Below are 288358 nucleotides of genomic sequence, written 5' to 3' on the forward strand. Positions count from 1 at the left end.
CCTCCAGCTCTCTCTAGATAAATTGACGATTTGGCCATATTAACCAAGGATGTCGAACACAAAGTGCAAATTTTCAACCTAATGGAATAAAAATTGTCGTTTCTAAGGGCTTAAGATGTCAAATCGAGAGATCGGTTTATAAGGGAGTTTTATCAGGTTAAAGACCGATTTGGACCTTATCTGACACGATTGTAGGAAGTCGTTACAGAACAGTACGTGCAAACTTCTTACTTTACTTAACTTGAATTGGCTTTGACAAGCATTTGTTCCAATATCCGAACGTAGAATAGCGTTCCAAGCGCCTCGATCTTCTGCGTCCATTTTATAATCTCTGACACACATTTTCAAGATGTCTCCCACCACTTCATCTTTCCATTGGGCTTTTGGTCGTCCCGGTTTGCGTGTACCACCGTGTTTGCTTTCAAAATACTTTCCTGCTAGAGCTTCTTCATCCATTCTGACAATATGACCTAGCCAACGCAGCCGTTGTATTTTGATACGTGTAACTATGCTACCGTCGTCATACAGCTCGTGGTTCATACGTCGCCTATATTCTCTATTAACGCAAACTGTTGCTGACTATCTCAGAGTTGTGGTTCTCAACTTTCTCCATTTTCTTTATCTGATCGATCGTGCAAAATTTCTGATCGGATAATAATTCTAAATCATAGAAATTTAAGAGCGTTAACTCCAATTTTGTCTTTGGCTTAATGGGTTCCTCAATAAGCAAAATATGCTTTACTGGTTAGTTGAAGATCCACATGTGCTTCAACTCTTCATCAACAATAATAAGTGTTTGGTTTGGTTTGCATGCCGGCTGCGTCATTGGGCCATACTTCTTCGTTGAGGATATCAATCGTTAGGTTACCGTGAATGGACAACGCTACTGCACAATGCTCACTGATTAATTTTGGCTGAGTTGAGAGATATGGACCTGGGCGACATATGATATATGGTTTCAACAGGACAGTGCCACAAGCCACACGTTACAATCTATCCGACGGGGATCGAATTAAATACTGTCCTTCGAAGAAATACCTTTAAAATGTGACTCCATTTCATCAAATTTTTCATTTATTCTTATGAATACTAGCGAACAGTGGTAAAATTTTATACAATGGGTTAAAATGAGGGGTAAGTCAATCTAGGCATCCCTCATAGTTATCTTGGTAAAAAAATTAAATAAAAGAAAGCATTTAACGTAGAGATTACACCAATTTAATAAACTGCTACATACATTTTCGAACAAAAAGACCAGTTGGTCTTTCTAGTGTTAAGAAATACCAACAACTTGCGAATGTTCACATCAGCTAAATCTGTCAACATGTTTCCCGATCAGACAGTGACCTGTCATGGCGGAAACATTGACTGAGACGTCCGTTCTAGCCAGTAAAGCGGTAGACCACCTCAGGACTAGACCAGGCCACATAATTTTGGAATGCCCACAACCCCCCTTTTGTGAACATTGATAATTCATTGCGCTTCGGGCCTAATGCTGAAGACTTAGCTTACATGTCGCTAGAGGCATACCCACAGATTCCAGTTAACCAGGACTGTGTAAGATAGTTCCTAGTCTCGCAAGCTCGTCCGCTCTTCAATTCCCTTGGACATCTCTGTGGCCCGGCACCAAGTAGAGGTGTATTATGAACTGTTCAGCCTTCTCATTTAGGGATCAGCGACAGTCGAGGGAGGTTATTGAATTCAGAAATACTTTCTCCAACGATTTAATGGCAGCCTGGTTGTGTGAGAATCTGCCAATCTTCGTTATGACATCATAACATAGACATTCCACCACTTCTTTAATTGCAAACATCTCCGCTTGATACACACTACAATGGTTTGTAGTGTGTATCAAGTCCTTGCACTTCAGAGTACATACCAAGCCCAACTGGAAGTCTTGTTTAGAACCATTCGTATAGAAGTCTATGAAACTTCTATTACCAGGCATGTAGTTCCAATCGCTTTTTTGAGGAACAGTGATACAGTACTTTGTATAAAAAAGCGACTCTGGCAGGGTGTAATCCATACTGCCTGGAACATCAGGCATTATATCATGCGTTATACAGTGCCCATAGCCTCCACATGACCACAGAGAAAGACACCTTACTCTCACAGTAGTTGTCGCAATTTGTCCAGAGACATTAGGTGTAGCATTATATTCAGGTCACCTGTTGGTGTCGTGCTCAATGTGGACCACAACCCTATCCATATAGCATTATAGGTCTGAATGTCTGTCAACTGCAGTTCATATGCTAAGTGCATGGCACGCAGTTTAAACCAGGGCTGAGGAGTCGTGCAATTTTTGCTCGTCGAGTTCTTTTCCCGGTGTCTCTTTTTAGGCCAAGAAAAGAAAAGAGAAAATAATTGCTATGCTATTGCAGCTATAACAAGTTATGTTCCGAATCGGGTGAGAATTGCGTCCTTTGCGTCCTTTAGGGACTCAAGAAGTAAAATAGGGAGATCGGTTTATATGGGAGCTGTATCAGGCTATAGACTCATTCAGACCATATTTGACACATATATTTAAGGTATGGGAGAAGCCGTTGTACAAAATTTCAGAAAAATTGGATAATAATGCGCTTGCAGTGGCTGTAGAAGGGTTAAATCGGCCGATATACATATATGACAGCTATATCTAAATCTGCGCCGAATTCTATGAAATACACCAGAAATGTCGAGAGCCATAAGAAAATCCTTTCCCCCAATTTTCAAGGGAATCGATAAACAAATGACAAAGCATACATATTTCGGATCGTCGTAAAATTCTAAGACGATTTAACGATGTCCTTGTGTCTGTCCGTCTATCCGTCGGTCCGTCCGTTTGTTGTAATCTACAGCCATTCAAAAATTAAGATATTGAGCTGAAATTTGGCACAGATACGTCTTTTTGATGCACACTGAATAAGTTCTTGATCGGGCCAAGTCGGACCATATTTGGATATAGCTCCTATATAGACCGATCTGATGATAAAGGGTCTATTGCCCATAAATGCTTTAATTTTTATCTGATTTCACTAAAATTTCAAACAGTGAGTAGTTTAAGGTCTCCCGACATCTGACTCAAATATAATTCAGATAGGACTATATTTAGATATAGCTGCCCTATAGACCGATCTGCCTATAAAGGGTCTGAAGCCCATAAAAGATTTATTTATTAACGGAACAGTGGGTTCATGCCTCCCAATATTTGACCCAAATATGGTTCAAATCGGACTTTATCTAGATATAGCTGCCATATAGAACGATCTCCAAATAATGGGTCTGAAGCCCATAAAATCATTATTTTTTAACCGATTTCGTTGAAATTTGGAACAATGAGTTATTTTAATCCTCCCGACATCTGATCTAAATATGGATCAAATCGGTTTATATTTAGATATAGCTGCCCTATAGACCGATCTGCCTATAAAGGGTCTGAAGCCCATAAAAGATTTATTTATTAACCGATTTAGCTAAAATTTGGAACAGTGGGTTCATGCCTCCCAATATCTGACCCAAATATGGTTCAAATCGGACTTTATCTAGATATAGCTGCCATATAGACCGATCTCCAAATAATGGGTCTCAAGCCCATAAAATCATTATTTTTTAACCGATTTCGTTGAAATTTGAAACAGTGAGTGGTTTTAAGTCTCCCGAACATCGCCCCAAATATGGTTCAGATCGGACTATATTAATATATAGCTGCCATATAGACCGATCTCCCGATAAAGGGTCTGAAGCCTATAAAAGCTTTATTTCTTACCCGCTTTCGCTGAAATTTGAAACAGTGAATTGTTTAAAGCCTGCCGACATCCGACCTAAATATGGTTAAGGTCGGACTGTATTTAGATATTTGGAGGCCACCGTAGTGCCCGCCTATGACGCTTAACGCCTGGGTTCGAATCCTGGCGAGACCATTAGAAAAAAAATTTCAGCGGTGTTTTTCCCCTCCTAATGCTGGCAACATTTGTGAGGTAATATGCCATGTAAAACTTCTCTCCAAAGAGGTGTCGCCATGCGGCATGCCGTTCCGACTTGGCTATAAAAAGAAAGAAAACGGAAATGAAAGACATGAGTGTGAGCGAATTGAGATGTACAGGAGTCAGAATGAAGTCCGGAAATTCTACCAAAGTGTTAAATATCAAAACGATAGCTTTGGTGCAGGCACATCCTCCTACTGTGTGAAGTCAATGAGATAATTGAGCCCAATCAATGCGGCTTTAGACCTGGTAAATCCACCCTAGACCAGATATTCACACTGCGCCAAATCCTGGAAAAGAACCGAGAAGGACAGATCAACACCACCTTTGTTGACCATAAAGCTGCCTTCGATACTCCTTTACGTTCAAAGTATTTCAAGCCATGTCTGAGTTTGGTATACCTGCAAAATTAATAAGACTCTGCAGGAAGACACTTCCTGATACGCGTTCCTCAGTAAGAATAGGAAAGAATCTCTCCCAACCATTTAATACCAAACGAGGTTTCAGACAAGGAGACAGCCTATCGTTTGATCTCTTTAATATCCTGCTGGAGAAGATTTTACAAAATGCAGATGTGAATAAATATAGCACAGAAGCTCCAGCAAAGAAGTCTTTTGACTTTTTTTAGAATGAGCGCAGAAGATCGAGGCGCTTGGAACGCTATTATACGTTCGGCTAGTGGAACAAATATTCTGTCATAGCCAACTAAAGTAGGTAAAGTAAGTAAGTAAGTTGAAGGTCATGGGAGAAACCTTTGTACAAAATTTCAGCCAAATCGGATAATAATTGCGCCCTCTGGAGGCTCAAGAAGACAAGATCCCAGATCGGTTTATATGACAGCTATATCAGCTTATGAAACGATTTCAACCATACTTAGTACAGTTGTTGGAAGCCATAATAAAACACGTCCTGCCAAATTTCAGCCAAATCGGATAGGAATTGCGCCCTCTAGATGCTCAAGAAGTAAAATAGGGAGATCGGTATATATGGGGGCTGTATGAGGCTATAGACCGATTTTGAGCGCATTTAAAACGTACATTGGAGGTTAGGGGAGAAGCCGTTGTTCAAAATTTCGATTTAAACCGTACTTTGCACAGTTGTTGAAAGTCATAACGAAATACTTCGTGCAATATTTCAGCCAATTCAGAAAAGAATTGCGCCCTCTAGAGGCTCAAGAAGTCAAGAGCCCAGATCGGTTTATATGACAGCTATACCAGTTTATGAACCGATTTGAAACATCCTTAACACAGTTGTTGGAAGGGATACAACAACTCCACGTGCAAAATGTCAAATCGGACGAGAATTACGTCTTCTAAAGGCTCAAGAAGTCAAGACCCAAGATCGGTTTATATAGCAGCAATATCAGAACATGGACCAATTTGATACCAAATCACCACGTGCAAAATTTCAGTCAAATCGGATGATAATCGATGAGAATCGATTAGTATACCCCCCTCCACCATAGGAGAAGGGTATACTAATTTCATCATTATGTTAGTAACTCATCGAAATACTCGTCTCAGACCCCATAAATTATATATATTATTGATCGTCATGACATTTAATGTCGATCTAGCCATATCCGTCAGTCTGTCCGTCCGTTTGTCCGTCCGTCTGTCTGTCCAAGCATGCTAACTCGCGAAGGAGTAAAGGTAGCCGCTTGAAATTTTGCACAAATACTTCTTATAGGTGCAGGTTGGTTGGGATTGTAAATGGGTCATATCGGTCCATATTTTGATATAGCTGCCATATAAACCGATCTTGGGTCTTGACTTCTTGAGACTCTAGAGGGCGCAATTCTTATCCGATTGGAATGAAATTTTGCACGACGTGTTCTGTTATGATATCCAACAACTGTACCAAGTACGGTTCAAATCGGTCCATAACCTGATATAGCTGCCATATAAATCGATCTTGGGTCTTGACTTCTTGAGCCTCTAGAGGGCGCAATTCCTATCCGATGTGAATGAAATGCGTGACGTATTTTATTCTTACTCTCAACAACTGTGTCAAATAAGGTTAAATTCGGTTCATAACCTGATATAGCTGCTATATAAACCAATCTGGGATATTGACTTCTTGAGCCTCTAGAGGGCGCTATTATTATCCGATTTGGCTGAAATTTTGTACGACAGATCCTCTCATGACCATCAACATACGTGTTTATTATGGTCTGAATCTGTCTATAGCCCGATACAGCTCCCATATAAATCGGTCTCTCTATTTTACTTCTTGTGCCCCCAAAGGGCGCAATTCTTATTCGAATTGGCTGACATTTTACACAGGTCTCCAACATGTAATATAATTGTGGTCCAAACCGGACTATATCTTGCTATCGCTCTAATAGCAGAGCAAATTTTTTCGTATATCCTTTTTTGCCTAGGAAGAGATGCCGGGAAAAGAACTCGACAAATCCGATCCATGGTGGAGGGTATAAAAGATTCTGCCCGGCCGAACTTAGCACGCTTTTACTTGTTTTTTTTATAAAGTATTGTTTGTCCGTGCAAAATTTCAAGCGGCTAGCTTAAGGCGTTCGACCTCTATCGTGATTTCGACAGACGGACGGACGGACATGGTTAGATCGACTCAGAATATCGAGACGATCAAAAATATATATACTACAATATATGGGGTCTTAGACGAATTTTTCGAGGTGCTACAAACGGAATGACTAGATTAGTATACCCCCTTCCTATGGTGGTGGCTATTAAAGTTTGGTTAACGGACATCGTGATAACCTTAGGACATATCCTCAAGGCTCATTACTTTTTAAGGTTTATATTGCTTTGGGTACTGAATGTCTCATATCGAGCAACGTAATCTCAAATTATTTAGCAAATGTTAGCTACATTCCCATGAGTGTAAACGGCAGAAACAATTTTTGTGTTTGCAAAATATTTTAAGTATCAAACAAACTACTTAGGCAATCATTAAATCTGGGTATCCAGGCTACCATCCAGTGGAATTCAAGCCACATTACATAAATTCAATTCGCACAGAAACAATTAACAAAACTTTTAATTTATTTAACATAGGCAACAACAATAACAATGGCAACAACCAATTGTTTAAAAAGCCAGCCGGTAACAATTAACCCTGCCAAAGAACTGACATAACTTCCGTCAACTTCAACGCATTCATAGATCGACCCACAAAATCGCACGGGCCCTGTCCCATTGTGGTAACAATTGGATAGGGGACAGATGGAAATAATGGCAGGCTGGCCATTTGATAGCGAATAAACCACCAAATGAAACGAATTGAATGACTGACTGACTGACTGACTGTGTAAATGAATGAATGATATAAAAGAGTGAATAAATTCCTATGATTCCATGCGCATAATGTGACGATGATGTTGTTTTGATGTTGATGAAGAGGTTGTTGCTTGACTTTTCAACCCATTTAAACAATTCATTTAAAGTTGTACAATTTTTTGATAAAAATAAAAACGAAACAAAAAATTGGCGCACACATCACCCAGCACACAACAATTACCTACAACATTGTATGCAAAGTTAAACAATTAACTTTTCTCGACTGGGCGAAATGTAAAAATATTTAATATAATAAACGAGGATGGTATATAAAAGGCCAAAGTATTGGGTTGCCCAAAAAGTAATTGCGGATTTTTCATATAGTCGGCGTTGACAAATTTTTTCACAGCTTGTGACTCTGTAATTGCATTGTTTCTTCTGTCAGTTATCAGCTGTTACTTTTAGCTTGCTTTAGAAAAAAAGTGTATAAAATGTATATTTGATTAAAGTTCATTCTAAGTTTTATTAAAAATGCATTTACTTTCTTTTCAAAAATCCGCAATTACTTTTTGGGCAACCCTAGTTGTGAAGAAATGAAGGACTTACGTTTTTCCTCTGCGTTGATCTGTTTAGATATGGAGGCAGATTCTTTTAAAGTACATATTTATACTAGCTGGACCGGTACGTTTTAAAGGTCTCTAAAATGGGGTTTGGAAACTGTATTGTTCTCTAAATGTTCAGAAGTTACTCTGACAAAAATGTTTGTCCTAATTTTAAAGATTCGATTAAAGATTCAAAGATGAGCAATTTCCAATACTTTTAAGGAAACATTTCCTTTGGTGAAACATATTTTCCTTCATATTAAGTATGTTTTATTTTCAATGGTAGGTTATTAGGTCCATAACTTTGCGTATTCTTATTAACGACAAAAATACTAAAATTAAGGTCAAAATATTGTTGAAAGTTAAGAAAGTGACCCTGAGACAAGACAAAAGCGAAAGACACAAAATACGAGAGTTGTCTTTTATATTTCTGGATTGGATAATCTGCCAACTGACAGCTCTATCGTAAAGCTTGAAATGTTTGTGGTTATACGTGGTCAGAACGATTTGACATACGAGCGCTGTTTGTGTTGTTTACAGTAGGTTAGGTTAGCTTAGGTTGAAAAGAGGGTGCAGATATTAATCCGCCCCATGCCACCATGGACATACACCTAAGCCAGTAATCGGCTTGCTGTGCGCTCTAAAAACTATAAAGTAACCTCTAAAAAGAATATTTTAAGTTAGGAATTCCGTGCTACTTACAAAATCCTTAATTGTTTTCAATACTCCACTCCCCCAAGTTGGTTCATGTCTGATACTGTGTTTTTTAAAAGAAAGTAAATGCATTTTTAATAAAACTTAGAATGAACTTTAATCAAATATACTTTTTTTACACTTTTTTTCTAAAGCAAGCTAAAAGTAACAGCTGATAACTGACAGAAGAAAGAATGCAATTACAGAGTCACAAAATTTGTCAACGGCGACTATATGAAAAATCCGCAATTACTTTTTGGGCAACCCAATATAAAGTAGGAAAATTTTGAGGTAGGAATTCCTTTCTACTTACAAAATCCTTAACTGTTTTCAATAACACTCCCCTAAGATGGTTCATGTCTGATATTGTGTCTCCACCTAAGTACCGGTATCTGTTGGACGCGCAAGCCGGGCAATGACAAAGGAAATGCTCAAACGTCTCATCATCTTCTCCGCATGCCCTACACATGCTATCACTTGCCGCACCGATTTTACATAAGTGAGCTCATAGTCCTATATGTCCTGTTATGATACCAATAGCTGTACTGACCTCCTTCTTGCTTCCTTTCAGTAATAGCCTTGTCTTCTCACGATCTGGATGCCCCCATAGGATTTTCGCCATCCTACCGACCGTTTCGCTGTTCCACCATGTTGCATGCGCATTCGTCACCCACTCCCTTAACTCGGACTGCGTCGACCCGAGAGGTTTCGGGTTAACCAAGTTTATTGACGGCAGTCCTCTGGCCTTCACCGCCAAATCGTTTGACCTTTCATTACCCCTTACTCACTTATGGCCCGGCACCCAAACGATGCGGATTTTGCCATCCTCAGAGAAGGCGTAAATCTCCTTCTTGCACTGCCAGACTGTTTGTGTCCTTATCGTCCTGGTTGTCGGTAAAGATGTTCACACTCCACGTCCTCGCTTTAGCACCGCACCACTTCACGCATTCCGGGATCGCCCGAATCTACGCCTGCAGGACCGTATTATAGACAGGCAGTCGAAAACCGTTCTCAGTACCTGGGTTCTCCATGTAAACCCCCAGGCCCACTCTGTCCTCTAGCTTTGATCCATGCGTGTAACATGATCTTCCAGATGGCAATACTAGGGTTCCGTCAATCCAAGACTGTGCCGCTGGCAGCAGTGCCCAGCACTCGATTTCAAGGTGCATCCCAGATATCCGATCGGAAACCTCTCCACTTCCTTCCAGGTTTCCTATCGTCGCCTCGATTATACCGCGATGGTGGTGAGCTGCTCTTATCCTCAATCCATTCTCCCATCGCCTTAAGTCTCATAGCCGTAGTGGCTGTCTCACACTTAATCTGTATGTCAATGGGTCGGATATCTGGAATAGCCTCCAGTGCCCTAGTGAGCGTGGTCATCATCGCTCCGCCTATGCCAAGACAATATGTTCTCTGAACCTGTTGTATGGTCCCGTATATTGCACTTTTTCTCCATAGCAGTCCACCAAACTACCGAGGCGTTAGTAAGTATTGGTCTAATCACGCTCCTGTAGAGCCAGTGGACTATCCTAGGATGCAGGCCCCATTTCGGGCCTATGGCCCGTCTACATAGTGCCCAACATCTGTGAGCCTTCTCAGTAGGCTCATGAAGGTGACACTTCCAATTCAGTTTCCTGTCCAAGATCACAGCAAAGTTTACAGTAACTTAAAAAATTTATCTCGCCCAAAAAATGGTATTAAATCGAGAACATTTTCGTGGGAAGTGGAGTTAACTCAACAACAGTGCATGGATGAACTTAATTCAATTTTTGGCGATGCAGCTCCATCAAGGACCAGTATTTATCGATGGTATGGCGAATTCAACCCAGGTCATAGTTCACTCCAAGCCAAATTTCGCAAAGATCGTCCAAAATTGATTGTTTTTTTTTCAAAAACAGGTTCAGTGATGCTGTGCGCCCACTGATATTGCAAGATCGTCATGTGACCTATAGTGAGATTGAGACAACCTTAGTCATTAGTGGGACCAGCATTCATTCAATATTGCATGAACATTTGACCGTCAAAAAAACTTTGTTCGCGTTGGATCCCATACAGTTTGTCAATCGCTCAAATAAAGGCTCGTGGCGATTGGTCGAAAGAAATGCTCAAAAATACAATCGCGGTGATTTGAAACACGTCTATGACATCGTGACAGGTGATGAATCGTGGATTAACACGTATGAGCCCGAAAGTAAACAGCAGTCGACTGTATAGGTGTTTCAAGATGACCCATATCCAACAAACGTTGCAAGTGCAATTTCCAAAGTTCTTATCTAAGTACACTGATATTCTATATATCTAACTTCAATCTGGATCAAAACCCTCCCCTAATATGCTAAGCATCTCTCTAGGGATATATACCCTCTTAGTCATACACTTAAAACCAGTAAGGAAGGGAAAAAGTCGGCCGGTGTCGTCTGTATAATACCCCACACCTACCCTATAAGTACAATCTGAGACCTATATCCAATTCTGAACCAATTTTGATGGACCTCGGCGAGCAAATATGTTCAAACTGTAAAAACTACGGTTAAAAAATGTTTGCAGTATTTCTCAAAATTGGACGAACATATATATGAAAGCTATATCTAAATCTGAACCGATTCCGAGCAAACTTCTCAGATAATGTGGTAGTCGTCGAGGAAAGCGTTGTGCAATATTTTGGCAACATTGGTCATACAATGCGATTGCAGTGGCTCTTGGGGTGAAAATCTGGCGCTATACATATATGACAGCTATATCGAAATCTGGGCCGATTTCTATGAAATTAGCCAGTAATATTGAGAGTCATAAGAAAATACTTCCTGCAAAATTTCGACAGATTCGAATAACAAATGATCAATTTTTTGCAGTATTTCTCAAAATTGGACAAACATATATATGAGAGCTATATCTAAATCTGAACCGATTTCGAGCAAACTCCTCAATACTGTGGCAGTCGTCTAGGAAAGACGTTTGCAAAATTGTGGCAAGATGGATCAATAAATGCGCTTGCTTTGACTCTAGAAGTTAAAATCGGGCGATTTATATATACATATGACAGCTATATCTAAATCTGAACTGATTTCCATGAAATTAACCGGTAATATTGAGAGTTAAGAGAAAATCGCTCCTGCCTAGAAAATCGGTCAACAAAGACCATTTAATTACAATATTACTGCAAATCGAACGAACACTAATATATGGGAGCTATATCTAAATCTGAACCGATTTTGAACAAACTCTACGTATATTGTGGTAGTCGTCGAGAAAAGCGTTGTGCAATATTTTGGCAAGATTGGTCAATAAATGTGCTTGCAATGGCTTTAGGAGTGAAAATCGGGCGATATATGAGAGCTATATCGAAATCTGAACCGATTTCCATGAAATTCAACAATAATGTCAAGAGTTGTAAAAAATCCTTCCCGCCAAATTTCGAGAAAATCGGTTAACAAATGACCATTTAATTGCATTATTACTGAGCTATATCTAAATCGGAACCGATTTAGAGCAAACTTCTCACATATTATGGTAGTTGTCGAGGAAAGCATTGTGCAAAATTGTGGCGAGATTGGTAAATAAAACCGGTTGCTGTGACTCTAGAAGTTGAAATCGGGCGATAAATGTTGGGTTGCCCAAAAAGTAATTGCGGATTTGTTAAAAGAACGTAAATGCATTTTTAATAAAACTTAGAATGAACTTTAATCAAATATACTTTTTTTACACTTTTTTTCTAAAGCAAGCTAAAAGTAACAGCTGATAACTGACAGAAGAAAGAATGCAATTACAGAGTCACAAGCTGTGAAAAATTTGTCAACGCCGACTATATGAAAAATCTGCAATTACTTTTTGGGCAACACAATATATGAGAGCTATATCTTAATCTTAGCCGATTTCCATGAAATGTCGATAGCCAAGCATTATTATTGCTAAACGGACGAACATATATATGGGAGCTACATTGAAATCTGAACCGATTTCTATGAAATTCACCAGTAATGTCGAGAGTCATAAGAAAATGATTTCTGCCTAATTTCGAGAGAATCGGTTAAAAAAATAGCACTTTATTGCAATATATCTCAAAATCGGTCGAATATATATATATATATGGGAGCTATACCTAAATCTGAACCGATTCAAAGCAAACTTCTCACATAATGTAGTAGTTGTCGGGAAAATCGTTGAACAAAGTTTTGGTGAGATAGGTCAAAAAATGTGCTTGCAGTGGCTCTAGAAGTGAAAATCGGGAATTTAGTGCGAGTTGTTTTATTTAAAGTCCCAATGCGAGTGCGAAATTAGGATAAAAAAACTTTTTTTTACAAAAAATTTTTAAAATTCAAAATATTTAAAAAAATTGCTACATCAAAATAAATTCCCTATATTATAAATATATATAAAATCTCATCAAAATCGAGCAACGGAATCGAGGGTCAGCAGTAACGGGTTAAAATGTTGTCTTTAAAAACATTTATTGAAATTTGTCTATAGAAAAAAGGGCTTCCCCCATGTCCCTGATGGGAGCCAAATCCAAATCTGAACCGATATCAATGAAATCTTGAAAATTGTAGTTACTACGGCCATTTAAGTGCAAATCGGGTGATATTTATATATGGGAGCTGTATCCAAGCCTGAACCGATTTTTATTAAAATCAATAGCGCCCGTCCTTGAGCCAAAAAAGTGTCATTTGCAAAATTTCGTGACGATTGGACAACTAATATGACTTGTACCTTGACGACAAGAATATATGGATTCACAGACGGACATGGCTAAATTGAATCAGAATGAGTAGATCGGTATACTTATCGATGGGTCTAGCTCTTCTCCTTCTTAGAGTTGCAAACAAATGCACAAACTTATAATACCCTGTACCACAGTGGTGTTGTAGGGTATAAATATTCAAAGGACTGATGCTATGTTGACACTTGGCCCATTCGTCACCAATAATACAAACCCTACACATTTCATGTCAACCGTCAATACACTCTTAGATTTGTTCATTGTCAATAATTCCTTGAAGATATCATTGTTTGATCAGATTTCTGTTCCATGTTTCTCTTAGCATAATCTGATTTATCTCGCCTACGATTTTACTTTGCTTATCGTGACTACAGATTTTGAATTATGAACACTTAGTTGGTATGGTCTATCAGGTGAATCCCAGTTCACTACTGACTGTCGATTAACAGACGGCTTGCATGGTGGATAACATTTTACTCTTATACTTACTCTCTATGATGCAACAGTTCCAATATGGATTAAAAAGGCCTCGGCCAAGACAAAATCATGATTCAATTCAAGAAGTGCTTCAAAGTGCTTATCGGGGACAGGGACTTGCCTTACAGTATATGCAAGCGTGTCCAGAGCTGAAAGAAGAATTTCGTGAAGCCAGAAGGAAAGTTAACAGTTTTAGTAATGCGTCTAAATTAAGTTTTATTCTTCTAGATCTAATTGCGCAGTTGGCTCGCAGGGTAAGTGGAAGCTGATACATGGTATCGGAAGGGTCAAACTCAAGTCAAACACTCGATACCATGGGGATATAGATGAACTCAACAGGACCTTCGTAAGCATACCCAATATACAAACGCACGCGACACGCAATTTTACAGTGATGATATTGGGCCGGTCTTCGTTTTTAATGACCGCAGTCCTTCTGAGTTTAGATATGTTAGCCATGAGGATGTTAATGAGAGTTTTGTCCGTGTTAAGTAAAAAGCAGTTGGTTTGGACGGAGTTGATCCGAGATTTGTACGCATGTTATTGGGTTGCCCAAAAAGTAATTGCGGATTTTTCATATAGTCGGCGTTGACAAATTTTTTCACAGCTTGTGACTCTGTAATTGCATTCTTTCTTCTGTCAGTTATCAGCTGTTACTTTTAGCTTGCTTTAGAAAAAAAGTGTAAAAAAGTATATTTGATTAAAGTTCATTCTAATTTTTATTAAAAATACATTTACTTTCTTTTAAAAAATCCGCAATTACTTTTTGGGCAACCCAATACTTCCATATCTCCTACCTTACTTTACGTACCTGTAAATACAATTTCGAGCTCCAGTGTGTATCCTTTTATTTGGAAGCATGTAAAGTTTATCCACATTCCCAAATCCAACGGTGATTATCGACCGATATCAATTCTATGCTATCTCTCTAAAGGTTTTTGAGAAAATCCTTCCTGAGCACATGGCGATATATCTTCACCAAGAGTCCCTTTTGTTAGAAAAGTAGTCCGCCTTCCGTTCTGATCATAGTTGCGTTACTGCATTGGTTGAAGTGGCTGAACCAATTCGAAATGACATTGATGAGAACAAAGTTGGCTTTCTGGTTTTTTTGCATCATGCCAAAGCTAACGACACGGTTGATCACCTGAATTTGTGCATGAAACTAAGGAATTTTTTTAACATCACATCAACGGCAACGGGTCTGATTATGTTGTATCTCAGCGATAGACGGCAGTCTGTATGCGCAGGGAATATATTATTTAACAGCTTGTTCGTACCTAAGGGAGTTCCACAGGGCTCGATTATAGGTCCACTTCTTTTTTCATTATATAAGAACGACATGCCTCGTCAACTAATACACGTTCAGATTATGATGTGCAGATTTTTTGAAGCGGCTTTGTGGACTATGTAGACGACTGCATAAGTAAACTAAATGCGAATCTACTTCGCGTTTTGGACAACTGGGTTTTTGTTAAATCTAAGTAAGTCAAAATGTTTGGTTGCTCACAAAAACAAGAATTTCTACATGCGACAACCTAATACTTACCTTCACGGTGAGAGGATAGCTATTGTATCTAGTGCGAAGAACTTGGAGGCGGCATTCTTTTAGCTGGTCTGATCATGCCAACGTTGCAGCCGGGCAGACTTATGCAAAGCTTTGTACTTTATGGATCGCTCTTTTACACCCATAATTACTCTTTTACACCCATAAATATCCGAATTCTTCTGGCGAAAACATTCCTAATTCAAGGTTTGATATATTTGTTAAATTTTTTTTCGAATTTTGATTCCTCGATCCTCCGCAAATTGAATGTAGCTTTCAACAGCATAGTTCGTTACGTATATGGTTTAAATAGGACTCAGTCTGTTTCGCAATATGTAGATTCTCTATTGAGACTTAGTTTCAACAATCTTCTAAATACCAGATCATAAATATTTTTACATAAGATTATTGTGGAAAAGAAACCCAGCTAGTAAGTGTATATTAATTAAAACAAGTAAAACCCACCACCATGGATATGTTAATCATCCTATTTTATTATAACTCCACTACCATATTCATAGTTATATCTAAACAGGGGCGGGTCTCGATCACATTTTTTCAGGTCCCGCTTCAGAACGCTTACACAAGTAGGGTAGGTTTGAGTGGCACTCTGCCATCAGACTCACTTAGGCGTTTTCGTGCATTGTGATACCGCAGGAACAGAAGAAGTAAGATGCCTTCTAGTTACTACCGTTGAACCATCCAGATCGCCTTAAAAAGCCCAATAACTTGCGAATGTTCACATCCGCTAAATCAGATAGGTTCTCGAAAGAAATGAGAACCCAAAGTGGAACTCTTTCTAACTGCTACTGTGGGACACACACACACAGAAGGTGTTCTATAGGTTCTTCTTCTTCAATGTCCTCACAGTCGTTGCTGGCTCAGTCTGTCAGCATGTTTTCCGATTAGACAGTGACCTGTCGTGACGGTCACAATGACTGAGACGTCTGTTCTAGCCAATGACAGCAAAGCAGTAGACCTCTTCAAGTCTAGACTAGGCCACATAGTTTTGAAATGCTCACAGCCCTCTCTCTGTGAGCATCTACCATTTGTTGTCATTCGTGCCTGGTCCTGAAAACTTAGCTTACATGTCGCTAGAGGCATACCCACACATTCCAGTATCGCTGGAATGTGTGCGGTAGTTCCTAGTCTCGCAAGCTCGTCCGCTTTGCAATTCCCTGGGATATTTGTGTGGCCCGGCACCCAGAACAGGTGAATTTTGAACTGTTCAGCCATCTCGTTGAGAGATCTACGACAGTCGAGGACGGTTTTTGTGTTCAGAAATAGGTTCTCCAGGGATTTAATGGCTGGCTGGCTGTCTGAGAAGATATTTATGCAATTCGTCGTAATGACATTATATCTTAGCAATTCCACCACTTCGTTAATTGAAAGGACCTCTGCTTGATAGACACTGTAGTGGTGGAGTAACCTTTTCGATATGACCAGCTCTAGATCTTTAGAGTACACCCCAAAGCCCACCTGGTCGTTTGGTTTGGAAACATCCGTATAGAAGTCTATGTAACTTCTGTTACCAGGGATGTCGTAGTTCCAATCGGTTCTATCAGGAATAGTGGTACAATATTTAATCAAAAAGCGGTTCAGGTAGGGTGTAATCCACCCACACTGCCTGGAACATCGGATATTGTATCAACGATAACACAGTGTCCGTTGCCGCCACAAGACCAATGAGAAAGCTCCCTTAACCTAACGGCAGTAGTCGCTGCAATTTGTCTAACACAATGTCCACAGGCATAACATGTAGCATTAAATTTAGAGCATCAGATGGTGTCGTCTTCAGTGCGGCTGTTATCCACAAAAAAGCCATCCTTTGGATCCGGTTAAGCATTGAATAGTAGGTGGACTTTTGAAGCGCCGTCCATCTGACAACAATACCATATAGCACTATAGGTCATGACACGAGGTCGAAACCACCAACTTTTGCCAAATGGCATTTCTTGCTTTTCCAAAATGTTGGATTTTAAGTTCAATTTTCTGTCCAACAGAACACTCAGGTATTTTGCGCTTTCTGTAAATATAACATTTTCTCCTCCAAGGAGACAGGTGCCACTGTAGGTAAGTTGTATCTCCTGCTGAAAAGAACTACTTCTGTCTTGCACGGATTTATACCTATACCAATTTGCTGTTGCACGCAGAGCTTCCTGAAGTATATCTCTTAGAGTGCTGGGAAACTTTCCCCTAACAGCAATTGCCATGTCATCAGCATACGCGACCACTTTTACGCCTTTTTCTTTCAGAGACAATAATATATTGTTAATAGCTATATTCCAAAGTAAAGGAGACTGTACATCTCCTTGAGGTGTTCCTCTGCTGACACATCTTTTTAGATGCACAGATTCCGAAATCAGGCAATAAATCCGCTTTTTTGGTATTGAGACCCTAAATTGAAAGATCGGTCCATAGGCCAGCTATATCTATATAGTCTAGTCTGAAGCCTATTTGGGTCGGATGTCGCGAGGTTAAAAAAACGGCTATTTAAACTTTCAACGAAATCGCGTAATAAATAATACTTTGATGGACTTCAGACCCATCTAGATCATATTTGGGTCGGATGTTGGGTGGTTTCCAACATGGGCTTCAGACGGTTAACCTCCAGATCGTTCTATACGGCAGCTATATTTAAATACAGTCCTATCTGGACCATATTTGGGTCTGATGTCGGGAGGCTTAAAACAACCCACTAGTTTTAATTTCAGCGAAATCGGGTAATAAATAAAGCTTTTATGGGCTTCAGGCGGTTAACCGCCAGATCGGTCTATATGGCAGCTATATTTAAATAATGTCGGGAAGCTAAACAACTGACTGTTTCCAATTTCAGCGAAATCGTATAATAAATGCAGATTTTATGTGTTTCAGACCCATCATCGGCGGATCGGTCTATATTTGGAGCTATATTCAAATTTGGTCCGATTTTGCCCGTTCCAGAACTTTACCTGCGTGTAGCAAAAAGACGCTCTAGACATGTCCGTCCATCTGTCCGTCTGTCTGTTGAAATCACCCTACAGTCTTTAAAAATAGAGATATTGAGCTGAAATTTTGCACAGATTCTTTTTTTGTCCATAAGCAGGTTAAGTTCGAAGATGGGCTATATCGGACTATATCTTGATATAGCCCCCATATAGACCGATCCGCCGATTTAGGGTTTTAGGCCCATAAAAGCCACATTTATTATCCGATTTTGCTGAAATTTGGGACAGTGACTTGTGTTAGGCCCTTCGACATCCTTCATCAATTTGGCTCAGATCGGTACTGATTTGGATATAGCTGCCATATAGACCGATCCTCCGATTTCGGGTCTTAGGGCCCACAAAAGCCATATTTATTATCCGATTTTGATGAAATTCGAGACAGTGAATTGTGTTAGGCCCATCGACATCCTTCGTCAATTTGACCCAGATCGGTCCAGATTTGGATATAGCTGCCATATAGACCGATCCTCCGATTTAGTATCTTAAGCCCATAAAAACCACATTTATTATCCGATTTTGCTGAAGTTTGGAACAGTGAGTTGTCTTAGGCCCTTCGACATCTGTCTTCAATTTGCCCATATAGACCGATTTCCTGATTTAAGGTTTTGGGCCCATAAAATGCTCCTTTATTGTCCGATTTTGCTGAAATTCGGGACAGTGAGTTAAATTAAGCCCCTGGACATACTTTTGCAATATCGCACAGATCGGTCCAGATTTGGATATAGCTGCCATATAGACCGATATCTAGGTTTTAGGTATTTGGGGTTTAGGTTTTGGTCTGATGTCGCTGAAATTTGAGACAGTGAGTTTAGTTAGGCTCTTCGACGTCCTTCTTCAATTTTGCCCAGATCGGTCTAGATTTGAATATAGCTGCAATATAGACCGATCTCTCGATTTAAGGTTTGGGCCCATAAACGAGGCATGTATTGTCCGATTTCGCTTAAATTTGGGACAGTGCTTTAAGTTAGGCTCTTCGACATTTTTATGCAACTTGGCCCAGATCGGTCCAGATTTGGATATAGCTGCCATGTAGACCGATATCTTGACTTAAAGTCTTGGCCCCATAAAATTCGCATTTATAATCCGATATCACTGAAATTTGACAAAGTCTTATGTTAGGCTTTTCGACATCCGTGTCGTATATGGTTCAGATCGGTTTATTTTTAGATATATATACTGTACTTATTAGTATTTGGCCCAAATCGGAACATATTTTAATATAACTGATATGGGACATAAGTTATGAATTTTTCACCGAATTTTGATGAAAGGCGGTTTACATATATACCCGAGGTGGCGGGTATCCAAAGTTCGGCCCGGCCGAACTTAATGCCTTTTTACTTGTTTTTTGCTACTATAATCTTTTTGACAACACTGGCCTAAACAGCTCACGCACGTTTCTTGTTTTGTTTCACTGTCAAACATCTTCAGTTTGGTCTATAATTTATCCATTAGTCCCATCACAAACGAACAACGCTTGCAAATTATTGACTTTCATTATCAAAATGATTGCTCTGTTAAGAAAGTTAATCGCGCGCTTCTTCCATTTTATGGTCAGTTTAATCGACCCACTGAAACGGCTTTTCCGGCTATTGTGATTAAATTTTGCACCAAATTTACATTGTTGGATATTATACCACCACTGGCTGTATCGGCCAGTGTTAATGATGACCATCAATTATCGATTCATTGCAGTTCGCAGCAATTGGGCCTCTGTTACTCAACAACGGGGAAAATTTTGGGGAAGGATTTAGGTGTGCAAATGAGTGCAGTCCGATTCAAGTTTAAGCTCAATGATAAGGGACCTCCTTTTTATAGCCGAGTCCGGACGGCGTGCCGCAGTGTGACACCTCTTTTGAGGAGAAATTTTTATATGGCATAGTACCTCACGAATGTCACCTGCATAAGGAGGGGATAACCACCGCTGCAAATTGTATGATGGTCTCGCCAGGATTTGAACCCAGGCGTTCAGCGTCATTGGCGGACATGCCAACCTCTACGCTACGGTGGCCTCCAGATTTAGGTGTGAAGCGTTTTAAAATACAGATGGTGCCAGAATTGAAGCAGAACGATCTACCGCAACATAGAATTTTTGGTGACTGTGCTCTTGTGTGTTCAGCGACGAAGCTCATTTTTAGCTCAATGGGTACGTAAATAAGCAGAATTGTCGATTTTGGAGTGAAGCTCAGCCAGAAGCATTACAAGAGCTACCAATGCATCCAGAAAAACCCACAGTTTGGCGCGGTTTATGGGCTGGTGGCATCATTGGACCGTATTTCTGCAAAGATGATGCGAATCGTATCGTTATCGTGAATGTTGACCGCTATCGTGAGATGATATCCAACATTTTTTTTGTACAAAATGCAAGAGCTTGTCTTGCATGACATGTGGTTTCAACAAGACGTTGCCACACGCCACACAGCATAGTTCGGTAAACATTTTATTTCACGTTTGGGGCCGGTCAATTGGCCGCCTAGAACGTGGGACTTAACGCCTTACGATTTTTTTCTGTGGGGCCTCTACAGACAACATTGAATCATTAATTCGTGAGATGCCGGCTGACATGTTGGAAAGAGTATGCCAAAATTGGTCTAAGCGGATGGACCATTTGAGCTGCAATCACTGTCAGCATTTGCATGAAATAATCTTCAAACATTAAATTATATGGACCGTACTATCGTTTCCAAAAAAAGATTTCATGCATTTTTCTGAATTTTATGGGTTTTCTTTTATTAAAAACTTTCCTATAGCTCTTAAAAAATTACCCTTTTTATACGTTGTAGGGCCGGAGATGGATATTTCGATGTGTTGCGAATGGAATGACTAAATGAGTGTATGTGTATTGAGGAAAATTCTGGGTGGGGACTGTAGACAGCCTCCCTTCAGGACCCCCCCATAGCTACGCCAATGCTATGATGATAACAAAAGTTCCCAACTTTTCAGAAGGACTTCGTAGAAAAAACTTGTAATAGCCAAACAGAAATAAAAATCAACTGCAACAACAATAACAATAAGTACAACATAATTAATTAGGTACATACATATTTAATTGACTCTCATTTGTGTGTTAATTTTACTACTCCAAGTAAATATACAAAATTTTGTATATGTTTGTTTGTACACTTTTCGCACTGTATGCGTACTTATCACACCTATTTGGTGTAAGAGTTTGCGTTTGCAAAAAAAAAGAGTTTATAGCTGAGGCGGCGTATTGCAATGACAATGCCGCAACAATGCCATAGTGAATGGAAAATGGAATGCAAGTGTTTTTGTGGTGCGCCTATCAAGGCATGTAATTCCATTGTAATGACGTATTTAATTGTTAAACAATTTATAAAAACAAAAACCCACAATGCACAATGAATACCTCGTACGCACAACAAAATAATTCGTTTAATATAAATGAAATTTTCGCCAAGTAAACTTCTTTTCTAACAAACAAAAAAAAAAAAAAAACAAAAACCCAAAATACACAATGAATACCTCGTACGCACAACAAAATAATTCGTTTGATATAAATGAAATTTTCGCCAAGTAAACTTCTTTTCTGACAAATGTTTAACTTTGCTTGCGATAAAAGTTCATGTTTTTGCAATAATTTGTGACAAATATAACGTTTTTATTTTACCCTAACAATACCTTTCATCATCCTTCGGTGGTGGGTATAAAAATATCCATTTCCGACCTACCCTGTAAAGTATATATATTCTTGATCAGCGTAAAAATCTAAGACCATCTACCCATGTCCGTCCATCTGTCAGTTGAAATCACGCTAAAGTCTTTAAAAATGGAGATATTGAGTTAAAATTTTGCACAGATTCTTCTTTTGTCCATAAGCAGGTTAAGTTCGAAGATGGGCTATATCGGACTATATCTTCATATAGCCCCCATAAAGACAGTTCCGCTGATTTAGGGTCTTAGGCCCGTAAAAGCCACATTTATTTACCGATTTTGATGAAATTTGGGACAGTGACTTGTGTAAGGCCCTTCGATATACTTCTTGAATTTGGTCCAGATCAGTTCAGATTTGGATATATCAGCCATACAGACAGAACCGCCGTTTTGGGGTCTTAGGCCCATTTGAGCGTATAGACAGACCAGTGGTTGGCAAAAATACTGACTCTATTGCATATTACTTTATACGTACACAAGAAAATAGTCCCTATCAGACCAATATGCTCGCAAATAATTGCAATGGTGTGCTCGCCACTGTTATAGACACATTCTCACATACTATATGTTTTCGTTTTTTGTTCTGGCCGAGCAAAGAGCAGTCAGTATTTTGAGCAACTCGGGCGAGGGCGGGTGTTAAACTCGGAAAGTGAAAAATGTTTTCGATACAAAAACGCCAATGACAAATATCATTAGAGCATCACACAAATAGCTGCCAGGTAAAAGAAAACACAGTAAGAATTTCAGTGTCCAGTTATGACCCCTGTAAAGGTAATATCGACCTCTTATCGAACGCCAGCAATTACCTCGTCCTCCTCCGGTCGATGACCGGCCATAGCGCTTTTGCAGTCAAACAACCGTCCACCATGGCCATCCCCTCTACTGTGTTCAGTAACTCGACAAATAGCACGTAGGGTAGACCGATGACTGGTCCGCCAGACGTAAACGAACCCCTCCGCCACGCATCTCGACCTCACCATCCTAGACCCTAAGGCCTTAAGCGCCGCCATACTGTCCGCATAAATTCTAAGTTTCGAGGGTGGTAAGTCCCTTACCAGAATTTCCCTTGAGGCCACTGCAATGGCACAGACTTCTGTCTGAAAGACCGTACACTCGTCCGGCAGTCTCAGAGACATACTGATATTAAGTAGACCCCCAATGACTCCATCGTGGAGCCATCGGTGTAAATCGAGGTCTCATCCTCCTCAAGTACAGCAGTCGCCCTCCATTCATCCCTTTCAGGAAATCGAATCGCGTATGCCTTCACTCCAGTCGGCACTGGTGCCAGGTAGTTGGAGACCATCCTGAGTCTACCCTCCGCATCCATAACACCCAGAATCGAACTGTGGCCGCATGCCGAGCTCCCTCAGCCTTAGCGTGACCCTGGCGGCGCAGTTCCGAATATAGGCCTCAATGGGTTGCATATCCAGCATCGCCTCCAGGCCTGCCCGACGCAGGCCAGTCTCTAGACCTTCTTTAACTCCCTCGCACGCGGCATTCCACCATACCAGCCAGTACTGGTCTCACGATGGCCGTATACACCCAATAAATCTACCTCCTGCAGGAGCAAAAAGCTTAAAATTGCCTTGCAGCTTCTTTCTTCGGTGTTTTTCTTCCAGGAGAGTTTCGAATCGAGGACTATGCCTAGGTACTTCGCGCCCATTGACGGGAGTCTGAACTCCGGCATCTTATATCTACGCATGAAGAGCACCAGCTCCGTCTTCTCTGGGCTGGTCCGCAACCCATTTCTGGTAGGCCATCGCAACAATCTCCTCAGTGACCCTTCCATGATCTCGCTGATCGTCGACAGAAACCTGCCTTGGACCAGCAGTACGACGTCATCCGCATAAGCAATAATCTTCGGCGCATCCCCACCGAGATTCAAAAGGATTTCATTAATCACGAGGTTCCATATAATTGGCGCGAACACCCCTCCTTGGGGCGTTTCTCTGGTCACCCGCCTTCTGACCACACTATCTCCCAGGTTCGCATTAATAATCCTGCCATAAAGCATATTATTGGTCCACTGGGAGAATAAGGAGTGAATCCCCGTGCGGTACAGTGCGGCGACTATCGCCACTATCTCCATATTATTAAAGTCCCCCTCAAAATTCAAGAAGGACGCCAAAGTTCACTCCTTCTGTCGGAGAGACGTCTCGACCTCCTGAACCACCTCGTGAAGGGCCGTCTCCACCGACCTGCATTTGAGGTGTGCGTGTTGTGCCCCACTGAAGTTTTCCGGCGCAGGTCCTGCTCTCACCTTCAGGTCAAACCATCTTTCTAGTGTTTTCAGCAAAAATGATGACAGACTAAAAGGCCTACAATTCTTCATCCTCGGCCGAACTTAACTCCTTTTTACTTTTTAATAATATATAAAACACTAGCCGAACCGGTCCCGGCCCGCTGCGCCTACTTTAACTCTCTAATATCTTTTCAGGGTGGGGACTCTACGCCCTGAATGTGAATAAAGAATTCGTGCCATTATAGCATATGTCCGCCTATGACGCTGGATTGGTCTATATATATATCCATTTGGCGGGGTTTCGGCGGCCGCCGAGGCACCAGACTACAACAATAGAAGCCATGTTTTGTTTTTGGTGACGGATAGACATATATCTAAGCCAGTAATCGGCTTGTTGTGTGCTCTACAAACTACAAAGTAACCTCGAAGAAAAAAATTTTAATTTTTAGAAAATGCTCCAACGTCTCAGCGTCTTCCCCACATGCCCTACACATGCTATCACTTGCCGCACCCATTTTGTATAAGTGAGCTCGTAGTCTTATATGTCCCGTTATGACACCGAAAACTATACTGACCTCCTTCTTACTTCCTTTTAGTAATAGCCTCATCCTCTCACGATCCAGATCACCCTATGAGATTTTCGCCATCCTACCGACTGTTTCGCTGTTCCACAGTGTTACATGCGCGTTTGTCGTCGCGCACTTAAATCGAACTGCGTCGACCCGAAAGGCTTTGAGTTAACCACGTTTATCGACAGCAGTCCTCTGGCATTCACTTTCAAATCGTCTGCCCTTTCATTCCCCCTTACTCCGTTATAGCCCGGCACCCAAACGACGCGGTTTGTGACACCTTCAGAGAGGGCTTTAATCTCCTTCTTACACTTACCTTGGTGACTGTAAGAATGCAAACAATTTTCGAACGAATCGCATCACCAATCTCCGAGATCTGCTTTTTTAAAAATTAGGGACATGAGAAGTGGTTTTTAGGGGAGCGATGGCAGCTCAGACCTTTCGACTGAAATATGGCAATCCAAGGCAGGTTTCTGTCGACGATCAGCAAGATCATGGAAGGGTCACTGAGGAGATTGTTGCGATGGCCTACCAGAAATGGGTTGCGGACCAGCCCAGAGAAGACGTAGCTGGTGCTCTTCATGCGTAGATATAAGATACCGGAGTTCAGACTCCCGTCATTGGACGCGAAGTACCTAGGCATAGTCCTCGATTCGAAACTGTCCTGGAAGAAAAACACTGAGGAAAGAAGCCGCAAGGCAATTTTAAGCCTTTTGCTCCTGCAAGAGAATGATTTATTGGGTGTATACGGCCATCGTGACAGCAGTACTGGCTGGTATGGTGGAATGTCGCGTGCGAGGGCGTTCTACCATTTCTAATGATATTTGTCATTGGCGTTTTTGTATCGAAAAAATTTTTTTTTAAGTGATTTTAATTTTCCTACTGATTTTTTTTAATCACCATAGTCATTTAATTCCAAGCGTTGGAATCTCTTCAACAACTTCATTCGAGTAGTTTCGTCTGAGGATTCTTTCTGTGTCAATGCAACTACAATCTTGCCAAGTACACTTTTTGTGGCTATCCTTTTGCATCAGCGATCCATTTAAATAATTCTCTAACATTACAATTTTAGTTGTTGGCATTTGTTAAAGAGTTTGGTGGGGGGAGGCGGTAGTAAAGTTTCTAAAACAGCGCTCGAAACTGGCAACAAAGTAGTTGTTGCTAATGTTGGTTTCGTTGTTGGCCCAGCACTCTAGAAATGTTTGCAAATGCATCCGTCAAAAGCGCATGGGTTGGAAAAAACATAAAAATCTGTGTGTTTGTGGGTGGGTGGGTGTTTCGAAATGCATTAGCTTCGAATTCTTTGAATGCATTTGCGATGAGAATGCGTGCAATGTAAACATACATTGTGCAACCAACTATTCAAGCTTAGATGGATGTTGCATGGATGATGGTGTGCATAGCGCTTGAATGACAACAACAATGTATACTGTAACAATTGATGGGAAAGGGTCGGAAAATATGAGCGCAACAAAGAAGCTAGAGGGGACTGGTGAAGCATGAAGATTGCGCAAAGTGCTCTCCAAGGATCCTAGTACGCCAAGCTCTTAGGAGAGAACAACCTGAAAACGGCTGCCGCTGTCCCATGGCACCCTTTGGTACACATCGGATTGATGCGGTGGAGTACTTCATCGGCAAAGGCTGCCGCCTCAGTGTACGTGTTCATCCCTTTTTCGCCATGTGATATCCCAGAGTGCCTTTTTCGCATGCATCTGGCCCGTGCCGGGTTTGCCAGAACAGTCTTCATCATCAGTCGGTGTCGGTGAGGTGTAACCGGTGCATAGGTTAGATTTAAGTGGCAGTCTGCCATCAGACTCACTTAGATGTTTTCGTCCATTGTGATACCACAGGAACAGAAGAAGGAAGATGCCGCCTTCTAGTTCCTACCGTTGGACCACAAAGATCGCTTTAAAAAGCCCAATAACTTGCGAAGGTTCACATACGCTAAATCAGACTGGTTCTTAAAGAAATGAGAACCTAAAGTGGAACTCCTTCTAACTGCTAGTGCGGGACACACACACACACAGTAGATGTTCTATAGTCACTTCTTCTTCGATGTCCTAACAGCTTCTCCAAAAGTCGTTGCTGGCAACGTTTAGTCTCTCAGCATGTTTTCCGATTAGCCAGTGACCTGTCATGACGGACACAATGACTGAGACGTCTGTTCTAGCCAATGACAGCAAAGCAGTAGACCTCTTCAAGTCTAGTCTTAGGCCATAGTTTTGAAATGCTCACAGCCCCCATCTATCATTCGTTGCCCTTCGGGCCTGTTCCTGAAAACTTAGCTTGCATGTCGCTAGAGGCATACCCACAGATTCCAGTATCTCTGAATAGCTTTACAATTTCCTGGGATATCTCTGTGGCCCGGCACTCAGAACAGATGAATTTTGAACTGTTCAGCCATCTCGTTGAGAGATCTGCGACAGTCGAGAGCGGGTTTTGTGTTCAGAAATACGTTCTCCAGAGGTGCCTTTGGCTGCCTGGCTGTCGGTGAAGATCGTATCCATATCGTAGCCATTCCAGCTCTTTCTTAATTGCAAGGATCTCTGCTTGATACACACTGCAGTGGTGGGGTAACCTTTTCAATATGACCAGTTCTAGATCTTTAGAGTACACCCCAGAGCCCAACTGGTCGTTAAGTTTAGAACCATCCCTATAGAAGTCTATGTAAGTTCTGTTACCAGGGATATCGAAGTTCCAATCGTTTCTATCAGGAAAAGGGGTACAATACTTTTTATTAAAAAGCGGCTCAGGTAGGATGTAATCCACACTGCCTGGAACGTCGGATATTGTATTAAGCATAACACTGTCCGTAGACGCCACAAGACCAATGAGAAAGCTCCCCTAACCTGCACAAACAAGCCATCCTTTGGATCTGGTTAAGTATTGAGCAGTAGGTGTATTTTTGAAACGCCGTCTATCAGAACACATGGAGTTGGTGCATTTCCGATCCGGCTCTGGCCTTATGTCACTACGGGAGCATAGTCGCACTGAATATGTTGCAAGGTGCTGTGCGAACATAGACACCAGTGAGTCACAAGCGTCGTTGTTGTCGCCTTCTGCTCCCTCGTCTTCGGACTATGTGACCCCTTCCGTGTGGCAATATACGCAACAGCAGCACCCCAGCCCCAATATTGCCTAGCCAATGCCGGGAAGAGTATCTTACTTTAAATTGAATTGCAATGGTCTGCGAGGCATGTTTGACGAGATTGTGGATTTTATTAGTCGAAAGAACATATTGGTTACAGCGATCCCGCAGACAAAGTTGGACAACACACTCGGATACAATGTGCTATTGGCCTTCCTGATACACCATTCCCTACAGTTTGTTACTACTCGAAATATTCGTCTAAGACGCCATAAACTATATTCTATTTTTGATCGTCATGACATTTTAAGTCGATTTGGCAATGTCCGTCCGTCCATCCGTACGTCTGTTTGTCGAAAGCACGCTAAATTTAGGAGGAGTAAAGCTAGCCGCTTGAATTGGATCTTGACTTCTTGAGCCACTAGAGGGCGCAATTATCTTCCGATTTGCCTGAATTTTGCATGAAGTGTTTTGTTATGACTTCCAACAACTGTGCTAAGTATGGTTGAAATCGGTCCATAACCTGATAGAGCTGCCATATAAAATGATTTTGTATTTTGACTTCTTGACTCTCTCAAGGGTGCAGTTATTATCCGATTTTGCTGAAATCTTGTAAAACGCCTTCTCCCATAACCTTCAACGTACATGTCAAACATAGTCTGAATAGGTCTATAGCCTGATGCAGCTGCCATATAAGCCGATCTCCTTATTTTACGTTTTGAGCCCCTAAAGGGCGCAATTCTTAATCGAATTGGCTGAAATTTTTACACAATGACTTCTACTATGGTCTTCAACAATCAGTTCAATTATGGTCAGAATCGTACCATACCTTTATATAGCCTTAATAGCATAACAATTTTTTTTAAAACCTTTGTTTGCCTAAAAAAAGACACCGGGAAAAGAACTCGACAAATGCGATCCATGGTGGAGGGTATATAAAATTCGGCCCAGCAGAACTTAGAGCGCTTTTACTTGTTTCAAATGGTATAGTTCCTCACTAATGTTGCCAGCATTAGAAGGGAAAACCACCGCTGAGAATATTTTCTGATGTTCTCGTCAGGATTCGAACCCAGGCGTTCTAACGCGCTGCCAGCATTAGGAGGGGAAAACCACCGCTTAAAATTTTTTCTGATGGTCTCGCCAGGATTCGAAACCAGGCTTTCAGCGTCATATGCGGACATGCTAACCTCTGCGATACGGTGGCCTCCGGACATTTGTCAAACAAATTTTTCGATTTTATAACCCTTTTCAGTATATATGGAACATGGCAGACAGAAGCTTCTGTTATAGTAGTGTTTCCTTTTTTTCTTCACACCAAAGTGTTTTGTATGAGTTAGATCTTTGTATGTTCCAGAGATTTGGCCCTGAATCGCCTTTTGTCACACATTCGCTTCCATTTGTCATACATTTCATTAGATTTGTGGCATTAACGTCAATGCTGTAAGAAAATACCCATGATGATGACGCCATTGAGAGGATGTCTGATTGATGCTGCTAATGTGAATGATGCATCCTGCTAATGCATGCCTGAATAAAAAGCTACAAAAACTGCTTTGCAATTTTCGACAAAACACATGAATGAATGAAAACCGTTTTCAGTGCCTTGCAAAACTAAAGTAAAAACTAAATCTAGAGTAAAATGAGAAATTGCAAAAAAAGTAGATATATGGCACATATTTGTAAAAAAAGAAGGAGTTCGGCCGGGTCAAACTTGGGACAACCACCACCATAGATATTCATATGTATATCCTATTAAATGATAACCATCTACCATTTGATAACCAGTAACCAGTTGGCACCATCATCTGGTTCAGCTGCTAACTTTTAAAGCCAATTTTGTTACTGCAGTTCTATTTTGCACAAAATTCTAAAAAATGTATTGTAGTTATTTTTGCATTTGGCTCTCAAATACTATTTACCAAGAATCCCATATGATGTCTATTGGCCTTCCATTCTTGAAAGATTTTATTCGAGCCCGATATTCTCATGGGGATTTTGGGAGTGAGAAGGTCCCCAGGGGGGTGGTTGGAGGGCTTAGGGTGTGTGGTGTGGATCCCCAGAAACGTGGTCCAGACAGTGTGTGTGAATTTCGTGCTCGACTCCCAAATGCCTTTCATTTGAGTCCCATATTGCCATGATCGGTAAATACGTATGTCCGCTTTAGCGGTTTTTTCGGAGGTGGGGTGGTCCCCCAGACACTTAGCCGTGAAAAAAATATCAGCATCGTGCTCTACTCTAATATACCATATCATTTATTTAAACCCCTTATTGTCATTGGTTTAAGGGGAGTTTATGGGATGAGGCGTCACCCCAACACTTGACCCCAAAATTGGTTATCAAATTTGTTTTCTAATCTTAAATACCTTTCAGTTGAGCCACATATTGCCATGGTCGTAAAATTTGTACTCTCTTTGAGTTGTTTTGGGAAAGGGGCGGTGCCCCAAATACATGGTCCCACATTTAGATATCAGATTCATATTCTACTCCCAAATACCTTTACTTAAGCCCCATTTTGTGATGGTCAGTAAATAATTCCTGTTTGTTTAAGGGAAGGGGTAGACCCCCAAAAAATTAGTCACAGAAGTGGGTGTCCATTTCATGCTCTACTCCTCAATACCTTTCATTTGAGCCCCACACCGATTAAGGTGTGTTTTGGGGTTCGGGGTGATCCCCCAAACAATTGGCCCTGAAAATAAATTAGCATCGTGCTCTACTCTCAAATATAATTTTTTATTTGAGCGCCACAGTGCCATTGGCCTCGAAATTGGATATCAAATTCGTTCTCTAATAGCAAATACCTTTTATTTAAACCCCTTATAGCAAAGGTCATCAAATATGTAGTATAGGCCCTAAAAACTATCAATATCGAGCTCCACTCTCTTTAAGACCTAAATTGCCATGGCGAGCAAATACGTCCTATTTGGGGATTGTTTTGGGGGTGGGACGTCCCTTAGACAGTTAGTCCCGAATGGTGCCTTCAGATTCGTGGTCTAGTCTCAATTACCTTTCTTTTAAGCCCCATATTTCCATAGACGGCAAACATGTTCGATTTGGGGGTGTTTTGGGGGATGGGGCGGCCACTCAGTGACTATAAGATTCGTGTTCTACTCTAAAATACCTCTTAATTGAGCCCCATGGTGCAACTGTCAGCAAATAAGTCCAATTTAGGTGTTGTTATGGGGGTGGAGTGGCCCCATAGACACTTTTTCCCCAGCATTGATATCAGATTCGTGCTTTACTCCAAAAAAAAAAACGTTCATTTGAACCCCATATTGCTGTGGCCCTGTTTAGGGGCATTTTTGGGAAGGGGCGGCACCCCAAATACTTGGTCGCACATTTGAATACCAGATTCGTATTCTACACTCAAATACCTTTCATTTGAGTCCCATATTGGCATGGTCGGTAAATATGTCCGATTTAGGGGGGTTTTGGGATATCAGATACGTTGTCTTGTCCTAAAAACCTTTCATTTGAGTCCCATATTGACGTGATTGGTGTAAAAATATGTTTGGTAGGTTTTAGGGTGGGGCAGCCCCCCTAGGTACCCCATATATGTTCGTCCAATTTGCAGTAATAATGCAATTAAATGGTCACTTGTTAACCAATTTCCTCGAAATTTGGCGGGACGGATTTTCTTATGACTTTCGACATTACAGGTGAATTTCATAGAAATCGGTTAAGATTTAGATATAGCTCTCATTTCCGCCCGATTTTCACCTCTAGAACCATTGCAATTGCATTAATTAACCAATTTCCCCAAACCTTTGTACAGCGCCTTGCTGGACGACTTCCACATTAGCTGAGAAGTTTACTCGAAATCGGTTCAGAATTAGATATATCTCCTATATATATGTTTGTCAGATTTTGGGCAATTTCCGGGGTCGATCAAAATTGGTTCAGAATTGGATATAGCTCCCACATTGTACTTATTGGGTAGGTGTAGGGTATTATACAGTCGGCACCGCCCGACTTTTGACCTTCCTTACTGGTATTATTTTAGAAGGCTTTGAAGCGTTGGTTTCAGGCCTGATTTAAGTAGGTCTAACCAATTTTACCACTACCGGGCAAAGATCTTGACAAATGCCATCTATTGTGGAGGGTATATAAGACTCGGCCCGACTAAACTTAGCACGCTTTTACTTGTTACTTGTTCGTTTTCTTGATCCTTTTCGCCCACCATCCACCATAGGCTGTCATTAATATCAAGTCAACGCCCCTCAAGTTGAGTTTGTCTCTACAGCATAAGAGGCGCAAGCGTTGTGTGTTCGATTTCCACCAAAGTCGGATATGTCGTTGCTTTGGTTTCCCAATGGACAACAACTGTATGAGTCTAATTTTAGACTGTCACTTTCTTCTTTGGGTTCAGACACAATTTCCTCCACCTTGTGCTTAAAAGAATTTCTGTGTGCAATTGTAGTTTTAGTGCTATCACACCAGCTATTTTCCATACATTTGACAACAACTTTTTAAAGTTCTTAATTTCTTGACTACGCATTAGCCTCCCATTAACACAAAAAACTCTAGAGCTTATTCACTGTTATTTAAATGAAATGTAAATATGTGGCAGGTAATCCAATTGAAATCAATGTTTGTTTAAAGCCCGCATTGGCCATTCCGCTTTTGCGGCTTTTAAAATTAACCAATTTTATCCAACAACATCTTGAGTGGCAGCAGCTTTTCACTACCCAATGATACATAGTTGATATGGGCTCAAAGACTCAGATACTGGTTGACTGATAGGTTCAAAAGGGTGTGGCTGCATTGGCACCAGCATCAGGGATACAGGGACAAACAAAACACAGGTAAACAGCACATCATAAAACGAACATGTTAAGCCAAAAGGTTCGTCACTTGTGTTGCATGCAAATAAATCCGATTGATGCTGATATGAAAACAAGGATTAAAATGTTCACAAACACAAACAAAATTAACATGAACCTATAAAATGCTGGCCAAGGTTGAAATGCGCTGAATTTGCAATTGCGTTTCATCAAATGAATACCAAATTCATTGCTGCAATAAATTTTTTTAGCATTTTATGAGATTGAAGTAATAAAAAAAAAAAACAAGTGAAAGCGTGCAAAGTTCGGCCGGGCCGAATCTTATATACTCTCCACCATGGAGCGCATTTGTCGAGTTCTTTTCCCGGCATCTCTTCTTAGGCAAAACAAGTAAAAAGGCGTTAAGTTCGGCCGGGCCGAACTTTGGATACCCACCATCTCGGGTATATATGTAAACCACCTTTCGTCAAAATCCGGTGCAAAACTCATACCTTATGTCCCATAGCAGAAATATGTGGGGGGGCTTAACTTAACTGTCCCAAATTTCGGCGACATCGGACTATAAATGCGTGTTTTATGGGCTAAGACCCTAAATCGAAGGATCGGTCTATATGGCAGCTATATCCAAATCTGGACCGATCTGAGCCAAATTCACGGAGGACGTCGGAGGGCCTAAGACAACGCAATGTCCCAAATTTCAGCACAATCGGATAATAAATATATCTTTTATGGGCCTATAACCCTAAATCAGAGGATCGGTCTATATGGCAGCTATATCCAAATGTGAACCGATCTGAGCCAAATTGACGAAGGACGTTGTAGGGCCTAACACAACTCACTGTCTCAAATTATAGCAAAATCGGATAATAAATGTGGCTTTTATGGGCCTAAGACCTTAAATCGAGAGATCGGTCTATATGGCAGCTATATCCAAATCTAGACCGATCTGAGCCAAATTGACAGAGGATGTCGAAGGGCCTAACACAACTCACTGTCCAAAATTTCAGCAAAATCGGATAATAAATGTAGCTTTTATGGGCCTAAGACCCTAAATCGGCCGATCGGTCTATATGGGGGCTATATCAAGATATAGTCCGATATAGCCCATCTTCGAACTTAACCTGCTTATGGACAAAAAAAGAATCTGTGCAAAGTTTCAGCTCAATATCTCTATTTTTAAAGGCTGTAGCGTGATTTCAACAGACAGACGGACGGACATGTCTAGATCGTCTTAGATTTTTACGCTGATCAAGAATATATATACTTTATAGGTTCGGAAATGGATATTTCGATGTGTTGCAAACGGAATGACAAAATGAATATACCCCCATCCTTCGGTGGTGGGTATAAAAAGGATAAAAGAAAAGATTTGCTCTGCTATTAGAGCGATATCAAGATATGGTCCGGGTCGGACCACAATTATTTTATATGTTGGAGACCAGTGTAAAATGTCAGCCAATTCGAATAAGAATTGCGTCCTTTGGGGGCTCAAGAAGTGAAATAGAGAGATCGATTTATATGGGAGCTGTATCGGGCTATAGACCGATTCAGACCATAATAAACACGTATGTTGATGGTCATGAGAGAATCTGTCGTACAAAATTGCAGGCAAATCGGATAATAATTGCGACCTCTAGAGGCTCAAGAAGTCAAAATCCCTGATCGGTTTATATGGCAGCTAATTCAGGTTATGAACCGATTTGAATCATACTTGGCACAGTTGTTGGATATCATAACAAAAGACGTCGTGCAAAATTCCATTCAAATCGGATAAGAATTGCGTTCTGTAGAGGCTCAAGAAGTCAAGTCACCAGATCGGTTTATATGGCAGCTATATCAGGTTATGAACCGATTTGAATCATACTTGGCACAGTTGTTGGATATGACAACAAAACACGTGGTGCAAAATATATTTCAAATCGGATAAGAATTGAGCACTCTAGAGGCTCAAGAAGTCAAGACCCAAGATCGGTTTATATGACAGCTATAAAAACATGGACCGATATGGCCCATTTACAATACCAACCGACCTACACTAATAAAAAGTATTTTTGCAAAATTTCAAGCGGCTAGCTTTACTTAGCGAGCTTTCGACAGACAGACGGACATACGGACGGACGGACGGACTGACTGACCCCCCATCCTATGGTGGAGGGTATAAAAACAAATCGTATTCTCCAGGGAGATGTTGAAAAAATTTTAAAAGCTGTAAACTTGGGATATGTTACCATATAAAGGAAGAAATAATTATAATGGAGGTAGTCAGCAAAATTTGTGGGGAGGCACTTATAAAGGCAGCATACCTAAGGGCAGACTACTTCAAGAAAATACCCCCTTGTTCATACAACCAAAGCAGTTTGTGAGTTTTATCAGTGTATTTCAATACTTTCGAGATGATAATGAATCATTTGCCACAAAGCTTTGCAAAAACGAGTATGAGAAATCTGCCGCTATCTGTTCGATTACATTTGTCTTTACAAATTTTATTTGCAACATATTTCAGTGTCACGCACTGTTTACTTCCACAAAACTTATAAACACTGCCAAACAGACACGCAATACATTGGCCATGCTGAAAGACATCCCAAAAAAAAAAAAAAAAAACATAAACTGTATGTCATCAGTACACCGAATCTTTAAACGAAAAAGTTCAACCAACGTTATGTTGCATCTTACGGTGACCTTGTGTGGTCTGACATTACAGTTTGCGCTATTTCAGCACACTCACCTATTTTTTTTGGCTTTTTCGCACCACATTCATCCATCCATATGCTTCGCCCTAGACACCGATTTGCGTTTCGCACCTTGCACCATACGCAGAGGGGGTTTTACACTACAATACGATGCCCAAATAAGCTTCAACGAACCATAGCTTGATAGCTGTGCGCTGGGGAGTTGTGCAGTGGAGGGCTCAAGGTTAAATGAGAAAAATTACCGCACTCCGTAATGTCAAGCAATGAGGGAAATATTTTTAATATAAAATTTAATGAAATTCTTGCGGTGTGAAAGAAGCAACATTGATATGCTTGAACAATTAATCATAGTATAGAGATGGCACAGTATTCGGAAAATGAAAATAAACAAGTAACAAGTGAAAGCGGGCTAAGTTCGGCCGGGAACCGAATCCTGGATACCTACCACCACGGATTCTGATTCCGATTCGCTTAAAAGTTGGCACTGATATTCCAAGTCATTATTTAAGCCAAATCCGATGAAAACTAAGGCTTCCAAAGGCTCAAGAATTCAAATCCGCCCATCGTTTTATAGGGAGGGCTATATCTGTTTATATTCCAATTCGGATTATACTTGTCACGAATGTTGAAAGTTATAACTCAAGTCTTCATTTCACATTTCAGCCAAATCGGATCAAAACTAAGGCTTCTAAGGGCGCAAGAATTCAAAACCGGGGATCGGTTTATATGCGGGCTACATCTGTTTATACTCCGATTCAGATTATACTTCACATGGATGTTGAAAGTCATAACTCAAGTTTTTGTTGTGAATTTTAGCCAATTCAGATGAAAATTGAGGCTTCTAAAGGCTAAAGAAGTCAAATCCGAGGATTGGTTAATATGGGGGTAATATATGTTTGTATTCCTATTCGGATCATACTTGTCATGAATATTGAAAGTCATAACTCAAGTCTTCAATTCAAATTTCAGCCAAATCCGATGGCAATTGAGGCTTCTGAAGGCTCAAAAAGTCAAATCCAGTTAACAGTTCCTATGGGGCCTTTATCTGTCTGTATTCCTATACGGATCATACTTGGCATGGATGTTGAAAATCATAACTCAAATCTTTGTTTCAAATTTCAGCCAAATCCGATTAATTGATGTTTCTAAGGGCTCCAGAATTCAAAACCAGGGATCGGTTTATATGGGGGCTATATCTGTTTATACTCCGATTCAGATCATACTTCGTGTGGATGTTGAAAGTCACTACTTAAGTCTTTGTTTTAAATTTCAGCCAAATCGGATGAAAATTGAGACTTCTAAGGGCTCAAGAATTCAAACCCGGGGATCGGTTTATATGGGCGCTATATCTGTTTATATTCCTATTCGAATCATACATGTCATGAATGATGAAAGTCGTAAACCAAGTCTTCGTTCCAAACTTCTGCCTAATCGGATGAAAATTGAGGCTTCTGAAGGCTCAAGAAGTCAATTCCAGTGATCGGTTTATATGGGGGGCTATATCTGTTTATATTCCTATTCGGATCATACTTGGCATGGATGTTGAAATTCATTACTCAAGTCTTCTTTTCAAATTTCAGCCATAACGGATGAAAATTGTGGGTTCTGAGGGTTCAAGAACTCAAAATCCGGGATCGGTTTATATGGGGGCTAAATTAAAATCTTATCCGATACGGCCCATTTGCAATCTCCAACGACCTTCATCAATAAGAAACATCTGTGCAAAATGTCAAGCAGCTAGCTTTACGGCTGGCGGTACGGCCTTTCTGATATTTCGCCCCAATATGGATATCATATTATTGCTCTATTCCCAAATTTCTTTTATTTCGCCCTGAATGTGGATATCTATTGGGTTGCCCAAAAAGTAATTGCGGATTTTTCATATAGTCGGCGTTGATGAGGTTCAGAATTGGAGGGTCTCCATGGAACACTCTTTCTCTGATCATCGCTACATTAGGTTTAGAATAGCACGGCCAGCGGCGAATCCGATAAGCTTCCGGAATAAGTTGAAAACCAACTGCACAAAATTCGGAAGGCTACTCAGAAGAAGACTTGGGCAAGATAATTTAGACTGTCCATGCATAGAAGAGAGAAAATGTCAACAGGATTACGGTCCTTCGAAAATAGTTGTCCTCTATGGGAAAGAAAATCAGCCCGAGAAAAACCCTTGTTCAGGTCCTCAGACTTTTTTAACAGAGCATATCGTAAAAAAACGGAATTTTATTGGGATGTGTATTACACACGGCTCAAGGAATACAATACCAGAGTGGCAAAACGTGCCTCCTGGAAGCTTTTCTGCGAACAGATCGATAGCGTTAATGATGCCGCCAAAATAAAAAGTTTCTCTCAAAAACCCTTGTCCAAACTGAAATTTTAGTAGACGACATGGGGGTGAGAGCAGAGACAACTGAAGACATGTTGAGTCTTTTGATGAAAACCCATGTTAAACAGGAGGGACTCACGGAGACACCGGAATCTGGGAATAATGACGTTAGTCGAAGGTTTATAATTACGGAATCCTTGAGGAGCTTCAAACTCATTAAGTCATCCGGACCTGATGGAATATTTCCCGCGTTACCCTAGAAAAAGGCAGACTATTTGCGGCCTCATCTGGCCAATATTTTCACAGTGTGCCTACGACTTGCATATACTCCTCCGAAAGCCTGGCAGGAGGCAAGGATGGTGTTTATAGCTAAGCCCGGCAAGGAAAGTTATGCGACACCAAAGGCCATAAGCCGTATGTCCTTTCTACTCTAAACCATGGAACGTATGACATCCAGCGAACTGCTCAAATACAAACAGCATGCCTACATCAAGAGAATGTCGGTGGAGACTGCCCGGCACGAGGTTGTGCATAAAAAGATGAATCCCTCGATGCCAAAACGTACACCCTGGGGGTATGCATTGACATCGGACCGACACATTGATCCAATTCTTAGTCTAGTACTGGGTGGACCGGGTCCTTAGAGACTGGATAAACCATATGCTAAGGAACAGATGGATAAATTGTGTGTCCAATGCCATAAATATAAGGGAGAAAGTGGCACAGGGCACGCCACAGGGAGGCATGGGTGATCACCATAAATGACCTTTTAAGGATGCTGACTGACAAGGGATTTGTTTCAATACTTCTTAGGGGTAAGGATCCGAACGAGCTATGCGGAAGGGCTATGGAAAGGGTCTTGCATATGGCATAAGACTGGGCTAGACCCAGAGGTCTCAATATTAACCCAGAGAGGACTGAAATGTGCATGTCCATGTGGAAGACGAAGGTGGGCCAACGCACCACGTTTCCTCAATAAGATGATTTCGATATCTGACAAGGTCAAATACTTAGGTGCGATTTTGGACTGGAAACTGAATTGGAAGTGACACAATCAGGAGCGCACTGAGAAGGCTCACAGATGTTGGGCACTATATAGATGGGCCGTAGGCTCGAAATGAGGCCCGAATCCGAGGATGGTACACTGTCTCTACAGGAGCGTGACTTGACCAAAATTTACTTACGCCTCAGTAGTTTGGTGGACTGCTATGGAGAAAAAGTGCAGCATAAGGACCATACAACAGGTTCAGAGAACATGTTGTCTTGGCATAGTCGGAACGATGAGGACCACGCCCTCTCAGTCACTGAAGACTATTCTAGATATCCGATCCATAGACATACAGATTAAGTGTGAGACAGCCACTGCGGCTATGAGACTTTAGGCAAAGGGTGAATGGATTGAGGATGGGAACAGCTTATATCATCGCTGTATAATCGAGGCGACGATAGGAAATCTAGAAGTGGTTTTCGATCGGATACCTGAGATGAACCTTGAAGTCGAGTGCGAGGCATTGCTGCCATCGGCACAGTCTTGGATTGACGGAACCCTAGTATTGCCATATGGAAGATCATGTTAAACGGATGGATCAAAGCTAAGGGACAGAGTGCGCCTGGGGGTCTACATTCAGGACCCAGGTGCTGAGATCTGTTTTAGACTGCCAGACCATAATACGGTCCTGCAGGCGGAGATCCGAGCGATCAGGGAATGCTTGAAGTGGTGTGGTGCTATCGCGAGGACGTCGAGTGTGTACATTAACGCCTTTTCTGAGGATGGCAAAATCCGCATCGTTTGGGTGCCGGGCTATAACTGAGTAAGGGGAAATGAAATGGCAGACGATTTGGCGGTGAAGGCCAGAGGACTGCCGTCAATAAACTTGGTTAACCCGAAGCCCTTCGGGTCGACGCAGTACGGGTTAAGAGAGTGGGCGACGAATCCGCATGCAACATGGTGCAACAGCGAAACGGTCGGTAGGATGACGAAAATCCTAAGGGGGGAACCAGATCGTGAGTAGACAAGGCTATTACTGAAAGGAAGCAAGAAGTAGGTCAGTATAGCTCTTGGTATCATAACGGAACACATAGAACTACGAGCGCACTTATGTAAAATCGATGCGGTAAGTGATAGATTGTGTAGGGCATGTGGGGAAGATGATGAGGCGTTGGAGCATTTCCTATGTCATTGCCCTGCTTAGAGCGCACAACAAGCCGATTACCGGCTTAGGTATATGTCCATAGTTGCATGGGGCGGATTAATATCTGCACCCTCTTTTCAACCTAATCTAACCTAAGGCGTTTGCAAACATTGGTGGCGAACCGGAGGACGAAAACTCCAACGAAGTCCATAGCCAAGAGCTATGTTATTTGAAGCTCAAACAAGTAACTTGAAACTATTTAAAGGCAACACCAGATTAAAGGTATAATTCTTGTTAAATGGCCAGGAAAAGTCTTACCACTTGGGTTACAAACAAGTTTATGGCTGGTGTTTTTATTCCATGAAAAAAATAGAAATAGGAGTATTTCCCAATTTTTATCTTATTGAGATGGTCTCTCCCAACCTTCAATGTTCCTACCCACCGTTATAGTCACTTGCAAATTGAAGATTTTTTTTGACGATACAAGCTAAAATCCCTCGTATTTTTTTTTTTTGTTATAGTTTACTAGACACTGTGCATGTATGCAACACTTCACTACTGCAGTGATTTTGTTCATGCTGTCAGAAAACCAACAACGCCAGCACTGGCAACTGCAATCCCTTGAAAAAGGCAAAGTGTTCATAATTAACTGAATTTAATTTATCATGTACAGAATTGTTCGTGAGCCAGCTCGCTAGCGAGCGAGCAAACCAACGACCAGTCCCACCATTTCAACTGGGAACCTCGTTGAAAATTTCACATGTTTTTGGCAAACTGTTCTTACGAGAAGTGCTTACCGCCCGCCATTCGTAACATTTTCTTCCGGCAGAACCACATGCTGCCGGGAGTAATGTTGGCCATATTATTGAGTGTTGGGTGTTTGTGGCTGATGACTGCTGCTTGTTTGTCTGCTCACTTGCTTGGTGAATGATGTTGAAGCATTTAAAACTTGGCATTAATCATTGCTTCGAATTCTGCTTGCCATTCATTGCGAATGTCATGTTCGTTTGTAAGCAAAGAAGCAAATGGAGGGGCCTTGAAATGAAATAAAAGGAGCCTATCTTAAGGACAAAAGCTGTTTTATTGAGTTCGGATCCATTCGATCCTTCCTTCTGTGCCTGTGGTATCACAATGGATGAAAACGTCTAAGTGAGTCTGGTGGCAGACTGCCACTTAAACCCAACCTAACCTCAGTATGGACCAGTCAGTCAATTCAGGCCTCTGCAGAACACCACAAGACCAAAGGACTAGGTGCCTGAAGGAAATCCACGCCCATAAAATGTTTTGCACCTTGCATTACCATCATCGTACACCCTGCTGAATTTTGCCAGCGTCCAGCATGACATCAAAGACCTGACAGTGCAGTGACCAGTCAGGACTCCTATCAGCAGGCCCAAGTCATGTTTACTCAGTCTGATATTAGGGGACAACCTGTTCTGCGAAATACGCCCCATTCGTTAGTCAGAGAAAATGCTATCATCCTGCCAAGAAACTTGCACAAGGTAGGGCTCATTGATATCGCAGCACAATCTATAGCACATTCCGAGGAAGAAAACACTTTAGAACATGCGCCTTGCGCAAATAGAAGTTTTTCAATGAGGCAAATACGTTCAACTTTAGGTTCCACTTCAGGTTATCACTTTTTTGCAGGCTTGTCTGAATTAGCGTTTTTATACCCACCACCAAAAGGATAATAATTTTGTCATTCCGTTGGCAACACATCGAAATATCCATTTCCGACCCTATAACTTATAGATATTCTTGATCAGCGTAAAAATCTAAGACGATCTAGCCATGTCCGCCCGTCTGTGTGTTGAAATCACGCTACAGTCTTCAAAAAAATGGATATATTGTGCTGAAACTTTGCACAGGTTCTTCATTTGACCATAATCAGGTTAAGTTCAAAGATAGGCTATATCGGACTATATCTTGATATAGCCCCCCATAAAAGCTACCTTTATTACCCGATTTAGTTGAAATTTGGGACAGTGAGTTGTGTTAGGCCCATTGATATCTTTCTGCAATATGGTTCCGATCGCTCTAGATTTGGCTATAGCTGTCATATAGACCGATCCGCCGATTTCAGGTCTTAGGCCCATAAAAGCCACATTTATTATCCGATTTTGCTGGAATTTGGGACAGTGAGTTGTGTAACTCACAGTCGACGTATTTCTGTAGTTTGGCCGTGATCGGTCCAGATTTGAATATAGCTGCCATAGAGACCGATCTCTCGATTTAAAGTTTTGGGGGCCACAAAAGGCGTTTTTATTATGCAATTTTGCCAAAATTCATTACCGTGAGTTGTGTTAGGCCCATCGATATCTTTCTGCAATTTGGCCCCGATCGCTCTAGATTTGGCTATAGCTGTCATATAAACCGATCCGCCGATTTCAGGTCTTAGGCCCATAAAAGCCACATTCATTGAGCGATTTTGCTGAAATTCGGGACAATTAGTTGTGTAGCTCACAGTCGGCGAATTTCTGCAATTTGGCCGCGATCGGTCTAGATTTCGATATATAGCTGCCATATAGACCGATCCGCTGATTTCAGGTCTTAGGCCCATAAAAGTCACATTTATTAGGTTTTGGGCCGAGAAAAGGCGCATTTATTGTCCGATGTCGCCTTCGACATCCTTCTTCAATTTGGCCCAGATTGGTTTCGATTAGAATATAGCTGCCATATAGACCGATCTTTCGGTTTAAAGTCTTGGCCCCATAAAAGGCGCATTTATAATCCGATTTTGCTAAAATTTGACACAGTGAATTATGTTAGGCTTTTCGACATCCGTGTCGTATATTGTTCAGGTCGGTCCATTTTTTTAATGTAGCTACCAAGAAAACCAATATTTTGTTCTACAAAATTGAACAATGACTTGTACTTATCAGACCACTTAAAGTCCGTGCCGAATTTGGTCCAAATCAGACCATATTTCAATATAGCTGCTATGGGTGCATAAGTTATTTCACCGGATTTTGACGAAATGTGGTTTACATATATACCCGAGGTGGTGAGTATCCAAAGTTCGGCCCGGCCGAATTTAACTCCTTTCTACTTGTTGAGTATTGCGAATTTATAAAGCTTTTTAAAGCCATCTGGGTAGGATGGCACCAATGAACCTAAATGGCTTAGTGAATGGATTGCAAAAATTAACTATGACTTGACCTTACACTCATAGAAAAAAGCCTGCTGATAGTAGAATGCACCGTCAGCGGGCTGTTAGTAGTTAATTTTATTGCTTTTGCAGCAGTAGTTGTGCTGTTATAGCCAAATGTTTGCACTTTCAGAACAGCGGTATGACTGCTGAAAACTCTGTTGTTTCCTGAAAATGATTGCTGCTTGATTCATGACGGGATTGTTGGAAACTAAAATAAAATACACTGTAAAAGATGATTTTAATTTTTTGAAAGTAAATAAATTGCCTGATCGCAACCACAAAAATTTCCTAAAATAATCGAAACATACGATCGGTAGTAACAGGCAAACATAATATTGGGTTGCCCAAAAAGTAATTGCGGATTATTCACAGCTTCCGACTCTGTAATGGCATTCTTTCTTCTGTCAGTTATCAGCTGTTACTTTTAGCTTGCTTTAGAAAAAAAGTGCAAAAAAAGAATATTTGATTAAAGTTCATTCTAAGTTTTATTAAAAATGCATATACTTTCTTTTAAAAAATCCGCAATTACTTTTTGGGCAAACATAATAAATAGCCCAACATTCCACAGATCACGGGTGGTGTGCGAAAAAATAAAACTCAAGTGATGAAAAATAGCAATAACAAGTAAAAGCATGCTAAGTTCGGCCGGGCCGAATCTTATATACCCTCCAACATGGATTATATATGTCAAGTTCTTTGAATGACTTTTTCAAATATGTCAAGTTATTGACCTTTATGAACCGTGCTTGTCATGGCTGTTAGAAGCCAAAAAAAAAAAAATCACCACCTTCAAAATTTCCAGCAAATCGAGTAAAAATTGCACTCTCCAGTGGCTCAGAGAGTCAAATCAAAGGGAGATCAGTTTATACGGAAGCTATATCAGATTATCAATCGATTTAGACCATACTTGGAGCAGTTGTTGGAAGTCATACCAAAATGACATATGCAAAATATCAACCGAATAGCGCCCTCTAGAAACCCAAGAAGTCTAATCGGTTTATATGGCTGCCATATCAGGTTATGGACTGTTTTAGACCATACTTGGAACAGTTGTTGGAAGTTATACCATAATGATATGTGCAAATTTTCAGCCAAATCGGGTAAAAATTGCGTTCTCCATTACCCCAAGATGCCCAATCGGGAGATCGTCAGGTTATGAACCGATTTGAACCATACATAGTACAATTGTTGGAAGTGATAGCACCAAAAACCATGTGCCACATCTCAGCCAAATTGGATAAAAAATTTCGCCCTCTAGAAGCTCAATAAGTCAAGACCCGAGATCAACTTATACAGCAGCCAAATCCAAACATGGACCCAATTTGGCACATTTACAATCCCAACCGGCGGTTAATGTTGGTCGGTTGGTATTGTAAATTTGTGCAAAATTTCAAGCGCCATGCTTTACTCTTCGAAAGTTTGCGTGCTTTCGACGGACAGACGAATGGAAGGACAGACGAACGGACATGCTAAATCGACTCAGAAGGTCGAGAAGATCAAGAATATATATATATACTTAATGGGGTCTTAGAATGACTAGACTAGTATACCCTCATCCTATGGTGGTTGGTATAAAAAGGGGTTTCAAATAACAAACAAGGACTCTCAACAGTGAAAAATACCAATAACAAGTAAAGGCGTGCTAAATTCGGCAGGGTCTAATCTCAGATACCCTCCATTATAGGTAAAACAAGGTTTTTACCCGGCATCTCTTTGTTGGCAAACAGAGAATCATGCTAAGAATGGCGTTCTATATGGGTTCATGAAGTAAAATCAGGAGATGTGAGGTATATAAGCTTATGAACCATATTTTGCACAGCTGTTGGGGGTTTAGACCGCGCGTCATGCATTGGGTATATACTGCAGTTGTCAGACCTTTAATGCTATATGGTGATGTGATCTGGTGGACGGCGCTTCAAAAGTCCGTCCACCAGATCACAAATTTCTACGACCTCTGCCATGGGGCTAAGGGAGCTTTCTCTTTGGTCATGTGGCAGCTGTAGACACTTTGTTATCCTTGATACAATGTCCGATGTCGCAGACATTGTAGATTACACCGTGCCTCAGTCGCTTTTTGGTAAAAAGTACTGTACCACTGTACCCTGGTAATAGAAGTTACATAGACCTCTATACGGATGGTTCCAAACTAGACTTTGGGGTGTACTCTAAAGGTCTAGAACTGGTCATATCGAAACGGTTATACGACTACTGCAGTGTGTATACTTGCAATTAAGGAAGAGAGATAGACCCATTGATAAGTATATCGACCAACTCAGAATCACATTCTGATTCGATTCAGCTATGCGCGTCTGTCTGTCTGTCCGTGTGTCCATATTAATTTGTGTACAAATTTCATCCGATCGTCTTCAAATTTGGTATGGGCATGTTTGTTAGCCTTAATACGAAGCTCCCATATATATGTTTGTCCGATTTGCAGTAATAATGCAATAAAATGGTAATTTGTTAACCGATTCTCTTGAAATTCGTTAGGAAGGTGATTTTCATGGAAATCGGTAGAGATTTAGATAAATCTCTCATATATATATCGCCTGATTTTCACTCCTAGAGCCACTGCAAGCGCTTTTATTGACTAATCTTCCCAATGCTTTGCTCGACGACTTCCACAATGTCTTTAAAGTTTGCTCGAAATCGGTTCAGATTTAGACATAGCTCTCATATATATGTTCGTCCGATTGGCAGTAATACTGCTACCAAAGGGTCATTTGTTAATCCATTCTCTCGAAATATATCAGGAAGGATTTTCTCACCCGACCCAAATTTACATAGAACTATCTTATATGAATATCACACGATTTTCACTTCTACAGCCATTGCAAGCGCATTTTCGGACCAATCTTGCCAAAATTTCGTACAACACTTTTCTCAACGAGAAATGTGAGAAGTTTGCTTGAAATCGGTTCAGAATGAGATATAGCTCCCACATATATGTACGTAAAATTTTGGGTAATTTGCAATAATGTTGTCATTTGTGAACCGTTTTTATTATAGTTCGAACATATTTGCTCGAAATATGATACGGATTGTTTAATAACCCATAAAATAAACTGGCATAAAATAAACAGCAGATTTTTGTTAGCTAAAATTGCAGTCCGAAATGTTGGCTAAAACAGTAGCACTATGTTTGCTGAAAACCAAACTGCTGTTTTAGCAAACATTTTTGCTATTTTGAATAACAAATATCGTTGAGTATTCATAACGTTCCTCTTAACACAAAACTTCAACTGAATTTAATTTTTATTTTCAATTTTTCTTTTTTCAGATACATAATTCTCGTAAGCTAACACCCTTGAACTACAGTATCACTGAATTCAAAACTGCAATGACTTTAAGCTCAACGCCTTCCACTTACAAACTAAAGGCCCTGATGACCAGACAGTGAAAACGGCATTCCATAGTTGGTCTCAGCTTAACTGATTTACTGTAAATGTTTCCTTAAACGTTGGTTGTGCGTTGTGCGTGACACTCTGGCAGTTTAAGTTGCCATGGGTTGTCATATTTGGATGAATAATTTTTTTATTTGTTCACTTTTATGCATTAAAGCGATATCAGTGTCAGTGCCAGCAGGCAAGACAGCAATCACCTTGACATCACGGTTCTTGGAAGGACTTACTCATCTTCAACGGTAATGGATATAATACGAAATTATATTAAAAAAGAAATTCAATTAATAGTGCAATGGCGAGTAGGGTTGCAGAAAATTGAATTTTCGAAAACCAAATTGTAATGGGAAATAAATGAGAAGGACACACAGAGAGCAAAACGTGAGTGTGTAATCCTTTGAGAAACAAGGTATCATATCACCAAGACTTTATGGCATGCGTACAATATTTAAAACAGCCTTAAAGTTTAACTAGGCCGAATCATAATAAGTAAAAACGTGCCGGGCCCATCCCAATCTGATATACCCCCCACCATGGGTCGCACTTGTAAAGCTCTTTGCCCGTTATCTCTTTGTAGGCAAACAAAGGATAATTGATAAAAATTTGGTGTTGGAGACCATAGTGGAAGTCATTGTGCAAAATTTCAGCCGAATCGCGCCCTAAAGGTGCTCAAGAAGTAAAATAGGGAGCGCACAACAAGCCGATAAGTGGCTTAGGTGTATGTCCATAGTGGCATGAGGCGGATTCATATCTGCACCCTCTTTTCAACCTAGCCTAACCTAAAATAGGGAGATCGGTTCATATAGGAGCTATATCAGGTTATAGGCCATATCCGGAACATATGTTAAAGGTCATAGGAGAAGATGTTGTGCAAAATTTCAGTCAATTCAAATTTTAATAAAAATTGCGCTCTCTAGAGGCTCAAGAGGTATAATCGGAAGACTCTATGAGGAAGCTATATTAGGTTCTAGACCTACTTGCACCTACTCTTGAATGTCATAAAAAATGTCAAAGTAGAAAATTTCAGCCAAATCGGAAGAGAATTGCGCCATCAAGGGGCTCAAGAAGTCTAATCGAGAGATGGGTTTACATTGGCCCATTTACAATCCCAACCAAATAGAAAGTAGTTTTTCAAAATTTCAAGCACCTAGGTTGCTCCATTGGTTCTTAAAATCCTTTCGACAGATAAACAGATGGGCGGACGGCTAGACGGATGGACAGACGGACGGACATAGCAAGATCGACTTACAATGTGTGTGGGGTCTTAGACCAATATTTCGATGTGTTACAAACGGAATGAAGTTAGTATACTTCCATCCCATGGTCGAGGGTATAAAATGTCACACAACCGTATGGTAAAAATTCTTCGCTTTTCGAAACTTATAATCAAAATACTAGCCGGACAGGGCCCGCTCCGCAGCGCCTTTTTTCACTTTCGTATATTATCCGGGCCCAATACTGTCACGTTAGGAAATAAGTCCTGTTTGGGTTGTGCTGGTATGGCCTTTCAAATATTTCGCGCCAATGTGGATATTATATCGGCGGAAAATGCAAATTTTGCCCATGAACATTTCATTGAGGAACAGGGGCAAACTTCTCACATATCAATGAGTGCAGTCCGATTCAAGTTTTAAGCTCAATGATAAGGGGCCTCCTTCTTATAGCCGAGTCCGAACGGCGTGCCGCAGTGTGACACCTCTTTGGAGAGAAGTTTTACATGGCATAGTACCTCACAAATGTCGCCAGCATTAGGAGGGGAAAACCACCACTGAAAATTGTTTCTGATGGTTTCGCCAGGATTCGAACCCAGGCGTTCAGCGTCATAGGCGGACATGCTAACCTCTGCGCTACGGTGGCCTCCATTATATTGGTGCTCTACTCCCAAATACCTTTCATTTGAGCTATGAGGCGGATCTCTATATATCGGATACGTGCTCTGATCTCAAATACCTTTCATTTGAATACCATATTGTCATTATTGGTCTATATTCCATTTGGAGGTGGGGCGGCCCCCCTAGATATCCCACCCTAAATAAGGATGCCAAATTCCTGTTTTTTAGTTATTATAAACAAACCAAATTTCGCTTAAATCGCCCCACTCCGAGATCTGGCATTTTTGAAGATAGAGTAAGGGGAGGGTCCGCCCATTAAAGTTTGGGTCAGATCTACTTTATTTCTTGGTTTTGATGGTGGATTGGAGTAGCCAAATTCTTTACCCCGAAAGTGGATATCAGATTCATACTCTACTCCCAACAACCACATTGGAGTTACATATAGCTATAGTCGGAATATATGTATAGTTTGGGGGGAGTTTACATGGTGAGGCGTCCCTGAAATACTTGGTCATGAAACAGACACAGATTTGAGTCCCATTTTGCCATAGTCCACAAATATATCCAGATATTATGTGTATTCAACTACCAAAGACCTTCCATTTGATACCCATATTGTCCCAATCGGTAAACATGTCCTGATGAGGAGTTTTATAGGGTTGGGGCAGGGTTGGGACCCTCAGACACCAACAAATAAATTTTTATATCAGATTGTACGTCTTCTTTTAAATACCTTTCATTTGATATGAATATTGTCCTGATCGGTAAATATGTCCTGCCTGGGGAGATTTGGGAGAAGGGAGGGCCCTCAGACACCAAAAAATAGAATTTTATGTCAGATTTGTATCCTACTTTTAAATAACTTTCATTTGGTACCCATATTGCCCAAAGCGGTTAAAGTGTCATGTTGGGTGGTGTTTTTGGGGATGGCGGATCCCCCCGACACTCAGGGTGACATTTTAAAGGGCAAGTTCGTACTCTACCCCTAAATATCTTTCATTTGATATCCATATTGTCCCAACCAGAAACATGTCCGTTCTGGTGGGTTTCGTGATTTTGAGGTTCCCTAAGGTGGCATGCAAAATTTCGCTTAAATCGGTGCATTCATCTCCGAGATCTGGCGTTTTTCAAAATTTGGGCATGGGGCAGGGTTCGGAATTTTAATGGGCCATATCGGTCTGATCTTGGATCTTGAAATTTTGAGCCACTGCAGGGCGCAATATTTATCCGATTTGGCTGACATTTTGTACGAGGTGTTTTTTGTGATTTTCAAAAACTATGCTAAGTAATCGTATGTTAAAGGTCACGGAAGAACCCGCTGTACAAAATTTCAGCCAAATCGGATAATAATTGCGCCCTCTAGAGGCTCAAGATGTCAAGATCCCGGAACGGTATGTATGGCAGCTATATCAGGTTATGGACCGATTTGAACCATACTTAGTACAGTTGTTAACGAAACACGTCATGCTAAATTTCATCCAAATCGCATAATAATTGCGCTCTATAGTCGCTCAAGAAGTCAAAATCGCTGCAAAATATCTGGTTACGAACCTGGTTTGAACTATACTAGCAAAGCTGTGGAAAGTCATAATAAAACACCTCATGCAAAGTTTCAGCCAAATCGGATAAGAATTTCGCATACTAGTGGCTCAAGAAGTCAAAATTCAACATCGGTTTATATGGCAACTATATCAGGCACGAAATATGGTTCAAATCGGTCCATAACCTGATATAGCTGTCATATAAACAGATCTGGGGACTTGACTTCTTGAGCTTCTAGAGGGCGCAATTCCCATCCGATTTGGCTGAAATTTAGCATTACGTATTTTATTTTTACTTTCAACAATTGTGACAAATAAGGTTTAAATGGGTTCATAACCTGATTTAGCTGCCATATAAACCGATCTGGGATCTTGACTTCTTGAGCCTCTAGTAGTAATAATTGAGACTTATTATCCGATTTATCTGAAATTTTGTTCGACGGATCCTCTCTTGGCCATCAACATACGTGTTTATTATGGTCTGAATCGGTCTATAGCCCAATACAGCTCCCATATAAATCGATCTCTCTATTTTACTTTTTGAGCCTCCAAAGGGCGCAATTTTTATTCGAATTGGCTGACATTTTGAATAGGTCTCCAGCATATAATTTAATTGTGGTCCAAACCGTACCCTATCTTGATATCGCTCTAATAGCAGAGCAAATTTTTTTCTTTTATCCTTTTTTACCTAAGAAGAGATGCCGGGAAAAGAACTCGACAAATGCGACCCATGGTGGATGGTATATAAGATTCGGCCCGGCCGAACTTTGCACGCTTTTACTTGTTCTTCTCTCTCTCTCTCTCTCTGTCTCTTTCTCAGCCTCTTTCATCATTACTGCCAAAAATTCTTCTGGGGTGTGATAACAATATCAGTGCGAACAATCAGTTGCTGTTGTTACTTAATTGCTGTATTTGGTCTGCATTTTAACGACAGCTCTCAAATTGCCAGCTACTTAAGTAATTGCAGCAATAAAGTAAACTTGCTTAAAATGGTCAAATGCTTACAACTTACGAATGTTAACTGACTGGACTTTGTCTGTCCGTCCGTCAGACTGCTAACAATTCAGACAATTCAGACATTATGTTTGCCATGACGTCTTACTCACTGAAATTGGTCACTCTTTACATACTACTACACGCAAAAAAAAAAAAAAATATAACGTTTGGAATATCTTTGGCACAAGCATATCTATTTTATTGGGAAGTTACTGTGCAATATTTCCCTCCACCGTTTAACATTAATCGGGAATTTGCCAAATTTTGATAATAAAATCACTTCGACAAACGTTTATGAACTTCGTTTGAGTTAAAGAATTACTCTTGTACGCAAAATCTCAAAACTTCTTTAAAGCCAGAAATTCCATCTTTTTTACAACAAAAAACGATTTGTTACACGAAAAGGTAATTCATTTGGTTTGTTTATATCTCCTGTCTCTTCCAGTTGGCAGAAAGTGTAGCTGAGAAAGACCCATTTTGTGTTTTTTTTTTCTCATTGGGTTAAACTCATTTGGGAGGTTCGCGATCGTGTGCGGATGTAAATTATTTTTTTTTTTCAAATTTTACCTTAGGTATTTACAACTTACGATACCTCAAAGGAAAACCTCGCTCCAAACGGCACCTGGCTGGAGGCAACGAAATTTCAACAGCACATAAATTGTTTGACAACATTCTGCACCACAAAGAAATATCCTTCCCGAATTCTTGCACTTTTATAGCAAACAAAGTTCCAACGTTTTCCATAAACGAAGTTTACTTGGCGAAAAGTTCGTTCATGGCCAATTAATTATTTTTTTGCATGTACCAGCCACCATATCGCATTTATGGTTGAATGTTACACCAGTGTACATAAATGCATGTACAAAACATTAGGAGTATTAAAGTAAACTGGTGAAACTATTAACTAAAGCAGAGTGTTGACTATGAAAAACAAATAAAAAGTGTTCACATAACTCAGCCTAAGAGTGAGGGGGATCAGCTTGGGGCTGACGATTTGGTGTGGTGGTAAAGAATGAAATTTGTTAGTTTAAAAGAACCTCCAAAACCAATCGAAGACAAAATCGAGGGGACCAACGATATACTGTGGAAGGCTAAGGCAGCAGGTGCCGATGAATTGCCAACACAGCCATTAAAGTGTTAATTTCTCTTTCGAGAAATACCCATGTTGGGCTTTTTTCTCATTGGGTTAAACTCATTTGCCGTATTGGGAGGTTCGCGATCGTGTGCGGATGTAAACTTCAATTGATTGAAAGTTTTACGCAATGAAAAATTAAAGCCACAGGAGATACACCACACCAACCATGATTTGTCGCGTTTCGTCCCCTAGGTAAGTAGGGAGGTAATGATCAAAAATCTTTAGGTGTGAGGGCTTCAAAGGACGTGCGTTGGTAGATTGCATTTATGTCGAAGGAATTGCGAAACAACTCCAATGAATGTTTGTCTAAAAAGAGATACCGGGAAAAGAACTCGACAAATGCGATCCATGGTGGAGGGTATATAAGATTCGGCCCGGCCGAACTTAGCACGGTTTTCGTTGTTCTGGTTGCATTGGTAGCTCTTTATATTCATTTTGTCATTCCGTTTGCAACATATCGAAATATCCATTTCTGACCCTATAAAGTATATATATTCTTGATATATATTCTAAGACGATCTAGACATGTCCGTCCGTCTGTCTGTTGAAATCACGCTACAGTCTTCAAAAATAGAGATATTGAGCTGAAACTTTGCACAGACTCCTTTTTTTGTCCATAAGCAGGTTAAGTTCGAAGATGGGCTAAATCGGACTATATCTTGATATAGCCCCCATATAGACCGATCCGCCGATTTAGGGTCTTAGGCCCATAAAAGCCACATTTATTATCCGATTTTGCTGAAATTTGGGACAGTGGGTTGTGTTAGGCCCACCGACAGTCTTCGTCAATTTGGCCCAGATCGGTCTAGATTTGGATATAGCTGCCATATAGACCGATCCTCCGATTTAGGGTCTTAGGCCCATAAAAGCCACATTTATTATCCGATTTTGCTGAAAGTTGGGACAATGAGTTGTGTTAGGCCCTTCGACATTCTTCGATTATTTGGCCCAGATCGGTTCAGATTTGGATATAGCTGGTCTCGGTCTCCTCCGGTTTAGTGTCTTAGGCCCATAAAAGCCACATTTAGTATCCGATTTTGATGAAATTTGGGACAGTGAGTTGTGTTAGGCCCTTCGACATTCTTCGTCAATTTGGCCCAGATCGGTCCAGATTTGGATATAGCTGCCATATAGACCGATCCTCCGGTTTAGTGTCTTAGGCCCATTAAAGCCACATTTATTATCCGATTTTGCTGAAATTTGGGACAGTGAGTTGTGTAAGGCCCTTATGATATCCTTCGTCAATTTGGCTCAGATCGGTTTAGTTTGGATATAGCTGCCATATAGACCGATCCTCCGATTTAGGGTCTTAGGCCCAAAAGAGCCACATTTAGTATCCGATTTTGATGAAATTTGGGACAGTGAGTTGTGTCAAGCCTTTCGACTTACTTCGTAAATTTAGTCCAGATCGGTCGAGATTCGGAATGAAAGGTGGTTTACATATATACCCGAGGTGGTGGGTATCCAAAGTTCGGCAGGGCCGAACTTAACGCCTTTTTACTTGTTTTTTTTATACATTTTTAGCAGAATCCATGGTGGCGGGTTCCCACGATTCGACCCAGCCGAACTTAGCATGCTCTTACTATATGCTCGTTTATAAGACGATTCATGGTTAACTTATAGACCAAACTGAAGATATTTGACAATGATGCAAAACACGAGACGCTCGTGAGCTTTCCAAACCATTGTTGCCAAAAAAGATAATTGCTAAAAAATCACCCTTTTGTAAGCATTCTGAAAGCCGCATAGCAGTGAAGGGATCAGACGGACTCTAATAGAAATCTTAATTTGTCTTTCAAGGTCCTTTAGAATGAAGAATGAGAGACCGTAGTCTCTGCTTAGTGAGTGGTGAGATCCACCGCCAACGCATAATTCCTCTCTGGGTTTAAAGACATTAAGAGACGCCTTTGGCCCCCAACTTGGTTCTACTGGGTTCCTAAAACTCGGGGTATGGTTCCATTTCCTTTATTTCAATTGAATGGGGTCGAACTCAGGACCTCCGCAATGGTAATCCGAGCACGCTACCAACTCAGCCACCAGGTTGCTTAACACAAGTATAAAATGTGATCCATTCAGCCCTTTTTAGCGTTTAAATTTTGATGATCTTGCTTAAGTCATTTGATTAAAGCTCAAATTAGGACATTTATGTGTCCCCATAGCCACATATCTTTGGAGTAGTAAACACACACACACACTCACACACAGAAAAGAAGATCAACTGCATTCCTTTGAAATTTGTTTGCCCACACCGATGTTGTTGTTGGGGCAGCTCCGCATTCACACAGTTTGCGACAGTGCAGCACGTATATCACTTTACCACCAAAGCTACCGCAATAAATTTAAGCAAATGGCCATGCGTTGTTGCCGCCACATTTTCTCTAGCCATGAGGTGCACATTCCACAGCAAGAAACCACATTTCGGTGATCCAGTGAAAACTCTAACGATGACAACGCTGAGCAAGAGGGACGGTTCACAAAAGTGAAGAAAACAGTGAAATTATGCAATCGCCGCCACCACCGCCTGCCTCTGTTTTTCTATTAACACACACACACAGAAGAGATCCCCTCCACCTCAATGAAACTTTTTTCTGCACACTTCTCTAAACCCCATGACTGAGGCTCAGATGACGTTGTCGCTGTTAAAGTTGTTGTATGCTATTGGCAACAGAGGTTTCGTGACTCAGCTGCTGAAACAAAGTTGGTGGCAAGAAATGCATTCATCACAAGATTCAATGGAATTTGCAAAAGTGACAGCCTATGCTGCGGGTGCATTGTTTTCCCCCAAAGGCCAGTTTCGACGAAATCTTTACTAACAATCAAATCGCAAAAATTTCTTTGCTTGAAAAATTTTGCTGCTAATGATGATTTTGATTTGGGGATATGAATGTTCCGGACATTGAATGTTCTTTCAAGAAGGCTGGGATAGCGAGGACGTCGAATATGAACATATTTACCGACAGTAAAATTGCCATAAGGGCAATAACAACCAGAACGGTAAGGTCACGAACAGTGTAGAAGGAGACTACGCCTTCTCTGAGGATGGCAAAATCCGCATCGTTTGGGCGCCGGGCCTTAGGTGTATGTCCATAGTGGCATGGGGCGGATTAATATCTGCAGCCTCTTTCCAATCTAACCTAGGAGCGAAATGAAAACACGTCCACTCCACTCAACTGCTACTTCAATTGTACCAGCTTAAGTATAGTATATTCGTCACCGTTTGGTATTGTTGTTACGCTATTCTCAGTCCATCGCACTTCCTCTAAGGCGGGGTGATATCTGCCTTGTACTTCTCCAATACATCCGCCAGCGCGTATACTGCACCTTCTCTTTAGAGAGTGCGGACATTCGTGGTGCAGATCCGCAAATCATTGTCCTTTTTTCGTTTGCGTGGGTCGTCAACTTTAGGTCATCTCGAGTACCATTGGCACTCAGTATTTAATTAAGAGCCAGTCGAAAATTGCTGATTGCCCGCATTTGCAGCTACTCCGCAAAAAAAAAACGGTTCTTTTCCACTTTCCGCAACCTGTGGACGCGCTTGGTAGCTTTCACAAGTCGGAGCTCAAAGTTCCAGCCTGTGTGGTGCTCATAGATATCTCGCGTCGGCCGGGGAGGTAAGAGCTCATATACTTTAATTTTGCATCGAAGACGTCGATACTGTCACTAGGGGTGAGATAGCAGCTAAAAGCATGAACTGATCTAGCTGCAACCAAGCGTATCCGTTTCCATCTCCTCTGCTTATTGGTGAGATACCATTGCGGCATGGAATCCGGAGAGAGGCTGTCTTTGTGGTATCCTTAAGCCAGGACCATTGATCTCTTTCTCCATATTGCTCGCTTATAACCACGATGTCTGCACGCTGTTCTGCGACTATTTGCAATGGGAAATCATGTGCTACTTTACTTCTGTGCACTTTAGCCTGCAGTATTCTTAGCATGCTTGCTGTGTGCCTCCTTTGCATCTTCCTGAGCCAGAATGGTGATCCGTCGGGCCTTTTCCATTGTGCGAGCATATACGGTATTTCAAAGGATTACTGCACTCCTTCATCTTGTGACCACTCTTGTCGCATTTAATGCCTAGTCCCATCCCCTTGCATTGCCACTGTAGATGGCCTGCTCCAAAACACCTGAAGCAGCGTTTTCTCTCTTCCCCAAAAATTTGTCATTCCAATCAGGAACCTGCTGGTCTTCAACAACTCGTTGACGCAGATCCTCCTTTGCTCTCTCTAGTCCTTCTTAGATGCATAGTCACTTCCTCAGCTGTTGTTCCCGTTGCTTTGATCACTTCATCATTGATCTCTTCGGCGGTGGAGAGAGAATACAGTTGGCGGATCTTTACCGTCGCCTTTCGCTTAGATCCTGCACGACTGCAGCCTTAAGGCTACCTTTTGGGAACTCGCAGAACACCTTCTTATATCCACCACTGCCCATCACGAGGAGAATCGCAACCGTTTTTGTTTTCTGGACGGAGCGGATGGCCACTTGGGCTTCCTCCGGTTTCGCATTTCGCTTGAAGTCCCTAAGGACGTTTGTGTAACTGTTCCCTTCCTTCGGTTTTATTATCACGACCTCCGATCGCTGTCTAGGTTTCCGTGTTTTCCGAGCTTTCGCTTTTCGCCGCGGGGACCTCTTCGGCGTCTTTACCTCTTTGTCGGGCTTTTTCTTTACGGCCGTTTTCGCTGGTGGTCTCATTTTTACAGCCTTGTCTTTCGTCTTCTTGCCAGGGTTTTCATCGACTGGACCAGGTTCGCTCCTCTTGTTGCTGTACAGAGCGTCGACATGTTATTTGCTGTCGTGGAAGTCTCGGCTGTTCTCGGCCTGCTTCTGCTTTTCCGCGGTTTTCCAGTTTTTGCGGTAGCTTTCTTTAATGTCCAAGAGTTCTTCTACCCCTGACACACCATTTTGGACATCCCTGCTGATATTTTTTCTACCTTCCTAAGGCCAGTCGCATTTGGCCAAGGACTTTCTTGTACTTTCCAAGCGCTTTTTCCTCTGAGAGCTGCATGTTCATGATGAACTCTGGGCTTGTTATCGTATGCTTCTGCATTATTCTCAGCTGGGGTACAGTCTAACGCCATTCTTTTTACTTTCTTTTCCTCCTTCTTCCTTGTTTCTCCTTCCAAGGATCGATTCCATCTCCTCTGCTACTGTGCTGGTTGTTGTCTGCAGTTTGATTGGGTACCAACTTAGAGCCACTATCTGTGTAGTCGCCCTTCATGTTGACACCGAGGGTCCTTTTACAAAGAGTGAGGTCCTCGTGGGGTTGACGCTAGTTCTTATGGGAAATTGTGTTCAGAGCCACTTCGGGCATTATTTTGGATGTCATATCAATAAAACCTATAATTACCAACTTAATGATTACGAGGCCCAGAGCGTTCTCTAAACACTGCCGGGGGGTTAGTGGGACGGAGGCAGCGATGGCATTAGCCTGAAAGCGATATCGTGAGGGATGTCACTCCCTCCTACTCAGGTAACAGAATACCACAGCTGTCAGCCCGTAGCATCAATCCAAATCCGTTATCAAAATCATATTCCAGTGTACGCGCCATCGTCAAGATCTCCTTGATTGGGGAATCCATGGGGGCATCGCTCCCCAGACTGCATCTATCTGTAGAACACCCCTGTGGATGGATACTTAGGCAACTGCCAGTATCCGTTCGCCATGTTGCGAAGACGTCGTCGGCTATTAATGTCGTTATGTAGCATGTCCTCGGTCTTCGCTGCTCGTGGTCGCGGCCTGCTTATTTTTCTCATATACCTACCAGGGTCTTTAGTCTGTTTCTACTGTGGTATCACACCGTACCATTGTATTCATAAGTGAATCAGTAAGGAGCTTTCACTGCTACTAAACCTTAGCCGTGAATAGAGACAAAATCTTCAACTTCAGTCTCATCTGTATAACTCGTCTTATTTGTGTCGTGTGCGTGGCCTATCAAAACGGAGCCCCCTAACGTTGACGACCCACGGAAATGAAAAAAGGACCATGTTTCGCGAATCTGCACCTGGAATGGACGCACTCTGTATAGAGAAGGTGCAGTATACGCGCTGGCGGATGTATTGGAGAAGTACAAGACAATTATTACCGCCTTACAGGAAGTGGCGACGAAAGTACGACCTGACACTGTACGAAGCTGAACATTGAAAAGTTGCAAACCCAACTAATTGCAACGGCATACTTTACTCGACTGACCCGATTGCTTTATGAAAGCACTCCCTGTTCCGATGATATAATGGCTCAGTAGCAAACCATTGCCCACTTCATGGAAAATGTCGCGAAATCAGTACCTGGGTACCGGAAGCTTCCCCCAAGAAACCCATGGTACAACCAAGAGGGTAGAGAGCTACTGAAGCCAAGAATGCGGCATATAGAGCAACCCTGCAATCAGTAGCAACGCGCCAGATGAAGGAGAGGTATCGGGAGAAAAGGAGAGAGGAGAAACGTCTATTACGCAGAAACAAAAAGGAAATGAAAAGACGTGAGTGTAGGCGAATCGAAATGTACAGAAGTCAAAATTAAGTCCGGAAATTTTACCAAAGAATTGAACATCAAACCGATGGCTGCCTGCAGAGACAAAGAAGGAAATAAGGTAATTGACACAGATAGCATGCTGAGGATATGGAAAGAAAATTTTACCAAGCTGCTGGTGTCCGTCGATGGCGGCGAACAGGATACTGCAGCATCAATCCCTGATGATGGTATACAATGTTTACCTCCTACTCGGAATGAGGTCCAAGTAGCAGTCATCCAACTGAAGAACAATAAGGCAACAGGAGCCGACGGGTTACCTTCTGAACTATTTAAGACCGGAGGCGACACTCTGATAAAGCGTATGCATGAGCTTATCTGAGCCACCTGGCTAAAAGAACGCATACTTGATGATTGGAACCTCAAGATGGAATGTGCCAACTACTGAGGAATAAGTCTCCTCCCCATCGCATGCAAGATACTCTCGAGCGTACTGTGTGAAAGATTGGAACCTAAAGTCAATGAGATAAGTGGGCCCTATCAATGCGACCCTAGACCTGATATCCACACTGCGCCAAATTCTGGAAAAGACCAGAGAAGGACAAATAAACATCTACCATGTCTTTGTTGACTACAAAGCCGCTTTCGATACCCCTTTACGTTCAAAGGTACTTCAAGCCATGTCTGGTAAGCCCAGTAAGAATATGAAAGAATCTCTCGGAACCATTCAATACCTAAGAAGGTTTCATGCAAGAAGACAGCTTATCGTGTGATCTCTTTAATATCCTGCTGGAGAAGATTAAACGAGATAAGGATGTGAATATATATGGCACACTAATCACAAGAGAACACATGCTACTCGCCTAAACTGACGACATCGACACCATATGTCGGTCACCGGTTGTAGTAACTGCGGTCTTTGAAAGAATCGAAACAGAGTCAGTGAAATAGGGTCTGGCAGTAAATAGAGCTAAGACGAAATGAATGGTTTCATCTCCCAAAAAGCCTTGCACAACCGGGCAGATAAAGAAAATGGAGAAAGTTGGGAACCACAACTTTGAGATAGTCAGCTCTTTATCTTCCTCGGCACCGCCGTAACTGAAACGAATGAGTTTTGAGATTAAGCGCAGAATAATACTGCCAAACAGATGCTACTTTGGACTAAGTAAGCAGTTTAGAAACAAGGCCACTTCTCCACAGACAAAGATTACACTATACAAGACACTGATATATCCCGCTTTGTTATATGGTTTTGAGGCATGGGTACTTGTGAAAACAGATGAGGCAGTGCTTGGAGTGTTTGAGAGAAAGATTCTTCGTAAACTATACGGACCAGTTTGCGTTCATGGAGAATATAGGCGTCATGTGAGCTGCATGACTACGTTAGCATAGTTACACGCATCAAAATACAAGGGCTGCGTTGGCTAGGTCATGTTGTCCGAATGGATGAAGAAGCTCCAGCAAAGAAGTCTTTTGAAGGCAACACACAGTGGTAGACGCAAACCGGGACGACGAAAAGCCCGATTAAAAGATCAAGTGGTGGGAGACACCTCGAAACTTGGTGTCAGAGATTATAAAATGAGCGCAGAAGATCGATGCGCTTGGAAGCATTTTTACGTTCGGCTAGTGGAACAAATGTTCTGTCATAGCCAATTAAAGTAAAATAAGCTTGGCCTTTCAAATTAATATTGCAAATGCAGATTTTGCCATGAACATTTCACTTAGGAACAGGGGCAAACTTCTCACATATCAATGAGGGCCGAGCTCGAAAGGCGTGCCGAAGTGCAACACCTCTTTGAAGAGAAATTTTTTCATGACATAGTACCTCACAAATGCTGCCGGCAGCATTAGGAGGAGAAAATCACCGCTGAAAATTTCTTCTGATGGTCTCGCCAGGATTTGAGCACAGGCGTTCAGCGGATATGTTGACCTCTGCGCTACGGTGGCCTCCAAATGGATAATGGTGTTCACTACTTTGGATTGGACATCAGCTGTTTCAATTACTGGTCATTCCATTCCAAAGAGGGAAACCCCCATTTGCCACTTGAAATTGTGTTTCGGTTGTTGTTTTTAATTCTCCAAATTTGGCAAAAGTTGGTAAATGTGTCACGATGGTACGGCATGTTGTACTAGCCACTCGAAAAATGTAAAGAGGCAAAGTCTCATTTCAAACGAAAATGAAAAAATAGAAAATAAAAATTGTTCCTGTTTTATACAGCCAAAGCCAAGCAATGCAGCCATTACAGCTTGGCTGGGATATTTTGCTGTTTTGCAAACAGGCCAAAGACAAAACACAACAAAACTGAGACAGGTTTGGTTTTCTTAATTTTGTTTGTCCATAAAATCGAAATGGCAAAGAAATGTGTAACCATATAGCCGGTTACATCTGTACTACGAGTACGTACCGAGACATCAGACCAAATGTACAACAATAACATTATCGTAATTTTTTAATGCACATATAAATTTAATGTAATTACAACATGAATGAGCCTAGTTTTGTTAAAATTTCTTAGCAAAAAAAGAAAAAAGAAAAACAACTTTGTTTTTGGCAAATGTTAGTTAGATGGTGATGACACTATTTCTTGTTGTATAACACGGCAAAGTTGTAGTCGTAGTTTGGTAGAAGCGCGTATTGCAAAAGCTACAAAGGATGTTTTTATACCCTACACCACTACTAAGTGAATAAGTTTGTAACAACTAAAAGTAATAGAAATAGACCCATTGATAAGTATACCGATCGACTCAGAATCACTTTCTGATGCGATTTAGCTATGTCCGTCTGTCTGTCTGTCTGTCCATGTTAATTTGTGTACAAACTACAGGTCGCAATTTTCATCCGATCGCCTTCAAATTTGGTGTGGGCATGTTTTTCGGCCTAGCGACGAAGCTTATTGAAATTGGAAAAAGTCGGTTCAGATTTGGATATGGCTCCCATATATATGTTCGTCCGATTTGCAGTAATACTCCAAAAGAAATGTAATTTGTTAACCGATTTGTCAGGAAGGATTTTCTAATGACTCTCGATATTACTGGTGAATTTCATGGAAAGCGGTTCAGATTTAGATAAAGCTCTCATGTATATATATCGCCCGATTTTCACTCCTAGAGCTACTACAAGCGCATTTATTGCCCAATCTTCCCAAAATTTTGTACAACGCTTTCCTCGACGACTTCCACAATGTCTATAAAGTTTGCTCGAAATCGGTTCAGATTTAGACAAAGCTCTCATAAATAAATTCTCGTCCGATTTGCAGTAATATAGCAATCAATTGGTCATTTGTTAATCGATTTTCTCGAAATATGGCAGGAAGGATTTTCTCTTGCTTCTCGACATTAGATATAGCTGTCATATATGTATTGGGTTGCCCAAAAAGTAATTGCGGATTTTTCATATAGTCGGCGTTGACAAATTTTTTCACAGCTTTTGACTCTGTAATTGCATTCTTTCTTCTGTCAGTTATCAGCTGTTACTTTTAGCTTGCTTTAAAAAAAAAGTGTAAAAAAGTATATTTGATTAAAGTTCATTCTAAGTTTTATTAAAAATGCATTTACAGCGGTCATAAAAAGTATTCATCATTCAATGTTTTTTTTTTTAATAAGTCTACAAAAGACAATTGGAATACAAACATATTAAACTAATGATGCAGTAGTGCTTGTGTGATATATATGTACACAATTTCATTGTTTTTAAAGAAAAAAATAGTATTTATTGGAACAAAAAGGGCCATTTTACAGCTGAACACAAAAAATTAAACAAAAAAAGTATTCATCATTGCAAAAAAACAAAAAAATAAATAACATAATTTAAAAAAATTAATACTTTGTTATTCGACCACCGCGTCTTATAACTTCTTTTAAACGGTTTGACATCGATTGGACTAATTTAGCGGTTATATTTTGGTCTATATTAGTCCATTCCTCCATTATCACCTGTTGCATTTGACTCTTGCTCGAAAAATTGCGCGTTCTCAATTTGCGTTCGAGATGTTCCCAAAGATGTTCAATTGGGTTCAAGTCGGGACTTTGAGGAGGAGTTTTAATGACTTTGGGGCAGTTATACAGCATCCACATCTTGGTATTTAAAGCAGAATGTTTGGGGTCATTATCTTGATAATATTGAAAGTTATTACCAAGCCCAAGTTTTACAACACTATCTTTTAAATTCCTCTTTAAAATGTCAATGTAATACTTATGATCCATTACTCCATTAATAATTTCAAGATTTCCCGCTCCTGAAGCCGCCATACACCCCCAAACCATTAAACCACCTCCACCATGTTTTACAGTAGCAACTGTGTTTCGTTCTTCAAGCTCTGTATTTGGTTTTCTGTACACTATGACCTTTCCATCGCACCCAAAAAGATTAAACTTGCTCTCGTCTGCAAAAATGACTGTTTTCCAAAATGATTCGGGCTGTTTTACATACATTTTTGCGAAGTTTAGCCTTTTCACTCGGTTTATTTTATTTATAAAGGGCTTCTTACGTGCAGTTCTTCCTCTGTAACTATGCCTTTTGAGTGTATTTCGAATTGTTTGTGTAGTAACTTCCTTCCCTAAATATTCCATAGTGTTTTTACGAAGAATGGTCGCATTTGTCTTCGGAGTTTTCTGAACTTGCCGCACTAGCCAACGCACATCTCCAACTGAAAGTGCTTTTGGTCGACCAGATCTTGGTTTATTGTCAACAGTTTTCGTTTCTGTCCACTTTCTGATGATGGATTGTATAGTATATCGTGGTCTTTTTAATATTTCACTGATAGTTTGTTGAGTTAAACCATTCCTGTGGTGTTTTATTATCAAAACTTTTACCTCATCAGAAACCTCGTTTTGCTTACGACCCATTTTGACAAAAACTATATTTTCAATGAAATTAAATATTTGCTGTCAAGGGCAAAGCCTCCTTTACTAAATAAAACAGAAAAGGGGGATTCCCAAATAATATTTGAATTTGACTTTGATGATAGCACATCAATGATGAATACTTTTTTTGTTCTGTTTTTGGTGTTATTATATAAAATTGCATTTTTTGCGCTAATTAAATTTATTTTTTGAATTTATTTTAAAACATATTACGAAAAATAAACTATTGCATAAAACTGCATTATTTGTTTACTTTAAATTTTCTTCAATTACCCAAAATAAGTGAATTTATTATCAATTTTGCTAATGATGAATACTTTTTTTGACCGCTGTACTTTCTTTTAAAAAAAATCCGCAATTACTTTTTGGGCAACCCAATATATCGCCCGATTTAAACTTATAGAATCACAGCAAGCGCAATTATTAACCCATCTTGCCAAAAATTTTGCAAAACGCTTTCCTCGACGACAGCCACAGTATCTGAGAAGTTTTCTCGAAATCTGTTCAGACTTAGGAATAGCTCCCATATATATGTTATGCAAGAAAGTGCTCATTTTTTAACCGATTCTCTTGAAATTTCGCAGGAAAGATTTTCTTATGACTCTCGATATGTGGTGGTGAATTTCATGGAAATCGGTTCAGATTTAGATATAGCTCTCATGTATATATATCGCCCGATTTTCACTCCTGGAACCACTGCCAGCGCATTGTTTGATCAATCTTGCCAAAATTTTGCACAACGCTTTCCTAAACGACTAACTCGTTATCTTAGAAGTTTGCTCGAAATCGGTTCAGAATTAGATATAGCTCCCATATCTATATTCGTCAGATTTTAGGTATTTTGCAATAATGTTGTCATATGTCAACCGTAGTTATTCCAGTTTGAACATTTTGCCTGCCGAGGTCCATCAAAATTGATTCAGAATTGGATATAGCTCCCACGTTGTACTTATAGGGTAGGGGTAGGGTATCATACAGTCCCTTTCTTACTGGTTTTAATACGTAACTATGTTCTGTAGGGGATTTTTAACTAGTTAGAGGATCTGAAGTAAAATATTTCTAACCCAGATACAGACGGCGTGCACATTTAACAAAAAATGGCCATCCGCGGGGACCTGGTCATAGAGATGTGAGAGAAGAATGTTTGTTTGCGAAAGAGGGAGCGAAACTTTCCCTAGCATCGGTAATTAAAGCCGCATAACTAGACCTGCCGTGCTTAGGTTTGAATATTACCCGTCCCATTGTATGATATATGTCTGTGGCAGTTGGGTTTTCGTCAAATCTTCACCATGTTCTCTGAAGTCTCTTTTATATGGACCATCCTATCTTATATATAACAAGTAAGAGCGTGGTAATTTCGGCCGGGCCGAATCTTATATACCCTCCACCATGCATCGCATTTGTCGAGTTCTATGCGCGGTATCTCTTTTTAGGCAAACAAATTGTATTGAATAAGAGCTGTTATGCTATTGGAGCTATATCAAGTTATAGTCCGATTCGGATCATAAATTAATGCTGAACATTGTAGAAGCCATTGTGTGATATTTCAGTTTATTCGGATAAGAATTGCGCCTTTTAGGGGCTCAAGAAGCAAAATCGGGAGATATGTTTATATGGGAGCTATATCAAGCTATTGATCGATTCAGACCATATTGGACACGTATATTGAAGGTTATGATAGAAGCCGTTGTACAAAATTTCTGCCAAATCGAATGAGAATTGCGCCCTCTAGAGGCTCAAGAAGTCAAGATCCCAGATCGGTTTATATGGCAGCTATATCAGGTTAGGTTCCGATTTGCGCCATACTTAGCACGGTTATTGGAAGACATAACAAAACACTTCATGCAAAATTTCAGCCAAATCGGATGAGAATTGCGTCCTCTAGAGGCTCAAGAAGTCAAAACCCCAGATCGGTTTATATGTCAGCTATATCAGGTTAGGTTCCGATTTGCGCCATACTTAGCACGGTTATTTGAAGACATAACAAAACATATCGTGCAAAACTTCAGCCAAATCGGATGAGAATTGCGCCCTCTACAGGCTCAAGAAAACAAGACCCAAGATCAGTTTATGGCAGCTATATCAAAACATGGACCGATTTGTCCCATTTACAATCCCAACCGATCTACGCCAATAAAAAGTATTCGTGTAGAATTTTAAGCGACTAGCATTACTCCTTCGAAAGTTAGCGTGCTTTCGACAGACAGACGGACGGACGGACAGACGGATGGACATGGTTAGATCGACTTAAAACGACATGACGATCAAGAATATATATTTTATGGAGTTTAAGACGTATATTTCGAGGTTTTACAAACAGAATGACGAAATTAGTATACCCCCATCCTATGGTGGAGGGTATAAAAATCAATTTGTGTTTGATTTGAGGTTTGTTTATTCGTGTGTTCCTTATAGCCTCAGAAACGGCTGAACCGGTTTTCTTGAAATTTTCACTGATGGTGCATAATGATCCCGTGGTGAAAATAGGTTACTACATTTTTTGATATCTGAAGGGGGAGCGGACCCTCCCCCTTACCCTTATTTTCAGAAACGCCAGATCTCGGAGAGTGGTCTCTTATAGGGGGGGAGGGGGGGCGCCCCACCCCAAAACCTACCAAATATATATATCCGAATCTGATATCCAAATTTGGGACAAAGTTTCTGGGGGTCCAGAGTGCTCTCTTATAGTAACCTACAAACAAAAATTTGGTAATCTATTTCGGAAGGGGTACCTAGGGGGAGGGGGGGCGCCTCACCCCAAAACCTACCAAATATATATCCGAATCTGATATCCAAATTTGGGACAAAGTTTCTGGGGGTCCACCAAAACACCCCCCAAGCAGGACTTATTTACTGACCATGGTATTTGAGTGTAGAATACGAATCTGATATCCAGATGTGGGACCAAGTGTTTGGGGGGCCGTCGCCTATCCCCAAGAAGATACCCCAAAGAAGACAAATTTAGACCATAGCAATATGGGACTCAAATGAAAGGTATTTGGAAGTAAAGCACGAATCCGATATCAATTTTCGGGAAAAATGTCTGTGGGGCCACCCCACCCCCATAACACCACCCAAATAGGAAGTATTTGCTGACCATTGCAATATGAGGCTCAAATAACAGCTATTTGAGAGTAAAACACGAATCTGATATATATTTTTAAAGCCAAGTCATTAAGAGGCTGCCCCATACCCCAAAACAACCCACAAACCGGTCATGTTTGCCGACTATGGAAAAATGGAGTTCAAATGAAGAGTATTTGGGAGTAGACCATGAATCTGACATCAACATTCGGGACAAACTGTCTGGGGAAGGTCCCACCACCAAAACAACCCCCAAGTAGGACGTATTTGCTCACCTAGACTATTTGGGTCTTAAAGACGGCGGAGCTCGATATTCAAAGTTTTTAGGGCCCATACCCCAAACCGGACATATTTGTTGGCTTTTTTGATTAGGGGTTTAAGTTAATGGTATTTGAGATCAGAAAACGAATTTAATATCCAATTTTAAGGCCAATGGCAATATGAGATTCAAATATATGAGAAGTGAGCACGTTACTGATATATTTTCAGGGCTTAGTGTTTGGGGGACCACCCCAATCCCCAAAACACCCCCAAGTCGGGCATATTTACCGACCATGTCAATGTGGGGCTTAAATGAAAGGAATTGGGGGGTAGAGCAAGAATTGATATCCACTTTCGGGACCAAGTTTCTGGGAGTCTACCCCTTTTCCAAAATACCCTTCAATTTTTTTTCTGACCATCGCAATATGGTGCTCAAATAAAAGTGTTTAGGAGTAGAATAAGAATTTGATATCCAAATGTAGGACCATATATTTAAGGCATCACCCCTTTCCCAAAACACCCCCCAAAGGGTGAACATTTTTCGACCATGCCAATATGTGGCTCAAATGAAAGGTATTTGAGATTAGAAAACGAATTTGATAACCAATTTTGGGGCCATGTGTTTGGGGGACGCCTCATCGTGTAAACTTCCCTAAACCAATGGCAATATGGGGCTTAAATAAATGGTCATTGAAAGAAGAGCACGATGCTGATATTTTTTCGGGGCCAAGTGTCTGGGGGACCTCCTCACCCCCGAAAACACTCCTAAATCAGATATCATGCGAATATCGGGCTGAAATAAAGTATTTTAAGAATGGAGTTCACCTTACATCCAAACTTAAATTCGTAGACCAATAAAGATCATATGGGATCCAGATAAAGGCACTCACATTGTTAAACTGTTTATCAAGCGATATACGATTTTCGTAGCATAGTATTTCACTAAAAGCTCTTTAATTGTCGAAAATAAATATTCCAAGGAAAATTGTGTTCTACATAAAGTAAAAGTAGGCGCAGTAGAGCGGCGGGCCCGGTCCAGTCTAGTATATACACAAAAACTAGATCGCACACCAGTATATAGAGATGTTGCAATTATGAATTCAATAACTCCCAAGTCTATGCCTCATCATATTCCCTATAGTTTTTATTCAATTATGCCAGCAAATACCCACAACATCGTACTTTGCCTATTGTATATGTATAGCGGCCCTAATCATAACTTCTGCTGGAAAATAGGCAAACATTTGAACGTAACACCAGTTGCAGTTTACGTCTAAACGTTGCTGCTTATGGCCGACAGCGAATATATTGTTGGCTTAGTGCAAGTATTACCGCATTTCTCGTAAAGTTACCAGCAACAAACCGCGATTCGACGGCCAGTAGGACAGACATACATCATTGGCACAAAAAACACTCTCTAAGCATAAACAAACGGCACAAGCGCAGGCGCAAAGCTCATTTACAAAACAACAAAATCGTCGCGAGTATTTTACTTTTTTTGCAATAAAACCTATGAACAACAAATTAAACATAAATGCCAGAAGCAATAAATTAAAAGAAAAGGAGAAAAAAGCTACAGAAAGAAAACGTCTATAAAATGGGGCAAGAAACGAATAGAAATGTTCAGACTGGTAGCCAACAAATGTTGGTAATTTTGTGCAGAGTGTCATAAGGAATTCCAAAGAAAAAAATTAATTTAAAAAAAAACACATGTAGCACGCGCCTTGGATAAATGCGGGTTGTAAGACACTTTTACAAGAAAGTAAATGCATTTTTAATAAAACTTAAAAGGAACTTTAATCAAATATACTTTTTTACACTTTTTTTCTAAAGCAAGCTAAAGGTAACAGCTGATAACTGACAGAAGAAAGAATGCAATTACAGAGTCACAAGCTGTGAAAAAATTTGTCAACGCCGACTATATGAAAAATCCGCAATTACTTCTTGGGCCACCCAATAGATTGGGCTCAAGGTGCGCGCAAGCGTCAAGATCATCTTGACTGTTTCCCAAAAGAAGTTTGCTGAATTTTTTTTCCAGTTTTTTTTCCTCTTGGGGCGAGATCATTAAATTTTACAAATTTTTGTTTGTTCCTCTTTCGAGACGAGCTCAATGATCGGGGATGCAAATGGAAAAGGAAAGCCAAATATAGCAACACACAAATCGGTTCAAGTTGGTCTATAACTTGACATGCAAAATTGCAAATTTTGCGCGTGAACATTCCACTAAGGAACAGGGGCAAACTTCTCACATATTAATGAGTGCAGTCCGATTCAAGTTTAAGTTTGATGATAAGGGGCCTCCTTTTTATAGCCGAGTCCGAACGGTGGCCGCAGTGCGACACCTCTCTGGAGAGAAGTTCTACATGGCATAGTACCTCACAAATGTTGCCAGCATTAGGAGGGGAAAACCACCGCTGAAAATTTGTTCTGATGGTCTCGCCAGGATTGGAACCCAGGTGTTCAGCGTCATAGGCGGACATGCTAACCTCTGTGCTACGGCGGCCTCCCTATAAATCTATCTCCCGATTGGATTTCTCGAGCCCTTGCAAGGCGCAATTTTTGTCGCATTTGGCTGAAAGTTTGCTTGAAGTGTGCTGCTGTGACTTCCAACAATTGTGCCTAGTACGGTCCAAATCGGTCTATAACCTGATATAAAGGGTGATTTTTTTGAGGTTAGGATTTTCATGCATTAGTATTTGACAGATCACGTGGGATTTCAGACATGGTGTCAAAGAGAAAGATGCTCAGTATGCTTTGACATTTCATCATGAATAGACTTACTAACGAACAACGCTTGCAAATCATTGAATTTTATTACCAAAATCAGTGTTCGGTTCGAAATGTGTTCATTCACCGTAACGTTGCGTCCAACAGCATCTTTGAAAAAATACGGTCCAATGATTCCACCAGCGTACAAACCACACCAAACAGTGCATTTTTCGGGATGCATGGGCAGTTCTTGAACGGCTTCTGGTTGCTCTTCACTCCAAATGCGGCAATTTTGCTTATTTACGTAGCCATTCAACCAGAAATGAGCTTCATCGCTGAACAAAATTTGTCGATAAAAAAGCGGATTTTCTGCCAACTTTTCTAGGGCCCATTCACTGAAAATGATTTGCAAGCGTTGCTCGTTAGTAAGTCTATTCATGATGAAATGTCAAAGCATACTGAGCATCTTTCTCTTTGACACCATGTCTGAAATCCCACGTGATCTGTCAAATACTAATGCATGAAAATCCTAACCTCAAAAAAATCACCCTTTACAATAGCTTCCACATGAACGGATATCCCGATTTGACTTCTTGAGCCCTTACATGCCGAAATTTGAATCGCATTTGGCTGAAAGTTTGCACGAAGTGTTCTGCTATGACTTCCAACAACTGTGCCTAGTATGGTCGAAATCGGTCTATATCCTGATATAGCTCCCATATAAATCCATCTCCCGATATGACTTCTTGAGCCCTTGTAGCCGCAATTTGTGACCGATTTTGCTGAAATTTCACATGTAGTGTTATATTATGACTTCCAACAACTGTGCTTAGTACGGTCCAAATCGGTCTATAACCTGATATAGCTCCCATATAAACCGATCTCCCGATTTGCCTTCTTGAGCCCTTATAAGCCGCAATTTTTGACCGATTTTGCTGAAATTTTGTATGGAAGGTTCTGTTATGATTTTTGGTAACTGTGTCTGGTACGGTCCAAATCTGTCTATAACCAGATATAGCTCCCATATACACCGATCGCCCGCTTTGACTACTTGAATCCTTACGAGCTGCAATTTTGGTTCGATTTGGCTAAAATTTTGCATTCAGTGTTCTGCTATGACTTCCAACAATTGTGCCTAGTCCAAATCGGTCTATAACTTGATAAAGCTCCCATATAAACCGATCTCCCGATTCGATTTCTTGAGCCCATGCAAGCCGCAATTTTCGATTGATTTGACTGAAATTTTGCGTGTAGTATTCTATTATGACTGCCAACAACGTGCTTAGTACGATCCAAATCGCTGTATACCCTAGTATAGCTCCCACATAAACCGATCTCCCGATTTGACTTCTTGAGTCCGTACTAGCCGCAATTTTTGTCCGATTTAGCTGAAATTTTGCATGTGGTGTTCCGTTGTGAGTTTTAACAACTGTGTTAAGTGCGGTCCGAATCGGCCCATAATTTGATAAAGCTCCCATATAAACCGATCGCCCGTTTTGACTACTTGAGTCCTTACAAGCTTACATGTTGGTTCGATTTGGCTGAAATTTTGCATTCAGTGTTCTGTTATAACTTTCAACAACGGTGCCAAATACGATCCAAATTAGTGCATTATCTCTCGATCATCGTTGTTTGGCTTCTAGAAGCTTTAATTTTTGCTGGTTTGACAGATTTTTGGTATGTAGAATAAAATTATGAACCTAGGTCAAATTAAATCTTTTATTCGATAAGCTTCTCTAGAACAAAGTTTCTGTATGACGTAGTATTTCTTCGGTCCCCAACTGTTACGTTATTACGTCAAAGAAACCCCACAAATCAGAATTTAATTCTATATACACGTATGCATAAGATCTATTTCTTGTTTATCCCAATGTTTGTGGGTTACTACATTGTCTTGCTTTTTGGCCGACCATATACATTTTCAGTACAAGCCTTTAAAAAAGCACTGGGATGAGTGTTATTGATTAATATTATTGTTTTATTATCGTAATCAACAACAAACGATTACGTACGAACACATGAGAGGATCGTAAATAAACCCATGACAGCATTTGTTCGAACAGCTGATTTTTGCTCATTGCAAAATTGCATACACAAACCGGTTGCAACCCAGCAAGCAGGTTCGATGTTGCGGTCGTCAGACAAGTCAGTGGTCGACCACATTCAATTTGCTGCAATATTTGCATTGCACTTTTTGTTTTGTTGGAGTATATTGGCATTGTTTTGTTTTTGTTTAATTTTCTTTTCTTTTTGTGTTTTGTTTTTATCTTGTCTGTCATCCATTATTGTCTGTCCATCTCGACGTCCTCGTGAAATATTCAAGCCATTGGGTCAAACATGTTTTTGTGTTGTAGTCAGCTGGCCAGACTTGTATTCGGTAGCTGCTGTCATTTCCCGATGACCAAGCCAACCAACAGACAATAGCAAATCTGTTTCCAATGGACCAAATACAACCATGTAATTTGGCTCATTTTAGGCGCATTGTTAATTTACCAAATAATAATTCCGGCATTTATAACATTTGTAACAAAACAGTTCGCTTTGATTTACATATTCATTTTTGGTTCATGGTTGGGATTTGTTTCACTTGGGATCTAGTCAACGCTGCTATTCATACGGTGAACACAATAACGTGAAATGTTAAACACACCAACCGACTGCCACCTATTGCACTCAATCGAATTTGTATTTGGGGAGCAGGGCTAGAGCGGCCTATTTCGGTAATATAGACAATTTATGCTCAGATATTACTAACCGTATTTCGCATTCGATTATGCATAACAGCATTTATTACAGTTGTAATTTTACTTTTATATATGCATTTTTAAAAATCGCACATATTTAATTGAGGCACAGTGGTATAAGCCGACCATAAAGCTTAAACAATAACAAGAAAAAAGTCGTAAGGTTCGGCCGAGCCGAGATTTGCATACCCACCACCTCGGGTATGTATGTGAACCAATTTTCGTCATAATTCATTCAAAAATTCATAATTTGTGCCGCCATGGCAGCTATATCGAAATATGGTCCGAATTGGACCAAATTCGGAGCTGACATATCGAACTATAGACCGATCTAAACCATATACGCCACAGATGTTGAAAAGCCTAACATAAGTCACTGAGTCAAATTTTTAGCGAACTCGGATTATAAATGAGTCTTTTATGGGGCCAGGACTTTAAATCGAGAGATCGGTCTATATGGCAGCTGCATCCACATCTGAACCGATCTGGGACAAATTGAAGAGGGATATCGAGGGGCTTAACACATTTCACTGTCCCAAATTTCGGCGAAATTGAACTATAAATGCGTTTTTTATGGTTTTCAGACCTTAAATCGAGAGATCAGTCTATATGGCAGCTATAATCAAATCTGGACCGTCGTCAAAGGCCCTTACACAAATTACTGTCTCAAATTTCGGCGAAATCGGGCAAAAAATATGGCAGCTATATCCAAATATGGACCGATCTAAGCCAAATTGAAGAAAGATATAGAAGAGCCTAACACAAACTCACTGTCCCAAATTTGGGAGACATCGGACAATAAATGAGTCTTTTATGGGTCAAAACCCTTAAATCGAGAGATCGGTCTATATGGTAGCTGTATCCAAATATGAACCGATCTGTGCCACATTGCGGAAGTATGTTGAGGGTCTTGACTTAACTCACTGTCCCAAATTTCGGCGAATTCGGATAATAAATGCACATTTTCTGGGCCCAAAACCTTAAATCGAGAGATCGTTCTATATGGTAGCTATATCCAAATCTGGCCCGATCTGAGCCAAATTGAAGAAGGATATTGACTGGCCTAACACAACTCACTTTCCCAAATTTTAGGGCCTAAGACCCTAAATCGGCGGATCGGTCTATATTTCAACAGACAGACGGACGGACATGGCTAGATCGTCTTGGATTTTTAAGCTGATCAAGTATATACATACTTTATGGGGTCGGAAATGAATATTTCAATGTATTGCAAACGGAATGGCAAAATGATGTACCCCATCCTTCGGTGGTGGGTATAAAATTGTAAAATACACATGGTTCAAGAAGTGTTTGGAGGACATATCCCAAAAAAATCCTTGAAATAATCCTATAACATTTGGACGGATATTAAAATTAATACGGAACTTGACTTAGTGAACGTGGAACGTGGTTTCCAAAAATTATGCAAAATTTAGAGACCAAGTAGTAGGTCCATGGTCTGATATGGAGGATGAGTGTAGTTCACCTCCAGCATTTACAATTTTAAAGTGCTTGCAAATAGCCATTTATAAGCTCGTTGGCATGATTCTTTTTGCAGAAGATAGAGCTCTTAAAATCCTACAAAAAATCCCATTATCTTCTATTATATAAAAATTAAATTTTTGCGCTTTGTTTGTTTGTTTGTCTGTTCCGTATAGACTCAAATAGTAGAGTTTGGGCCCCCGGTGAAAATAGGGTATTAAATATTATTTTTTATATCCGAAGGGGGGAGGGGAGCGGACCTGCCCCATTACCCAACTTTCTAAAACGCCAGATCTCGGAAATAAGTGCATCAATTTAAGCGAAATTTGGTATGCCGCCTTATGGAACCACGAAGCTGGTATAAAATTTTGGGGTCCACTAATCTGGTGGGACGCCCCTCCCAAAATCCACATGGACGGACATGTTTAGCTATTAGGACAACATGGGTATCAAATGAAAGGTATTTAAGAGTAGAGTACGAACTTGGTATACAAATGTTGCCCAATGTGTTCGGCGGGGTCCCCCACCCCCAAAAACTCCCCCCAAAAGGATACTTTAACCGTTTTGAGCAATATGGGTATCAAATGAAAGTTATTTAAAAGTAGAGTACAAATCTAACATAAAAATTTATTCCTTGATATCTGAGTCGCCTCTTCACCCCAAAACCTCCCAGCAGGGCTTATTTACAAATTGAGACAATATGTATATAAAATGAATGGTGTTTGGAAGTAGAGTACACATCTGTTATAAGAATTCCCTTCAAGCCGTCTACGGGGCCTCCCCAACCCCAAAACCCCTCAAAACGGGCATGAATGCCCAACGTCATAAAATGGGTATCAAATGAAAGGTCGTTGGGAGTTCACTACGAATCTGGTATACATATTTGGTATAGAAGCGGCCCACCCACCTAATACCCTTCAATAAGACGTGTAGTTCGGTAGGTAAATATGCCCGATTTAGGGGGTGTTTTGGAGATTGGGGTGGTCCCCCAAATACTAAGCCCGCAAAATATATCAGCAACGTGCTCTATTCTCATAATCAAATATTTCAACCCCATATTGCCATTGCCCTCAAAATAGTATATCAAATTCGTTTTCTAATCTCATTTAAACTCCTTATTGCAAAAGTCAGCAAATATTGTTTGTCCGGTTTGGGGTATTGGCCCTAAAAACTATGAATATTTAGTTCCACTCTCTTTAAGACCCAAAATGTCATGGTGAGCAATACGTCCTATTTGGGGGTTGTTATGGTGGTGGGACGTCCGCTAGACAGTTGGCCCCTAATGTTGATATCAGATACGTGGTCTACTCCCACATACCTTTAATTTGAGCCCCATATTTCCATAGTCGGCAAACATGGCCGGCTTGAGGGGTGTTTTGGAGGATGGGTGGTCACTCAGTGATTTGGCCTTGAAATTATATATGGAATTCGTGTTCTACTGTAAAAACCCTCGTATTTGAGCCTCATATTGCAATAGTCAGAAAGTACTTACAATTTGGGTGGTGTTGTGGGGGCGAAGTGGCCCCGTAGACACTTTTCCCAAATATTGGTGGCAAATTCGTGCTTTCCTCCCAAAGACCTTTCATTTGAGCCCCGCAGAGAGGTGGTGAGAGGCGGCTCCCCAAACACTTGGTCAGATTTGTATTCTATATTCAAATACCTTTTATTTAAGCCCCATATTGCCATGGTCAGTAAATAAGTCCTGTTTGGGGGGTGTTTTGGGAAAGGGGTGGACCCCCAGAAACGTGGTCCCACATTTGGATATCAGATTCGGATTCTACTCGCAAATACCTTTCATTCATTAAGGGATCTATCACTCTACTATGTTAGTGTTACATACAAATGCATTGAGTTATAATACTTTGTACCACACAAGTGGTGTAGGGTATCACTATAAATGAATCGTACTAAGTTCAACTATTTACAATTCCATAGATGCTTAGGCGATCTAGCCTTAGACCACCTTAGGTATAGGCGCTTAATTACCCAACTTATACGCCCCATGCTATGAAAGGCTGCTGTATAAGGGCTGCTTAGTGGATCCCACGTTTTAATACAGTCATGACATGGATTTTTTTAATTAATTGGTGTAACTAAACACAATATAAACCCCAACCTGTCTTGTTGAAGAATATTCTGGGCAATGGTAAAAATAAATACCCAGTTTAAAAACGAACAAAAAAAATCATTTATTGGGTTTCATCGTTTTCTTTACACCTTACAAAGCCTATATCTGGTTGTTGTAAATTGGCCTAAATTAGGGCCAAGGTTACTTCAGTACATACTAAAGTTTTCATTATTGTGCCCTTCTTAGAAGCAATAAAACCGGAAACCCTTCTTAAGTCACAACAAAGCACTGACACGATCAGAACATGCTACCAAGCAAATTGGTTTTCACACTTATGGTCGTGTCAGACCTGATCGCATCAAACATTATGCAGCACTAAACATGTTGACATTCAGCGAACCTCAACAAGTTGGTGGGCAAGCAGACAACCCCGACCACTAAGCTGAGGACTAGGCCACACAAAGAAGAAGAAAAAAAAAAACAAAAGCAGGTGTAAATAAAACCAAAGCTTGGCTTAAACACGATCGACTTCAAACCTCAGTCAAGACTGTGAGCTCAACAAGAGCAGACAACTGCGCGGCAAAACGGCACATAACAAAAAGAAACAAACGTTCAGCGTTGTAGACTATAAAGTAAAAGAAAATCATAAGAAACGAAACAAATTGAAATTCGTTGTAAAAACAAAGTAAACAACAACACAAAGAAGAGGCAAAACAAAAGAAAATTCGCGGCAAAAAACAAACAAAAGAAATATTTTACACTCAACGACCGTTACGGAATTTAAATTTGAAAAACAAGTGATTGTTGTTAGATTAAGGAGGTTTTTTTTTCAATCAAAGAAAAATTATCTTTACAATAAAAGAAAATTATCTTGGCCAAGAGGCGGCACATTTTTCCCCCAAGTGTTTTGTGTTTTACATTTGCCGTGTGGTTATCAATCCATTTGAGTCTAATATTGGTGTAACAATAACAAAAGTGTGTTAAAAGTTTTTTTTTTATTTTCAACAAGGAGTATAAAAAAGTAAAAGAGCAGAGGAAAAATATTAGAAAAAAATCGGAAAAGCTATGAAAATCCTAAGCACCAGCACCAATGGCATCCATGGCCATCGTCGCTGTGGAAAATCATTAAAGAAAAGTGAAATTATCTATCGTGTGTTTGGCCGCTTTGGTGGTGGCCTTTGGCCATTTGCCGTTATTTTGTATGCGTTACTCGTGCTGCAGCTACTCGCAAGTTCAATGGCTTTTACCATACTTTCGCCCTTTACTAGCTATACCTCGCTGAGTCTAAAGAATCTTCTGAACAGTGTCTTATTATCGAGTAATGGAAATTTGGCGGGTGGTGGACGTAATCTTAAGTCGGATGTCCTCGAAGATGCATCATTGATAACGGTAAGAGAACCATTAAAAAAAAAAAACAAAAACAAAATCAAATATTGTCGAATAAACAACTTTTTCAACATAGTGCATAATAATAACATAATAATAAGAGCACAAGAAAGCTTGAAATATGGGAGTTGAAAAGATTTCGTTTCTGGGATAGTATTAAAGAAAAGTTTAATGGTTTTTTTTTTTTGAAATGCAGCCAAACTTGTGGTTCTATTTTTGCTATGAGGAAAGGTTAAAACTGAACAAAGTGACTTTTCATATTTTTGCCTTTAGCCAAGGTATTCCAATTTGAAGTTGATTTGATTAGGTTTTAATAAAAATGATCAATGCAATATCATTTTGTATTGTGACAACAAATTTCGCAAAAATCGTTATAAACTAGTTTGTATTAGCCCAGATGTGTAGAAAAATGTGTGAATTATGTCTAAACGAAACCTACTGACATAATCGTATGTATAAAAGAAACTATAACGTGTTTAATGATTATTGAATATTTTATGAGTAGATATATGCAGAATACGAAAAATTCGTTTTTATTTCTAAATTATTGGGTTGCCCAAAAAGTAATTGTCGGTAATATAGCAGTAATATAGTCGGCGTTGACAAATTTTTTCAACGGCTTGTGACTCTGTAATTGCATTCTTTCTTCTGTCAGTTATCAGCTGTTACTTTTAGCTTGCTTTAGAAAAAAAGTGCGCGAAATTTTGTTTACATTTGTTTGTTTGGCGTCAATTTTAATATGGGTACGACATGTATTGAAAGAAATTCATTTAACAAACCGAATCAACGCTTGTGATATGCACCTTAAACGCAATGAATTCGATCCGTTTTTAACACGAATCATAACTGGAGATGAAAAATAGATTGTTTACAACAACGTTAGTCGAAAACGATCATGGTCCAAGCATGGTGAACCAGCTCAAGCCACTTCAAAGGCTGATATCCACCAAAAGAAGGTTATGCTGTTTTTTTGGTGGGATTGGAAGGGTGTGGTATATTTTGAGCTGTTCCAAGGAACCAAACGATAAATTCGGATGTTTACTGTCAACAATTGCACACATTAAATACAACCATCAAGGAGAAGCGACCAGAATTGGTCAATCGTAAAGGTGTCATATTCCACCAGGACAACGCTAGACCGCACACATCTTTGGTCACTCGCCATAAAGTGAGTGAGCTTGGCTGGGAACTTTTTGATGCATCCACCATATAGCCCTGACTTTGCACCATCAGACTACCATTTATTTTGATCTTTTCAGAACTCCTAAATGGTAAAACTTTCGGCAATGATGAGGCTATAAAATCGGTTTTTTTCCAGATAAAGGTCAGAAGTTCTATGAGCGTGGAATACTAAATTTGCCAGGAAGATGGCAGAAGGTTATCGAACAAAATGGCAATTATATATTTGATTAAAGTTCATTCTAAGTTTAATTAAAAATGCATTTACTTTCTTTTAAAGAATCCGCAATTACTTTTTAGGCAACCCAATACAAGCAAATTGTGGAAGGCAGTGTTCAGGATGTCGAGATATGTTATAAAATGAAATAAAACAAGAACCAGTAACGAAGCGCAAAATTCGGGCGGTGCTGACCGTATAATACCCTACACCTACCCTATAAGTACATTATGGGGGCTAAATCCAATTCTGAACCAATTTTGATGGACCTCGGCGTTCAAACTGTAATAACCACGGTTGCCAAATTTTATGAAAATCTGACGAACATATATATGGGAGCTATACCTCAAACTAAACCGATTTCGATCAAACTTCTCAGATACTGTGACAGTTGTCGAGGGAAGCGCTTTGCAAAATTTTGGAAAGATGGGTCAACTAATGCGTTTGCTGTGACTCTAGAAGTTAAAATCGGGCGATATATATGTATATATATGACAGCATTCTGAACCGATTTCCATGAAATTCATCAGTAATGTTGAGAGCCATTAGATAATTCTTCCCGCCAAATTTAAAGAGAATCGGTTGACAAAAGAGCATTTTCGTTGTACGAAGTTTAGGGAAGATTGGTCAATAAATGCGCATTCAGTGGTTCTAGGGGTGAAAATCGGGATATATATATATATACATATAAATAAATATATATATATATATATATATATATATATATATATATATATATATATATATATATATATATATATATATATATATATATATATATATATATATATACATATATATATATATATATATATATATATATATATATATATATATATATATATGGGATCTATGTCTAAATCTGAACCGATTTCCATGAAATATAAGAAAATCCTTCCTTCGAGAGAATTGGTTAACAAATGACCATTTTATTGCATTATTACTGAAAATCTGACGAAAATATGTATGGGGGCTATATCCAAATCTGAACCGATTTTTTCCAATTTCAATAGGCTTAGTCTCTAGGCCGAAAAACATGCCTGTACCAAATTTTAGGACGATCGGATGAAAACTGCGGCCTGTAGTTTGTACACAAATTAACATTAATAGACGGACAGATAGACGGACATAGCTAAATCGAATCAGAAATTGATTCTGAGCCGATCGGTATACTTATCAATGGGTCTATCTCTCTTCCTTCTGTGTGTTACAAACAAATGCACTAAGTTATATTTGGTAGTGATGTAGGGTATAAAAAGTGTACTAAGTACGGCCGGGCCGAAACTTGGCTACCCACCACCAAGGATTCTGATAAAAATTTATACAAAATAAATTTAGTTAAGGGCATTAATCAATTCTACATACCAAACTTCTGTCAAACAAGCAAAAATTAAAGCTTCTGGGAATCGAACAAGGATAATCGAGAGACCGATTCGGACCGTGCTTGGTACAGTTGCTGGAAGTCTTAACAGACCACTACATGCTAAATTTTAGCCAAATCGCACAAAAATTGGGGCTCGTAAGGTCTCACGAAGTCAAATCGGGAGATTGGTTTATATGGAAGCTATATCAGGTTATAGGCCGATTTGAACCGTACTCGGCACAGTTACTGGAAGTCAATAAAGAACACTACGTGTGAAATTTCAGCCAAATCGGATCAAAATTGTGGCTTCCAGGGGCCCAAGAAGTCAAATCGGGAGATCGGTTTATATGGGAGCTTTATCCAAATCTGAACCGATCTGTACCATATTGCAGAACTATATCGAGCGTCCTAAAGACCGATCTCTAGTTATAAAGTTTTGAAACCATAAAAGCCGCATTTATTGTCCGATGTCGCTGAAATTTGGGACAGTGAGTTATGTTAAAGCCTTCGATATAATTCTTCAATATGGTAGAAATCGGTTCAGATTCGGATATAGCTGCCATATAGACCGATCTCTCGATTTAAGGTCTTGGGCCCATAAAAGGCGCATGCATTGTCGAATTTAGCCGATATTTGGGACAGTGAGTTGTGTTAGGCTCTTCGACAACTTTCTTCAATTTGGCTCACATCGATCCAGATTTGGATATAGCTGCCAGGTAGACCGATCTCTCGATTCAAAGTCTAGGCCCCATAAAAGGCACATTTGTAATCGGATTTCGCCGAAATTTGACACAGGCTTTTCGACATCCATACTTGGATATGGCTGCCAAAAAGACAAATATTTTGCTGTACAAAATTGAACAATGTGACTTATACTTATTATACCAGTCAATATCCGTGTCGAATTTTTCCCAAATCGGGCCATAATAATTTAGATAAAGCTGCTATTGTGTATTTTTCTCCGGATTATGGCGAAAGGTGGTTTGGCGTGCTAACGCGAGGACGTCGAGTGTGAACATCTTTACCGACAGTAAAATTGCCATAAGGGCAATAACAACCAGGACGGTAAGGTCACGAACAGTCTTGCAGTGCAAGAGGGAGATTAAAGCCTTCTTGGAGGATAGGAAAATCCGTATCGTTTGCGTGCCGGGCCATAACGGAGTTAGGGGAAATGAAAGGGCAGACGATTTGGCGGTGAAGGCCAGAGGACTGCCTTCAATAAACTTGGTTAACCCGAAGCCTTTCGGGTCGACGCAGTCCGAGTTAAGGGAGTGGATGACAAATGCGCATGCAGCGTTGTGGAACAGCGAAACGTCCGTAGGATGGCGAAAATCCTATGGGGGGATCCAGATTGGGAGAAGACGAGGCTATTACTGAAAGGAAGCAAGACATAGGTCAGCCCCCCTACACTTGCTATCAACCGCAACATCTACCTTTTCAATACTGGCAAATCTTTTTCAGCCGAGCCAAAACAACAAAACAAAAAATCCGGGACAGCTAACGCTGGCGAGTAAGGTGGGTACTGAAGCCATGGATCTCCATTGAGAGCAAACGTGGAACTCATCTTTCGCACAGCCTTTTCATTACCAAATTTTCAGCCAATATTCGATGTAGAGCACTTTTTTTGAAGTGCCTATAACCTCAGCTAGCTCACGAACTTCTAATCGACAATCATCCAATACCACTATGTGGATTCTTTGAAGCCATTTCTGTTGTAAACACCTCAACAGTTCACACCACTACGGTGTCCGTCATTGCAGTCAATACAGCCCGTTTCATCTCAGCTAGCCAATATTTTATCGTTGTAAACGCAGGTCCAGACTCCACCAAAATATAATTTATCGCGGTTTTTATATTCTTTGGCCTTGGACCTTCCTAATGAAACTATTGTCGTTGACGTTAATTTTTTTCCATAACAACAAATTTACAAATTTACTTTTGAGTTCTCCCTAAAATTTTATTGTACAAAGTTTACACCTGTGCAAAAACTTCCCTTGGGCTGGTTTTTTTATACCCTCCACCATAGGATGGGGGGTATACTAATTTCGTCATTCTGTTTGTAACTACTCGAAATATTCGTCTGAGACCCCATATAGTATATATATTCTTGATCTTCGCAACATTTTATGTCGATCTAGCCATGTCCGTCCGTCCTTCCGTCCGTCTGTCCGTCCGTCCGTCCGTCCTTCCGTCTGTCTGTCGAAAGCACGCTAACTTCCGAAGGAGTAAAGCTAGCCACCTGGAATTTTGCACAAATACTTCCTGTTAGTGTAGGTGGGTTGGTATTGTAAATGAGCCATATCGGTCCATGTTTTGATATAGCTGTCATATAAACCGATCTTGGGTCTTGACTTCTTGAGCCTCTAGAGTGCGCAATTCTTATCCGATTGGAATGAAATTTTGCACAACGTGTTTTGTTATGATACCCAACAAGTGTGCCAAGTATGGTTCAAATCGGATGATAACCTGATATAGCTGTCATATAAACCGATATTGGGTCTTGACTTCTTGAGCCTCTAGAGTGCGCAATTCTTATCCGATTGGAATGAAGTTTTGCACGACGTGTTTTGTTATGATATCCAATAACTGTGCCAAGTATGGTTCAAATCGGATGATAACCTGATATAGCTGCCATATAAACCGATCTGGGGTCTTGACTTCGTGAGCCTCAAGAGTGCGCAATTCTTATCCGATTGGAATGAAATTTTGCACGACGTGTTTTGTTATGATATCCAACAACTGTGCCAAGTATGGTTCAAATCGGATGATAACCTGATATAGCTGCCATATAAACCGATCTTGGGTCTTGACTTCTTGAGCCTCTAGTTTTTAATTAATTTTGACAATTCTCTTTATTATTTCAACTCAATGAATTACAAGAAAAAACACTTCCATTAAACAATAAAATGTCCATTAAAAATGTCTTGAATTGTATTAAATTTAGCTTGGACCTCAAACACTTGCCCATACATAATTGCCAGTGGCTTGGGCGTAAAAACAAAAAAAAAAAATATTGTAAATAAATTTAATATTTGTCTAAACAGCTATTTACTTACAGCCATTGTGTCATAATAGCGATTGTGCATAACAAACAACAGAGCAATGTTATTTTATTTAATTTGTTGTTGTCTTTTTGCTGTTTAAACGCTTACAAACGATAGCTGAACTATTTAAATAAGTTTTAGTTAACAATCACTTTCGAAATTGCTGAACACTATTCCATGCACTTGCTCGTACTTATTTGGGTGAACAAACTTCAATGCCAGTTATGGGCTATGTGAAAGCATTGCATTATTCTGTAATACAGTAGCTTGATGCTATAAATCTTACGATAGCTGCAAGAGAGTGATATTTCACAAACAACAGCCTTGTAGAGGAAAATGAATAAAAAGCGATCATCCTATGGAGCGATCATCCGATTTGACCTTTGAGCAACTACAGAAAGAATTTTTTACCTCAATATCAAGAAAATTTCATTTGGACTTAGTAATTTTTATACACTCCACCATAGGATGGGGGTATACTAATTTCGTCATTCTATTTTTAACTCCTTGAAAGATTCGTCTAAGACCCCATAAAGTATATAAATTCTTGATCGTCATGACATTTTAAGTTGAACTAGCCATGTCCGTCCGTCCGTCCGTCCGTCTGCCGAAAGCACGCTTTCGATGGAGTTAAGCTAACCGCTTGAAATTTTGCACAAATACTTCTTATTAGTTTAGGTCAGTTTGGATTGTAAATGGGCCATATCGGTCCATGTTTTGATATAGCTGCCATATAAACCGATCTGGGATCTTGACTTCTTGAGCCGCTAGAAGGCACAATTCTCATCCGATTTGGCTGAAATTTTGCATGAGGTGTTTTATTATGACTTCCAACAACTCTATTAAGAATGGTTGAAATCGGTCCATAACCTGATATAGGTGCCATATAAACTGATCTGGGGTCTTGACTTCTTGAGCCACTAGATGGCGCCATATGTATGATCTTGACTTCTTGAGCCGCTAGAAGGCACAATTCTCATCCGATTTGGCTGAAATTTTGCATGAGGTGTTTTATTATGACTTCCAACAACTGTATTTAGAATGGTTGAAATCGATCCATAACCAGATATAGCTCCCATATAAACCGATCGTCTTGACTTCTTGAGCCCTTACAAGAAGCAATTCCTATCCGATTTGGCTAAAATATTTTGCACAACGTGTTTTGTTACGACTTCCAACAACTGTATTAAGAATGGTTGAAATCGGTCCATAACCTGATATAGGTGCCATATAAACTGATCTGGGGTCTTGAATTCTTGAGCCACTAGAGGGCGCAATTATTAGCCGATTTAGCATGAGGTGTTTTGTTATGGCATCAACAACAACTGTGCTAAGAATAGTACAAATCGGTCCATAAACTGATATAGCTGCCATATAAACCGATATGGGATCTTGAATTCTTGTTTAATATGATCCCCATCAGTCTATATTTCGACATAGTTGCCATATACAAGATCTCCTGATCCAGGGTCTTGAGCCCAATTTCGCTGAAATTTAGGATGGTGACCTATGTAAGGCTTTTCTACATCCGTGCTTTAATGGTTGGAGGCCACTGTAGCGCAGAGGTTAGCATGTCCGCCTATGACGCTGAACGCCTGGGTTCGAATCCTGGCGAGACCATTAGAAAAAATTTTCAGCTGTGGTTTTCCCCTCCTAATACTGGCAACATTTGTGAGGTGTCGCACTGCGGCGGCACGCCGTTCGGACTCGGTTATAAAAAGGTGGCCCCTTATCATTGATCTTAAACTTGCATCGGAATGCGCTCATTGATATGTGAGAAGTTTGCCCTGTTCCTTAGTGGAATGTTCATGGGCAAAATTTGCAACTGCTTTAATGGTTTAAAACGGTCTGTATTTGGATATAACTGCCATATTTAGGATTTTGGGCCCGTAAAAAGCGCATTTATTACCCGATTTCGCAGAAATTTGGCACCACGATCTATGTTAGGCTTTCCCTGTATGTTAGGCTTTCCCTATGTTAGGCAGTCCCCTGTATGGTTCAAATCGGTCTATAGCTGGATATAGCTGCCATATATACCGATCTCCCGATTTTAGTCCTTGGACCGTAAAAGCAGCATTTATTACCCGATTTCGCTGAAATGTGACACAGTGAGCTGTGTTAGGCCCTACGACATCCTCATTCAATGTATCCCCCATCGGTCTATATTTGGCTATAGGCTGCCACATAGAACAACCTCCCGTTTTAATAACTGGGGCCTATGAAACGAATACTTATTATCCGATTTCGGTGAAATTTGGCATAGTGACCTATGTTAGGCTTTTCGACATGCGTACCCTATATGGTTCAAATCGGTCTATATTTTGGTGTAGCTGCCATATTGACGAATATTTAGTTTTAACAACCTGAACGGTGGATTGTATTTATTAGACCACTCGATGCCCGTGCCGAGTTTGGTCCAAATCGAACCATATTTAAATATAGCTGCAATGGGTTTCTAAATTATGCAGTTTTCTACGGATTATGATGAAAGGGGTTTAAAAAATACTCGTTTAAAAGATACTCGTGGTGGGCATCCAAAATTCGGCCTGGCGAACTAAATATTGAGTTGCCCAAAAAGTAATTGCGGATTTTTTAAAAGAAAGTAAATGCATTTTTAATAAAACTTAGAATGGACTTTAATCAAATATACTTTTTTTGTACTTTTTTTCTAAAGCAAGCTAAAAGTAACAGCTGATAACTGACAGAAGAAAGAATGCAATTACAGAGTTACAAGCTGTCAAAATATTTTTCAACGCCGACTATATGAAAAATCCGCAATTACTTTTTGGGCAACCCAATACCTTTTTACTTGTTTCTTAAAATTTTTACTTTAGTCCGAGGAAAAGTAACTTCTGCCAGAGCATATTTTAATAGACTTGAATATGCATAAGTGAGAGTTGTATTTTTCGAAGTCTTCTTTAGCACATTTCCCCTCGATTGGTATTTGAAAACAAAATAGATGAAAAAAAAAACAAACTTCTTAGAAAACGAAAATAATGCAGAGAAACGTAGAAAAGAAAAAGTCATAAAATAATTGGAACGTATCTAATTTGTGACAATAAAATAAGAAGAACTCCGTCAACAGAGTCAGTTTGGCACTCTTTTTCAGATAGCTTTAACGGTTGACGGTTGGGCGATTATACAAAAAATCGTTTTTATTGTTATCTCGGTTTGATTTATTAAGGAAACTGTAAATCTAAATTTTTTGTTGTCGTTTTTAATTCTGAGCTTCTGTTATTTTGCCTAGTCACTCAGGCAAGACAATGACAAAGTAGTGCCACCAGACGCCACCAACGATGACATTAACCTTTATTTAAAACTATGTCATGTTACAAGCCATGGGATAATTACGACCTACAAATTACACCAAGCAACACAAAAAATTGTAGTTAGCTAAGATTTTCAACGCCTTTTCATATATAATAAAGTTGACAAAAATATGGGCAATGAAGTCCAAAATGGTCTAGACGGCAGCTATATCTAAATATTCCATTCGTTTTGGCCAATGATGTATTGGCCTATTTTGAGACGCACACGAAGCTTATCAACTTCTTCTGATCATTTCCATTATAAAGGAAAAATGTTGGATGTTGGAAGTCAGAAGAAAAATGCATCTAATATTCCAGTAAACCTTACAAGTGACAAAAGGGGAGAGGAAAATAGGAATTGGAGGGGGGAAAGGATGTAGGGCTTATTGACATTTGTCTTAAATCTTTGGATGTCAAAGTGGGTGGGAAAAACATGAGCCGGAAATCGATTCCACATACTAACGGTTCGGGCGAAATAAGAATTCTCTCTATAATACATTGTGCGGTCCGCTGGCCAATCAATTACAAACGGGTGTGAGTTCCTGGAATGTCTAGTGTCCCTGACATACATCCTTACATCAGGAATAAGAAAACGAATATCAGACGAACTCACACCATGAATAGATAAACAATAGAGTTGGATACCCCACTTTCCTCAATCAACGCCATCGCTCTCCTCTGTACACGGTCCAGTAGCTCCAGGGATGATTTGAAAACTCCAGCCCATACATGTGAGTTGTACTCCATTTTCGGTCTTATGAAAGTGGTGTAGGTGTTAAAGAAGATCAAACGGAGTGAAGTAATTTTTACACCATTTAAGGAAGCCTAAACAATTGAATGCTTCTTTCGACACTTCATATACATGTTTAGCCCAACGGACATCACTTTGTATTTTCATGCCCCAAAACATAAAGAACTTCTGATTGCTCAACATCTACACCGTTGATGGACAAAGATGATCGTAATGGGTCAGCGAATCGTTTGTGTGACAACAAGCAGCACTGAGTCTTCCGTGCAGTAAAATCTACTCGATTCATTCGACCCCACTCAGAAATGGCCAGCAAATCCTGGCAGAGTGTATCGTCCATAACCCGCCTCTTGTTCTCAATCTCTCGAAGCATCGGCCTATGATCGAATGAGTACGAATGACAGAGATTACTGTCATCCGCAAATGAGTAGATCGGATTCGATGTCTGACCCTACAGATCGTTGATGAAAATTAAAAAAAGAGAAAGAACAGAGCCCTGGGATACACCTGCCGTCAATTTGTGTTCATTGAATGAGAACCCATGTATAACGTGAACTCGTGTAGTACGATCTCTGAGAAAGCTCGAAATAAATCGAACGAAGCATTTACAGACACCCTATCAAATGCGTTGGAGATATCCAGAGCCACAACCTTACTCCCACCAAACTGGTGAATTGAGCGACCCCAACGTTCCGACCGAAGTGCCATGAGGTCGCCCGTAGATCGATTTCTGCGGAACCCATACTGTTGGTCGCGAAGAAGGCCATTAGACTCTAAATACCTCACAAGATGGTGATTAACCATGCTCTCCATGGCCTTGGAGAGAGCGGAGCATATCGCAATTGGCCGATAATTCGCAGGGTTGTTTGCTTCACCCTTCTTGGGTATTGGCTGTATGTTCGCAACCTTCCGGAAAACGCGCCGGAAAGACTCCCGCACGGTAGGCAAGGTTGAAAAGGTTGCATAATGGACGAGCTAGCATCGAAGAACACTTGCGTAAGGCAAGTGTTGATATGCCATCCGGGGATTTATTAACGTCTAGATTCTCAAGAACCCTTTTAACTCCACGAGTTCGAAAAAATATTTGCCAAAAGTGACTGAGGTCCTGTTATCCTACCGGGATTCGAGAGTGATATAACATTAGACCATAGCTTAACTAAACCTATATCTAAGTGACATTGATCCAAGTGTCTCGGATGTCTCGGAATTTCATGTCGGCAACTAGCACATTTGAGGCGGTGTCAGTTCACTGAAGCGGCGATTGGTGTACTCCATGAAACTGATCCAATCGGCCTTCTTCTGATCGATAAACTTTTGGGGCTCAGAGGTTATGAAGTCGGGTGGTCGGTCAATCCCAAAGAAATGACGGCTGGCCAGGATACGTCACTCATGGGATCAAGGGAAGCAATGGTAATGTGAGTGAGGACATACTCATTCACCGTGCAAAGCGTGGAGCTTTCAAATGGCTCTGACAAAACCATGCCTCGCTAGTCTTTACCTAAAGGAGAATGGCATGAAACGTGATGCGCATTAAAGTCTCTTAGAACCAGGCGATTGTGATCAGACAGTAGCCTTGGTCTTGTACGCTTGGCCATTTACTGTGTCACAACTACAAACCGCCATCTCGGCAGTACCTGACTTTATTGCTATGCCTATGCACTCCATGTTGGGGTCACTAGCGCCAAGCGCAGGCGAGATGGGTTTATAGTGCTCGGAATGATGTACCACCAAGGCCAATGCCCCCACCTTCATTCCTTTAGCGGTCATTACGTAGCACATTGTATCCGTTACAGCTGCAGGCGTTGGTCAACTATGTCTCCTGGATCGACGCAACCAATATGTCCATCCGACTCGTAAAATCTACTATCTCATCGATCTTGACGGCTGGACTGGACCGGCAATATTGGGGCTGTGTTGCTGCTGTTGCGTATATTGCCGCACTGGGAGGGGTCACATAGTGCAAAAACGAGGACGCAGAAGGCGACGACGACGACGCTTGTGACCCACTGGTGTCTGTGTTCGCACAGCACCTTGCAACACATTCAGTGCGACTATGCTCCCGCTGTTACATAATGCCAGAACAAGATCGAAAATACACTTCATGCACCGGTTACATCTTACTGACACCGACCGATGATGGAGGCGGTTCTGACAAATTGAACAGAACCAGGGTCCGGGGTTAGTTTCACTCCCGATACGAACCAGAAGCATGCGGAGAAGGCACTCCGCGATGTTCCTCTTCCATGACGAAACCAGTAAAGGAGGACAAAAGTCAGGCGGTGCTGACTGTATAATACCCTACACCTGCCCTATAAGTACAATATGGGAGCTATATCCAAATCTGAACCAATTTTGATGGACCTCGGCGAATATTTTCAGATAGGTTATCAAATTTAGAGCAAATACGTTCAAACTGTAATAACTACGGTTAACAAATGAGCACTTAATTGCAATATTTCCCAAAACCGGACGAACATATATATGGGATCTAGATCTGCAACGATTTGGAGCAAACTTCTCAGATATTGTGGCAGTTGATGAGGAAAGCGTTATACAAAGATTGATCAATAAATGCGCTTGCAGTGGCTCTAGAAGTGAAAATCGGGCGATATGCATATATGGCAGCTATATCTAAATCTGAACCGATTTCTATGAAATTCACCAAAAATGTTGAAAGTTAAGAGAAAATCCTTCGTACCAAATTGCAAGAGAATCGGTTAACAAATGAAAATTTTATTGTATTATTACTGCAAATCGGACGAACATATATATGGGAGCTATATTTAAATCTGAACCGATATCGAGAAAACTTTATGCATATTGTAAAAGTCGTCGAGAAAAACGTTAGACAAAGTTTTGGGAAGATTGGTCAATAAATGCGCTTGCAGTGACCCTAGGAGTGAAAATCGGCCGAAATATATATATGGGAGTTATATCTAAATCTGAACCGATTACTCTTAGATTCACCAATAATGTCGAGAGTTAAGAGAAAATCCTTCGTACCAAATTTTGAGAGAATCGGTCAACGAATGACTATTTTATTGCAGTATTACTGCAAATCGGACGAACATATATGTGGGAGCTATATCCAAATCTGAACCGATTTTTTCCAATTTCAAAAGGCTTTGTCTCTAGGACGAAAAACATGTCTGTACCGTACTTTGAAGACGATCGGATGAAAATTGCGACCTGTAGTTTGTACACAAATGAACATGGACAGATAGACGGGCAGACAGATAGTCGGACAGACAGACGGACATGGCTAAATCGAATCAGAAAGTGATTTTGAGAACTATTATGCTATTGGAGCTATATCAAGTTGTAGTCCGATTTGAACCAAAATTGAATGCTGAACATTGTAGAAGTCATTGCGTAATATTTCAGTTCATTCGGATAAGAACTGCGCCTTATAGGACCTCCAGAAGCAAAATCGGGAGATAGGTTTATATGGGAGCTGTACCAAGCTATTGATCGTTTCACACCACATTAGACATGAGAGAAGTCGCTGTACAAAATTACTGCCAAATCGGATGAGAATTGCGCCCTCTAGAGGCTCAAGAAGTCAAGATCCCAGATCGGTTTATATGGCAGCTATATCTAAACATGGACCGATTTAAACCATACTTAGTGTAGTTGTTGGAAGTGCTACCAAAACACTACGTGCAAAATTTCAGTTAAATCAGACTAGAATTGCGCCCTCTAGAGGCTCAAGAAGTCAAGATCCAAGATCGGTTTATATGACAGCAATACCAGATTATGAACCGATTTGAATCATACTTCGCACAGTTGTTCGAAGTGATACCTAAACACTACGTGCAAAATTATAGTCGGACAAAAATTATATATCAGACGAGAAATTCGCTCTCTAGAGGCTCAAGAAGTCAAGACCCAAGATCGGTTTATATGGCGGCTATATCAAAACATGGACCGATTTGAACCATGCTTAGCGCAGTTGTTGGAAGTGATACCAAAACACCACGTGCACAATTTCATCGGACGAGAATTGCGCCCTCTAGAGGCTCAAGAAGTCAAGACCCAAGATCGGTATATATGGCAGCTATATCAAAACATGAACCGATTTGGCCCATTTACAATCCCAACCGACCTACACTTATGAAAAGCATTTGTGCAAAATTTCAAGCGGCTAGCTTCACTCCGTCGAAAGTTAGCGTGCTTTCGACAGACGGACGGACGGACGGACATTGCTAGATCGACTTAGGGTCTCAGACGCATATTTCGAGGTGTTACAAACAGAATGACGAAATTAGTACACCCCCATCCTATGGTGGAGGGTAGAAAAGCGACGAACGTCCACTCTAAGGCGGCAGCGCTTGCCGGTGAGGATTCCATCGGGTACAACCAGCTGCCATGGGATTTCATATGGGAGAATATAGTACATCTGTTCTCAAAGAATAATTTCCGTCTATATTCTTTGGGAGCTTGTCTGATTTCACGGGCAAAAGTTTGTTTGGTTTTTGAATATTAACAATTTGTTAGACTTTTTAAACCATCAGAGTTGGTTAAACGATGGGAACTAGAAGGCAACGTCTAAGCGGGTCTTATGTGCAGACTGACTCTTAACCTAAGCTTACTTAAACCATGCTTTGCCCTATTGCTTATCATTGAGCTTAAATTTGGAATCGTACAGCACCTATTGAGGAGGCTACTGTAGCGCATAGGTTAGCATGTCCGCCTATGACTCTGAACGCCTGGGTTCGAATCCTGGCGAGAACATCAGAAAAAAAATTCAGTGGTGGTTTTCCCTCTCCTAATGCTGGCAATATTTGTGGGGTACTATGCCATGTTAAACTGCGGCACGCCGTTTGGACTCGGCTATAAAAAGGAAGCCCCTTATCATTGAGCTCAAACTTGAATAGGACTGCACTCATTGATATGTGAGTAGTTTGCCCCTGTTCCTTAGTGGAATGTTCAAGGGCAAAAATTTGCAAATTTTCAAATTTACAGCACCTATTGATTTGTTGCTTACGGCAATGTTCGTGGTAAAATTATTATTGGGTTGCCCAAAAAGTAATTGCGGATTTTTCATACAGCTTGTGACTCTGTAATTGCATTCTTTCTTCTGTCAGTTATCAGCTGTTACATTTAGCTTGCTTTAGAAAAAAAGTGTAAAAAAAGTTTATTTGATTAAAGTTCATTCTAAGTTTTATTAAAAATTTGGGCAACCCAATATTTTCTCGGCATTGGTGCTAGAACACATGACAATAAATTTTCACAAAAATCATAAACTTTGGCAAGCCACTCACTTCTCAACTTAAATTCCATTGCTTTTCACTCAGCTGCATAGTGTAAAGTTTGCAATGCACCAAATACCGTTGCAAATGGCAGGGACGATGGACGGACAGACTAATTGCATGCACTAAATGACACATAAATCGACTATTGCCCCAATTAAGTCATAAACTAAGAAAACAATTATCATTTGAGTTTGATGGCGCATACATCACATTATCGCATAAAAATGATTGTTAGTATACCACACTGAGGGACTGTTGCCTATAAAAATGGCTTAACTCAGTGAGTGCAATTTCTTTTTCCATCTACCCTTTCCCCATCACACAAGGCTCAATCATTTTAAAATCAGCTAAAGTTACCTTTTTCTGTAGTAAATCGCAATCGCGTGTTAAATTCAATTTGGCCCTCCTCATTGCAGTCTCTCGGCCACTTCCAAATAGAATTTCTACCTGGGCAAGAGCTGCACTCTATGGGGTCGTTTTTCCCATAGAAACATTACATGGCCATAAACTCATTTATTCCATCGAAGCTCATAACGAAGTGGACAATGAACTCTGGCAACAATAGCGCCCAGCAGCAAGCAACCATCAGCACTCAACTTCACCATTGGCTTTCTCAAAGGGCCACAATCAATACTGCAGCATTGAAGACATAGCACGGTGATGTCAAAAAGCTGTAAAATAAAGAAGAAAATACAAATAAAATGTTGGCTATAATGTGAATGAATAAAAGATAAAACTGATAGAGAAATGTGTGAAACAAGTTGACACGAAAACACCAAAAATCTTTGTAAAAAAAGAGGACCGTAACCAGCTGCGGGTTAAGTGTTTATAAAACATCGGTTTAAAGAGCAAAGAGAAATTCTAATGTTCTTGAAATCTATGAAATCCTATAAGGGGAAAGAACAGGTCAATGATATTTAGTACAGGCTATATCGGACTATGTCTTGATATAGCCCCCACATAGATAAATACGCCGATTTAGGGTGTTAGGCCCATAAAAGCCACATTTATTATCCGATTTGGCTGAAATTTGTGACAGCGAGTTTTCACTCGGAATCCTTCTTCAATTTGGCCCCGATCTGAATCTGGCTGCCATAAAGACCGATCACTCGTTTTAAGATCTTGGATCCATAAAAGGCCACTCTACTAGATCGGTTCAGATTTGGATATAACTTCCATAGAGACCAATCTCTCGATTTATGGTTTTGGGCCCATAAAAGGCGCATTTATTGTCCGATGTCATTCAACAGTTGTACAGTGAGTTGTGTTAGGCGTCTTGACATCTATCTGCAATTTGGCCCAGATCGGTTCAGATTTGTATTGGGTTGTCCAAAAAGTAATTGCGGATTTTTCATATAGTCGGCGTTGACAAATTTTTTCACAGCTTGTGACTCTCTAATTGCATTCTTTCTTCTGTCAGTTATCAGCTGTTACTTTTAGCTTGCTCTAGAAAAAAAGTGTAAAAAAAGTATATTTGATGAAAGTTCGTTTTAAGTTTTATTAAAAATGCATTTACTTTCTTTTAAAAAATCCGCAATTACTTTTTGGGCAACCCAATATATACCTGCCATATAGGCCGATCTCTCGATTTAAGGTTTTGGGTTCATAAAAGGCTTATTTATTGTCTGATTTCGTCGATCTTTATGACAGTGATTTGTGTAACAGCCTCTCGACATCTTTCTGCAATTTGGCGCAGATCGGTTCAGATTTGTATATACCTGCCATACAGACCTATCTCTTTGATTTAAGGTCTTGAACCCATAAAAGGCGCATTTGTTATCCGAGTTCACCGAAATTCGTGACAGTGGGTTATGCAAAGCCCTTCGACATCCTTCTTCAATTTAGCCTAGATCGGTCCAGATTTGGATATAGCTGCCATATGGACCGATCTCTCGATTTATGGTTTTCGCCCATAAAAGGCGCATTTATTGTCCTATTTCGTCCAAATTTTGTAAAGTGAGTTGTGTAAGTCCCCCCGATGTCTTTCTGCGGTTTGGCCTAGATCGGTCCAGATTTGGATATAGCTGCCCTATAGACCAATCACTCGGTCAATAGGGATAATAAATAAATTCGCCCAAAAAAAGGCGAATGTATTATCCGATTTTGCTAAAATTTGGGACAGTGTGTTGTGTTAGGCCACTCGACATCCTCCTTCAATTTAGCTTAGGTCGATCCAGATTTGGATATAGCTGCCATATAGACCGATCTCTCGATTAAGGTCTTGGGACCATAAAACCGCATTAATTGTCCGATGTCGTCGAAATTTGGGACAGTGTTAGGCCTCTTGACATCTTTCTGCAATCTGGTCTTGGGATTATATCCAAGCTGCCATATAGACAGATCTCTCGATTTATGGTTTTGGGCCCATAGAAGATGCATTTATTGTCCGAAATTTGGAACAGTGAGTTATGTTAGGCCCCTCGACATCTTTCTGCAATTTGGCCCAAATCGGTCTATATTTGGATATATTGTAGCTGCCATATATACCAATATCTCCATTTAAGGTTTTTGGCCCATAAAAAGCGCATTTATTGTCCGATGTCGCCGAAAGTTGGGATAGCGGGTTGTGTAAGAGCCTTCGACATCCTTCTTCAAGTTGGCCCAGATCGGTCTAGTTTTGAATATAGCTGCCACATACACCGATCTCTCGTTTTGGGCCCATAAAAGTCGCATTTATAGTTCGATTTTGCTGAAATTTTACACAGTGAGTTATGTTGGGTTTTTCGACATCCGTGTCGTATATGGTTCAGATCGGTCTTTATTTGGATATAGCTACCAAGAAGACCAATATTTTGTATTTTGGGTATCCAAAGTTCGTACGTCCGAATTTCATATGATAAAAACGGTGTTTTATGCCTATGAGTTTGGAAAACCCCCAAAAAAGTATATTGGACCTGGGTAGCAATTCTGTATTTAGAAATGATCTGAAAAAATTGTCGGTTAAATGGTTTTTATACCCTACCGCCATCCCTTTATGGCATGGAAGCCAGCATAATCTGACAGCAGCCACTCATTGTATCTCACGACAAGCCCAATCTCTCGCAAAATTTTATGGAAATTTTCTCTAAGACAAAATATCCATAAAGTTGTCCTAAACAAAAAAATATTTTAATGAAATTTTCTCTAAAAACAAAATTTCTATGAAATTTTCTCTAAAAACAAAATTTCTATGAAAAATTCTCTGTATTTTGAGATTTTATTTAAAATGAAAATTTTAAAGACAGAAACTTTCTGTTAGTACAAACAATTCATGAAATTTTCTCGAAAGACAAATTTTATAAGAAATTGTCTCTAAAGAAAACAAGTAAAGCGTGCTAAGTTCGGCCGGGCCGAATCTTATATACCCTCCACCATGGATCGCTTTTGTCGAGTTCTTTTCCCGACATCTCTTCTCAGGCAAAAAAAGGATATAAGAAAAGATTTGCTCTGTTATTTGAGCGATATCAAGATATGGTCCCGTTTGGACCATTAAATTAAATCATATGTTGGAGACCTGTGTAAAATGTCAGCCAATTCGAATAAGAATTTCACCCTTTGGGGGCTCAAGAAGTAAAATAGGGGGATCGAAAACTTGTCTAAAACTTGTGTTGAAGAACTCGTCATGTACGAAATTTGTGGCTAGCCTCGTAACCACCGGAGTAAATATTGAGACAAAATACACAAATACAAATTTTGTCCATGAACATTCCACTAAGAAACGGCGGCAAACTTCTCACATATCAATGAGTGCGGTCCGGTTTACGTTGAAGCTCAATGATAAGGGGCCTCCTTTTTATAGCCGAGTCCGAACAGCGTTACGCAGTGCGATACCTCTTCGAAGAGAAGTTTTACATGGCATAGTACCTCACAAATGTTGCCAGCATTAGGAGGGGAAAACCACCGCTGAAATCTGTTTCGGATGGTCTCGCCAAGATTCGAACGCAAGCGTTCAGCGTCATAGGCGGACATGCTAACCTCTGCGCTACGGTGTTTTAGTCGGCTACAAATCTATCACCAAATTTATGTTTTGGCTTAAGTAATTCTCGGTCTTGCTCTTACGCTCTTACGATAAGGCATAACAGTTTACTCCTATCATTAAAATTTTATTAAAGGAGACAAAAAGTTTGGGAAATAATAACTCACTCTTGTTGACAGCTTGGATAATTAAAAAAATGCATTATAATTGTCATTGGGTTACTAATGCAACCCACAAAGTTTCATATACACAATTAAAACTTTGGCTGAAACAAAATAGGATCAAACACCAAGCAAAACCAAAGAAATTTCACAATGTAAAAATGCGGAATTGATTTCATAATATTTGCATTCAAAATTCGAAACAAAAACGCCAAATTCAAATCTGTGCTACAATTTTCTTTCGTTTTTCTTGCTGTTTTCTTTTTTTTGGTTTGTTTTCATTTGAGTTGGTTTCAGTTTTTGCTTTGGAGGCTCACCAATCTTTGTCAGTTGTATGTCGATATGTTTCTGTGTCGACAACTCATTTAGTTTTTGCTCTGTACCACACACTCCATTCTCCTGATGGGTTGTTGAAATGGTGGCTTCTACTTCAGAAATACTGTTGGCTGATGGCATGGAATAATGAAAAATTGCTTAAAATAATACAAAAGTTAAAACAGCTGGAATCGAAATGAAACGAAAGAAAACCTCTCTCTCTGTTTTCAAGCTTTAAACAATTTCCTTATTTCTACCTTTACTAATGTGTTGATTGCTATTTCAAAGTACCCAAATGGGTTATTCATATTAGTGCTATAGGTTTGAAAAGAAAAATAATATTTGCCTGAGCAATATGATGGGGATGTCTTGGCGAAAATACCGGGGGAGTGGTATTTTGGCTTAACGGAACAAAGAGGCATTGGAATAAGTTTGGGTAAACATTCGGCAGTGTTTTTCTTTGTAGAACTGAGAAGGATGTGGAAACTGTATCTATCGTAAACGACTAGGTAAGGTTAGGTTAGGTTGAAAAGAGCGTGCGGCCCATGCCACTGTGGACATAGACCTATGAAATCGGATTATAAATGAGTCTTTTATGGCGCCAAGACTATAAATCAAGAGATCGGTCTATATGGCAGCTATATCCAAATCTGGGCCGAAGTTTCAGAAAAACGTCGAAGAGCCTAACACAACTCACAGTCCCAAATTTCGGCGAAATCGGACAATAAATGCACCTTTTATGGCCCCAAAACCTTAAATCGAGCGATCGGTCTATATGGCAGCTATACTCAAATCTGGACCGATCTGATCCAAATTGAAAAGTATTTACGAAGGGCTAAAAATAACTCAATGTTTCAAATTTCGGCGACATCGGACAATAAATTCGCCCTTTATGGACCAAAAACCTTGAATCGAGAGATCGATCTAGGCCAAATTGCAGATATATATCGAGTGGCTTAACTCTACTCACTGTCGCAAATTTCGGCGACATCGGACAATAAATGCATCTTTTATGGGCCCGAAACCTTAAATCGAGAGATCGGCCTATATGGCAGCTATATCCAACTCTGGACCGATCTGGGCCAATTTGAAGAGGGTCATCGAAGGGCCTAACACAACTCACTGTCCCCATTTTTAGTGACATCGGACAATAAATGCGCCTTTTATGGGCTCAAAAACTTAAATCGAGACATCGGTCTATATGGCAGCTATATCCAACTCTGGACCGATCTGGACCAATTTGAAGAGGGTCATCAAAGGGCCCAACACAACTCACTGTCCCCATTTTTGGCGACATCGGACAATAATTGCGCCTTTAATGGGCCAAAAACCTTAAATCGAGACATCGGTCTATATGGCAGCTAGGTTGCCCAAAAAGTAATTGCGGATTTTTTAAAAGAAAGTAAATGCATTTTTAATAAAACTTAGATGAACTTTAATCAAACATACTTTTTTACACTTTTTTTCTAAAGCAAGCTAAAAGTAACAGCTGATAACTGACATAAGAAAGAATGCAATTACAGAGTCACAAGCTGTGAAAAAATTTGTCAACACCGACTATAAGAAAAATCCGCAATTACTTTTTGGGCAACCCAATATATTCAAATCTGCACCGATCTAAGACAGATTGAATAAGGATGTCGAAGGGCCTAACACAATCACTGTCTCAAATTTCGGCGACATCGAACAATAAATGCGCCTTTTATGGACCCAAAACCTTAAATCGAGAGATCGGTCTATATGGCAGCTTTAAGCAAATCTTGATCGATCTAGGCCAAATTGCAGACATATATCGAGTGGCTTAACTTTACTCACTGTCCTAAACTTCGGCGAAATCGGACAATAAATGCACCTTTTATGGGCCCGAAACCTTGAATCGAGAGATCGGCCTATATGACAGCTATATCCAAATCAGGACCGATCTGTGCCAAATTTAAAAGGGCTGTCGAAGGGCCTAACACAGCTCACTGTCCCAAAATACAGCAAAATCGGATAATAAATGTGGCTTTTATGGGCCCAAGACAGTTATTGCCATGATGGCTACTTTACTGTTCGTAAATATTTTCAAACTCGACGTACTCGCGAGAACACCACACCACCTCATGCATTCCATGATTGCCCGAATCTCTGCCTGCAGGATCGTATTGTGGTCAGGCAGTCGAAAACAGATCTCAGACCCTGGGCATTTAATGTAGACCCCCAGGCTCACTTTGTCTTTTAGCTTTGATCCATTTGTATAGCATGCTCTCCAATAACAGAGTTCCGTCAATCAAAGGCTGTGCCTCTGGCAGCAGTGTCTTACACTCGACATCAAGTGTCATCTCAGGTATCCGATGGGAAATGTCTTCCATTCCTTCCAGGTTTGCTATCGTCTCCTCGATTATACCGCTATGGTATGAACTACTCCTATCCTCTAGCCATTCTCCCATCGCCTTAAGTCTCATAGCCACAGTGGTTGCCTCACTCATAATCCGTATGTCAATGGGGTGTATATCTAGAATAGTTTACAGTGCCCTAGTGGGCGTGGTCCTTATTGCTCCACCTATGGCAAGTCAACATGTTGTCTGAACTTGTTGTATTATCCTTACGTTTTCTTCATCGCAGTCCACCAAAGTACTAAGTTGTAAATAAGTATTAGTCTAATCACGCTCGTGTAGAGCCAGCGGACTAGCCTCTGATTTAGGCCCCATTTTGAGCCTACATCCCGTCTACATAGTGCCCTACAACTGCGAGCCTTCTTAGTACTCTTCTGAATGGGACACTTCCAATTAAGTTTTCTATCCGAGAGCACTCCTAAGTATTTGACCTTGTCAGATATCGAAATCGTTTCATTGGGCAAACGTGTTGCCTTAAATTGGCACACCTTCGCCTTTCTCCTGAACATTGAGACCCCTGGGTCAACCCCAGTCGCATGCCATCTGCAAAACCCTTTCGGCCCATCTGCATAGCTGATCCTTACCTCTCAGAAGTATTATAGCATTGTCTGCATAGCAGACGTGTTCAAATTCCTACTAAGTCAGCATCCGTAATAAGTCATTTATGGTGGTCACCCATATGAGTGGGCATAAAATGCCCCCTGTGGCGTGCCCTTTACCACTTTCTCCCTTACATTTAGGTTATGAGACCCACAATTTAAACACCTGTTTCTTAGCATATGGTTTTACCCTGCGCCTATTGTTGCTTGCCCAACCGTCCGTCGTCACCCCAACCGGGGTGTAAAATTATCCTCTCTTGTCTTGACTGTGCTAGCATGCTTGCCTGCATTTATGACTGTATCCATAGCTGCACTACCTACTTGCTTGAGGTACCCCGTTTGATTAGTTGGTGAGTTCCTATATAGAGTGAGAAATGGCTCATTACTCATTTTCGGAAACATTGACAATGGTGGAGTGTCATACGAATTCGCTCGATACGTGACATTCATACCGGACTGCCCTAACTTTGGTGTTTTGATCTAAGTCAGGGTTTCATAATAACAGGGCATGGCTCCTTTAATGGCTATCTGCACCGAAGGAACTTGTGCGATTGTGGGAGATCTGAGGACTGGGTACATGTACTGATAAAATGCCCGTTCTATGCTGACAATAGAGATTTAGACGCGATGGGGATAAGCAAGGCGTTGTGGGATTTATCAGCCTTAAAGACAATTCGACTTTGGACACATTTTCACGTAAAGTATTTACCAGCAGAAAGACGAGACTTAGTGAAATCTTGAATACCGAGTTATCTTGAGCTGCACATGACATTTCCTGGCACCTGCCTTGGTCATGTTGATGCTGCATTGTTTTGTATTTCATTGTTTTTATACCCACCACCATACGATGGTGGTATACTAATATAGTCATTCCGTTTGTAATACCTCGAAATATTCCTTCAAGACCCCATAAAGTATATATTGCGTTGCCCAAAAAGTTATTGCGGATTTTTTTAAAGAAAGTAAATGCATTTTTAATAAAACTTAGAATGAACTTTAATCAAATATACTTTTTTTCTAAAGCAAGCTAAAAGTAACAGTAAAAATCCGCAATTACTTTTTGGGCAACCCAATATATTTTTGATCGTTTCGACGTTCTGAGTCTAAATCGATCATGTCCGTCCGTCCGTCTGTCGGTCGAACGCTTAAAGCTAGCCGCTTAAAATTTTGCACAGATACTTAATATTGATGTAGGTCGTTGGGGATTGCAAATGGGCAATATCGGTTCAGATTCAGATATAGCTCCTATATAAACCGATCTTCCGCTTTGACTTCTTGAGCCCCTGGAAGCCACAATGTTGGTCCGATTTGGCTGAAATTTTACACATATTAACTGTAACTGGTTTCAGTCGTTCACTTTACGCCAATCCAAATTTCATTACAATACCCTTTTCCTAACTCGAGCTAGAATTTTTCTAAGATAGCTCTATTCTTGAGTATTTTTATACCCTCCACCATAGGATGGGGGTATACTAATTTCGGCGTTCTGTTTGTAACACCTCGAAATATGCGTCTGAGACTCCCTAATGTATATATATTCGTGATCGTCATGTCATTTTAAGTCGATCTGGCTATGGCCGTCCATCAGTCCGTCAGTCAATCCGTCCGTCCGTCCATCTGTCTGTCGAAAGCACGCTAACTTTCGAAGAATTAAAACTAGGCGCTTGAAATTTTGCACAAATACTTGTTATTAGTGTAGGTCTGTTGGGATTGTAAATGGGTCAAATCGGTCCGTGTTTTGATATAGCTGCCATATAAACCGATCTTGTGTCTTGACTTCTTGAGGCAATAGGGCACGCAATTCTTGTCCGATGTGACTGAAATTTTGCAAGGCGTGCTTCGTAATGACTTCCAACAACTATGCTAAGTGTGGTTTAAATTAGTCCATGTTTTGATTTAGCTGCCGTATAAACCGATCTTGGGTCCTGACTTCTTGAGCCTATAGAGGGCGCAATTCTTATCCGATTTGACAGAAATTTTGCAAGTGGTGGTTTGCTATTATTTCGCGCAAATCGGTACATAACCTGATATAGCTGCCATATAAACCGATCTGGGATCTTGACATCTTCAGCTTTTAGAGCTTTTGTGCTAATCTGGTATAGCTACCATATAAACCGATCTTGAATCTTGACTTCTTGAGCCGCTAGAGGTCGTAATTCTCATCCGATTTGGCTGAAATTTTGTACAACGTCTTCTCTCATGATCTTCAGCATTCGTGTCTAATGTGATCTGAATCGATCAATAGCTTGATACAGCTTCCATATAAACCGATCTCCCGATTTTGCTTTTTGAGCCCCTACAAGGCGCAATTCTTATCCGAATGGACTGAAATATTACACAATGACTTCTAAAATGTCCAGCATTCATTCATTTATGTTCCGAATCGGACTATAACCTGATATAGCTCTAATAGCATAACAATTCTCTTTATATCCTACGGCAGACGGTTGTACGTACGTGATTGACCCAGTGAAGTCCTAAGTGTATAACACACTGCAACAACAACAACAGTTCTTTTTCATTATTCTTTATATTTGCCTACAAAGAGATACCGCGCACAGAACTCGACAAATGCTATCCATGGTAAATAATAAGATTCGGACCGACCGAACTTTGCACGCTCTTACTTGTTTGTCGTCAATGTGAACCTGAGCAAACGGAGCAATAGCAAGAGCCGTTACCGTTGTCTAGCGTTCGAAGATTTTAATACAACTTCCAAAAGATATTTGCACTGTTTTGGCAATCAGTGTGAAATTCAGTTCTGACTTTATGCCCAAATGTCACCACCGATGTGTCTGGTCCAGCACCCAAAAGCGACCACAATTTTCAAAACAGAAAAATTGAGGTATCGTTTGCAATTTCACAGTAACATGAATTTTGGAAATTTTTGCTTCAAAAAAATAGTGTTTTTTTGTTATGATTTTCAAAAACTGTGCCAAGTATGGTCTAAATCGGTCTATAACCTACATATACATCCCATATAAACCGATCTCCCGATTTGACTTCTTGAGCGCTTACAAGCCTCAATTTTTGTTCGATTTGGGTGAAAATTTGCGACTTCCTATAACTGTGCCAAATACGATCCAAATCAGTTTATAACCTGATGTTGCTCCCATATAAACCTCTTTCTCCCGATCATTCTTCCCAGAATCTCTAATTTTTGCTGCTTTGACAGAAGTTTGGTATATAGAATAATATTATGACCTTCAACTAAATTTTTAGCAGAATCCATGGTGGTCGGTTCCCAAGATTCTGCCCGCCCGAACTTAGCATGCTTTTACTTGATTGAATTATATTAAGGGGTATTATTTTAAGGGCCATTGATTACATTAAAGTTAAGTGTGAAAGCTGATGAATGGAAGCTACAGTTGCACCATTTTTTTTTTATCATGCTTAGGAAAGTTTTAAAAATCGGAGAAATTCATGAAATCTTTATTAGAATCGATATTACGGTCCATATAATTTAATGTTTGACGATTATTCATGCAAATTTGAACAAATTTGAATATGTCCATTGTTACGTATTCTGTGTGCCTTGTGGCACCGTCTTGTTGAAACTACATGCCATGCTTTTGCATTTTGGACAAGAAAAAAGTTGGATATCAACTCATGCTGTCGCTCACCATTCACAGTTACGTAACGATTCTCATTATCTTTGAAGAAGTACGGTCCAATGATGTCATCAACCCATGAACCGCACCAGACTATGCGTTTTTTAGATGCATTGCTTAGCTCTTGCAATGCTTCTGGCTTATCTTCACTCCAAAATCGACAATGCCGCTTATATACGTACCCATTGAACCAAAAATGAGATTCGTCGCTGAAGAAGAAGAAGCGCGCGAAGAACTTTCTTAACAGAGCACGCATTTTGATAATACAATTTTTCGCAAGCATGTTCGTTTGCACGACGATTCATGGTTAAATCATAGACCAAACTGATGATGCTTGACTTTATTTACTTTACTTTAATTGGCTATGACAGAATATTTCTTCCACTAGCCGAACGTAGAATAGCGTTCCAAGCTCCTCGATCTTCTGCGCTCATTCTAAAATCTCTGACACCAAGTTTCGAGGTGTCTCCCACAACTTGATCTTTCCATCGGGCTTTTGGTCTTTCCGGTTTGCGTGTACCACCGTGTTTGCCTTTAAAAGACTTCTTTGCTGGAGCTTCTTCATTCATTCTGACAACATGACCTAGCCAACGCAGCAGCTGTATTTTGATGCGTGTAACTATGCTATCGTCGTCATACAGCTCATACAGCTCGTGGTTCATACGTCGCCTATATTCTCCGCTAACGCAAACTGAACCATATATTTTACGTAGAATCTTTCTCTCAAATACTCCAAGCACTGCCTCATCTGCTTTCACAAGTACCTATGCTTCAAAACCATATAACAGCACGGGTAGTATCAGTCTCTTGTAAAGTGTAGTCTTCGTCTGTCGAGAGGTGGCCTTGTTTCTAAACTGCTTACTTAGTCCAAAGTAGCATCTGTTTGCCAGTATTATTCTTCGCTTTATCTCAAAACTGGTTTCATTCGTTTCGATTACGGCGGTGCCGAGTTAGATAAAGTTACTGACTATCTCAAAGTTGTGGTTCCCAACTTTCTTCATGTTCTTTATCTGCTCGGTTGTGCAAGGCTTTTTGGGAGTGGAGACCATCCATTTCGTCTTATCTCCATTTACTGCCAGACCCATTTTCACTGACTCTCTTTCGATTCTTTCAAAGGCTGCAGTTACTACTTCCGTTGACCGACCTATGATATCGATATCGTCATTATAGGCGAGTAGCATGTGTTCTCTTGTGATTAGTGTGCCATATCTATTCACATCTGCACCTCGTATAATCTTCTCCAGCAGGATACTAAAGAGATCACACGATAGGCTGACTACTTGTCTGAAACCTCGATGGGTATTAAATGGTTCGGAGAGATTCTTTCCTATTCTTTCTGAGGAACGCGTATGAGCAAGTGTCATCCTGCAGAGTCTTATTAATTTTGCAGGGATACCAAACTCAGACATAGCTTGAAATACCTTTGAACATAAAGGAGTATCGAATGCGGCTTTGTAGTCAACAAAGATGTGGTAGGTGTTGATTTGTCCTTCTCGGGTCTTTTCCAGGCGCATTTGGCGTAGTGTGAATTTCTGGTCTCGGGTGGATTTACCTGGTCTAAAGCCGCATTGATAGGGCCCAATTATCTCATTGACTTTAGATTTTAATCTTTCACACAGTACGCTCGAGAGTATCTTGTATGCGATGGGGAGGAGACTTATTCCTCTGTAGTTGGCACATTCCGTCTTGTCTCCTTTCTTGTGTACGGGGCATAGTATGCTGAGATTCCAATCATCGGGTATGCGTTCTTCTAGCCAGATTGCGCAGATAAGCTGATGTATACGGCTTATCAGCGTGTCGCCTTCGGTCTTAAATAGTTCAGCAGGTAACCCGTCGGCTCCTGCTGCCTTGTTGTTCTTTAGTCGGCTTACTGCTACTTGGACCTCATTCTGACTAGGAGGTAAACATTCTATACCATCATCAGGGATTGATGCTTGGCAGTGGAACAAAATACGCAACGTGTGGGAACGTTTTAAGCCAGAGTCGCCAAAGAGATAATAGTTAAAAAATCACCCTTTAATTGTACTTTGCTTTCCGCCCATGTTAAGTTTTTAAAATTCATATTCACTTCAATAACCCATTGCAATTTTCAAAATTGCAGGATTTGTGCAACAAATGAAACAAAATAAGGCAATAAAGGCGGTCGGATGCACGAATAATCGCAATAAATGGTTTCCCCACATTAACCCCCACTCCTTTTCCCCACCAATTGAAAACATCGTTGTGGAGACAACTCAACGTGTGTGCTCGCAAACTATACTAAATCTAAATCACAATAATCAAAAAAAAGGCCGCTGCAACTCAACATGGCATTTAATGGCATGTACCCGAATTACCCATGGCCCAATGATGACTCTTGTACATACATTTGCTCAATGATTGGTATGCTAACCCATATTTCAAAGTCATTCATATCATGGGACCAAAACTTAGGCAAATTTAATGATATGGGGACATCATCACATCAAGGAGACGAAGACTACGACGACGAAGAAGAAAAACAAAAATGCTATTGCCAATTGTTTTCGTTTCTAGGGAAGAGATTGCCAAAATCCATATCATAACAATTGCCATAGATTTTGCAAATGGTAACGTAAACTTTGGTAATATGCTTCTTTTGTATATCTAGTGACATATTGGAGGTTACAGTGCAGAGCGTAAGCAGAAAGAAGACTTTGATTTTGATTGATATTAAACTTGATGACAGTATTGTAAATGAACCGAACTTATGCAAAATAGCCCATGAACAGGTGACACTCTGAGGATAAGGACTAACTAAACTACTAACCAAAACTGTTATTGTTAAGAAATAACAAGTACGAAGGTATTAAGTTCGGCCGGGCCGAACTTTGGATACCCCCAACCTTGGGTATATATGTCAACCCACTTTCGTCACAATCCGGTGAAAATTGGATAACTTAAGCACCCGAATTCGGCACAAACATTGAGTGGTCTAATGAGTATAAGTCACTGTTTAATTTTGTAGAGCAAAATATTGATCCTTAGGCAGCTATATCCAAATATTGGGTTGCCCAAATAGTAATTGCGGATTTTTCATAAAGTCGGCGTTGACAAATTTTTTCACAGCGAGACTCTGTAATTGCATTCTCTCGTCTGTCAGTTATCAGCTGTAACTTTTAGTTTGCTTTAGAAAAAAAGTGTAAAAAAAATATATCAATTTTTTAACGAAATCGCATAATAAATGCGATGCGTCCAAATCTGGACCGATCTGGACCAAATTAAACACGGATATAATAATCATCCTATTTTGTTATAATTCCACTACTATATCCGTAGTTCTATCTTTATAGAGGCTGATCTCGATCATATTTTATTCAGGTCCCGAGAACTCATGTACAAGTAAAATTTGCAGACAACAAATCTGCTTTTTATGGGATTAAGACTATAAATTGGAAAATCGGTCTATAGGACAGCTATATCTATATTCGGATGTCGGGAGGCTTAAACCAACTCACTATTTCAAATTTCGACGAAATCGAGTAATAAATGCAGCTTTTATGGGTTCCAGATCCTTTATCGGTATATCAGTCTATATGGCAGCTATATCTAAATACAGTCTGATCTAATCCATATTTAGGTCGGATGTTGGGAGGTCTAAAACTACCAACTGGTTCAAATTTCAGCGAAATCGGTTAAAAAATGAAGCTTTTATGGGCTTCAGACCCTTTATCGGGAGATCGGTCTATATGGCAGCTATATCTATAAATAGTCCGATCTAATCTATATTTAGATCGGATATCGGGAGGCTTACAATATCTCACTGTTTCACATTTCAGCGAAATCGGGTAACAAATAAAGCTTCTATATGCTTCAGACCCTTTATCGGCAAATCGGTCTATATGACAACTATATCTAAATATAGTCCGATCTGGAACATATTTGGATCTTATGTTGGGAAGACTAAAACTACACACCGTTTCAAATTTCAGCGAAATCGGATAAAATATAAAATAAATTATATGTTGGAGACCTGTGTAAAATGTCAGCCAATTCGAATAAGATTTGCGGCCTTTGGGGGCTCAAGAAGTAAAATAGACAGATCGATTTATATGGGAGCTGTATCGGGTTATAGACCGATTCGGACCATAATAAACACGTATGTTGATGGTCACGAGAGAATCCGTCGCACAAAATTTCAGGCAAATCGGATCATAATTGCGACCTCTAGAGGCTCAAGAAGTCAAGATCCCAGATCGGTTTATATGGAAGCTATATTAGGTTATGGACCGATTTCAACCTTACTTGGCACAGTGGTTGAAAGCCATAATAAAGTATGTCATGCAAAATTTCAGCCAAATCGGATAGGAGTTGGTCATTCTAGAAGCTCAAGAAGTCAAGACCCAAGATCCGTTTATATGACAGCTATATCAGGTTATGGACCGATTTGAACCATACTTGGCTCAGCTGTTGGATATTATGACAAAACACATCGTGCAAAATTTCATTCCAATCGGATAAGAATGGCGCACTCTAGAGGCTCAAGAAGTCAAGACCCAAGATCGGTTTATATGGCAGCTATATCAGGTTATGTACCGATTTGAACCATTCTTGGCACAGTTGTTGGATATCATAACAAAACACTTCGTGTCAAGATTTATTCAAATCGGATAAGAATTGCGCACTCTAGAGGCTCAAGAAGTCAAGACCCAAGATCGGTTTATATGGTAGCTATATCAAAACATGGACCGATATGGCCCATTTACAATATCAACCGACCTACACTAATAAGAAGTATTTGTGCAAAATTTCAGGCGGCTAGCTTTACTCCTTCGGAAGTTAGCGTGCTTTCGACAGACAGACGGACGGACGGACGGACAGACGGACGGACATGACTAGATCGACATAAAATGTCGCGACGATCAAGAATATATATACTTTATGGGGTCTCAGACGAATATTTCGAGTAGTTACAAACAGAATGACGAAATTTGTATACCCCCCATCCTATGGTGGAGGGTATAAAAATGTATGGGTATTAGACCCTTTATCGGCAGATCGGTCTATATGACAGCTATATCTAATTATAGTCCGGACTGAACCATATTTGGGTCAGATGTCGGGTGGCCTAAAACTACTCTCCGTTTCAAATTTGAGCAATTACGCCGGCTTGGCAGGGAAGCACAACAGAGATGAGATGACTCATACAGTCATCGACATCGGCTGTGCATTCGGTAGAATTCTGCCAAATCGTCGGTCCCAGGTGAGGGATTTGGTAAACGATCGGATTATCAAACATGTATTAAACTCTGAAGGAGGTCCTGTGCGTGTAGAGGGGCATCTTAACGCTATGCTTTGCGTCAGTGGAATATATTATTACCGCCAAAAAGCTCGTTGGAAGCATCCACACTCCCCGGGGGCGCAAAGCTCGATCTAGTGAGTAAGATGGACATCCCACAGCTCACAAAGGCGACGGTCTTCATCAAGGATGTGGACAGCGAAATCGGAGGAGAAGGCGGAAGGAACTCTCCTTGTGGTGGGCATTGATTAAGTCTCCTTGACGAGTTAGGCTAAGACTAAATACTTGGCGTACTAGGGGGCCGTGGTCGTCTTTTACAAGATTGGGAAGACAATGATAGGAAAATATCCTCATATTGAGCTATCAGGCGGTACAGTGGCGGAGCACTCAATAACGGATAAGCAATGACCCTAATTCTAAAACATCAGGCAGTGCAAATGCGAGAGACCGAACACAGTCTACCGAACAGAGACCCAAAGACGGAACCATCAACGATGTCCTCACAGCTTCGGCAAAAGTCGTTACAAGCAACCTTCAGTCTGTCAGCATGTTTTCCGATACACACTGCAGTGGTCGGGTAACCTCTTCGATATCACCAGTTCTCGATCTTTAGAGTACACCCCAAAGCCCACCTGGTAATTTAGTTTGGAACCATCCGTATAGAAGAATATGTAACTTCTGTTACCAGGGATATCTTAGATCCAATCGGTTCTATCAGGAATAGTGGTGAAGTACTTTTTATCGAAAAGCGGCATAGGTAGGGTGTAAGCCATAATGCCTGGAACATCGAATATTGTATCAAGGATAACACAGCCAAACACAAGATTAGTGAAGCACAATGAAATGAAATCAGACTGGAAATGAGGTACTATTGTAATTGGGTGCGATGTGAACTCTTACCACATTTCGAGGGGATTAAACCACCATTTTGTTAGGTTAGGTTAGGTTGAAAAGAGGGTGCAAATATTAATCCGCCCCATGCCACCATGGACAAACACCTAAGCCAGTAATCGGCTTATTGTGCGCTCTAAAAACTATAAAGTAACCTCTTAAAAGAAAACTTTAAGTTAGGAATTCCGAACTAATACTTACAAAATCCTTAATTGTTTTCAATATCACTCCCCTAGGTTGGTTCATGTCTGGTATTGTGTCTCCACCCAAGTGCCGGTATCTGTTAGACGCAAAAGCCGGGCAATGACAAAGGAAATGCTCCAATGTCTCATCATCTTCCCCGCATGCCCTACACATGCTATCACTTGTCGCACCAATTTTACATAAGTAAGCTCGTAGTCCTATGTGTCCCGTTATGAAAGCAATAGCTATACTGACCTCCTTCTTACTTCCTTTCAGTAATAGTCTCGTCTTTTCACGATCTGGATCAACCCATAGGATTTTCGCTGTCTTACCGACCGTTTCGCTTTTCCACAATGTTGCATGCGCATTCGTCGCCCACTCTCTTAACTCGGACTGCGTCGTCCCGAAAGGCTTCGGGTTAACCAAATTTATTGACGGCACACCTCTGGCCTTCACCGCCAAATCATCTGCCCTTTCATTTCCCCTTTCTCGGTTATGGCCCGGCACCCAAACGATGCCGATTTTGCCATCCTCAGAGAAGGCGTTAATCTTCTTCTTACACTGCAAGACAGTTTGTGACCTTACCGTCCTGGTTGTTATTGCCCTTATGGCAATTTTGCTGTCGGTAAAGATGTTCACGCTAGCACCACACCGTGATAGCCCTAAACTCTGCCTGCAGGACCGTATTATGGTCAGGTAGTCTAAAACAGATATAAGTCCCTGGGTTCTCAATGTAAACCCCCAGGCCAACTCTGTCCTCTAGCTTTGGTCCAGCCGTGTAACATGATCTTCCAGATGGCAATACTAGGGTTACGTCAAGACTATGCAGTGCCTCGCACTCGACTTAAAGGTTCATCTCAAGTATGCGATCTGAAACCTCTTCCCTTCGTTCCAGGTTTCCTATCGTCGTCTCGATTATACCACTATGGTATGATCTGTTCCCAACCTCAATCCATTCTCCCATCGCCTTAGGTCTCATAGCCGCAGTGGCTGACTCACACTTAATCTGTATGTTAATGGGTCGTATATCTAGAATAGTCTCCAGTACCCTAGTAGGCGTGGTCCTCATCGCTCCACCTATACCAAGACAACATGTTCTCTGAACCTGTTGTATGGTCCTTATGTTGCACTTTTTCTCCGTCTTGCTCTACCCCCCAACACCTTTCATTTAAGCTCCACATTGACATGGCCTGTAAATATGCCCGATTTAGGGGTGTTTTGGGATTGGAGTGGTCTCACAAACACTAAGCCCTGAAAATATATCAGCAACTTGCTTTATTCTCATATCATTTATTTGAACCCCATATTGCCATTGGCCTCAAAATTGGATATCAAATTCATTTTCTAATCTCATTTGAACTCCTTATTGCAAAAGTCAGCAAATATGTCCGGTTTGGGGTATTGGCCCTAAAAACAAAAATATTTAGTTCCACTCTCTTTAAGACCCAAATTGTCTTGGTGAGCAAATACGTCCTATTTGGGGTTTGTTATGGTGGTGGGACGTCCGGTAGACAGTTGGCCCCTAATGTTGATATCAGATGCGTGGTCTACTCCCACATACCTTTAACTTGGGCCCCATATTTCCATAGTCGACAAACATGACCGGCTTGGGGGGTGTTTTGTGAGATGGGCGGCCACTCACTGAGTTGGCCTTGAAAATAAATTTCGGATTCGTGTTCCACTTTAAAAACCCTATTATTTGAGCCTCATATTGCAATAGCCAGAAAATATTTACTATTTAGGTGGTGTTTTGGGGGTGCGGTGGCCCCATAGACACTTTTCCCGAATATTGATATCAAATTCGTGCTTTGCTCCCAATGACCTTTCATTTGAGCCCCATATTGCTATGGTCGTAAATTTGTCCCCTTTGGGGGAGAGGTGGTGAGAGGCGGCCCCCCAAACTCTTGGTCCCATATTTGGATATCAGATTCTAATTCCACATTTAAATACTTTTATTTAAGCCCCATATTTACATGGTCAGTAAATAAGTCCTGTTTGGGGGGTGTTGTGGGAAAGGGGTGGACCCCCAGAAACGTGGTCCCACATTTGGATATCAGAGTCGTATTCTACTTGCAAATACCTTTCATTTAAGTCCCATATTGCCATGGTCGATAAATATGCCCGATTTAGGGGTGTTTTGGGGCTTGGGGTGGTCCCCCTAGCACTTGGTCCGACAATTGGATATCAGATACGTTTTTTTATCCTAAATACCTTTCATTTGAGTCCCATATTGTCGTGATTTGTCTTAATATATATTTGGTAGGTTTTAGGGTGGGGCAACCCCTCTAGGTATCCCATCCGAAATTTGGATACCAAATTTTTATTTTTAGGGTACTATATGAGAGTGCACAAAATTTCGCTTAAATCACACCTTCCATGTCCGAGATCTGGCGTTTCTGAAAATTAGGGTAAGGGGGAGGGTCCGCCCCCCCTTCAGATATCAAAAAATGTACCCTATTTTCACCACGGGGTCATTTTGCAACATCTGTGAAAATTTCAAGAAAATCGGTTCAGCCGTTTCTGAGTCTATAAGGAACACACAAACAAACAAACACAAATTGATTTTTATATATAAGAAGATATGGGGTCTTAGACGAATATTTCGAGGAGTTACAAACAGATAGACGAAATTATTGTAGTAGACCCCATCCTATGGTGGGGGGTACAAAAATGTGTAGTTTAACAATTTTTATTTTGCCAAAGCGGATTGGATTATAAAATTAGAAACCGCTCTGCTCCGGGTTCAAAAATTGTCGCTTCCCCTCCACTGCTGCTCCGTCAAAAATAGGCCTGCTCCGCTCCGATTACCTGGGCTGAACATTTAAAAATTCACCTGTTCTGGTTGTCAGACCACATAGATATCCCAGGGAATTATACAGCAGATGACTTATGATGTTACATATTCTAAGGAAGTTGGAATCTGTGGTTTTACTGCTAACGGCATATAAGCTGAAACTTAGAGATAGATGGTCACAAATTGGGGCTATGATTACGCCGCCCTATCTAAATTTGAAGAGTTCTACTGTACGTTGTCTAGAACTTAAGTCTCACTTGGCTAAAACTAAAGTCGCACTCGTGTCCGTCATGATGGCACACTGTCGGATTTGATATCATGCTAATAGACAAAACTCTACGACTTTAAATCTCTGCTGATGCATTCGACTAGGCCTATCTGTAGCCGTTATTTGTAATTTTGCCCTCAAGTCATTTGCTTTTGGTTAATACATTTTCTGCGTGTGGCACATTGTCTTTTTGGCCGGTTGGTCATAAGCTATAGCAGCTTGCTTGTACTTCCATTGTTTGCTTGAGTTTGTTTGTTTTTTCGTTTTTTTTTTTGCCAGTGTCTTCTTTTTCTAAGTGTCATTGTTATGGTTTTAGATTGTTTGCCGTTTGTCAATGCTGCTGCCGCTGCTGCAGGCCGCTTGTATTGTAGCTGGCAATTGTAGCCGTGCGTTGTGTTGTGTTGTTTGTTAATGTTTTGATTAATTGACAAAAAGACATCGAAATACTGCCATCATCATCATCTTAGCCAGTTTTAGCGGGCATGGCATAGTCGGCATAGTCAACCGCCATCGTAGCCACCATCATCGTCAGCATGACTGACGAGAAAAACAAAACCGCCTGCACACAATGGCCGCAGATGAATGCCAAATTTGATTATTGCCAAAAATTACAAATAATGTTGATATTACACTTGTACGGAATATTTATTTAAAGTGCAAAATTTTAAAACCCATGACTCGCCGGTGTTCGAGGGTAAATGTGAGTGTGCTTATGCGTGCGGCTATGGATGGTGGCATGAATAACTCCTACTAATGATTGTAGTTGGTTAGAAGAATGAATATTTTTACATTGGCTTACTTAAAACTCCCACTCGTATTTGGCAGCCAAGATGACATGCTAGGGCTAGAGATTTTAGCAAGGGATTTCCAACGATGTACGATAGGCCTGAAAGAAGGCATTAAAGATGGCCTTCTATTATATCGTTTGGAAATGAAACGACATAAGTCTTCGCCATACGATTTTTATCCATACGCTGAAACAAAACTGCAAAAGACTAGGGAACAACAACTTAAAGCCAAAGCGATTAAGGCACAAACCTTACATCATTTTACCCAATCTGCAAATTTGTCCTCGATTATACATTTGATGTATTAACCAATGCCCTTTGTTGATCTGAATGTGACCTTTATAGCGAAAATCAAATTTCAGCAAAATGTTTCAACAAAATCGTATATATATAGCAAGTGAAAAGGCATTTAGTTTACCACCTCCGGTATTTACTCGTATGTTAACCACCTTTCGTCATAATCTGGTGAGAAGTGCATCATTTATGAACCCATGGCAGCTATATCGAAATATGATCCGATTTGGACCAAACTCTAGGGGAAGTCAAGTGGTCTAATAGATACCATTCACTGCTCAAATTTTTCAAACAGAATATAGGTCTTTATAGCAGCTATATCCAAATATACACCGATATAAGCCATATGGCACGGATGTCGAAAAGCCTAACACGGGCCACTATGTCAAATTTTAGCGACATCGGATAATGAATGAGCCTTTTATGGGCTCAAGGCCTTAAATCGGGAGATCGGTCTCTACAGCAGCTATATCCAAATAAACACCGATGCTGGCGATATGAATGTTCAAAGGTCTAACACAGCTCCCTGTTCATTCGTGAAATAAATCCTGTTTTCATGAAGCAACGATCAAGATCGGTAGATCGGTACTTCTATCGTATATATAACAAGTAAAAGGGCATTAAGTTCGGCCGAGCCGAACTTTGGACACCCACCACCTCGAGTATATATATAAACCCCCTTTCGCCATAATCAGGTGAAAATTGGATAACTTAAGCACACAAATTCGGCTCGGACATTGAGTGGTCTAAAATATATGCCACTATTCAATTTTGTAGAACAAAATATTGCTCATTTTGGCGAATATATCCAAATATAAAACCGATCTGAACCATATTGAGGTCAAATATGGGGAGGCTCAGAAAAACTCACTGTTTCAAATTTCAGCGAATTTGGATAATAAATTAAGTTTTTATTGGCTTCAGACCCCTTATCGGCAAACCGGTCTATATGAAAAATATATCTCAATATAGACCGATCTGAACAATATTTAGATCCTCTATTGGGGGGCCCAAAAATACTCACTGTTTTAAGTTTCAGCGATATGGGATATAAAATAAAACTTTTATGGGCTTCAGACCCTTTATCGGGAGATGAGTGTATACGGCAGCTATATCTAAATGTAGACCGATCTGTACCATATTTTGGTCAGATGTCGGGAAGCTAAAAATAACTCACTGTTCCAAATTTCAGCAAAATCGGTTAAAAAGTAAAGCTTTTTTGGCCTTCAGACCCTTTATCGGGAGATCGGTCTATATGGCGGCTACATCTAGATATAGTCCGATCTGAACCATATTTGGATCCACTGTTGGGGGGCCTACAAATACTCACTGTTTTAAGTTTCAGCGAAATCGGATAACAAATAAAGCTTTTATGGGCTTCAGGCCCTTTATCGGGAGATCGGTCTATATGGCAGCTATATCTAAATATAAACCGATTTGATCCATATTTAGATCAGATGTCGGGAGGCTTAAAACAGCTCACTATTCCAAATTTCAGCGAAATCGGATAAAAAATAAAGCGTTTATGGTCTTCAGAACCTTTATCGGGAGATCGGTCTATATGACAGCTATATCTAAATATAGTCCGATCTGAACCATATTTAGGTCAGTTGTCGGGAAGCCTCAAACTACTCACTGTTTCAAATTTCAGTGAAATTGGATAAAAATAAAGCATTTATGGGCATTAGACCCTTTATCGGCAGATCGGACTATATTGCAGCTATATCCAAATATGGTCCGATTTGGCCCATTCAAGAACATAACCAGCGTGCATCAAAAAGATATATCTGTGCCAAATTTCAGCTCAATATCTCAATTTTTAGGACAGTAGAGTGATTAAGACAGACGGATGGATATACACACGTCCATCGTTAAATAGGTTACTATATTTTTTGATATCTAAATGGGGGGGGCCCTCCCCCTTACCCTAATTTTCAGAGACGCCATATCTCGGTGATGGGTGGTAGGGAAATTTTGTGTGCTCTCAGACAGTAACCTAAAAATAAAAATTTTGTATCCAAATTTCGGATAGGGTACCTAGGGGGGCCGCCCCACCCCCAAAAACCTACCAAATATATATTTAGACCAATAACGACAATATGGGACTCAAATGAAAGGTTATAAGGATAAGAAAACGTATCTGATATCCAATTGTCGGACCAAGTATTTGGGGACCAACCCAACCCCCAAAACACCACTAAATCGGACATATTTACCAACAATGCCTATAAGGAACTTAAATGAAGGGTATTTGCGAGAAGAATACAAATATATAATCGAAATGTGGGACCAAGTTTTTAGGGGTCCACCCTTTCCCCAAAACACCTCCCAAATAGGACTTATATGCCGACCATGGCAATATGGGACTCAATTGAAAGGTATTTGCGAGTTGAAAACGAATGTAATATCTAAATATCCCTTCTCTTAAACAGGACTTATTTACTGACCATGGAAATATGGGGCTTTAATAAAAGGTATTTGAGTGTAAAATACGTATCTGATAACCAAATGTGGGGCCAAGTGTTTGGAGTGCTGTCCCTCCCAAAAAACACCCCCCAAAGAAGAAAAATTTATGACCATAGCACTATGGGGCTCAAATTAAAGGACTTTGGGAGTAAAGTACGAATTTGATATCTATATTTGGGAAAAATTGTCTAAGGGGCCACCCCACCCCCACAACACCACCCATTTAGGGCATACTTGCTGACCATTCCAATATGGGGCTGTAATAAGAGGCATTCTAGGGTAGAACACGAATCTGCTATATATTTTCTGGGCCAAGTCACTGAGTGGCCGCCACATCCACGGAGACCACCTATGGCGCTGAACGCCTAGGCTAAAATCCAGGAGTGAACATCAACATTTTCAGCTGTGGTTATCCCCTTACTAATGCTCGCTATCGCTATGTGGCACGCCGTTCGAACTCGGCATAAAAAAGTAGGCCCCAGATCATTGAGCTTAAGCTTTAGTCGGACTGCACTCATTGATATGAGAGAAGTATCCTCTGTTCCTTAATGAAATGTTCATGGGAAATTTAGTATTAGTATATCCAAATATGGAATGATCTAGGACATATTGAACGTATATATCGAACAAATTTCTGCGTAATCGGGTAGTAAATGCGCCTTTAATGGGTAAAATACCATAAATCGGAATATCGGTATATATGGCAGCTACATCTAAACATATACCGATCTGAACCATATGTGACACGGTTGTCGAAAATCCTAACAAAGACCACTCTGCCAAATTTCAGCGAAACTAGATAACGAATGTGCCTTTGTTAGCCGTAAGCGTAGAAGGTCTTTGGAGGGTAGGCTAAGCATCCCCCCGAAAAGTTTTAGCCCCGAAAATATAAAACGAGAGATTGGTCTATATGGAAGCTATATCCATATCTGAACCGATCTGGGTCTAATTGCAGAGAGATGTCCAGGTGCCTAACACAACTCACTGCCCAAATTTCGGCGACATCGGACAGTAAATGCGCCTTTTATGGACCCTAAACCTTAAATCGAGAGTTCGGTCTATATGGAAGCTATATCCAAATCTGAACCGATCTGGGCCAAATTGCAAAGAGATGTCGAGAGGAATAAAACAACTCACTGGCCAAATTTCGGCGACATCGGACAGTAAATGCGCCTTTTATGGACCCTAAACCTTAAATCGAGAGATCGGTCTACTATCGGTTTTTACGACGATCAGCACAGTTGTTAGAAGTGTTAACTGACCATTACATGCAAAATTTGATCCAAATCGGACTAAAACTGGGGCTTCCGGGGGCTCAAGAAGTCAAATCGGGAGATCCGTTTATATGCTAGTTATATCCAAATCTGAACCAATATGGCTCATTTGTAATCCCCAACGCAAAAATTCAAGTTGCTAGCTTTACGCTTTCGACCGCTATCGTGATTTCGACAGACGGTCGGACGGACATAGCAAGATCGACTTAGGACGTCGAGACGATCAAGAATATATATACTATATGAGGTCTTCGACGAATATTACGAGGTATTGCAAGCGGAATGTCTAGATTAGTATACCCCCATCCTATGGTGGTGGGTATAACAAGGATGTCGAAGGCCCTAACACAACTCACTGTCCCAAATTTCGGCGACATCGGATTATAAATGCGCCTTTTATTAGCCTTAGACCTTAAATCGAGAGATCGGTCTGTATGGCAGCGATATCCAAATCTCAACCGATCTGGACCAAATTGCAGATTTCTTAGGGGCCTAACACAACTCATAGTCCCAAATTTCGGCAACATCGGACAATAAATGCGCTTTTTATGGACCTAAAACCTTAAATCGATAGATCGGTTTATATGGCATCTATATCCAAATCCCAACAGATCTGGGCCAAATTGCAGAAGAATGTCGATGGGCCTTACACTTTTCATCGTGTTACAATTCAAAAACCGGCCTTGATTGTCGCAGATCTCTCAACGCGATGGCTAAACAGTTGAGAATCCACCAGTTCTTGGTGCTGGATCACAGAGATATCTCAGGGAACTGTAGAGCAAATGTGATTGCGAGTCTTGGATCGTCCTTACATATTTCAGAAGAACTGGAATCTGTGGATATGCCTCAACGGACATGTAAGCCAAGTTTTCAGCAAAAGACCCGAAGGACAACCTATAATAGATGACTGCCAGTGCGGCAGATGGTGCATAGTCTCTTCTACCTCGACATCCTTACAGCTTCTGCGATATTCGTTTTCCAGCATGTTTTCCGATTAAGACGCACACAATGTCTGAGACGTCTGTCCTGAAGACTTAACTAACATGTCGTTGAGGCAAACCCACAGGTTCCAGTTCCCCTTGAAGGTTGGAGGTAGTTTCTAGTATCGCAAGCACGTCTGCTCTACAATTCTCTGAGATATTTCTTTGGGCCGGCACTCAAAATCTGGTTGACAGATCTGCGATAGTCGAGGGCGGCCTTACGTAATCCATGCTAGGTACGGTACGAATCGTGTTATGTTCTTATACTCTGCTGCACATATACCCAATTTTTATACGCTCCACCATAGGATGGGGGGTATACTAATTTCGTCATTCTGTTTGTAACTACTCGAAATATTCGTCTGAGACCCCATAAAGTATATATATTCTTGATCGTCGCGACATTTTATGACGATCTAGCCATGTCCATCCGTCTGTCTATCCGTCCGTCCGTCTGTCTGTCGAAAGAACGCTAACTTCCAAAGTAGTAAAGCTAGCCGTTTGAAATTTTGCACATATACTTCTTATTAGTCTAGGTCGGTTCGGTTGTAAATGGGCCATATCGGTCCATGTTTTGATATAGCTGCCATATAAACCGATCGTGGGTCTTGACTTCTTGAGCCTCTAGAGTGCGCAATTCTTATCCGATTTGAATAAATCTTGGCACGAAGTGTTTGGTTATGATATCCAACAACTGTGCCAAGTATGGTGCAAATCCGTGCATAACCTGATATAGCTGTCATATAAACCGATCTTGGGTCTTGACTTCTTGAGCTTCTAGAATGACCAATTCCTATCCGATTTGGCTGAAATTTTGCATGACATACTTTATTATGGCTTTCAACCACTGTGCCAAATAAGGTTGAAATCGGTCCATAACCTGATATAGCTGTCATATAAACCGATCTGGGATCTTGCCTTCTTGAGCCTCTAGAGGTCGCAATTATTATCCGATTTGCCTGAAATTTTGTACGACGGATCCTCTCTTGACCATCAACATACGTGTTTATTATGGTCTGAATGAGTCTATAGTCCCATACAGCTCCCATATAAATCGATCTCTCTATTTTACTTCTTGAGCCCCCAAAGAGCGCAATTCTTATTCGAATTGGCTGACATTTTACACAGGTCTCCAACAAATAATTTAATTGTGGTCCAAAAGGGACCATATCTTGATATCGCTCTAATAGCAGAGCAAATCTTTTCTTATATCCTTTTTTGCCTGAGAAGAGATGCCTGGAAAAGAACTCGACAAATGCGATCCATGGTGGAGGGTATATAAGATTCGGCCCGGCCGAACTTAGCACGCTTTTACTTGTTCCATTTGAACCATCTAAAGATATACTAACTTACTGAGGCCCTTGATTTCACCGGAAGAAGACCTTTGCTGTCCTACTCCCCAAACTCTTGCAAATGTTGCTGCCTGATGTTTGTGATTTATGATGCTTGTACATAATTAATAATCAATAATCTATGTACCACACATAATGAGTTGTGAAATTTAAGTTAACCCTCACGTAAAACACATAAATTATCTGTTCAATGTGTTCATGTATTTTGCATTATTATTCAAAATAATTTTACAGTTCGATTCAAAAAAGTGTCACGTCTGGCCTAGTTATACAGATGATGGAATAGGTAGGTCTAATGCTAAATGTGAGTGTTGTTGAACGCTTCGGTTTTGCCGTGCAAAAGAAAGTTGATCAAGTTATGGTGTTCCAAAGCAATTAGTCTCAAGTGTCGAATAAAAACAAAATGTTTGATCACTTGTCTTGGGGTTTGGTGTACGCGATTTTCAGTTGTTTTTTGAGTGGTTATGTAAATATCGATGCGATAGCGTTAGCCAATTTATAAGTTTCTTTCGAAGCCGTGAGATCACAATTACGATTGTGGGCGTTAAAGGATTACGTAAACAATTTAAACTAGCCCTCTAATTGTTTTTACAGTTTTTTTTAAGATTAAATGTGCATAACATGTGCCAAGGCAATTAATGGAAGAATTATGTTTGTTTATAATGGTGGAAAGATGGATGACGATTATTTCGTAATGCCGATTGGGACAAAGTGGGGAGCTTTTAGTTGGTGGCCCACCTATCGACAGCCAATGCTGTTTTACTCTTCAGGCGAGTTATGAAACTTCTAATGGATTCCAACAGTTTTTTTCCTATACTCAACACATTCTGACTATAATTTGCCTTCAGCTCCAAATGAGAATGTGCTTTCACCAAAGTCCTCCTTGAGGAGGTCCAACAAAAACACTCAGGAAGCCATGTTTAGAACACAATTTTATTTAGATTAATGTGCACTCTGCCTCACTCTCTAAAAGACGGAATACGTTCGGAGCAAAAGGGCTATCTGGTGAAGGACATCGCGCTCATCATAGACAAAAACAAGTAAAAAGGCATTAAGTTCGGCCGGGCCGAACTTTGGATACCCACCACCTCGTGTGTATATGTAAACCCCTTGATGAAAATTTGATAACTAATGCACCCAAATTCCGCACGGACATTGAGTGGTCTAGCTTTTATGGGCCTCAGACCCTTTATAGGCAGATCGCTCTGTATGGAAGCTATATCAAAATATTGTCCGATACAAACCATATTTGGGACGGACGTCGGGGGACCTAAAACTATCCACTGTTTCAAATTTCAACGAAATCGGGTAATAAATAGAGCTTTTATGGGCTTCAGATACTTTATCGTCAGCACGGTCAATATGGCTGCTATATCTGAATATAGTCCGATCTGAACCATATTTTGGTCCTAAGTTGGGAGGCGTAAAACTACTCACTGTTTCCAATTTCAGTGAAATCGGTTAAAAAATAAATCTTTTATGGCCTCCAGATCCCTTATCGGTAGATCGGTCTATATGGCAGCTATATCTAAATATGGACCGATATAATCCATATTTAGGTCAGATTTCCGGCGGCTTAAAATAACTCACTGTTGGAAATTACAGCAAAATCGGGTAATAAATAAAGCTTTTATGGTCTTCAGACCCTTCATCGGCATATAGGTCTATATGGTAGCTATATCAAAATATAATCCAATCTGAAGCATATTTTGGTCAGTTGTCGGGAAGCCTCAATCTACTCACTGTTTCAAATTTCAGCAAAATCAGATGAAAAATAAAGCTTTTATGGGCATTAGACACTTTATCGGAAAATCGGTCTATATAGCAGCTATGACCAAATATTGTCTGATTTGGCCCGTTTAAGAACCTAACCAGCGTGCATCAAAAAGACGTATCTGTGCCAAATTTCCACTCAATATCTCAATTTTTGAAGGCTCTAGAGTGACGCCGAACGGACAGACATACGGACATCATTAAATCGTCTTAGAATTTTACGACGATCCGAAATATATACACTTTGTAGGGTCGGAAATTAAATATTTCGATGTGTTGCAAACGGAATGACTAAGTAAATATCCTACGGTGTTGGGTATAAAAAATTAGTGTTTAACTAGATCCGAAAATTCCCTTTTTAAAAATTAATATGTATGAGGGAATTTCCATTTGTATACCCACCACCATAGGATGGGGGTATACTAATCTTGTCATTCCGTTTGTAATACCTGGAAATATTGATCTGAGACCCCTTAAGGTATATATCGTCTGGATTTTCTCGACATTTCGATTCGATCTAGCCATGTCCGTCCGTCCGTCTGTCTGTCGAAATCACGATGACGGTCGTAGGCGTATAACTAGCCGCTTGAAATTTTGCACATATACTTCTAATTGATGTAGTTCGTTGGGGATGGCAAATGGGCCATATCGGTTCAGATTTGGATATAGCTTCCATATAAACCGATCTCCCGATTTGACTTCTTTAGCCCCTAGGAGCAACAATTTTTGTCCGATTTGGCTGAAATATTCCCCCTAGTGTTCTGTTTTGACTACTAACAACTGTGCCATGTACGGTCGAAATTGGTCTATAACCTGATATAGCTCCCACACAAACGGATCTCCAGATTTGACTTCTTGAAGCCTTACAAGCCGCAATTTTTTCTGATTTGGCTGAAATTGTGCATGTGATATTTTGTTCTGACTTCCAACAACTGTGCTAAGTTAGGTTCAAATCGGTTTATAATCTGATATAGCTGTCATATAAACCGATCTGGGGACTTGACTTCCTTAGCATCTAGAGGACGCAATTCCCATCCGATTTGGCTGAAATTTTGCATGACATATTTTATTATGACTTTCAACAATTGTGCCAAGTACGGTCCAAATCGGTCTATAACCTGCTATAGCTGCCATATAAATCGATCTTGGATCTTGACTTCTTGAGCCTCTAGAGGTCGCAATTATTATCCGATTTGCCCGAAATTTTGTACGACGGATCCTCACATGACCATCATTATACATGTTTATTATAGTCTGAATCGGTCTTTGGCCTGATACCATATAAATCGATCTCTTTAGCCTCCCACATAAATCGATCTCTCTATTTTACTTCTTGAGCACCCAAAGGGAGCAATTCGTATTCGAATTGGCTGACATTTTACACTGGTCTCCAACATATAATATAATTGTGGTCCATAACCGGACCATATCTTCATATCGCTGTAATAGCAGAGCAAATCTTTTCTTTTATCCTTTTTTTGCCTAAGAAGAGATGCCGGGAAAAGAACTCGACAAATGCCATCCATGGTGGAGGGTATATAAGATTCGGCCCGGCCGAACTTAGCACGCTTTTACCTGTTTATACTTATTTAAGGTGGGATGTCTAGGGCGGCCGCCCCACCTCCAAAGCCCGCCAAATGGAAATTTAAACGAATAATGACAGTATTAGGCACAAAGAAAAGTATTTGAAACCAGAGCACGAATCTGATACATGGTGGTCCACCTCATCCCCAAAAACACCCTCATACCGGACATATATACCGACCATAGCAAAATAAGGCCCAAATGAAAGAAATTTGGGAGTAGAGCACCAATCTGATATCCACATTGGGGCGTCATATCTGAAAAGCCGTACCTGCACCCCCAAACAAGACTTTTTTTCTGACTGTGCCAGTATAGGGTTCAGATAACATAAGAGAGCGAAAGAAGGAGCAGCGGAGCGGGCCCTACCCAGCTAGTTTATCTATACAATCCATAGTGAAGAGTACATAAGACTGGTTTCGAATGGAAAAATTTTAATATAATTTTTTTTTTGTGTCTCATATAAGAAAATTTTTATAATTCTTTGAAGGTAAAAACAACTTACTTGGATTTAGTTTGAGCAACAACCATATTTAAAATAGCCTTTCAATAGTCATGCCATAAATTGTGTGAGCAATATACAGCAACCTTGATACCTGCTAAGAATTTTGGATTATTGTTAACCACAGAGTTGTGTGTTTACAAAAATTAGTAGTACCTAGACCCTTGGTCAATTACACAGCTCACTCTAATATGACCCTCAAACATGCCTAAGGTTTGAATTTTCATTTGTTATTTCTTCGAAATGCAAAACGCATATGATCTGCTCGGAAAGTACGTACTTCATGCTTGTATAACTTTTTTTTTAACGTTGTCTATGGTCAGTGGTTTTTTATATGTTTATTGAATGTATAAACATTTGAATAAACACGACGGGAGAATCCAAGCCCACCAACAAACTCAAACAACAATGTCTTGCAATGCCACAGTGGGTGATAGATTAGTAAGATGAGTTTTGATAACAGGGGCCAAACTTTTCACATATCAATGTAATGTACAGTCCGATTCAAATTAAAGCTCAAAGGGGCCTCCTTTTTATAGCCGAGTCCGAACGGGGTGCCTAAGTGCGGCACCTTTTTGGGGAGAAATTTCAACAGGGCATAGCAGCTCAAAAATGTCGCTTGCATTAGGGGAGGGGAAATCCACCTCTGTCAACTTTTTCTGATGCTCTCGCCTGGATTCGAACCCAGCCGTTCAGCGTCATATGCGGAAATGCCAATCTATGCGCCGCAGTGGTCTTCATTTTTTTGACCTAGAGACCAATTGAAACTGAAAGAAATCGGTTCAGATCTGAGTATAGAGCCCATTTAGTAATATCTCCCAAGGAACTCAAAAAGGAAGAAACCTTTATTAGGCCAAGCGTACTAAGCATAAATAATGGTAGTCACAACATGCGCAATTTCAAACAAATCAGTCAAAAATTACTTACTCTGTTAAAAGTTGCTCAAAATCTGCAGAATTAAGAAATCTTACAAATGCTACAATGAAGCAGATGGTTATGATCCACTACTCCCACATGGCATCTAACATTTACTTACCTTTCAAACAATTTGGTTAAGTGAAAAAAATCTGCCGATCTTCACCCTGGTGATTCCAGACATACGGAAGGTAGCTAGAGTGGTTCCCATTCTAAAAGCGGCTAAACCTTTAGACCAAGCATGGTCATACAGACCAATCTATCTCCTGTCCCCGATCGAAAGGACATTTGAGACGCTGATCCTATCTGGCCGGCGATCGTCTCGAATCCTAAACAGCACTCACAGCTATTGCCACACATATCAGCCGTGGTCTGAATGCTAAACGGCCTCATGAATGTACTGTCGTCGTGGCTCATGACCTGTCAAAGGCATTCGATACGGTCAACCACACATTCTGTTCAATGACATTATTGAGACTGATCTCCCGAACTCGACGAAAAGGTGAATTGTGAATCAAGTCGAAACACCGCACAGTGAGATAGAATAAAAAAAAACAAGTAAAAGCGTGCCAAGTTCGGCCGGGCCGAATCTTATATACCCTCCACCATGGACCGCATTTGTCGAGTTCTTTTCCCGGCATCTCTTCTTAGGCAAAAAAGGATATAAGAAAAGATTTGCTCTGCTATTAGAGCGATATCCATATATGGTCCCGTTAGGACAACAATTAAATTATATGTTGGAGACCTGTGTAAAATGTCAGCGAATTCGAATAAGAATTGCGCCCTTTGGGGGCTCAAGAAGTAAAATAGAGAGATCGATTTATATGGGAGCCGATTCAGACCATAATAAACGCGTATGTTGATGGTCATGAGAGAATACGTCGTACAAAATTTCAGGCAAATTGGATAATAATTGCGACCTCTAGAGCCTCAAGAAGTCAAGACCCAAGATCGGTTTATATGGCAGCTATATCAGGTTATAGACCGATTTGAACCATACTTGGCACAGTTGTTGGATATCATAACAAAACACGTGGTGCAAAATTTCATTCTAATCGGATAAGAATTGCGAACTCTAGAGGCTCAAGAAGTCAAGACCCAAGATCGGCTTATACGACAGCTATATCAGGTTATGGACCGATTTGAATCATACATAGAACAGTTGTTGGATATCATAACAAAACACATCGTGCAAAATTTCATTCCAATCGGATAAGAATTGCGCACTCTAGAGGCTTAAGAAGTCAAGACCCAAGATCGGTTTATATGGCAGCTATATCAAAACATGGACCGATATGGCCCATTTACAATACCAACCGTCCTACACTTCTATAAGGTATTCGTGCAAAATTTCAAGCGCCTAGCTTTCGGCAGTTAGCGTGCTTTCGACAGACAGACGGGCGGACTGACAGATGGACGGACTGACGGACATGGCTAGATCGACTTAAAATGACATGACGATCAGGAATATATATACTTTATGGGGTCTCAGACCAATATTTCGAGTAGTTAAAAACAGAATGACGAAATTAGTATACCCCCCATCCTATGGTGGAGGGTATAAAAATATGCCGTTGAGAACACATAGAGATAATTGTATGACATTTAAAATGGCTGGGTTTAGGATGGGGTATACTAATCTAGTCATTCCGTTTGTAACACCTCGCAATATTGCTATGAGACCTCATAAACTATATATATTGATCGTCTGGACTTTCTGAGTTGATTTAGCTATGTCCGTCCGTCTGTCGAAATCACGATGGAGGTCTCACACGTAAAGCTAGCCGCATGAAATTTTGCACATATACTTATGCACATATACCGATATGACTTTTTGAGCCCCTAAAAGCCGCAATTTCCGAATCGGTCTCTAACCTCATATAACTTCTATGTAAACCGATCTTGCGATTTGACTTCTTGAGTCCTTGGAAGCCGCAATTTTTATCCGATTTGGCTGAAATTTTGCACATAGTGTTCTGTTTCAACAACTGTGCTAAGTACGGTTCAAATAGATCTATAACCTGATATAGCTCCCACATAAATCGATCTAACGATTTGACTTCTTGAGAACCTGAAAAGCTATCGTTTTGTCCGATTTGGCTGACATGATTAGCTGATAGTGTTCTGTTAGGACTACCAACAACTGTGCCGAGAACGGCCAAAATCGGTCTATAACCTGATATAGCTCCCACATAAATCGATCTGCCGATTTGACTTCTTGAGAACCTGAAAAGCTATCGTTTTGTCCGATTTGACTGATATGATTAGCTGATAGTGTTCTGTTAGGACTACCAACAATTGTGCCGAGAACGGCCAAAATCGGTCTATAACCTGATATAGCTCCCACATAAATCGATTTGCCGATTTGACTTCTTGAGAACCTGAAAAGCTATCGTTTTGTCCGATTTGGCTGATATGATTAGCTGATAGTGTTCTGTTAGGACTACCAACAACTATGCCAAGTACGGTATAAATCGACCTTAAACCTGATATAGCTGCCACATAAACCGATCTCCCGATTTGACTTATTGAGCCCCTGAGAGCCCCAATTTTTGTCCGATTTGGCCAAAATTTTGCACATAGTCTTCCGGTATGACTCTTAACAACTGTGCCAAGTACATGGTTCAAATCGGTCTATAGCCTGATATGGCTCCCATATAAACCGATCTACCGATTTGACTCTTGAATTGGTTGTGGCTGAAATTTTGCACTTTGTATTTTGTTATGACTTCCGACAACTGTGCCGAGAACGGCCAAAATCGGTCTATAACCTGATATAGCTGCCATATAAACCGATCTCCCGATTTGACTTATTGAGCCCTTAAAGCCCCAATTTTTGTCCGATTTGGCTGAAATTTTGCACATAGTGTTCCGCTATGACTCTTAACAACTGTGTCAAGTACAGTTCAAATAGGCCTATAACCTGATATAGCTCCCATATAAACCATTCTCCCGATTTGACTTCTTGAACCCTTACAAGCCGCAATTTTGTGCATTTTGTGTTTTGTTATGACTTCCGACAACTGTGCCGAGAACGGCCAAAATTGGTCTATAACCTGATATAGCTCCCATATAAACCATTCTCCCGATTTTACTTCTTGAACCCTTACAAGCCACAATTTTAGTCCGATTTGGCTAAAATTTTGCACTTTGTATTTTGTTATGACTTCTGACAACTGTGCCGAGAACGCCCAAATCGGTCTATAACCTGATATAGCTCCCATATAAACCGATCTCCCGATTTGACTTCTTGAACCCTTATAAGCCGCAATTTTTATCTGATTTGGCTGAAATTTTTCACGGAGCGTTTTTTAATGACTTCCAATAACTGTATCAAGTACTATAACCTGATATAGCTCCCATATAAACCTATCTATAGATTGGACTTTTTGAACCCTTATAAGCCGCAATTTTTGTCTGATTTGGCTGAAATTTTGCACATAGTGTTCCGTTATGGCTCTTAACAACTGTGTCAAGTGCCGTTTAAATCGGTTAAGAACCTGATATAGCTCCTATATAAACCGATCTTCCAATGTGAAGCCTTGAGAACTTGGAAGCCTCAATTTCCATCCGATTTGGCTGAAAATTTGCATATGGCGTTCTGTTATGACTCTCAACAACTATACCTAGTACAGTCGAAATCGATCTATAACCAGATGTAGCTCACATATTTTAGCAAAATCCATGGTTGTGGTTTCCCAAGATTCGGTCCGTCCGAACTTAGCACGATTTTACTTGTTTGAGCTCAATAGGTTTAATACGCGTGTGCGTTGGGAATAACCTTTAAGGAAACCCAAGGAAAAGTATGCCCTTTCTGAGTTAAACAGATTAAATCGAAAGATTGATCTATTGGCACTTGGATGACGTTGTAAATGCATCCTTATATATGAAGTCCCCAAAACGAAGGCCATGCAATTTGTAATGAACGCCTCGATCACTCACTCCTCGAAGACTCACCTAACATGAAACATGAGTCTCTAAGGAACTTCAAGTTTAATTGAAATGTTTTCTAATTCAACCAAAGGGTAACTAATTCTCATTGCCCACGTATGATTTGAATTGAATTTCCCCTAACTTTTATCCTTTCTTAAAGTTTGATTTAAAATAATTATAATTCTTGAACAATGCGTAAATTGAGAAGAATAATTTGGCAATACCTTTTTGTGGTCTCCACCTGTCTACTGCAGCCACGGCTGATTTCGTTGCTTTATGGCCTAGCGCGTGTTTTGGTTCAGTGATGTGGTTGGTGAGTTTATGGTCAGTGTGTTTTGGCCCAATTGTTTTTGGGGCGTTTGCACTGGGCGGACTCGTACTCCCCTACGTATGGACGTGCATTAAAAATATTTGATATGCATATTTGATTAGACGCTCAGTGAGTGATGTGCTGGAAGTTTTGATTCATTCACTGGCCTGTTGTTTGGGGTTAATGTGAAACATTTTCATTTTTATTCCATGTGGGTCTTCAACTCGTAGTGCCCGAATGGCTTTTTTTATTTTTATAGACTTTTATTTATTTTGGCTTTTGGGTAATTTGTTGTATTACATAATTTCGAGGAAACGAATGAATTTATTTTAATATATTTTTTTTTTCTCTTTTTGTGTTATTTACAATGCGAGTCTTGGACGAAGGTGATTAAGGAGCTCTAATGCCAACTTTGTACATATAGTGTAACAACAACGCCTGCCTACCAGTCTCACGAACATTCGGTAGTAAAAAGAGCTACAAGAAAAGTTGGTCAGTGGGTTTGGGTATGGAGATATCGTGTGTAATTGCCACGCATTCGGAATATAATACGAGTGCGAATTGTGCCATTAAGATATTATTATCGAATTTAGCATTTAGTTCCTTATTGCTCAAAGAAATGCCAACGCCCCAACACTCTCATCAGCTGCTACGCATTGGGAACGTGAGCGTGTGGCCTAATGACAAACGCAGCGATTTCCTGTTGGCAAAAGTGTTAGAGATTCAATTAGGATTAGCCATTATTACGCTTTATGTTTCGAAATGGCCTAAAGGCTCAATGGATAATTAGAAAATAGTCTAGGGATAATTAGAAATTCTAATAAGGCAAACAGGAAATGGAAGCTGATGGCTGGTTTCGAAGAACTTTGATGCAAATTTGCAAAGCAAGCGTGATGTAACTAAATTTGGTATTGGTATTTTATTAGGTTGCCCAAAAAGTAATTGCGGATTTTTCATATAGTCGGCGTTGACAAATTTTTTCAACGGCTTGTGACTCTGTAATTGCATTCCCTCTTCTGTCAGTTATCAGCTGTTGTTTTTAGCTTGCTTTAGAAAAAAAGTGTAAAAAAGTATATTTGATTAAAGTACATTCTAAGTTTTATTAAAAATGCATTTACTGTCTTTAAAAAAAAACCGCAATTACTTTTTGGGCAACCATAGTATGCATATGAAGTTTTTAAAGGTTTTTGGCGCAGCATGCAGTGCTAATCCAAACTGCATCAGATTTTAATGGAACAAAGTTACTTTCCCTTTCGTCACAATCCGGTGAAAATTTGATAACTTAAGCACCCTAATTCGGCACGGACATTGAGTGGTCTTCAGTTTTATACAACAAAATATGGATCTTTTTGGCAGCTATATCCAAATATAAACCGATCTGAACCTTATTAAGGTTGGATATTTGGAGGCTCCAAACAACTCACTGTTGCAAATTTCAGCAAAATCGGATAAAAAATAAAGTTTTTATCGGCTTCAGATCCCTTATCTGTCAGATCTGTCTATATGGCAGCTATATCTAAATCTAGTCCGATCTGAACCATATTTAGGTCAGATGTTGGAAGGCCCAAAACTACTCACGGTTTCAAATTTTAGCAAAATCGGATAAAAAATAAATCTTTTATGACCTTCAGACCCTTTATCACGAGGTCGGTCTATATGCCAGCTATATCTAAATCTAGTCCAATCTCAACCATATTTAGGTCGGATGCTATGAGGCCTTAAGCTACTCGCTGTTTAAAATTTCAGCGAAATCTGATAAAAAATAAAGTGTTTATGGGCATTAGACATTTTACCGGCAGATGGGTTTATACAGCAACTTTATCCAAATAAGGTCGGATTTGGCCCGTTCAAGAACTTAACCAGCATGCATCGAAAAGACGTATCAGTTCTGAATGACTAAATGAATTATCCCCTATCCTATGGTGGTGGATATAAAAATAAAAACGACCCGCCCTAATAAGTCATAACAGAACAATGCATGCAAATTTTCAACCAAATCGAAGAAAAAATTGCGGCTTGTAATCAAGAATTCAATTGGAGAGATCGGTCTAAATGGGAGTTATATCAGGACAGACCGATTTGTACCGTTCTCTGCACAGTTGTTGGAAGTCATAACAGAACACAATATTTCAGCCTAATCGAACAAAAATTGCGATTTGTAAGGACTCAAGAAGTCAAATCGGGAGATCGGTTTATTTGGGAGCTATACCAGGTTATAGACCGATTTCTACCATAATTGGCATCGTTATTGAAAGTCATAACAGAGCACTATTTGCAAAATTTTACCCAAAACGGACAAAAATTGCTGCTTCCAGGCGCTCAAGAAGTCATGTCGGGATATCGATAGATATGGGCACGTATGTTGCGGATCATAGGAAAATTTGTTGTACAATATTTCAGACAAATCGGATAAGAATTGCGCCCTCTTAGGGCTTAAGAAATATAATCGAGAGATCGGTTTTTCTGGATTTTTTTATAACCTCCACCATAGGATGGGGGGTATACTAATTTCGCCATTCTGTTTGTAACTACTCGAAATGTTCGTCTAAGACCCCATAAAGTATATATATTCTTGATCGTCGCGACATTTTATGTCGATCTAGCCATGTCCGTCCGTCTGTCTGTTGAAAGCACGCTAACTTCCGAAGGAGCTAGCCGCTTAAAATTTTGCACAAATACTTCTTATTAGTGTAGGTCAGTTGGTATTGTAAATGGGCCATATCGGTCCATGTTTTGATATAGCTGCCATATAAACCGATCTTGGGTCTTGACTTCTTGAGCCTCTAGAGTGCGCAATTCTTATCCGATTGGAATGAAATTTTGCACGACGTGTTTTGTTATGATATCCAACAACTGTGCCTAGTATGGTTCAAATCGGTCCATAACCTGATATAGCTGCCATATAAACCGATCTTGGGTCTTGACTTCTTGAGCCTCTAAAGTGCGCAATTCTTATCCGATTGGAATGAAATTTTGCAAGACGTGTTTTGTTATGATATTCACCAACTGTGCCAAGTATGGTTCAAATCGGTTCATAACCTGATATAGCTGTCATATAAACCGATCAAGGATCTTGACTTCTTGAGCCTCTAGAGGGTGCAATTCTTATCCGATTTGAATGAGTTTTTGCACGAAATATTTTGTTTTGATATCCAACAACTGTGCAAAGTATGGTTCAAATCGGTCCATAACCTGATATAGCTGTCATATAAACCGATCTGGGATCTTGAGTTCTTGAGCCTCTAGAGGGTGCAATTCTTATCCGATTTGAATGAAATTTTGCATAACGTATTTTATTCTTACTTTCAACAACTATGTCAAATAAGGTTCAAATCGGTTCATAACCTGATATAGCTGCCATATAAACCGATCTGGGATCTTGACTTCTTGAGCCTCTAGAGGAACGACGAATCCTCTCATGACCATCAACATACGTGTTTATTATGGTCTGAATCGGCCCATAGCCCGATACAGCTCCCATATAAATCGATCTCTCTATTTTACTTCTTGAGCCCCCAAAGGGCGCAATTCTTATTCGAATTGGCTGACATTTTACACAGGTCTCCAACATATAATTTAATTGTGGTCCAAACCGGACCATATCTTGATATCGCTCTCATAGCAGAGCAAATCTTTTCTTATACCCTTTTGTTGCCTAAGAAGAGATGCCGGGAAAAGAACTCGACGAATGCGATCCATGGTGGTGGGTATATAAGATTCGACCCGGCCGAACTTAGCACGCTTTTACTTGTTTCAGGTTATGTTCGGTTATGCACTAAGTACAAAATTTCAGCCAAAACTGACAATTGCGGCTTTCAGGGGATCAAGAAGTCAAATCGGGAGATCGGTTTATAGGGGAGCTATGTCAGATTTAAGACCTATTTGAACTTCACTTGGCACAGTTGCTGGAAGTGGTAGCAGAACATTACATGCAAACTTTCAGCCAAATTGGAAAAAAATTGCGGCTTTTAGAGGCTCAAAAAGTCAAATCGGGAGATCGGTTTATATGGAAGCTATATTCAAATCTGAACCGATATGGCCCATTTGCATTGACCTATATCAATAAGAAGTATATGTGCAAAATTGCAAGCGGCTAGCGTTACGCGTTCGACCGCTATCGTGATTTCGCAAGACGGACGGAAATGGCTAGATCGACTCAGAATGCCGAGACGATCAAAAATATATATTCTTTAATTTTCGAGGTGTTACAAAAGGAATGGGTTGATTAGTTGACCCCCCCCCCATCCCATCCTATGGTGGTGGGTATAACAATGAATGAATCCGCTGGTAAATCCTATACCAAAGCTGCACCGAAGAACACCCAAATTCTGGAGGAGTGAGGTACCTGACACCCTCAGTCTTAATACGACACCCAACATACAGGTGCAAAGGCCTAAAGGTGTTATTACACGACATGTGCTGCCATTTTCGTACATATCACACGATGTGTAAAACATTCTGAGTTGACACTTGTGCTATTACACGACATTTTCGTACATATCACACAATGTGTACAACTTTCAGAGTTGACACATGTGATGAAACATACGAGAATACATAGGAGAACACGGTTCGTGTAATACCAGCATAACATCGCACTCAAAACATCTCTCTGAGACGCCTTCATAAGCCACGCTAAATAGGTACTATTGGGACTCCCTTTGGATATTTTCTTACCTTATAAATGGCGTAATTGCACCACAGCCCGGGGGGACTGTGCGATACTTACGTTCCAACTATGAGGAGGAAATTGAGCAGAAACCATAAAATCAATCTTCTACATCTTAACACTTAAATCAATCTTAAAGAGAACAGGAGCACAATACAAATGTGGCGCATTGCATATGGAACATTTTGGGAATATAATTTAAAGCTTACATCTTTATTTTGGGAACAGAGTAGGACCTGAGAAATTCGATTCATGATCGAGGATATATAAGATTCGGTCCAGCCAAATTTAACGCCTATACACTTTTAACATTAAAGAAACATGATTTTATTTTTCCCCCACCACCATATGATTTTATTATACCCACTAATCTGGTCATTCCATTTGTAACACCTTGAAATATTCGTCTAAGACCCCATCAAGTATATATATATTCTTGATCGTCTCGATGTTCCAAGTCCATCTAGTCAGGCCCGTCCATCGGACCGTCCGTCTGTCGCAATCACAATAGAGGTCGAACGCGTAAAGCTAGCCGCTTGAACATTTGCACAAATACTTAATATCGATGTAGGTCTCTGCGGATTGCGAATGGCCCATATCGGTTCAGATTTAGATATAGCTTCCATATAAACCGAACTCCCGATTTGGCTTCCTGATCCTCTGGAAGATGCAATTTTTGTCTGATATGGCTGAAATTTTGCACATAGTGTTCCGTTATGACGTTCAACAACTGTGCAAACTGTACGGTCAAAATCGGTCTATAACCTGATATAGCTTCCATATAAACCGATCGCCCGATTTGACTTCCTGATCCTCTGAAAGATGCAATTTTTGTCCGATTTGGCTGCCATTGTGCACGTGGTGTTTTGTTATGACGTTTAACAACTATGCCAATTACGGTCTATAACCTGAGGGACTTCTTGAGCCCCTGATTTGACTTCTTGAGCTCCTGGAAGCCGTAATTTTTGTCCGATTTGGCTGAAATTGAGCATGTAGTGTTTCGTTATGACTTTCAACAACCGTGCCAAGTACGGTAGAGAGGCCACGGTAGCTCAGAGGTTAGCATGTCCGCCTATGCTGACGCTGAACGCCTGGGTTCGAATCCTGGCGAGACCATCAGAAAACATTTTCAGCAGTGGTTTTCCCCTCCTAATGCTGGGAACATTTATGAGGTTCTATGCCATGTAAAACTTCTCTCCAAATAGGTGTCGCTCTGCGTCATGCCGTTCGGACTCGGCTATAAAAAGGAGGCCCCTAATCTTTGAGCTTAAGCTTGAATCGGACTGCACTCATTGATATGTGAGAAGTTAGCCCCTGTTCCTTAGTGGAATGTTGATGGGCAAAATTTGCCCATGAATTTGGGCACTCCAAATCGGTCTATAACGCGATATAGCTCCCATATAAACCGAACTCCCGAGATGACTTCTTGAGCCTCTAAAAGCTGCAATTTTTGTCCGACTTGGTTGAAATTGAGCATGTAATGTTTTGTTATCACTTTCAACGACTGTGGTAAGTACTGTCTTAATCGGTCTATAACCTGATATAGTTCCCATATAAACCGATCTACCGATTTGACTTTTTGAGCCCCTGGAAGCTGCAATTTTTGTCCGATTTTTTTGAAATTGAGCATGTAGTGTTTTGTTATGACACTTAACAACTGTGCCAAGTTTGGTCCGAATTGTTCTATAACCTGATATAGCTCCCATATTAACCGATCTTCCGATTTGACTTCTACAGCCCCTACAAGCCGCAATTTTTGTCAGATTTGGCTGAAATTGAGCATGTGTTGTTTCGTTATGACTTTCAACAACTGTGCCAAGTACGGTCCAAATCGGTCTTTAATCTGATATAGCTCCCATATAAACGATTTCCCGATTTGACTTCTTGAGCCCCTGGAAGCCGCAATTTTCGGCGCGGCCGAATCTTTTATACCCTCCACCTTGCGCGGTATCTCTTTTGAGGTAAACAAAGAATATTGAATAAGAACTTTTATGCTATTGGAGCTATATCAAGTTATAGTCCGATTCGAACGATAAATGAATGCTGATCATTGTAGAAGTCATTGTGTAATATTTCAGTTCATTCGGATAAGAATTGCGCCTTGTAGGAGCTCAAGAAGCAAAATCGGCAGTTGGTTTATATGGGAGCTGTATCAAGCTTTTGATCGATTCAGACCATATTTGGCACGTATGTTGAAGGTTATAAGAGAAGCCGTTGTTCAAAATTTCTGACAAATCGGATGAGAATTGCGCCCTCTAGAGGCTCAAGAAGTCAATATCCCCCATCCTATGGTGGTATACGTATAACAAAAACTACCAAATTTTTGCAAATACATCAATTAGAAGCATTTAGCGAACTGTGAGGGCAATCTCATAACCTCTTTACCTCCTTTTCGATTTCGAAATATCTAGAAAGTCAAAATGTATCCCATTCCAAAGTCAATTGTTGGCGACAGACTCTCAATACGGTTAGGTATGCTAATTTTGACATTATCGCTTGACGTAAAAATGTTATGGAAGTAAGCAATCTTAAAATTAACATATAACCTTTGAAGCGAACACAACACAGAGCGGCAAATGTGGATGCATAGTTATGAAAAAACAAAAAATGATGTTTATGTTCCATTTGCAATGGGAAAAATGCAAGCTGCTGAATAAACAGCTCACAAGGTAAGGTACCTCCGCTGATTTATCAAGTCAGCCGTAAGCAACAGCAGTTTCATGGTGTAAATCAATTTGAAAGGTACTTCCGAGCGAAATTTATCATTAGCCAGCCATATGTTGGCTAAAGATATAGAATATCAATAAAATGGCATAAATTATAAAAATTATGGTTGCCTTATGGCTTATGGGTGGCATCGTTAATGTGTTAACTATTTACTGAAATCACACTCAAATGCAAATGTGAATACAGCAAAAAAAAAAACACCGGCTTTAAGTATTCAAGAATTTTTTTTTACCATTTACGGTGATGTTAAAATTTTTGTGTGAACGTTGTTGGCTGGCGGTTTTTTCGTTGGACTTAAGCTTAAATTCATCGATGTTTTATTTTTTATTTTTTTTTTTTTTTTAATAAGCTGCATTGCCATACAATCAGCTGCAAGGTCAATATCATGGTCAGTTACAGCATTACTTGGCATATGAAAACGAACGCATGCGCAACGATGCTTACTATGAGAACAGTTTGAGCAGAAACAAGTAAAAGCGTGCTAAGTTCAGCCGGGCCGAATCTTATATACCCTCCACCATGGATCGCATATGTCGAGTTCTTTTCCCGGCATCTCTTCTTAGGCAAAGATTTGCTCTGCTATTTGAGCGATATCAAGATAGGGTCCAGTTTGGGCCACAATTAAATTATATGTTGGAGACCTGTGTAAAATGTCAGCCAATTCGAATAAGAATTGCGCCCTTTGGGCGCTCAAGAAGTAAAATAGAGAAATCGATTTATATGGGAGCTGTATTGGGCTATAAACCGATTCAGACCATAATAAACACGTATGTTGATGGTCATGAGAGAATCCGTCGTACAAAATTTCAGGAAAATCAGATAATAATTGCGACCTCTAGAGACCCAAGAAGTCAAGATCCCGGATCGGTTTATATGGCAGCTATATCAGGTTATGAACCGATTTGAATCTTATTTGGCACAATTGTTGAAAGTAAGAATAAAACATGTCGTGCAAAATTCCATTCCAATCGGATAAGAATAGCCACCTCTAGAGGCTCAAGAAGTCAAGATCCCAGATCGGTTGATATGGCAGCTATAACAGGTTATGAACCGATTTGAACCTTATTTGGCACAATTGTTGAAAGTAAGAATAAAATACGTCTTGCAAAATTTCAGCCAAATCGGATAGGAATTGCGCCCTCTAGAAGCTCAAGAAGTCAAGTCCCCAGATCTGTTTATATGACAGCTATATCAGGTTATTTACCGATTTGTACCATACTTGGCACAGTTGTTGGATATCATAACAAAACACGTCGTGCGAAATTCCATTCCGATCGGATAAGAATTGCGCCCTCTAGAGGCTCAAGAAGTCAAGACCCAAGATCGGTTTATATGACAGCCATATCAGGTTATGGACCGATTTCAACCATACTTGGCACAGTTGTTGGATATTATAACAAAACACGTCGTGCAAAAATTCATTTAAATCGGATAAGAATTGCGCCCTCTAGATGCTCAAGAAATCAAGACCCAAGATCGATTTATATGGCAGCTATATCAAAACATGGACCGATATGGCCCATTTACAATCCCAACCGACCTACACTAATAAAAAGTGTTTGTGCAAAATTTCAAGCGGCTAGCTTTACTCGTTCGAAAGTTAGCGTGCTTTGACAGACAGACGGACGGACATGGCTATATCGACATAAAATGGCACGACGATCAAGAATTTATATACTTTAGGGGGTCTCAGACGCATATTTCGAGATATTACAAACAGAATGGCGAAATTAGTATACCCCCATCCTATGGTGGAGGGTATAAAAATGTGTGGAATACTGGTTTTGCACTACAATGTCTTTTGAGTTTATCATGAATGGCTATCATCAATAATTAGCCATTGATCGGAGCTTGTAATTTGTTAATGACAAGAACGATGCTGATTATAGACCTTCTGGAAGGTTAGTATATACTTTTTTTTTTTTGATTTTTACAAAAACATTAATTCCAAGCATTTACAAATTTATATTTGACATTGTACTTTGTACGACTATTTTTTATATGAACCCCAACATATGGTTGGATATCTATATCAGCATATCAGATATAGCTGATATAGATCCCAAATAAATCGATCGCCCACTAATATTTGTTGAATTCCAAGAGAGTATTACCGTAAAGTAGGGCTTCTATATTGTAAGCAATTGACCTTGTAATGAACTTCTTATTAATAAATTAATAATAAAAGTACTAATTTTTTTCCTTTCTTTCCAGGTAATATACTGACATTAAAACAGAGTTCTCAACCATACTTTAATAGTGAGTACATGATAAAATTGTTATTTTACTAAATAGAATTTTGAAGATATAAAAGATTGGCCAGTTTAGTTGCTAAGCTTTTTTTTGTGGGCCACCACATAAAATTCATGACAAGATATGCGCTATTTAAGGCCCTGAATGACTCGCTTGTGTCAGCATGTCCTAGTGCCAAGCCAAGGGGCAAACAGCGACCGCCATGGTGGACCCCAGAGCTGGTTGGTCTAAAGGAAGGACTGCAGAAAACTCTTCAACAGAGCAAAACCCACAGGAGCACCACACGATTGGGACATCTATAAGGCTGAGCTAAAAAAATATAAGGGCGAGCTTCGAAAGGTTCAGAACAAATCCTGGGTAGAATTCTGCAGATCCGTAGAGAATAAATCTGAGGCCTCTAGGCTAAGGAAGATTCTGTCCTCGACTCCTATTCAGAAGTCAGAGAATGTATGGACCATGTCTAGTGAGGAAACACTAGAACTACTCGTTGATACACATTTCCCCGGAAATTTTCCAATGGACAACGTGGCGCCAGAAGAGGCCTCATCGGAGGCCATTAGGGATATTGTGTCTGAGCCGAAAATCCTTTGGGCGATAAGAAATTTCGACTCCTTTAAGACGCCAGGCCCTAATGATGTAGTACCGGTTGAATTACAAGCTGTGTCTGAAAGACTGGTTCCCTGGCTTAGGGAGATATACTCTGCTTGTATCAGAATGTCATATGTACCTGTGGGATGGAGGGACATGAAGGTCATTTTCATTCCGAAAGCCAGAAAACCCTACCACACGAAGGCGAAAGATTTTCATCCCATAGGTCTGTCATCCTTTATGCTGAAGACTCTTGAGAAGTTGATAGAAACATATCTTAGGTCAAAGAACCCTGGAGATCGCCTGTCGCGGCAGCAGCGTGCATATAGTAAAGGCAAATCCACTGAAGCAGCCCTTCACGACCTAGTCGGCTACATCGAAGGCACTTTCGCTAAAAAGGAATATGCAATGGTTGCATTTCTTGGCATTAAAAGTGCTTTCAATAATGTAAAACCGACCTCAATCATGACGCAGTTGGAGTTTCTACGCATCAACTCCATAGTAAGAAAGTTTATTAATAACTTACTTAGTAAAAGATGCATTACGGCAGGCTTGGGATCTGTGGATCTTAAAAGATGGGTCAGCAGAGGAACTCCTCATGTCTCCTATACTTTGGAATATAGCCATTAACAATAACTATAATATTGTCTCTGGAAGAAAAAGGTGGCGTATGCTGATGACATGGCAAGCCCAGCACTCTAAGAGATATGCTTCAGGAAGGTCTACGTGCAACAGCAAAGTGGGCCACCGAAAGTGGTTTGGTTATTAATCAGTGCAAAACAGAAGTAGTTCTTTTCAGCAGGAGATACAAGTTGCCTACAGTGGAACCTGTCTTCTTTGGAGGCGAGAATGTTCCATTTACAGAAAGCGCAAAATACCTGGGTGTTTAGCTGGACAGGTAATTGAACTTCAAATCCAACATTTTGGAAAGGGCAAGAAAGGCCACACTTGCCCTAAACACCTGCAAGAGAGCCATTGGCAAAAGTTGGGGGTTTAGAACTCGAGTCATGCATTGGGTATATACTGCAGTTGTCAGACCTATTATGCTATATGGTGTTGTGGTCTGGTGGACTGCACTTGAAAAGTCCACCTACTGCTCAATATTTAACCGGATGCAATGGATGGCTTGTTTGTACATCTACATCTTATGCCTCTGGACATTGTAGCTACCCAAATTGCGGGGAACACTGCCGTGAGGTTAAGGGGAGCTTTCTGATTGGTCATGTTGCGGCCACGGCCGATGTGTTATACTTGATACAATATCCAATGTTCCAGGCAGTGATAAAAATTACTGTACCACTATTCCTGATAGAACCGATTGGAACTACGAAATCCCTGGTAACCGAAGTTACATTAACTTCTATACGGATGGTTCCAAACTAAACGACCTGGTGGGATTTGGGGTGTACTCTAAAGATCTAGAACTGGTCATATCGAAAATGTTACCCGACCACTGCAGTTTGTATCAATCAGAGATCCTTGCGATTAAGGAAGTGGTGGAATGGTTAAGATATAATGTCATAACGATGATTGGCATAAATATCTTCCCAGGCAGCCATTAAATCCCTGGAGAACGTATTTCCGAACACAAAAACCGCCTTCGACTGTCGCCTATCTCTCAACGAGATGGCTGAACAGTTCAACTGTTCTGGGTGCCAGGCCACACAGATATCCCAGGGAATTCTAAAGCAGACGAGCTTGCGAGACTAGGAACTACCTTGCACACTCCAGGGACACTGGAATCTGTGGGTATGCTTCTAGCGACATGAAAGTTAAGTTTTAAGGACCAGGCCCGAAGGGCAACGAATGATAGGTGGTCACAAAGAGGGGGCTGTGAGCATTCCAAAACGGTGTGACCTCATTTAGACTTGAAGAGGTTTACCGCTTTGCTGTCATTGGCTACAACAGATGTCTCAATCATTGTGTCCGTCATGACAGGTCACTGCCTAATCGGAAAAATTGCTGACAGACTGAAGATTGCCAGCAACGACTTTTGCAGACGCTGTAGGGACATCGAGGAAGAAGAAACAATGAACCACCTTCTGTGTGTGTGTCCCGCACTAGCAGTTAGAAGGAGTTCCACTTTAGGTTCTCATTTCTTTGAGAACCTGTCTGATTTAGCGGATGTGAACATTCGCAAGGCATCTTCCTTCTCTGTTCCTGTGGTATCACAATGGGCGAAAACATCTAAGTAAGTCTGATGGCAGCCTGCAACTTAAACTTAACCTAACCCTAACCTAAGCCTTTGCATTGGATGTAGGCTTAGCCGTCGAATTTGAAATTTGCTTATATTTGATATTAGACAAGCCGGGCCCGCTATTTCGCCCCTGCTAGGTACCTGGTGTTTTTGCCATGGCCGGTAAATATGAACCGTTTGGATGGTGTTTTGGGACTGGGGCGGCCACCGGCACTTTTCACTTGCAATAGATATCAAATTCGTTCTTTATTCCCAACGGAAATGAAGTTCAGTTTAGGGGGTGCTTTAGGAGTACCCCAAGAACACTTGGCTCAGAAATTGGATATCAAATTCGTTTTCTACTCTCAAAGTCCCATATTGTCATAATGGGTCAAATAACCCATTTGACGTATATTTAGGATGAAAAGCGCCACCTAGACCTGAACGCAAATTTTAATGTCATATTCGTAATTTACCCCAAATTCCTTTGATTGGAGTCCCATATAACCATGGTCGGCTAATATGCCCATTTGGGGGTATTTGGAAGTGGGCGACCTCTCATTACTTGGACTTAACGTTGAATGCCATATTTGTAATCTACTGCGTAATACTTTTAATTTGAGTCCCATATTGAGACTAACTTCGAATATATCTGTTTAGAGGAGTTTTGGGTTTGGGAGGACCCTCTGGGTACTTGGACCCAAATTTTAATACCATATTCGTTATCTAGTCTGCAATACCTTTCATTTGATAACCGTATTGTGCCCATCGGACCACTTTCGGATTTGGGTGGCGGTTTTGGGATAAGGGGGAGGGTCCGCCTCCATCCGATATCTAAAAATTATATAGCCTATGTTTCGTTCCAGCCCTATGAAAATTTCAAGAAAATCCGTTCAGCCAAGTATCTTATAGTCATAATGGGTCTAATGGCGTTGGGTGGCGTGACCCCCTGTACTTCGATCTGATTCTGTATGCAAGATTCGAAACCAATTCCCAAATACCTTTCGTTTGAGCCCCATATTGAATCCGTATTGTATCCGTAAAGGTGAAAGGGTCGTAAGGGGGAGGGTCCGGGGGAGGGTTGGACCGAACTTATCACATTTGTAGGAACTCATAACAGAACACCATGTGCATTTTAGCCAAATCGGACAAAAATTGCGGTATCCAGAGGCACAAGAAATCAAATCGGGGAATCGGTTTATATGGGAGCTTTATCCAATTCTAAACCGATATGACACATTTGCAATTCCCATCGACCTTGATCAGTATTAAGTACCTGTGCAAAATTTCAAGCTGTTAGTTTTACGCGTTCGACCGCTATCGTGATTTCAACAGACGGACGGACGGACATGGATAGTTCGACTCATAATGTCGAGGCGATCAAGAATATATATATAGAATTTATATACTTTATGGGGTCCTGTTCCAAACGAAATGACTAGATTAGTAAACCCCCATCCTATTGTGGTGGGTATAAAAACTGTTTAGAAATACACCAGGTTTATATATTTTTATACCTACCACCGTAGGATAGGGGGTATATTCATTTAGTCATTCCGTTTGTAACACATCGAAATATCAATTTCCGATTATTACGGATCGTCGTAAAATTCTAAGACGATTTAACGATGTCCGTCCGTCTGCTGTAATCACTCTACAGCCTTCGAAAATTGAGATATTGAGCTGAAATTTGACACAGATAGGTCTTTTTGATGCTCGCTGGTTAAGTTTTTGAACGGGCCAATTGGACCATATTCTACTGATTTTCCGATAAAGGGTCTAATGCCCACAAATGCTTTATTTGTTATCCGATATTGCTGAAATTTGTTTCAGAGTGTTATTTGAAGTCTCCCTACATATGACTTGAATATGGTTTAGATCGGACTATATTTAGATATGGCTGCCATATAGACCGATCTCCCGATAAAGGGTCTGAAGCCCAAAAAACTTTATTTTTTAACCGATTTCGCTGAAGTTTGAAACGGTGCGTAGTTTTAGGTCTCCCAATATAGGACTCAAACATAGTTCAGAACGGACTATATTTAGATATAGCTGTCATATAGACCGATCTGCCGATAAAGGGTCTAATGCCCATAAATGTTTTATTTTTTTATCTGATTTCGCAGAATTTTGAAACAGTTGGTAGGTAAATGCTTCCTAACATCTGACCCAAGTTTGGTTCAGATCGGACTATATTTAGATATAGCTGCTATATAGACCGATCTCCCGATAAAGGGTCTGAAGCCCATAAAAGATTTTTTTAACCAATTTCGCTGAAATTTGGAACGATGAGTAGTTTTATACATCCCAATATCCGACCGAAATATGGTTCAGATCGGACTATATTTAGATATAGCTGCCATATAGACCGATCATCCGATGAAGGGTCTGAAGCCCATAAAAGATTTAGTTTTTAACCGATTTCGCTGAAATTTGGAACAATGGGTTATTTTAAGCCTCCCCTAAATATGAATTAGATCGAACTTTATTTAGATATAGCTGCCATATATATTTCGATCTGCCGATAAAGGTTCTCAAGCCCATAAGAGCTGAAGGGTCTGAAGCCCATAAAAGCTTTATTTTTTAACCAATTTCGCTGAAATTTGGAACAGTGATAGTTTTACGCTTCCCAACATCCGACGCAAATATGGTTCAGATCGGACTGTTTTTAGATATAGTTGTCATATAGACCGATAAGCCGATTAAGGGTCTGAAGCTCATAAAATCTATATTTATTTCCCGATTTTTTTGAAATTTGAAATACAAATTTCAATATTGACTTATATTTATTCGACCACTCAATGTCCATGCCGAATATGGGTGCATGAGTTATTCAATTTTTACCGGACAGTAACGAAAGGGGGTTTTGCATATATATCCGAGGCGGTGGGTATCCAAAGTTCGGCCCGGCCGAACTTAATGCCTTTTTACTTGTTTGAATTCATTGAATAAATCACACAAATATTTGCAATAACTAAATAAACAAGTGAATAAATTTACAAGAAAGAAGTAATAACCCATTAAACTTAAAAATCTAAAACCGAAATGAATGATAAAGAAACATAAAAGAGAAGCCACTCATGCGCTCATTCATTTCCCCATTGGTGGTATACGAGACTTACAATCAAACAGCCAGTCTGCCATTAAGCCAATCAGTCATTAAGCCGGTCGCCTATATAAATTTCAACGACCTACCTCAACTTCTTTTGTTAAGCGTTTGCTTTTCTGTTTCTGTTTCTTTTGTTTTTGATTTTATATTTAACTTTTATTTGAGGCGTGCTGTTAACACATACCCTGTCAGATGATGAGCCGGCAAGCAAAATGCCAATAAAAACAAGTAAGCGTACACTAAAGCCAGGTAAAGCCGAATTTTTGGCGCCTGCGATAAGAAAGGCATATATGTTAACATCAAAGATGTTTGCTGGGATGTCAGCCAAACAAAAAATTCTTTATATTGGATTTCGATACCAAAAAATTGCTGATTCTATTGATTAATTCATTGACCGCTGTCAGTCAACATTGTCCGCCTGCAACAACAAACAGTGAACCATCATGATTTGTAAGCAACAATATGAAATGGTAATGGTAATGAAATGTAAGCATTTCTACAGCTAACGCAAGGGTCAACAATCCGTATCCACCAGTACCGCAGGTCAACAGCAAACACAGCAAAGCGGGTAACCTGACACCTCATGACGACAACAATAACAAAATCGTCAATCAGCAAGAAACCAATAGCAGCACCAGCAACAGCACCAACCAACAGCAGCAGCGCCAACAGCAGCACCAACCAACTTCAACCTAAGTTTAAGATTTTTGATTCAGTTCTGTAAAAGCACTCAAATTAATAAAAACAGAAATTTAGTAACTGTTAACTGGCGCCCAACAATCCATCAACGCACCCGGAGGCTGTGACCAAGGACCAAAAAAACACCCTAGAAGACCACAGAGGCTGTAGCTACAACTACCGGCTCAACACACGTCAACAAGTAAGCGGACGATTCTCCAAGTAGATTTAACGAAAGGACAACGAAATCGCCTCCATGGACGTATGGAAAATCTTTATAGGGATACATTTGTAAGTAGGCAGTGAACAAAAAAAAAAAAAGTTGTGAATCGTAGATTTAATAATTAAGAAGAATTTAAATACAAAAGTGAAAAAAATGTGAAAACTCTGGTAGAGAAAAAAATTTTGGTGAATAATTAAAGAATTTAAAAATTGTAACTTCAGGAAATAGAAAAATCAATAGAATTAAGAAAAGTTGGAAAAAGTTAGATTTAATAATTAAGAAGAATTTAAGTACAAAAGTGAAAAAAATGTGAAAACTCTGGTAGAGAAAAAATTTTGGTGAATAATTAAAGAATTTAAAAATTGTAACTTCAGGAAATAGAAAAATCAATAGAATTAAGAAAAGTTGGAAAAAGTTAGATTTAATAATTAAGAAGAATTTAAGTACGAAAGTGAAAAAAACGTGAAAACTCTGGTAGATAAAAAAAAAAAAAAAAAAAAAAAAAAAAAAAAAAAAAAAAAAAAAAAAAAAAAAAAAAAAAAAAAAAAAAAAAAATTTTGTGAATAATTAAAGAATTTAGAAATTTTAACTGCAGGAAATAGAAAAATCAATAGATTTAGGAAAAGTTGGAAAATAATTAGAAATATGGCTAACCCAAATGGTGACTTATTGAGACCCCCAATCCTTAACATTCCCAATCCACCGCCTCCTCTACCTAATGGTAATATTGACATGGACAGAATACTGCGGGCATGTGTAGAACAGTCTAGGCGCACGGTTAGGGAAATACTAAACCCTAACGCAGACATATCCGGTGTTGATCAGCAGATAGAAGAACGTTTTAGGGGAGAACTAGACGATCTAGATAGGATCCCTGACATAGTCAGATGCCTCAGGGAATTCTCCGGTAATCCGGGAGAATTTAGTTCGTGGAAGAAGAGCGTCGATAGGGTCTTGCAACTCTATGAGGCATCAAAAGGGACCCCTAGATATTTCGGAATATTGAATGTGGTTAGGAACAAAATCATTGGTAGCGCGGATGCCGCCCTTGAGTCATATAATACCCCATTAGATTGGAGTTGTATTTCCCGGTGTTTGACTCTGCATTATGCAGACAAAAGGGATTTGTCAACTCTCGAGTACCAAATGTCTTCACTGATTCAGGGACAGAGCACAGTTCAGGACTTCTACCAGAGCGTCTATGCGCATTTGTCATTGATAATGAACAAATTGGCTTGCATGGATATGGGTAGGGAATCGTTGGATATTATGACCCAGACTTATCGGGACAAAGCCCTGGACACCTTCATAAGAGGGCTTAAAGGCGATTTACCAAGATTACTGGGAATTAGGGAACCAACCGACCTTCCTCAGGCACTACATTTGTGTCTGAAGCTAGAAAATCAGCAATATAGGACGCAGTATGCTAACGCTCATATGAAAACGGATAAGGCTATGGCCCATCCGCAGTATCGCAACCACGGGCAACCGCAAGTTTCACATCATCCTCTTCCCACGCATAACTTCCAGAGTTACTCGCCTGCACGTTGGCAAGTGCAGCAATATGCTAACCAAATGACTCCACGGCAACTTTATGCAGGTAATTCCCCACAACTAATGCCTCCACGGCAATTCTACACTGGTAATTCCCCACCACAAATGCCTCCACGGCAATTTTACACCAGCAATAACATACCGCAAAGACCGACGATACCGAAGCCACAACCCAGGCCAGAACCGATGGATATAGATCGGTCTATGCGTACGAACACAGTTGATTACGTGAACAGACCTGGACAGGGTAATAGGTTTATGGAGAAAAGACCGCTCAGTCAGTCCTACCAAGTGCATCGACCTCAAAAGATGCAGAGGAATTTCAATATTGAATCCGAACAGGAGGATAGTCATCAGGGTAGTCAGGCAGTATCTTACGAAGAGACAATGGAGAATTATGAAGATGAGGAGAAGCTTCAACCCTTCGAGGACTATCTCGAGAAATATTATGATAGGGGTGACACCGAAGCGGACGACTTTGTTGATGTGAATTTTTTAGACTAGCGAACTCGTCCTTGCCCTATATTGAATGCAGGATGAGTTCAGGCCGTATATTGAAATTTTTGATAGATACCGGTTCAAATAAAAATTATATCCAGTCCGATTTAGTAAAGAATCCTACCCCTAATTTAAAAAATTTTTTCGCTAGATCTGTTGGTGGTAGGACCGAGATCACTCACCATACATTGGTAAGCGTCTTTAACGAAGACGAGAATCCCTTGACGTTCTTTATTCTTCCAACATTGAAGACTTTCCATGGCATCATAGGTAATGACAGTTTGAGGGAGATGAGAGCTGTCATTTATACGTTTGAAAATTATGTGGTTTTCAACAATAGGAGAAAAATACGCCTCAAGCAACAACTTTCACAATCCATTAACACCATTGACATTAGAAATACGCACATGTCTGAACGACAAATAAACGAACTTAATGTCATTATCAGGCAATTTAAGGGTTTATTTAGTGACCCTAATGAAAAATTGACGTTCACTACGACTGTTGTAGGTGAGATAGAAACAAAGAATGACTCTCCAGTCTATTCACGTTACTATCCGTATCCAATGCATTTGAAGGACGAAGTTGAGAGCCAAATTCAGGAACTACTAGACAATGACATAATCCGACCATCCCGGTCGCCCTACAATTCACCGGTTTGGATTGTTCCCAAAAAGGCAGATTTTTCGGGAAAAAAGAAGTACCGTTTGGTTATCGATTACCGTAAACTGAACGATATCACTATTCCAGACAAATATCCGATACCCAATATTAATGAAATTTTACCGCAACTTTCGAAAAGTAAATGGTTTTCAGTAATCGACTTAAAAAGTGGTTTCCACCAGATACCATTAAAGGAAAGCGATATGAGAAAAACCGCCTTTTCGGTTAACAACGGTAAATATGAATTTACAAGGCTTCCGTTTGGGTTGAAAAACGCCCCTTCTATTTTCCAAAGAGCCTTGGATGACATATTGCGGGAACATATAGGGAAGATATGTTTTGTCTACATAGATGACATTATCATTTTTGCAGAAGACGAGGAAACGCATTTGAAGAACCTGCACACTGTTTTCCAGACCTTAGAGGGTGCTAACCTGAAAGTTCAACTGGATAAGTGTGAGTTTCTAAAAAATGAAGTGGAGTTCCTAGGATTTCTGATATCCGATTCGGGAATTAGAACTAATCCAACAAGAGTAGAGGCCATAAAGAATTTTCCACTTCCGAGAACCCTCAAAGACCTAAGATCTTTCCTTGGACTTTCGAATTTCTACAGGCGCTTCATAAAAGACTACGCTAAAATAGCAAAGCCTCTAACTTTGCTTTTGAGGGGGGAGAAAGGTCGCGTCTCGAAACACATGTCTAAAAAAATTAATGTTGATCTGGATGAAAATGCGATAACAGCATTCAATAAACTGAAAGATTCATTAATTTCGGAAGACGTTTTATTGGCATACCCGGATTTCGGCAAGGAATTCCAATTGACAACAGACGCTTCAAACTATGCCCTTGGAGCAGTGTTATCGCAGGATGACAGACCCATCATATTCCTTTCTAGAACTCTCCAAAAGTCCGAGGAACACTACGCGACTAATGAGAAAGAATTGCTCGCAATAGTATGGGCCTTGAAGTCATTAAGGAATTATCTCTATGGATCGGCCAAGATGAAGATCTTTACGGACCACCTTCCCTTGACATACTCTTTGAATAATAAGAATTCCAATTATAAACTTAAAAGATGGAAAGCCTTCCTTGAGGACTATAAATATGAACTGCTGTATAAACCAGGGAGCACTAATGTTGTGGCTGACGCCCTATCAAGAATCCCACAAGGAGTGTCTCATATAAACTCCTTGACGGCGACACAGCATAGTGACGAAAGTTCACCCCAGGACTTAATACAATATACGGACGCCCCATTAAATGCTTTTAAGAATCAAATTATAATATCTCAAGAAGAAATGACGTCCTACAAATTCGATACAATTTTTCCACAATACCATAGACACACACTTGAGTTATCGGACACATCCGAGAGCAACTTATTGGACAATCTAAAAAAATGCTTGAACCCGTCAGTAACGAATTGTATTAAAACTTCAGATGAGATTTTAGGAAAACTTCAAGAGATATTTAGCACAAACTTTGGCAGATATAAAGCCAAATACACTAGGACAATGGTGCAAGACCTTACGAACGAGGATGAACAGGAGGAAGAAATTATTAGGGAACATGAGAGAGCTCATAGAAACAGTTCCGAGAACAAAGTACAATTGCTGAAGAGATTCTACTTTCCCAAAATGAGTGCTAAAATAAAGAAAGTTACCAAACTATGTAAAATTTGTAAAGAGAACAAATACGAACGCCACCCTAATAAGATTATGCTTCAGGAAACACCAATCCCTGAATTCCCGGGACAAATTGTCCACATAGATATTTTTATAACAGAGAGGAAACCAGTCCTAACCGCTATTGACAAGTTCTCTAAATACGCCCAGGCGAAGGTTTTGCAATCGAGGGCTACTACGGATATAAAGGAACCATTAAGGGAAATACTTCTAGCATTCGGCATGCCCGAGATAGTGGTTATGGACAATGAAAGGTCATTTAATTCTTCGGCAATAGTATTCATGTTGGAAAACCAATATAATGTAAAAATCTTCAAAGTTCCCCCATACGCTAGCTACGTCAATGGACAAATAGAGAGGTTCCATTCGACACTGACCGAGATTATGAGGTACATCAAGGCAGAGAATTCCCCTGATTCCTTCTCAGAGCTCCTTCATAAGTCTCTGTTTGAATATAATAATTCGATTCATTCTACCACTGCACGAAAACCAGTTGAGGCATTCTTTGGAAGACGTGTCTTCACTGCACCCCAAGAACTGGAGAGGGAAAAAATGGAGATAGTCGAAAAACTCAAACAGAAACAGGCGAGTGATATGAGGGTCCATAACAAGAATAGAACAAACCATAAGGATTATGAACCAGGAGATAAAGTTTTCGTGAAGGTTAACAAGAGGCTAGGAACAAAGCTGAGTAAAAGCTATGCCGAGGAAATTGTTAAAGAAAATAAAAATAGCACAATCACTACGGAGTCAGGTCGCATTGTTCATAAGAATAACATTAGAAACTAAAGTAAATTCCATCTTTCCAGATTTTTATCCCTTTTTGCAAAGGCTGAGGTGCAGATTCTAGATTACTCCAACTCACAGATTATTTCTATAAATACTGGTTATGCGAAACTTCAGACGGGATATTTGAAATTAATACATGTTATTGAGACAGAGGACTACCAGAATGTAATTAATACCCTGCAGCAACACCTACGTCAGAATATAAACCAATCCCATCCTCTTTATCCATACCTTCAACATGAACTTACCCAACTTCAGCGTCACCTAGATAGGATTAAGCCCAGAGTAAAGAGATCTCTTAATTTTATTGGATCTACTTGGAAATGGATCGCCGGAAATCCAGATCACGACGATTTCGAGATAATAGAGCAAAAAATTAACAATGTTTCGTCAAGCAATAATAGGCAGGTTGTAATAAATAATCTGTCTCTAAAAAAAATAGATGAACTCACAGAAAATACCAACAAAATTATAAAAATTGTAAAAACCAATGAAAATTTTATAACCATGCTCAAAATGAAAATTGACCTTTTAAAGGAAGAAATTGTTAATGTAAATTATGCCATTCACTGGGCAAAGTCCGGCATAATAAATTCATTTGTATTGTCGAACACTGAAGTGAATATTGCAAAAGAGCTTTTCGAGAAAGATTCAATTCCCTTTGTAAACATAGAAGAAATATTCGAATTCTCTGAAGTAAAAATTGCATCAAATGAAAAATCACTTATTTATATTGTCAATGTACCGACTACGAATTTAGATTCCTGCAGTAAACTCTTGATTAAACCCACTAAGAGTGGGGATCTTATTAATAAAATTGATTATAATGAAATACTAGTTTGTAAAAATGAATCCTATGGGATCCTTAAACCATGTAAATCTTTCAATAATCTGACTGTTTGTAATTTAAATAATGTCAAAAGAATAGAAAAAGAAAATTGTTTGTTAAATCTTTTAAAAAGCGTAGAAGCAAACTGTACTTTATTGAGACATAGCACCACCCCTACAGTAGAGGAAGTCTTGCCTGGGATGATTCTACTAAATCAATTCGATGGTACCATTCTCATCAACGACGAGCAGTACAATCTTACGGGAACCTTCATAATCAAGTTTCAAAACGCTTCCATAACAATTGACAACGAGACATACAACTATTTCCAAACAACGTATGCCGAACCATTACCTGCAATCCTACAACCTAGATCTCCTGGATCAAAAATAGAAGAAGTAACCACTTTGGAATTTGTAAAAAGGATCCATCTAAACAATACAAAAGCGATAGAACTGTTGAACATTAAAAACAAATGGAGTGCGGCCGTGCATTTACTCACAATAGCTGCAGCTCTCATTCTGGTATTGTTCTTGATAAGAAGAAAGCAGCGCCCATTGATTGAAACCGTTAATCTAGCACCTCCCAATCAACTATCAGTTCCGACATCGAATTCAACAAACTTTCCAAGAGACGTACCAAGATTATCTCAGATACCTTACTTCTAACGGTATTACGATCGAGGACGCTCGTAACTAAGAGGGGAGGTGTTAACATCAAAGATGTTTGCTGGGATGTCAGCCAAACAAAAAATTCTTTATATTGGATTTCGATACCAAAAAATTGCTGATTCTATTGATTAATTCATTGACCGCTGTCAGTCAACATTGTCCGCCTGCAACAACAAACAGTGAACCATCATGATTTGTAAGCAACAATATGAAATGGTAATGGTAATGAAATGTAAGCATTTCTACAGCTAACGCAAGGGTCAACAATCCGTATCCACCAGTACCGCAGGTCAACAGCAAACACAGCAAAGCGGGTAACCTGACACCTCATGACGACAACAATAACAAAATCGTCAATCAGCAAGAAACCAATAGCAGCACCAGCAACAGCACCAACCAACAGCAGCAGCGCCAACAGCAGCACCAACCAACTTCAACCTAAGTTTAAGATTTTTGATTCAGTTCTGTAAAAGCACTCAAATTAATACCACAGAAATGTAGTAACTGTTAACTTATACGAGTATGTATTAACTACTATGTTATAGGCAAATTTTTGGGAAAATTTTTCACCAGTCCGAAACCCTCACTGGGAGGAACAGCCTGAGGGTGACGCTATGGCGCTCGAATTAAATGCGTTTGGTACATTGTGTTATATTACTCCAAGAAGTTTCTGTAAAGGGCACCGGGTTTGAATACCTCGATAGTTTTTGCTCCGCTGAAAATTTTGGACAAACTAATCTTCATAGTGTGGCTCGTTGGGAATTGCAAATGGGCCATATCAAGTGAGGCACAGTTGACCAAAATCCATGGATTTTTGACCGATGGCCAAAGTAAAATAGCTTTTGAACTCTACAAATTGGCTTGAAACCAAAAGAGGATAAGATAACAGCAAAAAGCGGCGCCTAAAATCACTAAACGGTGTATCTAAATCTTGAGGTAGGCCCATTTTTATTTTAAACTAAAACCATTCATCATTTGCAGCCAAACAAAATAAAGTGACAATGGCGTTAAATTTGTCATTTCCCTGTATTGAAATGTGCATACTGTTGTTTGACTCATCTAGTCCATCATTAAGGCCATGTAATGATTTTTGCCATTTTTCTTATCTTGACCTACTTTGTGTACAAACGCTAGATCCCACGATGAAGGCAATGGAATTTTATGCTCATTTTTCATATTTTTTTTTTGATTTTTTTCCTTTTTAAGTTAATTTTTTTTTTTTTTTTTTTCTTTAATGTAAATGACAATGAGACAATTAGAGGTTTATTGAAGACAACATGACGCCCAATAATGTAGTCAGCTCTCATCAACATATCCATTCAATTAATCAGCTGTCACGAGGGAAAAAATGCTAATAATAAACATGCCCAGCTTCCCATGTTTTTTTAATGAAGCATTGACCTTTGTGTACCCATATTATGTTGCGATGATGGATTTCGCGTATCAAGAGACATGATTTTTAGTGTACAATAGGAGGCTTAATGATTATGTGAGATCTATAAGCATAAACCTCTCGCACTAATTTTCATAGCCCTCCATAACTTGGCTTTTCATGAAATATTAGCTTTGTAAAAATTTAAATTGTGGGTAAGGACTACAAGTAGTAAAACTTTTTTGAAGGAGGAACAAGTAAAAAGGCGTCAAGTTCGGCCGGGCCGAACTTTGGATACCCAACACTTCGGGTATATATGTAAACCTCCTTTCGTAAAAATCCGGTGAAAAATGCATACCATATGCCCCATAGCAGCTATATCGAAATATATGACACGGATGTCAAGAAGCCTAACATAAGTGACTGTACCAAAATTTCAGTGAAATCGGATTCTAAATGCGCCTTATATGGGGCCAAGACTTTAAATCGAGATATCGGTCTGTATGGCAGCTATATCCTAATGTGGACCGAAAAATATCGAACAGCCTAATACAACTCACTGTCCCAAATTTCGGCGAAATCGGACAATAAATGCGCCTTATATGGCCCCAAAACCTTAAATCCAGAGTTCGGTCTATATGGCAGCTATCTTCAAATCTGTACCCATCTGGGTCAAGTTTCAGAAAAATGTCGAAGAGCCCAACTCACGGTCCCAAATTTCAGCGAAATCGGACAATAAATGCGCCTTTTATGACCCCAAAACCTTAAATCGGGAGATCGGTCTATATGGCAGCTATATGCAAATCTAGATAAGCCAAATTGCAGATATATGTTGAGGGGCTTAGCCTACTTCACTGTGCCAAATTTCTGCGACATCGGACCATAAATGCGCTTTTTATGAACCCAAAACCTTAAATCGAGAGATCGAGAGATCGCTCTATACGGCAGCTATATGCAAATCTAGATCGATCTCGGCCAAATTGCAGATATATGTTGAGGGGCTTAGCCTACTTCACTGTGCCAAATTTCGGCGACATCGGACCATAAATGCGCTTTTTATGAACCCAAAACCTTAAATAGAGAGATCGGTCTATATGGCAGCTATATGAAAATCTTGATCGATCTCGGCCAAATTGCAGATATATGTTGAGGAGCTTAACCTTACTCACTGTACCATATTTCTTCGATATTGGACTATAAATGCGCCTTTTATGGGCCCAAAACTTAAAATTAAGAAATTGCTTATATTGCAGCTATATTCAAATCTGAACCGATCTGGGCCAAATGAAGTAAGGATGTTGAAGGGCCTAACGCAACTCACTGTCCCACATTTTGGCAAAATCGGACAATAAATGCGCCTTTTATGGGCGCAAGACCTTAAATCGAGAGATCGGTCTATATGGCAGCTATATCCAAATCTGGACCGATCTGTGCCATAGTGCTGAAATATGTCGAGGGGCCTAACTTAATTCACTGACAGATCTGAATATTATTCCACTGCCTGTCATAGAGCTGACGAGTGGTAGATATCATCAGATTTCTTGCAGCAAAATATGAGGCAAGTTCGTTGAGGTAGGCGTTCAACCTATCGCAGATGTCAACAATGGGTGGGAGGCCTGATGCCATGATCGTACAATCGTCCGCATATGTTACGATCTCGATGATGAACGTCCGGCGCTCAGAGGTTACGATGTCAGGTGGTAGGTCGATGGTGAGAATTATGGGATGGTGGTCTGACCCCAAAGAGATGACGGCTTGCCAGGATACGCCACTCAGGAGATCAGGGCATGCAATGGTAACACCCCGTAATACCGATCTGCGGTTATGCATGGATATAATCTTCATCATCTTTAACGCTCTTGAATCAATCAAATGTGCAAACATTTAGATAGATTTTCCCTTATAAACCGATCCTCCCATTTAATTTATTGAGCCCTCAGAAATCTCTAAATTCTAATAACAAGTGCCCCCTCGTCCTCTGCGTCTCGTAATGGTACAGAAAGCTGTAAGATCAGCTCCTTTCAATATGGGCTTCGTCTTCTCACTATCCGGATCTCCCCATAGGATTTTCGCCGTCCTATTGATCGCTTCAATGAACCACAGTGCTCCATGCGCTTTCGTCACTCATGCCGTTAACTGGGATTGTGTCGCACCCAAAGGCTTCGGATTGACCAAGTTATATGGCGGCTGTCGTCTGGCCTTTAGTTCAAATCGTCCGCCATTTCCCCCTTTTTCCGCTATGGCGCGGCATTATGAAATGAGGATAATGTTTTTTGGCTTACGATAAAAAAATGCATTACGCATCTAACAAAAGCCTACACCTCTCACCGAGTGCCGGGCTCGGTCTCTACCAGCTAAAAACCAAACTTATCTGTTTGGTTAAGTAAACCACCGCTCTCGCATTACTTCGTCGTCTCAGTGTTCCTGCGTCCAGGTGTCCTTCCACATAGCAGACATTATAATTGATGTCGTATCAAGGTCTCTTCTCTTTGACCTAAGTATCTCTTCAATTTAACTTTTCACGGCTCTCCAGATTTCCTCTCTGCTGCACATCTTTGTTGTTAGGTATTCGGCTCTTATTTCATCGATTTGCTCTTTTAGTCGCGCCAACGGTGAAAGCGGAAGGCTGTGTGCTTTGCATCATCCACCATCTCTTCTTCTACGTATTTACAGAATAGTGAGCTGCATTTTCCCATCCTGTGTTGGTACTTGCAGAAATATCCGACTCCAGATATTGGCTGCGTAACATTGAAGTTTGCAAATGTAAATTTTGCCCATGAACATTCCACTAAGGAACAAAGGCCAACTTCTTACATATCCATGAGTGCTGACCGATTCAAGTTTAAGCTCAATGGTAAGGGACCTCCTTTTTGTAGACAAGTCCGAACGGCGTGCAGCTTCTATGTTCTGAATCGTGACTATGGTCCGGTTTCCACAGATAAATCTACAGCATTGTAAGGCCGCTTCGGCGGCACTAAAGGTCCTACTGATGGCAGGGGGATTTGACGTGGTTCTTATCCAGAAACCATGGGTATGTGGAGGAATGGTTCGTGGACTAAGAATTTCGGGGTTTAAACTACTTAAGGGTATGGGCAATGGGAGATACAGAGCTTGTATTCTTGCAAAGAAAAGTCTACATGTTTTTCTTCTTCTGTCGCTAAGCACTGAAGATTTGGTAGTAGCCAGCCTTGAAATAAAGAAGTCACATTTCTGGCCGGCTTCCCTACATATGGCATACGATTCAGAGATGCCGCTATCAAACCTTAAGTCGCTGGTTGAAGCCGCTTCTGTATGAAAGAAGAGCCTCATCATAGGAAGTGATGCCAATGCACATCATTAGATATTGGGAAATTCAACGAAAAGGGTGAGCTGCTTATCCAATATACTATAAGTTGCAATCTGGCGATTTGTAATAAACGGGATAAACCGACCTTTATTACCAGGAACAGGCAGAAGGTACTAGATAATACCTTTGTATCGGAAGACGTAAGTGGAAGAATATGCGACTGGGAAGTGTTCGATGACCTTCGAAGCTTCTCTGATCATCGTTATATTAGTTTCAGCCTTGGAGAAAATACTGCAGAAGTGGTCCTTTCGACTAAACAGAAGAAAGGCGAATTGGGATAAATATCGGCACAAATTATGCACGTCTATCCCTTCTAGACTAGAAAAGGATAGACATAGTGGTCAAGCGGATCACGAAGGCCCTGAATGACTGTCTTGTGTCAACATGTCTTCGTGCCAAGCCACGGGCCAAACAGCGACTGCGTTGGTGGATCCCAGTGCTGGTTGGTCTAAGGTAGGACTGCAGAAAACTCTTCAACAGATCAAAAGCCTCAAGAGCACCACACGACTGAGACTTCTATAAGGCTGAGCTAGGAAAAGGGCGAGCTTAGAAAGGCTCAGAACAAATCCTGGATAGAATTCTGCAGCTCCGTGGAGGATACATTTGAGGCCTCTAGGCTAAGGAAGATTCTGTCCTCGAGAACTATTACGGTGGGGTATATTCAGAGTTCAGAGAATGTATGGACAACGTCTAGTGAGGAAATACTAGAACAACACGTTGATACATATTTCCCGGGAAATTGTCCAACAGAACACGGAGCGCCAGAAGAGGTTATCACTCGTATGCATTCGTCGGAGGTTATTAGGGAAATTCTGTTGAGGAAGAAAATTCTTTGGGCAATAAGAAGTTTCGACTCCTTTCGCCAGGACCTGATGGTGTATCACCGATTGAATTACAGGCTGTGTCTGATAAACTGGTTCCCTGGCTTAGGGATATATACTCTGCTTCTATTAGAATTTCATATATACCTGTGGGATGGAGGGACACCAAGGTCATTTTCATTCCGAAAGCAGGAAAACCACACGAAGGCGAAAGATTTTCGTCCTATTAGTCTGTCATCCTGAAGACGCTTGAGAGGTTGACAGAAACATATCTTAGGGCAAAGATCCCTGAAAATCGCCAGTCGCGCCAGCAGCAGGCATATAGTAAAGGCAAATCCATTGAAACAGCCCTTCACGACCTAGTCGGCTACATAGAAAGCTTTCTCGCTGTAAAGCAATATATAATGGTAGCATTTCTTGGCATGAAGGAGTTGCAGTTTATAGGCATCAACTCTGCCGTAAGAAAGTTTATTAATAACTTACTTACTAAAAGATGCATTACCGCAGGTTTGGGATCTGTGGATCTAATAAGATGGGTCAGCAGAGGAACACCTCAAGGAGGTGTACTGTCTCCTCTACTTTGGAACATAGCCATTAACAATAACAATAATATTGGCTTTGGAAGAAAAAGATGTAAAAGTGGTCCCGTATGCTGATGATATGGCAATTGGAGTTAAGGGGAAGTTTCCCAGCACTATAAGAGGTATGCTTTAGGAAGCTCTACGTGCAACAGCAATGTGGGCCAACGAAAGTGGTCTAGGTATAAATCCCTGCAAGACAGATGTATTATAATTATTTTAAGCAGGAGATACAGTGGCCCCTATCTCCTTGAGAGGAGAGAATGTTCCATTTACATAAAGCGCAAAATGAATGGGTGTTTTGATTGACAGGAATTTGAACTTTAAATCCAACATTTTGGAAAGGCAACTCTCGCCCAATACACCTGCAAGAGAGCCATTGGCAAAAGTTGGGGGTTTAGACCGCGCATCATGCATTTGGTATATACTGCAGTTGTCAGACCTATAATGCTATATGGTGTTATGGTCTGGTGGACGGCGCTTCAAAAGTCCACCTACTACTCAATACTTAACCGGATGCAAAATATGGCTTGTTTGTGCATTGCAGTCGCACTGAAAACGACACCATCTGATACACTGAATTTAATGCTACATCTTATGCCTCTGGACATTGTGGCTAAACAAATTGCAGCGACCACTGCCGTGAAGTTAAGTGGGCTTTCTTTTTGTTCATGTGGCGGCTACGGACGCTGTGTTATCTTTGAACCAATATTCGAAGTGTCAGGCAGTGTGGATTACACCCTACCTTAACCGCTTTAAAAAAAAAAATATTGTACTGTACTGATAAAAAAAAGTACTGTTCCTGATAGAACCGATTGGAACTACGAAAAGGTTACCCGACCACTGCAGTGTGTATCAAGCGGAGATCCTTGCAATTAAGGATGTTGTGGAATGGCTAAGATATAATGTCATAACGACAATTGGCATAAATATCTTCTCAGGCTGCCATTAAATCCCTGGAGAATGTATTTCTGAACACAAAAAGCGCCCTCGACTGTCGCCGATCTCTCAACGAGATGGCTGAACAGTGGGGAACACAGGGAATTGTAAAGCGGACGAGTTTGCGAGACTAAAAACTACCCTACACACTCCAGGGACATTGGAATCTGTGGGTATGCTTCTAGCGACATGTAAGCTAAGTTTTCAAGACCAGACCCGAAGGACAACGAATCATAGATGGTCACAAAGAGGGGGCTGTGACTTGAAGAGGTCTACCCCTTTGATGTCATTGGCTACAAAAGACGTCACAGTCATTGTGTCCGCCATGACAGGTCACTTTCTAATCGGAAAACATGCTGACAGACTGGAGATTGCCAGCAACGACTTTTGCAGAAGCTGAAAGGACATCGTTGAATAAGAGACCATAAATTTAGCTGTCTGATTTAGCGGAAGTGGAAAATCGCAAATAAATTGGGCTTTTTAAAGCGATCAGGATGGTAGGAATTAGATGGCATCTTCCTTCTTCTGTTCCTGTGGCATCACAATGGACTGCCACTTTTACTTAACCTATGAGCCTCCATCATTAGCTTGCGCCTGCCTATTAGAGGAACTCCGATGTTCGTCATCGTCGAAGGGCCTCTCACAGCTCAATTTACCGAATTTCAGCGAAATCGAGTAACAAAACCGCCTTTCATGGACCTAAGACCTTCAATCGGTAGATCTGTTATATGTTGGCTATATCTTCTAACTTGTCCCCAAACCTGACTATAGACAAGAAAAGAGCAAAGTTTTCTGTCTTGTGATTTCAACAGACGGACATGGCTCGATCGTTCTAGATTTTTACGACGATCTATATACATATACTTCATAGGATTCAAAATCAATATTTCGATGTGTTGCAAACGTAATGACAAATTGAATATACTTCCATCCTTCGGTGGCGAGTAGACAACTTTAAAAGAAAGTAAAGTCGTGCTAAGTTCGGCCGGGCCGAATCTTGGGAACCCACCACCATGGATTCTGCTAAAATATGGGAGCTATATCTGGTTATAGACAGATTTGGACCGTACTTGGCACAGTTATTGGATAAAATTGGCGGCATGTAAGGTCTTAAGAAGTTAAATCGGGATGTAGGTTCATATGGGAGCTTTATCAGGTTATAGACCGATTATCAGGTTATAGACCGATTATCAGGTTATAGACTTTTGGCAAAGCCCTACAACTAAATTTATTTTGTATTAATTTTTTTTAGCAGAATCCATGGTGGTGGGTTTCCAAGATTCGGCCCGGCCGAACTTAGCATGCTTTTACTTGTGTTACAAACACAAATGATGGTCGTACGTCAAAACCCTCTGAGTAGGATTATGCTAGAAACTGTCAAACTTTCCTATGGAAATGTCAGGTGACGCCTAGCAAGACTTGGTCTTGCCTAGGCCAGAAACTTACATAGCAGCCCTCGTACTAGCGTCTATTATTTGCAGACCAGCTTAACACAAAGCATAAAATTTCTTTATTTGTGATGCATGGAAAGTCGGCCATCCTAACAGAGTTATAAACAGAATTGTTTCATTTCCTCCAACTGCAATTATTTGGAAATTTTTACAGCATTTTGTAATGAGTGACATTATGTCATCGCCGTGTTAGACGGACAACATTAACATCATCAACAGATACCGACTCGCAGCAAATATTTGTGTGAATATTTGCATTGACACACAAAGGCACAGTAAAGTAAATTCCATTTGCGAAAAATTAGGGGGGGTGGCATGAAAAATATTTCCACTGACCACAGAAACCGTAAAACCAAAACTAACATCAACAGCAACAACAGCAGCAATGCCAATATTACCAGCAACTGCAACGTGATCTGCAAAGTCGTGTCGGGAAAATGCGAATAATTGTAAAATTGCAATATAAACATTGTGGTCAACTTGGTTGCGGTGGATTAAAGTTGTGAGCCAAAATAATTCGTCCCCCGTGGCCTCATGTCATGACGATGATACGCATAACAACAAACCAAGGCAAACTCTTGGTCAGTTCCTATTTATGGTGATCTCAACTATAGTTACAATATTTTCCCACTTTCAATGATAGCTTGCCCAGCAATGGTAATGTGATGATGTTGCCATGGCAGCTATACATCGAATGCAGGCTATGGTGGCCATCAAAAAAATCAGAACTCATCCAAAACGTATAGTGGTGTTATTAAAAATTCGATTCACCCCTTTGGCCTGAAGAGCGTTGGCACACAATGACTAGGTTAAGCAAAGGCTAACATCAATACAATGTAAGACTCAACGCTGTTATGCTTAAAAAAAAAATCTTTGAATCTTCTGGAAAAATTAATAGCTTACGACTCTTGGGTTGTCTAATAAATTTGTCTGGTTTTGGATGAAGAAAAATCACGTATACTTGCGAAGTTTTATTTGGCAATGCATTGCTTGACTGAGATTAAAATCCGACAGTGGTCTGAGATTAAATAAGTAAATACAACCATAGGTGCAGTCGAGCCTAAACTGAGCCGAAGAGAGAGAATATGGAAAAACTTAGTCTAGGTAATAACCTCGCTAACTATTTACCTAGAGTCGAGGTATTGAGCAACAATTTGTCGTAAAATTGCAATGCCTTCTTAGCTTATCCTATTCTAGAACTTTATTTGAGCAATTAGTCATATGATGGTAATCAGCTCGTAGGTCACACGATGCTTTATATTCTCAGTTGACCCAGATTGATCCATGTATATCCATATTAAGCCAGGATTCGAACCCAGGCTTTCGGCGTCATAGGTGGTCATGTTAAACTCTGTGCCAGGGTGGCTTTCATGCGCCTCAGGTTAGGTTGATAAGAGGGTGCGAATATTAATCCGACCCATGCCACTTTGGACATACACCTAAACCGGCAATCGTCTTGTTGTGCACTCTAAATACTGAAAGGTAAAATCGAAAAAGAAAATCTCTATCAGGAATTCCGTGCTAATAACAAAATCCCCAATTGTTTTCTATACCACGCCCCTAAGGTGGTTGATGTCTGATATTGTGTCCTAAGCTCTATTGTCCCACCTTAGCTTGCCGCGAATGCCGGGCAACGACATAGGAAGTGCTCCAACTTTTCATCATTCTTCCTGCCGAGCCGATTTTGCATAAGTGAGCTCATAGTCCTTTGTGTGCTGTTATGATACCGAAAGCTATACTGACCTCCTTACTTCCTTTCGATAATAGTCCCGTCTTCTCATAATCCGCATCGCTCCATAGGATTTTTGTCATCCTACCGACCGTTGCGCGTTCATCGCCCACGCCCTTAACTCGGACTGGGTCGACCCGAAAGGCTTCGGGTTAAACAAATTTATTGACGGCAGTCCTCTAGCCTTCACTGCCAAATCGTATGCTCTTTCATTCCCTCTTACTCCGCTGTGGCCTGGCATCCAACCGATGCGGATCGTGCCATCCTTAGAGAATCTCCTTCTTACACTCCAAGTCTGTTTAAGACCTCCCCGTCCTGGTTGTATTGCCCTGATGGCTAATTTACCAATTTCATGATAGGACCTAAAATACTCAGCTGTATTCCTTAGAAAGCACTACATCCAACTTTGGACGTCATGGCGGCACAGGTTATAGTTAAACGATCGTGATTATATCTTGTATTTTGTTTATTGGGATCAAAAGGAAAATAATAGAGGGTATGCGATTAAAAAAAAATAAAAAACAAGTAAAAAGGCGTTAAGTCCGAAGAACTTAGGATACCCACCACCTCGAGTATGTATGTAACCCACCTTTCGTCAAATGCATACCTAATACCGCATAGCAACTATATCGAAATTTGTTCTGATTTGGACCAAATACCAATAAGTACAAGTCATTGTTCAATTATGTATAAGAAAATATTGGTCTTTTTAGTAGCTATATCTAAAAATAAACCGATTTGAAGCATATACGACACGGATGTCAAGAAGCCTAACATAAGTCACGGTGTCAAATTTCAGTGAAATTGGATTATAAATGCGCCTTTTATGGAGCCAAGACTTTAAATCCAGATATCGGTTTATATGGCACCTATATCCAAATTTGAACCGATTTGGGCTCAACTTCAGAAAAATGTCGAAGGGCCTAACACAACTCACTGTCCCAAATTTCGGCGAAATCGGACAATAAATGCGCCTTTTATGGCGCTAAATCTGAACGGATCTGAGCCAAATTGAAGAAGAATGTCGAAGGCCTTAACTTAACTCACTGTCTGAAATTTAGGCGACATCGGACAATAAATGCGCTTTTTATGGGCCAAAAACCTTAAATCGAGAGATCGGTCTATATGACAGCTATATCCAAATCTGGACCGATCTAAGCCAAATTAAAGAAGTATGTGGAAGGGCCTAACACAACTCACTGTCTCAAATTTCGGCGATATCGGACAATAAATGCGCTTTTACCTTAAATCGGGAGATCGGTCTATATGGCAGCTATATCTAAATCTGGACGGATCTGAGCCAAATTAAAAAAGAATGTCGAAGGGCTTAACTTAACTCACTGTCCCAAATTCCGGCGACATCGGACAATAAATGCGCTTTTTATGGGCTCAAAACCTTAAATCGAGAGATCGGTCTATATGGCAGTTATATGCAAATCTTGATCAATCTAGGCCAAATTGCAGATATATGTTGAGGGGCTTAACTTAACTCACTGTATCAAATTTCGTCGACATCGGACAATAAATGCGCCTTGTATAGGTCAAAACCTTAAATCGAGAGATCGGTCTATATGGCAGCTATATTCAATTCTGGACCGATATGGGCTAAATTAAAGAAGGATATCGAAGGGCATTACACAACTCACTGTCTCAAATTTCGGCGATATCAGACAATATATGCGCTTTTTATGGCCCCAAAACCATAAATCGGGAGATCGGTCTATATGGCAGCTATGATCAATTCTGGACCGATATGGGCCAAATTAAAGAAGGATATCGAAGGGCATTACACAACTCACTGTCTCTAATTTCGGCGATATCGGACAATATATGCGCTTTTTATGGCCCCAAAACCTTAAATCGGGAGATCGGTCTATATGGCAGCTATATCTAAATCTGGATGGATCTGTTCCAAATTAAAGAAGAAGGTCGAAGGCCTTAACTTAACTCACCGTTCCAAATTTTAGCAAAATCGGATAATAAATGTGGCTTTTATGGGCCTAAGACCCTAAATCGAGAGATCGGTCTATATGGCAGCTATATCCAAATCTGGACCGATCTGGGCAAAATTGGAGAACAATATCGAAGGGCCTAACAATTTAAAGAAGGATATCGAAGGGCATTACACAACTCACTGTCTCAAATTTCGGCGATATCGGACAATATATGCGCTTTTTATGGCCCCAAAACCTTAAATCGGGAGATCGGTCTATATGGCAGCTATATCTAAATCTGGATGGATCTGTTCCAAATTGAAGAAGAAGGTCGAAGGGCTTAACTTAACTCACCGTTCCAAATTTTAGCAAAATCGGATAATAAATGTGGCTTTTATGGGCCTAAGACCCTAAATCGAGAGATCGGTCTATATGGCAGCTATATCCAAATCTGGACCGATCTGGGCAAAATTGGAGAACAATATCGAAGGGCTTAACACAACTCCCTGTCCCAAATTTGAGCAAAATTGGATAGTAAATGTGGCTGTTATGGGCCTAAGACCCTAAATCGGCGACTATGTTCAAATCTGTACCGACCTGGGCAAAACTAGGGAACAATGTTCAAGGGCCTAACACAACTCACTGTTCCAAATTTCAGTAAAATCGGATAATAAATGTGGCTTTTAATGGCCTAACACCCTAAATCGGCTGGTCGGCCTATATGGGGGCTATATGAAGATATAGTCCGATATAGCCCATCTTCGAACTTGACCTGTTTATGGACAAAAAAAGAGTCTGTGCAAAGGTTCAGCACAATATCTCTATTTTTAAAGACTGTAGCGTGATTTCAACAGACAGACGGACGGACGGACGGACGGACTGACGGACAGACAGACAGACGGACGGACGGACGGACGGACATGGCTAGATCGTCTTAGATTTTTACGCTGATGTAGAATATATATACTTTAAAGTGCCGGAAATGGATATATCGATGTGTTGCAAACGAATGACAAAATGAATATACCCCCATCCTGCGGTGTTGGGTATAAAAATACTGTTTTTTGGGACACTATTTTACACTTCCTTGTAAAAGACACACCATCACATTACACTTTAGCAAGGCTTTCCTGTGTATGAAAATAGAGTACCTTTAATTTTACAAATTTCAAAACGTTTTTTCATTATTATAGTCTACTTTCATAGCCATTGTCAAATTAAGTCTAATATGAATAATTTCCACCAAAAAGAAAGCAAAACGAAACGATAGCTATGCATCAAACCTAGTGATCCAAAAAAAAAATCTGTTACTTCCTCATCGGCTATGGCTTAACTCACTGAAAATATGTTTCAATGTCCGGCCAAAAAAGACCCACAAAGCACGAAACCTATTGATGTAATGCCTCTACATTCTCCTTCATGGTGGCCAGCGTCTGTTATATTTATATGGATTTTAGTTTTGCACTCTTTTTCCTGGCACCAATGCGAGTTTCGTTGTCAAGGTTATCGGAAAATATGTTTTAATCCAATAACGTTTTGTGTTGCCATTTTGTGGTATTTTCTATTGTGGCTATAATAGATTTTAATGGACTTAAAATTGAAGGAAAATGGCTAACACTAGACTACCAGTCTACCATGTTTGTGGCAGTAGACATTACTCGCGCTGCATTGTAATGGTGGCAATGACAGTGTCTGTATATACCACAATAGGCTGTAGATATTGGTAAAAAGCAACTACACAAAATAAGTGGTTACAGCAGTTATTATTTGGAATTGCATTCATTTATTTGTGTTAGAATAAATGCGGTTTTTATCGTTTTTCCTCTAACGTAATGCAAACGAGTTCAGCCTGATGAGTTCGGGAACAATGATGGCCTGCCGTCGTACCCAACTTATAAATGGATCATTATATTAGCCCCCAATGTCGATTTGCGGCTCTTAAAGTTTTAACAGTTTTTGATCATCGTGATGTCTGTCCATGAGTCAGTCGAAATCATGAACGCGTTCGAATATGTTAAGCTATCCCCTGGCTTTTTACACAGACACTGTGTTATCAAGGTTAGGTTAGGCTAGGTTTAAGTGGCAGTCTGCCATCAGACTCACTTAGACGTTTTCGTCCATTGTGATACCACAGGTACAGAAGAAGGAAGATGCCTTCTAGTTCTTACCGTTGAACCATCCAGATCGCTTTAAAAGGCCCAATCACTTGCGAATATTCACATCCGCCAAAACAGACAGGTTCTTAAAGAAATGTGAACCTAAAGTGGAACTTCTTCTAACTGCTAGTGCGGGACACACACACAGGTGTTCTATAGTATCTTCTTCTTCGATGTCCTCACAGCTTCTGCAAAAATCGTTGATAGCAACCTTCAGTCTGTCAGCATGTTTTCCGATTAGACAGTGACCTACCATGACGGACACTATGACTGACACATCTGTTCTAACCAATGACTGCAAAGCAGTAGACCTCTTCAAGTCTAGCTTAGGCCACATAGTTTTGGAATGCACACAACCCCCTCTTTGTGACCTTCTATCATTCGTTGCCCTTCGGGCCTGGTCCTGCTAACTTAGCTTACATGTTGCCAGAGGCATACCCACAGATTCCAGTGTCCTTGGAATGTGTATGGTAAATCCAAGTCTCGCAAGCTCATCCGCTTTACAATTCCCTGGGATATCTGTGTGGCGCGGCACCCAGAACAAGTGAATTTTGAACTGTTCAGCCACCTCGTTTAATGGCTGCCTGGGAAGATATTTATGCCAATCATCGTTATGACATTATATCTTAGCCATTCCACCACTTCCTTTATTGCAAAGATCTCCGCTTGATACACACTGCAGTGGTTGGGTCTCTTTTTCGATATGATCAGTTCTAGATCTTTAGAGTACACCCCTAATCCCACCTGGTCGTTTAGTTTGGAACCATCCGTATAGAAGTCTATGTTACTTCTGTTAGCAGGGATATCGTAATTTCAATCCGTTCTATCAGGAATAGTGGTACAGTAATTTTTATCGAAAAACGGCTCAGTTAGGGTATAATCCACACTGCCTGTAGATGGTAGGTGGATTACTGAAGCGTCGTCCACCAGACCATAACACCATATAGCATTATAGGTCTGACAACTGCAGTATATGCTCAGTTAGGGTATAATCCACACTGCCTGTAAATGGTAGGTGGATTACTGAAGCGTCGTCCACCAGACCACAGCACCATAAAGCATTATAGGTCTGACAACTGCAGTATATGCCTAATGCATGACACGCGGTCTAAACCCCCAACTTTTGCCAATGGCTCTCTTGCAGGTGTATAGGGCAAGAGTGGCCTTCCTTGCCCTTTCCATAATGTTGGATTTGAAGTCCAATTTCCTGTCCAGCAAAACACCCAGATATTTTGCGCTTTCTGTAAATGGAACATTCTCTCCACCCAAGGAGACAGGTTCCACTGTAGGCAACTTATGTCTGCTGTTGAAAAGAACTACTTCTGCCTTGCACGGATTTATACCCAGACCACTTTCGGTAGCCCACTTTGCTGTTGCACGTAGAGCTTCCTGTATTATATAGACGAGACAGGTGTACTGTCCTTGAGGGGTTTCTCTGATGACCCATCTTTTTAGATCCACAGATGCCAAGCCTGCCGTAATGCATCTTTTACTAAGTAAGTTATTAACAATCTTTCTTACGGTAGAGTTGATGCTTAGAAACTCCAACTCCCTTATGATTGAGGTCGGTTTTTCATTATTGACCTTCAATGTCAAGAAATGCTACCATTGTATATTCCATGACACCGAGAGATCCCTCTATGAAACCGACTAGGTCGTGAGGGGCTGTTTCAGTGGATTTGCCTTTACTATATGCATGCTGCTAACGCGACAGGCGATATCCAGGGATCTTTGCCCTGAGATATGTTTCTAACAACCTTTCAAGAGTCTTCAGCATAAAGGATGACAGACTTATGGGACGAAAAACTTTCGCCTTCGTGTGGTAGGCTTTTCCTGCTTTCGGAATGAAAATGACCTTCGTATCCCTCCATCCCACAGGTATATATGACATTCTGATGCAAGCAGAGTATATCCCTCTAAGCCAAGGAACCAGTCTATCAGACACAGATTTTAATTGAACCGGTGATTCATCATCAGGGCATGGCGACTTAAAGGAGTCGAAACTTCTTATAGCCCAAAGGATTTTCGGCTCAGACACAATTTCTCTAATAGCTTACGAAGAATACCAACCAGTGACAACCTCTTCTGGCGCCACGTTGTCCGTTGGAGAATTTCGCGGGAAATGTGTATCAACGAGTAGTTCTAGTGTTTCCGCACTAGACATGGTCCATACATTCTCTGACTTCTGAATATACCCCACCATAATAGGTCTCGGGGACAGAATCTTCCTTAGCCTAGAGGCCTCGAATGTATCCTCCACGGAGCAGCAGAATTCTGGCCAGGATTTGTTCTGAGTCTTTCTCAGCTCGCCCTTATATTTTCTTAGCTCAGCCTTATAGTTGTCCCAATCGCGTGGTGCTCTCGTGGCTTTTGCTCTGTTGAAGAGTTTTCCGCAGTCCTTCCTTAGACCAATCAGCTCTGGGATTCACCATGCCGGTCGCCAGACAAGGCCCATGCTATAATGACGGTGTGAATGATTCGTGGGTTTAAACTTCGAAATATTGGGTAGACAAGGTAGAGCTCGCAAACCATCGATAGTCGTAACATTCGTTGCCATAACCTATATTTCAAAGGAAAATGCTTAGTAAAAATCAGGAGATCAATTATAGAAGGAATGTTAATGCACAGACCGAATAAAACCAAATTTTATAAAGTCAGTTAGAAATCATAAGAGAAATCATTATACAATTTAATTTTAGCCAAATCGGATGAAAATTGCGCCCTCTATAGGCCCAATGTGTCGATCGAACCTTTTCGGATCGACCATTTTACAAAAAAATTAACTTTGCGGATAGTATCGATACAAAGAATATCAATCGATAATAAGATAAAAATAAAATATCGATAGCATCGATAGTGCCATCAATATTTTGCCAGCCCTAGAACAAGGCCTTTGACACAATTTCGTGAGATAGAGGGCAGGGGAAGGTGACTTTTGGCTGCTGATTGGAGTGTTGACGTAACGCCGACGTATAGCTAAACATACAGATCTACAGATTCTGCATGGTCTGTGGATAACAGGATTACTAAGGTTGTCAGGCAGGTATTGGCAGGAGTTGGGCAATCAGTCGGTGCTGGTTTTCAGGCTACGTTGATATAGTGGGTAATAAAGTAGTGGGCTAAAGCTGCTGGTTACAGGGGGACCAGGGTCCCATTTCCTGTTTTTTTTTCCATAAGGAGGACATAAGGCTGATAGAGTATTTGGTTGACTTCAGCAAAGTGAGATCAGTGACAGAGCGTTGGACGTAGGGAGAGAAAGTACCCTGCTACAGGGCTTGTGAGTATGAGAAGAAGTTGAGCTGTCTGGCTGTTCTGGGTTCCAGGCTACTTTGCTTTGGCGCCCAGTTGAGGATCATTGACAGACGGGGCCCACTCCATATTGCCTGTCAGAATGCTATGTAGACATGATCCTGTTGCCATATTTCTTGAGAATGAGAATATCACATATGGCCGATATAGAGGTAGACACATTGATAGACAGATTTCCGCAGGTTTTGTGGATAACACTAAAAGCTAAGTTGTGAGGGAAAAATTAACTGTCGGTCTGTGTTGGGTTTCAAATGATCTTGTTATGTCGGGCATTAAGAATTGACGAAAGTATAGCTGATCGGGGCCCATGTTACGATGACTGCCCAACTGGGGTTTGGGCTGGGGCTACGTTTGGCGGGGTGGAAAAGGCCCTGTGGCACGGTTTTTTTAAATGCGGATCGAAAGGAGTTGGGGGTACTGAGCCCCAGACCATCTTAAATGGGCACTATACTTCGATGACAGGTGTTGGGGATGGGGGTGCCGAGTCTAAGGCATCTTAAATGAGAGTTATCCTGCAATGACTCTTCGAATGTAGCTTGGGCTAAGGCTAAACCTAAGGCTTAAGCTAAACCTAAGGCTTAAGCTAAACCTAAGGCTTAAGCTAAACCTAAGGCATAGGCTAAACCTAAGGCTTAGTCTAAACCTATGGCTTAGGCTAAACCTATGGCTTAGGCTAAACTTAAGGCTTAGGGTAAACCTAAGGCTTAGTCTAAACCTATGGCTTAGGCTAAACCTATGGCTTAGGCTAAACTTAAGGCTTAGGGTGAAACTAAGGCTAGGACTAAGGCTAAGGCTTAGGCTAAGGCTAAGGCTAAGGCTAAGGCTAAGGCTAAGGCTAAGGCTAAGGCTAAGGCTAAGGCTAAGGCTAAGGCTAAGGCTAAGGCTAAGGCTAAGGCTAAGGCTAAGGCTAAGGCTAAGGCTAAGGCTAAGGCTAAGGCTAAGGCTAAGGCTAAGGCTAAGGCTAAGGCTAAGGCTAAGGCTAAGGCTAAGGCTAAGGCTAAGGCTAAGGCTAAGGCTAAGGCTAAGGCTAAACTTAAGGCTTAGGGTAAAACTAAGGCTAGGACTAAGGCTAAGGCTTAGGCTAAGGCTAAGGCTAAGGCTAAGGCTAAGGCTTAGGCTAAGGCTAAGGCTAAGGCTAAGGCTAAGGCTAAGGCTAAGGCTAAGGCTAAGGCTAAGGCTAAGGCTAAGGCTAAGGCTAAGGCTAAGGCTAAGGCTAAGGCTACGGCTAAGGCTAAGACTAAGGCTAAGGCTAGGGCTAAGGCTAAGAAGTCTCCTCCGATCTACAAATAAAATGAGTTTTAAGTTGGACTGCACAACAAATGTTCTACATAGACTAAAATAAAATACTTTGCGGAACTAAGAGATAGGTGGTAGACTACGTTATATATTGAATAAATTGACTCTTGGGTAAGACTAGATAACCGACAGACCCGACGCTAATGGCCATAATCGCTTAGTTCTAGCATATTTTAGTGCGCATCACATTTCATGACATTCTCCCCCAGATAACGACCAGCGGGGCATTGCTTTGGCAAAGCAGATTAAAAGCTTCACGTTCGGCGGGGTGTATGAGGATGCCCCCACTTGATATACGAGGATGTGCAGCAGCTCGTCAGACATTTCCATTGCATCCCCTGACCTCCTGAGTGCCGTATTCAAGCTGTTATTTCTTTGGGATCAGACCACCTCGCCGTGATACTTACCATCGATCGACCACCTGACTTCATAACCTCTAAGCGCCGGAGTTTATCAATCAATAAGAAACCGATTGGATCGGCTTCAATGCGTCTATCAATCGCCGCTTCACTCCCTCAAATGTGCTAGTTGCCGAGAGTTAATGCGGCAGTCCTTGACAGACTCACTCAAAATATTTTTAGTCCATTATGATACCACGCGACAAACCAAGGTTTTTGGTGGGAAATGAACCCACAAAACCCGCAGTGGCTATCTGAGTACTCTAAGAAATCGGCTACAGGGGCAGGCGCCCCGGACGACCTGGGTCAGCGAGCCGAATCTGGAAATAAACAGGGTAGTCAACAAACATAAGCAGAATATGTGGCTGGAATACTTGAAGCAATGTTACTAAGGTTTAGGTTTAGCCAAGTTGTGGTGTTAAGGCACTTTCGAATACCAGCATGAGGTATGACAGAACCTCAGTCACTTTTGGCGACGTAACAGTGACTGATTCGAAGAGATGCATCCGGCTATGCAATCGCCAATTTATTGAGCATCCTATGAGTGACAGGGCTAGGAGGAGAGCGTGGTCTCCGAGCGGATCAACAACTATCACAATTTGCGGTGGATGAAGTTACAAATGTCATCCGCACCAGACGGATTCTCTACACTGATGCTGAATAACTTGGCTGTGCCAGTGCCTGAGCACATTTCCTCGATGTCTGGAAAATGGGCAGATTGATCACGCTACTGAAACCTTGGACCGTTCTTCCCTCTCTTGCCAGTAGCCAAGACGCTTAAGGACTTTTCCTCCAGAGCATAGTTGCAAAATTTCTATTTGCTTAGCACCAGCAAGGATTCCGTAAATTGCATAGCACGAAGACTGCTTTTCACGCCATCACTACACATATTTACCATGGTATATAAATCAGTAATCAAATCAGACCATGATATAGGACGGTTCTTGTGGCTTTAAATCTCTGAAAAAGACTTCGAAATATTCTGTCATGCCATACTTGTAGAGCACATCACTAAATATGTTCCTCTAACCGTTTCACAATGAAATAAATTTAACGAGATACCACATGCGAGACCTATTCAGGTTTATGTTGTGGTTAGGAAGCCAAATACAGAACTTGATTTCCCAGTCCTCAATGAAGACGCATCGACGTGTTCCCAACTCTAACTTCAATCCATGCGTAGCATGGATTACGAACTATCTGATGGTAGTACCATAATTCCGTGTCTCACGCTTAACCTTGAGTTCCGCCTCAGTTATATTATCCTAAACCATTGGAACCATGGAAACCACCAGAACTAAGTTTCCCAGTCCTCAATGAAAACGTCCCGACGGGTTCCCAACTCTTACTTCAATCCATGCGAGTAGCATGACGAACTGCCTGATGGTAGTACCAGAATTCCGTGTTTCGCGCTTAACCTTGAGTTCCGCCTCAGTTATTTTATCTAAACCATTCATTTGGAATTCCTATCGTCACCTCGATTATCCTGCGATATTTTTCTATCCACTTTCTCATCGCTTCAAGTCTCCTAGCCGCTGTGGCTGCCTAATATTATGCTGTATGTCAATGGGTCGGATGTCTAGGATTGTCTTCACTGCCTTGTAACGCTATTGGCAAGATTTGACGCCTCTGAACCTGTGTCCAAATGTTACGTTTCTCCCCCCGTCCACCACACTAGCGAGGCGTATGTTAATATTGGTTCAATACCGCACCTATAGAGTCAGTGGACTTTCAGTTAAGAATCAGGCGCAATGTGAGACTTCTCAGAACGCTTCCGGCTGCGACACTTTCGGCTCAATTTACTTTTGTAGATTCCAACATCAAAAACGTTCTGTTGATCAATCTTCGTCTTGCTCGTAAACAGACAGATTTCGGTCTAGTTCGTGTTAACACTGAGACTCCTAATTGGAGCCCAGTTGTATGTTATCTCGAAGATCCTTTCGTCCTTTCTGCATAGAGGAATCGGACTCCTGCCATTAACAAAATTTCGATGAAATTTTCACTAAAGACAAAATTTCCATGAAATTTTCTCTAAAGACAAAATTTCCATGAAATTTTCTCTAAAGATAAAATTTCCATGAAATTTTCTCTAAAGACAAAATTTCCATGAAATTTTCTCTAAAGACAAAATTTCCATGAAATTTTCTCTAAAGACAAAATTTCCATGAAATTTTCTCTAAAGGCAAAATTTCCATGAAATTTTCTCTAAAGACAAAATTTCCATGAAATTTTCTCTAAAGACAAAATTTCTATGAAATTTTCTCTAAAGACAAAATTTCCATGAAATTTTCTCTAAAGACAAAATTTCCATGGAATTTTCTCTAAAGACAAAATTTCCATGAAATTTTCTCTAAAGACAAAATTTCCATGAAATTTTCTCGTAAGACAAAATTTCCATGAAATTTTCTCGTAAGACAAAATTTCCATGAAATTTTCTCGTAAGACAAAATTTCCATGAAATTTTCTCTAAAGACCAAATTTCCATGAAATTTTCTCTAAAGACAAAATTTCCATGAAATTTTCTCTAAAGACAAAATTTCCATGAAATTTTCTCTAAAGACAAAATTTCCATGAAATTTTCTCTAAAGACAAAATTTCCATGAAATTTTCTCTAAAGACAAAATATCCATGAAATTTTCTCTAAAGACAAAATATCCATGAAATTTTCTCTAAAGACAAAATTTCCATGAAATTTTCTCTAAAGACAAAATTTCCATGAAATTTTCTCTAAAGACAAAATTTCCATGAAATTTTCTCGTAAGACAAAATTTCCATGAAATTTTCTCGTAAGACAAAATTTCCATGAAATTTTCTGTAGAGACAAAATGTCGAGGAAATTTTCTCTAAAGACAAAATTTGGATGAAATTTTTTCTAAAGACAAAACTTCTATGAAATTTTCTCTAAAGACATAATTTCCAAGAAATTTTCTTTAAAGACAAAGTGTCCATGAAATTTTCTCTAAAGACAAAATTTTCAAGAAATTTTCTCTTAAGACAAAATTTGTATGAAATTTTCTCTAAAGACAAAATTTCCCTGAAGTTTTCTCTAAAGACAAAATTTCCATGCAATTTTCTCTAAAGACAAAATTTCCATGAAATTTTCTCTAAAGACAAAATTTTCTCTAAAGACAAAATTTTTATGAAATTTTCTCTCAAGACAAAATTTTCATGAAATTTTCTCTAAAAACAAAATTTCCAAGTGATATTGTCTGTAAAGACATGAAATTTCCTTTAAAGACCAAATTTTCCATAAAATTTTCTCTAAAGGCAAAATGTCTCCGAAATTTTTTTTCCAATGCCAAATGTCTATAAAATGTTCTCTAGACAATAATTCAATACAATTTTCTCTATATGAAAGATTTTTGTGCATTTTTTCTCTAAATATAAAGTTTTCTATTAAATCTTCTGTAAAAAGTAATCATAACCCAATATTTTCCTTAGTGTACGATATATGTACGATATGCATACCAGCTTTGGTTTACCAGCTCAGTTACCATATAAAAGCGAAATTATATTTTATTTTGTCTAGTCGTATTTATTTATTTTTTTTTTGTAAATATAATCGATAGAATTGTTTTGAGTTAGGTGCAAAATTACGAACCACTGACATCAGAGGCGTCTGATGTGTCTGTCATCGGTTGTCAGAGTGGCAGCTGTTGCCGTTGTCTCGTGCGGTTAATAATTTTGGTTTTTATCTATGGGTTTCATTCATTAAACATTTAAGTTGAGCAGCGATTTATTTACTCTGTCTACTTTTTCGTTTTTTTTTCTATTTTAGCCATTTTTCAAACTTCACGTACTCATACATTAGTCACAGATTATATAATTAATTTTACATATTATAAGCTGTTGTAGAATATATTAACACATTATTGCAAAATATTTAAATCGTTGCCTTAAAAAAAAAAAAAAAACAAAAATGGCTTTGTATAACTATGTAGACCCGATACATGCATAACGAAGCTGGAATGAAATAGATGTTGTGCATAAATTTTAAAAAAATGTTTTTTTAGCAGTTTGCAAAAAGTTTGTCGGCCTTATTTGAAAATTTCGGAGCAAGGAAATCTTGGTTAGACTCATTATCTTAATATTTAAGTATTTAGTCTAAAGTGCGATAACAAAATGTCTGAGTAACTCTAAAAATAAAGATTCATATCTAAAGGGTAGCCCTTCTGTAACATTTTTCCATAATTTCGGACATCAAAATAAACCGAGTTTCTCACATACCTCTATGAGCTTATGTGCAAAGCTCATTTTTCATTCCGAACACTCAATACAAAAGCAAGAGAATTTCCAACAAATTTACATGGAAATAAATCAATTATAGTAATTAGCTTTAAAACTCATTCCGATAACTTGCACCATTCTTATGAAGTATGAACATATCCCATTCCCATACAGTGCCATCTTCACAATTAAAATTTATTGTTTTCCCCATTTGACCGTATCCAAAGGCCAGACAAGAACATCTGTAATTGTTGATAAACAAAAAAAAAAAAAAAAAAAAAAAGAGATATTTTCTAAACACGGTATGAAGTAATTTAGTAAATTTATTATAGTAGCTGTAGTCATTACATTGTGTTTCGTTTACGTTTCACAAATAGGTATTAGGTAAGGTAAGGTTGAAAAGAGGGTGCAGATATTAATCCGCCCATGCCACTATGGACATACACCTAAGCCAGTAATCGGCTTGTTGTGCGCTCTTAAAACTATAAGGTAACCTCGAAAAAGAAAATATTAAGTTAGGAATTCCGTGCTACTTACAAAATCCTTAATTGTTCTCAATACCACTCCCCTAAGTTGGTTCATGTCTGGTATTGTGTCTCCACCTAAGTGCCGGTATCTGTTAGACGCGAAAGCCGGGCAATGACAAAGGAAATGCTCCAATGTCTCATCATCTTCCCCGCATGCCTTACACATGCTATCACTTGCCGCGTTATGAAAGCAATAGCTATACTGACCTCCTTCTTGCTTCCTTTCAGTAATAGCTTCGTCTTCTCACGATCTGGATCCCCCCATAGGATTTTCGCTGTTCCACAATGTTCCATGAGCATTCGTTGCCCACTCCCTTAACTCGGACTGCGTCGTTCCGAAAGGCTTGGGGTTAACCAAGTTTATTGACGGCAGTCCTCTGGCCTTCACTGCCAAATCGTCTGCCCTTTCATTTCCCCTTACTCCGTAATGGCCCGGCACCCAAACGATGCGGATTTTGCCATCCTCAGAGAAGGCGTTAATCTCCTTCTTACACTGCTAACGCGAGAACGTCGAATGTGAACATCTTTACCGACAGTAAAATAGTCATAAGGGCAATAACAACCAGGACGGTAAGGTTGTGCGTGAGTTTTTACAATTTTACTGTCCGTAAAGATGTTCACACTTGATGTCCCCGCGTTGGCACCACATCACTTCACGCCATCACCGTGATGGCCCGAATCTCCACCTGCAGGACCGTATTATGGTCAGGTAGTTTAAAACAGATCTAAGTCTCTGGGTTCTCAATGTAAACCCCCAGGCCCAATCTGTCCTCTAGCTTTGATACATGCGTGTAACATGATCTTCCAGATGGCAATGCTAGGGTACCATCAATCCAAGACTGTGCCGATGGCAACAATGCCTCGCACTCGACCTCGAGGTTCATTTCAGGTATTCGATCGGAAACCTCCTCCTTCCTTTCCAGGTTTCTTATCGTCGCCTCGATTATACCGCGATGGTATGAGCAGCACCGATTTTACACCGCACCATTCTCCCATCGCCTTAAGTCTCATAGCCGCAGTGGCTGCCTCACACTTAATCTGCATGTCAATGGGTCGGATATCTAGAATGGTGGGCGTGGTCCTCATCGCTCCGCCTATGCCAAGACTACATGTTCTTCCTTATGTTGTACTTTTTCTCCATAGCAGTCCACCAAACTACTGAGGCGTAAGTAAGTCTAATCACGCACCTGTAGAGCCAGTGGACTATCCTCGGATTCAAGCCCCATTTCGAACCTAAGGCCCGCCTACATAGTGCCCAACATCTGTGAGCCCTCTCAGTACGCTCCTGAATATGACACTTCCATTTCAGTTTCCTGTCCAAGATCACACCCAAGTATTGGACCTTATCAGATATCGCAATCGTCTTATTGAGGAAACGTGGTGCGTTAAATTGGCCCACCTTCGTCTTCCTCGTGAACAGGCATATTTCAGTCTTCTCTCGGTTAACATTGAGACCTCTGGGTCTAGCCCAGTCATATGCCATATGCAAGACCCTTTCGGCCCTTCTGCATAGCTCGTTCGGATCCTTACCCCTTAGAAGTATTAAACGGGTTCAAATCCCTCCTCAGTCAGCATCCGTAATAGGTCATTTATTGTGGTCAACCATAGGAGTGGCGATAAAATGCCCCCCTGTGGCGTGCCCTGGGCCACTTTCTCCCTTATATTTATGCCATGGAACACAGAATTTATCCACCTGTTCCTTAGCATATGGCTTAACCAGTCTCTAAGGACCGGATCCACCCGGTACTGGTCTAAGGATTGGATCAGTGTGTCGGTCCGCACATTGTTAAAAGCCCCCCCGATGTCAATGCATACCGGCAGGGTGTCACTTTTGACATCGAAGGATTCTTCTATTTTATGCACTACCTTGTGCAGGGAAGTCTCCACCGACCTTCCCTTGACATAGGCATGCTGTTTGTAATTGAGCAGTTCGCTGGATGTCATACTCTTTATCATGGTGTCCACAATACGTTCCATGGTTTTGAGGTATAGGCATTAAGGGGCTCGACTGATGTTAAAGTAAGATTTTGAGATGAACAGAAGAGCAGATCAAACTTCTCAATCCCTTTATAACACTTAGAAATATTGATTTTATGCCCTCCTAGCTGAACCGGGCACGCTCCGCTGCGCCTTCTTTTACTTTATATAGAACAAAACTATCCTTTGCAAGTTTATTTTCGACAAGTAAAGGGCTTTGGATGTAAGGTGTACTCCATTCTTAAAATACTTTTTTTCAGCCCAATATTCTCATGATGTCTGATTTAGGGGTGGCCTTGCAAAAATATCAGCATCGTGCTCTTCTCTCAAATTCCATTTATTTAAACATTGGGATGAGGCGTCCCCCAAACACATGACCCCAAGATTGGTTATCAAGTTCGTTTTCTAATCTCAAATACCTTTCATTTGGGTCACATATTGGCATGGTCGAAAAATGTTTACCCTTTATGGGGTGTTTTGGGGAAGGGGTGATGCCCTAAATACATGGTCCTACATTTGTATATCAAATTCGTATTTTACTCCCAAATACCTTTATTTGAGGCCCATATTGCGATGGTTGGTAAAAATTGCTGTTTGTGAGGTATTTTGGGAAAGGGGTAGACCCCCAGAAATTGGTCCCGAAAGTGGGTATCAATTCTTGCTCTACCCCGCAATTGCTTTCATTTAAGCCCCACATTGACATGGTCGGTAATTGTGTACGATTAAGGGGTATTTTGGCGGGTGGGGTGGTCCCCCAAACACATAGCCCTGAAAATATATCAGCGGCGTGCTCTATTCTCATATACTTTAACCCCATATTGCCATTGGCCTCAAAGTTGAATATCAAATTCGTTTTCTAATCTCAAATACAAACCCCTTATTGAAAAAGCCAGCAAATACGTCCTATTTGGATTAAAAACTATGAATATCGATCTCCACTGTCTTGAAGACCCTAATTGTTTCTGTGAGCAAATACGTCCTACTTGGTGGGTTGTTATAGTGGTGGGACGTCCCCTAGACAGTTGGTCCCGAATGTTGATGTTAGATTCATGGTCTACTCCCAACTACCCTTCATTTGAGCTCCATTTTTCCATAGTCAGTAAACATGACCGGTTTGTGGGGGAGTTTTGGGGGATGGGGCGGCCACTCAGTGACTTGGCTTTGAAAATATAGATTCGTGTTCTACTTAGCTATGAATATCGGATTCGTGATCTACTCTAAAATACCTCTTATTTGAGCCCCATATTGCAATGGTCATCAAATATAGCCTTTTTGGGGTGAGTTATGGGGATGGGGTGGAGCCATAAACATTTGTTCCGAATATTGATTTCAGATTCTTTCCTTTACTCCCAAAGACCATTTATTTGAGTCCCATATTTGCTATGGTCGTAAATTTGTCCCATTTGGGAGGTATTTTCGGAGACGGGCGGCCCCCCCAAAAACACTTGGCATACCATTTGGATATCGCATTCGTATTCTACACCCAAATAGCTTTTATTTGAGCCCCATATTGCAATGGTCAGTAAATAAGGCCTGTTTGGGGAACAGGTGGACCCCCAGAAACCTTTTCCCAAATTTGGATATCAGATTTGTATCTTACTCGCAAATACCTTTCCCATTTTGCCATGGTCGGTAAATATGTCCCGATTTAGGGGTGTTTTGTGGGATTGGGTGGTCCTCCCAAACAATTGGTTCGAAAATTGGATATCAGATATGTTTTCTAATCTTAAATATCTTTCATTTGATTCCCATATTGTAGTAATTGGCCGAAATATATATATTTTGGGGGTTTTGGGGTAGGGCGGCCCCCCCCGGTAACCCATCCGTAATTTGCATACCGAATTTTTGTTTTTAGGTTACAATAAAAGATCATAAAAAATTTCGCTTAAATCGCACCACCAATCTCCAAGATTTGCCGTTTCTGAAAATTAGAGTAAAGGGGAGGGTCCGCCCCCCCCCCCCCCCCCCCACAAAAAATGTAGTTGCCTATTTTCACCACGGGATTATTTATTATGCACCATCTGTGAAAATTTCAACAATATAGGTTCACCCTATTTTGAGTCTATACGGAACAGACAAACAAACACAAATTAATTTTTCATATATAAGAAGAAGAAGAAGATATGGTACATATGAATATCCCTTATCTTCATGAGATTTTAAACGGAAATCACCATAACGTTTCATATTTAGAAATGGCCGCCAAACAAACTTCTCCTTCGTTTCCTTTCTTGCGCCTATGGCAACCTATTTTTTGCAATTTGGCCGACGCTGACAAGTTCCTATATGCATATGGGGGCTATCTTTGGGTCATTGTTTGTTAGTATGATTGTATGTTGCCTATAGACTGAAAAATGGCTTAACCAATTTTCATGAAATTTTCAACAATGGTAGAGTTTGACCCCCGACGGATATAGGATAGCCCATTTTTATACCATACACCACTACTGTGGTATTATAACTTAGTGTATTTGTTTGTAACACCCAGAAGGTAGAGAGATAGATAGACCCATAGATAAGTATACCGATCGACTTAGAATCACTTTCTGATTCGATTTTCTGATTTTCTGTCTGTCCGTTTGTCCATGTTAATTTGTGTACGAACTACAGGTCGCAATTTTCATCCGATCGTCTTTAAATTAGGTACAGGCATGTGTCTCGTCCTAGAAACGAAGCCTTTTCAAGTTGGAAAAAATCGGTTCAGATTTGGATATTGCTCCCATATATATGTTCGTACGATTTTGAGTAATATTTCAATAAAGTGCTCATTTGTTAACCGATTCCTTAGAAATTCCGCAGGAAAGATGTTCTTATGACTCTTGCAATTATTGGTGAATTCCATAGAAATCAATTCAGATTTAGATATAGCTGCCTTATACATATATCACGCGATTTTCACTTCTATGGTCACTGCAGGTTGTATTTATTGACCAATCTTGCCAAAATTTTGTACAGCGTTTTCCCCAACGACTACCACAATATCTTAGAAGTTTGCTAGAAATCGTTTGAGATTAAGATTAAGTCGGAGTATACTTACCTAGTCATTCCGTTTGTAACACCTCGAAATATTGATCTAGGACCCCATATAGGATCTAGGACCCCATATATATTTTTGATCGTCTCGATATTCTAAGTCCGTCCGTATGTCGAAATCATGATAGCGGTCGAAAGCGTTAAGCTAGGCGCTTGAAATTTTGCACAGATACTTAATATTATTGTAGGTCATTGGGGATTGCAAATAGGCCATATCGGTTCAGATTTGGATATACCTTCCAAATAAATCGATCTCCCGATTTAATTTCTTAAGCCCCTGGAAGCCGCAAAATTTGCTCGATTTCGATGCCAATTTCGGTCAAAATCGGTTAAGAACCTGACATAGCTCCCATAAAAACCGATATTCAGATTTGACTTCTCGAGCCAATGGCAGCTGTCTGTTTTGGCTGAAATGTTGTACATAGTGTCCTCTTAAGACTTCCCACAACTGTATTAAGTACGGTCCAAGTGGGTCAAGAACCTGATATACAATAAATCCCATATAAACCGATCTCCGGATTTGACTTCTTGAGCCCTTACAAGACACAATTTTTTTCGATTTGGCTGAAATTTTGCAGCATGTGGTGTTCCGTTATGACTTCCAACAACTGTGCCAAGTACGGTCCGAATCAATCTATAACCTGATATAGCTCCCATGTAAACCGATCTCCCGATTTGACTTCTTGGGCCCCTGGAAACCGTAATTTTTGTCCGATTTGGCTGAAATTCCGCACATAGTGTTGTGTTATGATTTCCAACAACTGTGTTAAGTACGGTCTAAATCGGTCAAGCACCTGATATAGCTCCCATAGAACACGATAACCCCATTTTACTTCTTGAGCCCCTGGAAGCCACAATTTTTCATCCCTTTAGTGTCCTGTTACGACTTTCAACAACTTTGTTTAGTACGGTCCAAGTCTGTTAAGAACCTGATATAGGTCCCATATAAACCCATCTCCCGATTTGATTTCTTGAGCCCATGAAAGCCGCAATTTTTTTCCGATTTGGCTGAAATTTTGTACATAGTGTCCTGTTACGACTTCCGACAACTTTGCCAAGTACGGGCTAAATCAGTCCGTTACCTGACATTGCTCCCATATAAACCGATCTTCAGATTTGACTTCTTGAACCCCTGGAAGCCGCAATTTGTGTCCGAATGGACTGAAATACGGTCCAAACCAGTCTTTAACTTGATATTGCTTCCATGAAACCGATCCGTCGATCGTTGTTCTGTACCTATTAGAAGCTTTAAATATTGCTGGTTTGACGAAAGTTTGATATATAGAATATAATAATGCCCTTCAACAGTCCATGGTGGTGGGTTCGCAATATTCGGCTCGGCCGAATTTGAATGTTCTTAAAAACGTCTATTTTTTCACAAACATTTTCGGCTTGAAACAAAAATAATACAAAATCATAAACAATGTAAGATATCATCGCATCATAGCCTGCTTTGTTTATAATCATAAAATCTAAATGCTCTCATTTCATTCCTTAATCAAACTGAACTGATTAAAATTCCCGAATCTCTCTCTCGCATTGACAATCAATTTCAAATACCTTGAACTTTTTTTTTGTGAATTTCTCCCACTAAACTAAACTCATTAAAAATTCTTCAACTTTTGCTAACGCTTATCAGGGGCAATTTTTCATTAAACTTAATTTCCTTCAAAACTTCCGAAAAGTGGCATAATCACTGCCTTGGCAAAAAGGCAGTCATTAAAATTGCAAATTGTTCCGAAAGAAAATGTTTCCAAAGGGCTGGAAAATCGACGACCATCTCATAGATGGCGATAACCTACAACACCTGTGCAATGGGAAAATGCAGCATACACTTTCCCTCCAGAAACCCAGTCTAAAAGGGCTGGCTGCAGAATATAAAAGAAACTGCATTTTGACTACACCTTCCCCAAATGAAATTCTAATTAAAACAAAAGTAATCGAAATAAATGAAAGTTAAATAGAAAGTGAACAGGAGAAAAATGTAAGAAAAGTAAAGTAGAAGCAAATCGAAAACATAATCAAAGAAAAACTTAACTCGATATTAAGAGCTAGGAATGTGTACACGGCGTTAAAAATGTATAACCCAGCAAACAGTTTTGTAGAATGAAAAAAAAAATTAAAGTCTAAAATCTTATCACCTTTCTTCATAGGCCGGAAAGAATGGCAAGAAAAAATTTTATAGTTGTATTAGAAGATAATCCGTATAAAAGTCAGAGCTGTGTACAACTCAGAGGTGCACAAAACAAAAATTTGATTTTATTTGTGATTTACTCTCTTTAAATTGTTTTAATTCTCTCAGTGACTAAAAATTAAATTATTTTTGTCAGAAAGAATGAAATTTTCAAAAGTAAACATAATAATAAGAAAATTATATAACTTTTCTTTTCTACTAAATTCTGAAGACTAAATTTTCCATGGACATCCATTTAGGAACAGGGTATACTTCTCACATATCAATGAGTGCATGAAAGAGAAGTTTCAACATGGCTTCTTTCGATTTATTTCGAGCTTTCTCAGAGATCGCACTTTTCGAGTCGTTATAGATGGGTTCTCATCCAATGAGCATAAATTGTCCGCAGGTGTAACACAGGGCTATGTTCTTTCTCCTTCTCTTTTTTCTAATTTTCATCAATGATCTGTTGGGTCAGACCGAATCGAATCCGATTTACTCATTTGCAGATGATTGTAATCTCTGTCTTCGAGAGATTATGGACAAGAGGCGGGTTATGGATGATACACTCTGCCAGTATTTGCCGGCCTTTTCTGAGTGGGGTCGAATGAATCGAGTAGACTTTATTGCATGGAAGACTCAGTGCTGCTTGTTGTCACACAAACGACTCGATTTTACTTACTTTAATTGGCAATGACAGAATATTTCTTCCTCTAGCCGAACGTAGAATAGCGTTCCAAGCGCCTCGATCTTCTGCGCTCATTCTAAAATCTCTGACACCAAGTTTCGAGGTGTCTCCCACAACTTGAACTTTCCATTGGGCTTTTGGTCTTCCCGGTTTACGTGTACCACCGTGTTTGCCTTCAAAAGACTTCTTTGCTGGAGCTTCTTCATCCATTCGGACAACATGACCTAGCCAAAGCAGCCGTTGTATATTGATGCGTGTAACTATGCCATCGTCATCATACAGCTTGTGGTTCATACGTCGCCTATATTCTCCGTTAACGCAAACTGCTCCATATATTTTACGAAGAATCTTTCTCTCAAATACTCCAAGCACTGCCTCATCTGCTTTCACAAGTACCCATGCTTCAGAACCATATAACAGCACGGGTAGTATCAGTCTCTTGTAAAGTGTAGTCTTCGTCTGTCGAGAGGTGGCCTTGTTTCTAAACTGCTTACTTAGTCCAAAGTAGCATCTGTTTGCCAGTATTATTCTTCGCTTTATCTCAAAACTGGTGTCATTCGTTTCGCTTACGGCGGTACCGAGGTAGATAAAGTTACTAGCTGTCTCAAAGTTGTGGTTCCCAACTTTCTCCTCGGTTGTGCAAGGCTTTTTGGGAGTGGAAACCATCCATTTCGTCTTATCTCCATTTACTGCCAGACGCATTTTCACTGACTCTCTTTCGATTCTTTCAAAGGCTGCAGTTACTACTTCCGGTGACCGACCTATGATATCGGCATAGGCGAGTAGCATGTGCTCTCTTGTGATTAGCGTGCCATATCTATTCACTTGATGATGGCTTGAAATACCTTTGAACGTAAAGGAGTATCGAAAGCGTTCTTCTTGGGTCTTTTCCAGGATTTGGCGCAGTGTAAATATCTGGTCTAGGGAGGATTTACCTGGTCTAAAGCCGCATTGATAGGGCCCAATTATCTCATTGACTTTAGGTTTTAATCTTTCACACAGTACGCTCGAGAGTATCTTGTATGCTATGGGGAGGAGACTTATTCCTCTGTAGTTGGTACATTCCGTCTTGTCTCCTTTCTTGTGTACGGGACATAGTATGCTGAGGTTCCAATCATCGGGTATGCGTTCTTCTAGCCAGATTGCGCAGATAAGCTGATGCATACGCCTTAACAGCGTGTCGCCTCCGGTCTTAAATAGTTCAGCGGTTAACCCGTCGGCTCCTGCTGCCTTGTTGTTCTTTAGTCGGGTTACTGCTACTTGGACCTCATTCTGACTAGGAGGTAAACATTCTATACCATCATCAGGGATTGGTTCTGCGGTATCCTCTTCGCCGCCAACATCGGACACTAGCAGTTGGGTAAAATGTTCTTTCCATATCCTTAGCATGTTGTCTGTTTCAGTTACCAGATTTCCTTCTTTGTCTCTGCAGGAGGATGTGCCTGCACGAAAGCCATCGGTTTGGTGTTTAATTCTTTGGTAGAATTTTCGAACTTCATTCTGACTCCTGTACATCTCAATTCGCTCGCACTCACGTCTTTCCATTTTTTTTCTTTCTGCGGAATAGACGTTTCTCCTCTCTCCTTTTCTCCCGATAACCTGGGAACAGACGCTAATGTTGGCCATTGGTTATTTGAAGGCGCCAATAACTCGCCTTGTCATCTCGAGTATCGTTGGCACTCAGTATTTAATTAAGAGCCAGTGCCACCTGACTCCTCACTAAGACTCTCCTCTCGAAAATCGCTGACTGCCCGCTGCCGCATTTGCAGCTACTCCGCATAAAAACGGAGCTTTCCACCATCCGCAACCTGTGGACGCGCCCTAAGCTTCCCGTGATAACGATGGGCATCACACAAGTCGGAGCTCAAAGTTCCAGCCTGTGTGGTGCTCATAGTCATCCCGTATCGGCCATTACGATCATCTTTGTCTATCAACGGTGTAGATGTTGAGCAATCAGAAGCTCTTGATGTTCTGGGCATGAAAATACAAATTGATGTCCGTTGGGCTAAACATGTATTTGAAGTGTCGAAAGAAGCATTCAAGTGTTTAGGCTTCCTTAAACGGTGTAAGAATTACTTCACTCCGTCTGATCTTCTTAACATCTACACCACTTTCATTAGGTCGAAAAGGGAGTATAACTCATATGTATGGGCTGGAGCTCCAAAATCATCCCTGGAGCTACTGGACCGTGTACAGAAGAGAGCGATGGCGTTGATTGGGGACAGTGGGGTATCCAACTCTATTGCCTCCCTTGATCATCGTCGTAGTTTGGTCTGTTTGGCGCTGTTCTATCGTCTTCTTCTTGTCTTCTTATTCCTGATGTAAGAATGTATGTCAGGGATCCAGGAACTCACACCCGTTTGTAATTGATTGGCCAGCGGACCGCACAATGCATTATAGAGAGAATTCTTATTTCGCTCGAACCATTCGTATGTGGAATCGACTTCCGGCTAATGTTTTTCCCCACCCACTTTGACATCCAAAGATTTAACACAAATGTCAATAAGCCCTACATCATTTTCCCCTTCTACAATTCCTAATTTCCTTTCGCCAACGCGGTAATTCCTATCTTTCAACCACCGACCAGAAGGTAAATAGACTGGATGAGACTTGTATTCGTACTGAACTCCGGCTGTCTCGCAAACCGCAAGAAGTCTGAAGGAGTTGTATCCTAAGGATTCAACAAGTTGAAGCAAAAAGTGTATAAAAGCGGTGAGGTTTGGGGAATTAGGAGACGACTCAGCAGTTGTGGCTGAATACTTAACTGAGGAACTATCAACCACATTTCTAGAGGCTGGCGAATGATAGGAGACCGAAAATCCACCATATTTTAAGCTGTAATTTGGTTAAGGGAATAAACCGACTTTTATACAAAATATATCGACGGAAATATATGTGTGACTGGAAAGTCTTGGATGCCTATATGTAACTTCTCTGATAATTCTTACATTAGGTTCAGCTTTGGTGAAAATAGAGCATACGAATTCCCACCGTTAAACAAATGGAAGGAGGATCAGTGTTAAGGTACGTTCAGAGTACTCAAATATTTGATCAATCATGTTTCGTTATTTTTTCTCAAAATATGTCAAATTCGTTCAATCTTGATTTTATATTCACATTAGACACATTAATTTGATACATTTTGTTTGTCAAAAAAAAAAAGAAAAAAAAAATCAAATAGCGTTTACCATTAGTAGGGTAAAAAATTTGATTAAACGGAACTTACCTTAATATTCGGCAAAACAGCTGCATCGTTGTAGACCTGAAAGAAAAATTTGCAAATTTTGCCCATGAACATTACACTAAGGAACAGCGGCAAACTTCTCACATATCAATGAGTGCAGTCCGATTCAAGTTTAAGCTCAATGATAAGGGGCCTCCTTTTTATAGCCGAGTCCGAACGACGTGCCACAATGCGACACCTCTTTGGAGAGAAGTTTTACTTGGCATAGTACTTCACAAATGTTGGAGGGGAAAACCACCGCTGAAAATTTGTTCTGATGGTCTCGCCAGGATTCGAATCCAGGCGTTCAGCGTCATAGGCGGACATGCTAACCTCTGCACTACTGTGGCCTCCTGTAGACCCGAAAGTAGGAAGTGGAAACTATGGAGGACATTGTCGATAGTCAAGCATCAAGCACTACCGCCCTGAAGTCTACGTGCCCTAGAACCAAACCATAGGACAAAAAACCATCTTCATGCCGTTTATTATTGTTGTAGCCACATAAGTGTGTGGAGGTAGCGATGCTCGCCCACTTCCATAAGCGAGCCATCTTGTTTCGGTCCGTAGTACCAATCACCTAGGGAACAATTACTCATCCTGTAATATCGAGCATCAAAGCACTCAGTATTTAAACAAGAGCCGGTTCCACCCGACCTCTCACCCGACCAGACTCTCCATTCGATCTAGCTGAGTGTACGTGACTGTGGTTGCAGCTACTCCGTATGGAGCATTCCACTATCCGCAACCTGTGGAAGCGTCTGGTAGCTCTCTTCATTTCACTACTAATAACACCACACAGATTAAAGCCCAAAGTTTCACCCTATATGGTGCTCATAGTTTTCGCTATGTTGGTCGACTGTACGGGTTGGTCTAAGAAAGGATTACAGAAGGCCTTTCAAAAAAGTCAAATGCAAAAGGGCAATACAGAACTGGGAAATCTGTAAAACAAGAACGAACTGAATAAAACTCTGCAGCTCCTTGGATAATACACCAAAGGCCCCTAGGATATGGATGATACTATTGTCCAAAACTATTTCGGAGGGGTATGTTCAGTAGTCAGACAACTTATAGATAATTTCTTGCAAAACAAGTAAAAAGGATATCCAAAGTTCGGCTCACCACCTCGGGTGAATATGTAAACCCCCTCTCATCATAATTCGGTGAAAAATGGACGGACATGGCTAGATCGCTCTTCTTAGGGTCGGAAATGGATATTGCGATGTTTTGCACATGGAATGACAAAATCAATAAACCCCCATCCTTCGGTGGTGGGTATAAATACACTTGAACTACATTTGGATACTTATTTCCCTGGAAGCTCTACAAAGTACAACGTTCCGCCTGAAGAGATTTTCACTGATATTCATTCATCGTAGATTATTAAAAACATTTTGTCTGACCCAAATATTTTTAAAGCGATTTAAAACTTTGAAATCTTTAAAATCGCTGGCTTCCCGACACGCTCTGCTTGTATCAGGATGTCATTTGCTTTGTCTGTGTACCGGAGGGACACTAAAGTAATCTCCATTACAAAAGCAAGAAAATCGTACAGCACTAAAGTAAAAGATGTTCATCCAAATGGTCTTTCATCCTTATGATTCCAAAAATGTTGATACATGTATTAGGGTGAAGATTCTTTAGAATAGCCAGCCACGACCAAAGTATTAAGAAAGAAGGTATGGCTTATAGTTTTGTAGGGCTTGGCATGGCATAACATGCCTTGTCGGGCTTGGGCACAAATGCTACCCTTGCTTCCTGTCCAAGTCCTAGGTAGGCTGTGAAAGTAGTGGCCAGATGGGGCGCCAGATAGAAGGATTCCTTTTCTAGCAACCATGTTTTCTCTCGCGCGAAGTCTACTACCTTCAACCCATTGTCGGAGGTTATCTCGTGGAGGCCAAATTTCGCGACTATTGAAGAACGTATGATATTTTTGTGATATTATATATCATGAGCGCGGAAGCAATAGTGTTCTCTTTCTCTAGACGTTCGTAGAAAATATCGTTGGTCTCCACATCCTTGTCTTCCGTCGAGTCATGGGTACAAATATTGAAGAATTTCGCCTTTATGCGGACATTGTGAATCTGGACATTCCAGGTGCAAATACACAGATGGTAGCCTTCTTTTTCGTTTGCGTGGGACGTCAAGGATACGGCAGTCCGTTTTTACTATTTTTTTTTTTTTGTTTCTCAGAGTTATCTTTATATTTTTTCGGGTGCGGGCTATTAGCCCAGTGCCCAAACCGGATGGGTTATGTGGAATCGCACTTTAATTCCACCATGTCTCGAGACGCCTGCATAAAGATTCGATGCCCGCCTCCAGCCGCCCCTATCCTGCGAATAGTCGCAATAACTCGCCTTGTCATTTACAGTAGCATTGGCACTCAGGGGATACAGGGCACCCAATCTCATGTCCCATGACAAAATGGAGCTTTCACTTTTGTGTGGCAGCAGCTACAGGCATTCCGTTATCCTTGAGACAATGCCCGACATGGATGGTTGAGAGTACAACACATTGTATGAACTACTATTTAACAAAAAGCACTATGTCACTTTCTTATCTCTTATATATAAAAATCAATTTGTGTTTGTTTGTAGATTTGTTTGTTTGTATGTTTGTGTGTTCCTTATAGACTCAGAAACGGCTTAACCGATTTTCTTGAAATTTTCACTGATGGTGCATAATGCATAATGTGGCTGGAATGAAAGGTATTTGAGATTAGAAAACGAGTTTGATAACCAATCTTGGGGCCATGTGTTTGGGGGACATCCTGAAAACTCTCCTTAAACCAATGGCAATGTGGGGTTTAAACAACAGGTATTTGAGAGAGGAGCACGAAGTTGATATTTTTTCAGGTCTAATTCAATATTCTGTGTTTGTCTAAAAAGAGATACCGCGCATAGAACTCGACAAATGCGATCAATGGTTGAGGGTATATAAGATTCGGCCCGGCCGAAGTTGTTTTTTAATGAAAACGTATTTAACTCCAACCAAAGCCTACAAACTTGTAATGAGTAACTTTTTATGTTGGGTGACGCCATGGTTTTGCTAAGGCTGCCATGAACTTTTTTACAATAACATCCATAAATTAACAAATTCTCACGTAGTTTCAAGGAAAACTTTGTCTAACCATTGTCTTTTTTCTCTTCATTATCCATTTTCTTTTATTTCAGCCCAAACTAATACGCAAATATGGCTATTCCTCGGAAACGCATACCGTTGTAACGAAGGATGGTTACATACTGGAGATGCATCGAATACCAAAGAAAGGGGCCCAGCCGGTGCTGTTGATGCATGGCATATTGGACACCTCAGCGACCTGGGTGCTCATGGGTCCCAAGTCTGGTTTGGGTATGAACGAGAACTATTGAAGAAATGAACAAAAAAAAAAAAAAAGAAGAAAAAAACTGGAAATTCTATTCTAATACAACAAAAATTGCTTTATACTTTGCTGCTCTAGGTTATATGTTATCGGATTTGGGCTATGATGTCTGGATGGGTAATGCACGAGGAAATCGCTACTCGAAAAATCACACAAGTTTGAATAGTGACTATATGGAATTTTGGGATTTTACCTTTCATGAGATGGGCAAATATGATTTGCCTGCCAATATCGATTATATTCTCTCCAAAACGGGCTATGATCAGCTACACTACATAGGTCACTCTCAGGTGATTAAAGCAGAAGGAGCACGAGCACGAAATGATGTTTACAAGATATGTTTACCTTATTGTAGTAATCGGCATTTTATTTTAGGGCACTGCTGTCTTTTGGGTCTTGTGTTCGGAGCAACCTCAATATGCCCAAAAGATATTGTCAATGCATGCCTTGGCGCCCATTGCTTATATTGCCGATATGAAGAGTCCTTTGTTTAGAACATTGGTGCTGTTCCTGGATTTTCTGACGGTATGTGAATTTTTGGTTAAAACAAAAATGAAATTTTACTAACATTCTTGACTTCTTAATTTCCAGGCTGCCACTCGCATGTTACGCATCACCGAATTTATGCCGAATACCAAATTTCTTGTTGATCAGACACAGGTTGTTTGCCACGACAATGCCATGACACAGGATGTGTGCTCTAATATACTATTCTTGGTTGCTGGTTACAATTCGGAACAGTTGAATAAGGTAAGTCAAGAAAAATGTTTCAAAAAGATTGAAAAACAAGTAAAAGCGTGCAAAGTTCGGCCGAACCGAATCTTATATACCCCCCACCATGGAGCGCATTTGTCGGTTTTTTTTCCCGGTATCTCTTCTTAGGCAAGAAATGATATAAGAAAAGATTTTCTCTGGTATTAGAGCGACATCAAGATATGATCCGGTTTAGACCACAATTACATTATATGTTGGAGACCTGTGTAAAATGTCAAACAATTCGAATAAGATTGCGCCCTTTGGGGGCTCAAGAAGTAAAATAGAGAGATTGATTTATATGGGAGCTGTATGGGGCTATAGACCCATTCAGACCATAATAAACACGTATGTTGATGGTCAAGAGAGGATCAGTCGTACCAAATTTCAGGCAAATCGGATAATAATTGTGACCTCTAGAGGCTCAAGAAGTCAAGATCCCAGATCGGTTTATATGGCAGCTATATCAGGTTATGAACCGATTTTAATCATACTTGGCACAGTTGTTGGATATCATAACAAAACACGTCGTGCAAAATTTTATTCCAATCGGATAAGAATTGCGTTCTCTAGAGGCTCAAGAAGTCAAGACCCAAGATCGGTTTATATGGCAGCTATATCAGGTTATGATCCGATTTGAACCATACTTGGCACAGTTGTTGGATATCATAACAAAACACGTGGTGCAAAATTTCATTCCAATCGGATAATAATTGCGCACTCTAGAGGCTCAAGAAGTCAAGACCCAAGATCGGTTTATATGACAGCTATACCAGGTTATGGGCCGACTTGAACCATACTTACCACAGTAGTTAGCGGCTCAAGAAGTCATGATCCAAGATGGGTTTATATGGCATCTATATCAGGTTATGAACCGATTTAGACCAAGCTTAGCACAGTTGTTGGAAGTAATATCAAAACACTGTTGAATATCATAACAAAACACGTGGTGCAAAATTTCATTCCAATCGGATAATAATTGCGCCCTCTAGAGGTTCCAGAAGTCAAGACCCAAGATCGGTTTATATATAGCAGCTACATCAAAACGTGGAGTGATTTGACCCATTTACAATCCCAACCGACCTACACTAATGAAGTATTTGTGGAAAATTTTAAGCGCCTAGCTTTACTCCTTCGCAAGTTAGCGTGCTTTCGACAAACAAATGGATGGTCAGACGGAAGGACATGGCTAGATCGACTCAGAACGTCGAGAGGATCAAAAATACATATACTTTATGGGGTCTCAGACGAATATACTAATCTAGTGTTACAAACGGAATGACTAGATTAGTATACCCCCATCCTATGGTGGTGGGTATAATAAGTGGTGTGAGAACGGGTAGACACTCTTTGAAATGGTTAAAGCGGAGGTGTTTGCGAGTTTGTGCGCAAAATTACAAGGCCCTATCTTGACCGGTAACCTTTTAGCAGGCCCCCAAATTTGATTACCTCTGTTTTTTTAAAAATTGTTCTGGGTGTCAAAACTTTATGTGTGCTCCGATTTTCAAAATTCTTTTTTTGCTGAATAGTGTTCAAAAATCCCTGCAAGTCCACTTGAGATCTTCAATATCTCCCCTGGTTTTAAGGATATAGAAGAGGACATATTGTTAATGCCTTCTAAGTGTAATTTGAACAAGATATGTAAACTTAAATGGGTGCTACATGTACTTCAAAATAGGTAATTGGGAAAATCCCTGGAGCTCAAAATGTTCAAAGCTCCGATCCCCCAATTGTTACATGTTTTGTTTTGATCCATATGTACCCTAAACCCATGCAAAAAATTTTTGACACTTAACAATATTTTTTATTAAAAAATTGAACAAGCCCCTCGAGCTCAAAATTTTCAAAGCTCCTCCAATTGGGCACATGTTTTTTTTATCCATGTGTACCCCAAACCTATGCAAAAAAAAATTTTAGCACCTAACAATATTTGTAACCTCAAATTTATAAAAAAAATGCCGATTTTAAAATCACCTTTCTCCGAAATGGATATATAGGGGATTTTTATATTCTTGATCAGCGTAAAAATCTAAGACGATATAGCCATGTCCGTCCGTCTGTCCGTTGAAATCACGCTACAGTCTTTAAAAATGGAGATATTGAGCTGAAATTTTGCACAGATTCTTTTTTTTGTCCATAAGCAGGCTAAATTCGAAGATGGGCTATATCGGACTATATCTTCACAAAGCCCACATATAGACCGATTCTCCGATTTTAGGTTTTATGTGCATAAAAGCGACAGTTATTATCCGATTTTGCTGAAATTTGGGCCAGTAAATTGTGTCAAGCCAGTCGACAACCCTCTTCAATTTGGACCAGATCGGTCCAGATTTGGATATAACTGCCATATAGACCGATCTTTCGGTTTAAGGTCTTGCGCCCATAAAAGGTGCATTTATTGTCCGATTTTGCCAAAAATTGGAACAGCGAGTATCGTCAGTCCCTTGGACATCCTTTTTCAATTTGGCCCAGTTCGGTCTAAATTTGGATATAGCTACCATATAAGCTATAAAAGGCGCACTTATAGTCCGATATCGTTGAAATTTGGCACAGTGAGTTAAGTTAGGCCCCTCGACATACTTCTGCAATATTGCACAGATCGGTCCAGATTTGGATATAGCTGCCATAGAGAACGATCTCTCGATTTAAGGTATTGCGCCGATAAAAGGCGCATTTATTGTCCGATTTTGCCAAAATTAGGGACAGTGAGTTGTGTAAGGACCTTCGACAACTTTCTTCAATTTGACCCAGATCGATCCAGATTTGGATATAGCTGCCATTTAGACCGATCTCTCGATTTAAGGTTTTTGGGGCCATATAAGGCGCATTTATTGTCCGATTTCGCCGAAATTTGGGACAGTGAGTTCTGTAAGGCTGTTCGATATTTTTCTGAAATTTGGCCCAATTCGGTCCACATTAGGATATAGCTGCCATATAGACCGATATCTCGATTTAAAGTCTTGGCCCCATATAAGGCGCATTTATAATCCGTTTTCACTAAAATTTGACACAGTGACTTATGCTAGGCTTTTCGACATCCGTGTCGTATATGATTCAGATCAGTTTATTTTTAGATATAGCTACTAAAAAGATCAATATTTTGTCATACGCAATTGAACAATGACTTGTACTTATTAGTATTTGGTCCAAATCGGAACATATTTCGATATAGCTGCTATGGGGAATAGTTTATGCATTTTTCACCGGATTTTGATGAAAGGTAATTTACATATATATCCGAGGTGGTGGGTATCCAAATTTCGGCCCTACGGAACTTAACGCTTTTTTACTTGTTGTTGATGAAAGGTAATTTACATATATATCCGAGGTGGTGGGTATCCAAATTTCGGCCCTACGGAACTTAACGCTTTTTTACTTGTTGTCTAAAATTTGGTTTTTTAAGGACACTCTTATATGCAATACTCAAAAAGGATTACCAAGATATCTTTATTTGTTTTTTTTTTCTTAGAATTTTATCAATCCGTTCTAATCTCGGCCAAAGTGATCCTTCGACTTGACTTCTTGAGCTCCTATAAGTTGGAACTATTAACCGATTGGGCTGAAATTTTGCACATAGTGTTCTTTTACGATTTCCAACAATCTGCCAAGTATGGTCTGAATCGGTCAAACCTAATATAGCTCCCGTATAAACCGCTCTACCAATTTGACATCTTGAGCCGCTAAAAGCCGCAATTCGAAATTCTTTGTTACGGGTGTACGTAGTGTTCAGTTACGACTTCTAACAATCGTGTCACGTACGGTCTTTGTGTACGCTTTTAGCAGAATCAACGGTGTTGGGTTCTCAAGATTCGGCCCGGCCGAACTTAAAACGCTTTTACTTATTTACATATGTTATACCAAGGATTTTGGGACACTTAAGGGTCGGAATCGTTTCTCCATCGACTATCACATTCATCTCATTATTCACCTTACACGAATTTGTAATAAACAATGTGGCGGTAGATTTGCAGCAAAATATGCAGCAAGTTCTTTGAGGTAGACTTTCAACCTATCGCAGATGTCAACAATGGGTAGGGGCCTTATCCCGTAATGGTTCAATTTTCCGCATATGATACGATCTCTATGCCGTCATGAGGAGCTGGAATGGAGGGTAGGTAGAGGTTAAACAATGCCGGAGATATCACCTAGCCTTGGGGAACTCCCTGTTTCACTCTATGGTGTTTCAACTTCTTATCCCAAAATTCCACATATGAATGGCGACCAAACCGATAATTTGCGACCCAGGCGATATCCTGTCGATATCCTCAACCAGTTGGTCATGGCTGGCGGTAACGAATGCCTTCGATAGGTCCAGTGCAGCGAGGACCGTCCTGTCGCATGGCCTGAGCTGATTGTAGCCACGGCACATATATATGCAGTGATGACGTGAGAAGCAGTTGTTGTGCTATGCACTCTTCGAAATCCATAGATTCTAAATCGGCTAAACCGATATTTTTGCAATTTCCACATTTCTAAAGGGGGAGCGGACCTTCCCCCTTACCCTAATTTTCAGAAACGCCAGATCTCGGAGATGCGTGGTGCGATTTAAGCAAAATTATGTGTGATATCTTATAGTAACCTAAAAACAAAAATTTGGTATCCAAATTCCGGGTGGAATATCTGGGGGGACGCCCCACCCCAAAACCTACCAAATATATGTCTAGACCAATGCAAATGCAAATTGCAAAGTTTGCCCATGAACATTCCACTACGGAACAGGGGCAAACACCTCGCACATCAATGAGTGCAGTCTGATTCAAGTTTAAGCTCAATGGTTTGTTTGTTTGTTTATTGATACCAGACATCACAAGATAAAAATCTTATAAGTGACGATGCCGGTTTAAGGAATGGATTACATCGAATATGTGTTAAGAAAAATATAAATAAAAAAGTAATTATATTATAAAATTTATCATAAGAGAATTTTTTTAGGAATTATACTTTAAATATAGTGTTTGAAAATTGTTTTCTTGAAAAGAGTAGCATTACTTATGGTTTGGATGTTGGATGGCAAATTGTTCCAAAGACGAATACTGTTGATTAAAAATTGTTTTTCAGAGTTTGAGGTTCGGAAGCGTGGTAGAATGATTTTTAGTCCTCTGCCAGATCGAGCAAAATGGAGATGATCATAAAGATATTTTGGCTGCTTAAGATAGATTATTTTTTGCAGTAAAATAACGCATTTCGCTTTGAGGAGGTTTTCGAAACTAATGTCGAATATTTTGTGGGCGAATTGAGAAATTCGGTCTCTCCTTTTCTTATTAAATATGTAGCGAGCAATGTTATTGTAGCTTACTTTTAGTTTGTTGAAGTCTCTCGAATCACAATTTGCGAAAATTTCACATCCATAAAGTAGAGTAGGTATAAGGTAAGATTTCGCTAAAAGCATACGTACTTGAAAAGGTGTAGAAGTCCGCACAGACCACAAACTTCGCAGCATTCCTTGAACTTTACCAACAGCTTTGTTTATATGATTAGTCCAAGTCAGTTTGGAATTGAATATTACACCAAGGTTGCAGGATGTATCAACAGTTTCTATTACCGAGTTGTTCAAAGTAGCTCTTACAGGAGGAATCTGGGTGGTTGATCGTTTTAAAATTTTCATCAGTTTAGTTTTTGACGGATTTAGACAGAGACTATTTTTACTCGCCCAGTTCTGGATTTCATTCAGATCGCAATTAATATTATTTATACATGATTGTACGCAATTTGGTTTAGCACTGGAGAAAAGCTGAACATCGTCAGCGTACATTTGCACATTACAATGCATTGGAATATCAGGTAGATCATTTATGTATACAGAAAAAAGTAAGGGACCAAGGATAGAGCCCTGCGGAACACCTCTAGGTACATCAAGTGCCGCAGATGTTGTATCACCGACATTGACGGATTGACGGCGTCCGGTAATGTATGATGAAATCAGTTTACAGGCCGGTTTGGAGAAAAAGAAAAGTCTGTCAAGCTTCGAGATAAGAATATCATGGTTCACTGTGTCAAAGGCTTTACTGTGGTCCAGTAAAACCAGAAATGATACCATATTATTATCCATATTTTGTCTCAATTCTTCCACAACGTCAATTAATACAGTAGAGCAGTTTCTTTTTGTTCGAAAACCAGATTGTCTATCATTCAAAAGACCTCTGAAACTCAGGAAGGCATCTATTTGAGTATTTATAATACGTTCCAAAGCTTTAGAGAAAAACGGCAGGATAGCAATCGGACGGAACTCTGAATTCTGTTTGGGTATCGGTATAATTTTTGCCAATTTCCAGTCTGTTGGGAACGTTGACTTTGTAAGAATGTTGTTATAAATGTGTGTAACAAATGGAAGTATTTTCGGCAGTACCAATTTGGCAAATCTAGGATGTATGCCATCAAATCCCATTGCGTCAGACTTTATGGTTGCAAAACTTTGTAAGACTTCTTCGGGACTAACACATCTAAACGAGAATGTGTCTTCAATCTGTGCTGTAGAAATATTAGAATAAGTGTTTGTGCCAGGGTCCACAGTATTTATTTTCAAAAAGTTTTTATTTATCTCATCTAGGTCAGAGATAGAAAGACAATCAGTGTTGGTATTGGATTTCGATCCAATTCCGATGTTCCTTATTTCTTTCCATTTTCGCTTACTATCAATTGCATTTTCGAATTTCCTTTTATAGTACTGCTTTTTGGACTCGTTAGTCTTTTTGAGCACATCTCTTCTAGCGGATTTAAACGTGTCATACAGTGTAGGCAGTCTATAACGTTTCCATCTTTTATATGCCAAATTTCGAACGCTGATCAAGTGCTTGATTTCAGGAGTAAACCATGGCTGTTGTTTTCTGTTAGTATAAATGACTTTGACAGGAACGCATGTGTCGTAAATTGAGCAAAGGTTATGATTTAGGAAGGAAACTTGTTCGTCAACACCTTCCATATAGAAAATCTCTTCCCAAGGTACTTCATCTAAACTTTGATGCAGAAGTGGCCAGTCAATGTTTTTGAAGTCGCGATATGTCGATGTACAAACAGTGGGATTAATTTCGAAGTGGTATGTGACGAAAAGCAAATCATGCTTGGAGAATGCGGGGGCATCTAGCTGATTGTAGAGAGATATTTTGGACAAATGGCTGACAAAGAACACATCTAGCAGACTCGCGTTACTTCTTGTGAAGTGAGTTGGTGCGGAATCATTCACAGGAAGTAGCCCTAGGGTTTGCATTGAGTCGGCAAGACAGCGCTCAACAAGCAAGTTGCTATTAAAATCACCAGCTACGATTATATTGTCGTACTCGATGGAAATTATATCAATAGTTTCTATTAATTCTTCAAAATCTATTGATGAATTTGGTCTGTAGACGCAACCCAGCAGTAATCTTTTCTTGTCATCAGATAAAAGTTCCAGAAATAAGTATTCAATGCGGGAAGAGCGGTTTGACATACATTTGAGAGAGCAGCTTATACCATGTTTGATATATATAGCTACCCCGCCGCCATGAGTATGACGATCCGCTCTAAACAGTTTGTATCCCGTAACATGAAAAATGCTGCTATCGATTTCAGGATGAAACCACGTTTCAGATATACAAATGGCGTCGATGTCGGAGTTAATAAATGTATCGCGAAACTCATCCATTTTGTTATTAAGACTTTGGGCATTTATGTGCACCAGTTTTAGGCCTGTTTTTTGTTTTGATAGTATTCGTATCATGCATTTTAAGTTGTCTTTGGAACATTGTTTTGCTCTATCTAATATTATAAGAAAAATAAGTAATGCTACAAAGGTTTGTATAGTTACTTAGGACTACAATGTGAAATTTACTTAAAGTAAGTGGTGTAACATTTATTTTTCCTATGCAGGAAATCAGTGAGTAACAATTTATGTAAATAATAATAAAAAGTTCGAGTAATTTATATATTGAGTCATGAAATATTTTAATTTTGATCATTATTATTGCTGGAATATTCTGCTGGCATGTTGATTGGTTCAGGACCGCCGCGAAAAAGATTGATTAATTTGCTGGTACTATCAACCATGATAGGTGGCTCATCTTTTGTTCTTTTGACATATACGAGGCCACGGAGACTAAATGTTGACTCGATGCATTTTTGCCGTTTTAGTTTAAGTGCATTTTGAAGTATTTTGTAGTTATAACTGGTAAGATTTTCGTTTACATAGATATGTTTATCGGAATCATATCCCACATGTTGTAGTTGCAATGCAGTTTTATGACTTTTTTTGAACTGCGATATATTTTTTAAAATAAAGTTTTTATCAGAGGGTGATGTTAGATTCACCATGATTGTTTCTGGAGTGTCTCTATTTTTATTAACATTGCAGACTCGATAAATTGCTCTGATGGTTGGAGTAGCAATGTTTAGATTGTTGCAAAGAGTGTCAAAAATTTGAAATAGATTTTCGTTATTTGTATAAGGGATACCGTTTATCCGAAGGTCACTCGCAACGTGTAAATTTTCGTGTTTTTGTTGTTGAACTTTTAGTTTTTCGATTTCATGTTTTAATACACCTATATCCTGGTTCATGTTTTCAATTTTGTCTGCCACTGTTTCAATTTTCTCAACACGATTGGTTATATTAGAAAGCTTTTCTGATAGCTTACCAATGTCTTTTCTAAATTCATCCATGCTCTTATCTATAACACTTAAGAGTCTAGATTCACTCTCGAGTATCAATGCTTTGATAAGCTCAGATTGTTTCTCGAACCGTTTATCTATGAGTTGAACAATACGTTGAGGAGAGTCATAATTAGACAAGCGAGGAGTTTTGCATACGTTCTCATCAGAGTAAGATCCACGGCCTTCTCTCCACCTTTTTGGCGCCATAACCAACTTATCTGTGGTGAGCGTGTTTTCACTGTTTATTGTTGTTATTTCAATTACTGGTACTTGCTCAGAGTGTGCCATGCTAAGAGATATTTATTTATTTTTTCGGTTTGTGTTTTTTTTTTTTTTTTTTTTTTTTTTTTTTTTGTTTTTGTTTTGTTGTCACTTAAGAATTTGCACTGAATGTTAATTGGTTCTTTATATTTTCAAGCGCAGACACTCACGAGAATTTAGATAAAGAGCACAGAGAGATGTTCAAATTTATCTAGTTTGATGTATATGTACTTGTAGCAAACAAGTTGTTTTGTTTATTTTATTTTGTTTTGTTTATTTGTATCGACGGTGTTTGACTGTTTTTCTGTTATTTTAGGTATCACAGTGAATTTGTTATGGCAATCTTTGGTTGTCGGTAGATTGAAATGGGTTTAAACTGATGTTTCTATTAAAACTTCAAGGAGGTAATTGAAACACGTCCGTTCTCACACCGAACACAAGTAAGTTTGGTTAGGGGGCCTCCTTTTTATAGCCAAGTCCGAACGGCGTGCCGCAGTGCGACTCCTCTTTGGAGAGAAGTTTTACATGGCATAGTACCTCACAAATGTTGCCAGCATTAGGAGGGGAAAACCACCGCTGAAAATTTTTTCTGATGGTCTCGCCAGGATTCGAACCTAGGCCTTCAGCGTCATAGGCGAACATGCTAAACTCTGCGCTACGGTGGCCTCCAAAACACCGCTCAATCGTACATATTTACCAACCATGTCAAATGAATGGTTTTGGGGAGTAGAGCACGAAATTGATACGCAATTTTGGGACCAATTTGATGGGGTCTATCCATTCTCTAAAACACCCCACAAACAGCAATTATTTACTGACTATCGAATTATTTACTCAAATAAAATAAAATAAATTAAAGCGCCTATTATGGGGCCAAGACTTTAAATCTGGATATCGGTCTACATGGCAGCTATATCCAAATCTGGACAGATTTGCGCCAAGTTTCAGAAAAATGTCGAAGAGCCTAACACAACTCACTGTCCAAAATTTGGGCGAAATCGGACAACAAATGTAGCTTTTATGGGCCCAAAACCTAAAAAAATCGGTCTATGGGGCAGCTATATTCAAATCTGGACCGATCTGGGCCAAATTGACGAAGGACGTTGAAGAGCCTAACAAAACTCAACTGTCTAAAATTTCAGCGACATCGGACAATAAATGCGCCTTTTATGGACCCAAAACCTTAACTCGAGATATCGGTCTATATTGCAGCTATATGCAAATCTGGACCGATCTGTGCATTTTTGCAGAAGTTTGACAAGGGGTTTAACTTAACTCTCTGTACCAACTCTCGGCGACATCGGACAATAAATGCGCCTTTTATGGGCATAAGACCCTAAATCGGAGGATCGGTCTATATGGCAGCTATATCCAAATCTGGACCGATTTGGACCAAATAGATGAAGGATGTCGAAGAGCCTAACACAACTCACTGTTCCAAATTTCAGCAAAATCGGATAATAAATGTAGCTTTTATGGGCCTAAAACCCTAAATCGGAAGATCGGTCTATATGGCAGCCATATCCAAATCTGTACCGATCCGGGCCAAATAATCGAAGGATGTCGAAAGGCCTACGACAACTCACTGTCCCAAATTTCAGCAAAATCGTATAATAAATATGGCTTTTATGGGCCTAAGACCCTAAATCGGAGGATCGGTCTATATGGGAGCCATATCTAAATCTGGACCGATCCGGGCCAAATAATCGTAGGATGTCGAAGTGCCTACGACAACCCACAGTCCCAAATTTCAGCAAAATCGTATAATAAATATGCCTTTTATGGGCCTAAGACCCTAAATCGGAGGATCGGTCTATATGGCAGCTATATCCAAATCTGGACCGATTTGGGCCAAATGGATGAAGGATGTCGAAGTGCCTACGACAACTCACAGACCCAATTTTCAGTAAAATCGGGTAATAAATGTGGCTTTTATGGGCCTAAGACCCTAAATCGGAGGATCGGTCTATATGGCAGCTATATCCAAATCTGGACCGATCCAGGCCAAATTATCGAAGGATGTCGAAGTGCCTACGACAACTCACAGACCCAATTTTCAGTAAAATCGGATAATAAATGTGGCTTTTATGGGCCAAAGACCCTAAATCGGCCGATAGGTCTATATGGGGGTTATATCAAGATATAGTCGGATATAGCCCATCTTCGAACTTAACCTGCTTATGGACAAAAAAGGAATCTATGCTAAATTTCAGCTCAATATCTCTATTTTTAAAGACAGACAGACGAACGGACATGGCTAGATCGCTCTTCTTAGGGTCGGAAATGGATATTTCGATGTGTTGCAAACGGAATGACAAAATGAATACACCCCCAGCCTTCGGTGGTGGGTATAAAAAGCTGAAAACAATGGCACGCATTTTCCTACCTTAATCATCTGTGGTCACAAATTAGCTTTTCCCCTCTAAATTGATTTAACCACAAACGTATTTTCGAGTTACAAGATCCCATTTATATGTCAATTATGCAATAAATTATGTATGCCTTTGTATGTTGGTTTGTGATCATTGTTGCCCATTGTACTTTTACATGTGTCCAAAACAACGTCAATTAATTTATGTTTACATTGTCAAGAAACATTAAAAATTATTAATGAGGCAACAATGGCAACGACACCAACATCTAGCACAGTGACACATTACGTGGTGGGGCCCTGATACCGCCCCAATGACTCTCTGTCAGTTCTGTGGCGCAACTGTGGCTTGACCCCACCGCGCTCTGTAGGCCTCAGAAAGCAAAATGCATAAAAGGCTCCCCTCTACCATATGGCAATGGTGGCGGCAATTACAAACGGCGAAAGGGTCGCATAATATTTTGACACTCAACACCGTAAGGGTCATGTTGTTAGCGAGATGTTGTTGTGGTGGACGCACAGATATAAGAGTTTGCCACCACAATAGACTGCCTCCCTGTAAACTTTGGCATAATTGCCCAAATATTGGCAAGAATGCAGGAACAAGCAGCCTATTCGTATGTGCTTGAACCTATTCACTGTCAACTCGTATAGAGCTTAAATTTTGGCTGGCATTAGGGAAGCCTGCCTTTTCCGTCCACTTTGGGTGGTGCCAACATTTCAAAGTGTTGGTGGCCGGTGTCTCTTACATAAACTTTGGCAGTTAATTATTTGCCTGCAATGATGACAATCTCGACATTTATTTCTGGCCTGGTAATGGCATCGATGGGAGACAGCATTCGCTCGGAATATATTTCAAGGGCACCAAGTCTATTTGTGGTTTCAATGGAATTTTCATTAGAGTTTAGCCATGAATGTTGTGGAAACTAATAAGTGGAGAATGTTTACATTATTTGTTTGTTTGAATGTTCCGTATAGAATCAAAATTGGTGGAACCGTCCAGTCCATCTGTCCGTCCGTCTGCCCGTCCGTCTGTATATCGAAAGCAGACTAAATTTCAAAGTCATAAAGCTAAGCGCTTGAAATTTTGCAAAAATACTTCTTATAAGTGAAGGTCGTTTGGGATTGTAAAAATGCCATATCGGTCCATGTTTTAATATAGCAGCCATACAAAACCGATCTCGGATCTTGATTTCATGAGGTTCTATTAGCGACGAGGTTTCTCATCAGTATAATTAAGAACTTCCTGGAAGATTGGATACTAATCGAAAACACGATCAAAGGCGCAGAAAGGATGCAAGTCAACTCAGGAGCGACCAACAACCAGCAATGGGCGACCCAGCAATGGGCGACCAACAACCAGCAACCAACGACATGATTTTGAAAATAATCATGCCTGATGATACCTACCTAATAGGTCACGCAGACGATATCGTAGCAGTGATAAAGGCGAGAAACACAGAATGCTAGCTAAATGCAAATTTTGCCCACTAAGGAACAGGGGCAAACTTCTCACATATCAATGAGTGAAGTCCGATCCAAGTTTAAGCTCAATGATAAGGGGCCTCCTTTTTATAGCCCAGTTCGAACGGCGTGGCGCTGTGGGACACCTCTATGGAGAGAAGTTTTACATGGCATAGTACTTTACAAATGTTGCCAGCATTAGGAGGGGAAAACCACCGCAGAAAATTTTTTCTGATAGTCTCGCCAGGATTCGAACCCAGGCGTTCAGTGTCATAGGCGGACATGCTAACCTCTGCGCTACGGTGGCCTCCAAGCTAGCTACCACTCACTAAATTTTCCATGAACATTCTACCAAGGAACAGGTATGGCTGTGAGCGCCACACAGACTGCAGCATTGAGGTCCAATCTGTGTGGTGTTCATTGCTGTCACTTAAGCTTAACTGCAAGCTACCGGGCATGTCCACAGGTTGCGGTTAGTGGAATGCTCCATACGTAGTACCTGCTTTGGGGAGAGTCTCAGTGGGGGCCGGGCGACACCGGCTCTCGCACATGGAGTTATTGCTCACCTACTGGAGCTTGAAGAGGATTGCCACCTCCACATGTGGAGCAATAGGGGATACTTTTCTTATAGGTGCAGTCCGATTAAAGTTTAAGCTCAACTATAGGGGGCTTCCTTTTCTTGGCCGAGTTCGAAAGGCACGCCGCATAGCAACACCACTTGGTTGAGAAATTTTACCATGGCAAGGTACCTTACGAACGCAGCCAGCATTTGTAAGAAGATAAACACCGCTGAAAATTTTTCTGATGTTCACGCAGGGATTTGAAGCCAGGCGTTCAGCGTCATAGGCGGACATGCTAACCTCTACGCCACGATGGCCTCCATTTGCAACCTCCTCGAAATATCGATCTTTATTTTACTTTAATTGGCTATGGCAGAATAATTGTTCCACTAGCCGAACGTAGAATAGCGTTCCAAGCGCCTTGATCTTCTGCGCTCATTCTAAAATCTCTGACACCAAGTTTCGAGGTGTCTTCCAACACTTGATCTTTTCATCGGGCTTTTGGTCTTCCCGTCTTTGTCTTCAAAATACTTCTTTGCTGGAGCTTCTTCATCCATTCTGACAACATGACCGAGCCAACGCAGCCGTTGTATTTTGATGCGTGTAACTATGCTATCGTCGTCATACAGCTCGTGGTTCATACGTCGCTTATATTCTCCATTAACGCAAACTTGTCCATATATATTTTGCGAAGAATCTTTCTCTCAAATACTCCAAGCACTGCCTCATCTGCTTTCACAAGTACCCATGCTTTAGAACCATATAACAACACGGGTAGTATCAGTGTCCTGTATAGTGTAATCTTCGTCTGTCGAGAGGTGACCTTGTTTCCAAACTGCTTATTTAGTCCAAAGTAGCATCTGTTTGCCAGTATTATTCTTCGCTTAATCTCAAAACTGGTGTCATTCGTTTCGGTTACGGCGGTGCCGAGGTAGATAAAGTAGCTGACTATCTCAAAGTTGTGGTTCCCAACTTTCTCCATTTTCTTTATCTGCTCGGTTGTGCAAGGCTTTTTGGGAGTTGAAACCATCCATTGCGTCTTATCTCCATTAACTGCCAGACCCATTTTCACTGACTCTCTTTTGATTCTTTCAAAGGCTGCAGTTACTACTTCCGGTGACCGACCTATGATATTGATGTCGTCGGCATAGGCGAGTAGCATGTGCTCTCTTGTGATTGGTGTGCCATATCTATTCACATCTGCATCTCGTATAATCTTCTCCAGCAGGATATTAAAGAGATCACACGATAGGCTGTCACCTTGTCTGAAACCTCGATGGGTATTAAATGGTTGGGAGAGATTCTTTCCTATTCTTACTGAGGAGCGCGAATCAGCAAGTGTCACCCTGTAGAGTCTTATTAATTTTGCAGGAGATACCTTGGAACGTAAAGGAGTATCGAAGGCGGCTTTGTAGTCAACAAAGAGATGATAGGTGTTGATTTGTCCTTCTCGGGTCTCGAAATATCGATCTGTGACCCCATGAAGTACATATATATTTGATCGTGTAGAAATTCTTAGTCAATCTAGCCATGTGCGTCCGGGCATCGCATCGCACATGGGAGGAAATCGTAAAAAAACTAGTAAAAATTATGCAATTTGAAAAAAGGATAGAGATAACTACTTGAAAAGCTGAAAGGTTTTATCGGGATTATGTGCAAAATGTCAAGGTCTTAGGTGGTCCGAGCGCCTCTTGGTAGGCCCCTAAAATTGGTTACCTCGGCAATTAAAAAAGTTGTTCGGTTTGCCAAATATTCATTTGTGGTTCGATTTAAAAAAAAATTTTTGGTGGATAGTGTTCAAAAATCTCTACAAAAAAATCCGCTTGAGGTATACAATATCTCCACTGGTTTGGGGAATATACGAGTTTAAATTTCTATACCCTCCACCATAGGATGGGGGCTTACTAATTTCTTTATTCCGTTTGTAACTCCTTGAGATATTCGTCTAAGACCCCATAAGGTGTATATATTTTTGATCGCCTTGACGTTTTAAGTCGCTTGAAATTTTCCACAAATACTTCTTCTTAGTGTAGGTCGGTTGGGATTGTAAATGGGTCAAATCGGTCCATGTTTTGATATAGCTGCCATATAAACCGATCTCGGATATTGTCTTCTTGAGCCACTAGAGGGCGCAATTCTTATCCGATTTGAATGAAATTTAGCACGACGTGTTTCGTTATGATATCCAACAACTGTGCCAAGTATGGTTCCAATTGATTTAATAACCTGATAAAGCTGCCATATAAACCGATCTTGGGTCTTGACTTCTTGAGCCTCTAGAGGGCGCAATTCTTATCCGATTTGAATGAAATTTAGCACGACGTGTTTTGTTATGATATCCAACAACTGTGCCAAGTATGGTTCAAATCGGATGAAAACCTGATATAGCTGCCATATAAACCGATCATGGGTCTTGATTTCTTCAACCTCTAAAGGGCGCAATTCTTATCCGATTTGAATTTTTCAACAACTGTGCGAAGTATGGTTCAAATCGGTCCATAACCTGATGTAGCTGCCATATAAACCGATCATGGGTCTTGATTTCTTGAGCTTCTAGAGGGCGAGATTCTTTTTCGATTTGGCTGAAATTTTGCACATATCGTTTTAGTATGACTTCCAACAACTGTGTCAAGTATGGTTTAAATCAGTCTATATTCTGATATGGCTGCCGATAAGCCTTCATGAGCCTCTAGAGGGCGCTGATGATATCCAATTTGGCTGAAACTTCCCATTTGTCGTTATGGTATAACTTCCAACAACTGTGCCAAGTATGATTTCAATCTGTCTATAACCTGATGTAGCCGTCATATAAACCGATCTCCTGATAAGACTTCATTAGCCTCTAGAGGGCGCTGATGATATCCAATTTGGTTGAAACTTCGCATTTGTCGTTATGGTATGACTTCCAACAACTGTGACAAGTATGATTTGTCTACAACCTGATGTAGCCGTCATATAAACCGATCTCCCGATTAGGCTTCTTGAGTATTTAGAGGGCGCAATTTGGCTGAAATTTTGCACATATTATCTTGCTGTGACTTCTTACAACTGTGTTAAGTGTGATCGATGTCAGTCCATTTGACTTCTTGAGTCCTAGACGGCGCAATTCTTATCCAATTTGTCTGTCATTTTGCATATGACTTCCAACAACTGCGCCAAGTACGATCTAAACCGGTTCATAATCTGATATAGCTGCCATATAAACGGATCTCCCAATTTGACATTCTGAGCGCAATTATTATTCAATTTGCCAGAAATTTTCGAGGTGGCATTTTTCTAAGACTTGTACGGCATGACAAGTACGTTCTATCTTGGTCAATAACTTCATATAGCTTATAGATTTTTGAAAAAGTAATTCATAGAACTTGTCAAATGCGATCCATGGTGGAGGGTATATAAGATTCGGCTCGGCCCAATTTAGCACGCTTTTACTTCTTTTTGTTGAAATTTTGGCCCAGATTGGCTTCGTGTCTTGCAATTTGCGAAGGCAATTGTGGTTCAATTTTAATTTTTATGCATGATTTGCCAAGAGGCGCCCGGACCACATAGGACGTTGAAGTTTTACACATGACATAGATAGAACCTCAGCTTTAACCATTTCAAATTTTAGGGAGCTATTTCTATCCGTTCTCAAATGACATATTTTTTACAAAATTTTTATACTCACCACCATAGGATGGGGGTATACTAATCTAGTCATTCCGTTTGTAACACCTCGAAATATTGATATGAGACCCCATAAGGTGTCTCGACATTCGGATTCGATCTAGCCATGTCCGTCCGACTGTCGAAATCACGATAGCGGTCAAACGCGTAAAGCTAGCCGCTTGAAATTTTGCACATATGCACTTCTAATTGATGTAGGGCGTTGGGGATTGCAAATGGGTCATTTTGGGTTAAGATTTGGATATAGCTCCCATATAAATCGATCTCCCGATTTGACCTCTTGAGCCCCTGGAAGTCCGCTTTGGCCGAACTTTTGCATGTGGTGTCCTGTTATGACTTCTAACAACTGTGCCATGTACGGTTCAAATCGGTCAAGAACCTGATATAGCTCCCATATAAACCGGTCTCCCGATTTGACTTCTTGAGCCTCTGGAAGCCGCAATTTTTGTTCGATTTGGCTGAAATTTTGCAAGTGATGTTCTGTTATGACTCCTAATAACTGTACCAAGTACAGTCTAAATCGGTCTATAACCTGATATAGCTCCCATATAAACCGATCTCCCGATTTGTCTTCTTGAGCCCCTGGAAACCACAATTTTGGTCCGATTTGTCTGAAATTGTACATATAGTGTGCTTTAATGACTTCTAATAATTTTGCTAAGTACGGTTCAAATCGGTCAATAGCCTAATGTAGCTCCCATATAAACTGATCTCCCGATTTTACTTCTTGAACCCTTACAAACCGCAATTTTCGTCCGATTTGGCTGAAATTTTGCACATAGTGTTCTATTATGACTTCCATGTGGTGTTCCATTATGACTTCCAGCAACTATGCTAAGTGCGGTGCAAATCGGTCTATAACCTAGTATAGCTCCCGATCTCTCGATTATCTTTGTTCGGTTCCTATAAGCTTTAATTTTGCTGGTTTGACAAAGTTTGGTATGTAGAATAAAATTATGCCCTTCAACTAAAATTATTTTGTATACATTTTTAGCAGAATCCATGATGGTGGGCTCCCAAAATTCGGTCCGCCCGAACTTAGCACGTTTTTATTTTCTCCCACTGTGCATAGGTCCGTCCGTCTGCCGAAATAAAGAACAAATAAAGATATCTTCATAAAACTTTTCACTGATACTCCTATTTGTGGAGGCCACCATAACGCAGAGGTTAGCATGTCCGCCTATGACGCTGAACGCCTGGGTTCGAATTCTGGCAGAAACATCAGAAAATCTTTCAGCGGTTTTTATCCTCTCCTATTGCTAGCGACATTTGTGAGGTAGGTGTAAAGTATTATACAGTCAGCACCGCCCGACTTTTCCTTTTCCTTGCTGGTTTTGTCCATAGGCATGTTAATATCGAAGATGGGCTATATCGGACTATGTCTTGATATAGACCGATTTGCCGATTTTTGTTGTTATGCCCATTAAAGCCACATTTATTATCCGATTTGGCTGAAATTTGACACAGTGGGATGTGTTGGGCTCTTTGGCCTATGGTTCAGATCGGTCTATATTTAGATATAGCTGTTATGTGCACATAAAAGCTGAATTTTAAGCGATGAATTTGATACAATGAGTTGTATTGGACCCTTGCACATCCTTCCTGATTGCGGAGGACATTGGCCTATATTTTGATATAAATCCGAGGTGGTGGGTATCCAAAGTTCGACCCGTCCGAACTTAATGCCTTTTTTATCTGCTTTGCAATAAATTCTTGCATTTGTGACAAATAAAATTTTTTTTTACTCTGACAATAACTTTTATTTATAGTTTTGCATTATGGCCTGTTGTATTCTTTAAGCCATAAATAAGTGTAAAAATCTTATATACAATATAAAAATCAATTTGTGTTTGTTTGTATGTTTGTGTGTTCCTTATAGACTCAGAAACGGCTGAACCGATTTTCTTGAAATTTTCCAGATGATGCATAATGACGTGGTGAAAATAGGGTACTACATTTTTTGATAACTGAAGGGGGAGCGGTCCCTCCCCCTCACCCTAATTTTCAGAAACGCTAGATTTCGGAGATGGCTTGTGCGGTTTAAGTGATATTTTGTGTGCTCTAATATAGTACCCTAAAAATACAAATTTGGTATCCAAATTTCGGATGGGGTACCTAGGGGGGCTGCCTCACCCTAAAACCTACCAAACATATATTTAGACCAATCACGACAATATGGGACTCAAATGAAAGGTATTTAGGATAAGAAAACGTATCTGATATCCAATTGTCGGACCAAGTGTTTGGATGACCACCCCAACTCCCAAAACACCCCTAAATCGCACATATTTACCAACCATGGCAATATGGGACTCAAATGAAAGGTATTTGCAAGTAGAATACTAATCTGATATCCAAATGTGGGATCACGTTTCTGGGGGTCCACCCCTTCCCCAAACAGGACTATTTACTGATGATGGGAATATGGGGCTTAAACAAAAGGTATTTGAGTGTAGAATTCGAATCTTATATTCAAATGTGGGACCAAGTATTTGGGGGGCCGCCTCTCACCAAAAACATCCCCCAAAGGGGACAAATTTACGACTATAGCAATATGGGGCTCAAATGAAAGGTCTTTGGGAGTAAAGCACGAATTTGATATCAATATTCGGGAAAAGTGTCTATGGGGCCACCCCACCCTCTCTCACCAAAAACATCCCCCAAAGGGGACAAATTTACGACCATAGCAATATGGGGCTCAAATGATAGGTCTTTGGGAGTAAAGCACGCATTTGATATCAATATTCGGGAAAAGTGTCTATGGGGCCACCCCACCCCCACCGCACCACCCAAATAGTAAGTATTTTCTGACTATTGCAATATGAGGCTAAAATAAGAGGGTTTTTAAAGTGGAACACGAATCCGATATATATTTTCAAGACCAACTCACTGAGTGGCCGCCTATCCCCCAAAACACCCTCCAAACCAGCCATGTTTGCCGACTATGGAAATATGGGGCTCAAATTAAAGTTATGTGGGAGTAGACCACGTATCTGATATCAACATTAGGGGCCAACTGTCTAGCGGACGTCCCACCACCATAAAAACCGTCAAATAGGACATATTTGCTCACCAAGATAATTTGGGTCTTAAAGAGAGTGGAACTAAATATTCATAGTTTTTAGGGCCAATACCCCAAACCGGACATATTTGCTGACTTTTGCAATGAGGAGTTTTAATGAGATTAGAAAACGAATTTGATATCCAATTTTGAGGCCAATGGCAATATGGGGTTCAAGTAAATGATATATAGATATATGAGAATAGAGCTCGTTGCTGATATATTGGGTTGCCCAAAAAGTAATTGCGGATTTTTTAAAAGAAAATAAATGCATTTTTAATAAAACTTAGAATAAACTTTAATCAAATATACTTTTTTACACTTTTTTTCTAAAGCAAGCTAAAAGTAACAGCTGATAACTGACAGAAGAAAGAATGCAATTACAGAGTCACAAGCTGTGAAAAAATTTGTCAACGCCGACTATATGAAAAATCTGCAATTATTTTTTAGGCAACCCAATATTTTCCGGGCTTAGTGTTAGGGGGACCACCCCAATCCCCAAAACACCTCTAAATCGGGCATATTTACCGACCATATCAAAGTGGAGCTTAAATGAATGGTATTGGGGGGTAGAGCAAGAATCGATACCCATTTTCGGGATCAATTTTCTGAGGGTCTACCCCTTTTTCAAAATACCCCACAAACAGCAATTTTTTAGTGTCCATGGCAATATGGGGCTCAAATAAAGATATTTGGGACTAAAATACGAATTTGATATCCAAATATAGGACCATGTATTTAGGGCATCACCCCTTTCCCAAAACACTCCCTAAAGGGTAAACATTTTTCGACCATGCCAATATGTGGCTCAAATGAAAGGTATTTGAGATTACAAAACGAATTTGATAAGCTATTTTGGGACCAAGTGTTTGGGGGACGCCTTATCCTGTAAACTCCTCTTAAGCCAATGGCAATATGGGGTTTAAATATAAGGTCTTTGAGAGAAGAGCACGATGCTGATATTTTTTCAGGGCCAAGTATCTGGGGGACCACCTCTCCCTCGAAAACACTACTAAATCAAACATCATGAGAATACCGGGCTGAAATGAAGTATTTTAAGAATGCAGTACACCTTACATCCAAACTTAAATTCGTAGACCAATAAAGTTCATGTGGGATTCAGATAAAGGCACTTATATTATGAAACTGTTAGTCAGTCAAGCATGGTATTGCACTAAAAGATCTTTAATTGTCCAAAATAAATATTCCAAGGAGACTTTTGTTCCATATATAGTAAAAGAAGGCGCAACGGAGCGGGCCCGGGTCAGCTAGTTACTTATGGAAGTTATTGTTTTCGCACATTTAAATACCTGCTTTGGGATGAATATTTCCTTATCGCCTAAATATTGTTGTGTTGTCTTGTACCTGACAGGCACTTGTCTGTTGCTCCGATGATTTTTGTCATTGGAAATACCATATTCCTCCGTGGTCCTTGAAGAACGACCCCCTCCCATTGGACCTGAAGACATTAACCTCCTCCGGTACTTGTCTGCTCCGATGATTTTTGTCATTGGAAATACCTTATTCCTCTGTGGTCCTTGAAGAACGATCCCCTCCGATTGGACCTGAAGACACTGACCTCCCCCCGCATGCCAGAGTGGTACTGGCTCAATTACGATCCGTCAGATGCAGTCGCCTCAATTACTACAGAGCAAGGATTGATGCCAACGTGCAGGATGTACGTCCCGATTGTGACCAGGGATCACACGGCACACGACACGACACTGTTTAATTGTCTAGCCCGACCCGTTCTTCTCATACCCAGATCCCTCTGAACGCACCCCATCTTGGTCGCAGAGTTCCTAAATCTGGATAATCAACAAAATCAAGCAGACGAAAGACAAAACACAATACATCGCTACAACAACCAGCAATTTTGTTCCTAAAGCGAAATTTCCAAAACTGTCCCTTTTCGAGTTTACCATACTTCTTTGCTCAGTCAAAACAGATGTGACGAGCACACAATTGCAGTTATGTGCAAGCCCATGGGCTTACTTGGGATTATTTTCTTGTGTACGCACTCCCATTAAGCGGATTTTCTTGCTTAGTTTGCATGGAGACAAATGCTATCCCCGTTTAGCGTCTAATCGCCGCTTGTTGAGAGATATGGTGTCATCATTCAATTTGAATGACAAAACTAAAAGAAGAAGAACGCAACACATTTTTATTCACTGATTAAACGTTCTGAAGTGGCAAAATTGCTTAGGATTTTACTACAATCACATTTATGGACTCCAAGAAACATTTATTTTAAATTTAAATGATTTATTTTGTTTGTTTTCTTGATTTTCAATAACGTCAGATGTGGTGTCAGTGCTGTCAACGTTAAAGTATAAAGCATTTAGCGGGAAGAGCGTTTTATTTATTTATAAGTTAGCAAATCCATTAGACTGGTAAATAAAACACAACAAGTAATGTGCAATAGTTTGAGTATTTTTCCCATTGCTGGTGAAATACTCACCCTTTCTTTCAAGTAGTGAAATAAATAATCATTTGCGGCTAACGAAACACGTTTGCCACTAACGAGTTTTAGGTTTTATAACAAGAAATGTCATTTTACCGTAGCTGAAGCTGCTAAAGGGTTTATAAAAAACAAAGTTAGGCACGCTTAATACTGCTACGACCATGGCTAACGTTTGATATGACGACAGTAACAGTAATAGAAACAAGTTAATGCTTGCTAAGTTCGGCCGGGCCGAATCCTGGATAACCACCATCATTGATTAGGCTAAAAATGTACCGTCATTAACTGAGTTTGTATTTGAATCATTTTGGTCTCTAGAAGTTATTGGGTTGCCCAAAAAGTAATTACGGATTTTTCATATAGTCGGCGTTGACAAATTTTTTCACAGCTTGTGACTCTGTAATTGCATTCTTTCTTCTGTCAGTTATCAGCTGTTACTTTTAGCTTGCTTTAGAAAAAAAGTGTAAAAAAAGTATATTTGATTAAAGTTCATTCTAAGTTTTATTAAAAATGCATTTACTTTCTTTTAAAAAATCCGCAATTACTTTTTGGGCAACCCAATATATCGGGATATCGGTACTTAGTGGGCCCGTATCACCATATTGACCAATTTGGATAATACTTGCCAATGATGTTCTAAGTCATAAGATAGGTGTTTGGGCCAAATTTCTGCCGAGTCAGGTGAAAATTCAGGCTACCAAGGCTCAAGAAGTGAAATCCGGAGATCGGTTTATATGGGGGCTATATCCGATTCCGATCACACTTGACATGGACGTTGGAAATTACAACTCATGTCTTTGTTTCAAATTTTAGCCAAATCGGATGAAAATTGAGGCTTCTAGGGGCTCAATAAGTCAAATTGGGAGATAGGTTTAAATGAGGGCTATATCCAAATCCGAACCCATGTGGCCCACTTGCAATCCCCAATGACCTACACTGTACATATCTCTAGTACGAAAAAAAATCCGATGCTATATACCAACTTTTTAAGTATTTTCTTAAATTTGTAGACTAGTTTAAAATTTTAATCATCTGAAAAAAAAAAAAACAGAAAATGTTTGCTGTTTTAGCAATAAACTGCTGCTGTCCCATTTTCGGCTAACATTTTTTTTGTTTTATAATTTTATTGTTTTTGCTTACAAATTTTTTTGAGTGTATTTCATGAAAATCATAGCCACTATCATTTCGTTCATTTCTAACTAATTTCTATGTGATTTGTACTTTTGTTTCTTTCAGACCATGTTACCCGTCATGTTGAGTCACACACCCTCGGGTGCATCGATCAAACAGCTGGAACATTTTGGTCAACTAATGAAGTCGGGGCATTTTAGCAAATTCGATCGCGGATATTTACGCAATCAGTTGGAATATAATCGTATGACACCACCCGACTATGATTTGTCCAGGGTCAAAGTGCCCGTGGCCCTCTACTATTCCATGAATGATATGCTGGTATCGACGACGGGCGTTGATCGTCTGGCACGTGAGCTGCCACATGTTATTGACAAATATTTGGTGCCAATGGAAAAATTCAATCATTTGGATTTCCTATGGGCCATTGATGTGAAGACACTCGTCTATAATCGTCTGGTGCGGAATATAAGACGAGTGGAGAATTTTAAAATGAAACATGCGCAAAATGTGGCCGCTGCCCATTTACAACAGCAATTACAGCAGCAACAACAACAACAACAATATCACCAGCAGCAGCAACAACACCAGCAGCAGCCACAACCACAACAACACAAACAGCAACAACATCAACCCCAGCGTCTAGACTCTTTTAACACTCAATATACCCAAACGCCAACGCTGCAGCTACCGCCTGGTCAATCAGCCGCTGTGGGTGGCTCTGCTGCTGTTGCTGACAAACCACCTGTAATAATTCATGCTCCCACCGAAACGACAGCCTTCCATCAGAGTGTGAATAATTTGGCCGCAACTGCTGCAGCTAAAGTTAAGCCAAACACGTGAAATTACCCAAAATTCACGGAAGTATTGTTGACAAAGCCAAAATATGCCCGTTGGTCGTCTAATGGAACCCAGGAAGGAAATCATCAATGTCGATTTTGATTTTCCTTCCAAATGACTTGGTTTGAATGTTTTTGCTATACATTTTGTTGACATGATTTTGATTTGTTTTTGTTTTATAAAAATAACGTATTGACTGTGATGACAACTCTGTGCTCTGCTATCCGTCTTCTGTATCCGTTTTTTTCATTGGCTGACACTGTACTCGTCTATAAGGAACGATGCTATTCGCACATCCGTCCAAATGATATTCCTGCATCTCTATATGGGTTGAATGATATCCTGCACCTAATCTGAAATAGTACATTCGGTTATCCTCCCTTAGACTCTCTACCCTATTTATGCGCTTCATGCTTTTCTACCCCAACTCTAACATTTTCATTAATTTATATTAAAAACAAAAGAAACAAAAAAACATTGAATGTATTTTTATATGTACAAACAAAAAACTATTTTAAGTTTTCGATATATATTTTTTTTTAGTAATTTGTATAAGTATAAGTTTTTAAAACCATAGAAAGTTTGTTTTGCAAAACGAACCTTTGAAGCTTTGTGTTAGTTAGTAAATAGTTGTAAAAGAAACTTCCATTTTCCATATTTTGTAAATTTACACACACAAATCCTTTTGCAATAAAATGATGAAAAACGAAGCCCCAATTTTCATATGGCAATGCCAAAATAGGAAATTTAACGGGAAATTTTGTTTTTACCAAAAAATTTTTCTTACAGAAATTTTCATAGAAAATGTTCATTATAAACTACATTAAAGCCAACTGTCCTGGCTTCCGAATGTCATAGAATCAGTCGATTACAGCCATCATTTTGATGGGCTGGGAGGACTTGGAGAGGTATAGTTCTCAGGGCACCTAAGCGCTACCCAATATAAGCGGCTGGTTTGACTGACCAGTAAGACCTCATTACCGCCACCAATGCCAGTGACCAGCGGATCAGCCCTTCCTGACAATATTAACTTGCAGGATAATCAGTGTCATAAGGAAACACAGGTGAGTGGTTGAATGATTTGCAAGGATGAGAAAATGGCTCACACAAAATATGTGCAACTCAGCCGATCTAAAAACCCGGGGAAGACTCCTTTAGAATAAAGAACGAGGAAATTTTACAAAAGTTTTCTTATCTCTAGAGTGCCATCCACGTTATTGCCTGGCGGTAGAAGCTGCATAAAATGTTCTCAAGACTACCGAAGCCTATCTCAACTCTAGACCTATGTATGACTCCCCTCTCAAGTAATACAATATAATCATAGGGCTCTTACTCTGAGACATTTCTTACCTGGCTGTTCTTTACTTCCCCCCTACTGAAACAGAGATAGCCGAAAGCAATGATTTTCTGATGAACCGTAGCCGACTACTTTTGAAGTTAATTCAACAAGAGTTCTGCAGGCGATATTAAATGGAATACTCCGAAGAACTGCTCAAACATACAAAGTGGAAAAATATACATGTCATCGAGTTGACGACTTAGTGGATTAGGAAGAGAAGCAAAACACATAAAAAGGCGTTACGTTCGGCCGGGCCGAACTTTGGATACGCACCACCTCGGGTATATGTATATAAACCACCTTTCGTCAGAATCCAGTGAAAAATTCATAATTTATGCCCCCACAGCAGGTTTATCGAAATATGGTCCGATATGGACACAATGCGACATGGATATTGTGTGGTCTGTAAGTACAAGTAATTGTTCAATTCTGCAGAAAAAAATATTGATCGTTTTGGTAGCCATATCCAAATATAGACCTATCTGAACCATATACGACACGGATGTCGAAAAGCCTAATATAAGTCACTGTCCCGAATTTCGGCGAATTCGGTCAATAAATGCGCCTTTTATGGGCCCAAGACCTTAAATCCAGAGATCGGTCTATATGGCAGCTATTTTCAAATCGGAACCGATCTGGGCCAAAATTCAGAATGTTGTCGAAGACCCTAACACAAATCAATGTCCCAAATTTCGGCGAAATCGGCAACTTACTGTCCCACAACTTAATGTCCCAAATTTCAGCAAAATCGGATAATACATGCGGCTTTTATGGGCCTACGACCCTAAATCGGCTGATAGGTCTATATGGCAGCTATATCCAAAACTGGACCGATCTGGGCCCAATTAAAGAAGGATATCTAAAGTCCTTACACAACTCATTGTCCCAAGTTTCTGTGAAATCGTATAATAAATGCGAATTTAATGAGCCCAAGACCATCAATCCAGAGATCGGTCTATATGGCAGCTATATTCAGATCTAGACCAATCCGGGCCAAATTGAAGAAGGATTCCGAGTGACAACTCACTGTCAAAAATTTTAGCAAAATCGGATAATAAATGTGGCTTTTATGGGCCTAAGACCCTAAATCGGCTGATCGGTCTATATGGCAGATATATCCAAATCTGAACCGATCTAAGCCAAATTGAAAAATAATGTTGGAATGCCCAACACAACTCACTGTTCCAAACTTCGACGAAATCGGACAATGAAGGCGCCTTTTATGGACCCAAAACCTTATATCGAGAGATCGGTCTATATGGCAGCTATATCTAAATCTGCACCGATCTGAGCCAAATTGAAGAAGGATATCTAAGGGCCCAACATAACTCACTGTCCCAAATTTCAGCAAAATCGGATAATAAATGTGGCTTTTATGGGCCTAATATGACCCTAAATCGGCTGATCGATCTATATGGCAGCTTTATCCAAATCTGAACCGATCTGAGCCAAATTGAAAAATAATGTTGGAATGCCTAACACAACTCATTGTTCCAAATTTCGACGAAATCGGACAATGAAGGCGCCTTTTATGGACCCAAAACCTTATATCGAGAGATCGGTCTATATGGCAGCTATATCTAAATCTGCACCGATCTGAGCCAAATTGAAGGAGGATATCGAAGGGCCCAACACAACTGGCTGTCCCAAATTTCAGCAAAATCGGATAATAAATGTGGCTTTTATGGGCTTAAGACCCTAAATTGGTGGATTGGTCTATATGACAGCTATATCCAAATCTGGACCGATCTAGGTCAAATTGAAGAAGGATGTCGAAGGGCCTAACACAACTCACTGTCCCAAATTTCAGCAAAATCCGATAATAAATGTGGCTTTTATGGACATAAGACCCTAAATCGGTTGATCGGTCTATATGGGGGCTATATCAAGATATAGTCCGATATAGCCCTTCTTCGAAATTAACCTGCTTATGGATAAAAAAAAGAATCTGTGCAAAGTTTCAGCTCAATATCTCTATTTTTAAATACTGAATCGTGATTTCAACAGACAGACGGACGGACATGGCTAGATCGTCTTAAATTTTTACGCTGATCAAGAATATATATACTTTATAGATCGCAAATGTATATTTCGATGTGTTGCAAACGGAATGAGAAAATTAATGTACCCCCATCCTTCGGTGGTACGTATAAAAGGTATGGCATTCACTAAAATAACGATTAAGTCACAATCGGTGTAAGGATTCGTAATCGACTTATACATAATACAACTTTTTGGTCTTTGGCCCTCCCCGAATATTAAGCTCATTGACTTCACATTTTGCATATTACGACAACCGTGGTCACTGTGAAAGTTTCATCTCTCTATCCACTGTGCCTCAGTGTCCGTCCGCAGTTATTTACGTTAATACTCATATGGCAGGCACAGTTATGCAAAAATATATTTGTTCATGCAAACATACGCTGGTCTCGTTTGACTCGGCTGACCGCACAACCATCCGTATTAGTGTTTGTTGATATGAACACACGCTGGCCGTAGTTATCAGCGCAGGTGGTGGACATTCATACACACTGGTAAGAAGGGTATACAAATTGATGTGGGAATGTGCATTTATATCTTAGCACAGATGGTCACATTGATTGTCGTTATTGGAGGTCTTTTTTTTTTTGATAAGACAAGTGGAATATATTTCTCATTTGGTTCATTTGACAGTCTGTTCTTAATGATACACCTTTTTGAGGATGGTCATGGGTCGCTCCAGCAGACGAAACCATAGGACGTGCGGCATGGTTCGCTGTCGTTCACTCCGAAGCCCTTTAGATCTCATCAGCTAACGCGATTCGTTTGCTTCCTAACGCGATCCGTTCGCTCCCAACGCGAGCCGTTCGATTCCTAACGCGATCCGTTCGCTTCCTAGAGCGACTCGTTCGCTTCCTAGAGCGACTCGTTCGCTTCCTAGAGCGACTCGTTCGCTTCCTAGAGCGACTCGTTCGCTTCCTTACCAACGCGATCCGTTCGATTCCCAACTCGACTTGTTCGCTTCCTAATGCGATCCGTTCGCTTCCTTACACGACTCGTTCGCTTCCCTACGCAACTCGTTCGCTTCCCAACGCGATTCGTTCGCTACCTAACGCGACTCGTTCGCTTCGTAACGCGATCCGTTCGCTTCCTAACTCGATCCGTTCGCTTCCTAACGCGATCCCTTTACTTCCCAACGTGACACGTTCGCTTCCTAACGCATCTCGTTTGCTTCCTTTCGCGACTCGTTCGCTTCGTAACGCGAACGAATCGAGTTAGGAAGCGAACGTGTCACATTGGGATGTGATTTAGAGCAAAAACACAAAATATATATGTATGTGTCCCGTTCGTCCTTAAAGTGTTGAACCGCATGTCATGTAATGGATATTAACTGCTGGTGTCAGGCGTATAATGCTGTATGGTGTTGTGGTCTGGTGGACAGAGCTTCAGAATTCCAACTCTTCAATACTCAGCCGACTCCCAAGGATGGCTTGTTTGTGCATCACAGCCGCACTGACGACGACACCATTTGATGGACTGAATTTAATGCTACACCTAATGTCTCTTGACATTATAGCTGGAAAAATTGTTGCGACCACTGCTGGGGGTTTTTCTGGGGGAGCTTTCTCTTCAGTCATGTGGCGGCTACGAACACAGTGTTAACGTTAAAACAATGTCCGATGTGCCTCTTTTTGAATCGATTGGAACTACTATATCCCTGGGAATAAAAAGTAAATAGACCGACCCACCTGGGGTGTATTCTGAAGAACAAAGCCGGGTCATATAGAGAAGGTTACCCGACCACTATAGTGGGTATCAAGCGGAGATCTTTGCAATTAAAATAGTGGTGGAATGGATGTAAAGTCAAAACAACGATGGGCATAAATATCTTCTCAGACAACCAGGCAGCCATTAAATCTTCTGAATTCAAAAACCGCCCTCGACTGTCGCAGATCTCTCAGCGAGATGTATATGAAATTTACATATGGTCACCTTAATTATATTATAGGTTTTACTCAACTAAACTGCCGCCTCACGATATGCAATAATTTTCACCCAAGATTCAACTCTGTAATACCATAGACAATCTGAACGATTTTTCATTTATTTGCACAGTATCAAAATAAAAGTTAACATCAAAATAAACCGTAAAGTAGTAAATAGCTAATTACGTTAATTAATTCATTTTGAAGTTTACAAATACATTAAAAGTGAAACTGAAGCTGAAGCAAAAATAAACACACAAACACACGTGCATGCATGAAGCACTAAATTGGCCACAAACTATTGCCTTGGGGAAACTTTGTGATGTTGTATGAAGCAAAAGTGCAGTGAGAGACTTTCTGAAGTGACATTTAATGACGATAAAGTAAACAAAAATTAACGTGCAGAGTGTGGCAAATTGAAGCGAAGTTTTTACTCAAATGGAACTAAAATTGGAAGAGAGAAAAACGGCACACGGGAAAAATATAAAGAAACTTTTGTTTTTAATTTATGAATTCTCAGTCAGCATACCAACTATCAGTGAGCAAGCAAAAGATTAAAATTTGGAACATACCAGTAAATAACAATGATATGGATCTTTACTAATAAACTAATACTACTAATCTATCTATCTATATATATATAAAAATGAATTTGTGTTTGTTTGTTTGTGGGTTTGTAAATTTAAACCGATTTCTTTGAAATTTTCACAGATTGTGGGGAGTGGACCGGAAGGAGCAATAGGCTATATAATTTTTTGATATCGCATTGGGGGCGGACCCTCCCCCGTATCCCAAAAGCACCAGCCAAAAATAAAAGTGGACCGATTTGGACAATATGGGACTTAAATGAAAGGTATTCAAGAGTAAAATACGCTTTCCATATTAAAAATAGAGTCCAAGTAATTGGGGACCGATTTGGCGCATTTACAATCCCAACCAACCTACACTAACAAGAAGTACTTATGCAAAACTTCATGCTCCAAGACTAACTGTATTGCAAGTTAGCGTGCTGGTCCGGTCCATGTTTTGATATAGCTGCCATATAAATTGAACTTGGATCTTGACTTCTTAAGCTCCTAGACGATGCAATTTTTATCCGATTTGGCTCAATTTTGCATGAGATTTTGTTGTGACTTCCAACAAATGTGCTCTAACCGGTTCTAAACATGATGTAGGTCGCCATATAAACCGAACTCGGATCTTGTTTTCTTGTGACTCCGGAGTGCGCATTTACAATTCGACTTGGCATAAAGTCTTTTATTTTGGCAACAACTATGACGACTATGGTCCAAATCGGTTCAAAGTTTGATATAGCTCCCATAAAAATGGATCTCCTGATTAGACTTTTTGAGCCTCTTAAAGGCGCAATTCTTTTACAATTTAGCTAAAAGTTTTTTCGAACGACATATTCTATGATCTGCCGCATACATGGTTAACCTGAAAAAGCTCCAATAACATGGAAATAGTTATCCTTAATTGCCTATAAAAAGATCTCGAGCAAAAAACTTGACAAATGTGATCCACCATGGAGGGTATATGCGAACTTAGCGCGTTTATTTTTTTTTTACTCTACTGTACCCTACTCTACTTTACTCTACTGTACTCTTCTGCACTCTACTGTACTCTACCCTACTCTACTCTACGCCACTCTACGCTACTCTACTCTACTCTTCTCTCTACTCTACCATACTCTAATCTACTCTACTCTGCTTTACTCTACTCTACTCTATTCTACTCTACTCTATTCTACTCTACTCTACTCTACTCTATTCTACAACAGCAGCAGCTGATCTGTTCGGATACATCCATAACTAGCTCATACATCCATACATAGCTCAGAAAGACGAAAAAAGAAGTGTCTAATTTATTGCTATGACAGATTTCTTACCGACATTTGGAAAAGAAATCATAAGCGATTAGACTATTGGGTGTCGGTTGACTATTGAGGTTCAAAACCTAACGGCCTTCGAAATGTCAATTAGGTTCAATCTCAGGTTCAGTCTTTGGTTTCTATATTACCACTTATCATAGCAATGTCTTATTTTCATACAATGTTTATACGACATCAACCACTGTAATCAATCGAAACTCTGTTTTTTTCAGTGCAACTATCTACAACAACTAAACACATCAGCCCAAGTGTAACAAAATTCAAACTGACAGTGATAAATTTATTGAGAACAATTGCATGCTGGCAGCATTGACTCTGTTTTCAATTAAATATGTTGCACATACAGCAATTGAAGTAGCAGCAGTAGAACTCCTTGCATTTTATTATCCCTACACTACTTCAATGATGCTTTCATTTGATATACTTGCGCTTTGAGTGTCATTTCAAAGTAACTATTTACCGTTTTTATGCAATTGCCATTTTTAATTGTCTTAATTTTGTTGAAAGCATTTTAATTTTTTTAGGAAAGTCAAAAACTTAATTGCTGTTAACTTCTTTCAATTAATGTGCAAGGCAAATACGAGTACCTGCAATTCCAATTTCTTAGGAAATTTGCAAAAGAAAGTTTTACAAACTAATTTCATTGCAAAAGTTTTTACAAATATTTGTCATCAAATTATAGGATGCTATGTAAAGGACTCTAATTTTATGTATCACAAGGTATTAGAATGTTGCAAAGAGAACTAGGATTTAATTTAGAAAAATGGGTTTCAATGGAATATTCTTAGAGGAAAGGTTCAAATAGCGAGACCAGAAAAAACATTACTTCAATATAGATCAGACTATACTGCATGTTATTTCAAGAAAAACATAGGCTGATGATTATAATATGGACCCAAGAAGTTTGTTCAGGACAGAAAACAATCAAGAAAGGTTTGGAGAACAATAATGTCTTGAATCTGTTCACTTTGCATAGTGATCCAATGGCACACAGATTTTCTGTTTAGATCTGTTTGCCATTGGGTCACTCTACTCTACTCTACTACACTCTACTCTACACTACTCTACTCTACTCTACTCTACTCTACACTACTCTACTCTACTCTACTCTACTCTACTCTACTCTACTCTACTCTACTCTACTCTACTCTACTCTACTCTACTCTACTCTACTCTACTCTACTCTACTCTACTCTACTCTACTCTACTCTACTCTACTCTACTCTACTCTACTCTACTCTACTCTACTCTACTCTACTCTACTCTACTCTACTCTACTCTACTCTACTCTACTCTACTCTACTCTACTCTACTCTACTCTACTCTACTCTACTCTACTCTACTCTACTCTACTCTACTCTACTCTACTCTACTCTACTCTACTCTACTCTACTCTACTCTACTCTACTCTACTCTACTCTACTCTACTCTACTCTACTCTACTCTACTCTACTCTGCTCTACTCTACTCTACTCTACTCTACTCTACTCTACGCCACTCTACGCCACTCTACTCTACTCTACTCTACTCTACTCTACTCTACTCTACTCTACTCTACTCTACTCTACTCTACTCTACTCTACTCTACTCTACTCTACTCTACTCTACTCTACTCTACTCTACTCTACTCTACTCTACTCTACTCTACTCTGCTCTTCTCTACTCTACTCTACTCTACTCTACTCTTCCTGTCAATGGACAGAATACTAAAATCTGACACTAATTCATTTTGTTCTCTTCCAAAATCCCTAATTTTTATATCGAGCGGTTACGAAGAAGTTTCCTTCAGACCTTTTTATAGTCATATCGTCTGTACCTGCATTAAGAAAAGGATATTGGCCAGTACTCCTAGATATACTTTACACTTTCCACATTATGTGTTCTCTATTCCCCCCAAACTTGTAAAAATCCCCATGTTGTTGACATTCCTCTCTGAGCTATTATGCTCATAACATAAAATTTGCTTTCAGTTCCGCTGCATTACCTTTACCCTATAGATCGCATTCTTCGAAAGCCTTATTCCAACGGTGCAATGTTCTGTATGAAATGAAGATGAATAACCTGCCATTTGTCGCGGCAACCCAGAGAAACAAAACCGTCAAGATGAAATGAGTGTCACTGATGTGGCAAGTGCCACTCCTGCAAAGAAATGTTAATAATGAACCCACTCTTAACTGAGAGTTATAACGAACGAACGAACTGAGCCAACTCGAAGGAGGGAGTATGAAAAGAAAGGTGTGTTTTTCTGGGCGAGAAATACCATCTATATGAAAAATTTTTACCATAAACTTACTGTGGGCACTTGTGTACTTGGAGGAAGCATTCATCTCCACAAACCGATGACAAGTTTATTTATTAGCATAGCAACCTGTAATATGAATTGTAGGTAGAGGAGTGACCACCTTTAGAACACAGTGGTCCGAAAGGAAAAAAATAATAATAACAGGGTAAAGAAATTTTACCATAGTTTATGGCTGTTGAGTCAAGAAAAAAAACCCCCCGGTGGATGAGCTACAAACTAATCAAAAATCTGTGTCCATGCCCCAACAGAAGACAAGGCCGAAAAGATACGGATATATTTAATGAGCGTCGAGAGATAGAATATGAAGGCTTAAATCGTGATAGCACAATTAAATGCCAAAATAGGAAGGGAGAATATCATTGGGCCAACGGTCAGAAAACTTTGCCTTCACTTGAAAACGTCCGAGAATGGCATGAGGATAATAGATTTCGTGGCAACAAGCAACATGGCACTAGATTCAACATCGTCATAATGACAAAGTCACATGGCTTATCAGCATGCAGGAACTAAATTGATAATTTTGTTATAGACGTAAGACAACGAAGTCTGAAGTATGATCGAGCATGTAGGAAGTATGATCGAGCCAAGTAGCGAATATTGATTCGGATCATAAACTTGTTGCAGCAGAACTTCACATCCGTATGAGCGGTGCAAGAAACGTATGACTTGATACTGCGAGAAAGCTTGGCGCCGAAAAACTGTTAACAAAATTGATGGCACGGGATGCTCCACTTATCTGATCCAATTACTGGATGAAAAAATTTCTTATCCCAGTGACTTACCGACGCACCGGAATCTTGGAATAATGAGGTGGTTCGAAGGCTTATCATAACGGATTTTATGGTTAAGGAAGCTTTAAAACATTTAAGTCACCGGGACCTGATGGAAAATTTCCAGCGTTACTTCAAAAGGAGGCCGACTATCTGGCCACTACTTTCACAGCGTGCCTGAGACTTGCATATACTTCAAAAACCTGGCAGGAGGCAAGGGTGATATTTATGCCCAAGCTCGGCAAGGCAAGTTATGAGACACCAAAGGCCTACAGACCAATAAGCCTTCGGTCCATTCTACTCAAAACCATGGAACGTATTGTAGATACCACGATAAAGAGTAGGACATCCATCGAACTGCACAAATACAAACAGCATGCCTATATGTAGGGAAGATCGATGGAGACTGCCCTGCACGAGGTTGTGCATAAAAAAGAAGAATCCTTCGATGCCAAAGCGTACACACTGGCGGTATGCATTTACATCGAGGGGGCGTTTAACAATGTGCGGATCGACACATTAATCCAATCCTTAGACCAGTTTGGGGTGCACCGAGTCCTTAGGAGGGCTTTTTATCGCCACTCCTTTGGGTGACCACAATATATAACCTATGGCGGATGCTGACTGAGTGAGGATTTGAGCCCGTCTGCTATGCAGACGATGTTATTATACTTCTTAGGGGTAAAGATCCGAACCAGATATGCAGAAAGGTCTTGCATATGGCATATGACAGGGCTAGACCCAAGGCTCTCAATGTTAACCCAGAGAAGATAGAAATATGCCTGTTGATGAGGAAGACGACGGTGGGCCAATTTAAAGCACCACGTTTCCTGAATAAACCGATTTCAATATCTTACAAGGTCTTGATCTTGGATAGGAAACTTAACGATTTTCACATTTAGGGACTTTGCAAGCGCATTTATTAACTGAACTTCTCAAAGTTTTGCACAGCGATCTCCTCTGTGACCTTCCCCAATATGCCCGGATTTTGGTCAAAATTTTAGCAAATTAAAATTTCGACGACTAGTGCGTCAATCGAAGCGGGCTTGTCTGTTTAGACATGAGCTTGAACATAGCCCCACAAAAAATAGTCTAAAAGCGTTAAATCGTACGATCTAGGTGACCGGTCCCACCGAATGTTCACCGAACTCTCCTCTCAATATGTCCATTGTTACGCGTACTGTGTGGCATGTGACACCGTCTTGTTGAAATCACATATCATGCAAGTCAATCTCTTGCGTTTTGGGCACCGTTCACAGTTACGTTACAATTCGCATCATCTTAGAAGAAGTACGGTCCAATGATGCCACCAGCCCCTAAACCGCACCAAACTGTGACCTCTTCTGGGTGCATTGGTATCTCTTGCAATGCTTCTGGCGGATTTTCACTGCAAAATCGAAACTTCTGCTGTCTGTTGAAATCACGCTACAGTCTTAAAAAATAGAGATATTCAGCTGAAACTTTGCACAGACTCTTTTTTGTCCACAGACAAGTTAAGTCCGAAGGTGGGCTATATCGGTCTATATCTTGATATAGCCCCCATATAGACCGATCTGGCGATTAAAGGTCTTGGGCCCATAAGAGCCATAGTTATTATCCGATTTTGCTGAAATTTGAGACACCGAGTTGTGTGAGGCCCTTCGACATCCTTCTTCAATTTGGCGTAGATCGATACAAATTTGGATATAGCTGCCATATAGACCGATATCTTGATTTAAAGTTTTGAGCTCATAAAAGGCACATTTACGGATCGATTTCGCCGAATTTTGGGATAGTGAGTTGTGCTAGGCCATTCGACACCTTTTTTTCATTTTGGTACAGATTGGTCCAGATTTGGATATAGCTGCGATATATACCGATCCGTAAGTTTAAAGTCTTAGGCCCGTAAATGGTGCGTTTGTTGTCGGATTTCGCCGAAATTTGGGACCGTGAGTTGTTTAAAGCCCTTCGACATTTTTTTATACCTCCACCATAGGATTGGGGTATACTATTTTCGTCACTTCGTTTGTAACACCTACATTCTTGATCGTCATGGCATTTCAAGTCGATCTAGCCATGTCCGTCCGTCTGTCGAAAGCACGCTAACTATCGAAGGAGTAAAGATAGGCGCTTGAAATTTTGCACAATTACTTCTCATTGGTGTAGGTCAGTTGGGATTGTAAATGCTTTTACTTTTGGCAGGTTGGGTTTGAAGATTGGGCTATGTAGCATATGGCTCCAAAGTAGACCAATCCGCGGATTTGATTTCCTGAGCTCATAAAAGAATTATTTTTTATTAGAATACAATGAAATTTGGAAACAAAATTATATTCGATTCCTCGACATTCGTACTTAAAATAGTAGAAAATGGACCCTATTTAGATACAGCTGCCATTTGGATTATGCCGACATTTTTGGACTTAAGCCAATAAAATCCGCATTTGTTTCCTTACAACTTGAAATAGCTGGTTGTACAGGACGCCCTGACATTCATATCGAATTTAATGGTTAAATATATTACACCTGGAGGCCACCGTAGCGCAGAGGTTAGCATGTCCGAAGGAGTTAAGCTGAACGCTTGGGTTCGGGGAGTTAAGCTGAACGCTTGGGTTCTATGACGCTGAACGCTTGGGTTCGAATCCTGTCGAGACTATGAGAAAAAATTTTCAGCGTTGGTTTTCCCCTCCTCATGCTGGCAACATTTGTGAGGTACTATGCGATGTAAAACTTCTCTCCAAAAAGGTGTCGCACTGCGGCACGCCATTCGGACTCGGCTATAAAAAGGAGGCCCCTTATCATTGAGCTTAAACTTGAATCGGACTGCATTCATTGATATGTGAGAAGTTTGCCCTAATTCCTAAGTGGAATGTTCATGGGCAAAATTTTCAATTTGTAATATCTTTACACCTTCCTGCAATTCCATTTCACAGTGCAATTTAGAGTTGGTAAATTAAATGAAATTTTCATAAATGCTTCGTGCAAGTCTGCCGGTCTGTCCATCACAATGTCCCAGCGAAACCATTATTCAAAATAAGTGAAGTAGTGTGCTTGCTTCGTTTTTCCATCATAAATACGAATGTAAAAACCAATTTACTAAAAACTTTGCCAAAAAGGAGGAGGAGAGGACAAAAAATGTGCTCCTTACCAAAATCATACTACGAACGGAGACGACTCTAGGCTAGTTGGGTGGGGTTAGCGACATGCTCTTGCTTCGCCATTTGCACTTCCTTCAAAATTTACATAATTCCTGGTCGGAAAAGCATCATTATGAGCAGGTTTTAAAGTGAATGAATGCCAGCTAGCCCTTGAGTCGCCCAAAGCCGTCAAGGGCTTTCATGGGAGCTGGAAGGAAAGAAAGAATTTTTTCATAAAACGTTAAGTAAATGAAGGCTAATGATGTTATTGAAGTTTGTCTCCAATAAACGATGACAAACGGCACAAAAAAGGTGTCATTTGCATTTTCGTGAGGAGCAGCAGCATCATCATCGTCATCATCACCAGTGGCAAAAGTAAAACTATGCCATGGGAAAATGTAATTTACAAAATTCACAGCAAAATAAATTTATGTAGAGCAAAAGTTTCCAGGTAACATCACAAGGAATGAGTTTCGGAGATAGCTTTAAATGTTATTCAGTTCGGAAATGACAAAAATTAATTTAGTGCTAAGGAAACTCGTTCCTTGCCAGTGTCACTAGGTTCATACATATGTTTGGAGGTGTGTGTACTTCAGCAAGGGCCGTAGTTATTGCTTACTGTCCTTTGACAAATACTATACAAATTCATAATAAAAGTTCATGGTGTTATGGGCTAAAATGTAATCCTCCATTCTGACAGTGCACAAGACATTGCAAAACGTTGATGAACTCAAACAATCGCAATGGACTTGCGATGATAAAGGACAAATTTGCAGAATTCAAAAAGTATTTGTTTACATCCAAACTAAATGAGGGTTTTACTATTCAAAAGTTCAAAAGTTCCCTAGAATGACTTGACTGGCCAGTCATCCTTCAATTTTGAGTATTCATTTTAAGCTCATAAAGGTGAGTAAGGGCAATCTTCACAAGAATTAAATTTCATAACGAACTATTTATGTAATTAAAAACAAAACGTTGAACACTTAAGAGCATTAAAAAAGAACATCAATTTGTGCAAATATATCCAAAGTATAAAAATCCATAAATTAAGTATGAAAATTAAGAAGTAATAAGAGAAAATTGCAAGCAAGTAGCCAAATCAATAAAACAAATATACAACAATTGAAAATGACTTAACATAGTTAAAATTGTTTTAACTTTGTAAATTTTGCAAAAAAAAAAAATCGGTTAAGTGCAATTCCTATGTTTTTTCTCCAAAAAACAAGCTCCAAATGGCATAATTGATATTCGAAAAATGCTTAAAATTGAGGATGAGCTTAAAATTGCTGTAAAATTCTTAGTTTTGCGAACTTCGAAATTCTCAGATCACCGTTGGATTCGTGAAGAAACACTCTTTTCGTAGTGGTGCTGAAGGAAGCAATTCCGTACATTTTTCTATGGAAAACCTGGCAAAAAACAATTTTTTTTGGGATGAAAGATTCAAAGCCGTTTTGAAAGCCTAAAATGCTGTAACTCCTTCATTTTTTCGAATTTCCTTAGTTTTCGAACATTCCGCAGTTCGAAATTCGAAGACGATTCGCAAAATAAACAGAATTACGCAAAATTTCACACTTGGTTTTTTTTTTGCATTTTTTAGCAAGGGCTAACCCCTTACGAAAATTTTCAAATTTTGATGCGAAAAAATTTTTTGAGTTTTGTATACAGTATTGAAGTTTGTGGCAAAAAATTCGGTTAAGTGCAACTCCTATGTTTTTTCTTTAAAAAACAAGCTCCAAATCGCATAATTGATATTCGAAAAATGCAAAAAATTTAAGATGAGCTTAAAATTGCTGTAACATCCTTAGTTTTTGGGAACTTTGAAATTCTCAGATAACCGTTGGATTCGTGAAGAAACATCATTCTCGTAGTGATGCTGATTGAGGCTGTTCAAAGTACGTTTGAACATAAAGCCGTGTATACAATGTGCAGACGTATGCACACGACCCACTGTACATAACGGTACATTGATGTTATTTCTTAATCGCTGTTTCCTTTTGTTTGCGCATTTGTTGACCTGAAATTGTTGCTTGTCGCTTGGAAAACCAACCGTTTTCGCGGGGTCTAAGTGACAAGCAACAATCAGAAAAAGATCAGTCTCGTTTTGAAACCTTAAACCCGCGTATCGTGCTCTTTACCCCCTCTAAGTGAATATACATTCATACATATATAACTAAAGTGAACATTGAAACAAGAAACAATAAACTTTGAAACAGTGAACTAATATATTTAACATTTTAGACACAAAAACAACAGACTCAAGCACCAAAATCTAAAAGCGACCCACAATCTCAACACAGAAATCAACAACAATCAAAAGTGCGGGACACTAACAACACCAACCACCACCAAAAGTGCGGGCCACAATTAAAGTTATAACATAATATTGAACAAATCCCTCACATTAAAATTAAGCTAAATTTTTCCTATTAAAATCTAAATTTGGCTACTTAAACTAAGAAAATGAATTGCTTTACTTACCCTTTTTAAAATCAAATAACTTATTCTATATCTACAATTTTCTAACTGAAGCTAACTATAATCAATTATTCAATTCTATTGACTTCTTATATCTAATGAAATCTAAAACCACTGAATAAGCAATAAATACAATAAAGAATTACAACAACATTGTATTAAAACACCTAATCCTCCCTCTTTTTATTCCGAAAGGCAAAACCCTAAGTTTGACCCCAAACACACATAAAATTTCACACTTGGTTTTTTTTGCATTTTATAGCAAAGGCTAACCCCCTACGAAAATTTTAAAATTTTGACGCAAAAAAATTTTTTGAGTTTTGTGTACAGTAATGTAGTTTAAAGGAAAAACTTCGGTTAAGTGCAACTCCTATGATTTTTCTTCAAAAAACAAGCTCCATAATTGATATTCGAAAAATGCAAAAATTTGAGGATGAGCTTAAAATTGCTGTAAAATTCTTAGCTTTGCGAACTTCGAAATTCTCAGATCACCATTGGATTCGTGAAGAAACACTCTTTTCGTAGTGGTGCGGAAGGAAGCAATTCCGTACATTTTTCTATGGAAAACCTGGCAAAAACCATTTTTTTTTTGGGAGTAAAGATTCAAGGCCGTTTTGAAAGCCTAAAATGCTGTAACTCCTTCATTTTTTCGAATTTCCTAAATTTTCGAACATTCCGCAGTTCGAAATTCGAAGGCGATTCGCAAAATAAACAGAATTACGCACAATATTACACTTGGTTTTTTTCGCATTTTTTAGCAAAGGCTAACCCCTTATGAAAATTTTCAATTTTTGATGCGAAAAAATTTTTCGAGTTGAGTATACAGTATTGAAGATTATGGCAAACAAATCGGATTAGTGCAACTCCTATGTTTTTTCTCCAAAAAACAAGCTCAAAATCGCATAATTAATATTCGAAAAATGGTAAAAAAATCGAGGTCAGTTTGAAATTGCTGTAACATCTTTAGTTTTGCGAATTTCAAAATTCTGAGGACACCGTTGGATTCGTCAAGAAAATCCCTTTCCGTAGTGGTGCTGGACGAAGCAATACTGTAAAATTATCTATGAAAAATATCACAAAAACCAAATTTTTTTTGAACGAAAAATTCAAGGTCGTTTTCAAGGCAAAAAACACTGTAACTCATTCATTTTTTCGAATTTCGAAAATTGTCTAGCATTCCGCAGTTCGAAATTCGAAAACGATTCGTACAATAAACAAAATTACGTAAAATTTCACATTTTTGTTTTTTTGCATTTTTTTAGCAAAGGCTAACCCCTTATGAAAATTTTCAATTTTTGATGCGAAAAAATTTTTCGAGTTGAGTATACAGTATTGAAGATTATGGCAAACAAATCGGATTAGTGCAACTCCTATGTTTTTTCTCCAAAAAACAAGCTCAAAATCGCATAATTAGTATTCGAAAAATGGTAAAAAAATCGAGGTCAGTTTGAAATTGCTGTAACATCTTTAGTTTTGCGAATTTCAAAGTTTGCGAATTTCAAAATTCTGAGGACACCGTTGGATTCGTCAAGAAAATCCCTTTCCGTAGTGGTGCTGGACGAAGCAATACTGTAAAATTATCTATGAAAAATATCACAAAAACCAAATTTTTTTTGAACGAAAAATTCAAGGTCGTTTTCAAGGCAAAAAACACTGTAACTCATTCATTTTTTCGAATTTCGAAAATTGTCTAGCATTCCGCAGTTCGAAATTCGAAAACGATTCGTACAATAAACAAAATTACGTAAAATTTCACATTTTTGTTTTTTTGCATTTTTTTAGCAAAGGCTAACCCCTTATGAAAATGTTCAATTTTTGATGCGAAAAAATTTTTCGAGTTGAGTATACAGTATTGAAGATTATGGCAAACAAATCGGATTAGTGCAACTCCTATGTTTTTTCTCCAAAAAACAAGCTCAAAATCACAAAATTAGTATTCGAAAAATGGTAAAAAAATCGAGGTCAGTTTGAAATTGCTGTAACATCTTTAGTTTTGCGAATTTCAAAGTTTGCGAATTTCAAAATTCTGAGGACACCGTTGGATTCGTCAAGAAAATCCCTTTCCGTAGTGGTGCTGGACGAAGCAATACTGTAAAATTATCTATGAAAAATATCACAAAAACCAAATTTTTTTTGAACGAAAAATTCAAGGTCGTTTTCAAGGCAAAAAACACTGTAACTCATTCATTTTTTCGAATTTCGAAAATTGTCTAGCATTCCGCAGTTCGAAATTCGAAAACGATTCGTACAATAAACAAAATTACGTAAAATTTCACATTTTTGTTTTTTTGCATTTTTTTTAGCAAAGGCTAACCCCTTATGAAAATTTTCAATTTTTGATGCGAAAATATTTTTCGAGTTGAGTATACAGTATTGAAGATTATGGCAAACAAATCGGATTAGTGCAACTCCTATGTTTTTTCTCCAAAAAACAAGCTCAAAATCGCATAATTAATATTCGAAAAATGGTAAAAAAATCGAGGTCAGTTTGAAATTGCTGTAACATCTTTAGTTTTGCGAATTTCAAAATTCTGAGGACACCGTTGGATTCGTCAAGAAAATCCCTTTCCGTAGTGGTGCTGGACGAAGCAATACTGTAAAATTATCTATGAAAAATATCACAAAAACCAAATTTTTTTTGAACGAAAAATTCAAGGTCGTTTTCAAGGCAAAAAACACTGTAACTCATTCATTTTTTCGAATTTCGAAAATTGTCTAGCATTCCGCAGTTCGAAATTCGAAAACGATTCGTACAATAAACAAAATTACGTAAAATTTCACATTTTTGTTTTTTTGCATTTTTTTAGCAAAGGCTAACCCCTTATGAAAATTTTCAATTTTTGATGCGAAAAAATTTTTCGAGTTGAGTATACAGTATTGAAGATTATGGCAAACAAATCGGATTAGTGCAACTCCTATGTTTTTTCTCCAAAAAACAAGCTCAAAATCGCATAATTACTATTCGAAAAATGGTAAAAAAATCGAGGTCAGTTTGAAATTGCTGTAACATCTTTAGTTTTTGCGAATTTCAAAATTCTGAGGACACCGTTGGATTCGTCAAGAAAATCCCTTTCCGTAGTGGTGCTGGACGAAGCAATACTGTAAAATTATCTATGAAAAATATCACAAAAACCAAATTTTTTTTGAACGAAAAATTCAAGGTCGTTTTCAAGGCAAAAAACACTGTAACTCATTCATTTTTTCGAATTTCGAAAATTGTATAGCATTCCGCAGTTCGAAATTCGAAAACGATTCGTACAATAAACAAAATTACGTAAAATTTCACATTTTTGTTTTGTTGCATTTTTTTAGCAAAGGCTAACCCCTTATGAAAATTTTCAATTTTTGATGCGAAAAAATTTTTCGAGTTGAGTATACAGTTTTGAAGATTATGGCAAACAAATCGGATTAGTGCAACTCCTATGTTTTTTCTCCAAAAAACAAGCTCAAAATCGCAAAATTAGTATTCGAAAAATGGTAAAAAAATCGAGGTCAGTTTGAAATTGCTGTAACATCTTTAGTTTTGCGAATTTCAAAATTCTGAGGACACCGTTGGATTCGTCAAGAAAATCCCTTTCCGTAGTGTTGCTGGACGAAGCAATACTGTAAAATTATCTATGAAAAATATCACAAAAACCAAATTTTTTTTGAACGAAAAATTCAAGGTCGTTTTCAAGGCAAAAAACACTGTAACTCATTAATTTTTTCGAATTTCGAAAATTGTCTAGCATTCCGCAGTTCGAAATTCGAAAACGATTCGTACAATAAACAAAATTACGTAAAATTTCACATTTTTGTTTTTTTGCATTTTTTTTAGCAAAGGCTAACCCCTTATGAAAATTTTCAATTTTTGATGCGAAAAAATTTTTCGAGTTGAGTATACAGTATTGAAGATTATGGCAAACAAATCGGATTAGTGCAACTCCTATGTTTTTTCTCCAAAAAACAAGCTCAAAATCGCATAATTAATATTCGAAAAATGGTAAAAAAATCGAGGTCAGTTTGAAATTGCTGTAACATCTTTAGTTTTGCGAATTTCAAAATTCTGAGGACACCGTTGGATTCGTCAAGAAAATCCCTTTCCGTAGTGGTGCTGGACGAAGCAATACTGTAAAATTATCTATGAAAAATATCACAAAAACCAAATTTTTTTTGAACGAAAACTTCAAGGTCGTTTTCAAGACAAAAAACACTGTAACTCATTCATTTTTTCGAATTTCGAAAATTGTCTAGCATTCCGCAGTTCGAAATTCGAAAACGATTCGTACAATAAACAAAATTACGTAAAATTTCACATTTTTGTTTTTTTGCATTTTTTTAGCAAAGGCTAACCCCTTATGAAAATTTTCAATTTTTGATGCGAAAAAATTTTTCGAGTTGAGTATACAGTATTGAAGATTATGGCAAACAAATCGGATTAGTGAAACTCCTATGTTTTTTCTCCAAAAAACAAGCTCAAAATCGCATAATTAGTATTCGAAAAATGGTAAAAAAATCGAGGTCAGTTTGAAATTGCTGTAACATCTTTAGTTTTGCGAATTTCAAAATTCTGAGGACACCGTTGGATTCGTCAAGAAAATCCCTTTCCGTAGTGGGTGCTGGACGAAGCAATACTGTAAAATTATCTATGAAAAATATCACAAAAACCAAATTTTTTTTTGAACGAAAAATTCAAGGTCGTTTTCAAGGCAAAAAACACTGTAACTCATTCATTTTTTCGAATTTCGAAAATTGTCTAGCATTCCGCAGTTCGAAATTCGAAAACGATTCGTACAATAAACAAAATTACGTAAAATTTCACATTTTTGTTTTTTTGCATTTTTTTAGCAAAGGCTAACCCCTTATGAAAATTTTCAATTTTTGATTCGAAAAAATTTTTCGAGTTGAGTATACAGTATTGAAGATTATGGCAAACAAATCGGATTAGTGAAACTCCTATGTTTTTTCTCCGAAAAACAAGCTCAAAATCGCATAATTAGTTTTCGAAAAATGGTAAAAAAATCGAGGTCAGTTTGAAATTGCTGTAACATCTTTAGTTTTGCGAATTTCAAAATTCTGAGGACACCGTTGGATTCGTCAAGAAAATCCCTTTCCGTAGTGGTGCTGGACGAAGCAATACTGTAAAATTATCTATGAAAAATATCACAAAAACCAAATTTTTTTTGAACGAAAAATTCAAGGTCGTTTTCAAGGCAAAAAACACTGTAACTCATTCATTTTTTCGAATTTCGAAAATTGTCTAGCATTCCGCAGTTCGAAATTCGAAAACGATTCGTACAATAAACAAAATTACGTAAAATTTCACATTTTTGTTTTTTTGCATTTTTTTAGCAAAGGCTAACCCCTTATGAAAATTTTCAATTTTTGATGCGAAAAAATTTTTCGAGTTGTACAGTATTGAAGATTATGGCAAACAAATCGGATTAGTGCAACTCCTATGTTTTTTCTCCAAAAAACAAGCTCAAAATCGCATAATTAGTATTCGAAAAATGGTAAAAAAATCGAGGTCAGTTTGAAATTGCTGTAACATCTTTAGTTTTGCGAATTTCAAAATTCTGAGGACACCGTTGGATTCGTCAAGAAAATCCCTTTCCGTAGTGGTGCTGGACGAAGCAATACTGTAAAATTATCTATGAAAAATATCACAAAAACCAAATTTTTTTTGAACGAAAAATTCAAGGTCGTTTTCAAGGCAAAAAACACTGTAACTCATTCATTTTTTCGAATTTCGAAAATTGTCTAGCATTCCGCAGTTCGAAATTCGAAAACGATTCGTACAATAAACAAAATTACGTAAAATTTCACATTTTTGTTTTTTTGCATTTTTTTAGCAAAGGCTAACCCCTTTAGTTTTACGAATTTCAAAATCTGAGGACACCGTTGGATTCATCAAGAAAATCCCTTTCCGTAGTGGTGCTGGACGAAGCAATACTGTAAAATTATCTATGAAAAATATCACAAAAACCAAATTTTTTTTGAACGAAAAATTCAAGGTCGTTTTCAAGGCAAAAAACACTGTAACTCATTCATTTTTTCGAATTTCGAAAATTGTCTAGCATTCCGCAGTTCGAAATTCGAAAACGATTCGTACAATAAACAAAATTACGTAAAATTTCACATTTTTGTTTTTTTGCATTTTTTTAGCAAAGGCTAACCCCTTATGAAAATTTTCAATTTTTGATACCAAAAAATTTTTTGAGTTTTGTATACAGTATTGATGTTTGTGGCAAAAATTCGGTTAAGTGCAACTCCTATGATTTTTCTTCAAAAAACAAGCTCCAAATCGCATAATTGATATTCGAAAAATGCAAAAAATTGAGGATGAGCTTAAAATTGCTGTAAAATTCTTAGCTTTGCGAACTTCGAAATTCTCAGATCACCGTTGGATTTGTGAAGAAACACTCTTTTCGTAGTGGTGCGGAAGGAAGCAATTCCGTAAATTTTTCTATGGAAAACCCGGCAAAAACCATTTTTTTTTGGGAGTAAAGATTCAAAGCCGTTTTGAAAGCCTAAAATGCTGTAATTCCTTCATTTTTTCGAATTTCCAAAATTTTTGAACATTCCGCAGTTCGAAATTCGAAGACGATTCGCAAAATAAACAGAATTACGCAAAATTTCACACTTGTTTTTTTTTCGCATTTTTTAGCAAAGGCTAACCCCTTACGAAAATTTTCAAATTTTGATGCCAAAAAATTTTCGAGTTTTGTATACAGTATTGATGGTTGTGGCAAAAAATTCGGTTAAGTGCAACTCCTATGTTTTTTCTTCAAAAAACAAGCTCCAAATCGCATAATTGATATTCGAAAAATGCAAAAAATTGAGGATGAGCTTAAAATTGCTGTAAAATTCTTAGCTTTGCGAACTTCGAAATTCTCAGATCACCGTTGGATTCGTGAAGAAACACTCTTTCCGTAGTGGTGCGGAAGGAAGCAATTCCGTATATTTTTCTATGGAAAACCTGGCAAAAACCATTTTTTTTTGGGAGTAAAGATTCAAGGCCGTTTTGAAAGCCTAAAATGCTGTAACTCCTTCATTTTTTCGAATTTCCTAAATTTTCGAACATTCCGCAGTTCGAAATTCGAAGACGATTCGCAAAATAAACAGAATTACGCAAAATTTCACACTTGGTTTTTTTCGCATTTTTTAGCAAAGGCTAACCCCTTACGAAAATTTTCAAATTTTGATACCAAAAAATTTTTTGAGTTTTGTATACAGTATTGATGTTTGTGGCAAAAAATTCGGTTAAGTGCAACTCCTATGTTTTTTCTTCAAAAAACAAGCTCCAAATCGCATAATTGATATTCGAAAAATGCAAAAAATTGAGGATGAGCTTAAAATTGCTGTAAAATTCTTAGCTTTGCGAACTTCGAAATTCTCAGATCACCGTTGGATTCGTGAAGAAACACTCTTTTCGTAGTGGTGCTGAAGGAAGCAATTCCGTAAATTTTTCTATGGAAAACCTGGCAAAAACCATTTTTTGGTTTTTTTTCGCATTTTTTAGCAAAGGCTAACCCCTTACGAAAATTTTCAAATTTTGATACCAAAAAATTTTTTGAGTTTTGTATACAGTATTGATGTTTGTGGCAAAAAATTCGGTTAAGTGCAACTCCTATGTTTTTTCTTCAAAAAACAAGCTCCAAATCGCATAATTGATATTCGAAAAATGCAAAAAATTGAGGATGAGCTTAAAATTGCTGTAAAATTCTTAGCTTTGCGAACTTCGAAATTCTCAGATCACCGTTGGATTTGTGAAGAAACACTCTTTTCGTAGTGGTGCGGAAGGAAGCAATTCCGTAAATTTTTCTATGGAAAACCCGGCAAAAACCATTTTTTTTTGGGAGTAAAGATTCAAAGCCGTTTTGAAAGCCTAAAATGCTGTAATTCCTTCATTTTTTCGAATTTCCAAAATTTTTGAACATTCCGCAGTTCGAAATTCGAAGACGATTCGCAAAATAAACAGAATTACGCAAAATTTCACACTTGTTTTTTTTTCGCATTTTTTAGCAAAGGCTAACCCCTTACGAAAATTTTCAAATTTTGATGCCAAAAAATTTTCGAGTTTTGTATACAGTATTGATGGTTGTGGCAAAAAATTCGGTTAAGTGCAACTCCTATGTTTTTTCTTCAAAAAACAAGCTCCAAATCGCATAATTGATATTCGAAAAATGCAAAAAATTGAGGATGAGCTTAAAATTGCTGTAAAATTCTTAGCTTTGCGAACTTCGAAATTCTCAGATCACCGTTGGATTCGTGAAGATACACTCTTTTCGTAGTGCTGCTGAAGGAAGCAATTCCGTAAATTTTTCTATGGAAAACCTGGCAAAAAACAATTTTTTTTGGGAGTAAAGATTCAAAGCCGTTTTGAAAGCCTAAAATGCTGTAATTCCTTCATTTTTTCGAATTTCCAAAATTTTCGAACATACCGCAGTTCGAAATTTGAAGACCATTCGCAAAATAAACAGAATTACGCAAAATTTCACACTTGGTTTTTTTTCGCATTTTTTACCAAAGGCTAACCCCTTACGAAATTTTTCAAATTTTGATGCCAAAAAATTTTCGAGTTTTGTATACAGTATTGATGGTTGTGGCAAAAAATTCGGTTAAGTGCAACTCCTATGTTTTTTCTTCAAAAAACAAGCTCCAAATCGCATAATTGATATTCGAAAAATGCAAAAAATTGAGGATGAGCTTAAAATTGCTGTAAAATTCTTAGCTTTGCGAACTTCGAAATTCTCAGATCACCGTTGGATTCGTGAAGAAACACTCTTTTCGTAGTGGTGCTGAAGGAAGCAATTCCGTAAATTTTTCTAGGGAAAACCTGGCAAAAACCATTTTTTTTTTTTTGGAGTAAAGATTCAAGGCCGTTTTGAAAGCCTAAAATGCTGTAACTCCTTCATTTTTTCGAATTTCCTAAATTTTCGAACATTCCGCAGTTCGAAATTCGAAGACGATTCGCAAAATAAACAGAATTACGCACAATTTTACACTTGGTTTTTTTTCGCATTTTTTAGCAAAGGCTAACCCCTTACGAAAATTTTCAAATTTTGATACCAAAAAATTTTTTGAGTTTTGTATACAGTATTGATGTTTGTGGCAAAAAATTCGGTTAAGTGCAACTCCTATGATTTTTCTTCAAACAACAAGTTCCAAATCGCATAATTGATATTCGAAAAATGCAAAAAATTGAGGATGAGCTTAAAATTGCTGTAAAATTTTTAGCTTTGCGAACTTCGAAATTCTCAGATCACCGTTGGATTCGTGAAGAAACACTCTTTTCGTAGTGGTGCTGAAGGAAGCAATTCCGTAAATTTTTCTATGGAAAACCTGGCAAAAAACATTTTTTTTTTGGGAGTAAAGATTCAAGGCCGTTTTGAAAGTCTAAAATGCTGTAACTCCTTCATTTTTTCGAATTTCCAAAATTTTCGAACATTCCGCAGTTCGAAATTCGAATACGATTCGCAAAATAAACAGAATTACGCAAAATTTCACACTTGGTTTTTTTTTGCATTTTTTAGCAAAGGCTAACCCCTTACGAAAATTTTCAAATTTTGATACCAAAAAATTTTTTGAGTTTTGTATACAGTATTGATGTTTGTGGCAAAAAATTCGGTTAAGTGCAACTCCTATGATTTTTCTTCAAAAAATAAGCTCCAAATCGCATAATTGATATTCGAAAAATGCAAAAAATTGAGGATGAGCTTAAAATTGCTGTAAAATTCTTAGCTTTGCGAACTTCGAAATTCTCAGATCACCGTTGGATTCGTGAAGATACACTCTTTTCGTAGTGCTGCTGAAGGAAGCAATTCCGTAAATTTTTCTATGGAAAACCTGGCAAAAAACAATTTTTTTTGGGAGTAAAGATTCAAAGCCGTTTTGAAAGCCTAAAATGCTGTAATTTCTTCATTTTTTCGAATTTCCAAAATTTTCGAACATTCCGCAGTTCGAAATGCGAAGACCATCCGCAAAATAAACAGAATTACGCAAAATTTCACACTTGGTTTTTTTCGCATTTTTTAGCAAAGGCTAACCCCTTACGAAAATTTTCAAATTTTGATACCAAAAAATTTTTTGAGTTTTGTATACAGTATTGAAGTTTGTGGCAAAAAAATTCGGTTAAGTGCAACTCCTATGTTTTTTCTTCAAAAAATAAGCTCCAAATCGCATTATTGATATTCAAAAAATGCAAAGAAAAACAAAACCAAACAATTTTAAGTTGATTTTTCCTTACCTTACATTCTTTTTTCAGAAAAATATCCTTTTATGTATCAGTGAAACACAAAGTATATTTGGCATTATCATAATTGTTTTATTATTGTAGTATGTTGTTGAAATTTTAATAAATGTGAGTGAACTGTGGTTTGCTAATATCAGAGTAGAATTGTGATTTTTTTATTCCTGGGGTTAAGTGAGGTCCTGGACCTCTGAAGCAGTAGAACGGGGGTAAATGCAATATTTTTTTATAGGAAATAGTCCATTTAACTGACATTTTCTGAGCTACTCTACATGCGCCTAGCTGTGATTGTGAGCCTGTTTATGTGTGGCAGTTATATTGTGCTGTGTAGCCAGGGCTATGTTGAAGCTTGGGCTAAGTGCTGCTGTTTTGTATGTTGTTTTCGCCTGCCACCATGCATACCCCGTATACACGTAAGGAACAGGGATGCTTTTCTCATGCCAATGAGTGCAGTCCCATTCAAGTTTTAGCTATATGGGGCTTCTTTTTATAGCCAAGTCCGAACGGCGTCTCGCTTATGCCTTATGGTTGTATGCCTTACAAAAGGATGTATGCCTGGTTTTCACACCGGGATTTAAATCTAGGCGTTCAGCGCCATAGCGGATATGCTAACCTATGTGCCACGGTGACCTCCACACCCATTATACACACCTATCAAAACAAGCAAAAATCAAACCAATCAGTTAGCAAATTTTTATTGGAATCAAGGTAAAAGGTGACTCACTAATTTGTTTGTGTTTCCTTGTTAAACAAGCCGTCTAAAATGCATGTTACTATTGCGTCTGGCAGCCGTCCAGGAATCTAAAAAAGAACAAAATTAAATTTAAGGATTAAGATAGAGTACATCAAAAGTTTGTGCGTTCAAGATCATTTATTTTTGGCTGGTATTTACCACAGGGACAACTACCAAACCAATGGTTGTCGAACTTATTTTTGAGTTGACAACTGTGGGTGATTTAATTTATTAATAACTAGCCGAACCGGGCCCGCTATGCTGCGCCTTTTTAACTCTCAGCTATATTTTTAGGGTGGGGACATTTCGTCCTGAATGCGGATAACGATTTGTGCCATTGTAACCTATGACACTGAACGCGTTCGAATGCTGGCGAGAACATCGGACAAAGCAGTGGTTGGCGACATTTGCAAGGTACAATGCCATGCATGGTCATTTAAAACATTTTCCCCAAAGAAATGTCGCACTGCGGAACGCCGTTTCGATTCGACTATAAATAAAGGTCTCTTATCATTGAGTTTAAACTGGAATCGGAAAGCACTCATTGATATGTGAGAAGTTAGCCCCTGCTAGGTTCCTGCTGTTTGTAAAAATTTGGGTCATGAGAAGTGCTTTTTAGGGGAGGGATGGCACGTCAGACATTTCGACTCAAACATGGATATGAAATTCGTGCTGGACTTCCAAATCCCTTTAATTTGAAAACCCCATTTGACGTATTTTAGGAGGAAAAGCGTCACCTAGACTTGAACGCAAATTTTAATGCCATATTCGTAATCTACTCCCAAATACCTTTCACTTAAGTCCCATATAGCCATCGTCGGCTAATATTCCCATTTGAGGGTATTTGGTGGTGGGCGACCTCCCATTATTTGGACCTAATGTTTTATGCCATATTTGTAATCTACTGCCTAAAGCTTTTCATTTGAATCCCATATTGACATGAACTTCGAATATATCTGTTTAGAGGAGTTTTGGGGTTGGGGGAGGCCCACTGGGTACTTTAATACCATATTCGTTTTCTGGTCTCCAATACCATTCATTTGATACCCATATTGTGCCCATCAGACCACTTTCGAATATGGGTGGCGTTTTTGGAGTTAGGGGAAAGGGTCCGCCTCTACTCGATTTCCAAAAATTATAAAGCCTATGTTTCCTTCCAGACAAACCAACACACACTCTATGAACATTTTAAGAAAATCGGTTCATCCAAATATCATGTAGTCATAATGGGTCTAATGGCTTATTTGAGGGGTGGCGTGATCCCTTATACTTCGATCCGTTTTTGTATGGCAGATTCGAAATCTACTCCCGAATACCTTTCATTTGAGCCCCATATTGAAATGAACGTCCAATATGTCTTTTTGGGGGAGTTTGGGGTTGGGGCGGCCCGATGGGTACTTAGACCCAAATTTAAAAACCATATTCGCATTCTACTCTCCAATACCTTTCATTTGATACCTATATTGTCCCGATCGGTCCCCCTTTGGATTTCGGGTTGTGTTTTTGGCATAAAGGGGAGGGTCCGTCCCCCTTCCGATATCGAAAAATTATATAGCCTATGTTTCCTTCCAGACCAACCTTCACAATATGCGAAAATTTCTAGAAAATCGGTTCTGCCGTTTACTTTTCATTTGATACCCATATTGTCCTTATCGGTGCACTTTTGATTTTGAGTGGTGTTTTTGGGGTAACGGTGAGGGCTCCGCCCCCTTCCGTTATCAATAAATTATTTATAAAGCCTATTCCTACTTACTGACCATATTCGTAATCTACTCCCGAATACCTTTTATTTGAGTCCCATATTGTCATGATCGTCAAATACAGCTATTCTAAGAGGTTTTGGGGCTGGGGCGGCCCCCCAGGTACTTGGTACTCTACTCTGCAATACCTTTCGTTTGTATTCCATATTGTCCCCATCGGTCTACTTTTATTTTTGGGTAGTAATTTTGGGGTAAGGGGGAAGGTCCGCCCCCCTCCCGATATCAAAAAAGATATAGCCTATGTTTCCTTCAAGACCAACCTACACAATCTGTGAAAATTTCAAGGTAATCGGTTCAGCCGTTTTTGAGTCTATGGATGGACCGGTGGCCGCCCCAGCCCCAAACGGTTCATATTTACCGGCCATGGCAATATGGGACTCAAATTAAAGGGATTAGGAAGTGCAGCACGATTTTGATTTCCATATTTGAGTCGAAATGTCTGAGGTACCATCCCTTTCCTAATGAGAACATTACCCTAAGGAAGAAGATTACCACCAGGAACCGAGAAGGAGCAAATTCTCACACATCAATGAGTGCTTTCCGATTCAAGTTTAAACTCAATGATAAGGGACCTTTTTTAAAGCCGACAGTGCGGCACCTCTTTGGGGAAAATTTTTTAAATGACCATGCATGGCATTGTGCCTAGCAAATGTCGCCAACATTAAGAGGGGATAAACACCGCTTTGTCCGATGTTCTCGCCAGGATTCGAACGCGTTCAGCGTCTTTGGCTACAATGGCACGAATTCGATATCCGCATTTAGGGCGAAATGTCCCCACACTAAAAAGATATTACAGAGTTAAAGAAGGTCCAAATAGGTCAAGAATCTGATATAGCTTCCATATAAACCGATCTTCCGATTTGACTTCCTGAGCACCTGGAAGCCTCAATTTTCATCCGATGTGGCTGAAATTTTGCACATAATGTTTTGAAACGACTCTTAACAACGGTGCCAAGTACGGTTCAAATCGGTCAAGAACCCGATATAGCTCTCATATAAACCGATCTCCCGATTTGACTTCTTGAGCCGCTGGAAGCCACAATTTTTGTCCGATTTGGCTAAAATTTTGCACATAGTGTTGTGTTTTGGCTCATAATAACTGTGCCTAGTACGGGCCAAATCTGTATATAACCTGATATAGATCCCATATAAGCCGATCTCCCGATTTGACTTCTTGAGTTCCTGGAAGGCTTAATTGTCATCCGTTTTGGCTGAAATTTTGTGCATAATGTTCTGCTGTGACTCCTAACAACTGTGCCAATAGATCCCCCGATTTGACTTCTTGAGCCGCGATTTTTACCCGATTTGGCTCAAATAATGCATATAGTGTTCTGCGCCAACTGCGCCAAATACGGTCCAATGGGGTCTTTAACTAGATATAGCTCCCATATTTTAGAAGAATCCATGGTGGTGGGTTCCCAAGATTTGGCCCGGGAGATCTTAGCACGCTTTTATTTGTTGGTTTATTGAAAGTAAATATGGGTTGCCCAAAAAGTAATTGCGGATTTTATATATAGTCGGCGTTGACAAATTTTTTCACAGCTTGTGACTCTGTAGTTGCATTCTTTCTTCTGTCAGTTATCAGCTGTTACTTTTAGCTTGCTTTAGAAAAAAAGTGTAAAAAAGTAAATTTGATAAAAGTTTATTCTAAGTTTTATTAAAAATGCATTTACTTTCTTTTAAAAAATCCGCAATTACTTTTTGGGCAACTAATAGTTACATTTACAACAAAAATAGCAAGTTTGTTTGCTTTTTTATATTTTAAACAAACTTTAAAGGACATTTTGGAAATTATACCTTCACTTATCCATGCTGTATAACAGAATGCCTTTAAATTCTCTACCATGTACATGTCGATTAGCCAATGTCAGCATGTCCTGCGAGTCCACTCAGTGTGCAGAGGTCATAAATAATATAACCGCAAACTCTAGCAATTATTTCAAATAGCCCCTCAATAGCCAAACATAAATAAATAATCAATTGGGCTTTATTGCTTCCAGTAAGCCAACTAACACCAATGTAAAGCTATCAAAAGCCATAGAGATTTGCTGCCATAAGTACTTTACACTATCCACTCAAAACAGAAAAAAAAGAGAAACAGTGCCATAAACATTTTTCAAAACTTTAGTGTTTTCTGTCAATTCCGCAAAACAACGCCCATAACATGGACCCAGTGTACGACTGACACAAACGAAGAAAAAGGACACCAAAAAAAGTACAATAAGCAGAGCTATTGTTATGATGTTTATTTAGTCAAAGCATTTGGCGCAACTAACACATAGATACACAACCACAAATACCAACACATGCACACACACACACTCATGCAAAAATACAGTGACATGTTGAGACACACAGGACACTAATCAATGAATTACATTCACACTTGCCACACCACCAAACGGAAACGGAAATGTTCTGTGTTGACAACACCAAATACGCCAACACCACCACCACCAACACCGACATCGACACAAACAGCCACAATGCTACTTTGTTCGTTTTTTGTTTGTCCTTAACTGCGCGTTCAGCAGAAAATTGGAATTTGTATAGTTTTGAAACGTTTAAATCTCTAAGAATTGCGAATTTCGATAAAACGGTACAGTTTATTTTGTAGCAGGATTATCTTTGTTTTTTCATTGTTTCCGTTTGGGAAGAGGCAAAGGGCTACCAATTCTTTAGAGTAAGAGTAATGGAACCGGGGGGTGAGATGCAGTGGAAGGCAAGAGGATGTCATAGATTTTGTCTTTATATTTATTTGCTTCGTTAGCATCGTGTTTCATTCATGTGGCGTTATATTCAGCAAGCGCGAACCCATAAACGATGATTATGACCATTGTTCTGGGACAGAGAACAACTATTGGAGATTAGGCAAATGAATAAGGATTTCGGAGAAAAAGCTCACCATAAATTCTTCAATATTAATTGTGATAGGACAATGGAATCGTACGAATGGCACAATTTAGTGGTTCCCAATGTTATGGAGGTAAGATTCGGTGGAAAATTTATATGTTTTGATTTTCAAACTATTGGTTTGCCCAAAAAGTAATTGCGGATTTTTCATATAGTCGCCGTTGAGAAATTTTTTCACAGCCTGTGACTCTGTAATTGTATTCTTTCTTCTGTCAGTTATCAGCTGTTACTTTTAGCTTGCTTGCTTTGGAAAAAAAGTGTAAAAAAAGTATAGTTGATAAAAGTTCATTCTAAGTTTTATTAAAAATGCATTTACTTTCTTTTAAAAAATCCGCAATTACTTTTTGGGCAACCCAATATTATCATGCCGAAACGGTGTATTTGGATATCAATCTTAGGGTGTCATTTTAAAGCAAGTCACACTTCAGACTCCCGTCTGTGGACGAAATCACCCGGCAGCTGTCGAAGGAAACGAAATACCTTGGGAAAGTCCTCGATTCGAAACTGTCCTGGAGAAGGAATACGGGGGAAAGAAGCCGTAAGGCACTGCGCTCTTTTTACTCCCGCTGGAGGTGGTCCGGTAGGAAGTGGGGGGGGGGGGGGGGATAATAGGACTAATGCGGGAGAATTCTAGAAGGTTCAGAGACTGGCCTGCATTAGAGTCACAGAGGTAATGAGATCCGCACCGCAGGTAGGTCTGGAAGCAATGGTGGATATGCAGCCTATTGGCTTAGGCTGAGGAAGCTCGGCATGCTGAATCAGGATAGGTACGGCCACAGATCCATTTTGGATGTCATGCATAGGGAGGGTATACTGTACAGAATATCTGACTTCGTGGCACCGGTACGAATTGGGATAAGGACATTCAGGATTCGTTTTCCTGGGAGGAATGAATGGAGGGAAATGCTGTGTTTAAGGGAAATGAGACTTCAATCTTCACTGATGGCTCAAAGATGGATTCAGGGACTGAATTGGGGATCTACTACGACGAACTGAATACCGGTAGGTCTCTAAGACTGCCGGACGGACGAGTGTACGGTCTTTCAGGCAGAGGTCTGTGTCATTGCGATGGCCGCCAGATAATTTCTTGGACAGAAGGGCGGCGTTGAAGGCCTTATGTTCGAGGACGGTGAGCTCGAGGTGTATGACAGATTTTTGGGAGTCCTTGGATAGCCTACAAGTCCACGATAGAGCTGGCAAACTATCGATAATTGTAAAATTCGATATTTCTAATAATAAATATCGATAGGTAATTTCTTGGACAGAAGGGTGGCGTTGAAGGCCTTAGGTTCGAGGACGGTGAGCTCGAGGTGTATGACAGATTTTTGGGAGTCCTTGGATAGCCTACAAGTCCACGATAGAGCTGGCAAACTATCGATAATAGCAAAATTCGATATTTCGAATAATAAATATCGATAGTGTCGATACTATCGTTAATTTCCCATGACCTATATTTCAAACGAAAATGAGAATTAAAAATCGATTTATATTGGGGTGCCCAAAAAGTAATTGCGGATTTTTCATATAGTCGGCGTTGACAAATTTTTTCACAGCTTATGACTCTGTAATTGCATTCTTTCTTCTGTCAGTTATCAACTGTTACTTTTAGCTTGCTTTAGAAAAAAAGTGTAAAAAAAAGTATATTTGATTAAAGTTCATTCTAAGTTTTATTAAAAATGCATTTACTTTCTTTTAAAAAATCCGCAATTACTTTTTGGGCAACCCAAAATACAAGCAATATCAATGCACCGACCGAATAAAATCAAATTTAATAAAGTCAGTTGACTAAAATGTACACCAGTTTAGTCAAATTGAATGAAAATTGCGCCTTCTATAGGCGTAATGTATCTTAGAGAATACATTTAGCTTATTTTTGTTCAATTTTGTAAAAAAAAACTAACATTGCCGATAAGACTGATGGGAAAGATATCAATCCATATTCAGATAAAAAATAAATTATCGATAGTACCATCGTTATTTTGCCATCTCTAGCCCACGATGTGACATAGGCATGGGGTCCCGGACATGAGGGGGATTTCAGGGAGTGAATGGGCTGACGAATGCGTCGGTACAACCAGACACCGGTCTTGCCTATATGCCATTTGTCAAGCTACTGAACATAGTGGATTAGATGGTCAGAGCGACAGGGCACAGTAGGAAGGAACCGAAAAAAAACTAGTAAACAAGAAAAAGGCGTTAACTTCGGCCTGGCCGATTTGGGCCAAATTCGGCACGAACATTGAGTAGTCCAATAAGTACAAGTCATTGTTCAATTTTGTAGAACAAACTATTGGTCTTTTTGGTAGCTATATCCAAATATAGACTGAGCTGAACTATATACGACACGGATGTCGAAAAGCCTAACATAAGTCACTGTGTCAAATTTCAGCGAAATCGGATTATAAATGGCATATATATCCAAATCTGAAGCGATCTGGGCCAAATTGAAGAGGGAATGTCACAGTCCCTAATTTCGGCAAAACATTTCCTCTAGAGATTGGCTTATATGGCAGCTTTATTCAAATCTGGACCGATCTGGGCCAAATTGAAGATGGATGTCGAAGGAAATAACACAACTCACTGTCGCAAAATCTAGCAAAATCGGTCAATAAATGCGCCTTTTATGGGTTCAAGAATTTAAATTGAGATATGGGTCTATATGGCAGATATATCCAAATCTGAACCGATCTGGGAAAAATTACAGGGATATGTCGAGGGGCCTAACACAACTCGCTGCCCTAAATTTCAGCGAAATCGGAATAAATGTGCCTTTTATGGGTCAAAGACCTTATATCGAGAAATGGGTCTTTATGGCCGCTATATAAAAAGCTGGATTTATCTGGGCCAAATTGAAGAGGGATATCGAAGGGTCTAACACAACTCACTGTCCCAAATTTTGGCAAAATCGGACAACAAATGCGCCTTTTTATGGGCCTCTGACCTTACATCGAGAGATCGGTCTATAGGCATAGACTATATCCAAATCTGGAGTGATCGAGGTCAAATTGAAGAAGGACGTCAAGTGGCCTAACACAACTCACTGTCCCAAATTTTAAAAAAAAATTGGTTAATAAATGTGACCATTATGGGCCTAAGACATTAAGTCGGCCGATCGGTCTATATGAGGGTATATCAAGATATAGTCCGATATAATCTTTCATCTAACTTAACCTGCCTAGGGAGAAAAAATAGTTCCTCTATTTTTAAAGACTGTGGCGTGATTTCAACAGACAGACGGACATGGCTAGATTGTCTAAGATTTTTAAGACGATCAAGAATATATTGGGTTGCCCAAAAAGTAATTGCGGATTTTCATATAGTCGGCGTTGACAAATTTTTTCACAGCTTGTTACTCTGTAATTGCATTCTTTCTTCTGTCAGTTATCAGCTGTTACTTTTAGCTTGCTTTAGAAAAAAAGTGTAAAAAAAGTATATTTGATTAAAGTTCATTCTAAGTTTTATTAAAAATGCATTTACTTTCTTTTAAAAAATCCGCAATTACTTTTTGGGCAAACCAAAATACAAGCAATATCAAGGCACAGAACGAATAAAACCAAAGTCAGTTAGAAATAATGAGAACAATTATTGTACACTATTTTAGCCAAATTGAATGAAAATTGCGCCTTCTATAGGCCTAATGTATCTTAGAGAATACATTCAGGGTCGGGTAGGTTATTTTTGTTAAATTTTCTAAAAAAAACCAACATTGCCGGTAAGACTGATGGGAAAGATATCATTCCATATTTAGATAAAAAATAAATTATCGATAGTACCATCGTTATTTTGCCATCTCTAGCCCACGATGGGATGTAGGCATGGGGTCCCGGACATGAGGGGAATTCCAGGGAATGTATGGGCTGACGAATGCGTCGGTACAACCAGACACCGGTCTTGCCTATATGCCATTTGTTAAGCTACTGAACATAGTGGATAAGATGGTCAGAGCGACAGGGCACAGTAGGAAGGAACCAAAAAAAAACTAGTAAACAAGAAAAAGGCGTTAACTTCGGCCTGGCCGATTTGGGCCAAATTCGGCACGGACATTGAGTAGTCTAGTCAAGTCATTGTTCAATTTTGTAGAACAAACTATTGGTCTTTTTGGTAGCTATATTCAAATATAGACTGATCTGAACCATATACGACACGGATGTCGAAAAGCCTAACATAAGTCACTGTGTCAAATTTCAGCGAAATCGGATTTTAAATGGCATATTACGAAATCTAAAGCGATCTGGGCCAAATTGAAGAGGGATGTCGAAGGGACTAACACAACTCACTGTCCCTAATTTCGGCAAAACATTTCCTCTAGAGATTGGCTCATATGGCAGCTATATTCAAATCTGGACCCATCTGGGCCAAATTTAAGATGGATGTTGAAGGAAATAACACAACTCACTGTCGCAAAATCTAGCAAAATCGGACAATAAATGCGTCTTTTTATGGGCCTCAGACCATCGAGGGATCGGTCTATATGGCATAGACTATATCCATATCTGGAGTGATCGAAGTCAAATCTGAACCGATCTGGGAAAAATTCCAGGGATATGTCGAGGGGCCTAACACAACTCGCTGCCCTAAATTTCAGCGAAATCGGAATAAATGTGCCTTTTATGGATCAAAGATCTTATATCGAGAGATGGGTCTATATGGCCGCTATATCTAAATCTAGACCTATCTGGGCCAAATTGAAGAGAGATATCGAAGGGTCTAACACAACTCACTGTCCCAAATTTTGGCAAAATCGGACAACAAATGCGCCTTTTTATGGGCCTCAGACCTTACATCGAGGGATCGGTCTATATGGCATAGACTATATCCATATCTGGAGTGATCGAGGTCAAATTGAAGAAGGACGTCAAGTGGCCTAACACAACTCACTGTCCCAAATTTTTAAAAAAATTGGTTAATAAATGTGACCATTAAGGGCCTAAGACATTAAGTCGGCCGATCGGTCTATATGAGGGTATATCAAGATATAGTCCGATATAATCTTTCATCTAACTTAACCTGCCTAGGGAGAAAAAATAGTTCCTCTATTTTTAAAGACTGTGGCGAGATTTCAACAGACAGACGGACATGGCTAGATTGTCTTAGATTTTTAAGACGATCAAGAATATATTGGGTTGCCCAAAAAGTAATTGCGGATTTTTCATATAGTCGGCGTTGACAAATTTTTTCACAGCTTGTGACTCTGTAATTGCATTCTTTCTGCTGTCAGTTATCAGCTGTTACTTTTAGCTTGCTTTAGAAAAAAAGTGTATAAAAAGTATATTTGATTAAAGTTCATTCTAAGCTTTATTAAAAATGCATTTACTTTCTTTTAAAAAATCCGCAATTACTTTTTGGGCAACCCAATATATACTTTATAGGGTCGTAAATGGATATTTCGATGTGCTGCAAACGGTGGTGGGTAGAAAAATATGCCGTATGAGAACGCGTTGAAATTACCCTTTGAAATTTGGTATGATTAGAGCTGAGGTATTTCGTGCCTAGGTAGGTAGGTAGGTCGTGCGCAGGCCCCTAGCGCACTAAGAGATATTATTCAGGAAAATCTGCGTGCAACAGCGAATGTGTTACCGAAAGTGGTCTATATATATAAATCTGTATAAATCCATGCAAGACAGAAGTAGTTCTCTTCAGCGGGAGATACAAGTTGCCTACAGTGGCACCTGTCTCCTTTAGGGGGAGAGAATGCTCCATTTACGGAAAGCGCAAAATAGCTGGGTGATTTGCTGGACAGGAAATTGAACTTCAAATCCAACATTTTGGAAACGGCAAGAAAGCCAACTCTTGCCCTATACAACTGCAAGAGAGTTATTGGCCTTTAGACCGCGCATCATGAATTGGGTATATACTGCGGTTGTCAAACCTATTGTGCTATATGGTGTCGCAGTCTGGTGGACAGCGCTGCTCAATACTCAACCGGATCCAAAGGATGGCTGGTTTGTGCATCACATCCGCACTGGAGACGCCATCTTCTCATGCACTGAATTTATTGCTATATCTAATACCTCTGTACATTGTGAATAGAAAAATTGCTGCGGCCACTGCCTTGAGGCTAAGGGTGCTTCTCTTTGGTCATGTGGCGGCTACGGCCACTATGTTATCCTTTATATATATATATATATGTTATATGCGATATTCCAGGCAGTGTGGATTACACCCTACCTGATCCGCTTTTTGATAAAAAGTACTGTACCACTATTCCTGATACAACCGATTGGAACTACGATGTCCCTGGTAACAAAAGTTACATAGACTTCTAAACGGATGGTTTTTAAAAAGACGATCAGGTGGGCTTTGAGGTGTACTATAAAGATCTAGAGCTGGTCATATCGAAAAGGTTACCCGACCACTGCAGCGTGTATCAAGCGGAGATCCTTACAAATTTGGAAGTGGTGGAATGGCTAAGATATGATGTCATTACGACGATTGGCATAAATATCTTCTCAGACAAGCAGCCATTAAATCCCTGGAGTACGTATTTCTGAACACAAAGACCGCCCTCGACAGTAGCAGATCTCTCAAGGAGATAACTGAACAGTTCAAAATGCACTTGTTCTGGGTGTCGGACCACAGAGATATCGCAGGGAATTGTAAAGCGGACGAGTTTGCGAGACTAGTAGCTACCTTACATATTCCATGAATACTGGAATCTGTGGGTATGCCTCTAGCGACATGTTATCTAAATTTTCAGTACCAGGCCCACAGGGCAACGAATGATAGATGGTCGAAAAGAGGGGGCTGTGAGCATTCCAAAACTATGTGGCCTCATCTAGAACTAAAGAGGTCAACCGCTTTGTTGTCACTGGCTAGAACAGACATCTCAGTCATTGTGTCTGTCATGACAGGTCACTGTCTAATCGGAAAACATGATGACACTGACTGAAGGTTGCCAGCAACGACTTCTGCAGAAGCTCTGAAGACATCGAAGAAGAGGACACAATAGAACACCTTCTGTGTGTTTGTTTCGCACTAACAGTAAGATGGAGTTCCACATTAGGTTCTCATTTCTTTGAGAACCTGTCTGATTTAGCGGATATAAACATTTGCAAGTTATTGGGCAACTAGAAAGCAACTTCCTTCTACTGTTCCTGTGGTATCACAATGGAAGAAAACTGGAGGTCCATAAAACCCACATTTATGATCCGATTTTGCTGAAATTTGGTACAGCGAGTTGTGTTAGGCCCTTCAAAATCTTTCTTCAGTTTGGCCCAGATCGGTCCATGCTTGGATATTGCTGCTATATAGACCGATCTCTCGATTTAAGGTTTTGGGCACATAAAAGGCACATTTATTGTCCGTTATCGCCGAAATTTGGGAAAGTGAGTTGTGTTAGGCCTTTCGAAATGCTCCCTGTATTTGGTCCAGATCGGTCCAGATTTAGATATGGCAGCCTATAGAACCATCGCTCGATTTAAGGTTTTGGGCCCATGAAAGAAGCATTTATAGTCCGATTTCGCCGAAATTTGGGACAGCGAGTTGTGTTAGGCTCTCCGCCAACTTTCTGCCTTTTTGGCCTAGATCGCTCCCGATTTAGATATTGCTGCCGTATAGACCGATCGCTTGATTTAAGGTTTTGGGCCCATGAAAGAAGCATTTATAGTCCGATTTCGCCGAAATTTGGGACAGCGAGTTGTGTTAGGCTCTCCGCCAACTTTCTGCCTTTTGGACCTAGATCGGTCCATATTTAGATATACCTGGCATATAGACCGATCTGCCGATAAAGGGTCTGAAGGCCATAAAAGCTTTATTTTTTATCAGATTTCGCTGAAATTTGGAATAGTGCGCAGTTTTAAGCCTCCCGACCTCCGACGTAAATATGGTTCAGATCGGACTATATTTAGATATAGCTGCCATATAGACCGATCTCCCGATAGAGGGTCTGAAGGCCATAAACGCTTTATTTTTAATCCGATTGCGCTGTAATTTAGAATAGTGCGCGGTTTTAAGCCTCCCAATATCCGCCCCAAATATGGTTCAGATCGGATTATATTTAGACACATCTGTCATATAGACCGATCTGTCGATAAAGGGTCTAAAGCCCATAAAAGCTTTATTTTTTAACCGATATCCCCGAAATTTGAAACAGTGAGTAGGTTAAGACCTCTTAACATCCGACCTAAATATGGTTCTGATCGGACTATATTTAGATATAGCTGTCACATAGTCCGAGCTGCCGATAGGGGGACTGAAGCCCACAAAAGCTTTAGTTATTACCAAATTTCGCTGAAATTTGAAACAGTGAGTTTTTCTGAGCCTCACAATATCCAACCTTAAAATGGTTCAGCACGGTTTATAATTGGATATATCTGCCAAAGAGACCAATGTTTTTTTCTACAAAATTGAATAGTGACATATATTGGGTTGCCCAAAAAGTAATTGCGGATTTTTTATACTTTTTTTCTAAAGCAAGCTAAAAGTAACAGCTGATAATGAAAGAATGCAATTACAGAGTCACAAGCTGTGAAAAAATTTGTCAACGCCGACTATATGAAAAATCCGCAATTACTTTTTGGGCAACCCAATATATTAGACCACTCAATGTTCGTGCCGAATTTGGGTGCTTAAGTTATCCAATTTCCACCGGATTGTGACGAAATGGACGATCATATCTACCCGAGGTGGTGGGTATCCAAAGTTCGGCCCGACCCGGAACTTAATGCCTTTTCACTTTTTTTGTCTTGATAGGTGCTCAATGTTCATCCTATTTTAAAAATTTTCTGGTGAACTTCTGTTGTGATCTCTAATCATGATCTATGGCTGGGGTATTATACTTTTGTTTATTGTTATTACTTTCAGCTATGCCTTTTGAAATGAAATTGATTAAAAAATATGCTTCCCTCACGCATTTATGCGTCAATATCATCATAGAATTTGCTATTATTTTGCATTAATAATAACAAGAGAAAATCAGACAGGCGGGAGGTATGTATATAAAATGCAAAATAGGGAATAGAAGATTGAATTAAAATTGATGAAATGCCTTTGAATGGCAAGACAAACGAAGCACATTATGATAGGCAGCAGAGAAATTTGCATTTCCATTTCCTTTTTCCGGCCAACAAATTTTAAATGTTATTACGCCATATCCTGCCGTCCGCCCAACTACCAAACAATCAGAAAAACCTAAACAACATCATTGAAAGTGCTTTGCTTGCAATAAGGCGTAGGGAGGGTGTGACGTCGTTTTTGTGTAAAGGTATGCTTTTGTATGAGCGTGACTCTGTGTGTCTGTGTTCGACAAAATGTCTTAAGCCGTCAAATTTTCGCCACACTTCAACGCTTCTCAACAATGGCATGATGTATAACAAGCTGATGCCAAAACGAGAAGTAAATCAACGGGGAAAAAAAGGAACTCTCATTAAAAAGGCTCAAGGAGCAAACACTGAAGGTGCTGATGGCAGGAGATTGAAGTAAATGTGAATTGCCTACAACGATAAGGTGTACCATGAAAGGACCGAGTTTAATTTATTATATTGTCACTTGGGGAAGCACTTTACTTCTGGTTTGCTTTAGAGTTTTTTTTTTATTATTGTTTCTCCTTTATTGCTATCGAGAACTTACAGGAATTGAAAATTTTAATAAATTTTCATTTCACTACCAAAAAAACGTTAGTCCTCATTTTATTTGGCTTATTTCAAAGTGGTTAAGTTTTATTTACTTTGGCTTTGCTGGCCAAGACTATTGGGCTTATTTGACAAACACTCTATCTAATCTCAACATTTTTATTAAGTTTTCTATATCCAATGTTATTGTCATCATTGTGGTTGACTGTGGCAAAAGTTCTTAATTGCCTTTAATTATTTGGTTTTTTTTTGTACTTGGACCAATATTTACACATAGTCCTAAGCAAGTTAATGAGCCAACAAAAAGTGTCGCAAAACACACAATTAAGGACTAAATGGCAAATAAAGTGATCACAAAGGATTAGAGTGTCTATTAGTATATCATTCTAGTGCGTAAGTATTAGGATGGCGGTGGGACCGAGCTCAAGCTAGAATGTTTACCTCCTAGTCAGAATGAGTTCCAATTAGCAGTGACCCGACTAAAGAACAACAAGGCAGCGGGAGCCGACGGGTTACCCGCTGGATAAAGAAAATGGAGAAAGTTGGGAACCACAACTTTGAGATAGTCAGTAACATTATCTACCTCGGCACCGAAGTAACCGAAACGAATGACACTAGTTTTGAGATAAAGCGAAGAATAATACTGGCAAAGAGATGCTACTCTAGACTAAGTAAGTAGTTTAGAAACAAGGCCACCTCTCGACAGACGAAGACTACACTTTACAAGACACTGATACTGCCCGTGCTGTTATATGGTTCCGAAGCATGAGTACTTGTGAAAGCAGATGAGGCAGTGCTTGGAGTATTTGAGAGAAAGATTCTTCGTAACATATATATGGACCAGTTTGCGTTAATGGAGAATATAGGCGACGTATGAACCACGAGCTGTATGAGCTGTTAAGGACAACGATAGCATAATTACACGCATCAAAATACAACGGCTACGTCGGCTAGGTCATGTTGTCAGAATGGATGAAGAAACTCCAGCAAAGAAGTGTTTTGAAGGAAACGACGGAGTCCAGCATAAGGCGAGAAACGTACTCGTCCCATGCGCAAAGTAATTTCCCATCCTGACCTGCAAATGAAAAAAGCTGGTATATTTGGAAATGACGGAGTCCGGCATAAGGCGAGAGACGTGCTCGTCCCATGCGCAAGGGCAAATTAGCATTTGCAAGAAGTCAAATCGGGAAATGGGTTTATATGAATTCCGATGATTCTTGGCCATATCAGAATTCATCAAGTAAAAGTGCAGCCAAATCGTATATGTATTGAGCCTCTGGAAGCAAGAAGTCGAGGACTCGAAAAGGTACAAACTATAGTTAACAGGTAAATCTCTATAAGCCCAGTATTAGTTCCCTAGAGTATATCCCAAACGCCTAATGACGCAGTTTGTTGAAGTCAACGTACGTTTTATTACCTTGGATATTATTCATAGTTCTTGACAAACCACAGAGAAGTTCTTTCTACTTGACGTTATTGGTCGCAGAAATGTGACCAGCCACAATACCAAGAGTGGTTAAATGTATCATAAAACTCTGTGTATCAGATGGTGTCCTGCTCAATGCAAACTATCCATCATTCGGATCCGATTGAATACGGAACTGGAAGTGAACTGGTGAAATGCAGTCCACTAGACTACAATACTATACAGCATTCCAAGTCTCACAACTACAGTCAGACGTGCTGGACACAAGTTTTAAACTTCCCATGATTGCTAATAGTCCTACTGCTGGTGCAATTCGGATACAATGAGCATGGGTGTAAAAAACCAAAGACTACCCGTGGTGAAATAAGGGTACTACATTTTTTGATATCTGAAGGGAGGGGGCGGACCCTACCCCTTACCCTAATTGTCAGAAACGCCAGATCTCGGAGATGGGTGGTGCGATTTAAGCGAAATTTTGTATGCTCTCATATAGTACCCTAAAAATAAAAATTTTAGTATCCAAATTTCGGATGGGGTACCTAGGGGGGGCTGCCCCACTCTAAAACCTACCAAACATATATTTAGACCAATCACGACAATATGGGACTCAAAAGAAAGGTATAAGAAAACGTATCTGATATCTAATTGTCGGACCAAGTGCTAGGGGGACCACCCCAAGCCCCAAAACACCCCTAAATCTAACATATTTACCGACCATGGCAATATGGGACTCAAATGAAAGGTATTTGCGAGTAGAATACGAATCTGATATCCAAATATGGGACCACGTTTCTGGGGGTCCACCCCTTCCCAAAAACACCCCCAAAGGGAAGAAATTTTTGACCATGGCAATATGGGACTCAAATGAAAGGTATTTGCGAGTAGAATTTGAATCTGGTATCCAAATGTGGGACCACGTTTCTGGGGGTCCACCCCTTCCCCAAAACACCCCCCAAACAGGACTTATTTACTGACCATGGGAATATGGGGCTTAAATAAAAGGTATTTGCATGTAGAATACGAACCGGATATCCAAATATAGGACCATGTGTTTGGGGGGCCGCCTCTCACCAAAAACATCCCCAAAGGGGACAAATTTACGACCAAAGCAATATGGGTTTCAAATGAAAGGTCTTTGCGAGTAAATCACGAATTTGATATCAATATTCGGGAAAAGGGTCTATGGGGCCACCCCACCCTCACAACACCACCCAAATGAGGCTCAAATAAGAGGGTTTTGAAAGTGGATATACATTTTCAAGGCCAACTCACTGAATGGCCGCCGATTCCCCAAAACACCCTCCAAGCCGGTCATGTTTGCCGACTATGGAAATATGGGGCTCAAATTAAAGGTATGTGGGAGTAGACCACGCATCTGATATCAATATTCTGCTGGTGCAATTAGGATACAATGAGCATGAGTGCAAAAAACCAAAGACTACCCTAAAAGGTGTAAATCACCGTGACGTAGAGGAACGACTTTGACGCCGAACCCTTGAGTTCAAATCCCGGCGTGAACAGTAGAAAACATTTTCAGCTGTGGTCATCCCTTTAGTTATGCTGGCTGCATTTGTGAGATATTCTGCAATGTTAAAACTTGGCTACCAAGTGGTGTTTCTATGGCGCACACAGTGCGGACTTGGCATAATAATGGAGGCCCCTTATCATTGAGCTTGAACTTTACTCGGACTGCAGTCATTGATGAGAGAGAACTATTTCCTGTCCCTTATCGAATGTTCATGGGAAATTTAGTAGTAGTTGTAGGACACTAAATAAGTATCAACACGGTTAATTCCATATCGAATTCTTTTTCTCTGCCATATAACCCAATCAGCACCATGGGGAGGTGCATGATGGACTACCATCAAATTCCTGCTGCTTCTTCAACATAAATTTTTTTCTCAATACATGTTGTTTTGCCTAATTTTTTTAAACAAATTGCCAAAACAAACTTCAAAATCAGTGAAATCTGCTTTACAAAGCGAAAGGTATTTTGTGGCCAGAGGCCTTTCAGTCTCCCCTACTCCATTAATTGATGTTCATCAAAAAACAATCGTTTGCGACTTTAGATCCATACAATGGAAGAAAGAAACAAATCATATTTTGAGGTTTCGCCTAACACTAATTATACATGGTCACTTTCCAAACGAACGCGAAAAAACAAAAATGCCATTATCATCATCTTCATCATCGAAACAGCAACAGCAATAGTGAACAAAGATTAAAATTTGCCAATGTTGGTGGCTAACATGCAGAATTTGATTACAAAAAAAAAAACGTCACATCAGCAAAAAACTGACGAGTCCCAACTCAAATCCAATTGAAAAATCACTTTAACAAAGTTCTGCCATAATGCAATTTTCAGCTGTTTTTTCCCCTTTTGTTAGAATTTTCCTATGGAGAACCCCATATGCTGTGGCTCAGTTTGTTCCTTGCGTTCCAGATACTGTCATGGAAACTTTATTTTAACGATAATTTCATTTGAAGTGGCGCTTATGACATTAATGCAACAAATATTGGCTTAAAAGAAAAAAAAAAAAACGATCAAAACGGTGCTAGGATGTTAAATGAAAGCAGAAACAAAAAAGTTATGAAATTTTTTATATGCTGGTGATTGTGGTACATCTCAATGGGTTTTGCATTTCATTCCACTTGTTTTGTTGTAATTCTAAGGACCATTTCAGTTGTAAAGCAAAAGGATGTTCAATTTAAAACAATGGCCATTGGAAAACATTTGCAATTGCTGAATGAGACGTTTAGGATTGGCCAAAACTTATGGAGGCCATAACCCAGCAAAGAAAGAAATATCAGTTTTCGCAATTCAAATTTAAGTTCGACATTGGTTTAACGTACAGAAATTCTGTTGGTAGGTCTGAGTGTTCTGCGATTCAATTTAAAACAATAGCCATGGGAAAACATTTGCAATTGCTGAATGAGACGTTTATGATTGGCCAAAACTTATGGAGGTCGTAACCCAGCAAAGAAAGAGATGTCAGTTCTCGCAATTAAAGTTCGACATTGGATTAACGAACAGAAATTTGTTGGTACTTTTGATTGTTTTATATAGACTCCACCATAGGATGGAGGTGTATTAACTTCGTCATTCTGATCAAAATACATCCAAATATTAAATAAAATAAAATTTTTTGTAGCCGTTGAGTGAAGCAGCATAGGATGGGGAGTATACTAATTTCGTCATTCTGTTGGTAACTACTCCAAATATTCGTCTGAGACCCCATAAAGTACATATATTCTTGACCGTCGCGACATTTAATGTCGATCTAGCCATGTCCGTCCGTCCGTCTGCCTGTCGAAAGCACGCTAACTTCCGAAGGAGTAAAGCTAGCCGCTTGAAATTTTGCACAAATACTTCCTATTAGTGTAGGTCGGTTGGTATTGTAAATGGGCCATATCGGTCTATGTTTTGATATAGCTGCCATATAAACCGATCTTGGGTCTTGACTTCTTGAGCCTCTAGAGTGCGCAATTCTTATCCGATTGGAATGAAGTTTTGCACGACGTGTTTTGCTATGATATCCAATAACTGCTGCAAGTATGGTTTAAATCGGTGCATAACCTGATATAGCTGCCATATAAACCGATCTTGGGTCTTGACTTCTTGAGCCTCTAGAGTGCGCAATTCTTATCCGATTGGAATGAAATTTTGCACGACGTGTTTTGTTATGATATCCAACAACTGTGTCAAGTATGGTTTAAATCGGTGCATAACCTGATATAGCTGCCATATAAACCGATCTTGGGTCTTGACTTCTTGAGCCTCTAGAGTGCGCAATTCTTATCCGATTTGCCTGAAATTATGTACTACGGATCCTCTCATGACCATCAACATACGTGTTTATTATGATCTGAATCGGTCTATAGCCCGATACAGCTCCCATATAACTCGATCTCTCTATTTTACTTCTTGAGCCCCCAAAGAGCGCAATTCTTATTCGAATTGGCTGACATTTTACACAGGTCTCCAAAATGTAATTGGTGGAGGGTATGTAAGATTCGGTGGAGGGTATGTAAGATTCGGCCCGGGCGAACTTAGCACGCTTTTACTTGTTTTTCCTAATATTGTAAAAGAAGGAGCAGCGGAGCGGACCCGTTTCAGCTTGTTATAAAAGTTAAATATTGACAACTTCTCCTGTCGCCATAAATTGTTGATTCCTGTAGTAGAGAACGCTTTCTATTGAATTTGGTTTTTGTTTTAATAAACTGACATAGGTTATGCATTCTTAATGCATAGTCATGAAAACCCCTTTTCATATCAAATAAAAGAAATTGAGTATCTATTTGCACTGCCGTGTTCTCAATGCCAAAGTGAGTTGGGTGCAACGCATATATTTCGCATTTTCAATTAACATTTATAAAAGATAATGGCTCGACATTTTTTCAATTTTGTTATGAACATGCAATTGACGCCATTTGGCAAAGAGTGGGTGGGTATAAAATATTCTGTCATTTTATTTTCATATGTAGAATTTTTTAAATTTGTGAGACATGACCAAATCCATTTTCAAAATTGCTGAGGCCTCAGACGCTTAGAAAATTTAATCGGGGTATTTGGGATGAGCTGTATCTATTTTTGTAAATATTGGAGGATAGGGGCAATTCCCATACCAAAGTTCACCCATATAGGACAGAGATTGGGACGATATGGGATTATGGCTTGATCATACCATAGTATGAGGACAATAATGCTTTATCTGGTCAATTGATATCTCAAAATAAACCAAAGAATTAATACAATTTTACATGCCATCGTATTGGGTTGCCCAAAAAGTAATTGCGGATTATTCATATAGTCGGCGTTGACAAATTTTTTCACAGCTTGTGACTCTGTAATTGCATTCTTTCTTCTGTCCGTTATCAGCTGTTACTTTTAGCTTGCTTTAGAAAAAAAGTGTAAAAAAAATATATTTGATTAAAGTTCATTCTAAGTTTTATTAAAAATGCATTTAAATTCTTTTAAAAAATCCGCAATTACTTTTTGGGCAGCCAGATACTTGCCGAATCGGGCCCGCTCCGCTGCGCCTTCTTTTACTCGGAAATAAAGCTTTGTGGTGGTGAAACTTCGGCCTGAATGTGAATATCGAATTCGTGCTATTGTAGCTTATGTCCCCCTATGATGCTGAAAGCATGCGTTCGAATCCTGGCGAGAACATCTGACAAAATTTAAAGTTGTTGTTTTTTCCCCTAAATGCTGGCGACATTTGCGAAGTGCTATGTCATGCATGGTCATTTAAAAAGTTTTCCCCAACGAGGAGTCGCATTGCTGCACGCCGTTCGGACTCCGCCATAATAAAAAGGTCCCTTATCATTGAGTTTAAACTTGAAGCGGAAAAGCACACATTGATGGGTGAGAAGTTTACCCCTGCTCGGTTCCTGAGCAAATTTTTACTCTACTCCCAAATGCATTTCTTTCGAGTCCTATATTACGGTATTGGTAAATATTTCCTGTTTAGGGGGTATTTCGGGGTGGGGTGGCTAGCCAGACACTTGGCCTTTGAAGTAAATTTAAGCTTCGATCTCTACTTTCAAATACATTTTATGTGAGCCCCATATTGGCATGATCGGTAACAAAGTTTTGATTGAGGATGGGGTAAACGCCAGGGTCTTTGTCTTGAAATTGAAAATGAGTATTAATTTCTCGAAAATCAATGCATTTCCACTTAAAATAGCTTTTATGTAGTAGGGAGTTATTTTGGGGTGGGGCGGCTCTCCAAACACACGGCTCTTCAATTGGATATCAAATTTGATTTCTTCTCTTCACACATCTTCACATTTCGCTTGAGCCGGTGATTGGTCTACATATCCATTTGGCGGGTTTTGGTCGACCCCCCATGCACCTGAACCCAAAAATTGTTTTTGGAAATTTTGCCCATGAACATTCTACTAAGGAACAGGGGCAAAATTCTCCCATATCAATAAGTACTTTCCGATTCAAGCTTAAGCTCATTTATAAAGGGCCTCTTTTTTATAGCCGAGTCCGAATGGCGTGCCGCAGTGCGACACCTCCTTGGAAGTTCTACATGGCATAGTAGCTCACAAATGTTGCCAACATTAAGAGGGGAAAACCACCGCTGCAAATTTTTTCTGATGGTCTCACCAGGATTCGAACCCAGGCGTTCAGCTTCATAGGCGGACGTGCTAACCTCTGCGCTACGGTGGCCTCCTCAACCCAACCTGTAAGGGTGCTAAAAAATTTCGAATGGCCAATCTCCAAGATATGGTGTTTTTGAAAATTAGGTTAGTGAGAAATGCTTTTTATGGAAGGGATGGCAACTCAGATATTTCGACTCAAATATGGATTTAAAATTCGCGCTCCACTCTCATATCCCTTTAATTTGAATCCCATATTGCCATTGTTTGTAAATATGAACCATTTGGAGGGTGTTTTGGGACTGAGGCGGTCACCGGCACCTTGCTCTGAAAATAGATATCAAATTCGTTCTTTACTCCCAACTACCGTTGATTTGAGCTCAATAATGCCATAGTCGGAAATGAATTTTAGTTTAGGGCGTGCTTTAGGGCGTGCCCCAAAATTGGATATTAAATTCGTTTTCTACTCTCAATTACCTTTCATTTGAGCCCTATATTGTCACAATAGGTCAATTAACCTAATTGACGTAAGAAAAGCGCCAACTAGACTTGAAAGCAAATTTTAATGTCATATTCGTAATCTACTCCCAAACACCTTTCATTTAAGTCTCACATGCCATGATTGGCTAATATGCACAGTTGGTGGTATTCGGGGGTGGGGCGACCTCCCATTACTTCGACCTAATATTTTTATGCCATATTTGTAAGCTACTGCCGAATACTTTTCATTTGAGCCCCATATTGACATATTATATTACTGCTTAGAGGAGTTTGGGGTTGGGGCGGCCCGCTGGGTACTTGGACCCAAATTCTAATACGATATTCATTTTTTTGGTCTGCAATACCTTTCATTTGATACACATATTATGCCCATTGGTCCCCTTTTGATTTGATCCGCCTTCTTCCGATATCTAAAAATTATATAGCATATGATTCCTTCCAGACAAACATACGCAATCTGTGAAAATTTTAAGAAAATCGGTTCGGTCGTGTCCCATATTGTCATAATGGGTTTTATGCCGCTTTGAGGCGTTTTTGGGGGTGGGGTGACCCTCTATACTTCAATTTGATTTTGTATGCGAGATTCGAAGTCTACTAGCGAATACCATTCATTTGAGCCCCCTATTGACATGATCGTCTAATATGTCTGTTTGGGTGAGTTTTGGGGTTGGGACGGTCCGATGGGTACTTAGACTCAAATTTTAGTACCATATGCGTATTCTACTCTCCAATACCTTTTATTTGATAATCATAATGTCCCGATCGATCTACATTTGATTTTTGGCGGTGGTTTTTGCATAAGGGAGAGGGTGCGCCCCTCCCGATATCAAAATATGTTTCCTTACAGACCAACCTATGCAATCTGTGAAAATTTCAAGGCTATCAGTTCAGCCGTTTCTGAGTCTATGTGGAACAAACAAACACAAATTGATTTTTATATAGGATCGAAATATGCGTCTAAGACCCCATAAAGTATATATATTCTTGATCGTCATGACATTTTAGGTCGATCTAGCTATGCCCGTCCGTCCGTCTGTAGAAGCATGCTAACTTAAGAAGAAGTCAAGCTAGACGCTTGAAATTTTGCACAACTATATCTTATAAGTGTATGTCGGCTGGGATTATAAATGGGCCAAATCGGTCCCATATAGCAGCCATATAAACCGATCTTGGGTCTTGAATTCTTGAGCATCTATAGGGCGCAATTTTTACCCGATTTAGTTGAAATTTTGCATGAAGTGTTTTATTATGACTCCCAACTACTGTGCTAAATATGGATGAAATCAGTACATAACCTGATTCAGCTGCCATATATTCCGATCTTGGATCTTGAGTTCTTGAGCCGCTAGAGGGCGCAGTTCTTATCCGATTTAGCTGAAATTTTGCACGTGGCGTTTTGTTATCACTTCCAATAACTGTGCTATGTTTGGGTCAAATCGGTTCATAACCTGATATAGCCGCCACATAAACCAATCTTGGGTCTTGATTTCTTGAGCCACTAGAGGGCGTAATTCTTACCCGATTTGAATGAAATTTAGCATGAAGTATTTTGTTATGACGTCCAACAACTGTGCTTAGCATGGTTTTAATCGGTCTATAACCTGTTATAGCTGCCATATAAACCGATCTTGGGTCTTGACTTCTTGAACAACTAGCGGGCGCAACTATTATACGATTTGGCTGAAATTTTGTACAACGTCTTCTACCGTGAACTTCAACATACGTGTTAAATATGATACAGCTCTCATATAAACCGATCACCCTATTTTACCTCTTGAGCCTCTAAAGGGCGGAATTCTTATTAGAATTGGCTGAAATTTTACACAATGACTTCTACTACGGTCTCCAACATTCACCTCAATTATGATATGATCCGAATCGGACCATAACGTGATATATCTTCAATAGCATAGCAATTCGTTTATTTTATTCTTTGTTTTCCTTAAAAGAGATATCAAGAAAAGAACTCGACAAATGCGATCAATGGTGGAGGGTATATAAGATTTGGCCCGGCCGAATATAGCGCGCTTTTACTTGTTATATATGGGAAGATGTAAATTTAAAGAAGTAAAAGCTAAGTTCGGCTGGGCCGAATCTTGGGAACGCACCACCATGGATTCTGTTTAAATATGGAAGCTATATCTGGTCAAAGACTGAATTGGACCGTACTTGGCGCAGTTGTTGAGAGTCATAACAGAACACTATGTGCAAAATTGGATAAGAATCACGGCTTGTAAAGGCTCAAGAAGTCAGTTCGCGAGATTGGTTTTTCTGGGAGCCATATCATCTTCTTGACCGATTTGGACCGTTTTTAGCATAGTTGTTGAAAGTTATAACGGAACACCACATGCACAATTTCAGCCAAATCGGACAAAACTGCGGCTTCCAGAGGCTTAATAAATTAAATCGGGAGATCGGTTTATACAGTACATAGCACAGTTGTTGCAAGTCATAACAGAAGACTATGTGCAAAATTGAAAATTGAGGCTTCCAGGGACTCAAGGTGTCAAATCGGAAGATCGGTTTATAATGGAGCTATATCCAAATCAGAACCGATATGTCCCATTTGCAATCCCCAACGGCCTACATCAATATTAAGTAGCTGTGCAAATTTTCAAGCGGCTAGCGTGTTTGACCGCTATCGTGATTTCGACATACAGATGGACGGACGAACGGACGGACGGATGGACATGGCTAGTTCAACTCAGAATGTCGAGACGATCAAGTATGTAAATACTTTGTTGGGTCCTAGATCAATTTTTCGTTGTGTTATAAACGGAATGACTAGATTAGTATATGGAGGTGGGTAAAAAATATTGAGGTATAAATAACCCTGATCTTCACCTAATATCAAACTTAACATTCCTCTTTTCTTGACAAGTTATTAAATTTTTTTTGCCATTGTACTCAATTGTTCTTCTAGAACATATTCAAATCGACCCCACTTAGTTTTATTTACCTTTTATTCACTTATGTTTCACTCCATGCAGGATCCATCTGATAATGTACCATTTGGGTAAGAGTCCATTGGTACCGTCATTTCATTGAAAATGTTTAAGCTCTTGGGAAATTGGTTTTGTCCACCAGCTATTCTGCAGTGAGTACTACACCCAGATATTTTAATTTTTTTTTTTTTTAAAAAATCGATTTGGCTTATTGAATCGTCTGGTGGCTGTCGCTGCAATTGGTGGGTTGGCTTGCGGTGTGTTTTAAACGATTGTCTTTGGTCATTGAGGACCTTTAATGATATTTAATCCTTAATTAAAATCCCGGTTGTTAATGGTAATGTTTTTGCATTGCATTGGGCCACTTGTTACCACGGTGTGCAAGGATTCATGTGCCTTGTTAACAACATTCAGACAATTTGAGTTTATTGAAGAGCCAGAAATGCTAAGGGAATAAGTGTAAGGTATGAGAACAAGTATAGGGAAATTATTGTTTATTAAAATTTTGTTTGATGAAATTTAATAATGCTACCTTGAAGTATAAAGGGCAAAGGTGTGCCTTGATGCACATAGGCGCAAACTTCAAGAATGATATTTTGCTTATATGAAATCTATGGGTTGCCCAAAAAGTAATTGTGGATTTTTCATATAGTCGGCGTTGACAAATTTTTTCACAGCTTGTGACTCTGTAATTGCATTCTTTCTTCTGTCAGTTATCAGCTGTTACTTTTAGCTTGCTTTAGAAAAAAAGTGTAAAAAAGTATATTTGATTAAAGTTCATTCTAAGTTTTATTAAAAATGCATTTACTTTCTTTTAAAAAATCCGCAATTACTTTTTGGGCAACCCAATAGTTTACTATTGACTGGCTAGGGAAGATTATGTTATTATTTTCTTATTTGTTAACAGCGCTTTTAAGAAGAGTTAGATCCATTGAACATCGAGGAATAACTTCCTGGCGTAATCGACACTAAGTTGTAAACTCCGTATTCGAAATTTAGCTGTCGTATAATAAAATTTCCCGAATATCAATGCCTTTGCTTGCATGATAACATCGAATTGTTCTGCCATAATGTGAAGGAAACATTCCAGGCAAACTTATAAACGACTCCAAAGGTCATTTTAATGCTTAAGGCGAGTCAAGTTGTGTTATTTGGACCTTGCATTCATTCGTTAAAGATATGAACAATCTGCAAATTGTTGTCTTAAGACAAAACAGTAATAATCTTTAAGACATATTCACGACAGTCAACAGGTTTCGTCGCCACAAAACAAAAAATGCACAGATGCCAATACAGTTTGACATTTTTGTAAGACGAAAAAGAAGGCTAAGTAATCGTCGAGGCATCAAATAGCTTTGATTTAAAGGTGAATGAATACGAATCCAGTTTATGACAATTGTTGGGGGAACAAAATCTGGCTACAAAATGCTTAGTAACTTTTTGTTGCAAAAACAATCAAATCGTAGCTATGCACAATGCAAACTTGATGTTAATGATGGTGGTTAACACCTTTCTCGCTGACTTACCAACCATGGCAGGCAGCATTGGCATGGAGTTACAGTGGACCAAGATGAACTATAAGTGGAACAAATCCGAAAAACTATTTTCATTTTGAGAAAGCAATAAAGCGAAAAACTCTATCAATTGCAAACAATTCGTAACCAGGCGTCCAAGGGTCCAAGGAGACAATTTTTAAACTATCTGAACCCTATTTGGTGTAACTTCTGAGGGGCATAGCTACTTCTCATACTAAGATTTATCCGATACGGAATAACTATGAGCATAACACGGGCTGGAACTTTGAGCTCCGACTTGTGTGGTGTCCATCTTTATCACGGAAAGCTTAGCTGAAAGCTACCGGGCGTCTCCACAGGTTGCGGATGGTGGAAAGCTCAGTTTTTATGCGGAGTAGCTGCAAATGCGGCCGCGAGCAGTCAGCGATTCTCGCGAGGAGAGTCCCAGTGAGGAGTCAGGTGGCACTGGTTCTTAATTAAATACTGAGTGCCAATGATACTCGAGATGACAAGGCGAGTTATTGGCGCCTTCAAATAACCAATGGCCAACATCAGCGTCTGTTCCCAGGTTAGAGGCGGCTGGTGGCGAGCGTCGGTTCTTGGAGCAAGCGGCTCGCCACAACGAGGGATACATGTGCAATTCCACAAAACCTTCTTAGGCCTCTAGTCCGATTTGGCACAATTCCGATTTGGCTGAAATTTTGCATGAAGTGTTTGGTTATGACTTTCTGTATTTTGTGTATGGTTCAAATCGGCACATAACCTGATACAGCTGCCATATTAACCGATCTGGGATCTTGACTTCTTGAGCCACTAGAGGGCACAATTCTTATCCGATTTGGCTGAAATTTGTCATGAATTATTCTGTATAACTTCCAACAATTGTTCTAAGTATGGTTCATATTAGTACATAACCTGATATAGCTGCCATATAAATCGATCTGGGATCTTGAATTCTTATGACTCTAAAGGACGCAATTGTTATCTTATTTGGCTGAAAGTTTTTACATCGGCTTCGATCATGACTTTCAATATAAGTGTCCATTATGGTTTGAATCGATCGTTAGCCAAATACAGCTCCCATATAAACCGATCTCTCGATTATGCTTCTTGAGCCCATACAAGGCGCAATTCTTTTCCGAATGGACTGCAATGTTACCCAATGACTTCTACTATGGTCTTCAACATTCAGTTCATTTATGGTCCAAATCGGATTATAAGTTGATATAGCTCCAATAGCTTATAAGATTCGGCCCGGCCGCACTTAGCACAATTTTCTTGTTATACCCTACACTACTACTGTGATACAGGGTATTATAACTTTGTGAATTAGTTTGTAAGACCCAAAAGGAGGAGAGATAAACCAGTTGATAAATATATCGATCGATTTAGAATCACTGAATCTGATTCGATTTAGCTATGTACGTTTGTCTGTCCGTCTATCCGTCTGTCTGTCTGTCCATGTTAATTTGTGTACAAACTACAGGTCGCAATTTTCATCCGATCATCTTCAAATTTGGTATGGGCATGTTTTTCGGCCTAGAGACGAAGCCTATTGAAATTCGAAAAAATTTGTTCAGATTTGAATATAGCTCCCATATATATGTTCGTCCGATTTGCAGTAATAATGCAATAAAATGATCATTTGTTACCCTATTCTCTTGAAATTTGGCAGGAAGGATTTTCTAATGACTCTCACAACATTACTGGTGAATTTAATGGAAGTCGGCATTATGACTGACTTTATGACCAAATGTCACCGCCGATGTGTCAGTTCCTGCAACCAAAAGCTACCACAATTTTCAAAAAAATTGAGGTATCTGTACAAATAGTAACAAGAATTTTGGCAATTTCCTATTTTGAAAAAAATTGGGTGGGCCCCCCGCAAAATGAAATCCTGGCTACGTCCCTGGCTCTCATATTGGGTTGCCCAAAAAGTAATTGCGGATTTTTAAAAGAAAGTAAATGCATATTTAATAAAACTTAGAATGAACTTTAATCAAATATACTTTTTTTACACTTTTTTTCTAAAGCAAGCTAAAAGTTACAGCTGATAACGGACAGCAGAAAGAATGCAATTACAGAGTCACAAGCTGTGAAAAAATTTGTCAACGCCGACTATATGAAAAATCCGCAATTACTTTTTGGGCAACCCAATACATATATATCGCCCGATTTTCACTCCTAGAGCCACTGCAAGCGCATTTATTGGCCAATCTTCCCAAAATTTTGTACAACGCTTTCCTCGACGGCTTCCACAATGTCTATAATGTAAGGTTGAAATCGGTTCAGATTTAGACATAGCTCTTCTCTTCCGATTTGCAGTAATATTGCAATCAAATGGTCATTTGTTAATCGATTCTCCCGAAATATGGCAGTAAGGATTTTCTTATGACTCTCGACATTACTGGTGAATTTTATAGAAATCGGCCCAGATTTAGATATAGCTGTCATATATGTATATCGTCCGATTTTCACTTCTAGAGCCACTGCAAGAGCAGTTTTTGAACAATCTTCTAAAAATTTTGCACAACGCTTTCCTCGGCACCTACCACATTACCAATATGCAATAATGTTGTCATTTGTGAACCGTAGTTATTACAGTTTGAACATATTTGCTCGAAATGTGATACGGATTGTTTAATAACCCATTTGTAAACATACGGCAAGGTCCATCAAAATTGGTTCAGAATTAGACATAGCTCCCACTTTGTACCAATAGGCTAGGTGTAGGGTCTTTCCTTACTGGTTTAAATTTAAAACTGATCAAAATATAATACAGGGCGTTGTAAGAATTCATCACCCTAATAGACATACATATTTAACAAGTCGGGTAGCAAGTAGCTGAAAGTGGACTGTAGATTTTAGAGGTGCAAATTGCATAATATGAAAAAGATTGGATGAAATAAAGACAACAAAGGTCAGATTTACAAAAAGTGCGAATTGGAAATTTGGTCAACATGGCCACTCTTAGAATGGATGGCCGCGCATAGAATGGATAAAGGGTTGTCAAATTGATCAAAATAAGTGAATTAACTGGAGAGAAAGTAAAGCTAAAGATACTTTAGACAATTTCAAAGATTCAATTCAATGTATTTTAGTTGTAAATGTATGTAATTCAATTAGGATTGGGATCATTAAGGATGTCTTGTTGAACTGGCTTGCCCATTAACATTCCCCTGTTGCCCATTAACATTCCCCTAAGGAACAGGGGCAAACTTCTCACATATAAAATTGCATTTTCCCAAGAATAGCCCACTTAAAAGTTCCTACCATTTGGATAACCATGCAATACAGTAGTTAATAGTTTGTAGTTGCATAGCAATTTCCTTATTTTTTCCCCACTGTGCGACATTCCAAAGCACCAACGGACCAGACAAAAACAAAATGCTACAGAATAAACAATAAACGCAATATTGCACAAATAAACGCCAGAGTCAACTTTGAGCGGGCATCGAATTTAATATCCATACGCGTTTATGAATTCATTGATTGATAGATCAATCATAAGACATTCATTGGCAAAGTAGAGAGGGATATACGCGAGTACGTATTAATCTGAATTGGAAATGTTTAACGACTCGAAGGCAGAAAAAAACCACAATTCCATGAAATATCCATGATTAAAGCACCATGGACGACGTCTGTTTTCTTCCTATTTGATTCATTGGATTCAAAACCATAAGAACTGAGTCATAGACCAACTACTATTCTCTGTTTGAATGATGGGGAAAGGTAAATGAAGTGTGAAGATATATGAATAGACCAACTATTCTCTTCGACTGATGATGGGGAAAGGTAAGTGAAGTGTGTTAACTTTGCCATAGCTGCGATGTTATAGGCGATGAAGGACGACTATGATGCTACGCTATAATCGATATGGCAGAATGAAGTACCAGATATAAAAATTAAATAACTGTAACATGAAAATTGAATAAGCACATGCAACTTTTTCTGTTTTTGTTCATTAAGAGTTATTTTCGAAGGTTTAGTTATTGGTTTTATTTCGAAGCCATAGTTGAATTCAAAAGTCACGATCCACGACATGTGGTATCATAAATTTCAATATGGGCAGCACGCTCTCCTTTGAGATAAGTGTCATAAAAAAGGGGCTTGGTAAGGCCAAGCATAGCCAAAGTAGCTGCCGTCACTAAAATTTAGATCAGGTTAGGTTATAGTGACAGTCTGAAATAAAACTCATATGTTTTGTCCATTACTATACCACAGTAGTGATATATCTAAAAATCTTCTAGGAATCGAAACAAATTAAGCCGCATCGGTAATCTGACCTCGCTATCAACCCAGCTGTTGGGGGCTTCACTCAAACTTAACTATAACCTCAACTCCGGTGGAATTTCCGTCTTCTACTAATTAATGAGGCGACTACAAAACCATGATCTAAGTTAAGCTCTAGCTGCATTTAGTTTTGGCTGCTATATTCACTGGGTTATTGGGACTTTCGTATAGATTTGCCAGAAGGCAAGGGTGGTGTTTATACCCAAGACCGGAAAGGCTAGTTAAGCGTCACCAAAGGAGACCACCGTAGCGCAGAGGTTAGCATGTCTGCCTATGACGCTGAAAGCCTGGGTTCGTATCCTGGCGAGACCATCAGAGAAAATTTTCAGTGGTGGTTTCCCCTTCTAATGCTGGCAACATTTGTAAGGTACTATGCCATGTAAAACTTCTCTCCAAAGAGGTGTCGCACTGCGGCACGCCGTTCGGACTCGGCTATAAAATGGAGGCCCCTTATCATTGAGCTTAAAACTTGAATCGAACTGCACTCATTGATATGTGAGAAGTTTGCTCCTGTTCCTTAGTGGAATGTTAATGGGCAAAGTTTGCAGTTTGCAAAGGTCTATAGACCTTAAAGCTTTATGTCCAATGGAACGTATAGTGAATATCATTCTAAAACAAGTAAAAGCGTGCTATGTTCGGCCGGACAATTTTATATACCCTCCACCATGGATCGCATTTGTCTAGTTCCTATCCCGGTATCTCTTTTTAGCAAACATATCATAAAAGAAAAAACTTGCTATGATATTGCAGCTATATCAGCTTATGGTCCAATGGTCCGGACCATAATTGAACTGAATGTTGAAGTCCATAGTAGAAGTCGTTGTGTAAAATTTCAGCAAATTCGAATAAAAATTGCGCCCTTTAGGCGCTCAAGGAGTAAAATAGGGAGATCGGTTTATATGGGAGCTGTATCAGGCTATAGACCGTTTCAGACCATAACTGACACGTATGCCGAAGGTCATGAGAGAAGTCGATGTTTCAGCCAAATCGGATAATAATTGCGACCTTTAGAGGCACAAGAAGTCAAGATCACAGATCGGTTTATATGGCAGCTATATCAGGCTGTAGACCAATTAAAACCATATTTAGCAAATTTTCAGAAAAATCGGATAAGGTTGCACCCTCCTGTGGCTCAAGAAGTCAAGATTCAAGACCGCTTTATATGCAAGCTGTATCAGGTTATGGACCGATTTAAACCACACTTAGCACAGTTATTGGAAATTATAACAAAACAACTCATGCAAAATTTTCAGCCAAATCGGATAGGAATTGCGCCCTCTAGAGGCTCAAGAAGTCAAGACCCCAGATCGGTTCTTTTACAGCTATATCAGGTTATGAACCGATTTAAACCATACTTTGCACAGTTATTGGAAATCATAACAAAACACATCATGGAAAATTCCAACGAAATCGGATGAAATTTGCGCCCTTTTGTGGCTCAAGAAGTCAAGACCCCAGATCGGTTTATATGGCAGCTGTATAAGGTTATGGACCGATTTGAACTATTCTTAGCATAGTTGTTGAAAGTCATAGCAAAACAATTCTTGCAAAATTTCAGAAAAATCGGATAAGAATTGCGCTCTCCAGTGGCTCAAGAAGTTAGGATTCAACATCGGTTTATATGGCAGCTGTATCAGGTTATGGACCGATTTTGAGTTTCAGCCAAACCGGATAGGAATTACGCCCTCTAGAGGGTCAAGAAGTCAAGATCCAGATCGGTTTATTAGACAGCTATTTTAGGTTATGGACCGATCTGAACCACACTTAGCATAGTTTTTGGAAATCATAACAAAACACGTCATGTCAAATTCTAAAGAAATCGGATGGAATTTGCGCCCTCTAAAGGCTCAAGAAGTCAAGACCCCAGATCGGTTTATATGGCAACTATATCAGGTTATAGACCGGTTTGAACCATACTTTGCACAATTGTTGGAAGTCATGAAGAAACACGTCCTGCAAAATTTCGGCCATATCTGATAGGTATTGCGCCCTCTAGAGGCTCATGAAATCAAGATCTCAGATCGGTATACATGATAGCTATATAAGGTTATGAACCTATTTCAACCATACTTACCAAAGTTGTTGGAAACCATAACAAAACATCTCATGCAAAATTTTAGCCAAATCGGATAAGAATTGCGCTCTCCAGTGGCTCAAGAAGTTAGGATTCAACATCGGTTTATATGGCAGCTGTATCAGGTTATGGACCGATTTTGAGTTTCAGCCAAACCGGATAGGAATTACGCCCCATAGAGGGTCAAGAAGTCAAGACCCAGATCGGTTTATTTGACAGCTATTTCAGGTTATGGACCGATCTGAACCACACTTAGCATAGATTTTGGAAATCATAACAAAACACGTCATGTAAAATTCTAAAGAAATCGGATGGAATTTGCGCCCTCTAAAGACTCAAGAAGTCAAGACCCCAGATCGGTTTATATGGCAACTATGTCAGGCTATCGACCGGTTTGAACTATTCTTGGCACAGTTGTTGAAAGTCATAGGAAAACTCATCTTGCAAAATTTCAGAAAAATCGGATAAGAATTGCGCTCTGCAGTGGCTCAAGAAGTCAAGACCCCAGATCGGTTTACATGATAGCTATATAAGGTTATGAACCGATTTCAACCATACTTAGCAAAGTTGTTGGAAACCATAACAAAACATCTCATGCAAAATTTCAGCCAAATCGGATTAAAATTGTGCCCTGCTGTGGCTCAAGAAGTCAAGATCCAAGATCGGTTTATATGGCAGCTATATCAAAACATTGACCGATATGGCCCATTTACATTTCCAAGCGAACTACACCTATAAGAAGTATTTGTGCAAAATTTCAAGTGGCTAGCTTTACTCCTTCCAACGCTAGCGAGCTTTCGACTGACAAACGGACGGAAGGACAGACGGACGGACATGTCTAGAGCGACATAAAATGTCATGACAATCAAGCATATATATACCTTATGGGGTCTGAGACGAATATTTCGAGGAGTTACAAACAGAATGACGAAATTAGTATACCCTCATCCTATGGTGGAGAGTATCAAAAGAACATTCAACGAACTGATCAGACACAAATATCATGCCTATGTCAGGGAAGGTCCATGGAGACCACCCTGCACTAGGTTGTGCATAAAATAGAAGAATGCTTCCAATGCACGACGTACACACTGGCGGTATGCAGTAACATCGAAGGAGATTTTAAAAATATGAGGACCAACACACTGCTCCAAACCTTGAAACAGGTCTTTAGAGACTGGATAAACCATATGCTAAGGAACAGGTGGATAATAGGGTGATGACTTTTTACAACCTCATATCTCTGTATTATATTTCGATGAGTTTTTATTTAAGAAAACATAAAATCTTACATTTAAGGTGTTTTGATTAAGAAAACCTCACTCACAAAATGATTTTAAAATGTTCATTTCGCATTTTGGGCAATTTTTTGAAGTCATTGTAAGCAGTTGTATAATTGAACAAAAGCTTTAGAGCCTCATATATGCAACATCATCAATCACTCAAAGAAGTTAAATATCCACGTTGTCATTTGACAATGTTGAATCTTATTGCGGCAGGCGTTATAATGGGTGACTTTTTAAGAGCTATAGGAAAGTTTTTCAAAAAAAAAAAAAACACACACACACACACAAATTCAGAAAAATGCATGAAATCTTTATTTGAATCGAAAGCACGGTCCATGTAATTTAATGTTTGAAGATTATTCCATGCGAATGTTGAGCGTGACTACGGCACAAATGGTCTATCCGCTTAGTCCAATTTTGGCAAACTCTTTCAAACGTTTCGGCCAATATCTCACGAATAAATGTTCCAATGCGTTAATTGAAGCGGGCTTGTCTGTATAGACAAGAGCATTAACATAGCCCCACAAAAAATAGTCTAAAGGCGTTAAATCGCATGATATAGGCGACCAATTGACCGGTCCCGAACGTGAAATAAAATGTTCACCGAACTTGCCACTCAATAAGTACATTGTTACGCGTGCTGTGTGGCATGTGGCACCGTCTTGCAAGTCAAGCTCTTGCATTTTGGGCAAAGAAAAGTTGGATATCATCTCACGATAGCGCTCGCCATTCATAGTTACGTTACGATTCGCATCATCTTTGAAGAAGTACGGTCCAATAATGCCACCAGCCCATAAACCGCACCAAACTGTGACTATTTCCGGATGCATTGGTAGCTCATGCAGGCTTTTGGCCGATCTTCACTCCAAAATCGATAATTCTGCTTATTTACGTACCCATTGAGCCAAAAATGAGCTTCGTCCATAAAATGGAAGGAGCGCGCAATGAATTTTCTGAACAGAGCACGCATTTTGGTAAGAAAATCCAATAATTATCAAAAGTTTTTTGTCTGTAAGACGATTCATGGTTAATTTATAGATCAAATAGACTCAGACCGGTCTATATTTGGATATAGCTGAGCAATGACTTGTACTTATTAGACCACTCTGAGCCGAAGTTGATCCAAATCAGACCATATTGCGATAAAGCTGCTGTGGGGTCATTAATTATGCTTTTTAAACCGGATTATGACGAAAGGTGGTTTACATATATACTACCCAAGGTGATGGGTATGATGGCTGGGCCAAACTTTGGAAAAAGCGTTATTTTAATAATTGGTAGGCTTTTAAAATTAACTTTTAAGAAAAAAGTCAAATAGTCATGACCCTAGTAGATACACCGTAAGTCCCATGACATAATGTTAAGGGAAAAAGGTGCACAGGCCTCGCCACAGGGGGACATTTTATTGCCACAGTTATGGTTGAGTATCATATATAACCTATAACGGATCCTGACTGAGGTGCTACTTCTTCGAAACCATCGTAACGCAGAGGTAAGCATGTCCGCCTGAACGCCAGATCTTCAATCCTGTAGAGAACATCACAAACAAATGTTCCGTGGGGGTTTTCCACTCCTGGCAAATATTTGAGAGGTACTATGCCATGCATAAAAGCTATAGAAAACTTTTTCCCAAAAGGTGTCGCATTGCACGCGTTTCGGACTCGACTATAAGTAGGAGTTCACTTATCATTGAGCTTAAACTTTAATCGGACAGCCTATCATCCACCAGCGTAAAGCTGGAGACAAGGTGTTTCAGTCTCCGACTACAACCACTAATCCACAGCGAAATACATGGCTCATGTTATGGCAGCTATAGTATAGTTCGTCACCGTTTGGTGTTGCAGTGACGCCATTATCAGTTCATCACACTTCCTGTAAGTCGGTAATATCTGCCTTGTACTTCTTCAATACATCCGCTAGCGCGTATACTGCACCATCTCTATAGAGAGTGCAGACATTCTCACAATCAGCAACATGACGGCATGCTGTGTTGTTTTTGATCTTGGTGAGATGATCATGACCTGCATGTCGCTGTTATTGCATGCCATGCCGCTCTTGGGTTTGTTCATCAGTTGTGATGGCCTGTTATCTGTTAGTATTTGCGTACGGCATGACCTAACAGGACAATGGCTAGCACCTCAGCTCTAACCGTTCCAAATTTTAAAGAAATATCTCTACCCATTTTTACAGGCATATTTTGTACTACTTTTTTCGATTTTTTCCGGCTGTGCGATGTGGGAGTGGACAGAAGATAGAAGCAGGTAGTACGATCGCAGGACACGCAAGGAAACAAAAGGTAACTGAGATGGTTTAGTAGAAGATGACAACACTTGAGTGGATAGCCACAGGTAAAACTATTGCGTGATAATCGAGACAACAATAGGAAACCAGGATGGAGTGGAAGAGGAGCTTTCGAAACAGATAGCTGAGACGGCACTTGAGGTCGAATGCGAGGAACTGCTTCCAGCAGCACGATCTTGGAATGGTGGGACTCTAATGTTGTCAACTGGTATTTCATACTACAAGGATGGATCAAAGCTTATCGACTTGGAGGTCTTCATTGAGGGCCCAGGAGTTGCGGTCCTTCAGGCAAAGATCCGGATGATCACGTAATGCATGCTTTAGTGTTAACGTTAAGACGTCGATTGTTAACATATTTATGGACAGTAAATTGGCCATCAGGCTTTTAACAACCAGAACGGTAAAGTCACGAACAGTCTTGTGGAGTACGAAGTAGAGGATGACATCGACTAGTTTCCGGGCCAAAGAGGAGTAAGGGGGAACGAGTGTGGTAGATGATGGGACATTGGAACATTTCCCTAGTCAATGACCGGCTATATTACTTTTAAGTATTTAGAGCTCATAACAAGCCGATTACTGGCTCAAGTGTACATCCCTAGTGGCCTAGGGGGGATCAATATCCGCAACCTCTTTCCAAACTAACCCAACCTTTTGCTAACATCAATTTAAAAGGATCCTTAACATTTTTATAAATTGTTTTCCGTAGAGTGCCAACAAAATCTAAACAAATCGCTATCCAAACATTGATATGCCACATTAAACGTTGTATAAACAATTGAAATGTGGTTTGCCATTACAAAGGCGAAACGTAAGACTTTGATTACACTTTTGCCATAATTACCAAACGACAAGAAAAGGTGGTTTTATAAATAATAAAAAAAAAAATACAGAAAAAAAAGAAAAAGAATTTTTATTCGAAATGTTAACGAAGCGAAAAATCGAAAACCCAATGGAGACACAAGACCTAAAGTCAAGAAGGAAAACAGGTTTCAGAACACCAAATGTGAGATATTGGAAAAATATTCATACACGGGGAGTAATGGAAAAGTGATTTGTGTTTTTATTTTTGCTAAACCACCTTCAATGAAGCGAAAAGTAAAAAACGAAAAAAAAAAAAATAAAATAACAGCCAGCCACCAAGCTCATATAAAATCCAGCAAAATATTATGAGCAGAAAACCGGCTTTGTTAGAAAATACAATTAAGAAAATTATTGGAGCAAAAAAAAAAAAAAACAACCATTTTAAAGAAAATCATTTTTCGTTTTCAAAGTAGAATGACAGAAAGGCGCCAAATTTGAATTCTTAAAAATGTTTTGTTTTTACAAAGAAGATGCTATTGGCAAAAATGCAGTCAAGTTTCAAGAGAGTTAAATCAGATGTCTGGTTTTCTTAGGTGTTTGCTCTCAGCGATTGGTCTTAAAAAGGTTTGAGTCAGCCACCACCAACAGCTTGTTCCATTGCTGGCATATTGTTGACTTCTTGAAGGCGGTTTTGTTGTTGTTAAATGAGCATAAAAACGCTAAAATTCCAAACATGCGGTTTAGTTCCTCAAAGTAAATTCAACTAGTCAGACCAAAACCTGAAACCAAAGTGGACACACGTTGTCGCTGCTGTTGTCGTCGCTCTTGTCTTGTGTTTGGAACGCGCTTAAGAAAAAAAAAACTTCAGAAAATAAAATCGAAAAAAAACGACTATAACTTAAAACAGGCTAATATCGTACAAAAAATAAACACACACAAAATGATAAGCGATTAACATAAAACTACGTCAAGTGCCTTTTTTAGTTGTTGTATCGTTACATAGAAAGAGATTTACAAATACGGAAAAAACCGCACAGCCAACACAAAATCCGATAGATTTTTTAATTAAAAAATCAAAAGTGAATTTTAGTGTTTGGAAAATCCAACAAAAAAAAAACAAGCAAGAGAATAAAAAATTATAAAAAAGCATATAAAAGAATTATCAAAAATATGTTTAACCTAAAGTGGTGTCTTCTAGTGTATCTCATAAAAATTTTAATCTGGCAAATATGCCAGACACATGGTGCCCCCATAGATTTGGAAACCAGTGCAAAGAATGTTGGTTGGAATGCCACAACTCCCTTATCCTTAAACCTCGATGAAACTTCTACCAGTGATGATGAACTTATTGCCATCAATGAGGATTTTGAAAAAGAGCTGACCACTACAAGGCCACTGGAATTGGAAAAATCCGATACTTTGGCTATAAAAATTGAAGAAAAAAGTGCAAATTCTACTAAAAATACACAAAATAATGTTGAAATTTTAAGCAGTGCTGCCAGTGATTATGAACTTATTGCCATCAATGAGGATTTTGAAAAAGAGCTGACCACTACAAGGCCACTGGAATTGGAAAAATCCGATACTTTGGCTATAAAAATTGAAGAAAAAAGTGCAAATTCTACTAAAAATACACAAAATAATGTTGAAATTTTAAGCGCTGCTGCCAGTGTAACGTTAAATTCTACCCTGAACCCCTTTACAACCAAGGAAACAAGTGATTTGTTTAATTCCCAGAGTAAAACTGAAAATGCCCAAAATACCTCGGAACAAAATAATGTGGAAATTTTCGGCCCTTTGGGCAACTTAACACATCAGCCATCTTTCAAAGCCATAAAAATAGAAGAAACAAGTGATTTTTTAAATTCCCAGAGCACAACTGAAAATGCCCAAAATACCTCGGAACCGAATATAGTCGAAATTTCAAGTGATGTTGAAAGTGCAACGTTGCAGTCATTATTAAATGCAATAAATATTCAGGGAACGAGTGATTTTGTAAATTCCCAGAGTGCAACTGAAAATACCCAAAATACCCAGGCACAAAAAATAATCGAAATGTCAAGTGGTGTTGGAAGCGCAACGTTGCAACCATTGTTAAATGCAATAAATATTCAAGAAACGAGGGATTTTTCAAATTCCCAAAATACTTTGGAAAAAAATAATGTTGAAATTATCGGCTCTTTGGGAAACTTAACTCATCAGCCATCCTTCAAAACCATTAAAATCGAAGAAACGAGTGATTTTTTAAATTCCCAGAGTGCAACGCAAAATACCCAAAATACCTCGGGACAAAAAATAATCGAAATTTCAAGTGGTGTTGGAAGTTCAACAATGCATCCAACCATAAATGCAATACAAATTGAAGAAACAGGTGATTTTTCAAATTCCCAGAGTGCAACTGAAAATACCCAAAATATCCCGGAACAAAATAATGTGGAAATTTTAAACACTTTTGACAATCTTACACATCAGTCACCTTTAAATACCATAAAAACAGAGCAAACTAGTGATTTTTCAAATTCCCAGAGTGCAACTGAAAATCCCCAAAACACTTCGGAACAAAATATAGTGGAAATTTCAAACAGTTTTGGAAGTGTAACGCTGCAACCATTCATAAATGCAATAAAAATTGAAGAAACAAGTGATTTTCTAAATTCCCAGAGTGCAACTGAAAATACCCAAAATACCCCAGAAGAAAGTAAAGTGGAAATTTCAAATGGAGTTGGAAGTTCAACGTTGCAACCAACCATACATGCCATAAAAATTGAAGAAACAGCTGATTTTTCTAATTCCCAGAGTGCAACTGAAAATACCCAAAATACCTTTGAAAATACTACACATCAGTCACTTTTAAATACCATAAAAACAGAGGAAACTAGTGATTTTTCAAAATCCCAGAGAGCAACTGAAAATACCCAAAATACCCATGAACAAAATAATGTGGAAATTTTAAATGGCTTTGCAAGTGTAACGCTGCAACCATCTTTAAACGCAATAAAAATTCAAGAAACAAGTGAATCTTCCAATTCCCGGAGTCGAATCGAAAATGTCCAAAATACCTCGGAACAAAATAATGTCAAAATTTTAGGCTCCTATGGAAATGTAACTCCTGAGTCACCCTCAGATACCACAAAAGCAGAAGAAACAAATGATTTTGCAAATTCCCAAAATGCAACTGAAAATCCCCAAAACACCTCGGAACAGAATACCATCGAAAATTCAAACGGTTTTGTAAGTGTTACACTGCAGCCATCCGTAAATTCAATTCAAATTGAAGGAACAGGTGATTTTTTGAATTCCCATAGTACTACCGAAATTGCCCAAAATAATATGGAAATTTTAAATGGTGTTGGAAGTGTTACACCGCCATCATCCTTAAATCCTCTTATGTCACAAGAAGCAAGTGCGTTTTCAAATTCCCAGAGTACAACTGAAAATGCCCAAAACACCTACGAACAAAATAATGTGGAAAGCTCCAATGGTGTTGGAAGTGTTAAACTGCAATCAACCTCAAATGTTATAAAAATTGAAGAAACGAGCGATATTTCAAATTCCCAGAGTACAACTGAAAATACCCAAAATTTCTCGGAACAAAATAATATTGAAATGTTAGGCTCTTTTGATAATTTTACTCATCAGCCATCCTTAAATGGCATAAAAATAGAAAAAACAAGCAATTTTGCAAATTCCCAGATGGCAACTGAAAATACCCAAAATACCTCGGAAGAAAATACAACCGAAGTTTCAGAGGGTATTGACAGTGTTTCACTGCAACCAACCCAAAACTCAATGAAAATCGAAGAAACAAGTGCATTTTCAAATTCCCAGAGTGCAACTGAAAATCCCCAAAATACCTCGGAACAAAACAATGTCGAAATTTTAGGCTCCCTTGAAAATTTAGCTCATCAGCCACCTTTAAATGCCATAAAAACAGAAGAAACAAGTGAATTTTTAAATTCCCAGAGTACCACTGAAAACACCCAACACATATCGGAACAAAATACCATCGAAATTTCAAGCGGTTTGGAAAATGCAACTCTACAGCCATCTTTAAATCCATTACAAACAAAAGAAACAGGTGATTCATCCAATTCCCAGAGTTTAAACGAAAATACCCAAAATACCTCCGAACAAAATACCATCGAAATTTTAAACGCTTTTGAAAATGGAGCATTTCAATCGTTTAATGCTCCCTCTATAACAGCAGAAGCAAGTGAGCTTTCACATTCCCAGAGTTTACATGAAAATATCCGAAATACCTCGGAACAAAATACCAACGAAACTTCATATATTTTGGGCAGCGCAACTCCACAACAATCCTCAACTTCATTAAAAACAGAAGAAACAACTGACTTTTCAGATTCCCACATTACAACAGAAAATGCTCATAATTCCCCGAGACATCATAAAGTAGACACTAGTGAGAAAACTATTGAAAATATATCTCTACAAATAACTGCGAAAAACGCAAATGGTTTAGGGGCTAACATTGAAGCTCTTCCCGAAAATCTTAATCCACAAAATATTCAGTCGACTCTTGAAGCCACTATAAGAGAGCCACTTAAGGAAAATTCCTCAGCAACAACAGAAAGCGGGGAAGAAACACACCAAAGTGACCCTATCAACCAAATGACGACAACAGACGTTACAACTTTAGAAAGCGCCAGTATGTCTACAGAGGTGCCCATATTGCAAAAAACTTCAGAGACCACGAAGGCTAAATCTCACAGCGAAAATCTCCAAAATCCCATAGAGTCAGACAACGGGGCAAACCAGCAAAACTTAAATAACATCAATGAAAATGCCGCAAAAGATGTTGAAACAAATTTGGAGGAGAATTCCCAAAATAAAAACGAAAATCCCCAAATGGGAGAAAACTCATACAAAGATTTTTCACAACAACAACAACAATTACATGAAAATAAAGGTGAAGTAGAACTTGTAGGAAATCCAAATTTCCAATTTGAAAACAAAAATGAAAATCTTAAAACTAATTTAGACGAAAATTTCAATATTGAAATAGCCAAAGAACAAAGAGAAAACACCACCCAAAGCAGGGATATGATAAATTCCCTAACAGAAAATCCTGATTCCCAAAATACCCAAACTTCAGAAAATCCCATTACAAAACAGGGTATCACAGAGGAAAATGTCGTGGATAACCAAACAAAAATTTCGGAAGCACCTTCCCCATTGAACATTAAACAGGAATTTGAAATAGCGCACTCTGATGAAGGAAAGTCTCAACTCATCGTAAATGAAGAAGCAATTATAAGAGAAATTACTCCACAGATAAATGGGGAGGAGCAGCCAAAGCAACTTATCGTGGAGTCTTCTGGAACTACCTCGGAAAATGTAATCTCGACAAAGGAAACAACAGAAAAATTGCTTGAAGACTCCCAAATTACTACAGAAAACTCTGAGATTGTCCATCGTACACCAGAAAATGACAAACTGCAACAAATTGAAGAAGTTTCAAACATCGCAAGGGTTGCAAAGGGTAATGACGAAGTAGAAATGGAAATGCCCCAAAATATAGTGGGCGAATTAAAAACCCTGGAAAACACAACAGATGAAGGCAATTTGAATATCGCAGTGTCTACAGAAGGTATTCAATATGCTCTAAATAATAATGGAACTGAAAAAACAGATGACCTTGTTGAAGCTGAAAACCAATACCAAAATCCCACTCTGCCTAATGAAGCTGCAACCTTTGGTATTACTGAAGTTTTGAAAACAACCGAAAATGATGGAAACACATCCTTTAATCCCCAAACCTCTTCTATGGAAGCTGTAAAGAACGAAAATTCTATGATTTCTGAAGACACAACGAATTTCCAGATTTCCTCAGAAAATCCTTACATTTCAAACACCATTTCCTCCAACCATATGACAACTCAAGAAATCGATACAAGTTCCCATCACGGTTTCATATACAATTTCAATACTCAAATGCCAACTGAGGATTCACAAAACGCTGGAATTTATATGTTAATGGAAATGCCAGTTAATACAGAAGCAAGAGAAGGTAGTCATATGAAGTCAGAACAGCAAAATGTTAAAGAATTTGTAACTCACCCAATCAATGCGGAAGTTCAAGAAAATCCCCAAAGTGTCAATATAATGAACAAAAACACTCAAACCGAAACCCTGGAAAAACTTAAACAATTGCAATTTGAACATAATGAGAACATGCAAGCCACTACCTTATTACCAGATGCTAACGATGCATCAACAACTAGTGAACAGAACCCGGAGTCTTACACTGAACAACCTAAAGTAATAGAAATCACTTCCAACAATCAACAAATCACTGTGTCTGACAATGTCCACAAAGAAAATCCAAAGACTAGCCAAGAAAATGCAGAATCCACCACTATAAACTTCCTAGAACTTGAAGATCAATCAACCACCATGAAGCCCTCAGTCAGCACCGGACGTAATCTTGTCAGTGAAGAACAAACAGTTACACCCACAACAAATGTTGTCGAAAATCCCACCACCCATCATCAATTTGCCAGCCTTTTGGCAGAAACGGAAATGAATGTGCACAAAGCATTTGAGACTCTAAGAGAATGGATAGCTAATGGCCAAAAATTAGAAGATTTTACAAAAAATCCAAATTCAAATGAAGAAATAAACTATACCACAAATAATCCTTCCACCAACGATATGGCAACGACTACAGATACTGCCGAGAAAAATCAACAGTTTATTGGTGGTGAATCAACAACATTGAATAATGCCGATACAACAACATACAACGAAATGACAACCATGAAGGATAAGCCCGAAAAATATCAACAAAATATGGGTGAAGGATCAACAGTTATAAGCAGCAGCAGCCTTACAACATTAACAGACCATGAGGAGAACCATCAATATTTGGTTAACCCTGGATCAGCAACTCATAGTTATGTCCAAACTACAACAAATAATGTGTTAACGACATCAGATCAACAACAGAATGGTCATACAACAACAAACAATGTGGTATCGACAACAGATAATTATGGTAAAGTTCTTATCTCTGGATCCACAAGTCTCAGTAACGACAATATTACAACGAAAGATACCACAACTCCAATATTTAAACCAGAAAAATACCAACATAATGGAAATGAAGATTCTGTAACTTCACTACACATTAGGGAAAACTCCTCTGCTAGTGAAAAGTATGCTGAAGAAATGATGTTGACAACAACATCCACAGAAAACAAATCACATGAGACAGGCAGCAAAGTTTATGGTGAAACAACTACATTTGGACAATCCGGTATGGAAACGACAACTCAAAGAGGTATGGTACTATTCAATGCTATATATTTAGAAGTTTTTAGAAAATGTTAACAAGTTCCTTTTAGTTTTAAAGACATATACAACTCAGATGGAAATTTTGCCCATGAACATTCCACTAAGAAACAGAGGCAAACTTCTCACATATCAATGAGTGCAGTCCGATTCAAGTTTAAGCTCAATGATAGGGGCCTCCTTTTTATAGCCGAATTCGAACGGCGTGCCGCAGTGCCACACCTCTTTGGAGAGAAGTTTTACATGGCTTAGTACTTCACAAATGTTGCCTGTATTAGGAGGGGAAAACCACCGTTGAAATTTATTTTTGATCAATTTTGAAATTGATGGTTTCGCCAGGATTCGAACCCAGGCGTTCAGCGTCATTGGCGGACATGCTAACCTCTGCGCTACGGTGGCCTCCTATCAAACTCAGATATGGCCTGAAATTGTTCTGAGAGAAAAGTCTATTTCGTAATCAACTAATTGGTTGACGGACTGTTCTTCTTTGGTCTTTTCTAGATCTGCTGTAGTCTGGATACAGAAAAATTAAGATTTTTTATAGTATTAAGGTATTGTTAAATGCGAAAATACATATTACAATTGCAGGATCTACATTGACAGTTTTCGTAGTATCCATCTAAATGATTAAGTAATCCATCGTCAATTTTTGATACACCTTGACATTGACAGTACTACATCTTCACTTTTCTTATCTCATCAAAGTTTAACACTCAAGAATGTGTTCTACCTTCTTGTTAAAGATTTTGTGGTACAAATGCCATATTCCTCAATATTCCCCGAAGATTGCCAGTACCGTATCGTCACATCTTTTTTCTTTTCAGAGATAGACATTGAAGCAATTCTTCTATTTCCATGAAAAAGTTGTTGCTCCTCTTTCGGCCTGTACTTAAGTCAAGTCACCCTTCTTTGGAATCAGCATGCGAAAGTTCTAATTATTGAATATTAAGGAGGGTTAATTTTAATACCCATCACCATAGGAAGGGGGTATGCGAATCAAGTCACTCCGTTTGTAACATCTCGAAATATTCGTCTATGATCCCATAAAGAATATATACTCCAGACCGTCTCGAATTTTGTGACTCGATCTAGCCATGTCTGTCAGTCCGTTCGTCCGTCTGCCACGATAGCGGTCAAACGCGTAAAGCAAGCCGCTTGAAATTTTGCACACATACTTAATAATGATGTAGAACATTGGGGATTGAAAATCGGTTCAGATTTGAATATAGATATAAACTGATATCCCGATGACTTCTTGAGCTCCTAGTAGCCTGTTATGACTTTCAACAACTGTGTCTAATACGGTCCAAATCGGTCTATAACCTGATA

General features: G+C 39.7%; 2 protein-coding genes and 1 long non-coding RNA gene across 3 annotated transcripts in view; 2 read left to right on the forward strand and 1 right to left on the reverse strand.

Moving 5' to 3' along the window:
* Positions 1 to 76025: 76025 nt before the first annotated feature.
* Positions 76026 to 216197, forward strand: LOC106085807 (lipase 3). The gene is made up of 6 exons (XM_013250218.2): positions 76026 to 76859; positions 190007 to 190184; positions 190294 to 190505; positions 190591 to 190740; positions 190807 to 190965; positions 214671 to 216197. The coding sequence occupies exons 1-6, from the start codon at positions 76536 to 76538 to the stop codon at positions 215406 to 215408; spliced, it is 1761 nt and encodes a 586-aa protein (XP_013105672.1). The 5' UTR covers positions 76026 to 76535; the 3' UTR covers positions 215409 to 216197.
* Positions 216198 to 241545: 25348 nt separating this feature from the next.
* On the reverse strand, positions 241546 to 267885 carry LOC106085806 (uncharacterized). The gene is made up of 3 exons (XR_001221022.2): positions 267461 to 267885; positions 242216 to 242292; positions 241546 to 242142 (listed from the first exon to the last, which is right to left on the reverse strand). It is a non-coding gene; the product is annotated as an uncharacterized LOC106085806 (long non-coding RNA).
* Positions 267886 to 280420: 12535 nt separating this feature from the next.
* The window catches only part of LOC106085800 (probable serine/threonine-protein kinase DDB_G0282963), a 13064-nt gene continuing 5126 nt past the window's right edge, over positions 280421 to 288358 (forward strand). Inside the window, exon 1 of the mRNA XM_013250213.2 lies at positions 280421 to 287018. Within this exon, the coding sequence (XP_013105667.2) occupies positions 280889 to 287018 (6130 nt within the window). The 5' untranslated portion in view covers positions 280421 to 280888. The remainder of the gene's footprint in view (positions 287019 to 288358) is intronic.

Source organism: Stomoxys calcitrans, chromosome 3 (genome assembly GCF_963082655.1).
Source record: "Stomoxys calcitrans chromosome 3, idStoCalc2.1, whole genome shotgun sequence".
NCBI lineage: Eukaryota > Metazoa > Arthropoda > Insecta > Diptera > Muscidae > Stomoxys > Stomoxys calcitrans.

Coding starts and splice junctions, on each gene's coding strand:
- LOC106085807 (XM_013250218.2), top strand. CDS start 76,536: ATGAAAATCCTAAGCACCAGCACCAATGGCATCCATGGCCATCGTCGC. Junction 76,860..190,006: donor AAGATGCATCATTGATAACG/GTAAGAGAACCA, acceptor CTTTTATTTCAG/CCCAAACTAATACGCAAATA. Junction 190,741..190,806: donor TGTTCCTGGATTTTCTGACG/GTATGTGAATTT, acceptor CTTAATTTCCAG/GCTGCCACTCGCATGTTACG.